The sequence below is a fragment of the Bicyclus anynana genome, chromosome 13 (genome assembly GCF_947172395.1).
Source record: "Bicyclus anynana chromosome 13, ilBicAnyn1.1, whole genome shotgun sequence".
Classification (NCBI taxonomy): domain Eukaryota; kingdom Metazoa; phylum Arthropoda; class Insecta; order Lepidoptera; family Nymphalidae; genus Bicyclus; species Bicyclus anynana.
The window spans coordinates 10900778-11164362 of NC_069095.1; the positions used below are offsets into that span (position 1 = coordinate 10900778).

General features: G+C 36.5%; 3 protein-coding genes across 4 annotated transcripts; 2 read left to right on the top strand and 1 right to left on the bottom strand.

Moving 5' to 3' along the window:
* Positions 1-26749: 26749 nt before the first annotated feature.
* On the top strand, positions 26750-192888 carry LOC112055504 (serine proteinase stubble). Of its 2 annotated transcripts, none has more exons than XM_052884947.1 (10): positions 26750-26905; positions 56844-56922; positions 140619-140717; positions 182699-182860; positions 183270-183710; positions 184443-184700; positions 185736-185928; positions 189209-189506; positions 190219-190368; positions 192227-192888. In XM_052884947.1, the coding sequence occupies exons 2-10, from the start codon at positions 56901-56903 to the stop codon at positions 192362-192364; spliced, it is 1761 nt and encodes a 586-aa protein (XP_052740907.1). In that variant the 5' UTR covers positions 26750-26905; positions 56844-56900; the 3' UTR covers positions 192365-192888. The 2 variants fall into 2 exon arrangements, with proteins under 2 accessions (XP_052740907.1, XP_052740908.1); XM_052884948.1 differs by having other exon boundaries at positions 140619-140702.
* A 5375-nt stretch (positions 192889-198263) lies between these two features.
* LOC112050402 (proteoglycan 4-like) lies at positions 198264-200834 on the bottom strand. The gene has a single exon (XM_024088665.2). It carries the CDS (start codon positions 200655-200657, stop codon positions 199665-199667), a length of 993 nt encoding a protein of 330 aa, XP_023944433.2. The 5' UTR covers positions 200658-200834; the 3' UTR covers positions 198264-199664.
* A 26948-nt stretch (positions 200835-227782) lies between these two features.
* On the top strand, positions 227783-234531 carry LOC112050403 (uncharacterized). Its single transcript, XM_024088666.2, has 2 exons — positions 227783-227942; positions 233531-234531. The coding sequence occupies exon 2, from the start codon at positions 233548-233550 to the stop codon at positions 234433-234435; it is 888 nt and encodes a 295-aa protein (XP_023944434.2). The 5' UTR covers positions 227783-227942; positions 233531-233547; the 3' UTR covers positions 234436-234531.
* The last annotated feature ends 29054 nt before the right edge of the window (positions 234532-263585 follow it).

The following is a 263585-nucleotide window of genomic DNA, read 5'->3' on the forward strand; positions in this document are numbered from 1 at the left end:
CAGCCGATGGACGTCCACAACTGGACATAGGGCCTGCAAGAAGTTGGAAGACTACGGGTTGCAAGGAGCCGCTAGATGCTGGCGGCTCCTTGCAACCCGCTTTATGTCCTTGATCCACCTAGTGGGGGGTCGACCAACACTGCACTTTCCGGTGCGGGGAAGCCATTCTATCACTTTGGCCCTTGGGTCCCCAACGTCCATCGGCTCTTCAAACTATGTGGCCTGCCCATTGCCACTTCAGCTTCGCGACTCGCTTGAACTATGTCATTGACTTTGGTTCATCTGCGGATCTCCTCATTTCTGATTCGATCACGCAGAGGAACTCCAAGCATAGATCGCTGAGTGACTTAGATCCTTCTAATAAGGGCCATAGCTAGCGACCAAGTCTCGGATCCGTAGGTCATCACTGGCAACACGTCGAAGACTTGCGTCTTCAGGTACTGAGGAATATGTTGGCTTTATTGATGGGTATCTGACAATTGACACAATATCAGTTAACATTGGTGCCAACAAAGAACCAATGAGTCATTATATGATAACAGTTGCATATAGAATCAAATGATCATTCACGACTCCAAACAATTCAAAGATTGATTCAAAGTAATGGCTCACGAAAATACCTACTTTTATTTGAAGTTACGCCTTTCCCCAAACATCAAAAGGCTAGACAAACCCACTTTCGTGATTAACTGTGGCTTGTTACTAGGGTTGTCAACTATTAAGGCGAAAGATAATAAATACAGAAATGTCTAAGTAAAATTACCAAGAAAAATTATAAGGATTTCATTGAGTTTTCTAAACGTAAACAGCTACGAGCAGCCTATTCACTATTTTGGTCTTTATTATCAAACTATTAAATTTAACACCTAATCAATTGACAAAATGTCATTTACTTTCTATAATATAGAATCTCAATTTTGTATATACTCGTATGTCAACTAGCATACGTCAAAGATAAGCCTGCTGAACTTCACTAAGATTATATAATTGTAAACGCAGTTTATTTTTTTAAGGAAAAAATATATAGTTTAAGAGAAAATTTAATAAAATAAACATTACCTAGGTAATTTTTATAAAGTACCTATTTCGCTGCAAGAAAAAAATTCTAATAAAGGGAGATTTGGAGTTTCACCAAGCTGTACCAATGCGAGTTGGTGATTATGTTGGTCTTTGTTGTGGTTTGCGTTTGTTTTTTAACCGACTTCAAAAAAAAGCGAAGGTTATCAATTCGTCGGGATCTTTTTTTATCTATGTTCACCGATTACACGAAGACGCCTGAACCGATTTGAAAAATTATTTTTTCGTTTTAGAGACTAGAGAGTATGCTTTCCAATTGGTCCCAAAAAGTGGTAATGATGTCAGCATCTGATGATGGAATCCTGGAGAAATAGAGGGGAACTTTCAAAAATCGTAAGGGTATAGCGTTTTATATTTTTATCTTTAATTAATTAACAGACGTCAACGATCATGATTGGCAAGACCACCACGGGGTGGAACATCTATCCCAACGTCGGGTTTCTCCAGATAATTTCTTGAATATTTTCATAGGCCAAAGACGGTAGCTACCACAGACGGTAGGTAGGTATCCACACATGCTTACCATTGAACCAATGAGTCAACGATATTGTATACTATAGATATGTTACGTGTCTACAAAATGACCGCAAAAAGTTATCTGAATTTAGCTACTCCAATGAACGCATACATTCACAATTTTGTGTTTACTTACATTATATATTTAAGTATATATAGTTTTTACACTTCCTGAATACACAATCTTGATGGCCTCCGTGGCGCAGTGGTATGCGCGGTGGATTTACAAAACGGAGGTCCTGGGTTCGATCCCCGGCTGGGCAGATTGAGATTTTCTTAATTGGTACAGGTCTGGCTGGTGAGAGGCTTCGGCCGTGGCTAGTTACGAGTATATATATAGCGTTCCGGTACGATGCCGTGTAGAAACCGAAAGGAGTGTGGATTTTCATCCTTCTCCTAACAAGTTACGCTTCCATCTTAGACTGCATCATAACATTGCATCAAGTGAGATTGTAGTCAAGAGCTAACTTGTAAAGAAAAAAAAAAACTCGACATTGAATACAATATTTAGTTATTATTTGTTTAAATAACTTTGATTATAATGAGATTAAGACAATTATGCACATTTGTCCGCCTCAGTTTTGTTGCCCTATCTCTAGTATATATATCGTAGCAATGAGGTATTTTTAGTTTCCTGATAATTCGTAAACCACCAACCCTGTCAATAACGCCGTAAACACAAAAGATCTTTAGAAAAAACGCGTTTATTGTCTAACATCTGAGATTGTCACTTAGTATAAAGAGAAAGCTGTCTATCGATCACATTATAACTATTTTTTATATAGATATTTGGTAAGCGACTGCACTCCGTAGAAAGTGTGAATCTGAAACCTCAATCGCAGTTATTGCTGATGGTTTATTTTTACTCATTCTTTACCTAACTGGGTGCTTCAGTTGCACGGTTCTAGATCCGGTTGCATAATTTTTTTTTCTAAATAATGATAAGTTAGCGCTTGACGACAGTAAAATATACACGTGGCTGGTGGGAGGCTTAGGCCGTGGCTAGTTACCACCCTACAAAGATGTAATATTCAATGTACTCTATGGATGTACCGCTAAACGATTTAGCGTTCCGGTACGATGTCGTGTAGAAACCGAAAGGGGTGTGGATTTTCATCCTCATCCTAACAAGTTAGCCCGCTTCCATCTTAGATTGCATCATCACTTATCATCAGGTGAGATTGTAGTCAAGGGCTAAGTTGTAAAGAAAAAATATATACACGTATATGTGAGCCGTGAAAATCCAGTGGTTCTGAGCTCTGCCTTCGATACATCTCTTTGATATTCGGGTAACTTATTAATTGAAATTAAATATCACGTCTCTCAAACGGTGAGGATTTTTCCTTTACTGTTTGAAGCACATGATATTTAATTTCCTAAAATACACATAACTGAAAAGTTGGTAGTGCATGCCCCGACCGAATTCGAACCCATCACCCTCCGGAATTGGAGGCAGGGGTCATATCCACTGGGCTATCACGTATCCACATACGCTAACCACTAAACCAAAGTATCTAGTCATAATTGCATTTGTCTCTCTTAATTTAGAGTGAAAACTAATAGATACTAATACATTTTTTTTCAATCACCACATATGTGGAGAAAAAAAGCTTTACGTAATGCACAAAACCACAATCCACATTGCTACTTAAGCGGCAAAAAGCTTCTTCACAATTTATATCCAAAGCGCTTTTTACGCGGTGTCAGTTTTCCAACGCGGAAACACGGGATAAAAAGCAACAACAATACATTTTTACTTCTTTTTGTAACAATGGAGAGATGTACATTTGCCCGACACATAAATAAGGCTTCCGGCTAAAAATAGAAGCATGTAACGTATACATTTCTATTGCCTGTTAGAGTATGTACACATTTGCGACTTGTTCACTAGATGTTGTGTTAAGACAGTCGCAATAATTGAAATGAATCACCAAAGAAAATTAAACTATATTTTATAACTTCTTACATTGGAATTCAGTCTAGTTAAGGTTAGAAAATACTTATACCTTTCCTTTTTTTTTGGTAGCGCTGTTTTTTTTGTTGTTTTTTCAGACTGCGTCGGGTTTGTGTTTGAGACAGTAAAAAATGCATGCAATACCCCCATTTCAAACAACAATATGATTTAGACGCAGTTTGAAATCATTTGTAATTTCTGCGTTTTTACGCTAATTTTTAATAAATAAAACCACTGTAAAATTGGTTTAGCTAGTCGTTACACTATCGTAAAGTTAATGCTACTTATGTATTATGTACTTTACTAACTCAAAAGTCTTGCATGTCTATATAACATCGTTGTAAAAAGTCGCTAATGTATAAAGTAAGTCTTATTTTTATTCCTTAATAAATTATCATCCCATTCGATGTTATTCTTTTAGAGAATTGCTAAATATATCAATTCATAATAAGAAATTATAAATACAAAAATAAATCTGTCTTGCTGTCTGTTAGTTGTTACTAATACGTTGAACCAATTTTGATGATTTTTTTATAAATACCTTTAGGGGACCTTGTCCAAGTTTTATGCTTATTGACCACGGCACCCTAAAACGGTTATTTGTTGAAAGCTTTTAGAAATAATAGAAGTATTCTTATGTTATAGTAAGCAAACCTAAGACATGAATACAATTTCAAGATTTTGTAAAAAGGTCTGCGATTATAAATGGTACATTTTGTTACATAATGTAAATACAATAACAGTATGTAACATCCTGGATTGTAGTAAAAATGTTTAGTAACATTTCCGTGTTACAACTTATCGTTTGTGCATTGATACATGAGATGTTACAGCTTTCAAGATTACACTATTTTTTATTCGGTAAAAACATCGATCTCCTATTAAAAAGTGGATGCACAATCAGCGACCAAAAAACGTCCTCACTCAATGAGTGATTCTTAAATTGTTCTGAATTTGGGATTTTATTGAATATTGGACTATATTTAAAGGCCTACAACTTTCTAAGCAAAATTGGCCAGTTTGAAATTTTCTACATGATTGTGCGTCCGTTTATTATAAGAGGTCAATGAGTAAAAATTATATTTATAGTAATTATTTTGTTATTATATTTTGATTTACATGCCACAAAAATAAAAAAAAATACAAAACCGAATATGAAAGAAGTACAATGAAAACAAAAGGCGAATAGTAGAAATTATATTTAGTAGAAATCTTTGCCTCACTCGGTAGGATTAGAGTAATGATAGGAGGGATAGAGTAGGGATTTTTTTTTCTGGCAGGAAAAAAAAAACAAGGGTAGGGGTAGGGATAGGCAAGACTTGCACATAGCTAAAAGCGAAGGTATAAATCCGGGCATGCACCTCCAACTATTTAGTTGTGTGCATTTTAAGAAATTAAATATTACGTGTTTCAAACGGTGAAGGAAAAACATCGTGAGGAAACCTGCATACCAGAGAATTTTCTTAATTCTCTGCGTGTGTCAAGTCTACCAATCCGCATTGAGCCGCTCCATTCTGAGATGTGACTCGAGCTCAGCAGACTCGAATATGGGTATTTATTTCGGCATAAGGTATATTATTAGGAATATTGTCATTAGTCGCCGTATCTAAACGTCTAGAAGTAGCAACATATCCATGCTTTCACATAGATACATCTAAGCGAAATTCAATATAGTTTAACATTAATAATGTATCGTATACAACTGTAGGCTGGAGTCAATCGCGGAGGTTCGATTTCAAAACGTATAAACACATAGATGATGCATTTAATAAATATTAGATAGGAGAAAATGTATTGAACACGGGTTTCACATTCCGCCCTACAAAGAATGCACCTTTATAATTTTATAGAAAGAATAAGCTTGGTGATTGTTAAAGCCCGTTTGCTGAAGATGTTTTTTTAACTGACTTCAAAAAAGGACGAGGTTAAATAATATCATCATCATCATCATCATCATCATCATCATCATCATCATCATCATCATCATCATCATCATCATCATCATCATCATTATCATCATTATAAGCCGATGGACGTCCACAGCTGGACATAGGCCTCTTGCATGGATCTCCAAGCATAACGGTCTCGAGCCGCCAGCATCCAGCGGTTTCCTGCGATCCACTTGATGTCTTCGGTCCACCTAGTGGGGGGGTCGAACAACACTGCGCTTTCCGGTGCGGGGTCGCCATTCCCAGCACCTTGGGACCTCAACGTCCATCGGCTCTTCGAACTACGTGGCCTGCCCATTGCCACTTCAGCTTCGCGACTCGTGATTCAACGAATATTGTTTGGTAATTCGGAGAACGAGGTACGCTACTCTACTCGACACACTCTCGACTCGTACAACATTGTTCACGAGGTATTACACAAATAATATGACAATATTTATTACATAAAAAAATTAACAATGCAGCTGAACTATTACAAATATTTACAATAAAAAAGAAATAAGTAAACGATATAATGTATAGTGGTTGGTGACTTTTAGAAGTAGCAGGTTTTAAGGGCCGAGACCTAAGTAACTAAGTAAATTATCTAAGTACGTAAAGTTCTAAATTGTACTTTTTTTTATATTTTTTTTCGCATGTTGCTATCTTAATTTTTTTATCTATATTATAAAGCTGAAGAGTTTCTTTGTTTGATTGAACGCGCTAATCTCAGGAACTACTGGTCCGATTTTAAAAATTCTTTCAGTGTCAGATAGCCCATTTATCGAGGAAGGTTATAATATATTATCCCTGTATTCCTATGGGAACGGGAACCAAGCGAGTGAAACCGCGCGGCGTCAGCTAGTAGATTTATATTCGCTATACCTCATTCATACTTTCACTCACAAAATATCTCTGCGTAATTTCTCCCTTGTAACATTTAAGGAAGTCAATATAAACCAGAGGGGGATTACCTATTTTCGCCCAACTAATTGACCGCTATAAACTTCAACACAAGATGCAAGATTACTGGTCATTTACTAGATAAAGTTGGAAGTGGGTGGCTGTAATCTGGAATCTTCTGCGAAACAATGAAAGTTCAAGTTTCGAATAGCTAATTGGCCGTGATTACGTTCAGAGATGTTTGGGGTATGGAAGTGGTAAGGCATACCGCGTAAATGAGTCCTCGATCCCGTATTATCGTCCGTCAGCCACTGACGATCAAGTAATCTCACATGCTTGCAGCGCTAACGGCTTGACGTCCGATAAAATTGATCCAGAACGTCATGATGTCATGCACATCGCGACCAACATACCAGTTTAATCGGCTGTCAAGCCGTTAGCGCTGTAGGCATGTTAGATTATTCGATGGTCAGTGACTTACAATACAGGCGAATTTTCTTTTTTTTTTAAAGTATACTATTACAAATTGAAGTTGAATATTAGCATGCGTAACGTACGGATGCCAAATATAGTCACTAAGAAAAGAAGAAGAGGATAAACTTTCTATCTGGCAGAGGAAAATGGAAAGAAGCGTACTGGGCGTAAAAATAAAGGACCGAGTAAGAAACCAAACCATAAGGAAAATAACACAACTGACGTATATAATAAAAAGGATCAGATCTTTAAAGTGGAAATGGGCTGGGCATATCTGTAGATTGGAGACGATAGATGGACCAAAAAGGTGACGGAATGGGTACCAAGGGGCGAAAAAAAAAGAGTACGTCAGAAAAGGAGATGGAGAGACGTCTACTCACAGACGAGTGGCACGGTTTGGATGCGTACAGTCTGACATAGGAAACTATGGAAAGATTGGGGGGGGGGGGGGGGGGCAAGTAATGTAGTGAAATTATTTATTTTTAATTAATGTTATTTTATAAGTTAATATTGTTAAATGGTACTAGAATAAAGGCTTTTTATTTTATTACTTATTATTACAAACTGACGTAACCAAACCATCAGAGGTATGGGTAGAATAAAGTATACCTTTTCAAAAAAAAGTCCGCTTCCAACTAAGACTGCATCGTCACTTAACATCAAGTGTGATCGCAGTCAATGGTTACCTTGTCATTAATTAAAAAAAGGGATTGTCACTTCTAGAGCATCCAGAGCAGCGTAACATCAGCGTCCAACAATAAACCTTTTACGCCAACGCGTGGACACAACTACGCATTACGCCGAGCTCTAGCTATTACCACCTACTCTTTCTCTCTTCTACTTCTTTCTCTTATTTATAGAATAACAACTTTTATAGCATGATGAGCTCTACAAGAGAAACATCTGTACTTTTTACAGCTCGTCCGGATTAACGGCCGTATTTGACGGCCTCCGTGGCGCAGTGGTATGCGAGGTTGATTTACAAGACGGATGTCCTGGGTTCAATCCCCGGCTGGGCCGATTGAGGTTTTCTTAATTGGTCCAGGTCTCGCTGGTGGGTTTCGGCCGTGGCTAGTTACGACACTAGCGACAAAGACGTACCTGTACGATGTCGCGTAGAAACCGAAAGGGGTGTGGATTTCATCCTACTAATAACAAGTTAGTCCGCTTTCATCTTAGATTGCATCATCACTTACCATCAGGTACCTACTGGTAGAGAACAAAAAAAAAATTGACATCTGATTCGAATGATGTTTGTGACTGTGTTTGTTTGGTAGCCAAGTTAATGCGCAAGAGTTTTATACTCTGAATTTAATGAAAAAAAAACATGGTAAATAAAAAAAAGATATAGTGTGAAGGAGGCTTTATCACCAGCGAAATTAATCAGCAATCAACAGTCATCACAGCTACGGGCGACAGGCTTTCCACACTCCCTTGTTATCGCAATCACTTCATTACGGGTCAAGTGTGTGTCAACAAATAGTAGAATTGACAGCATAGAGTAATTTGAACTCAGAGATTGAAGGCTTTTAAATATGATTTATATTTATTTTTTCTTTAGTCTAATCTCAAGAAAAAGCAAGTTAATTTAGAGTTTTTAGAGCTCAGAGTTTTAGAGAAGATTTTTTAAAAATTACTTGATTTATGTGCACCTCTTTCTCACCCCTATCCTACCCTACTCCTACCCTACCCTACCCCTACCATAGCCCAACCCTAACTCTACCCTATCCATATCCTACCCCTAACCCTACCAAAACCATCCTCGTACTTCAATCAATATTCAAAAAAAAATAATTGGCCAAATCGGTTCAGCCGTTCTCTTTCTTAGCAAGTCATTTCGTACATTAATTTTTATATTAAAGATATTTTATATCTATATTATTTATAGATAGACAAGCTATAGATGCCTAGCCTTAGTTGTTAAAAAAAAATCAAAATTCATTTATTTCAATTAGGCTTAGTTTACAAGCACTTTTAAAAAGTCAGGATTATGTCATAATTTAATTTAATCTAATGGTAATTATAGTCGAAACTTAAAATTAGATATAGACTTAAAATTAAAGTTACGAGGGTTCCAAACGCGCCTTGGTCCGAGGATTTTTTTGTTGTCGAGTGAGTGATAGGGAAACCTGTTTTATTTTTGCTTCCTCCTCCTTCCTCTTCTCTAGTGTCCTTTTATCGCAAACTCTCACTCCAATAGATATCTACAATACGTGTCAATAAGTTAAAATACGCTGTCGATCAGGTATTCTCCCAGTACTCTCATCACAACATCTCGTTACGTGTCTGGTACATCTGAAAGTAAATATTACGTGAGTACAATTTCTTCGCCTCGGGCGCCAACTAACGAATGTTCACTTACTGTCGAACGAGAATTGTGCGTTGAAGTTTTATTGATAGCATCTAGAAAGTAGTATTATATTGTGATTACTTAATATTTGGATGAAATGAGTGACAGTATGTTTTATGAGCTTTTAATTTGCGGAACGTACTTTCGTGATCTGCCAATCCTATCCGTAAAATATATAAGAGAGTAAAAATTCTGTTTGTCGCCCGCTAACTCTCATGCGATTGGTTGCGTAACTGTTAAAAAGAAGCTTGACCGCCAGTAATATTATAGGCTCGACGATCCGTTGGCTTACAATTATGAATTTCAATATATTTTTCATGTAAAATTGTAAAATGGTGATAAAAGAACTGACTGAGTTTTATGTTACTGAGTGCGCTGTTGCTACTGAAGCGATTTGGGTGAAATTTGGAATGGAAATAGATTTTATTCTGGATTAACACATAGGCTACTTGTTATTTCGGAAAAATCCATGGTCCCCGCGGGATTTGTTAAAAAACTGAATTTCAAGCAGAAGGAGTCGCGGGCGTCAGCTCGTAATGTTATAAAATAGGAATACTTTGTAACGAACAAAGGATATATTTTTCTTATATGAGTTTATATTTTGAATTAGCTGACGCCGCGCGGTTTAACCCGCGTGGTTCCCGTTCCCGTAGGAACACGGGGATTGTATAAGGCCTATAGCCTTCTTCGATAAATGGGCTATCTACCACTGGAAGATATTTTAAATCAGACCAGTAGTTTCTGAGATTAGCGCGTTCAATCAAACAAACTCTTTAGCTTTATAATATTACTATAGATTAGGTAGGTACATACTATTCGGGGTGTATTTCGATGCCCATGATTTCATCCTCATGGTTGTAGGTTTTGTGAAACAATCTACGGAAACTAACTATTTGATTTCTATAATAAATAATTAGTATCGTACATTTATCCGTTCTCAATATGCAATCGACCACAAATTAAATTTTTCAAAATCTGGTCAGCCGGAAATGTGTTACAAACTAAAAAAACATACTTTAATTTTGTATTAATTTATAATATAGAGTACTATGATGACTTATCGAAATTAGGAAATAGGTAGTCACATTTCAGTGATCTTTAACAATACAACAATTTACGCACAAATAAATAAGAGACTTCCACAATAGTTTTTACAATTTTATAATATTATAACTTTCACCTAAAAAGTAAGAAAGCGTAATTCTAAATTAACAATCTGTAACATTATAATAGGTACAGATCAAAGCTGCTCGTCCACGAGATGTGTGCGTGGATAAATAATCCAGCAAATAAATTAATTGAAAAATCTGGAATTATGAATTGAATTTATGCAGTTACGTTACTTTACTTTACAATAAATAAAAGAGCCGTGATAGCCCAGTAGATATGACCTCTGCCTCCGATTCCGGAGGATGTGGGTTCGAATCCGGTCCGGGGCATGCACCTCCAACTTTTCAGTTGTGTGCATTTTAAGAAATTAAAATATCACGTGTCTCAATCGGTGAAGGAAAACATCGTGAGGAAACCTGCATATCAGAGAATTACTTTAATTCTCTGCGTGTGTGAAGTCTGCCAATCCGCATTGGGCCAGCGCGGTGGACTATTGACCTAACCCCTCTCATTCTGAGAGGAGACTCGAGCTCAGCAGTGAGCCGAATATGGGTTGATGACGACGACTTTACAATAAATGATTGAGCTGTTATCTTCTAAAAACTGATGAATCTAAAAGAAACAATTTTCAACAATAAAAAAGTATTTTGTAAGATTTTTCGCTTTTGTTTGGCGGGGCGGAAAATATCGGAAACAACTTAGGAAAGTTCTATGCTCTATCTGCATTACCATAAGTATGCCCGAGTATGAAGTTTGAAAGTCCTTGTTCCAAGTTTGTTTTTTGTTAGAAGTTATTTGCATGGTGAGATCGTGGCCACTGGACATTCGCAGAGGCAAATTTCCACTTTAATGGGGATGATAACTAGGTTTGAATATATTGGTTTTTATGATACATTCGGGTAAATAAGGTCAATGTTAACTGATTTATACATAAAAAGCAAAGATTGTCTGGATATTTGCAAAATAAATAAGATTATAAAATTTCAAAATCTATTCATTTTTTTTATTGTAATTAGATGAAAATTCATACAGTTTTAGCTTCCTTACAATAAATGTGACATTTTTCAATAAATTAACTATAACAAAGATATTAGTAATTTTGTTTGAACGCCCATACAAACCTAACGATCAGCGAGCCAACGACGTCACTAAATCGTGCCATTTTGTATGGAGCGTTTTTCAGTGATCCGCGACAGCGCCGCAAATCTGACCCTTTAAATCCCTGTAGCTCCGGAAGTAATGATCGCAAATACCCTGTTACTTTTACCAAATTGCTTTGCTATTAGTATACTCTTAATTTATATACAATTTAAAAAACTGTCATCATCCCTATTGTACGCATTTGTTTTAGTCGCTTGTCATTTCAATGCTCGCACCGCGCGGTAATTCGCAACACGAATGTCCCTTGGCCTTACAGCGGGTTAGTGGACCGTCAGCTTTAGAACATTGTTTTCACTTAAGTGTAATCTTAGGAATATAGATCTCAAGATGTAATAACTTGATGCATTTCGTGCGTGTAACTTAAATGGGAAAATTGTTATAATTTTGTAATTGTAAGTAAATTGTTTATGATATATAATTATATCTGATACTTGCATACAATTAATAATGTATTTTGACCATAACCATGTACCATTTATACTTGTGTTTGTATAAAACTAGTCCTACATCAGATATTCCAAGGAATATCTGAAAAATATTAACAGTTACTTATAAAGCAGTGACTTTATTTATCTTCTAGAAAATTAGACAGTATGTAATGTTGCCATTCTACGGCAACATTATATAGCTTGGCAACTTCATACGTAACACTCCCGATGTTCCGCGCGGGAAAGGGGGCGTGTAGCGATGAATAAAAACCCACGACTAATGCACGTCACTTCCCCGCACGCACGATTTCAGACCGGCGCAGTCTTTCCCCCCCGTCGCCCGCATATCATGGAAGTGTTATCAACGAACTTGCCAGACTATAGTAGGTATCCTATTATCCTAGCTTTTAAGCCTCAGGTTTTTACATATTATGTATTCGTGCATTTCAAGTGCAATATAAATAAAACTAAATAGGTAAATCATTTTAACCAACTTCAAAAAAAGGAGGATGTTCTCATTTTGAGTCTATGTTTTGATTTGTACACAATGTAACTGCGTGTAAAAAGCTAGCCGATTTTTTTATAGTAAAACTTGAACAAACCAACTTGGAATTTAAATACACAAGGCATGCAAATCAACTTCACTGTTCGTAATGTGATTTGTATAAACAGAAAAATAAAATATTTAATTATCTATTGACGCTATGATGTACCTAAAGTTCAAATTTCACACGGTTGAAGTCGACGGCGAATGCCTAGTTATTAAATAAATCTAGATGTAATCTCGTCCGCGCTAACAAGCGGGCAAGCATCTAGATAGTGGCCCGGATTAGAGCAATTAAAGCATCGGCGAGCTTTGACCGCGTGACGGTTGCACTCGAAAACGCATTGCGTGTCTCCGCCCCTACTATGCGTTCTCACTTAGGTATAAGCAACGGCTTGTAAGTTGATCAATAATACAATAATACATTTTCGGGTGTTAGCGTCGTACAGTAAGAAGTGCCACGAGTAACCATAGCAAATAATATTCAATTATTTAAGCACCGGGTAGTCACAGATTACGCGTCTAACTTTTATTTCTAATTATACCTGAGCACACAACTGTCATTTTGGTTCAACTTATTTTCCGGAACATTTATAATGGTTTTTGATATTTTTTATTATGGTATATTTTTTATTCAACTATCTGCTCATCTGTGATTTAAATAATACAGCTTCTAGACGGCCGTGTGGCGCAGTGGGTAGTGCTATCTGCATCCATGGCCGAGGGCTCGATTTGCACAACTGGAAAATATTTGTGTGATGAGCATTGGTGTTTTCCAATGTCTGTGTGTATTTATACATTACTATCTTAGAACCCATAACACAAGCTACTCTGTATGCTTACTTTGGGGCTAGATATTGATATGTATTGTTTTATATTTATAGCTTCAAATGTTACTTCGCCACTTTGGGACACCGGTGAACGCTTTGCTCTACAAGAGAGATAAAAAAAAATATTTTTCTTCAAGAAACATACTTTTATTAAGCTAATTAAGTAGTTAACCTGGCCTTTATTTATATATCAAATTATTAACTCCATATCCATTTATACGGGGGTATACTTGGGTTCCCTGGGCCGACGTTGTATGGGTCTATACTAACCCGATCAAATACAGGTTAATTACCAAAATACTAAAAGATCAGACAGTATCTACCTTGTAATAAGAAATCAATTAATTATCTTCATAACGTCATCGCAGTAATCGATCGATCGATTTTCTAATACTAATTATTGTATCCAATGTTTATAATAGATAACTATTATCAAGATACCAATCCTTAATCTAAACAAGGCATTCATTAATCTTAATTTATAATAATTAACAATAGTAGCACGTGATTCTTATATTTATTTATCGAGCGAGATGGTGAGAGTAGTTAGCAAGATATCTTGATAAATGTTCGTTGCTTTTCTAAAAGCAAATATTTTCTGCATTTCCTTTATGTACACTTCTTTTAACAGCTTCTAAATTCACTGTTAAAATATACTCGTAACTGAGATTTTATTATGATGTTTTCAGCAGACTATTCACTATCTTTGACGTATGCTAGTTGACATTATGAAATTGAGATTCTATGTAAAAAAAAAAAAGTGGATATGACACAGTAGGATGGTTGTTTTAATAGGTTGATAATAAAGACCAAAATACTGAATAGGTGACGTTGCGAATTAGGAATTTAAATACGCAGATAGCGTTAAATAATTATAAAACACCGGTAGACGGGTATAAAAAATACAAAAAAGAAAGGACCCTAACCCAGATATTAACATTTTATAGCCATTTTGGATTCAAGTTAAACTTATCTACATCAGCTTAAATAGTTTGACGTTATATACTGCCTTTGTTAAAAGATAAAGCGCTGAGATAGGTTTCGGGTAGGCTAGACTAATGATGGTCAATACCAGGGCAACATAACTGACCTAGATACTCGAGTATTTCAGGAAAGCGTTCGGAGCTCACACTGGGAAATTAGTAATTTAGAGATTTAGGTCAACGTGATTGTTCGAAGGGATTGATTCCAAATTCAAACAGGAATTTGTTCTTCCAGATATGGTTTTGCTGGTTTTAAAAGTACGATTTATTCAGTGTAATGATTATACAGGTTTCGATTATTAATACAGTCTGTCTTTGGCTCACGGCTTGTCTCACATTAACAAATATTTTGATACTACAGATTGTGCGCTATAGCATGGTGCGGGTGACGGTTTGTTTCACTCTTGAAAGTTTGCCGTTATTCACAGTAATAGTACGTATTATGAACGTCCTAAGGCGACAGACATCCGCACGATGCTACAGCGCACATAGTTTAGGCCGAGTTGTTAAGTAAGTTGTGACAGTAATTGATCATTAAAACACTTATAACTTTAACTTAAATTACAAATAGAACATATATAATTTGACTTCTTAATCTGTTAGCGTCAATTTTGGGCTTGGGCCAGAGCGTCAGAGTCAAGCCCAAAGTCTAGAAGTATGACGGAACTGGGCAGAACGTGTCTTTAAGTCTGTTCTGGTACTTTTTTGAACCCGATAATTTCAAGGAAATAAGAAAATTCAAAGGCAAAATTAATTTATTTCAACTAGGCTTAATTTTCAAGCACTTTTGAAACGTCCATTTTCGTTACGATAATAATTAAAGTCGAAAAACTTAAAGTTAGGAAGGTTCCAAATGCGTCTTGGTCTGTGAAGAGCCTACAACCAACCCAGCCAGGTTTGTTTTGTTTATTATTTTACAATGTTCTTAGGAACTACGTACCCAGTCTTAAAGAGCATTTTATTTCCAAGCCTTTTCATCGTTTACTAACAAACGCCACGCGGTTTCACCCGTATAATTCCCGTTCCCGTAGGAATACGGGGAATATATAATATAGCCTTTAGCACCCGAGGATAGTGTAGTTTCCCAACAGTGAAAGAATTTTTTCAATCGGTTCAGTAGTTTCGGAGCCTATTCAATGCAAACATACTTCTACAATAAAATTTTTCCTCTTTATAATATTAGTATAGATAAGCCTTCGAAGTATTAGAAGAGTCTGATATCATTACCCCATGCCTGTCAATATACATTGCACAAAAGAAAGGGGCAGAAATTGTTAAAAATAAAACTAAATAAAATAAAACATACATACAGCCGAACGTATACCCTCCTCCTTTTTGGAAGTCGGTTAAAAATACAACTTTAAGCCCCCATTCGCACGAGAGTTTTTCATTGGACGTTAAAAAAAGCGTTCAAATATAGTATGAAGTTATATGAAAAGCTACACTGCTCGAAGAAAAGCATCGTGTTTTAAAAACGCTGTCGTGTGAGCCTAAACTGGGAAATGCATTGAAATGCATGCATGCATGTATTGGAATGTGTTTTTAACGACTGTTAAGAAAACTTTCCTGCGAATGGGGGCTTAAATGATGTTTGACGTTTGATATATTCGTAAATGTGTTTGACGCGAATACAGTAGACGAATGTCACACGCGGAATACTGCGACGGTGCTAATTAAACCGCAGCCGGGGCAATTAGATCAGGCATGTCAACCGCGCAGGCGCGCTGCGTCGGTAATAATACATGTCGGGGAAATTAGTCACTGAATAACATAGCTGTAATCCATGCCTGTCGCTTATTACGCTGTTGAGTAATATGTGTATGTTTTGTTTTGTCCTACTTGCATTGGAGCGTTTAACTACCGTTGAAACACAATCTCTATTGACTGTCTCCTTTGGACATTTTACTATATTTAAGATGTTTTTTTCATTTAGTCGGTGTCATTGTTTGTCGTGATCTAATATGTTGAAACGTGTGCATTTCGTATATCTCAAAACTGAGTCAAAAGATGAAGACATTACTATCAATTCGCGAGTTTAAAGAAGAACTGGACAATAATAATAAGGGTGATAAAAATTAAACTAAAATTAAAAGTCGAAATTATGTATGACACGAATAAAGTAGACGAATGTCACACACGGTGTAGTATGACGGTGCTAATTAAACCGCAGCCGGGGCAATTCGATCAGGCATGTCAACCGTGCGGGTGCGCTGCGTCGGTAATAATACATGTCGGGGAAATTAGTCACTGAATAACATAGCTGTAATCCATGCCTGTCGCTTATTACGCTGTTGAGTAATATGTGGATGTTTTGTTTTGTCCTACTTGCATTGGAGCGTTTAACTACCGTTGAAACACAATCTCTATTGACTGTCTCCTTTGGACACTTTACTGTTTAATTTTTTTCATTCAAAGTATCATTGTTTGTTGTAATCTAATATGTTAAAACGTGTGTATATCGCGTATCTCGAAAACGGGTCGGAAATTTAGGATAGTACAGTTAGTCACATAATAAGACAAGGTTTTAGTTTTTAATTTATCTACTCATGTATTACTATTATTTATTATTAGTGTATTCCCTAATAAAACCAGATAGTGCGAAAAACCACATTTTTATCACCTTCTACAATATATTTATCATTTACCGTTACCTATAAACTCTGCAAAGTAGTGTTAGACGTTTAGATTATATTTGTACGTAATGTAAAAAAAGATAGTGTTTTGCACGAATTACTTGTATCATAAAATATACTGGTATCAGCAATTTTTTTTCTTTAATTAAATAATAAATAGACGGTAAAATATAGGTCTGTACCTAGTTAATATTACATTATTTCAAAAATATTGTAAACTACTGCAACATAAACTGTGCGGATAACTGAAGTTGTAGTTTGGGGCAATTAAATCAGGGATCTCAGAGCTTTGATAATAATTCACGACAGGGAGTTTAGTCGTTGAATAAGTAAATTGAAATGTATGTTTCTAGTGTGGTTTACTATTTTAATTATGGACATATATATTAGGTTATTATGCGAAACAGTTCACACTGAAGAAGCTTTGCTGTTGGATCAAGTATCGGAATTAGTAGACAAAAATCCTTGAAACGGCGCGTATAGTGAGGAGGTTCCTCATTGTGGATCCGTAACCTAACCTAACCACTGGTTTGTTGGACTTTCAAGCCCCTGGAGAGCTGCATTTTTTCATTATTTACAATATTAGTTTTAAATGGTCTATAATGTTTTTGTTATTTAAAAAAAACTGTACAAAAGTAAGAGAGCATATAATTGGGTAAATAAATTATAATGATTCAATGAATATTATTAACGAAGTTAACAAAATTAATTAATAATAGAATTAACGTTAATTATGAATAACAAGCAGTTAATTGAAAAAGATATACGCAATTATACGGTAAAAGCTACTGGGAAACTGCGGGAGGCGTTAATTAAGCCGCGGGGCAATTAGGTCAGGCATGACATCGCGACACATGCGTGGAGAGCTGGAGATACAGGGCTGGAATGAGTGTATGAACAGGGCCGGATTAACCATGTCAGGGCCCTTAAGTGGGCCCTTTTCAGCCATGGGCTGTAATAGGCCTTTGAACAGATGCCGGATAGACCATGAGCCTTTGGGGGCAAATTGTCAGGGCCCCTTTTTGACGTTTAAAAATCATGACGTGTTTCAATTTTAAAGTTGATAAAGAGATATAACCAATATGATCATATTACTGGACTGATGCTTAAAGTTTCTCCACATATTTGGGCTCATTGAACTGACTTTGGGCTCGTCGTAAGGATCGGTTATGATAGGATGATCCAGGTGTCATTATGCATACGAAATGGGTCTTATGGTTGCTTCTGTTCTGTCAGTATGAAGATATCATCATCATCATATCAACTGATAGACGTTCCCTGCTGGACGCCTCTTGCATGGACTTCCAAGTACAACGGTTTCGAGCCGCCAGCATCCTGCGGCTCCCTGCAACCTGCTTCACATCCTCGGCCCACCCAGTAGGGGGTCGACTTGGTCGCTAACTTATGGAGTATGAAGTAATTCATCATAAATCATTATGCGACGAAAAAAGTGATAATATTATTACTTTTTTCGTCGCATACTAATATGTGGCAATATTTTTAATATTGCCCAGTGGTGTCTGGTTGGTATCCACTATCTTCCCAACACCGGAGCGACTAATTTCTTGGACCCTGAGTTTGAATTTAGAACGTCAATCTCGAGGTGGGTTCGGATCGCCAAAGCTTAGTCTGTGGCTGAGCACTATGTCAATGAGGTTATTAAATAATACATACACATACCGCGCTTTATATCCTAAACTGGTTAGCTAAACCATGATATGCCACTCTCTACGTTTCATCATCATCATTAACAGCTGATGGACGTCCACTGCTAGTCATAAACCTCATAGGCCTCTAGCATGGACTTCCAAACTAAGCGGTCTCGAGCCGCCTGCATCCAGCGGCTCCTGCAACTCGCTTGATGTCCTCGGTCCATATAGTAGGAGGTCGACCAACACTTTGGGATCTTTTTTTTTATTCTTTACAAGTTAGCCCTTGACTACAATCTCACCTGATGGTAAGTGATGATGCAGTCTAAGATGGAAGCGGGCTAACTTGTTAGGAGGAGGATGAAAATCCACACCCCTTTTTGGTTTCTACACGACATCGTACCGGAACTCTAAATCGCTTGGCGGTATGTCTTTGTCGGTAGGGTGGTAACTAGCCACGGCCGAAGCCTCCCACCAGCCAGACCTGGACCAATTAAGAAAATCTCAATCGAACCCAGGACCTCCGTCTTGTAAATCCACCGCGCATACCACTCCGCCACGGAGGTCGTCAAAACCTCGGCTCTTAAAACTATGCGCCCTGCCCATTGCCACTTCAGCTTTACGACTCACAGAGCTATATCAGTGACTTTCGTTCTTCTGCGGATCTCCTCATTTCTGATTCGATCACGTTATAAGCTTCGCTACGCTTGCAAGTTAAATGATATTAAATTAATTCACTGCAGGACGATAAGTTCGATTTATTGTGGTTTTGATCATCGGCCATGAAGCAGACCCGCTACAGCTTCATTACCATGGCTTTAGGCTGAGCTATCACACGCGACATCGTTCGCGTTCTACGCCGCAAGACGTTCTTCTGGGAAATATCTATCTCAATTCAATCATACAGCATAACTATGTACTATTGATTCCAGGGTGACAACATTCTGTAAAATCAGGGAAAGTCCGTGAAAATCGGGGAGTTCAAAGTGAGCAGTGAAAGTTAGTGAAAACGAGAAGCCAACAGAAAAATTTTATTACTACCTACAGATTCAGAAGTGTACTTATTTCCTAAACAATCAATATTTGAGAAATGAAGGATACTTTTTAATCTTATTTTTTCATTTATTTATTTACTTATCCATGCACTTACAGACTAATACAAAAGCTTAGCATGCATGTCACATGGGGCCCTGTAAGGGCATTGCTAATAATAATAATAATATTACATTCTAATAATAAGAGATAAAATATATTAAGTACATTTCATTAGACAAAATAAAAATAAAAATAAAATTAAAGTAGAAACCTGAGTGGAACATTTATGAAATTAAATTAGATATTTATAAAATTAATTTATAATCTATAGTTATACCGTGTGTGTAAAGTTTGTGAGGTTGTAATCTCTGGGTCTGTAGGCACTCCGATTCTCTTTCTACAATCGCAAACGCTTCGAAAACTAAAAAAAGGTATGAGAATGACATAACTTGATCACGATTACATCTTGATCACGTGACCTGTCGATAACAAATGTCATTCCCATACATTTTTTAATTTTCGAAGCGTTTGCGATTGTAGAAAGAGATTCGACGTGGCTACAGGCCCTGGATCTACAGAACTGATTTTGAAAATTCTTTAACCTTTACAATGCCACGTTATTTGTGAGTGTTATAGGCTGTATTTTATTCCCTTATTCCCACGGGAACGCGAATTAACGAAGTGAAAGTAAATAAATAAAAACGGCTTCAACTAAAGCTTGGCAGTGCATTTTTGCCATGAAGTTCATGTCACTATTTGCAGTAGCTTATATAGTATTAGTTGTAGACCGCAAAATCGCTTAGCGGTTTGTCATCGACGGTGAGGTGGACGACAGACAGACAGCACGGACAGAAACTTTACCAATTATATCAAAGAATCATGTCATCTGTCACCAAATATTGTAGGTTATTTAGCAGAGGGCGACCGTAAAAGATATAAATACTCCATAAAACAAATGGGAACGGCGAAAATATCGGCCGGAGATAAACTCGACAGATTTATAGCGATCGCAACGTTGTGTTAGCAATTACATTTTTATGGTCCTTTTATGCACATAGACGGATTAACTATGGAGTTGCATCGCACCCAAATTCACCAACAAAATTATCTTTCGTTTTTTGAGGGGGACGAGGTAAAACATTAAACAAAATTGTTATGATGAAATGAAAATATTTAACACCAATAAATATTTTTGTTTTTGTGTAAAATACGCAATATAAACACGTGTAATTTTTAAAATAACTACTAACAAACACATCGCTTACATTCGTTACACAGAATATTCAATTAGGTACTTGATCGAGTTTTGCTGTTGCGGTTAAAGAATCGATTATTTTTGTGTATTGATTTTATTACAAATTTGATAAAATTAAGTTACTTAGACTTAAAAATGAAAAGTTACTTCACCTTTTAGTAAACTAGAAGTAACCGTTTTTATCATTAACTACACAAACCGGGATTTTATGGAGCCCTTTACACGACGAAAACAATTACATCAATGACACATCGATTTATATTTATTTATTTATAATAAGCTTTAGATCATTGATCTTATGCTTTAACAGTGAAGGAACGTCTAGTAAGGCAGGTCCCTAAGTTATTCATCTGAGTTTTTATGTAATAAAAGCGTGAATACGGTCGCAGGTCACACCGAAGCGTAAACCCCGAAATGAAAATTTACGATATGGTCTTACGACCATTCTTCAAATGCTACAAGTGTTATTTACAAATAAACTTTTTTTATATGTTTAATGTTTACGTACTATTTCATTTTATTTTATTTGCAGGTAGAAGACGCCACGCCAATGACTCTCCGTTCACGTAAAATTTGGTTTTTCACAAATCCCGCGGGAACAATCAATTTTTCCGTTTTTTCACTTATTGTGAGATATGTTTATTTATAAGAGGTCAATGTATGGTAGAAAATAATTATTAATGAAAAATTGCTAGCGTTAAGTTTACTTTTGTGTCTATAAAACAATAATACAATGTAACTTTTACAGGCACATCTACGAGTATTTATAGATAACATTCAAGTTCTTTCAACAATGTGTCGTATGTAAATTGTTAAGTGAAAAATGCCCCATGTAATGTAGTTGATATGATATGCAAATAAACTGTAGAAACAAGTGGCTTTTCTGTTTTATGATCACGCAGTTGCGTGTCCGCGCGAGAGAGGATAAATAATACCTACTTATAATCGCAGACTTATGAAAAAACATAGATAGCGTAAAGTACCTGCAAGTATATAAGTAGTAACAATAGTGTAAAAGTGCATATTCTCTTTCAGACTCTTAAGCCAGCATTGACTGTGACTATAGCCAAAAGCATCGACCAATACCTTAAGAAACTTTCGCTTAACTGCTGAATCAAGGATCGATCACAGAAGGTAGTGATTCTTTAGACGGCGCGTATTGTGAGGAGCACATAATATACCACGGATGTTCCTCACTCTGGAGCCCTGACCACCGGTTGCTTGGGCACTCAAATGTCCCGCAGCGGGAATATTGATTTGTTTTATGAATTTTAAAAGTGTTCAAAATAAATTAATGAGAGAAAAAAAAGTGCAAGAGTGCACTTAAAATCGCTCCATTATAGGCAGATTTGGTTTTAATTATGACGTCATAAATACATGGATGAATTATCGAGACAACCTGAAATACATAAAATAATAATGGTGGGTGAAATATATCAATGTTAGGAATAAACAGAACGACGGCGGACTTTATTTTATAATAATAATAATATAGTGTAGATTTGCAAAATGTCCTCCTTCTGTTATTCATTTAGTCTGTGTCTATAAACTAGTTTCAGTCCCCTTTAACTCTCTATGCTAATATAATTGAGAGTATAGGTAATCTCAAATTTAATCTAACCATTATTTTAATTAGCGAAATAAACAGCACCGTAAGTTTTGTTAAATTTAATATAGGTATAATTTTTTTTTTAATTTAGAAATAATACAATAAGGAATGCTAACTTATCCTAATAACTATATAAATCATGTCCACGAGTGGCAAGAATTCTGGCTGCATTTCCGCGCTGGACAGCCAGGCTGATCCTTTGCGCAACAAATAAGCCAGCCCTTCTGTCACCAGTCAAGGCAGCCGCGGTGAAATAATTCGGTGAAAAATTTGGCTCTGCGACTCCATGGCCTAAGGGTCTCCACGGTAAAAAATATGTAACTCTCAGTCAGAGAGGCATACTTGAGCCACTTACCAGTTTCAGCTTTTTCTGCTGCGGCTCCCGGTCTTGATTTTGTCTCCCTGATATGACACGGTGCTAATGTGTCAAAGCATGTAGCGTCCCACATTAGTTTTATTTAACTTTAATAATTCTTTTATTTGCGGGTTCTCTAACTCGGGTACAATTATACAAAAATACAGTTTTATCGTGATAATACTTTCTGAGTTAAACCTCGGGAAGACGGATATGATTGAACTATCTCTTTTTAGTTTCAGTAGTAGTCAGCAGCTTTGCTTAGAGGCTAATATATTCAGATTGAACCTTGAATGTCGACTACGGAACCCTAAAAATGTTTGACGAATGTCTACGTTATAGACTAAGAGCCCGTGAACCCCAGACCTTCGTCATTTATAAAAGTTTGTCAGCTTTGTTATATTATGCCGATAAAAATATAAAAAAAATGTACTTAGACGGTTGAGGGTCTGGATCCGAAAAACCTGCTATTAACCTCCCACTGCCACCACGCTCCTAACTTCATAATTGTCTACTGTACTTACTTATGGTAGGAGCATGAGGTGACAAACTTTCAGCTTTCATAAAATGACGAAGGTCTGGGGTTACGGGCTCTCCGTCTATTACGCAGGCTTTAAAACTGAAAACGGTCAATACTTTCGTGTCAACTATCAGCTTTATTGATACACGTTTATGACGTCAATATAATTTTGACAGGTCCATTGATGCTGACAGTGAAAGTAGCGATTAGCGCCCGTGTCGGAGGGAGTGTTTATTTGATAACATACAGTGATAGTATATTATATGATTGCTAATGATAATAATTTATTGAGCAAGCTGTACGGTGTTAGTTTCACTTATGACTTGTTCGAAATTAAATACAAATGTATATCAAATACTATCTATTTTTTACGGGAAAGCCTGTATCTGATACTGAAATGTTTTTCAGAGAGCATGGGGACGGTGACAGTTGCCTTACGTTCATAATACGTTTTATTATCGTGAATCGCGTCAACTTTCAAGAGTGAAACGAACTGTCACTGTACTCATGCTATCTGAAAAACACTATACCAATGCGTATTTATTAAATACATTTAAATTTATTTATTGTTTTAACTTTTATAAGCCCCCGACATTTTCTAGTTGTGGTAATGTAATCCTTGGATGAAGAAGGTAGGGTCCACCCACTGCTCAATCCAACTGCCCGTCATATATTTAAAAATGAATGAAATTGAATTATTAACAAATGTTGTGTTTGTACAAAGTCTGTTTGTGATTTTTAATTACCAGTATATCACTAAATTCATATAAAAGTATATATACTACTAGCAGAACCTCGTGGTTATACCCACGTAGTTCTCCTTCCCGTGGGAGTCTGGGGATAAAATATAGCCTGCGTTATTTTCTAATAATGTAGCTTTCTATTGGTGAAATAATTCATTATATACAAAAATACAAATATTTCCTCTTTATAATATTACCTACTGTAGATAGTAACAAAAACAATTTTTAAAATTGTCCCTGCAGTTGGCTGTATGTTCCAACTAATTAATCTGGTAAACGGCTAGACCGAATGTGACGAGAATTCGCACCGGAAAATAGCTAATGTGTAAAAGAAACTTATGGGCTATTTTGATGTTAAAAATGATTTCAACGCGTACGAAGTCGAGGCCGCTAGTTGGGATATAAAAAATACAATAAAACAATAGAAGTACTAGTTAACAGGCTTAGTAAATCCAGCATAAGCTGAGCATATAGTTATAATTGTCAGTAACGGTGTTCGCGCGATATCAGTCGCTCAGACATCTAGACTGTGCTAACAGTATCTTGAGGTTTTGTGCCAGCCGAGTTCCCTGATTCATAACGAAACCACTCGCTTGCTACATCTTGTATTTTATTATTCATGTTGAGAGAATCACATTGATTAGCTCCGTTTACTTTTTATAGAAGACAAATAAATCAAATCGTGCAACAAGTCAATGTATTAAACTGCACCTACATTGTATAGCATGATCGCTAAACTCATTCTGAGAAGAGGCTCGTGCTCAATAGTTGCATATGGTATGGTTGGTGGAGTTGTGTGTCGAACCTACGCCCTTCGAATCTAAGGCAGAGATCATATCCACTAGGCTATACCAGGCTATACGGCTCATCATTATTATTCATCATAATCAACCCATATTCAGCTCACTGCTAAGCACGAGTCTCTTCTCAGATTGAAAGGGGTTAGGCTAATAGTCACGCTGGCCCAATGCGAATTGGCAGATTTCACTCACGTAGAAAATTAAGAAAATACTCAGGTGTGTATTTCCTTACTATGTTTTTATTACTTCACAGTTTGAGACACGTGATATTGAATGAATTATGAAATGCACATAACTGAAAATTTGTAGGTAAATGTCCCGGACCAGATTCGAACCTTCGGAATCGGAGACAGACGTCATATGTACATATGCTATCACGGCTATATTTTCATATACATGACGTTACATTTTTTATGCCTTACCTTGCGTTTTTTAGAGGACGCAATTTTATTTTTTTGGTGTGTAGGAGATCAAAAAAAAAAATTGCGTCCTCTAAAAAACGCAACCCCAAATGTATCTTTTCAAATGACTATATACGAATATACGAAAAAGACAAGTTAAATAAAAACTTGTAGATATAAAAAAGAAATTGGTTGGTCACATTTTCATCAGTTAACTTTATTATTATTGACGGATGTCAAGTAATTGAGGCGAAACTTAGTTTTTTCGCTGGTAAAAGTTACTGCTATCGGATTCAGGTTCGGAAATCGCCGGAAAGGAAATAATCATTTCTATCAAAAACTCGTTAGAGCGGTCCAAGATGTCTTAATAGATCATCAACTTGAAGTAATAAAACAAGTAATGTGAAAGTTATGTAACTAAATAAGCAGGTGTTGTGAACCATTAGAGAATTTTGATTTGCCTGTTGCGAGTAGATAAATATCTACAATTAAAACATTAATAAGTAAAAACATATAAGTGCTTAATGAGATACGATTACAGATCTTTTTCCTTTTCTCTGGACTGCTTGTGGAGGATCAGGGATCGTTCATTTTCCTAGATGTGTCCAGGTGATGTGCAGAAGTGGGAAAGAACCGTACCCTTGACAATTAATAAAATTGTCAAGGGAAATTTAGTGGAGATGAAGAATTTTTCCTTAAAAGTCGGTTATATCGGTAAAAAAATTCGCGTACACAGAGTGCACTATACTAGTCCACGAGTCGTTAATGACCTTAGCAGCGTCATGTGGTTTGGACAATCGCAGAAGCTCTGTCTACGGAATGATACGGAAGGTGGCAAGGTGCCATCCATTACGCTTTTTATTTGCGTTGCGCGAGTGGTCTATATTCGAAAGGACGCCAGCTATTCACGCGTTATGGAAACTTATCAACGTCATGGTTTCGACAAGTGCAGAAGCGCTGTCTAAGTCTACGGAATGGTATGGAAGGTGGCAAGGTGCCATCCATTACGCATTTCATTGGCGTTGCCCAAGTGGTCTATATTCTAAAGAACGCCAGCTATTTACGCGTTAAGGAACCTTAGCAATGTCATGGTTTCGACAAGCGCAGAAGCTCTGTCTACGAAATGGTACGGAAGGTGGCAAGGTGCCATCCATTACGCTTTTTATTTGCGTTGCGTGAGTGTTCTATGTTCTAAAGGACGCCAGCTATTCACGCGTTATGGAAACTTATCAACGTCATGGTTTCGACAAGTGCAGAAGCGCTGTCTAAGTCTACGGAATGGTATGGAAGATGGTAATGTGCCATCCATTACGCTTTTTGTTTGCGTTGTGTGAGTGTTCTATATTCTAAAGGACGCCAGCTATTCATGCGTTATGGAGTCTTAGCAACGTCATGGCAGAGTAAAGCTATTGCATACTGTGGTCATGGTTTCGACAAGCGCAGAAGCTCTGTCTACGGAATAGTACGGAAGGTGCCATCCATTTCAGCCGCGTCAAAGAAAAATTGCGCACGCAGTGTGGACTGTGGTGTGGGAGTCGTTAGTTTAGTTGCGCCCGCGCACCGGCCCGCGTCGCACGTGTCGTCAGTGCTGTGATAGTGACATGGTTGTGTGTGGTGTTCGGATTCCGTTACTGTGCCATTGAAATCGTAAGTGATTGCGCTTTTTGTTCATTAAAATGGCGACAGATAATGACTAAAAGGGGGTTATTTTTCTATGCGTATAAACTTATAATCCCCTAAGGTTTTTATTATTATTAATTAAATATAAGTTTTTTTATTTGAATATTAATTATTGGCGAAAGTTGGTACAAACAAATTGCAATAAAGTTTAATTATTAAACAATCCTCTTTAAATATTTCACTCTAACCATGACTGTTCATAGTTTCTACAGTAATTAAAAAAAAAGTTTTGATGAAAATAATTAAGTAATTTAATAAGTTAAGTTGGTTTATATTTCTCGTACTAGGTACCTTCCGAAATTATGGAGGGTAGTCCGAAGCTTAGGCTTAGGATACTATAGATAACTAAAATTGAAATTTATTTATTTACTTACTTCCATACAACTTACATGTTTAATTTTATTTATTTAAAATTGTATTCTTATCTTACTTTTGATTGCCTTTTGCCTTACACCTATTCCGTAAACTAAAGACGTACCTCTAAAGACGTCTTTCATATTTTGTCCTTCAAAGCACAAGGTTTAAATAAGTAAGGCATTTTAAGTAACTACCTATAAACTTTACAAACTGGGAAATTCCTTCTCCAATACAAGTTTCTGCATTCTTCATTTCTGCATCTATGGAATGCATGCACTGTTTATGAACCACAGTGTCCCATCTATAATAGCCCAGCTGTAATAGTCCATTGGATATGACCTGTGCCTTCGATTCGGAGGGCGTAAGTTCGATTCCTATCCGGGGCATGCACCTCTAACTTTTCAGTTAGGTAGGCATGTGTAAGAAATTAAATATCTCGCGTCTCAAACGGTGAAGGAAACCTGCACATCTGAGAATTTTCCTATTTCTCTACGTGTGTGAAGTCAGCCAATCGTGGTGTCGCGTGGTGTACTATTGGCCTTACCCCTCTCATTCTGAGAGAAGACTTGTGCTCAATAGTGGTCCGAATATGGGTTGTTATAGTGTTTATCAGATAGCATGGGTACACTCTTGAAAGTTTGCCGCAATTCTATTCTATGTATTTCTTTTTGTAATGTATTTCTTTTTGTAATGTAGTCCTATTTATTGTAATTTTTGTAATTAGTCCTAGTCCAACGGAAAGCATTAGAAAATCCTACCTGGTCTCCACGATACAGATCAATCTAGTGTGGAGACCACAGGCAATGTTATGGTTGTTTGTATATATTTTTGGTCAATAAAGATTTTATTTATTTATTTTATTTATTTATTATTCATGTTAATAGTACGTATTGTGAACGTCTTATTATGGCAAGTGTCACCAAGTGCTATCTGAAAAACGAATGATGAACTAGGTAGGTACCTACCTATTAAACCACCAACAAAACTTTAGTTGCCTAAGTTAAAACTTAGTCGCAAGTTGGTTGGAAACATTTTAACTTACGATATTAGAGACATAGGTTTAATTGAAAACAGGCTGTAAATTGATAGGTAAGTAGTAACTTCTAACTAAGTGCTCACTTAAGTTACAATGTTAAGACTTGACAGTTACATGCGTCGCCCGGTTCTATTCCGGCTGAGGTAAATTGGATGATAAACCTGTAATATTGGCAATCTGGTCGATTGCCAATATTAAGGTACAGGATTCGATTCCGCTGGACTATTGTTGTATTCATTATCACAAGTTTATCAATTAGTTAAGTTCATAATCATCATAATTTTCAAACCTTCGGTTCAATGCTGAGCTCGAGTCTACTCTAAGAATGAGAGGGGTTAAGTTAGGTTGACCCAATGCGTATTGGCAGACTTCACACACGCAGAGAATTAAGAGAATTCTCAGGTATGCAGGTTTCCTCAAAATGTTTTTCCTTCACCGTTTGAGACACGTGATAGGTACCTATTTAATTTCTTAAAATGCACATAACTGAAAAGTTAGAGGTGCAAACCTTTTATTCCATAAACCGTTATTCTTAGTATCTTGTACATTCGAATAAGCTTTCGATTTCTACTCTAAAAGTTAGATTTTTTCTTTTTAGCAATAAAATCAGTCAACCGAGACATAGATAGATAAAGCGGGCTCCGTGCTTATAGTCCTGAGAATAAATTGCGTGTATACAGAAAATATAAAACTTATTCGTTAAACTACCTTTATTTTGCCATTTTTTTCAACCGTAAAATCGTGAATTGTCTCGTTAAAGTTATGGCTAAATATCTATAAAAATACCGAAGATTCATCATCGGATAGGATTTGATTTTATTTACGCTTATCAATGGAAATATTAAAAGAATTTTTAAAACAGATCGGCCGCAATAAACGAAAAAAAATGTTAATAAAACTAAATTTGAAGGCGTCCTATTCAAAACGTATACAGTAGCCAGGGTCTGGGGAAGTTGCAAAATGAAAATAATTATTATGACGGAAATAATACAAGAATTAAAAAAAATTAGACTATTCCCGTAAGCCGAATAAAAATCTGTAGTTTTTCCAAACCACCAAAAGCACCAAATGCTTTTAATCATGTAATCAGCCAAATGCAACAGGTCCCCACATTATAGGCTCCCCTTCCATAGTAAATAAAGTAGCAATTATGTTAAAAATAATAATAAAAACAAAAAATACAATGAGAGCTTAGGATTAATTTTCCTGTTGTCATTTTATTAGGTTTGACGGCCTCCGTGGCGCAGTGGTATGCGCGGTGGATTTACAAACCGGAGGTCCTGGGTTCGATCCCCGGCTGGGCCGATTGAGATTTTCTTAATTGATCCAGGTCTGGCTGGGGAGGCTTCGGCTGTGGCTAGTTAAAACCGACAAAACCGTACCGCCAAGCGATTTAGCGTTCCGGTACGATGTCGTGTAGAAACCGAAAATGGATGTGGATTTTCATCTTCCTCCTAACAAGTTAGCACGCTTCCATCTTGACTGCATTACTTACCATCAGGTGATATTGTAGTCAAGGGCTAATTTGTAAAGAATAAAAAAAAATAGGTCACTAGCCTATCAGATCAAAAACCAAAACCGATAGGTATGAAAAGCAAGACAAATCAGCTCACGCGATACAAACCCAATTCCGAATGGCTTTAATTAGAGATATCGTGCGCGTATTTAAATTATTTAGAAATCACTCGGCTCTCGTCATACGAAAGAGTGCGGAGGCAACGGAGCGGCGCGCCCGCAGCGTACGTTTGCCATTATTTATGTTTTGATCGTTTTATACTTATGGAACGAGAGCCTGTCACTGTTAGACCTTCCTCAATTAAAAAGAATTTTAAAAATCGGATCAGTAGTTCCGTAGATTTTAGACCTTACAAAGAATTGGTACAAACTACGTCTGTATAATATTAGTATAGATATAGATAAGCCCTTTCATTTGATACCCATATTGTAGAAGTACATTAAAAATAACTATGTCCATCTTGGGTGGTCTGCCATATTGTATTTAGAATAATGTCATATAATATATCGTGCATTGTCATCCAATCTTAACGTGTATACAAAATTTCAGCTCAATCGGTTGAAGATATCTACTTCAAAATTGAGCTCAAAGAATCCACCGTAACATCCTAAATACATTGCAAGTTAAATAAAAGCTTTTAAAAAGCTGAAAATCAGCGCAGAACAAGACGCCTTCAACGCTAGCATCCTTACGTTGTGAATGTCCAGGCAACTCGTACGAAAGGATTTGCAACTTTTGCAAATTTCTAATTCGCACAGTAATAATTTGGAAAGCTTTTCTGGCGTTTGTGTTCCCTTCAAAGTAATTAGTGAATAGGCATTTTTTAGGAAAGCGCGCTCCACAAGTGTAAGCTTAGTGAATAGGCATTTTTTCGCTCCACAAGTGTAAGCCTATATTGCATTTAAAGAAAACCGTACGCAAGTATCGTACGTAATTTATGTAGCTGTGTGTGTGTGTATGTGTGTTTGTGTGTGTGGTGATTATGGGATTGAAAAAAAAACATTTTTTTGAGACGTGTATGCATAAAAAATTCAATTTTGAAATATTTTTTTGACAATACGAGCCACCACGTTTGTCAACATTATTAAAGTTACGACGGTTCCGAATGCGCCTTGGTCCAAGAAGAGCCCACAACAAACTCAGCAAAGTTTACTTTTTTTTGTTTACCCCACGTAACGGACCTATGGTAGAAGCGTTATCTAACTTTCAGTTTTTATAAATTGAGGAACGTCTAACCATCGCAAGCTCTTACTTTTCGCCACTTTTGAAATTTCTTTTGCGCGCGCAATAAGAGATTCAATAATATAACGTATAAATACCTTTGGTGCTGGCGAGAGATTTGGTGAAAATGTGCTAATTCGCCGCCGCCATATTTCTTAGCTAGGCGTTAAACGTTGCATTTTATATTGTTATTGCTTGTTAACCTAGTTTTATATTTGTAGACAGTATTATTATCCAATGAATGTTATACAGTGAGTAACCATATACACAACCATACCCTACAGATCGAATGAATCTATACTAATATTATAAAGCTGAAGAGTTTGTTTGTTTGATTGAACGCGCTAATCTCAGGAACTACTGGTCCGATTTGAAAAATTCTTTCAGTGTCAGATAACCCATTTATCGAGGAAGGCTATAGGATATATATTATCTCCGTATCCCTACGGGAACGGGAACCACGCGGGTAAAACCGGGCGGCGTCATGAATGATAAAATTCATAAAATCAAAACATCGATATTGCTCAAAGGCAACTATGGACTAGTTTTGATCCTTACGGGGCCTTAGTCATAAGCTTGTTTACCACAACGTAAAAACATGGTTCAAGCAAGCTCGTGACGAAACGCCCCATATGGTTTCGAAACTATTGGCAAAAGTCGGGCATTCGACAAAAATCACGGGAGTAGTCGTTTTTAGGGTTCCATTGTCAACAAGGAACCCTTATAGTTTCGCCATATTCTATTGAAAGATTTTGGTGTTATTACTTAAAATAATACTTCAATAATTATAAGAGGGATCGATTCGGAGGGCGTAGGTTCGAATCACGTGTCTCAACCGGTGAAGGAAAAACATTGTGAGGAAACCTGCATACCAGAGATTTTTTACAATTCTCTACGTGTGTGAAGTCTGCCAATTTGCATTTGGACTTAGGACTTAAGGACGTAAGGACTTAGGCCTAACCCCTCTCATTCTTAGAGGAAACTCGTGCTCAACAGTGAGTCGAATATGGGTGCCATTGATTCAATGATCATCATAGGATATACCAGAAAATATTAGCAAAAAGCCCGCATGATCATAATGTAAATATGGAAGTGTTGTTTCACGACTGTACAAAGTATTAACATAAAATTTACTAAGTATTATGTAAAACATGCAACATCAATTCATGAATAGGCCATGTATTTAGTTACTTAGATTTACCTACTACTTTTTGTTCATCTAAATCATCAAAATCAAAATGTGTAGTTACAGTTAGATTACTTATTTATTTTATTATAATTATATATTTTTTTATTCATATTTAAATCATCATTCATCATTATCAGCCCATATTTGGCTCACTGCTGAGCTTGAGTCTCCTATCAGAATGAGAGGGGTTAGGCCAATAGTCTACCACGCTGGCCCAATGGGGATTTGCAGACTTACACACGCAGAGAATTAAGAAAATTCCCTGGTATGCAGGTTTCCTCACGATGTTTTCCTTCACCGTTTGAGAAACGTGATATTTAATTTCTTAAAATGCACACAACAGAATAGTTGAAGGTGCATGCCCCGGACCGGATTCGAACCAACGCCCTTCGCCAAAGCTTATAGTCCGTCGAATGAATGGAGATGACCAGAACTTAAAAAGAAAATCGGTTTACTGACGATAGTTGAATTTGACAACGTAATAAGAAAATACTGATGGAATGGTTGCATTTTTCAAAAGAAAATGTTCGTTTTTCTAAAACGCTTCTTCTTCTTCTTTTAAAAAAAATCTTCATAGACCAGTATATACTTTATTTCTTGTAAAAAAAGTTGGCAACCCTAGAGCGAGGGAACGACGCATGACGTCATCTTTTTTCGACTGTGCAGCCGGCTCCATCGAATTATAAAACGTTGTCACGTCAAAAACGACAAAAAGATGCGTAGCATGTATAACTTGATCCAGTTGTGATTGGATGACGAGCGCAAACAAAAAACAAGTGTAATTTTATAATAGTAGAAATTATTTTTCAAGAGAAAGTGACACGCTTTTGAAAACGTAATTATTGAGGTAGGCGAGTCGCCAACGAAAATCGTGTTCAAAGATATATTTGATAGTTTGTAGTTTTTACTGGTCACTATTTTTGCTTCACTACTTTTTGTCTGCCTCTTTGGTCCAGTGGCAGTTGCGTAGTGTGCCTTACAGTGGAATTCATAGACATTGCAAGGGCACCCCCAGGAGACCATTCACTCGCTGAGTGTCAAATTCTGAAACAAATGGAGTTCAAATTCGACACTCGGCGGGTAAACAATCCCCTGGGGGCGCCCCCACAACGTCTATGAATTCCACTGTTAGAGAGGCCCTGTATCTAAATTAGTTGTGAGACCCAATAGACGAGCAGCAAATCCCGAAAAATCTCTTCATCACGCTTCTTGTAAAGACTCATTCTGGATCATACTTATTCTGTAGTGACAGTATATAAATCGTCTACAATCGTGTCAACAGTCGGTAGTATATAAAACGAAGAAGGCACGATCACTCCATATAAAGTACGAATAACATTATCATACAAGAAAACGATTGAGGCAAAACAAATGCAGAATAATAGAGCACTCGATATCTAATGCTCATGCAAAATGCAACGAATCTAGACGAGCCACGGCGAAGATTGCTTCCTCTGCGTGTAGGGTGGCCATGAGTTACGTTCACTTGTTTGAGACGTCCCATCGTGCTATAGATCTTTCTTATCTGTACATATTATGTAACAAAGTTTTGAAGTGATAACTTCTTACGGTACGGTAAGCCGCTTCGTAACGTAACGCGATACGGCCCTCTGTCTGGATTCCCTGTCTCTCACACTTATGGCAGACATGAGGTTTAAGTTTAAATAAATAATATTGTTGGTGTCTGAATTCCTTGAACTTAGGAGGATCAGAGATTTCCAGGCAGGTGATGTCCCGGGCGTCTGCTAGTCATAGTATGTAACAAAGTCGCTTCCCGCCGTTTGTACACTTGGAACTTTTAAAGTACATAGCGGATTTTCATCAATAGATTTCATAAATGATTTAAGCGAAAGGTTCAACGTATATTTCAATAAAGAATGTATGTTCATACATACATTCCTTTTGACAAAGTTGAGGGCGTCAGCTAGCTAATATTATAAACGCGAAATTTTGGATGTTTGTTACTCTTTAACGCCGCTACTACTGAAGCGATTATAACTGAAATTTAGAATGGAAATAGATTGTACTCTGTATTAGCACATAGACTATTTTTCATGCCAGAAAAATGGTTTTCGCGGGATTTGAAGTACCCCAAACGCGGCGCTAACGTCTTAAAAGCGCGAGGACGTCATACATCGTACCTCATTTATCACGATACAGTTGCTTAGCAACCTCACTCTTACAGGCATTATTACCATTATAATAGAGTTTGTGCATTGCCGACGGTACTTTAGTTTCAAATAACAAAGAGTCAGTCTAGAAACACGCATTTATAAGCTGTATGTTACAATTTTTCTATATTTTAGTAATTAAGATGCATAGTGCCAATGATTACTAATTTGAAACACGTTTCTGAGCTATTAACATAACAAAACAAGAATTTAATTAGGTTTATCTTTAAAATCACGATCTATAATATCACATATGACTAATAAAATGCATAATATACTAATAAAATATCAAAATTATAAATTAAATGTCAAGTTTATCTTCAGTAATATACTTTCGTTAGTTATTTATCTTAATTGCAATTAGTTTTAGTTTAGTTTCATCACACTTGCGTTAGATTTTAACGACAGTTATTGCAAACATTAGCCCGCTACCATCTTAAATTGCATCATCACTTATCATCAGATGAGATTGTAGTCAAGGTAAAAAAAGAGGTATTTTTTTTAGTTCTTATAATTTAGCCCTTGACTACACCTCACCTCTCGATTCCGCTTAAAAAGTTTTAATTCTCAAAGTCTAATTTAATTGATGAACTAACATAACCGATTTAAATATAGATTGTTTAGAAATATAAAAAACCTCGTCTAGGATTCCCATAATTACGTTTTCCATTGCAACAATAATATGCTATGTAGAAATCAGTTATTTAATTCCCAGAAACATGACGAGGGTTTTATTTTTATGATTCTACTTTCTAATATAATCTTTCTCTTTTGATAAGACATAGATTTTATTTATCGAAGATTTTTCGTTTGTTAAATGCATAAAGCACGTTACGTTACGCGTTGTTACCCTACTGAGAATTCGAGTGTGCCAGACTAGACATAACAGCGAGAGTGAAAATAGGTAACTACGAGCTTCAAAGCTTTGAGTTATTGTCTGCAAGTTGGCAAATATTTAACTGGTTCTATCTACTATTTCATTTATATACTAGGTACCTACTCGTATACTCGTAATATAGTAGAAGTAAAATAGCTGTACTTTGAATAAAATTACCTTAAATTGAATTGCGACGAACAAAGAGCAGTAGAACTAAAAAAATAATTTCTTTTTACGTACTTGTTTGCACTAACTTCGTGATTTTATGCAGTTTTCACAGATGAAGTGAGTTTGGAGGAATATTTATTTAGACTTTGTTTCGCTAAGTTTACCAAGTAAGTTTTTGTAAGTTAAATTAACGCTTCACTGGATATCAATTATTAATAATTGACGCCTCATGGATATCAATTATTAATAATTGTTTGCAAATTTTATTATTTTTGTTGATATCAGCACTGTTGTTCGCTTAATTGAAGCGAATAAGGTGTGTAATAAAATTTAATTAACACTATCAGATGGCTTTTGGAATCATTTTTGTGTTGGAATAATTTTAAATGAAAAGTTAATTGAACGAAAAAAATGTATATTGCTTTAAGCTATGGTTAATCTCTCTGTTAAAAGGGTATTAAAATTTTGTTCACTGTAGTTTTTAGTGTCATTAGATAAACAAACCGACACACAAAAATTGCTTGTAATATTTATATAATATTTATTATATTCAATGTATTGTATCTTTACAGTTATATGTATGTAATGTAAATATAAATGTTACTATTGTTATTAAATTTACACATCAAACGATAGTTTTTATTACGGATAAAAAACAGAACAACTGCGTTTATTATTTTAAAAATAGACATAGAAATATTTTTTTTTATTAAATAAATATAACACAAGAAGTAAACAAAACACACAACAAAAAAAATAAAAAAACGTTCAAGCCATATATGGCAAGCAGGACAAGGATTGTGAATAACCAAAGTGATGGCCACCGTACACTGGTCGAGTGTGTTAGTGGTCCGCCAGTGAGAGTTAGAATGTGTACCGACCTGAAACAGAGTCTCGAATTAGTGCTCATAAAGTTAATTAATAACAATAATAAAACGGTAACGGCTGCTCTAGTGTTTAACTTAATGAGTGACTACGGCTGGCATACACGTACCTTGAGCGCAGTGTAAGGGGGACAGTATTATTCGCATTCTTGAAACTAGAAAGGGATGGCTAGAACGGTAAGGGTAAAAGGGAATTCAAATAAGCATTTTTAGGTCTGTTCTCACTCCTTTATTGTAGTTCTATATTTATTTATTTTTTACAAGTAAGCCCTTGACTACAATCTCACCTGATGGTAAGTGATGATGCAGTCTAAGATGGAAGCGGGCTAACTTGTTAGAAGGAGGATGAAAATCCACACCCTTTCGGTATCTACACGACATCGTACCGGAACGCTAAATCGCTTGGCGGTATGTCTTTGCCGGTGGCAAGCCCAAGGTTTTAAGGTAGGGCATGCACTATACGTAAAAAATAGTAAAATATAGATAATTCCTACTACAACACAGGTTCGTGTTGAGTCTTTACGATAGGCATAGTGCATCTTTGCATGCTTTAATTGTTACTCTGTTTATCAGGCAATGGTTTTCCACTTACCACCAGGTCGAATATCTGCTTAGTTAGTCACCTGTTACTATAAAGATATGATATACTAGTGGGAATCACTGAACTCATACATCAGTGGTAGTAGTAAAGCTTTTTGTGTCAGCTCGATGAGAGTTGATACTAGGCTGTGTCCTGTTTGTATACTTTTACTAGCGGACGCCCGTGACTACGTCCGCCAAGTACGAGTTTTTCATAAATCCCGCGGGAACCACGGATTTTTCCGGAATCAAAGGTAGCATAACTGTTAATCCAAAGTAAAATCTATTTCCATTTCAAATTTCAGCCAAATCGCTTTAGTAGCCGCAGCACAAAGAAACAAACATACACACTTACACACAAACTTTCGCCTTTATATTAGTACTCTTATTATTGTGTGCTATTTGCTTTTCCCATCAGCTATTAATATACGAGTAGCCAGTAAAAGACTGAGTATTGACGTGTTAATACTGTTTAAGCCACATAAGTCAATGTTGTTAAAAGTAACGGCCATTTATGGCAGAAAGTTTATGCTTGCAAAATAGTATGCTAATAAAAATAACACTCAAATATTATTGAATTGTTTTCGACGTTTATCTTCTTTGCTAAAGGTCGTGTAAATACACTTAAGTCCTTAACATCTGTTAACTTAACTAAAAGGAAATTTGCTTATTTACTGCTATTGTCGTTGCAAACTAGATTTTGTATCCTTCAAAATATCAAGTGGGTGTATTAACTCTACAAACTATTAAAGCTGTGGATTAAAGCTAAAATTGTTAAAGATAGTGGTATTATCTATACTAATAATATCAAGCTGAAGAGTTTGTTTGTATTTTTGATTGAACGCGCTAATCTCAGAAACTTCTGTCCGATTTGAAAAATTCTTTCAGTATTAGATAGCCCATTAATCGAAGAGTGCTATACGCTATATATTATCCCCATATTCTTACGGGAACGGGAACCACGCGGGTAAAACCGCGTAACTAAATAAGTTATAAATCGATAGAACCATTAAATAGGTATAACCATTAAATAGGTATGTTCTATCGATTTATAACTAATACATAAGGGTTCCTCTTGTGGACTGTGGAACCCTAAATCATACAGATCTATACTTATATTATAAAGAGGTAAAGATTATGAGTTTGTAAGGTTAGACCTTTGGATCTTTCAAATTGATTTTGAAAATTCTTTTATGTATAGGAAATTACGATATTTGTGAGCGAGTTATTTTACCACATTTTCCCACGGGAGAGGGAAATACAAAGATGGAACCGTTGAGTTTCTGCTATTTCGAAATATATAGAATTCGGTGTCCTCTAGTTCCCAAGCTTATTAATAAACTTTCTTATAATAAATAATAATATTTCATAACTAACAAGCCTGTCGTATAATATCTGTTGTCGTGTTTGATAAATATTGTAATAATTGAAAATTAATGCCGAAGATCTTGACCTTTGCCCCGAGAGGTATTAGAGCCAGCTTTCAATGGCTGTTCGCGATTTTCATCGAATTGAATATTCGAGAAATTTGATACTTGCATAAAATCTATTACTTTTTGTTTTAATTTTTTTTTAATTAATAGATTGAGTATGCATTTATTGTTTCTTAGAACTTGCACGTTTTTATTTAATTAAACCAGTAAATCTGTGTTACCATCATATGCTCATCATAAAATCATAGCACGAGCTATAGACACATAAAGGTAGGTTATATACAGGGTGTTTTGTAAATAGTACGACATACTCTAGGCCTACGAAAATAACAAAATATATCATGATCATCTTTATGAACCTATATTCCGCTGACTGCTGAGCTCTAGTTTCCTCTCAGAATGAATGGGGTTGGCCACTACGCTGGCCCAATGCGGATTGGCACACATCACACACGCAGATGATTAAGAAAATTCTCTGGTATGCAGGTTTCCTTACGATTCACCGTTTGAGACACGTGATATTTAATTTTTTAAAATGCACACAACTGAAAAGTTAAAGGTGCATGCCCCGGACCAGATTCGAACCCACGCTCTCCGGATTCGGAGGCAGAAGTCATATCCACTGGGCTATTACGGCTCAAAATATATTTTCAAAAGTTTCATATTTTCAATACTCCTGTTTACGGGACATATGTATGAATTTATTAATACTTACAAGTACTATATAACAAGTAACTTGCGTGTAATTTCTTACCCATCAATTCGTGCATAATACGTTCATTAGCTATAAGTGTTTATATATTTATTTCCCTCTTATGGTCTCGGTTGACGCAACGAGTTCTTACATTCCGCGATATGCGCGAGAGATTGCCTCGCCGGGAGTAGAACCCGCGCCACCGGTTCTGCGTAATCATAGATAGCTTATAGATTGATGACGCTCGCAATCAGTATTGTGGGCCTAATAGGCTAACTGGTGATAGCTGATACATTCCTCTTCGATATTTATAGGTGTTTAGTTATTTATTAAAAATTCTTCTAAGTAGGTACTACTAATCTATATATATACTACTATTATTATTACACTTCACACTAATATTATAAAGGCGAAAGTTTGTGTGTGTATGTCTATTCCTCCTTTACGCTGCGGCTACTGAAGCGATTAGGCTGAAATTTGGAATATAAATAGATTTTATTCTGGATTAACACATAGGCTACTTTTCATCCCGGAAAAATCCATGGTTCCCGCGGGATTCGTGAAAAAGTGAATTCCACGCGGACGATGTCGCGGGCGTCCGCTAGTACCTACTCGTATAAAGGGGAAAGATTTGATTGTTTGTTTGTATGTTTTAAAGGCTTTGGAACTACTGAACCGATTTGAAAAATTCTTTCACTGTTGGGAATCTATACTAATATAATAAAGCTGAAGAGTTTGTTTGTTTGTTTGTTTGATTGAACGCGCTAATCTCAGGAACTACTGGTCCGATTTGAAAAATTCTTTCGGTGTTAGAAAGCCCATTTATCGAGGAAGGCTATAGGCTATATATTATCCCCGGATTCTTACGGGAACAGGAACCACGCGGGTGAAACCGCGCGGCGTGAGCTAGTAGTGGTATAAACGGTTCATCAAATCAATGGCCCAGCGTAGTTCCAATTCTCGTAAGTTTACGTGGATAAAGGGAGACTCACAAATAACGTGGCTTGATTTTTTAAAAGAATTTTCAAAATCGAATCAGTGGATCCAGATATTACCCCTATGTTGGTTCTGGTGGTATCTTGGTTGTGCTATGTTTTATTCCCATTCTAGCGTACGCCCGCGACTTCGTCCTGGAATTTATTTTTTCACAAATCCCTCGGGAACCATGGATTTTTTCGGGATAAAAATGTGTTAATCTATGCTATAGTATATCTCAATACAAAATTTCAGCTAATTCGGTTCAGTAGTCGAGGCGTGAAAGAGTAACAAACATTCATATCATTAAAATCATCAGTTTTCGCAAATCTCGGGAAACCATAGATTTTTTCGGGATAAAATGTAGCCACTGTGTTAATCCAGAGTAAAATCTATTTCCATTCGAAATTTTAGCTAAATCACTTCAGTAGTAGCGGCGTTAAAGAGTAATAAACATCCAAACATCCATACAAACTTTCGCGTTTATAATATTAGTAGGATTCCTACGGCAAGTACGCGTGTGAAACCGCGGGGCGTTTGCTAGTCAATAATAAATATCGAAAAATATATTGTTTGAAAACTTTAGCAATAAACTGATATTTGTCAACTCTTCCGGAGCTTTGGCAGGTCGCAGCGCCTCGGATAGTTTGCCAAGTTGCACGGTGTGCCAGCATTGAAAAGATATTATCTTTGTTTATCTTCTTTGGCCATTATTGGCACAACATTGGCACGCTGTTTGTTATAGCTTCCCATACTTATTACCATATAATAAATAACTTTAATACTATATGTACTAGTTCCAGTATATTGTGCTAAACAAAAAATAACTGTCTGAGTTTGTTGTGGGTTCTCCTCGGACCGAGGCGTTTGGAAACCTCGTAACTTTAAGTTTTAAACCAATTATTATCACCATTATTTAAAATTATTATTATCTAACGTTTGCGGGCATTTTCATTTTCATATAAATATTTTTAACTCAATACTAAAAATGATGATGAAAGCTGTAATCTATTAAATATAATAAAATCGAAAGATATCACGAAAATCGTTAGCCGTACAAGTTGAAATTTGGCAAGGAGGTAGTTAATAGACGTCCCCTAGACGAGCTGTGATAGCCCAGTGGATATGACCTCTGCCTCCGATTCTGGAGGGCGTGGGTTCGAATCCGGTCCGGGGCATGCACCTCCGACTTTTCAGTTGTGTGCATTTTAAGAAATTAAATATCACGTGTATCAAACGGTGAAGGAAAAACATCGTGAGGAAACCTGCATACCAGAGAATTATCTTCATTCTCTGCGTGTGTGAAGTCTGCCAATCCGCATTGGGCCAGCGTGGTGGACTATTGGCCTAACCCCTCTCATTCTGAGAGGAGACTCAAGCTCAGCAGTGAGCCGAATATGGGTTGATGACGAGACGTCCCCTTAGAACGGATTTTGCGAGAGGGTCAGATTAAGGTCTAAGGGCGAACGAAGTCGCGGGCGTCATCAAGCAGTCATAACCCTCTAATCTACTCCTCCACGGCTCTCTCAAAAATCAATGCATCAAGTTTTCAATCACTATCAAATCCTCCGCAGCATCCATTCATCTCATTCCTCCGATAACGTTAATGACACAGTTAAATTAAGCGGTCAACTTGCGAGTGAAGTGTCGTAGTTGGTATATTGTCGGCGGTTTTACGACGTCTTAAAACGTTTATTGACCACCGTTTGACGTTTTAATTAAGGATAGTGTTATAACCAAATGGAAGAGCTAGCATACCTATAGCTTGGCGAATTCGTTAGTAACTCCCGATGCCCCGCGCGCACGACTTCACACCCGCGCAGTCCTTCCCTATGCCCCGCGCGCACGACTTCACATCCGCCTGTCGCCCGCATATCATGGGAGTGTCATCAACGAACTTGCCAAGCTATAGCGCGCGGCCAACGACATAATTATTATCTCGTGTAGAGAAATAGGCAAAATGTCAACCTAATGGCGGCAGAGTAGTCTCAGTCCCATCTTTTTCTTCCCGAGGCAACGAAAGAGATAGCGATATTTCCAGTTGCGCCGCTATTTGGTTGACATTTGTCTATTTCTCTTCAAGCCTACGTCGTTAATCCTTTTCTTCCCGAGGCAACGAAAGAGATAGCGATATTTCCAATTGCGCCGCTATTTGGTTTACATTTGTCTATTTTTCTACACGATATATGTCGTTGGACGCATGGTAAGCCATCCGAAGTCTCGAAAAGCTTCGATGGTTAGTGTCTGCGTAAGCGTTATTTTTTTTGTAATTTTTCGCTGTCAATGCCCAACGAAAATGAATTTCTAGATTATCCTGACGTGGTTATCAACTTCCAATCGCGTTGTGGGTTCGTTAGGACTAACTTACTCGTTGACCAAAGCCTAGTTCCGAGTTTCACAAGAGACGGCCTGAGAGACTACACTAGACTTGTTACAAAGTTAGTCATATTTGATGTGGATTCGATAAAGATCTCACTTATGTAAAATCAATTAACTAGCTGACGCCGCGTGGTTCCCGTTCCGGTAGGAATACGGGGATAATATATAGCCTATAGCCTTCCTCGATTAATGGGCTATCTAACACTGAAAGAATTTTTCAAATCGGACCAAGTAGTTCCTGAGATTAGCACGTTCAAGCAAACAAACTCTTCAGCGTTATAATATTAGTATACATAATGATGATGAATAATGTCGACCAAAATAAATACATTAAAACAAAATGCGATACAGTCTTACGTGACTTACTCATCTCGAGTTATCTATGATCTGTGGTCTCGAGCATGCAAATTTTATAAACTTTATGACCATAAAGGTCCCTCACACCAGCATTTAATGTACCGTACCATAGTCGGCACTTATTATAATTAAAATGAGCAATAAGATGGGTCTTATTCCACGGAAAGTGGAGCCTACGAGTGATCAAATTTCCTTGTCCAAATAGAACCAAGTTAGCGTAACGTTACGCGATATTATGACAAATCCTATAACGGGTAATAGTACAAGATCTAGTCTTAGTCTCCTCTCAATTCTCATCCAGTTTTCTCATGAATTTACCTTCTTTCTTGCTTATGGTTTTTTTTTCTTTTTTTTTAATTTATGGATTTAATTTTTAAGTAGATATTCTTTGTCCGAAATCATTATTTTTTCCATTATTCTATGAGATTATTTTTCAATCACTGTACCTACAGTAATACCAATAATATTAGATACTTTACTTTTTTATATTTTTATATCCTTATTCTTCATAATAAGTAGTATTCATTCATTCAATTTTTGGTGTTCCTATTTCCATATATTTTTTAATTATCATGAATATGAATGTTAAATATCCTTACTTATAAAACGTATAAGAGAATCGCTACCTTATTTAAAATCGATGAACTGATTTTTTCGTTTTAATTTAATATAAGTTCTAACATACTATTCATTAATTTTCTTAGAAAACTCGATGAGGGTCAATTATTCAAGTCGTGATCTTAGACTATGATATGTGCCGGGTGCAAACAGTGGAAAATGTTTAATTGTACTTTAATTACAACTGTTCGGGTTACTGACCCTCAGAATGAGGGTTCAGTACACTTTTGTCGGTCAATTCTGAGATGAATTTATAAGAAAGTTTGTTTTATTAACTTTTATAGTTTCTTCATGTAATTTGTACGTAATTATTAAGAAGCTGAAGAGTTTGTTTGTTTGGTTGAGCTCGTTTCTCGTTAAATTATTATACTGTTGGGTAGTCCAATTATCGAGGAAGGTTAAGCATTTTACTACGACTAATACGAGTGAAAAATGTGACAAAAACGGAAAAAAATATTTCTTAAGATGGTTACTGATTTATAGAAAAGAAATAAATAAAATAACGTTTATTTTTTTTAATGGATTATTTTCCGTAAGCGATGGACTTAGTGAATAGCTTATTTTGGTTTTAAAGGAATCCCTCTACAAAGTTAGCCCAGTATAAACTATGAAGTGAGGTTGCAATGTCTACAAAGGCAATTATTTCAAAGATAACTCGAGGAAGTCTTATATAAGTACTTTGCTCTAAATTCCTCGAATATATGCCTAGAACTAAATTATTACGCTTAAACTTCAAACCCAAAGAGATTCCTGGCTGTATTATCAAGAAATTATAACCTCACTCCGTGAGGCGCTTTGCCAGACGGATTAAATTAATTATGGAAATACACCGTCTGCTATAGTTCTAAGTTGCTGTGTATCAAACTAATATAATAAAGGCAAAGGTATGTCTGTGTGTAAGTCTGTATTTGTCTTTATATTTGGTACCTACTCCTTTACATCGCTACAATTGAAAGGATTGAAGATAGATTATGTCTTGGTTAGACATAGGGTATTTTTATACCGGAAAATCTATAAAATAAATAATCTAATAGTTTAATACTCAGCCGATTTTCAATTCAATTTAATTAATTTATTTGCAATTGTATAGTTAGGTACATTAGCTGGTATACAATAGTAATTGAAGTAAGTACATTATATAAATTTAAAAAAGTCTTTCTCTATCAAAAGCTATATCTTCAGTCTTCACCTTGTAACGTAAGCGATATTTTTTATCTTTGTATTCGCACGTATTTAAAAAAGTTAGAATGTTAGATTTTTGTAATCTAAAACACACGACCATACCTGTAGGTAGAAGTTTGAACTACGAGTATTTCATCTATACTACTAATTTAGCATGTTCCGATGACATTCAATCGTCAATCAACTATTTTGACTGGACTACATATTCGACATGATTCTATGACATTCAATCGTCAAACAACTATTTTGACTGTACTACCTAATCGCCATGTTTCGATGACATTCAATCGTCAATCAACTATTTTGACTGGACTACATATTCGACATGATTCTATGACATTCAATCGTCAAACAACTATTTTGACTGGACTACCTATTCGCTATGTTTCGATGACATTCAATCGTCAATCAACTATTTTGACTGGACTACCTAATCGCCATGTTTCGATGACATTCAATCGTCAATCAACTATTTTGACTGGACTACATATTCGACATGATTCTATGACATTCAATCGTCAAACAACTATTTTGACTGTACTACCTAATCGCCATGTTTCGATGACATTCAATCGTCAATCAACTATTTTGACTGGACTACATATTCGACATGATTCTATGACATTCAATCGTCAAACAACTATTTTGACTGTACTACCTAATCGCCATGTTTCGATGACATTCAATCGTCAATCAACTATTTTGACTGGACTACATATTCGACATGATTCTATGACATTCAATCGTCAAACAACTATTTTGACTGGACTACCTATTCGCTATGTTTCGATGATATTCAATCCTCAATCAACTATGTTGACTGGACTACCTATTCGCCATGTTTCGATGACATTCAATCGTCAATCAACTATGTTGACTGGACTACCTATTCGCTATGTTTCGATGATATTCAATCCTCAATCAACTATGTTGACTGGACTACCTATTCGCCATGTTTCGATGACATTCAATCGTCAATCAACTATGTTGACTGGACTACCTATTCGCTATGTTTCGATGATATTCAATCCTCAATCAACTATGTTGACTGGACTACCTATTCGCCATGTTTCGATGACATTCAATCGTCAATCAACTATGTTGACTGGACTACCTATTCGCTATGTTTCGATGATATTCAATCCTCAATCAACTATGTTGACTGGACTACCTTTTCGCCATGTTTCGATGACATTCAATCGTCAATCAACTATTTGGACTGGACTACCTATTCGCCATGTTTCGATGACATTCAATCGTCAATCAACTATGTTGACTGGACTACCTATTCGCTATGTTTCGATGATATTCAATCCTCAATCAACTATGTTGACTGGACTACCTTTTCGCCATGTTTCGATGACATTCAATCGTCAATCAACTATTTGGACTGGACTACCTATTCGCCATGTTTCGATGACATTCAATCGTCAATCAACTATTTGGACTGGACTACCTATTCGCCATGTTTCGATGACATTCAATCGTCAATCAACTATGTTGACTGGACTACCTATTCGCTATGTTTCGATGATATTCAATCCTCAATCAACTATGTTGACTGGACTACCTTTTCGCCATGTTTCGATGACATTCAATCGTCAATCAACTATTTGGACTGGACTACCTATTCGCCATGTTTCGATGACATTCAATCGTCAATCAACTATGTTGACTGGACTACCTATTCGCTATGTTTCGATGATATTCAATCCTCAATCAACTATGTTGACTGGACTACCTTTTCGCCATGTTTCGATGACATTCAATCGTCAATCAACTATTTGGACTGGACTACCTATTCGCCATGTTTCGATGACATTCAATCGTCAATCAACTATTTGGACTGGACTACCTATTCGCCATGTTTCGATGACATTCAATCGTCAATCAACTATGTTGACTGGACTACCTATTCGCTATGTTTCGATGATATTCAATCCTCAATCAACTATGTTGACTGGACTACCTTTTCGCCATATTTCGATGACATTCAATCGTCAATCAACTATGTTGACTGGACTACCTATTCGCTATGTTTCGATGATATTCAATCCTCAATCAACTATGTTGACTGGACTACCTATTCGCCATGTTTCGATGACATTCAATCGTCAATCAACTATGTTGACTGGACTACCTATTCGCTATGTTTCGATGATATTCAATCCTCAATCAACTATGTTGACTGGACTACCTATTCGCCATGTTTCGATGACATTCAATCGTCAATCAACTATGTTGACTGGACTACCTTTTCGCCATGTTTCGATGACATTCAATCGTCAATCAACTATTTGGACTGGACTACATATTCGCCATGTTTCGATGACATTCAATCGTCAATCAACTATGTTGACTGGACTACCTATTCGCTATGTTTCGATGATATTCAATCCTCAATCAACTATGTTGACTGGACTACCTTTTCGCCATGTTTCGATGACATTCAATCGTCAATCAACTATTTGGACTGGACTACCTATTCGCCATGTTTCGATGACATTCAATCGTCAATCAACTATTTGGACTGGACTACCTATTCGCCATGTTTCGATGACATTCAATCGTCAATCAACTATTTGGACTGGACTACCTATTCGCCATGTTTCGATGACATTCAATCGTCAATCAACTATGTTGACTGGACTACCTATTCGCTATGTTTCGATGATATTCAATCCTCAATCAACTATGTTGACTGGACTACCTTTTCGCCATATTTCGATGACATTCAATCGTCAATCAACTAATTTGACTGGACTACCTATTCCCCAATTTTCAATGACAATCGTCAATCAACTATTTTGACTGGACTACCTATTCGCCATGTTTCGATGACATTCAATCGTCAATCAACTATGTTGACTGGACTACCTATTCGCTATGTTTCGATGATATTCAATCCTCAATCAACTATGTTGACTGGACTACCTATTCGCCATGTTTCGATGACATTCAATCGTCAATCAACTATGTTGACTGGACTACCTATTCGCTATGTTTCGATGATATTCAATCCTCAATCAACTATGTTGACTGGACTACCTATTCGCCATGTTTCGATGACATTCAATCGTCAATCAACTATGTTGACTGGACTACCTATTCGCTATGTTTCGATGATATTCAATCCTCAATCAACTATGTTGACTGGACTACCTTTTCGCCATGTTTCGATGACATTCAATCGTCAATCAACTATTTGGACTGGACTACCTATTCGCCATGTTTCGATGACATTCAATCGTCAATCAACTATGTTGACTGGACTACCTATTCGCTATGTTTCGATGATATTCAATCCTCAATCAACTATGTTGACTGGACTACCTTTTCGCCATGTTTCGATGACATTCAATCGTCAATCAACTATTTGGACTGGACTACCTATTCGCCATGTTTCGATGACATTCAATCGTCAATCAACTATTTGGACTGGACTACCTATTCGCCATGTTTCGATGACATTCAATCGTCAATCAACTATGTTGACTGGACTACCTATTCGCTATGTTTCGATGATATTCAATCCTCAATCAACTATGTTGACTGGACTACCTTTTCGCCATGTTTCGATGACATTCAATCGTCAATCAACTATTTGGACTGGACTACCTATTCGCCATGTTTCGATGACATTCAATCGTCAATCAACTATGTTGACTGGACTACCTATTCGCTATGTTTCGATGATATTCAATCCTCAATCAACTATGTTGACTGGACTACCTTTTCGCCATGTTTCGATGACATTCAATCGTCAATCAACTATTTGGACTGGACTACCTATTCGCCATGTTTCGATGACATTCAATCGTCAATCAACTATTTGGACTGGACTACCTATTCGCCATGTTTCGATGACATTCAATCGTCAATCAACTATGTTGACTGGACTACCTATTCGCTATGTTTCGATGATATTCAATCCTCAATCAACTATGTTGACTGGACTACCTTTTCGCCATATTTCGATGACATTCAATCGTCAATCAACTAATTTGACTGGACTACCTATTCCCCAATTTTCAATGACAATCGTCAATCAACTATTTTGACTGGACTACCTATTCGCCATGTTTCGATGATATTCAATCGTCAATCAACTATTTTGACTGGACTACCTTTTCGCCATATTTCGATGACATTCAATCGTCAATCAACTAATTTGACTGGACTACCTATTCGCCATGTTTCGATGACATTCAATCGTCAATCAACTAATTTGACTGGACTACCTATTCGCCATGTTTCGATGATATTCAATCCTCAATCAACTATGTTGACTGGACTACCTTTTCGCCATGTTTCGATGACATTCAATCGTCAATCAACTATTTTGACTGGACTACCTATTCGCCTCAGAATACAGAAAACCACCAGAAGGAGTGATAGCGCAAAGAAGTGAAGCCATTTAAACTACACATTTTACGATTACTCACTCTGTGTTTGTCGTGTTGTTTGACGTGCTATACAGGTGACAAATTTAATTAAATTAAGCCGTCTTGTGCTATTCCTTCGTGTAAAAATGCCGTTGGTAAAAAAAAGAAACTGAATAGGATCACATTTCACGTGTAAGTAGCACAAATAAATATTCTTATGTTAAAATAATGAATAATTTTTACGTGAATTTAGTTGTCATAGAAACCGATGACTTCATTTTGTAAGTGTTGCCAATGTAATTGTTTTGATTTTCCCTACTTTTAATTTCAATTCAAGGATTTATTATTTATGTAAAATATTAATCAACTAAATAGGTAGGCATAGGTTCCGGCAATTAAGTTGAAATAAAATTGTGGTAATCAGCGCAGATAAAGAAAGTGTAAAATAATCTTAAAGCTTTAAAATTTTACAAATAACAATGGCGTGCTATATTATAATAAGTTCGTTCGTTCTTGTCTGTTTGTGTGTTTGTTTGCACATTTGTTTGTTTTCGTGTGCTTGTTTGGTCTTTTGTTTGTTTGTGTACCTACTTGTTTGCTTGTTTGTTTGAGAAGAGGATTAAATAAAATATTTTTATCTTCAAAACACATTCTTAAAAGATATTAAACCAATTCAATGGCCTTATTTATACTTGAATTTTAAGAGACATAAAAATTAGAGAAATAAGACGAGATAATAATAACTGTGCACACGATTGAAATACATATTTATAATAATAATATAATATAATTATATGGAATATATAAAATTATTATTGTAAATATGTATTTCTTTAGTTTGTTAGTTGATAAGTTTTATAATAACCGTCTTATTATATCTATTATTTATTTGTCCTTGTCTTAAATTTTTTAGAGTTCATTTTCTTGCTGACTCTTAGCAATCACTAGAAAACCGGTCCCACTGTTTTTATTATTTACCATACAAGTTAACATTTAATGTGATGAACTGTACACTTATTGTTTTCCTTTTAACATTATAAATTTTTACCACAAAATAGGGAAAAATTTAACAGCCTCATGTACTAGCAACATTACGCGGGTGAGAATTGCGACGAGTGCAGGCTGTTGTGTACAATTTTTGGACACACTGCGCACTATAGAATGACATCTAAACGTGGCTTCTGGTGGTTTTCTGTATTCTGAGCTATTCGCTATGTTCCGATGACATTCAATCGTCAATCAACTAATTTGACTAGACTACCTATTCGCCATGTTTCGATGATATTCAATCCTTAATCAACTATGTTGACTGGACTACCTTTTCGCCATGTTTCGATGACATTCAATCGTCAATCAACTATTTTGACTGGACTACCTATTCGCCATGTTTCGATGGCATTCAATCGTCAATCAACTATTTTGACTGGACTACCTATTCGCCATGTTTCGATGACATTCAATCGTCAATCAACTATTTTGACTGAACTACCTATTCGCCATGTTTCGATGACATTCGATCTTGTTATATGACTCAAAAGGTGATTATAAAAATATGAAAAGTAATGTCAAACAAAGGTTATGATTCACAACACTTGTCAGGATACTTTGACAGTCGACTAACACTCCCCTTTTCCACTCAAGTCACTCTCCCCACCTATTCCAAGTAACGCATAAAGAATTACACAACAAGAGATGTGGACGGCTCGAACGCCACGAGCACACTGAAGGCAACACGAGATCGAGCGACGTCATATCCGTCACAGACTACTATTTCCAACTCTAAACGGCGATAACAATCTTCAATCAACTGTTTTGACTGGACTACCTATTCGCCATGTTTCGATGACATTCAATCTTCAATCAACTGTTTTGACTGGACTACCTATTCGCTATGTTTCGATGACATTCAATCGTCAATCAACTATTTTGACTGGACTACCTATTCGCCATGTTTCGATGACATTCAATCGTCAATCAACTGTTTTGACTGGACTACCTATTCGCCATGTTTCGATGGCATTCAATCGTCAATCAACTATTTTGACTGGACTACCTATTCGCCATGTTTCGATGACATTCGATCTTGTTATATGACTCAAAAGGTGATTATAAAAATATGAAAAGTAATGTCAAACAAAGGTTATGATTCACAACACTTGTCAGGATACTTTGACAGTCGACTAACACTCCCCTTTTCCACTCAAGTCACTCTCCCCACCTATTCCAAGTAACGCATAAAGAATTACACAACAAGAGATGTGGACGGCTCGAACGCCACGAGCACACTGAAGGCAACACGAGATCGAGCGACGTCATATCCGTCACAGACTACTATTTCCAACTCTAAACGGCGATAACAATCTTCAATCAACTGTTTTGACTGGACTACCTATTCGCCATGTTTCGATGACATTCAATCTTCAATCAACTGTTTTGACTGGACTACCTATTCGCTATGTTTCGATGACATTCAATCGTCAATCAACTATTTTGACTGGACTACCTATTCGCCATGTTTCGATGACATTCAATCGTCAATCAACTGTTTTGACTGGACTACCTATTCGCCATGTTTCGATGGCATTCAATCGTCAATCAACTATTTTGACTGGACTACCTATTCGCCATGTTTCGATGACATTCGATCTTGTTATATGACTCAAAAGGTGATTATAAAAATATGAAAAGTAATGTCAAACAAAGGTTATGATTCACAACACTTGTCAGGATACTTTGACAGTCGACTAACACTCCCCTTTTCCACTCAAGTCACTCTCCCCACCTATTCCAAGTAACGCATAAAGAATTACACAACAAGAGATGTGGACGGCTCGAACGCCACGAGCACACTGAAGGCAACACGAGATCGAGCGACGTCATATCCGTCACAGACTACTATTTCCAACTCTAAACGGCGATAACAATCTTCAATCAACTGTTTTGACTGGACTACCTATTCGCCATGTTTCGATGACATTCAATCTTCAATCAACTGTTTTGACTGGACTACCTATTCGCTATGTTTCGATGACATTCAATCGTCAATCAACTATTTTGACTGGACTACCTATTCGCCATGTTTCGATGACATTCAATCGTCAATCAACTGTTTTGACTGGACTACCTATTCGCCATGTTTCGATGGCATTCAATCGTCAATCAACTATTTTGACTGGACTACCTATTCGCCATGTTTCGATGACATTCAATCTTGTTATATGACTCAAAAGGTGATTATAAAAATATGAAAAGTAATGTCAAACAAAGGTTATGATTCACAACACTTGTCAGGACAACTTAATTAATAAATCAAACTGTAACCAAAATAAGATCCTAGAATGGCAGAGAATGACCTTGAGTGGAGTCACGTACTTGCGAACGATGTGTGTAGGGTTAAAGGATCCTTTGACAGTCGACTAACACTCCCCTTTTCCACTCAAGTCACTCTCCCCACCTATTCCAAGTAACGCATAAAGAATTACACAACAAGAGATGTGGACGGCTCGAACGCCAAGAGCACACTGAAGGCAACACGAGATCGAGCGACGTCATATCCGTCACAGACTACTATTTCCAACTCTAAACGGCGATAACAATCTTCAATCAACTGTTTTGACTGGACTACCTATTCGCCATGTTTCGATGACATTCAATCTTCAACGGTTTCTTGTGATGGTAATGGTTAACGCCTTTGAAAGTTGATGGATAGACTCCATTTGTTTGGTAAAGGTCATCGGTAATCGTTTTGAATGCCGCGATGTAGGACTGTTCCGGTTTAGAGTTTACTGGTGCATTCATTCCGAATACTACGGGGCCCGGACTCAAATGTGACAGGTACAAGGTTCGGTTCCGTTTAATTAGTGGGTCGTGTTTAAAAAATTAAAAATTTTCAAAAACAGAGTAATCGTGATTAAGACTGCTGATTTTAAACATAACTATACTATCTTAGGACAGTGGTAAATTCATTGGATGGGGACCTAAAAAAACGTATTTTATTTTAAATATTAGATTATCAACTATTGAGTTAAGGGCCTTACGGGCTGGGGCCATCTTCGGGTCGTGAACTCGTGGCATTTGGCCAACCCTGCCACCCTATAGTTATGCCATTAACAAAAGTCTTACAACATCACAACTGAAGAATACTCAATATTTCATAGAATTTAAACTGAGTAGTCTATATATCTATAAATAAAAGAGAAATGACATAAAAATTTAAATTTGGTAGAGATCTAGTTTATAATTAGTAGACGTTCGCCAAGGACAAAGGGCCGGATTAAGGAGGTTTAAGGGCGGACGAAATCCCGGTCCTTTAGAAATACAAAACGGTGTGACGGTATCTATGTTCCAAAAAGTAGTTTCTAAACTTACGGCAGCCGTAACAATCGCCAATTACAGTGGAAGAGATTTTTTAAAAGAATATTTGCCACTACTAATATTAAACTACGCGAAAGTTGTATGCATGTTTGTTTGTGTGTATGTTACTCTTTAACCCCTGGACAATACCCTGGATTAACACATAGGCTACTTTTCCGGTTATCTTTTTTAGGTTATGTGTATTTTTAAGAAATGAGATATCACGTGTCTCAAACGGTGAACTATACTACTAACGAACGGTGGACTATTGGCCTAACCCCTCTCATTCTGAGGTTAGACTCGAGCTCAGCAGTGAGCCGAATATAGGTTGATAGCGATAACGATCGAGGTTATAAACCTACTAAGCTTATGAAAGGATATAAATAATAGATACAACGATGCGAGTAAATCAAACGAGACAAAGTAACAAAGCGTGTTGCGGCTGTCAGCGGCAAGTGCTGGTTGCTGATGCGTTATTGATACACGGCCCGTAACGGTCCGCTCCGGTGACTGTCCGTGTGTGCGCCGTGCTAGTGTTACCAACTCTCCAAAATATTTATCCCTAAAGTTTGTGTCAAAAACCCCTAAAATCGCCTTAATTATTGAGTTGTCCCCCTAAAAAATATAAATTCATAATAATTTAGAAATAATATGCTGTAATATGTTTCAAAAGTCTATATTTAATACAGACAAAATATTACGTCTTTATCTGAAGATTCAGATTTTTTGAAATTATACATGTTGACAATGAATTACCAATTTTTTTTTATATTCGATGAAAATTGCCGCCAGTTGCCTCAGAGTGTTTGTAGAATAACGTATTATATGTCGTTATAAGTAGCTAGGCCAAGAAAGAAATATTAAAATTATTATCAATTTAAAAATATTAAAGAGTCAAAAAATCCCTGAAAATACCCCTAAAAATTTCAGACCCGTAAAAAATCCCATTTCACTTATTTGCCCTCTAAATCTGGGGGAAAAACCCCTAAGTTAGGAACCCTGCCGTGCTAACTGCGGGATACATGGATAAATTCCTTTTGATATTAGACTACAAGCCCTTGAACAAAAATTACATGTGAAACGAACCAACATGAATAACGCTTAGAAGGCTGTTAGTATATCAGAAAATTTCTGAGCGGTACAGGTGAGTACGCGAGTGAAGAGCTTGGCTAGCTAGCTAAGGCTTGCGACCCTTATATTTCGACTCCTGCGCTGGAAAAATGTACGGCGTTTTGTAAAGTATCTGTACATGTGTACAAAACGAATTGCACAAATGCCGTCAGTAATAAATGACTTATTTTGCTTGTCGACAATTAAAAGTTTGTTCTGCCTTCCGGCACCACCAATTTAGTACGGCACTAGGATTTTCGACATTTATTTCTAATCATCTTTAACACTATAACAAAGCCGTACAATTATAATTAGTCGTAATTCATCATTTGTACCTGAGAAATTCCATTCACTCGCGTACTCACCACTGTACCGCTCAGAAATTACGGCATAGTGTTCAGAGTTATTTTCTGATATACTAACAGCCTTCTATGGGTTATTCACGTTATTAGTTTGCTTACTTTTGTTTTGTATGGTCGTTATTTCAGTTTCCTGTCTTGACACAAAACCTATGAGATTGCGTGTTTTGACCATTTTTACAGGTCATTTCATATTTATGCTGATGCGTTATTGATACACGTCCCGTAACGCTCCGCTCCGGTGACTGCCCGTGTGTGCCGTGCTAACTGCGGGACACATGGATACATTCCTTTTAACTCCAGATGCAAATAAAGGGGTGTTATAAGTTTGAGTAAGGAGCACGCAAACGGTTAAACCGATTTCGATGCGTTGTTTTTCATTTGGAAGCCAGTTTCGTCGCAATGGTTCTTAGCTATGTTTGGTTAATATCGGTCCAGCAGGGTAACAGTATCAGCTCAGCAAATGATGTATGTAAAGCATTTTTAAACGCCGACGCAACAAAAAAAGGGCTGTTATAAGTTTGACGTTGATGTCTGTATAACTATGTGTGTCTGTCTGGTGGCATCGTACCACTCAAACGGATGGACAAATTTCGAAGCAGTTTTTCTCATTTGCAAGCCAGTTTTCTTGCGGTGGTTCTTAGCTATGACAACTAAGCTTACTTGAAATAAATGAACTTTGACTTTTATTTTGTGACGCAAGCAAAGCCACACGCAGAAGCTAGTGAATCACAAATTGAATTGTAACCGATGTCCAGTTAGTTATCTCAGCTGAACGAGCGAGGCCACCGTTACGCGAAAATTGGAGCCATTTGCACACCGCAGACCGCTCTTATTATATTCAAGTGGACTCACGTATTGTCTTATTATTTTTTATTTTATTATAATTTACATTTATGTACCTACTTACTGTTACAAATGTACAATTACTTACACTAGCTAAAACAATAATAAACTAAATTAACTACCTAAAAAGCGAAAAATAACATCTTATTACGTTCTACCTGCTAATCACTTTGAAGGCGGTGCTAATGTACTTATTTATTCAAGCCATGTAAGAATATCATAAAGATCAAGGTTTTACAGATAGTCTTTCATGTGGCTCTTTTAGCATCGTCTTAAATTAATACAACATCGATTTAGCACCGCCTTCAAAGTGATCAGCAGGTGATCAGTTTGAAGTCTGTTAAAAAGGAAATATAATAAAATAATATCTACAGACTCAGGCGTCGTAGAACTCATCCGAATCGATGATCATTGGTAAAGTGCCCAGAAGGCTGGCAGTATTCGACCGCAAACGGCTCAAATACATAAACTTTGACGAGATTGCTATATTGGCGCCGCTTGAGGGTCATCGTCCCTCAGTCATCCCTCGTCAGCCCATCGTGCCAGGAAGATGTGAAGGTGCAAGAGTGTCCACGCAAGTCGCAGCCAACACCAAAGGCCTACCTATCTTCCATGGCATCAATGACATGCAGTAGGATCTGATAAAAATACTCGGTATTTACAATTAGGACATGTAATGATGGAGTGACCTGCGTTGACGTTTTTTATTACCCGACTGCGTCAGAAGGAGGGTAATGTTTTCAGTAACTAGAGTCCACCCTTAGAACGCCTTAATCCGCTCCTCCTGCAAAATCCGTTCTTAGCGAATACGTCTACTAACTATAAACTACCTCTCTGCCGAATTACATTTTTGTACGTCATGTGGTTTTCGTGTTTTCGTGACCTTTCGCATTTTATATTAAGATCCAGTATTAGGTATTTTAAAAAATTTAATATCACGTGTCTCAAACGGTGAAGGAAAACATCGTGAGGAAATCTGCATACCAGAGAATTTTCTTAATTATATAGGTGTGTGAAGTCTGCCAATCCGCATTGGGCCAGCGTGGTGGACTATTGGCCTTAATCTCTCATTCTGAGAGGAGACTCGTGCTCGACAGTGAGCCTAATATGGGTTGCTAATGATGATCCTGATCATCACGAAGATTGTACATGAAGAAAAGTTTTTTTTACTGATAGTTATATTTGGACTTTGAGTTTGACTTGGACTTTGTTGCAGGGCGTGTTGCAGACAGCGCAAGTGCGGTGATGCGCCGGGAGCGCCCGTGTTCGACACATGCATGCCGCCCGCGCACCCGGTGAGTGCACAGCTTTACTTCATAGAGTAATAGTTGATGGAGCAGAGGGTCCACCTGATGGTAGGTGATAAACCATCGCCTAAGTACAAGAGCCATCGATCGCAGATAGTTAGATGGGCCTCAAAGCGTCGTGAAATTGTCATTGGTTTGGTACATTGAGTACGTCATCACTCGTAACACATTTCTCTTTATTCATGTTGTGGTTTGCGATTTAACAGTTCCAAAATTAACGAAGGCATAATTAATTTTTGACGGCCTCCGTGGCGCAGTGGTATGCGCGGTGGATATACAAGACGGAGGTCCTAGGTTCTACTTCCTAAAAAACTTTGCTGTGGTCATCAAAGGCGCAGAAGTCTAGTGTCATGCCGATGATGTATTAAGTCAAACCATGAAAGGATATCATAAAGATTTAGGTTTTTCAGGCAGTGTTCTTTCATAGTTTTTTCAGAAACGAGTTTAAATTAACACAACGCCGGTTTAGCACCGCCTTCAAACTGATCAACAGTTGGAATTTAATATGATATTTAGTACATAATATGATGTTATTTTTCGCTTTTAGTTTAGTCAGCACGTTTTATTTTTTGAAGTCGGTTAATTTTTTTTTTTCTTATAAATTTTCATTTTCCATTTTTAGTGTAATCTTACTAGATATGCTGTAGGTAGCCCTGTATCGGATATATCCACGTGAAATAATATGTATAAGTGGCAATTCTTCTACGTAACTTTGAAATTGCTTCAGCTTATTAGGCTAAAGACGAAAATACGAAAAAGTAACATCAAAAACCTACATTCTTTGATGTCTGTCTTTAATTTAAAAGAAAGAGGTACTCGTAGTGATGAAAATGTAAGAGAAACTTGCTTATCAGAACTTTAAACCGTCTTTGATGTTCTTTGGCTATAGAATTGCAAAAATAATTATTATGAAATCTAAAGAAGCTCAGTGTCATCTACCTAATTAATGTTTTCATAAAGCTTTCAATACAGAAGCACCAGTCTTTAACCTCACAAAATAATATACTAGATAAACGATATACGAATGGCCCTAGGGTCGTAAAGAGCCGATATTACGACGCTTACGCCAGCATAAACTTGTCTCGAGCTATTAAAATAAACTTTCTCTCATTCCCATACATGTAATGTATAAATGCACTTTTTACTGCTTATTTATTAACTGATTTATAACGAACGCCGTAAACGGTGCACTGATAACCAAACCAGAGACTGTTCGCGACAGGCTTGTTTTCACTCTGCGATACGGTATCGGTACGATTTGGATACGATATTGGGGATGTGAGAACTACAGTGAATGGATGGGCGATATCGGAATTTTGCAGATTTTAGTAGTTGGATATTGCTATGGTTTCTCAATGTCTACTAATCCTGCTTCTATTAACTTCAATTATATATGTGCCTAAATCTTACGAGACATAAATATAAACGGTTTTGATTGATGTCGATTGTATCTCTAGACTAAGATTACTATCATTGTGTAGAGATTAGATTAGAGACTCTATCTCTAATCTGACCTCTGCTGGTAACTCAGCATATTTAGGGTATTTTAAATTACTTGTCGTTGCTCTTTGGTAAACCGGTATCTAAAGCCGGTTGTATCAGAAAACTACTCAAGGCGATTCACCGCGTTTTCCCCTTCTAGATATAAAGGTCATGGAATAGGAATAGGAATAGGAATAGACAGAAAGATCTGACTCATAATCCAGACAGTGATTCCAAATAAGCAGCCACCAAGTGATTCCAATAAAGTAGCAGCATCTATACTTAATATTATAAAGCTGAAGAGTTTGTTTGGTTGAACGCGCTAATCTCAGTAACTATTGGTCCGATTTGAAAAATTATTTAAGTGTTAGACAGCCCATTTATCGAGGAAGGCTACATACTATATATTATCCCCGTACTCCTACGGAAACGGGAACCACGCGGCGTCAGTTATATTTTTTAAAAGAGATATCGTAATGTGTAAATATCTTCAAGCTATCAGAATTACTTCGATCATCAATGTCGGATCGCATAATGTGGAATCAATCTAACTGTGAAGTTGGAAAATTCCTTTTCCCGCATTACAACCAGGATCGCCTTATTGGTCCAAATACAAGTTTAAAATGGTCCGATCGACTGAGATGCGTGGAAACAGGAAATCACTTGTATTTTGTATGTACCACTGTCAGATAGTGATCTCTTAGATTCAAATAGACTAAGATTTTAAATTACGTAGAACTTTTCTTGATAAGTGTCTTAAAGATTACCTAATTTAATTAGCCTGCAGTTTCTAATTGGGCTACCGTTAAAATCTTTCATGCTTCGTACTCTTCTTTTTCTTTTTATTGATACAGACATGACTTTTCAAAAACACATGTATAAAAGCCTAATATTTTGTTTTTTTTTTTTTAAATATTGAGTCCTAGGAGGATTCTAATTTTATTTAAGCTCGTAATTAACTCGAAATATCAAAGGATATCTCAGGAATAACCAGAGAATTTGTGAATATTTCAAAAGTGTTTGTACAAAATCCTTAATGTTTTTGATTAGATTTTAAATGTTGAGTCCTGGAAGAGTTAGATTAATATGAATTCTAATTTTATTTAACCTCGAAATTAAACCCGAAACATCAAAAGGTATCTCAGAGATAACCAGAAAGTTTTTTTTTATTCTTTACAAGTTAGCCCTTGACTACAATCTTACCTGACGGTAAGTGATGATGCAGTCTAAGATGGAACCGGGCTAACTTGTTAGGAGGAGGATGAAAATCCACACCCCTTTCGGTTTCTACACGGCATCGTACCGGAACGCTAAATCGCTTGGCGGTACGTCTTTGCCGGTAGGGTGGTAACTAGCCACGGCCGAAGCCTCCCACCAGCCAGACCTGGACCAATTAAGAAAATCTCAATCTGCCCAGCCGGGGATCGAACCCAGGACCTCCGTTTTGTAAATCCACCGCGCATACCACTGCGCCACGGAGCCCGAAAAAAAAGGAGTTTGTGAATGTTCTAAAAAGCCTAAAAGTAAAAAATTACTAAGTATTTAGTACTATTATATCTGTAGTAGGTGTTATTAGGTATATATTAAACGGTCTTTGTCAGCATCATTAATAATTGTAATTTAATACTAAGCACTATATGCTGGACAAAGGCTAGGCTAGATTAACGATGCTCACATCCCAAGGGGCTTAGTTGTTTAATGCAATGATATTAAATAATATAGCGTGCTGCAATTTCGCTACTTAGTGAGTCAAAGACTAGGAAATAAGTTACTAGCACAGAAGCTTCTCTTTACGAAGCGTGTTGGTAAAAAAGCTACTCTAACATTGCGGGTGTAGAGGTGATTTTTGGTTGCTTTTATGTCAGTATTCATTGTTTTCAAAATATCGCACGTACTTTACTTATAGCCTTAGCAGGCTAAACACCATAATATGATGTGGCCCAAATATTTGCCCATAATTGCTAAAATTGTATTGCTGTATCTCACAGAAGTTATGTTAAATGTTATGTTTAATTAAAAATTGCGTATTCTCCAAAAGCGAGTTCTAGATATTAATTAAAAGCAGGCTCTAATTTCATTATAAATTGAGTAGTAATTACTTGATTGTAAATTGCGACTAATTAATTATTTTTTTTATTATTCGGGTAAAGTATAAACCGATTAATCAAAGCGACGATTTCACCCTGATCAATGGAACAATCTGATTTTGTTTTAATATAATGTTAAATATAAATTGAAGATTTTCCAGAAAGTGGTCATTCTTCCTTAATCAAAGAATATTCAAGAGAAGAGCTTTTAAGAATCATTAATTTAAACTTGTTATGTAGTCTATGATTATTATTGGACTTTGGCGTATCTTCATTCATTTCAGAAGCGCGGCTGTCATCTCTGACAACCATTATCTTACTTCGGAGCACTCAATCGTTCGGTAAATTGCTTTATTCTAAAAATGGTATCGATATTTTATACTTTTCCATTTATTACCGTCGTCTATCGAGCTGGGCGAGATGACGTTGACAGATGTCAATAGCAGCCATCTTCAAAACTGGTTTTAGCGGAAAGTTAAAATTTTTATTTATCGACAACTTGGTGTTTATTTTTATAATGAGCTGTGGTAGCCTAGTGGAAATTAGCGTAGGCGTAGGTTCGAATCTGGTCCGGGGCATGCACTTTAGGAAATTAAATACCACGTGTCTCAAATGTAACGTGAGGAAACCTGCATACCTGAGAATTTTCTTAATTCTGTACGTATGTAAAGTCTGCCAATCCGCATTGGGCCAGCGTAGTGGACTTAGGCCTAACCCCTCTCAGTCTGAGAGGAGACTCGTGCTCAACTGTAAGCAGAATATGAATTGTTGATGATGTTAATGGTGTTTATATTCAACAGCACCTGCATTCTGTAAAGTTACAGAATTGGGACATCGTTAGTTTCCATGGCAACTTTGTTGTTAAAACTCTACAAACATAAAGTTTAAATTCGTATAAGATGTGTGTTATAGGCGAAAAGTTCATTGACGAGTGTCAAAGAAAATACCGGAATCACACCGCTGAATTTGAATGACGATGCAGTTGCCCTAATCCTTCATCATCATCATCGTGTCATCGAACCGAAGCTTAGCCCTAAACATGAATTAGATAAATGTGGGAAAAGCTCTCCTATTTGTGCTTCCCTTAGCTTATATAGGAAGGGAAAAGAACATCTTCCCACCAAATATGACACTGGTTTGACGCTAGTTGAGAGTGGACTGGGCTAGGCTATCTGCTTAGCTGCAGATACTAATTTTATAAATGTGATTGTAAGTCTGTCTGTATGTTTGTCTGTTACCTTTTCATGGCTAAACCGCTGGACCATGGATTCCTAAATCCGTGATATCATGGATTTCATGGAATAGAAATTTCATGGAATTATCGTGAATTTGAAAAATCCATTGTCTTTGCAGGATTTGTGAAAAACAACAACTTATGCAAATTCTTTTATATTCATCGTTCTTGTAGGTATATAAAAATAATTAACACAAAAAACGGCTCGACTAATACAAAATTTTTCGTACTCACTCCGATCCCTTCTCTCAATTATTTCGTTAATTTTCGACTTCAATATCATCAAAATCAGTATGATGCAACATATGAAAATATAAATATATGCACCGGCCCTAAGCCTCTGACTGCCGTATGTGTTAGGCGCGCAAAGCGCAGGCCTTTGTTATCGACTTCACATTTCAAATTAAAGAGCACTGCAAACGGCGCATTTATCATCCGCAGTGATTAACGTTCGGTTTTTGGGTTCCGTATTTGTATTATCATCATCTCCTGTACCTCATCTCACTTACGTGGGGTCAGCAAAATTTGTCAATCTCCTCCATTCCCCCCATTACTCGTAAACTAATCATCCACTGCCTTTTGTGACGTCACGGGTAGCAGCGATAATGATTGTCCCATTATTTTGTAGCAGAGGAAACACCTCGAGCAAGTCCCAGGACTTGTGACCTTGGGGGTAGGTTTAAGAGATCTCTTTAGAATGCATAAACACTCACCTTCCCTGCGCGACATGTTCCTCATACTCATACTAAATAATTTATGATAAATAATAATTAAAACACAAAACGTTATTGCACAAAATCACTAACGTGACTGGCAGCGTGACGTTGTCTACGCTGCCTCACAAACAACTAAGCTCAATTCATCAAATACCCTCTTATTTATACCAAAACTGATACTTCCCCTCTACAATAACATAAATAATGATTGTTAATTACTACCTGTAATCGAGAAACTTGTAACACTTTATGTACATGTCCTCTTTCACACACTCCAACCATTTCTTCTTTGGTCTTCCTCTCCTCTCCACTTACAATGTCAACATTCTTCAGGTAATATCCATCCCTCTGCATTACATGTCCATAGCAAGCTAACCTTCTGCTCCTCAATTTTTCTGTCTCTGGCGCTACTTTCAGACTCCCTCTTCTAAACTCATGCATTATTTTATCCATTGTAGATATTTATTACGATGAATCATCACATCAGCCGATGGACGTTCCCTGCAGGGCAAAGGTCTTTTATAGGACTTTCAAAAACCACGGTTATACGGTCACGAATCCGTCTGCATCCAGCAACCTGGGACTCGCTTGATGTCGTTAGATTCGTGGGAGTAGATCAACACCATGGGCTCCATTAAAAAAAAATGCAAGTTGAAGGACATAATAGGAGATGAAGGAAGGAAGGATTTGGTTGGATTATGTAAAAGAAGATAATATTATGTGTAAAAGGAGTAAGAGATGAGTTTACGAATGACAGTGGGAAATGAAAATGGATTACAAAAATTATGTTTTTGTTTCGATCTCATTTAAGTGGGATAAGGACAAGGTGATTATTTTAATAATTACTATGAGCCCAGTACGAGTTTTACGATTGCTCTTTTTCGTAGAACCTAAATTACAAATAGTAGATATGTTATTATTTAAAGGAACTTATAATTATGTGTTACTAGGAATACATAAAATATGCCTACCAGCTTTTCTCCAGTGTTGTTGTCTATACTAATATTATAAAGCTTAAAAGTTTGTTTGTTTGAACGCGCTAATCTCAGGAACTGCTGGTCCGATTTGAAAAACTCTTTCAGTGTTAGATAGCTCATTTATCGAGGAAGGCTATATATATAGGCTATATATTATCTCCGTATTCTTACGGGAACGGGAACCACGTGGGTGAAACCGCGTGGCGTCAGCTAGTTCATCAATATTTATCGTCGTTTAACTGTATTCAAGTTTTAATTATCGCAAAATAGATTTAACACATGTCTGCAGTCACTTTACAATAATACGGAACCTTTATCAAAAGAGGCTGTTTCGCGCTCCACCATTTTTTGTAACCGTGCTTCCAGGTCAGAGACTGCAAACATTTGCATTTTTACTCTCAAATGTTTATTTAGAGAAAGTAATTTTTTTTATCCACTTTTATTTTCTTTGTGTGTGGAATCTTTTAAAAGCGTTTGCTCATGCTTGTAATTCTCTGCCGCGAATGTTCTTTTTAAAAATTCAGAGTACTTTTAAAGTGGGATGCGATGCGCTTTTCAAGTATGTTATTTTATTACGTTACGGTTTTGTTTACTTTCATTGCAGAGCGAGACTGTGAGTGTGTTTAATAACTAATGAGACGTTGTATTCATGTATAACGCAGTACTTTAATTTTTTAAAATGTATATAAACTTAAGTTTACTGAATTACTTTCAAAAATGCAAAATCTTGCCATGAATATGTTCTAGGTTTAGTAAATTGGTTCTAAAAATGAAACTTTGCATTAAAATTTGATAACTAATAAAATTACAGTAAAATGTATTCTTTTATAATGATCAATAGTATTTTGTATTATGTTTTAAAAGATTTTTTTTTTTAATTAAAAATAATTGAGATAAAAATGTTTGAGGTTGAAATAAAAATCATATCATGTTGATTAGTATAATCGCAATCTTAATGTTGAAGCTTTGGTTGAGCTATATATTGGATTACATCCCGGTAATCCAATATTGGCTTTATCTAGTTTGGACTGTTTATTTGTACGTAATAATTTATGAGCATAACTCTTCGCCGCTGGTATGTTAGTAACATACCAGCGGCGAAGAGTTCATACAAGCCGATTCACGCCGGGTTACATTTAAAAATCTAAGCATATTTATTGTTGTACTGTATCTAGATATATGAGAAACCGGTGTTTGTATCACATTGTATGATTGTATGAATTTCCTTTTCTTTGGGACGGTTTACCTTCATCTATAATCCATTCTTCGACACAGATACATACACATACGTACACGCATACATACGAATCGAATACCGAAACTTAATTTCCTTATAGTTGATTAAAAGTTCGCACATTTTCACACTTCAATGAAAACACAAAGTACCATTTCTCGGAAAGAAGAAATATCTCTCTCCAGTAATTATCGTCTATGGACTAAAATTATAAAATCGTTTAAGTCCATTAGTGTTATAAACTTCTGCGGTAACGGTTTTAATGCGATTTATGGTGCTCGCTTGGATCCTAACTAATTATTAGCTGACTCGCCTGCAGTGTCGGACTCAGGCTGCTTTATTAAGATTTATTAAACCCACCGTTTCATCACCCAACATTTTAATTAAATTATCTTAGAGGAAGATACTCTTAAAACATACGGGATATATTACTCAAGTTATTAGGTTTTAGTGGGATGATCATGGATTCAGAATGGAAGATCATAGAAACGTTCTATCGTTTTCTGATTTTTCTAACAATACAAAATAGTAAAAATGTAAGTCTACTTTAGAGCAAAAATTTCTTACTCTAAGGACATAGTGTCCTTAGAGCTAGAAATTGAAAAAGAGTGCTCCATAGTATGACGCGAGTATGTTAAAGTGGGCGGATAATTGTGCCTCTGAGTATATAATATTATATACAAAATAGACTCGCTCTTCATTACAATCATGTCTAATTCTTAAAAATCCAAAAACCTAGATTTCTAACTCTACTATAATAGTAAAACTTACAGTTAACTTACGTAAGTTTTTGTTAAGGATAGGAGTGCTACAAGTATTTTTTCAATTTAATTAAAATAGGAAGTGAATATATTATATGTCGCTATAATATTTTTCAATTTCATAATTGAAGTTTCCGAATACGGCCCTGTTACTTTACAACCGGCAAGAGGTTGTTAATACGAGCTTTCTGCAAGCGTTTTATTAAATAAACATTAATTAATTTTAATTAAAGACTAGTATTAATTGTGTTAGTAGTCGTCACAAAACGTTTAAGTTTTGAGTATTAAATACAACCGTCTTAAAATGTTGCACTACAATAAACCTAAAGATCTAAATCTTATCTGGAGTATAAAAAGAGTTTTGGATAATTCATAATTAGCCAAAGATCGAAAGAGAAGTCGACATACTGTAGGAATTGATTTAGCAATAAGACCAGCTTTGCACTTTCTCACATTTCTGTACAAAAAAAAAACAGATTTGTGTTTTTTTTTTTTTTTTATTTTGTCACTGTACATTAATTATCCGTAGTATCTCATCATTATCAACCTATATTCGGCTCACTGCTGAGCTCGATTCCCCTCAGAATGAGAGGAGTTAGGCCAATAGTACACCAGCTCGGGCTCGGGCTCGAGCTTAGGCCATTAGTACACCACGCTGGCAATGCGGATTGGCACTTCACACACGACTTCACAGTTAAATGCAGAGACTTCACAGTTAAATGCACACAACGGAAAGGTTGGAGGTGCATGCCCCGGACCGGATTCGAACCCGCCCCCCTGGAATCGGAGGCAGAGATCATACCTACTGGGCTATCACGGCACGGCTATACCTAAAGCTCAATCTCGGACTAGGCTTCCCTGCTTGCCGCTCCATTTACTTCGCAATGGGTCATTGAGTGTATCCATTTTTATTATCCATTTATTTCACGGCACACTAAGTAAGGCGAATCTTGAAATAGTTATGCCTATTTTTATCACCTCAGCTCATCGATCGACTTCGTTGATATTCAACTTGATGCATGGGGATATAGTGATAGCATATGACCTCGCCTTCACATGTAACTTTTCAGTTATGTGGTTTTTAAGAAGTTAAATCTCACGTGTCGCAAACGGTGAAGAGAAAACCTGCATGCCATAAAATTTTCTTAATACTCTACCGTCGGTCAATCCGCATTCATGGTTCCCGCGGGATTTGTGAAAAACAGAATTTAACGCGTACGAAGTCGCGGGCGTCCGCTAGTAAAAAAATATTACCTAATTGCCTTTTAAAAAAAAGAAGTTAAGAAGAAGAAAAAGTGAAAGAAGTGGCGGGCGTCGCAAGGAGGCACTTAGATGACAAAGCCACTAGTCTTAAAATCGAATTTTTACCGTTTATAGATTCCTGATAAGAAAATTTTACATAGTACGTAATATATAAAAAGAAACCATGGTAAAGAACACTTAAATGTATGCAGGGGTCATGTTTGTTAAGCATAAACTGGCTATATTTATTGCATTTTGCTGCAATTGTTGCTTTGCTAGTCCAGTAATATACAGTTAATTAACGCATCAATACTCGCGCACTTTCATCTTCATCATTGTATGGAGCATTAAAATCAAGTTTTGCATGCAATATGAAAATAAAAGCGCATAATTGTGAGTTTTATTACAAGCTTATTCAATTTTAATCAAGTTTGGGTTTAAATGCCCACTTTTTTTAGATCTATCTAGTTAAATAGTCAATTCATTATCACCAGACTGTCTTCTACTGCTAAACATAGACCTCATATAAGAAATTTCAAACACCACAGTCATAAGCACTTGTAACCAAAGACTCTTTGTAACACGTTTGATGGCATCGGCCTATCGGCCGGCAATAGTCGGCAACTAAATTGCATCTAGATATTGCAGATAAAAAGCCCGTTTACATTACGCGGGCGTGTGAATAACTTAATTGCAATAATCTTATCTCACAGTTTTCATTACGAGTGGCCAGCCGCGTAATTATATCTACACTCAAACCCACTTTTAATAGAATTTTATTTATCTCGCAGAAAAATCTGCAGTCCATTACAATCTCTTATTAATAATACCTTTTCTTACGTCTAACTATTTTGTATGTTTAATAATAGTGTTACAGAAAGGTGAATGATTCTCAGAAAGCGTTCCGGATGTGCTTTTAAAAAATAAAAAGCAAGATAAAGAAGATGGTCCATTTCAGGTACCCTGTATCATTAAAATAAAAAAAAATATAAGGATTTTATTAGAGTCTAAATAAGTGAATAAATCTAATTAAATAAATAAAATTAAAACCCAAGTTTTTGAGTTATATTAAGAAGGCGCCCTTATAGTAACTATGACAATTGATAGCAAACGTCAAATCGACTACTGCATTGAAAACGTCATCAATCCACCATTATTACCCATATTAGTGTTGCATTTCTTGGGAGAGAATGAATATTATTTGGGAAGTAAATTCGTAAATTTGTATAGACAAAAATAGTTGAAAAAAATATTTTCTTTTATTTCCGCCAGGGTACAATGACTGATCCTGGGACCCATACAATTTTGGACCATCTTCTTTATTAAACAAGTTCATAGCTAAAACCCGGATAGATTCGAATTAGTATAAAAAAGTTATGAGGTAACAACATGGTAACAAACATTAAGGCACTCGTCAATGGTGTGCCATTAGACCCATTTAGAGATTAACCCGTCACTCTGCTCCAATGATGGTTGACGGTTTTGAGACGAATTTAGGTAAATTTTCAGCGATGGTTTATTTCAAGTTTATTTTTACTTAAATTCTTGATTAATTTAATTTTAGAAATAAATTAATATTAAAGTATTGTTTAATCAAACAGTTATTTCAATTATGCGTAGGTATAGCAAAAAATAACCTGTTTTAAATGATCTGATGTTCTATGTAAAGTGTGAATGATCCCACACGCAGGAAGTCATTCGCGATATTATATGAGAGATTAATGTTTCCGTAGTTATAAGAAGCTTATAAAAGTTATTTAACGTACAAATAACGCAAGTTTATATATGCGAACATAAGTGGTTTTCCCGCGTAATAAATAATATTATGTCACTTTAGCGTGTAAACTTATTTCTTAAGGCTGCTCCTAATGCTTACGAACAATATTATAGGAGTTTTTATATATTTTGTTGAAGTCATTAGAAAGAAAGACAGAAAATGAATTTATTCAAATGTAAAAGTTACAGTCAGTACCCTACCCTAATGAAGCCTGTTTGTCTGTAACCCTAAAAACTCTACTTGGATGTTCGAAAGGGAATTTATGAGAGCTTAAACCTACCATGCTGCTTTAATGTTATAAAAAAAAATCTTTACAAGTTAGCCCTTGACTACAATCTCACCTGATGATAAGTGATGATGCAATCTAAGATGAAAGCGGGCTAACTTGTTAGGAGGAGGATGAAAATCCACACCCGTTTCGGTTTCTGCAGGGCATTGTACCGGAGCGCTAAATCGCTTGGCGGTACGTCTTTGTCGGTAGGGTGGTAGCTAGCCACAGCCGAAGCCTCCCATCAGCCAAGTTACAATCAGTACCCTACCCTAATGAAGCCTGTTTGTGTGTAACCCTAAAAACTCTGCTTGGATGTACGAAAGGGAATATAAGGGAGCTTAGACCTACTATGCTGCTTTATTGCGGGCAGGCCGGCTTAGGGTTAAATATAATGTAAAAATTACCGCTCTCCGAAGCACGGAGTATCATCATTATCAACCCATATTCGGTTCACTGCTGAGCTTGACTTTAATCTCACAACGATAGGGGTTAGGCCAATAGTCCACTACGCTAGCCCAATGCGGATTGGCAGACTTCACACACGCATAGAATTAAGAAAATTCTGTGGTATGCAGGTTTCCTCACGATGTTTTCCTTCACCGTTTGAGACACAACATATTTAATTTCTTAAAATGCACACAACTGCAAAGTTGGAGGTTCAAGCCCCAGACCGCATTGGAACCCACAGCCTCCGGAATTGGAGGCAGAGGTCATATCCACTGGGCTAGCACGAAGCGTGGAGTATAGCACCACCTTTTTCCCCGACTCTTTTTTATTCTTTACAAGTTGATGATGATGCAATCTAAGATGGAAGCGGGATTACTTGTTAGGAGGACGATGAAAATCCACACCCCTTTCGGTTTCTACACGACTTCGTACCGCAACGCTAAATCGCTTGGCGGTACGTCCGTTCTGGTTAATTTCTTATAAGAAAGAAAGGATCAGTCTGACCCTGGATTAGAGATCGACCTCATGATCCTAATTTTCTAATCTCATGATATCTAAACTCATAAATCGCTAAACGGATCTAGAATTTGCGTATGGATAGATCATAGTCTGGAATAGCACATAGGCTATTTTTATCCCAATATTTCCAAAGAATCTACGCAGCTAATGGACTAAATGAATGGAATGGAAGGACAGCCTGAAATTAAAAATAAACATTCCATTTTATTATTTCGAATGAATTTAAATTTCGAACGAAACCCGCCAGCTATGTGCATGTGACACAAAAATCTACAGCACAGATAATAACACAGATATAAGAAGTAACTAGATTTATAAAGTGCCAATTCTTTGTATTGAAACCAGCGTACCCGGGGGCGTGGCCTTACAAACACATTTATAGTGTAATAATACTTATCACACTGATAAACTCTTTACTTAATTGGCTGTTTAATATTTAGTGAAAAAAGAAATATGTTACCCTTATATTAGAGTTGAAATTTATTTATTACTGTTGTCTCAAAACAAATGAAAATTCTTGAATGAAAAATCATGAATGAAATCTATAGTACCGCTACTCGTCACTAGTTGTCTCTATTTAGAAGCTTTATTACCTTATAAATAAGATTCAAAATGATCCTAACTTTGTTTTATTAATATTGTCTAGGGATGTGAAATAACGATAGTCTTAAACATCGATAGTCATCGTTACTCGCAGTAAATAAAACAAACGTCTGTTGTTTAAAAAAAATTGAATTTCATGAAACTAAGAAGAACAACATAGGTCAATCAAAAATTTAAAATATATGAAGAAACACACACAAGAAAGTAAAAAAACAAGCATTTTTTTTAATGTACCACTCTGAAAAAACATTAATACCACTAAAACTTTGCACGATTCGAGTTTACACAACAAAGAAGGTCAAACACAAATCCATACTTGTGAACTTGAAAAATTAAGTACTTTCCACGAAACCTTAACAAATAGGGGCTAACCCTATTTCACACTTTCTATTTTTATATACGCAACATGAAGAATCTATAGCCTTCTTCGTACTATTTGCTTAAATTATGCTAAGTTTCATTTGATTTTATTAAGTAGTTTCGGAGTGATACATTTGGAAAAACCAATGTTAAACAATGTTTCACAATTGTCTCAGGACAATTTGACTTACAAATGAAATGAAAAACAAATAATAAAAAATAAAACCCGAGATAGTACAGTGTCGTCATATCTTTCTCAGACTATTCTTTTCGAACTATATTTATACAGAAGAAGATTTTTTATATTTTTTTCAGTATGTACTGTACAATATATGCCAATACAAAATAGATCAAATAGGAAATAGGCCAATACAAACTGCAAGTATTGTTATGCCTATCTGTCAACTTTAGATATCACCAGAAAAACACCACAATGTCACATTATTGCAATGTCTAAATTCGTTCGTTTAAGTTTTGAGAAACACGTGACCAGCTGCTCTAAGTATTTCGTAAACTTAATTCCTAAATATTTCAACGAAAAGATTCACTCTTTTCCACTAAGTAAAAATAGTTCCTAAATATATAAAAAACACGATAGTATATATTTTTTAATTCGTCGGTTTTTGCAGAAAATAACTCAATTATTTCCTATTTAACTATAATGAGTTTCATGATGAATGTATGTATTACCAGTAGATTATTTTCCAACCCGTTAGTAGTCAATAGGTCAATTACAAATACTCAGACTTGACGTTCCTAACACTTTAAGTATATCCATTTATTTGTATCCTAAAAGACACGAATACGACTTTTAGAAAAAAAAATCTTTTTGTTTGGCACTGCCGTGACTACTAAATATCTTCTGTTTCCACTTTACATTAACGTGTCTGACTGCGTAAAATGTTTGGAACAAATTACAATACGGTTTTGCATAAAACAAATTTTGCTTCCTAGTCGCCTCGATTAATTGTTTTCCTCTACGGATTCCTAAAAAAAATTTTCGAAAATTTCATCATTATCGTGTCATCATAATAGTAGTAGATATAAAATATCGATATAGTATTATCGACATCCCTAAATGAATAGCCAAATGACATATGGCAGCTGCTTAAATTCAAAACTAACATAAATCAAAATTACACTTTTTTCAGGAGAACTAAAACAAGAAAAATAAAAATGATTTTTTGGTCTATTTTTCGTCTTATTTTATATAAAGCATAATATAATATATACATTGGAATCATATTTTTAAAATGTTTTGAAGTTTTCTGATAAACTGAATGCTAGAGGAGATATTAAAAGCATAAAATATGCTGCTTTTCAATTGAAACCTTTGGCTTTGAAATCAATAAAATAATCGTATATTTATTTATTATTATATAAATATAAAATAACAAGGATTATTAATATTAATAATTAATACATTTAATTAGGAATAGAAGAATTATTGCAATAAAATCATTTTTGTATATTTTTGATCTATGATAGTTTTGTTGTTGTTGTTGACGCAGCAAATGTATGCCCACTGGTGTCAACAGAATCATCAAGAAAATCGAACTTGTATTAAAATAAAGTAAACTTTAGTACTATTCCCGTAAAGTTTATTTTAGTTTGTGACTTTGAGTAAAATTATTTTTTCATATTTTAATGAAAATATAATAAAATACGTCTTAACGATGGTACGAAACACCATAATTTGATACATGTTTGTGGCGGCTATCATTTTTGTATTCCAAAACGGCACAATACAGCATTTTTCTAGTCGTTTTTAATTATTTTCAATTACCGAATTTGACAACCGCAGGACGTAACGTGTCAGTCAACGAAACAAGACTGCTAGTACATGCGCGGATAGGCTTGCGAAGCTCCGCAGACCCGGGTGTAAGCGGGCCACGCCCCTATGCTACTTCTATTGCTAAAAGCGTTAGCTTTTAGCGATCTCTGTTCTGTGGATAATAATATCATTTAATTCTCAATTCAAATAGAATTTAAATTTCGAATTGAATGCCTTCATTTATGTTAATGGCGAGCGAGTCACGTAATGTTATAGATAGGGAGCTAGTGACACAAAACTTCGATTTATTATATCATTTGGCCAAAGGAAAAAAAGTGCAGTCCAAAAATCTGCCATTCCATATTGTTATCAATTAATTATACGTATTTAAATTTTGACTTATGTAGGTTTTTTTTAAGTATGGAATTTAAGGATGTCATTTTTAGGTTTAGGGGTACGATTTATTTATTGGTTTCTACATACGTATTGAAAGTCTACGTTACGTGGCAGTTCGTCTTTGTTGGAAGGTTGCTAATTACAACCGTAGCCTATCACCAAACCAGACTTGACTCAATTTTGAAATAATAAAATCCTGAACCGTCCTTCGCTGAATCGAATTTAGGATTTCTATTGAAATATTGTCAGCTGATCACAATAAAATAAGCACTAGCTCTATGACTATAAGATTAAAGTAAGATAGACTTACGAAATATTTCATTCTTATCAGATTCAAATATCGAACGTCGTCGCGTCAAGTGCGATGGCCGACGCAAATCAGCACGCACTCTCTAATGAGAGTAAAATAGATGCGCAAATGACAAAACGTACGATTGTTCATGCATGTCTCACTTTCACCCACGGCGGTCATCTGACGTCGCTTTTGTGCCTTTGTTTATGTTTTAGGTGGCTCTTCGAGTTTCTGCCGCCCTGGTATTGTTTGGGTCACAAAGGCGATGTATTGCAGATTCTTGTTCTATTTTCAAATTTTCTAAACCGCAATAGATTTCTTTTATGGGTCGGTATTCAAGTTTAAGATAATTTAATTGTTTTTTAGATATGTTTGAGGCGCCTCTTCGAATTTCTGCCGCCCTAGTTGGGTTCAATGGCGATGTGTTTGCAGATCCTTGTTCTATTTTCAAACTTTCAAAACCTCAATAGCTCCTCTGTTAAGAGTCTGGTCCTTAATCAGAAGAGGGCCTGGGTTCGAGTCCTACTCGTGAGATCTTCTCGGTACTTAAGTAAATACCTCCAGCATAAACTTTTCGCTTACTTGGAAAGAAAAACATAAGGTCACGAAATATCGATAACCGTTTAACGCACAAAGTCAAAATTTAGTAGGGAGGTAATTTACAGTTAGTCGACGTCTGCTAATAACAGATATTGTGAGAGGGCTTGATAAAGAGATATATAAGGGCGGACGAAGTCACAGGCGTCGGCTAGTTAAATATAAAATTAAAATGCATATTTCTGCAATGCGTGACAGTAAGTAGATACATTCCACGAATAAAACGATTAACATTATTATAACTTTAATACATCCTTAGCGTTTGATATTCACAAATGTGAACAAATAATGTTCATGACGACAGTAAATATGTTCATTGTTCATTCATTTATTCATCGTCTGTCCGTGAAAAGGGCCCGCAATTAATACTTTTAATTTCACTAAGTGCCAGTCACGTATCTAAGCAGAAGGCGAGTCACGATCGGAAACTGTTTCATAGAATTAATGCCGCGTTTGCTATTCGCGAGAGACTTTGTTGCGTAATGCGAGTTTCATTAAAAGTGAATTTAGTAAAAAGTGAACATTTTCACTTTCACTTTATAGTGAGGTGTTAATTATTACAAATTTTTCATGTTGCTTGCCCTTTTAGTTGTGGATAGAATCGTCATCAACAATTTTTTTTAAATTGCCAACTACAATATCAGACTTCCTTTTTTATTGGAGAGGGGATTTTGAGCATAGACCCACCACGCTGCTTCAATGCAGGCTCAACTGAGAAATGACATATCTACTGTATGATATCCACGAAGGGTTATATAAGGGTTAAGGCAACCGATGACATTTGTTACATACATTTTCAATTTCGTATATATGTCAACAGTGCGAGTTCCCAGTGATGACTTACGGATCTGAGACATGGTCGCTAACTGTGGCGCTCATAAAAAGGCTCAAAGTCACTCAGCGGGCGATAGAGCGAGCTATGCTTGGGGTTTCTCTGCATGATCGAATCAGATATGAGGAGATCCGCAGAAGAACCAAAGCCACTGATATAGCTCAGCAAGTCGCGAAGCTGAAGTGGCAATGGGTAGGCAACATAATTCGAAAGCTGATGGACGTTGGGGTCTTAGTGCTGGAATGGTGATCCCGCATCGGAAAGCGCAGTGTTGGTCGACCCCCCATTAGGTGGACTGAGGACATCAAGCGTGTTGCAGGGAGCCGCTGGATGCTCGCGGCTCGAGACCGTTTTGTTTGAAAGTCCATGCAAGAGGCCTATGTCCAGCTGTGGACGTCCATCAGCTGATAATGATGATGATGATGATAATATATGTCAAGAAACATACGTGAAAGTATTTAGGAACTAGGAATCACTCTGCTGGTGGGGTTCGACCAACACCATGTGGAGTCGCCATTGCAGTACTTTGGTTTGCAAATATGCTCTCATTCAATTTCATTTATGGCCTGAGAAAACAAAATGTAATATTGCTCATATCATAAAAAATTTCAATTTCCTAAAAATGTGATATCATAAAAGGGGCTTTAACCTTTTCACGTGTAGACGTGAATAATAGGGGTTCATATCGCGACATGACAAAGCCTACCTATGTTTACCCCTTCAAATATATTGCTTCTACCCTCAAAAAATATAAATGTCTTAAAAACTTTACTCTTGAGTATGTGTTTTTAAATAAGTTCTGTCACAAGAGCTCTCATCATTTATCACCATCATTATCAGCCTCAGATCAGATTCACCAAGAAAATTATCTGTCGTTTTTGAAGGGGAAGAAGTAAACTCACACATAGAAAATATTATCACCAATACATATATCACACACAACAACACAAATGTTCCTTAGACATTTTTAATTAATTTTCCTTAAAGAATATTAACTCTACAGTTATGGGAAATACCAGGAGTATTTCCCATAACTGTAGTTGAAGTACTCTGTATACAAGAATAGCTCGTATGTAATAGATATCTATACTAATATTATAAAGCTGAAGAGTTTGTTTGATTGAACGCGCTAATCTCAGGAATTACTGGTCCGATTTGAAAATTTTTTTCAGTGTTAGATAGCCCAATTATCGAGGAAGGCTATAGGCTATATATTATCCCCGTATTCCTACGGGAACGGGAACCACGCGGGTGAAACTGCGCGGCTTCAGCTAGTATTTAATAATTATAATTTAATAAATAAATACTCGCGAATTGTGCCATGTTTTTCCGTGCCCATACCAGCATGTATGTGAGCCCGCTATGTTTAATTGAATAAAATAGTGCACTTTTTTTGCGAAAGTCTGTCGATTTTATTTTCCATGTGGAAACACCTGCGTTGAATAACTAAGCGGAATGAAACGTTGATTAAAAGTGCTGAAAAAAAATGGTAAATGTTTCCTTCAAAAGGGGAGTACCTAACAGAATTTCCCTGTGCCTGTTTTTCTATCTACATATCTCTCTGAGATGTAATGTGGTAAATTATGTGCTATTTATCATATTTTAGATGTTTGACGACCTCCGTGATGCAATGGTATGCATGATGGATTTGCTAGGACGTAGGGTCCTAGGGTAGTTATCAAACTACCGGCTAAGACGTACCGCCAAGCGATTTAGTGTTCCGGTATGATGTCGTGGAGAAAACGAAAGGGGTGTGGATTTTCATCCTCCTAACAAGTTAGCCCGCTTCCATCTTATATTGCATCATGACTTACGAGTACCATCAGGTGAGATTGTAGTCAAGGGCTAACCTGTAAAGAATAAAAATAAGTTAATGATTATTATAACACTGTCAAATCAATCAATATATATTTATTTGCAGATACTTGCATAGTTATACAGGTGGTAGTCTTATGATGCAAAACTATTCTTTCGATCAATCAAATCCTCGTATAGTGCCTACTCTAGTTAAACACTGTGCACGCCGGTGCTACCAGCAAAGCCACACTGGATTGTCATGATGTAAGTTCTTCCAAGTTACGCAATACATGTAGGTCACCACTGTGCTCTACTGGTAGCACACGACACACCCGAAATACCTAATGAGTTCACGGCAACACGGCGACATAAACTACTTGCTAATTGTTTGCGTAGCAGCTATAAATGTTAAATAATAGGGACACCATGAAATTATGAGGAATAATAATGTTTTACTTATTGTAGTTTTCCAACATGGCCATATACATATTTATTTTAAATACTCCCGATGAGCCCTTGAATTTGATACCTATGAGACGAATATCTTAGCATTCCATGGATTCACCGTGCGGGTGCCGGGTCCATCACGTGGTAGAGAGAAAAACTTTGAGCTGAGTCCTGAACTTGTGACTACAGGATGTAGGGTAAAGGTACTCCTTGACGATCAATCAACATCGATCTCCGCTCGTGTTATTCACTCTGCCTAGCCATATTTGGTAGATCCTATTAGAGCAGCTTTGTATACTCGTTGCAATATTCTAAAAAAAACTTTCGTTTTCACCTTGAGTCTATAACGCCTCTCAGTCGTGTTGTATTTTTTAATTTCAGCTGTCTAAAAACACATGGGTTATCAAGACGAATCTAAAAATATCTTAATTACTTATGGAGATTTCCTCACAATGTTTTTCCTTCACCGCACTTAACTGAAAAGTTGGAGGTGCATGCCCCGGACCGGATTCGAACCAACGTCCTCCTAATCGAAGGCAGAGGCCATATCTACTAGGATATCACAGCTTTAGCAGGCGTTCGCTACTAATGAATAAGTGAGGACTAATCCGCTCAAATCAAAATCTATGGAATCTCTACCAAAGGCTTACCATTAATATTCTATGCGCATGCTTCAGTAAGAGTATCGCAAAGCGTAACATAAATAATAATGTGACATAATGTGCGGAGGAACTGTCGGAAAATGATGAATTATGACCGAAACACGAGACAATACGAGCAATTTTGACAAAATATTAAACCTATTAATTATATATACAATTTATTATTTTTCTTCCCGCCAATATTATATTACCAAGGCCGGCTCGTCCACACGGCGAACGGAGCGGTCGCTCCAGGCGCCAAATCCTAGAGGGCGCCAAAATGGTAAAGCAAAATAAAAGAAATTTGTTACTTTTCGATTGTCTATATTTAAAGCGAAGAGATGAACGCGACGTTCGCGAATTTACTTCTAATAAAGGCGTCTTTCTTTACCTATGGTGCAAGGAGTGCATTGATTTTGACCCGGGTAAACAGGAGAGGCGCCAAAATTGGATCTCGCTCCATTCTAAAATTTACTTCGGGCCGGCGCTGATTACGGCACGGCATCACCACGAGCTTTTTTTTAACCGACTTCAAAAAACGGATGAGGTTCTTGAGCTGAGGTATGTTTTTTTGGGCAGTTTGAAGACGGTCTAAGCCGGTGTTATTAATTCAAGCCACGTAAGAATATATTAAAAATAGGTATTTTAGACAGTGCTCTTTCATGTGGTTCTTTAAGAAACCGCTTAAATTAACACGACATCGGCTTAGCACTGTCAAACTAACTAACTGGGTGGTGGTTAGATCCCCGCCCTGTTGGTCTATAATCGTACCCACTCCTAGCACAGTTTTTCCCGACTAGTTGGAGGGGAATGGGAATATTGGCCATATTTAATACATATGGCGAATATTCTTTAAAACAAAATCAGCAGGTAGAACATAATAATATTATGTTGTTATTATTCGCTTTTTTGTTTGGTGGGTACGTTTTTAGGGTTTAAAGTCGGTTGTATTTTTTTTTATTAATTTTTTTGTAAAAATTGTCATTGCAGTGGGTCATGCATGCATGCTGCTTAGCCCTTCAATTGTTACTAAAGCAAAATATTGTGATCATCACAATCTACTTCGTCAATTGACAAATTTTTTTCGTTTTGCGTTTCAGTCCAGACCGTTAAGTTATTGAGGTCGTTAAAATCGAAATGAGTATCGCAGTGAAAATGAAACCGGTAGCGATATTCTGTAACAATGTGTTTATATCTACAGTGGGAGTTTTAAATTTTGTATATCTCTCTGTCTAACACGATAGATAGAAAGAAATAGAGAATAGGGGTGATGACAGTTTTTTAATTTATATATAAATTAAGAGTATGCTAATAGTAAAGCAATTTTGTAAAAGTAACAGCGTATATGCGATCATTACTTTCGGAGCTACAGAGATTTTAAGGGTTAGATTTGTGGCGCTGCCACGGATCCTTGAAAATCGCCCCATACAAAATGGTTCGAATTAATGACGTCGTAGGTAGATAATGATCGTTAGATTTGTATAGGCGTTCAAACAAAATTACTAATAACTTTGTTTATAGTTCACGTATAATAAAATGTCACATTTAATGTAAGCTGTAACTGTATGAATTTTCATTTAATTATGATGAAAGATTTTTAATTCATTTTGAAATTTTATAATCTTATTTATTTTGAAAATATCCACTCAAACATTAACCTTATTTACACGAATGTATCATAAAAATCAATATATTCAAACCTAGTCATCATCCCCATTCTAAAATGACACGATTGAGTAATAAAAACATCATCACAAAATAACGTTCATGGTCCTCTAGCCATGTTACATTTCTAACTCTTCAAAAACTATAAAAAATGTATGTCATTCGTTATCGAAGGCCACATGATTAATCTATCAATCGAATATGTCATTCCCATACATTTTTCATTTATCGAATCGAGTTTGTAGAAAGAAAATCGATATTGTAATATGGTTCTAAATTCCCTGCTCGCTATTCATTCTATACTAATATATATTATAAAGCTGAAGAGTTTGTTTGTTTGTTTGTTTGTTTGATTGATTGAACGCGCTTATCTCAGGAACTGCTGGTCTTATTTGCAAAAATCTTTCAGTGTTAGATAGCCCATTTATCGAGGAAGGCTATAGGCTATATATTATCCCCGTATCCTATGGGAATGGGAATCACGCGGGTGAAACCGCGCGGCGTCAGCTAGTTCATTGATATTTCCGAAGTTCCGAAAAGTAATAAAGGCGTATCGAACTTTCTACGGCGCGCTCGTCGTTTTGTCGCGGCGCAATACTGTTTGCTCTCGTCGGACAGCGCCCGACGTTGTGTTTATACATGTTTTAAGGCCGTTTTCGCTTTCATCCATGTCGGTGTACAGTCGCTAGCAGAACCGTTACGATTATCTTCTTTTTCTGTAAGTATATGAAGTACATATACTTACAGAATGAAGTACAGTTGTGTTCATTTTAAGAAATTAAATATCACGTGTCTCAAACGTCGTGAGGAAACCTGCATACCAGAGAATTTTCTTAATTCTCTGCGTGTGTGAAGTCTGCAAATCCGCATTGGGCCAGCGTGGTGGACTGTTGGCCTAACACCTCTCATTCTGAGAAGATACTCGATCTCAGCAGTGAGCCGAATACGGGTTGATAATGATGATGGTATGAAGCACTAGCGGACGCCCGTGACTTCGTCCACCCTTAGACGTCTTTAATCCAGCCCTATCGCAAAATCCGTTCTTAGTGGATACCTACTAACTATAAACTACCTCCCTGTAAAATTTTATCTTTGTACATCATGTGGTTTATGCGAAAGGTCACTCATCACGAAGTCTTTAAAACAGCTTCACTTACAAAAGTACAAATTGGCAATAAGATAGGTTATTAGTAGACGTCCGCTATGAATGATTTTTGCGTAATTACCTGAATAAAGGGAGGATTTAAGGGCAAACGTGGATGAAGTCATTCGCTAGTATAAAAAAAAATAATAGTAAAATAGCGTATAAAAGTTAATTTTATTCGGAACTAGCTGACGCGCGTGGTTCCCGTTGCCGTAAGAAAATGGGGATAATATATAGCCTATAGCCTTCCTCGATAAATGGGTTATCTAACACAGAAAGAATTTTTCAAATCGAACCAGTATTTCCTGAGATTAGCGCGTTCAATCAAACAAACAAACTCTTCAGCTTTATAATATTAGTATAGATGTCTCATACGTTCATCGCTTAGAGACTTATGTACATTTAGGCTATATGACATCTCGCTTCAAAGCATCAATGAAAAATGTTGCATAAACGAAAAAATCAAACAAATTAAAAAAACAAATCCTTAAAAAGCGAATCTGAATCACTTTTCCCTTTATCTGTACCAGGTTTCGGTAAACGGTTCCACCAAGTGGTTAAGTAGGTATTATTTTTATTTGTATTTGATTTTCTTTAAATCAACGCTTAACAGGCTTTAAATATTAACGTAAATATGAAAACCTGTTTAAACAAAGCTTAACCATTTGGCGCAATTAAAATCTTTTTCATCGGATCTCCATTGTCTATTACCGCTCAGCTAACGTACAAAGAGTGCAATTACTCTTGTCTATGGAAATGATTCTTTTATAACGGGCCTTTTTTAATAGGAATCCTATAAATAAATATCGGCACTTATAAGAAACTGACGATAGAAGAAAAAGCTTAGACTTTTAGTACTTATTTAATTTTTAATTCATCATCATTTGGACGTCCACTGTTCTTACATACGCCTTTTGTTCGGTAATTTATATAATCGGTTCATATTCGGCTCACTACTGAGCTCGAGTCTCCTCTCAGAATGAGAGGGGTTAGACCAATAGTCCACCACGCTGGCCAAATGCGGATTGGCAGACTTCACACACGCAGAGAATTCAGAAATTTCTCTGGTATGCAGGTTTCCTCACGATGTTTTCATCGTTTGAGACATGTGATATTTAATTTCTTAAAATGCACACAACTAAAAGTTGGAGGTTCATGCCCTTGACCGTATTCGAACACACACCCTCCGGAATCGGAATAGGCTATATTTTATATTCGGTATTCGTACGGGAACGGGAACCACGCGGGTGGAACCGCACGGCGTCAGCAAGTTGCCTAATGGATAAAGTTAATGGTACATACACTACCTAATTATCTAAAACTAATTTGAATAGTTTACATAGTAAGAGCTGAAAAACTATCAGCCTTCATAAATCGAAGTTTGTCTGACCATTGCAGGTTATATTCCACAGTGAATAGAAGTCAATCATCTGTTAGATTAATGTCAACATCCCCATACCCATTCTCCCAAGGAGATAAGAATCGGAGCCGATTATTAGAACCGATCGATAATATTCAATCATAACAAGAATCGGGTCGTTATTAAAATTCTGGGGCGCGCTTTGTTTTTGAGAGCGCTGTGGACTAATGAGACGCCGCTTTTGAATTTTAATTAAGCCTTTTTTTACTGCGTCACATTTGTTTTGGGGTTACGTACTGGAACAGGAAAACCAAAGTAGGTTTTGAGGATACATTTTGGACTATAAAAAAATATTCTTCCCCCTCCAATAAAAGACTGTGTCAGGATAATAATGGTTTTTTTTTTATATTATTCTGTACAAGTTAGCCCTAAATTACAATCTTTTACCTGATGATAAGTGATGATGCAATCTAAGAAGGAAGCTGGCTAACTTGTTAGGATGAGGATGAAAATCCACAACTCTTTCGGTTTCTACACGATATCGGACCGGAACGCTAAATCGCTTGGTAGTACGTCTTTGTCGGTGGGGTGGTAACTAGCCGCGGTCAAAGCATCCCACCAGCCAGACCAGGACCAATTATGAAAATCTTAATCGGCCCAACCGGAGATTCAACCCAGGACTGACCTACCATCATCATCATCAACATCATCATTATCAGCCGATGGACGTCCACTGCTGAACATAAGTTTCTTGTATAGACTTCCAAACATCACGGTCTCGAGCCGCCAGCATCCAGCGGCTCCCTGCAACCTGCTTGATGTCCTCGGTCCATTTACGTGCGGGTTCGATCATTACTGCGCTTTCCGGTGCAGGGTCGCCATTCCAACACCTGGGACCTCAACATCCATCGGCAATTCGAACCATGTGCCCTGCCCATTGCCACTTCAACTTATAGCATTTATAGCATAGCATAGCATTGATATAATCCTCGAACTAAACGGTTTGATTCCTCTTTCCTCTTGCAAAGATATGGGAGGTGATGAGACTGTGATTAAGATACTATTTTGCTTAAAAAACTCAAAACGAGAAAATACTAGACGAATCAATCCTTATTCACTATCTTTGATTCATTGATGTACGTTGACTTAAACGAAATTGGGATTCTAAGTAATAAAAATGTCATCAGCTTTGTCAGTTTGTCTTTATTATCAACCTATTAAAATAAACAACAAATCTATATATCTATATATCTATATAATATTATAAAGCTGAAGAGTTTGTTTGTTTGTTTGGTTGAACGCGCTAATCACAGGAACTACTGGTCCGACTGGATTCTTTTAGTGTTAGATAGCCCACTTATCGAGGAAGGCTATAGACTATAAATTATGCCGTATTCCTATGGGAACGGGAACCACGCGGGTAAAACCGCGCGGCGTCAGCTAGTTAATTGATAAAATGTCATCTATCCACTAATAATATCCACCAGTAGGCACATTTGCTATATAGAATGTCAATTTCGTATATGTCAACTAGCATACGTCAAATATAGTGAATTAGCCTGCTGGAGCTTACTGGTGGATATCACTGGTGGATATCACACAGTAGGTAAATGACATTCTGTCAATTGATTTGATGTTTATTTTAATAAGTTGATAATAAAAACCAAAACAATAAATAGGTTAGCAGAACTACGAGTAAATTACGATTAACATAAAAAAATCAATGCTCTACAAATATAGTCTAATGACTTTTTTCATACACCCGTTTTGATAACGGGCCTATTCTGGTTATGATTAAGTATTATTGATCGTCGGAGATAATCTCGACGTTGAGATGATATCGGGTGTAAGCGGACGGCGTCGCTACTAACAATGCCTGACGCATTATTCTCAACGTTGTTGCTCGTCGTTGAATGCAACGTCGAATTTTCAGTGACGATAGCTAAAGTTGCTGTTACTTTGGTATATTGACTTTGAGTATATAATCATATTTCTGTATTGTGAGACTTAATGAATAAAAAATGAACTTTAATGTGAAAATTTAAGTTTATTGTGATATTAGGCAACAAAAAAAGCTGAAGTGGAGGTCAGTATATTTTTGAACAGTCGAATATTTACACAAGTCAATTCGGAGTCAGGTCGGACTCATCACCGAGGGGTGGTGATTCGATCCCTGCCCCGATAGTCTAGTGTCGTAACCACTCTTAATACAATATTTCCGTCTAGTTTGACAGGATGGAACTATTGATCATATATTAACAAGATACGGCAATTATTCTATTTTAAAAAAAAAAAAAACTTAGCGTTGTCATACATTGAAGTTAAAGATACTAGTATAACTTGCCTCATTTTTACTAGCAAAACAATTTTCTCAAGATATTTTGAACAAATTATGACTATAATTATTTAAGTAGTTTTAATATTATTTTATTATTTATTACGTAGAGTTATTAATTACACTGCAACAGTCAAAAATGGAATACACTGTTTCTTGCATTTCTAATTTACTCTTGTACTAAAAATGTGTAATTCAAATATTGGATAGAAGCAGGCGTTACTTTGCGGAAGTTCATCATGATTATATAATGATTTATTTATTTTGATATCATCCGCGAAAAGCCGACGAACCCACGCGACAACGTCACCCAGGTCCGACAAAATACTCTCTACGTACGTTTCACCCCGAAACCGGAGCATACTCAGGAGATGTTGACTCTACAACGTGCAATTGCACGTACCCGGGTGACGTTGTCGCATGGGTTCGTCGACTTTTCGCAGATGATAGCAAAATAAATAAATCATTATATAATAATGTGTAATTCAGTTCGCCGCTGCGTCAGCGATGAAGCAGTCTGCGAATGGCGCAGCAGACGATATTATCTACAGTAAGCTGACAGCGTAGCGACTAACAATGTAACCAGATTCAGCGTTGCCTCGTTTTTGCCGCTTAAAATCAGCTTTCGTGTAATTTATGGTTCTATCCGTGTTATCCAATAGACAGGCCGCCTTAGGATGAATCATTTCCAACAAACACTGCTCTTACTATAATTAATCGTGTTTTGTATCGTCGTCATCAACCCATATTCGGCTCACTGCTGAGCTCGAGTCTCCTCTCAGAATGAGAGGGGTTAGGCCAATAGTCCACCACGCTGGCCCAATGCGGATTGGCAGACTTCACACACGCAGAGAATGAAGATAATTCTCTGGTATGCAGGTTTCCTCACGATGTTTTCCTTCACCGATTGAGACACGTGATATTTAATTTCTTAAAATGCACACAACTGAAAAGTTGGAGGTGCATGCCCCGGACAGGATTCGAACCCACACCCTCCGGAGTCGGAGGCAGAGGTCATATCCACTGGGCTATCACTGCTCTTACTGCTCTCTGTGTTTTGTATACGATTTATTAATTCTGAATCATGGTCGAGTATTATAATTATTTATATTTGAAGAATGTCGTGGAGAAAATTTTAAAATTAGTCTACCAACCAACTTTATAACATTAAATAACGTATTCTTAGATTATGATATGTATGTTCCAAAGAATGCATATTGATGGTCACTTCGGACTCATTAACTATACCTATTTTTGTGGCTACAATTTACAGTGGAAATAGACGTTGTAGGGGCACCCCCAAGGGATCATTCATCCGCTGAGTGTCGAATTTAACCTCTATATCTTTGAGAATTTGACACTCAGCGGGTGAATGATCTCCTAGGGGTGCCCCTACAACGTCTATGAATTCCACTGTTAGCCCTTCACTACAATCCCACCTAATGGTAAGTGATGGTGCAACCTAAGATGGAAGCGGGCTAACTCCAAATCTGAAAATCCACACACCTTTCGGTTTCTACACGACATAGTACCGCAACGCTAAATCGCTTGGCGGTACGTCTTTGTCGGTAGGGTGGTAACTAGCCACGGCCGAATCTTCCCACTAGCCAGACCTGAATTAAAAAAACCTAAATCGGCCTAGCCGAGGATCGAACCCAGGACCTCCGTCTTGTAAATCCACCGCGCATACCACTGCGCCACGGAGGCCGTCAGAAATACCTAATATTATTATTATTTAATATTTTTTACACTTCTTTCAAATTATAACTAAAACTTTCCCTGAGAAATAGATTTGATAGTGTTCAGTACTCTATAGTAGCGATGTAACATTACACGAAATTGGAAACGTTTATAAGTTGTAACAAAAGAAAACGTACTGAACAACTATATTACTGTAACTGTTCATGAAATACAACATGCATACAGATGAATCAGTATTAATTAGAACCTTTTAGAACGTTATCACAAAAACAACAAATTTCACTTTAACTCGTGCAAACGAAAAAAACTTTTAGTCACAATGTTGGATTTGCATAATTCGCTGGAATCCGATAAAGTTTTCCTTGTGCAGTTTTGTGGTTGAGTTGGCATTAGTCACATAACCCCACTTTTATCCACTCAAAAAGAAAAAAATATTAATGAATTGTATTAAATAAGAACAAACATGTAATTTAAAATCTACCCGCATTTTTTTTAGCAATTATTTATTTTGATTTTTTATATGTAGGATTTAAGTCTAATTAGTATGTACACACGTGAATAATTACCTTAGTGAGTTAATAGTATTTCTCATATAAGCGAATTTACTGTAATTCTTTTGAGAAAATAAAGATTTTAAACCAGAAGAACGTCTAAAAATGTCTAAGATCCGGAATATAACCTTATCTGTTATTTATTTGGAATAAGAAATAAATGATACAAATATTCACATTTAAACATTGCAAATAGGTTGCCTAGTTAAATTGCGGCTAAACGCATATTTCATATAAAATCTAGAAAACCATAACCTGTAAACGCAAACTTAATACAATAAAATCAAGCATAAAATAAGCGATTTAGTGTTCCGGTGCGATGTCAAGTAAAAACCGAATGGGGTGTGGATTTTCATCCTCCTCCTAACAAATTAGCCCGCTTTCATCTTAGATAATGATGCTATCTTTTTTTTTTATTCTGTACAAGTTAGCCCTTGACTACAATCTCACCTGATGGTAAGTGATGATGCAGTCTAAGATGAAGCGGGCTAACTTATTAGGAGGAGGATGAAAATCCACACTCCTTTCGGTTTCTACACGACATAGTACCGGATCGCTAAATCGCTTGGCGGTACGTCTTTGTCGGTAGGGTGGTAACTAGCCACGGCCGAAGCCTCCCACCAGCCAGACCTGGACAAATTAAGAAAACCTCAATCAGCCCAGCCGGGGATCGAACCCAGGACCTCCGTCTTGTAAGTCCACTGCGCATACCACTGCGCCACGGAGGCCGTCAAACTATCTAAAATGAAAGCGGGCTAACTTGTTACCATCAGGTGAGACTGTAATCCGGGGCTACTTGTAAAGAATGAAAAAAAAAAGATTTCAACGCCCCCCTGAAACTGCCCCCTAGATCCGGGGTTACCAATGATGCCGCGAATACTGTTGAAATATTATCCAGGATTTAATATTACACGACCGCACAATGCGCTGACGGTTTCGTAATAATGTAAATACCGCTCTTGCATTATGAATCAACATGAATCCGTAAGTGATTCAACGCAAAGTAGGTCGAATATTGGAGGTAAGGCTTAACGCGCACTACGATTTGTTGAAGGTACAAGGGGATGATGACTAGGTTTGAATATATTGATTTTTATGATACATTCGGGTAAATAATGTGAATGTTAACTAATTTATACATAAAAAGCAAAGATTGACTGGATATTTGAAATATACAAAATAAATAAGATTATAAAATTTCAAAATCTACTAAAAATATTTTATCGTAATTAGATGAAAATTCATACAGTTTTAGCTTCCTTACATTAAATGTGACATTTTTTAATAAATGAACTATAAACATAAACGCAGAAATAACAAAGATATTAGTAATTTTGTTTAAACGCCCATACAAATCTAACGATCAGTAATTGCCTACAACGTCATAAGTTCGTACCATTTTGTATGGGGCGTTTTTCGGGGATCCGCGGCAACGCCGCAAATCTGACCCTTTAAATCCCTATAGCTCCGAAAGTAATGATCGCAGATACCTTGTTACTTTTACAAAATTGCTTTACTATTAGCGTACTCTTAATTTATATACAATTTAAAAAACCGTCATCATCCGTAATATCGAGGACTGTTTTGTCATTATGAGCAATGATTATTTTGATGATTATCAGATATGTTATATGTAGTATAAAATAATCATTGCTACAAAATCATCGCAAAAAGTGATCCAAATAGCCCTGCTCAGAATGTTTTGAATCTGACAGAGAAGCGAAATACACGTTATTTTCATTTCGTAGCAGTAACGCTTAACGCGCATTACGATTTGTTGAACAGTTCTACTAACGAGCGTATGGCAAACTGAATACATAATGAAAACTGACCAATTCAGTTAGCGTCGACTGATTGTGTGCTTCAATTTGGGAAATTGCTTGAAAATTTAATTTTCATGCCTGCCTACAAATAAACTGTTTTTAACAGTCTGCATATTTATAATAGTTATGTATGGAAGATAGATCATGGTATAAAATATCATCATGTCAGAATCTTATGATTGGATCCTTGAGAAATCGAGGGAAATCCTCAACTTAAAACTTATTGCAAGCACAATTTAGTGAAGTTGAACTGAAACGTCACTGACTTGGCGCCGCCTTCTAACTGATCAGTAGGTAGAACATATAATTTTCGCTTATTTGTTTAGTGGGTAGTAGGTAGGTATATTTTTGAGTTTTTGTTGTTGATTGATTTTTTCTAAATTGTGATGAAAGTATTTTACAAAAAAGTGGAAAAGCGGTCTTATTGTTAAAGAAATCTATTATAGGAAACCTTTCATCATCATCATTAACAACCCATATTCAGTTCACTGTTGAGCACGAGTCTCCTCTCAGAATGAGAGGGGTAACGCCAATAATCCACCACTTTGGCCCAGTTGGCAGACTTCACACACCTAGAGAATTGAGAAAATTTTCAGTTTTGCAGGTTTCCTCACGATGTTTTTCCATCACCGTTTGAGACACGTGATATTTAATTTCTTAAAATTTACTAGAAATAAATTCGCAAAGATTTGCAAGAAAGTAATCCAAAAACCAGAATTCAATACTGTCAAGCATGAAGTCGCGGTTAAAATCATTTCTCATTCAAAATGAATCGACCTACTCGAAAACCCCAAGAACAAATTACCTACTTTAACCCACTTGTAATCTTAAAAGGGTGTAATCGTGTAACCTTGCCTCCCATCGCTTTAAGCGGCCTGTTAACATCTTGCGAGGCTCATTTGAATAATTTATTTGCCTACTTTATGTTAAATTTCCATGAAAGCTGTACAGCGCTTATGATATACTACTTGATAGAGTTTGCCATAGAATTGTTATGCAACGAACCACCATTTCAATTTACTATTTAGGTCCCCTAACACACAATTTGGAATTTAAATCCACCATGCTACTCGATTCTCGGACCAATTATTATTATTATTATTTTGTATCAGCAAGCGCTTAGCTGCAATCACGCCATAGTAAGCGATGATGCAGCCTATGGTGGAACGCGCTTGCCTAGAAGATGCCTATTCACTCTTGACTTGATGATACCCATGTTGTAGGTGGTAGGGAAAACGGAAGCTGGATGAGCATTCCACATCTTTGCAGTGCGTATAAGAAAAGAGGAATCAGGAACTAAAGTGCTTAGTACGCGTCCGAGGAATATCGACGACGTAGCGGTGTAGATCTCTGCGATGCCTAGCAGTCCTGTGGTAGAACGGCGAAGGTGGCTCAAGATCGAACAGTTCCTGAGCGCACTCCACGAAATATATCTTGTAGAACACCGATAGACAGGCAACCTTTCGGCCAATATCGCACCCAAATTCACAAACAAAATTGTCTGTCATTTTCTGAAGAAAACGAGCATTAATTTGGTATAAATCTTATACTAAACTGGAAGTTTTGCCTGTTTTTTACACCATACAACTACACAAACAGGTATTTTTACGGAGCTATTTAACCGACGAACACTATTACAACTATGAAACATCAATACTATAGGAACAGTTTTTAGAATCGCATTAGATCGTTGATCGTATAGTTTGACAGAATAGTAACGCCTACACGTTATCTAATTAGTCTGAGTATTCGATTGTGTTGGCATAACTTAGTGGCTTAATAATCTCTAATAGGCAATGGTATATAACTCCTACGATTTTCTAACTCCAGCTTGCTAGAAAATTATAATTTCTTAGAAGGATTTATCTTATTACAACTCATAGCCCGATCTTGGACTAACCATTAGACCGAAAGCAACATGGCAGTCATGGTACAAGACCTCAAAATACCCGCTTGATTACGCTTCAACTACATACAACTGCGTTTCTAGTTCCTAACTACTAGGAAATGAGAATTTCTTGGGATGACGAATAGCCCACAATATTATTATATAGCCTATTGCCTAATCTAAGGCTAAGCTCAACAAGGCACTTATGGACCTCATAAGACCAGCTAGATTACGCTTCGACACCTTGCATTTAATGCTTGTCTATTCTTAACAAGTCTATGGCAACAGCAACATTATTATAAATGAAATTTTAGATGACCTTTTCCTAGTGCAGCGAATGTTTGACTTGGAACTTGAAATGAAAGTCTACATTTTGATTTCAGGTTAGTTAAATTTAGAAAGCGATCTTTTGTTACAATACAATTACTTTTATAAATTACCTAAAGTATATACTTACTTAGATGAATCGAAGTAAACTAAGACGGCTATGAACTTTAACGGCCTCCGTTGCGCAGTGGTATGCGTTCGAGTCCTGGGTTCGATTCCCGGCTGGACCTATTAAGGTTTTCTTAATTATTCCAGGTCTAACTGGTTGGAGGCTTAGACCGTGGCTAGTTACCACCCTACCGACAAAGACGTACCGCCAAGCGATTTAGCGTTCCGGTACGATGTCGTGGAGAAACCGAAAGGGGTGTGAATTTTCATCCTCCTCCTAACAAGTTAGCTCGCTTCCATCTTAGATTGCATCATTATTTACCATCAGGGATATTGTAGTAAAGGGCTTACTTGTAAAAAAAAAAGATTGCAATAAAATTTTGTTATAGGTCTAATTTACAAAATGTAGAAATATATTTTTGTAAAATTATTTTACATTAATCTAATAAAGTAAATTACAGTAGGTACATGTACATAAAAATACTAAATACGTTAAATATAATAGAATTTAACCACGAAATCGTTATAAGTATTTAAAAGTCTGCTATTAGCTTATATTACAAATCGTACTATGTACATGTTTACTATCACTAATCACACTGCAATTATAAAGGCGAAAGTTTGTGTGTGTGTATGTTTGTTACTTGTTCACGCCGCAACTACTGAACCGATTCGGCTGAAATTACTGTGGGAATTGTGAAAACAAAATTTCACGCGAACGGAGTCGAGTGCGTCCGCTAGTTTTTGACTTTTCATTAAGTTCTAACCGTTCAAAAGAGTACACCAAAAGAGCAAGACACCCAAAATTTAAATAACATAATACAAAAGTTGTAATCTCATACAATCTCGCGTGTAATCTCGTAACCTTTACTTACTACCCACAATCTCATTGTCGAGTCGAGACTTATAACGGTTCGTTAAACAGTAGCTGTGAGATTTGACTTAGTGTTTTCGTAAAGCTGATTGCAGATTGCCGAATTAGCCGCACGGCAGAAACTAATAAGAATAGAAGAAAAATTCTAAAGCTTAGTTTACAAGCACTTGTGATACTTCAATTTTGATTATTTAGATATTTAGATTTAGATAGACAGTATCACGATAAATAAAGTACCATTAGTACTTCATTTACCACAGTAAATAAGGTAACTAATGAAATGTGTTTTAGATTTAATTTTATATCTTGCTTCAATTTTTATATGATAACTAATTTGTTAACTTTTTTCTTTCAGGTAAGAATTCTCACCCGATCAGCCTTAAAATGTTGCAAATTTAATTGTTGTAAGTAAATAGTTATTTTGTCTTTTATCAGAACTTAGTTGTGAAGTTTAGAGCATGCAAAATATATTCAGTAAGTACTTCGCGGTAAGCGTTACTTTGGCTCAGTCCAGAAAAGGCGAATACGCCGAAATTCTCTCGCACGTATTACGCGCGACCGTTGCGTCGACATGGTGGGTACCAACGCGCGAGATTTTGGGGAGGCATTCCGTACGAAACATGGAGTTCGCTCTAGAGTTCGCGCGTTAGCTGGACGCAACAAGGCGTCCCTAGTATCTCGACTCGCGCGCAATACGCGCGAATCAAGCGCGCGTCGAGAGTCTGGCGTAGTGCACGCAATTTACACGCGTATTTAGAATTTGTGCGATGCTTGTGGACGCGATGTATTGATGTCTAGTACTTCGACAACGCCTGTATGAACTCGCGCGATACGATTCGCGACGAATTCGCCCCTTCTTGACAAGGACTTTGCGGTAGTTCATTATGAAAGGTGAATAATTGATTTTATTTTGCTATTCGCGATAACTTGAATACAACCAGCGACGTCATCACTCAGTATGTTTCAGAAGACTTTGACTCTTGATTGACATTTCAAATAAACTTCTATACCTATATCCACTTTTATCAAGTCACTGTCTACTACTACTACCATATCGGAAAGCAGATTCTACTGAAGGTGAATGGTTCAATTGTAAATTTATTCAATTTGTCATAACTATTAAGATTACATTGTAAATTGCGAGGGTGTCTCCATAATATATTAGACTATTTGAATATCTCTTTGTAGTAACCAGCTGTGTCATCAAGTATCTCGGCTACGAGATTAGCCTCGTTCATTGATTGTACTTGAAAGTGCCCCGGATGCTATATTATATGAAGATTTACTCGTACTTTGACATTTACTATCTGTCTACAATCTTCATGTACTGTTATGAAACTTCATAGCTTTAATTTTGAGTTAACTAGTTATAATCATCACCCAGGAAGACATTACTTGTTAACGGTAGATCCGCTATTTTATTAGCTTTTAAGTTCTTTTCCTTTTATAGTTTGTTTTATATTGTGTGCAATCATAGATCTATGCTATAAAGAGGAAAGATTTTTGTTTATTTCAGTATTTGTTGCGATAAAACTCCGAAAGTATTGTACTGATTTTAACATTTTTTTAATTATATATAGTGAATATTTGTTACGCTGTCACGCCTAAACCACTTAACAGATTTTAAAATTGTTTTAACCAATACAAAGCTACTTTCTAAGCAAGGTACAACATAGGGTATTTGCCGTATTCCAACGGATTCCAATTCTTCCAATTCTAGAACTACACGAGTAAAACTGCGGAGCGGTAAACATTTATGGTTACTTTTCATTCAGAAAAAAGTACTGAGCCCTATTGATACAAAAATAACTTTTAAATGCTTCATTATCATGCAAGATAAGAAGAAAGAATAAGTGATCTTTAGTTATTTATTTATATTAAACTAAAATCTCATAGTCTATATTTAATATAATAAAGAATCTAATCATTAGATTGAAAATTCTTTTACCAATAGAAAGCCAAGTTATTTGTGAATGTTGTAAAAATACAATTATAAATTAAAACATTAAAAAGATATTTAAATTTAGCATGCAAAGGCGGCCTTATTATTATAAGTAATCTCTACCAGGCAACCCCTGACGACTTAGCTATCTAAGTCCGCCTTTGCATGCTAAGTTTAATTATCTTTTAATGTTTTAATTTATAATTGTATTTTTGTGTGCAATAAAGTATTTCTTTTTCTTCTTCTTCTTCTATATTTTATCCCTGTATTCACACGGGAACGGGAATTACGAGTATGTAGGTGAAATCGCGGCGCGTCTGCTAGCAGTGATGAAACTTAATCCACAGAATAGTCAATATTCCGCGCACGACAGTCGGAACGTCTCAAACGCTTGCAGTTGGCAAATAAAACAAACCATTTGGCACTGGAGGTACACCGGGAGATTCTCATCGACAAAGCACAGTAACCCCGTGCCGCTTGTAGAGCCTTATCTGATACGCTACTCGTCAGATGACTGCTATGTGACACACGGCTGGCTTGTTCGGCGAACTAACGTTTTAGTTCGTTTTTTTTTCATCACATTAATATTATAAAGGCGAAAGTTTGTGTGTAAGTGTGAAAGTGTGTAAGTGTGTAAGTATGTTTGTTCCTCATTTACGCTTCGGCTACTGAAGCGATTTGACTGAAATTTGGAATAGAAATAGATTTTACTCTGGATTAACACATAGGTTACTTTTCATCCCGGAAAAATTCGTGGTTCCCGTGGGATTTGTGAAAAACTGAATTCCACGCGGACGTAGAGGAACGTCCGCTAGTTCTTTATATATTAGCCCTGATTGTAAATGCTGATGCAATCTATAAGATGGAAGTGGATTAACCTGTTAGGTGTTGCATGAAAATCCACACATCTTTCGGTTTCTACACGACATCGTATCGTAACGCTAAATCACTGTGGTAACTAGCCACGTCCAAAGGCTCTCACTAGCCAGATCTGGAACAATTGACACCCGGTGATCTAATCCAGTACCTACGTTTTGTCAATCCATTGCTCATATCACTGCGCCACGATCATAGAAACAGCTGTTTTATCGCTATTATATTTCGCTTTAAAATGGCTTGTGGAATGGACATGAATAGTTACAAATTTTGTAACAAAGTTAGTATAACCAACAAAGTTAAGTACCTGTTTAGTTGTAGAATAAATGAAATAACAATTTTCAAGATACTAAAGAAAAAACGACTAGTATGGCAAAACTCGAAATCAACGATTCCGCCTATCTTCCTTTGCGAGGCGCGCCGCCCAGCTTTGATCAGCTGCTAACGATGCGTTACATTTCTCACCAACATCTAACTTACACTAGTACTTACAGTTTACTAAACGATGTTTCCTTATATTGACATATATATTTTTGTACTAGTAGACGCCTCCGCGGTTTTACCCGCGTGGTTCCACGTTCCCGTAACAATACGGGGAGAAAATATAGCCCATAGCCTTCCTCGATAAATGGGCTATCTAAAACTGAAAGAGATTTTCAAATCGGACCAGTACTTCCTGAGATTAGCGCGTTCAATCAAACAAACTCTTCAGCTTTATAATATTAGTATAGATTTTCTGTGGTAGCAATTTTAAAGATGTAAATCCATGTAAAAGAACACATAAACGAACTTATCAAGCAAATAGTGGTTAAAAATATTTCGCTATCCATTCTCCCGAGTGTTGTGTATAAAATCCGCTATCTTGATGAATAGTGCGGGCTGGTCGCGCGGCACATTTGCTCACTGCGCGTCGCACTGACAGCTCTGTCTGCCGCGTACGATAGCACTGCTTTACTGCGCACCGTGGTACAGATAACAGTGTGATTTAACGCACACGTGATATGAGCTGCTGTAACTTTATAACACATTTGCTCGTAATGTATCTCTTATTTCACCAATTTCAATATCGTAATGTATCTCATTCAGTGACGTAATGTAATCATAACCAGTCTGTATTTTCAGCAGTACATATAACTGATTTACTGCCTACCTACACATATTTTTGTACTATCGATTTAAAAGTCGGAATGTAGATTTTTTTTTGTATTCTTTACAAGTTAGCCCTTGACTACAATCTCACTTGATGGTAAGTGATAATGCAGTCTATGATGGAAGCGGGCTAACTTGTTAGGAGGAGGATGAAAATCCACACCCCTTTCGGTTTCTACACGGCATCGTACCGGAACGCTAAATCGCTTGGCGGTACGTCTTTGCCGGTAGGGTGGTAACTAGCCATGGCCGAAGCCTTCCACCAGCCAGACCTGGACAAATTAAGAAAATCTCAGTCTGCCCAGCCGGGGATCGAACCCAGGACCTCCGTTTGGTAAATCCAGCGCGCATACCACTGCGCCACGGAGGCCGTCAAAAGATGTGTAAACACAGCCTTTTTCACGTAATGTGTCGCATTCCTCATACAAAGTAACAAATTCTGTAATAATTTTAAATGTAGATAGATGAGTAGCAGTGGCGTGCACTCCATAAATGCACTGCTTACCCTATTTGACTAGTTACAAGGCCGTATTGAAAAATCATGTTCGTATAATTTGTATATCTATTGCCCTGATTAAAAATTTTGCACAAGTCACTGATGGGTAGACGCAATACTAAACGGTATCTCCTATTTTTTTTATTAATAATTAATTGTATGAATTATTTTCAAATAAAAGTACATACCTCAGTTTTCTAACATATTCCTGTAAAACTTTTTGTTTGCACGTCGCACTGACAGCTCTGTCTGCCGCGTACGATAGCACTGCTTTACTGCGCACCGTGGTACAGATAACAGTGTGATTTAACGCACACGTGATATGAGCTGCTGTAAATATCTGTACTAGTTTATATTTTCAATATTTCGTATTGTTTTTCCAAGCTACCCTGTACAAGTGGGTCAAATATCGGAAACTAAATTAGAACTTTGATTTTTTTGACAATTATTAATTAATTACACTAATATTATGTCATACTTCCTTAAAATCCATAAATTATTATACAAGAAAATGAACCATAATATAACGGAACATTTGTTTATTTATGAATTTGTTTTACTACACTCAAGTTCATAGTAATTTTTTTTATTATAATTACAAATTAAAAATTAATAAATTTAAATAAGGCTTAATTTACAAGCACTTTTGAAATGACAGGTCATATGTAGTAAGTAAAGACGTAAACTTGAAATGAAAGTTACGTGGGTTCCAAACATCGCCATGTTTCGAGGAGAACCCATAACAGAATAAAAAAACAACACCAGAACCAGAACCCATTAACTGTGTGCCTAGTGGGAGTTTACAATATTTTCATACTGTTACTATCGCGTTAATGTAATCGCGAATTTATATGGAATTAAAACAGTTGTGCAGTAGTGCCACTAGATGGCGTTGTTTCAATTCCTTAGAAATTCGCGTTTACGTTAACGCGATAGTAACAGTATCAAACTGTGCCCTGGCCCTCTGTTTGTATAACCTCAGAGAAATATATAGGAGATGGAAAAGTTTGGAGAAAATGTTACCACTAACATAAGTATTACTATTGAAGATAAACCGACAGTCATATATCATATTAGATGCTGAGAGTACTTTAGCCTCTCATGAGCGCTGAGAGATAACTTATACAGGATGTGTTTAAAATGAATGCATTTTTTTACTTCCAAAAAGGTTTTATGTTTGTCTTTATGTAACTTTTTATATTTATTGGAGTCTCTGTCATATAGATTTTGTACAAAGATTTAACACATTAATATTATAAAGTATTTGTGTGTAAGTGTGTAAGTATGTTTATCCTCTTTTTCCCTGCGGCTACTGAAGCGATTTGGCTGAAATTTGGTATGGAAATAGATTTTACTCTGGATTAACACATAGGCTACTTTTCATCCCGGAAAAATCCATGGTTTCCGTGGGATTTGTGAAAAACTGAATTCCACGAGAACAAAGTCGCGGGCGTCCGCTAGTTACAAATACTACCTACAGAAAATAGCATTACTCATATTGGTAGTAAGGAACCTCTCTTTCCTATATTGGTCTCTCGAGACAGCTAACATCGGACTCGAGGTGTAATACAAGGCGCCTTGAGTGCTAAACAAACTAGTTAGACGCATTGAGCTTTGTGTACTGTATACTTGTGGATTATTGGAAAATCATTATCAATGAAACACACTATGACTAAGTAATAACTAATAGGTCTTTTGACCTAAATTTCTTTCCTTTCTGGGCATCTTTACCATCATTATTATCATCGTAATATTAAAGTCCTACTGAAATGCCTCGCTCTATATATGAGGGATTTGGCTTAGTAATAATTAGTTGGTCTTTTGACAACAATTTCTTCCCATTCTGGGCATCTTTATCATCATTGTTATCATCCTAATAATATAGGCCTACTGAAAGGCTATGCCTTGCTCTTTATGTGAAAGGATTTGGCTTTCAGCTACACACTTTGTATACTCAATACTTGTAGATTATTGGAAAAATCATTATCAATGAAACACATTATTACTAAGTAATAACTAGTAGGTCTTTTGACCGCAATTTCTTCCCATTCTTTACCATCATTATCATCATCCTAATAATAAAGTTATACTGAAATGCCTCGCTCTTTACATGAGGTATTTGGCTTTGCTTGGCTCTTAATGCAATTAGAGCTTAAAATCGTACTGCTTCAAGAATCATTATTAACGTAACTGTATTTTAAAATTTTCAAAACCGGTTCCATAGATTACCCCCTTAACACCACAAACTTTACCTCTTTATAAAGTTAAAAGTTAACAGTATAGATATAATCTGCCGCAAATTTCTCTCACTAACATATTCATCTCGCAAGTGTCGAGACTCCTGTCAATTTACAAGCGCCCCAGAATGAGATTGTCACAGCGGACACCTCGCAGCAATTAATTCTTGTTAACTATTCCAAGCAGCGCGTGTCAAACTGTCAATCTGGTGAAGAATTATCTTGCGCACTGTCTAATCATTTATTTGTTGGGAAATATGGAAAACGGTGATGTATAGGTTTGCGTTTGAGGTTATTGACTGTGCCTTTGCCAACTTTAACCCTTAATTACTTGTAAAATGTAAATTGCTATTGTAAGAAAGCAGTGGCGTAGCATGTCTTGGAGGGGCCCTGTAACATAATTAGTTTGGGGCCCAATATAACTAGTAGGTCTTTTGACCACAATTTCTTCCTATTCTGGGCATCTTTATCATCATTGTTATTACCCTAATAATAAAGGCCTACTGAGAGGCTATGCCTTTTATATGAAGGAATTTGGCTTTCAGGTAGACGCTTTGTATACTTTATACTTGTGGATTATTGGAAAATCATTATCAATGAAATACATTATGACTAAGTAATAACTAGTAGGTATTTTAACCATAATTGCTTTCCATTCTGGGTATCTTTAGGTTCCATCCATAGGTTCTTCAAACCAAAGGAGATTGAGCTTTCACACACAGGGCCCCCGGACAACCCCCCTCCCTCTCCCCGCAGTCCGGGGGGCCTGTTTAATTGATACTGATACGCCGGTAGCTACGCCCCTGTAAGAAATATATGCTCCATATCACATATCGCGACACAAAAACCCAAACCAGAGAAGCAGTTTGTTTTTAATTTTACACAACTTTATTCAAAGAATTAAGCTTAACTAATCACAAATAATAATAATCCGTGAATAACCTCATTTCGTTTTGAACAGTGTCAACTAAGGATTAAATCCAAATAATACAATTCTTTAATACGCCAAGTTTCTTTCTCTGCAACATATCGCCACTGACAAAAAATAATCGAACGCTGCATAAACAATTTTATGGAATAAAAGAGACTGCCAGACCTTCGTTATCTTATAAAAGCTGAAAGTTTCTCAGCTCCTAAATACTAAATACGATACCCAATTATTTACAATTAACCCGGAAAATTTTCCAGTAGCAAATATACTTCAGGTTAATTGAGGGTCTGGACCCTCGATTAACCCTCCCAAAGCCACTACTGTCCGAAATCCATGGTGTTTTTTTATTCAATGCCAAGTTAACTATTGAGTTGTAGTTTAAGATGCAAGAACTGTCAACGTAAACTCCTATCATTGGTAACACCACCCAAAGGTAAGTAAGTGATCATGCGATCTAAGACGGAAGAAGGTTAACTCGTTTAGAAGAGGATGAAAATCCATACCACTTTCGGTTTCTACACGACATCGTATCGGAACGCTAAGTCGGCGTACGTCTTTGCCAGTAGGGTGGAAACTAGCTACGGTCGAAGCCTTCCACCAGCCAAAGTGCGGTAGAAAATTATGAAGTTTGATTGACTCAATCATCCAAACTTAAAGCGTTATTTTTGGAATTTACTCCTTAAGAATCGATTTTTCATTTATAGCCCTCGGTATGAAAAAATATTAGCAGTAAATTTCGATGAACGAATGACAGCTTTACGTTTTTTGTGCGCAACCTATTCTGCGCTCCTTTCACTTTTTTAGGCGTAGCTATTGAGACGTATGCTGTGGAGCAACGTACAGTACAGTACAACGTACAGTACGACAGTCAATTTGAAAGAGTAAACTCCATTCCTTTCGAAATAGTATGAGAAACTATAAACTCAGTTGCCAGACACTTAACTTAGTGGCAACTTTAGTTACACTGTGAAAGGTTAAACTTTTAATTTCATAATATGACGGAGGTCTGGTCATTGCAGCCTCTCGCTACAAATTGCCATAGATAAAAAAAAAATCACACGCTGTTCAAACATAAAAACTGTCACTGTCATCACTCGTGGTCGTGGCCTCATGGCTCACAATAATTAATTATTAATAATGAATAATAAACATTACTCCGCTACGCCTATCTCACGTTGAATTATACTTTCGCTTTCTTTATGGCTCTCTTTGGCATTGAATTTAATTAACCAAATTGAAAAGCTGGTTTGGTCTAAGACGTTTTATAAATAGACGAATTGTGTGCCAGTATTATTTAAGTGCTTCTTATTTTTAAGCTGCACGTTTCTTTGTATTTGTTTAATGCTAAGTCAACATTCTGATGAGGCTCCAGTATTGGTGTTAAATGTACTCACACTGAGAATATTTGGCGGCTGATTTGCCATATTGTAAGGAAAATATTATTCAATGTATTGACTATTGAGTAGGAGTTGCTTTAAAGAATAATGGTACATTAGGAATATAGATCAAATAATAAAATTTAATACTCATTTTGATATTCATTTGATCTAAATAAAGAGAATGGAGTTATTGTCAATTTACTTTAATCACAGCTGTTATGTGTGCTTTATATAGCCTTTTGAGGCACGTTGAACGATTTAGTTGGTTGGACCCGATATATGGTTAATGTTATATCGGTGGTTAATTATAGTTATGGTAAATCTAACTAAAAGTAATTTGATATAGTTTGACACTAAATTAATTTCGGAAATTCATCTTGTTTTTATTTTTAGAATATCGCACAGGCAACGCGTCTATACTCATAAAATCATCTAAGGGATTCTCGGAATGAATAAAATCTGAAGAAATATAAATCTTACTTGGCATTACTCATAGGAATACATTCAAAAGCACTTAAAAACCACTTAAGCTTTGGTTGTAAAAAGTTGTACGGGTTAGGATAAACTTACTCATCTTCTAAGATCTTATATTCAAGCTTATTTATTTTTATTTTTCTTCGTAGCACCTAGAAACATTATATAGTTTTTTTTTTTTAGTTGCGTTTCGATTACTGAATAAGTAAACTTTACTAGAGAACGCCAGTGACTTCTTTCGCGTAATAATTTTTCTCAAATACCGCGGGCACCATGGATTTTCCGGGTGGTTAAGTAACTAAACTAGGATAAAAACTATCTTAATTTATTCAGTTGTATTTAAAAGAGTAACAAACATCCATACCTAACTTTTGCGTTTGTAATCTATAGTTAATATTATAAAGAGGTAAATTTCGTTTTATTTTTGTAGTATTGTAGGGGTAATCTCTGGATCTACTAAACCGATTATGAAAATTCTTTTACCACTAAAAACCCACATTATTTGTGAGTGTCATAGGCTATATTTTATTCTCGTACTCACTCGGGAACGGAAACAATACGAGAAAAACCAAAGAGCCTCGACTAGTAACTAATAAGTAAGTGTTAGTAAGTTTTGTTGAACAGTGTAACGCAAAATGAAGAATAAGTATTAAATTTAAAAATATACATAATCAGAAATGGTGGAACCGACTGAAATCTCGTTAAGGGCCCTACTCACACATCTGCCGCAGGAGCAATCTAGGGTGCACGGCGGTTGTGGCGATATCGGGAGTATCTCTACACACTTGCCTGCCGTGCAGTGTTCCAGAATAAGCCGAGCTGAGCACACGTATTGAGAATGGCACCCATATTATCAACCACTCAAAAGATTGGAGTAACCTTGGCCCTTTCTTTGGCGCTACCTCAAAAAAAAAGGAAAAGGAGATACTGGGTGAAGAAATGGCTACAAAAAAGAAATGAGTTATGCCACATGAATATTATAAAAGTACACATTTTGATTCTACGCTGTTTGTACGTGCACTCCGTTTGACAGCTGCTGACAAACTGACTGAGAAATTGCCCCAATCGCGCTACACACGCACCGACGGCAGGGACGACTTAGGGATCAAGGATAGTCTCGCGCCCCTGCCGCCCTGCCGCAGGGCCATCCTCCCAAATTGCCCCGGCATGCCTACACACATCACAATTAAGGATGCAGTTAAGGGTCATCCCCACTCCTACACCCTAGATTGCCCCTGCGGCAGATGTGTGAGTAGGGCCTTTTAGCTAACTCGGCCTGACATAATATTATTATCGTGCATTATGCATAATTTCGGCACTGAATAAATATCCGGTATCAAGTAGTTATATCCAGGCAACGCTTAATATAACTTATTCTAAAATTCATATTATTTCTGATACAAATCAAGATTTTTACGACTATCACACAAATCTTAGTCGATTATATTAAACCTCTAGTCGAGTCGAGATTTAGCTTAGCCGTTGCCTGTATTCAATGAGAAAGGCATAATCTATTTTATGTTTACAGCCTAACGTTTATTTACGAGGCGAGCATATTTTATCATTAGGTAAATATCATCGGCATATAGACGAGGAGCCAACGCCAAAAAGTGCTTCTACTTTAAACATTTTTTGGTTAATTTTAGGCATGGCCTCGTTCATTACATTTCCTTTTCACTCCAACTAAAAAGCTTGTTCTAGAGTGGTAATGTAACTTGTAGTGTAGGAGTGGCTACGAAAATTATAGTCATATACATTTTAATTTGATTCCGTAATCGTAATGAGTGTTTTTTTTGTTTTTTTGACTTTCTTGCACAAAACTGCCCAAAATTGGTACTGTATTTCTTAATACTATACCGTGGTAAGTAGTTACGGCCACAGCTAAACCAAATTTCGTCACTCATATCTGCATAATAATATAAAAAAATAACGTGTAACGTATGATTTTAAACTTATTTCGTGGTTGTTCATTAAGAATGTTATTTAAACGGGTACATACCACGATAAAAAGACGAGATTTTTAATGTCGATATTTCGACCCAGTTGCATGGATCATGGTCACGACGGAACTGAAGTTGCGAGATGAGAAGTGAAGTCAGCTGTTAGGGGCAGAATCGATTTACCCTCTTTCTCGTTCTTTTTCTTTTTTTAACAAACTCGCATTTTTGGCTGTTTAGGCAAACCACACTCACGACACCGCTTTTGTTATTATGCGTATCGCAAGCGATTATGGGTCGAAATATCGACATTAAAAATCTCGTCTTTTTATAGTGGTTTAAATAACATTCATTTATCGTGGTTTAAGTAACATTCATAAAATTTGTAAAAATCAAAAATTCTACGAAAAAACTCCCCTAGTTACTATTCTTTGTGGTGGTAAAGTACAAGTTATAAAATACATGCGATGAATAACTACATTAATTTTATAAAACACGATAATTATCTATTATTTCATTGTTCGTTTAATTAAACGCCTCTGAGCCTTTCTTTCATTAGTTTTCTCTGCCGTTTATAGGTAATGAAAGCGAACTTATTTTCTGAGAGATGCTATAATCACGCTACGCCACGTGGTGTCAATTGTTTACTAATATTATTAAGCTGAATGTTTGTTTGAATGCGCTAATCTCAAGAACTTTGTTCGAATTTAACATTGTTTCAGTGTCACATAGCCTTTTAATTGATTTCGGCTGATGGATATATAAGACTACTTCAATGATATTTTATACTAGAGACTAGCTGACGCCGCGTGGTTTACGTTCCTCTAGGAATATGGGAATAATATATAGCCTATAACGTTCCTCGATAAATGGGCTATCTAACACTGAAATAATTTTTCAAATCGGACCAGTAGGTCATGAGATTAGCGCGTTCAATCAAACAAACAAACAAACTCTTCAGCTTTATAATATTAGTATAGATGGGGCACTAGTGCATCAAAACGATGGCGGACCAAAAAAAAAAAGAAAATTAATTTCATTTAATCGCTTATTAGACAACGAACGTTATTTAAACAAATAACAACCAAATATAGTCTACAATGTCGAATCGTGTGTTCAAAGTATAAAAACTATATATACATAAATATATAATGGAATTAAAGACAAAATTGTGCATGTGTGCGCTCAGTGGAGTCGCTAAATCTGGATCACTTTTTGCGGTGATTTTGTAGGGACGTAACCGATCTATAATATATAACCATCATTGTACTACTTATATAAATGTACGCGACTGAAACCGCAGGGCACAGATAGCCTTTTACTTGTACATACATAATAGAGTTAGTATTTTATGCATGAAGGGCATATAAAGTATTTATTATTACTTACAGTAGCACTTTACGAAATTCATAAATTCATTCATTTCTTAATGAAATTCTTAATTTGAAAAGTTTTTTTTTTGTGGTTGGTCATTGAATTTTAGTTTTACGGCAAGTCGTTCATTTTATTTTGCCACTGTCTCTTTGACTATGACTTTCCTGCCTGTTGTGCTATCTTTGACACGTCGTTCCATATTTCCTCAGGACTGAATAGGCTGTAGGAACGTAGGTTCTTTTCTGATACCAATGCTTGCTATATACACTGTACTATGCTGGGCGGGTAAGTATTGTAAATATATGTATACATAATATATGCACCTACATAGTAGTAAATCATATAATTAATAATTTCAAAAAAGTAGAAATAATAATTTGTTAATAAATTAGTACATTTATATTTATGAACAAGAAGGCTATTTGTTGAGACAACCAGTTCGGATCCACTAAGAAGAAACGACAAAAAAAACTCGAAAATTTTTTTCTTGTCACGCGGTTTACCTGTTTACACGTATGTATATATAACTAAATACCTACATATAGATATATGATAAGTATATAAAAATACTAACTGACGCCCAGCGATATCACCCATTGGTAGTTTTTTTTTTTAAGTTAGCCCTTGACTACAATCTCACCTAATGGTAAGTGATGATGCAGTCCAAGATGGAAGTGGGCTAACTTGTTAGGAGGAGGATGAAATCCGCATCCCTTTTCGGTTTCTACACGACATCGTACCGGAACGCTAATTCGCTTGGCGGTATGTCTTTGCCGGTAGGGTGGTAACCAGCCACCAGCCAGACCTGCAACAATTAAGAAAATCGCAATCGGTCTGCCGGGGATCGAACCTAGGACTACCACTGCGCCACGGAGGTCGTCAAAAGTAGGTAGTTCTAGTGAGAGTACGGGGATACATTTTAGCCTCACTCACAAATAGCGTGGATTTCTAGCGTTAAAAGAATATTCAAAATCGGTTTAAGTGTGTCCAGAGATTAGCTCCTACTATATCACACACTTTACCTCTTTACAATATTAGTATAGATTCACATAGCTTCACTAGCGGAACACACGACATTTCTCAGCGGAACCCTAAAAGCTATAACGCATTTAACTACCGTCACCTGTAATAAAAGGGAAACTGCTTCAGGCAATATTAACTTAATTGAAGGTGAAAGCATGTGAATGAAGTGAGTTTTACTCTAAAACTTATAGCCGTTACTGTTAATACAGCGAAGCTTCGTCTTTACCACAGCAAAAGACAAAAGCATCAATAATAATTAACCACTTTCTATTGAGTATACAATCTATACTAATATTATAAAGCTGAAGAGTTTGTTTGGTTTGATTGAACGCGCTAATCTCAGGAACTACTGGTCCGATTTAAAAAATTCTTTCAGTGTTAGATAGCCCATTTATGGATGAAGGCTATAGGTTATATATTATCCCCGTATTCCTACGGGAAAGTGAACTACGCGAGTAAAACCGCGCGGCGTCAGCTAGTATTTCATATTCTTCAAAGATGGCGGTAGGAGAAATAAATTGAAACAAAGATGAATGCAATTCAAAAAGTCATTGTTGACTTAAAATTTAAATAAAAACTATTGACGGAAAATCAAATGGAAAAACAAAGATTAATAATTACGTAATCATTACACTACACTAACATTGACGTATGTTAGTTGACATATACGAAAATGAGGTTCTATGTAACAAATGTCATCCGGTGCTTACTGACAACCTTCGTGGATATCATACAGTAGGTAGATGACATATCTCAGTTGATTTGATGTTTTTGGTATTAGGTTGAATAAAAACTGAACTAGCTGAATAAATAGGCTAGCAAGTACAGTGCCCTACTGTAGTACCACCAAGTTATCTTTGGGCTAAATTCTTTTAAAATTACTAAAAAGAAGAAAGAAAAGGTCAATGATAATAATGCTAGATATAAATCTTCTGACAAAAAAACAGCGTTTATAAATGAATCGCGTCGAAATTTTACATATAAGCAGATATATTTCGGGTAATAAATTAATTGATTTTGATCCACCCGATTTCAGCAAACAACGAAAAAAAGGTTTTTTTTTATTCTTTACAAGCTAGCCATTGACCACAATCTCACCTATTGGTATGTGATAATGCAATCTAAGATGGAAGCGGGCTAACTTGTTAGGAGGAGGATGAAAATCCACACTCCTTTCGGTTTCTACACGGCATCGTACCGGAACGCTAAATCGCTTGGCGGTACGACTTTGCCGGTACCCTACCGGCAAAGTCGTACCGGTAACTAGCTACGGCCGAAGCCTCCCACCAGCCAGACCTGGACTAATTAAGAAAACCTCAATCGGCCCAGCTGGGGATCGAACCCACGACCTCCATCTTGCAAATCCACAGTGCATACCACTGCGCCACGAAGGCCGTCAAATTGTTATAGGTACAATAGTGATAAACTGTAAAAGTAAGTTACTTACATACAAAAGTGGCTGTAAATTTAACATAATGGCGTCAATGGCGCAATAAGAAAACCGTATACGCATTATTTTACCTAAATCTGCAAAAATGTCACGAAACAACCGAATATATTTACATCAGGCCTGTAGAATGTAGAGTGAGGGCTTATGACTGTCGTTCTGGTGATCATAAAGGTAATAAAATGTGATTTGGTTATAAATTGCAAAAGGGTTGCCCACTGAGACCTTATACAGGGTGCTCGGGACTATTCCTATAACTCTAGGGTTATATTATTTAAGGAAAATTATTAAAAATTGTCTAAAATGAATATTTTCGGAGTAAAAAATATTTCTTTTGTAAATATTCCCGAACACCTTGTATCGATTTTTTTGAAACTCGGTTAAAATTCTAAAGAATAGTGAAAACGAAATCAAGACTCCGTTAGTCTATTCGAAAGTAATTAACCGATTTTAGTTTCGTTCGCCGTTCTAATTCTTAGTTAGAAAGATGCATCCATGTTTTATTTATAGATCTATTTAAGATACTAATTGTTTTTATTATTTCTTAATTAGAGCAGCAAAGGAATTTGTTTCAAATCTAGTCTATCTCTAAGTGTCGGTAATTAATTGTAAAGAAATGGTCATTACGAGCAAATGGAACTAGATTTATTTTTTGTTTTTATTAAGATTAACGCTAGAATTTAGAATGCCATTGGCTTTTAACCCACGACCTCATCGCTGGATACAGGATATATTATGAATACACCGGGTGTGGTGTTTCTAAGTTCTATATCCAGAGCTTAGAAACACCACTCCTGGTTTGCGTTTGGATAGGATTTTGCCTATATTCGATCGCCGTCTTTTGTATAATTATTATTGTCGTAGGTTGGCTAGTGTTATGGGTAGAATCAAGTAGAATGGTAAAAATTGCCAAGATCATCAAGATTAACGATCTCGGAACGCACCGCTTCGTTCGATGCTTCTCTTTAAGGCTCACCAACCCTCATTAGAACAACGTGGTGGAATTAATCTTTAAAATTTTCGTGACCAGAGGGATATTTCCTTTAGAATTGCTGAGAGAGGATTTCTTATGATTAAGACTTATTTTCGGTGTCTTAGTTGTAAGTTATTTTCTATTCTGAGTGCTTTTTAGGAGGTCCCGAGATCTATTAAGAAAGCACTGGGGCCTTGGGCCTCCCTTGCACTACGCATGCTAGGTTTGTTTCCGAGAAAAGTAACGATTTGTATAACAGTGAGTTTCGAATTTTGTCTCTATCTAAAGTATTGTGATAAAAAAAGAGATAGATATGAATGCAATAATCACATTGTCGAGTTGTAAAAACATCGTTACAGAATAGCGTTACTTAAAGATTGATCAAGCTACAAGCATGACCACAACAACAAAACAACAAAATTTACGAATTCCCAAAATATATTACCGCAGATATCTAAATTGGAAATTCATTTCCAATTGACTCACAAAATGGGAACCATAATCCGAAAACGCAATCAGCCTAAGTAAAATCCATTCGATTTCAATATTTTTTTTTCATTCATATCCCGATTTTGCGGCAAACTGAATACCTTCGAATGTAGATCGGTTTCAAATAGGTTCACCTCGATTCTATTGATCCCATTCCTTAAAACGGATTTGAAATGTATACAATGTTTTATTCATAAAGCGCGCAAGCCTTTTTCAGCCGTATTTCAATAGAGTTAATAACTTAATTGCTATGTAGATATTTGTTGAATGGGGTGGCGTACCTCGTTTGGTATTAATTGGTTTAATAACCATTTGTATTCGGAAATAAAAACTTTATTGAAAATGAAATTATATGAATGAAATATGAAAAGCATATTGAATATTAGAATGAGTTTTTCAACCTTAATCAAGCGTTCTGTCATTATGTATTAAGAAAATGACAATCAATATACTTATTAGCTGTTATGTCATAGTTCAGACAAAATCTTTGAAGTCTTTTTATGATTTTCCAATTTTTTAAATTTTACGCCATCTACGTTTTTTTTTTAATATTTGAAGATGTTGCTCAAATGATGATATGTATTACGGTAGTATGCATGGTTATAATAAAATGAAAAAAAGCAGCTGCGGTGTCACCTGCGTAGTTTCAATTCCATGGGAATATGTGGATAAAGATAAAAAATAATGCATTTAAAGAAATTAAATATCACGTGTCTCAAACGGTGAAAGAAAACATCGTGAGGAAACATGCATACAAGAGAATTTTCATAATTCTCTGCGTGTGTGTGTCTGTCAATCCGCATTGGGCCAGCGTGGTGGGCTATTGGCCTAACCCCTCTCATTCTGAGAGGAGACTCGATCTCAGCATTGAGCCGAATATGGGTTGATAATTATGACGTGGATAAAATATAACCTACATTGCTCGCTGATAATGTGCCTACATACTAGTTAAAGAAATTTCAAAACTGTGTTGTTTATTAAATGTTTAGTTTGATTAGTTTTTCATACCATTACTATCCGATGTAGGTATCAGTAAGAGTTAAATCTAGACCAACTTTCAGATCTAGATTTTTGAAATTCACTTTTCAAACTTAACCTTTCCGCCAATAAAAGTAGAAAGTATTGAAGATCTTTTATCTTAGAATCACGCGCGGCTATGGGAGATCACTAAACACAATTTTAAATGCTCTATAGGAGTGAAAGTGAATTATGACACCGGCAAGTCTACGATTACTTAAACTTGCGGACGCCCCCGATTTCGTCCGCGTAAAATCCAGTTTTGCACAAATCACAAAGGAGCCATAGATTTTTTCGGGATTAAAAGCCTACTTATTCTGCTCAATATCCTCTTCTATCTTCCAATGTAAGTCCTTTTAAAATCAGTTTAGCCGTTCCAGAAATAAGCCCGGATAAATACACAGACGGACGGACAAATTTAACGACTCAAATCGTACGAAACGATTCGCATCTACATATTTTGTAATTCACATATACCAATAATTTGGAATACAGGATGTTTGTGTTTCCTGACACTTATAATTTGATTTGAGATTTGCGAAAACTGATGATTTTCATGATATGAATGTTTGTTACTCTTTCACGCCTCGACTACTGAACCGAATTAGCTGAAAGGGGAATGTCCACCAGCCCATACAACGTTGGCCCAAGAAACCCAGTTACGCCCCCCCATAAAAGTATATGGAGATGATAATATGATGTATAAATAAGGATTTGGTTAAATAATTTTGTTAATAAAAGTTTGCTAGACATAAAAAAAAAATATTTTATTTTATCACTCTCACTGCTCAAAAGTACACCGGAGATGAAGTAACATTAAAGCTGTACATGAATACATTTATTGTTTTATGTAACCAACAAGCTTAACAAATAAATCAATAAATGAAACAACCAACCAACCAGGCAGTGGCGTGCATATGGTTGTCGATCAGGGTATGCACTAGTAATAAAATTAAGCAAACTGGAAAAATCTGTATTTACTAATGAAGACAACTCTTAGGATATGCAGTAATTTAATGCATGTATGAAGTGCACACCCACCACTACTTGGAGGCCATTGGATCAGCTTCTACTAGAAGAAATTATTGTAATGATGTTAACAATTGTAAATTATAATATTGTATTACTTTTCTAAAAAAAGAGTGACTGTTGAGTTTCTTGCTGACTCTCCTCAGCAGAACTTGTCTTCCTATCTGGTGATGAGGTCTGTCTGTCTGTCTGGAGATGGACAAATAGTCAACCTTATTATTTCAAAAGTGCTTGTTTGCAAAACCAAGGCTTAGTTTACAAGCACTGTAAATAAATGAATTTACAAATGTATTACAGCGAGGAAAACAACATTGATTTGGAGTGTTTGTACATACATACATAATTATTTTCCGTTCTTCAGTTGAGCAAGATGCTGCTTTATCAGTCGTTTTCCAGCAATTTTGACAAACTTGGGATGACTCTGGATAACTGAAATAGTAATAAAATATGAAAATCCAGCAAATAATTTAATCAGAGTTTTAAAATTGGTTTACTTAGTGGATTTAATAATGTTATGTTATTCCACAATTTATTCGTCATCATCATCAACCCATATTCGGCTCACTACTGATCTCGAGTCTCCTCTCAGAATGATAGGGGTTAGGCCAATAGTCCACCACACTGGCCCAATGCGGATTGGCAGACTTCACACACGCAGAGAATTAAGATAATTCTCTAGTATGCACATATTATTACTGTTTTAAAATTGGTTTAGGGTGTGAAAATGTAGCAAACTGACATACAAACTCACAGTTCACATTTAATATTAATCAGGAAAGTAGGATAAATATACTATAATACTTCTATGCACTAAATATTGCTTGAACAAACCATCAACAATGCAAGAAAACCTATGTGCTGTCCTACTACCCACTAGATGTTATGCCTTCTACGCCAGTAATTACACAGTAAATGTACTTTTTAATACAGCAATATTGGTTAGTCATAAAAATACACTGAGCGACACTTCAACACTTATATGGGAAACTACACTCTGTTGTGACTTGACACAATAACATGACAAAAATTATTAAAGTTATACATATTATTTCTTATGAATAATAATCGTTTTTCACATTAAAAATGGATCAAACATTATTTATGCTGCCTGCACCTGCTGTGTACTTGTTTACGAGCATGTTTCAAACAGAATGTATTCGTATTTTCGTGACATTTTATTGACAATTGATGCCAACTATAATAATTTTAATATTGATATTAACATTGATTAATGCAGCGTAAATGTCCTCTTGTATTTACATCTGAGAGCTGAAATAAACTTGCAATTTTTCCGGTTCAGGGTCAACATTATTCGAATTTCGCATTTAACTTCGTGCAAGTTTTATTTATATTATAGCTGTGGTTTGAAAAATTATAATTCGGTTCAAAAAATACTGAAGGTAAACAGAAAACAGACAAAATCAGTAAATTAATTCAATGACATTATCTAATTAATAAAATGAGAATGACATTGACAATTATTGACATCAACAGATTATCTGTCCAAAAGTCAAATCGATGTTGCCATACGAAACACGAAAAATCGAATAACTTCGTATCGATTTCTAATTGAATAATTTTATTACTAGAATAACACGTCGTTGTTTTCACCATCTTTTACACGACGCAATGGTTTTTATTGGTTTTCAATAATAAATAAAGTGATTCAAGAAGAAGGTTTATACAAGTAGTTTGTCATGATATTGCGTTTTCACCCGGACAAAATTGCGGACGCCTGCAATTTTATGTCAATGTATTATGTAAACATAATATATTATCTACAATATGTATACTATTTATACATACATAGAAATATATAGAATTTGATTTAGTTAGATCGGATGAAAGGAAAAAGTTATCGGAAGAAAGGGATTGAATATCAACTATTAAGACCACTTTGACCACTTATTTATATCAGCTTAGTATAGCGGTAACTTGCGCGTTGGCCGATCGTGTAGCTAGCTTATAAAGAGTATGGAAAAATTGTATAAAAAAACCGCATTGCACGCGCCGAAGTTACGAGCTTGCGCTACTACTCATATTATATATTATACTAGCTGACGCCGCGCGGTTTACCCGCGTGGTTCCCGTTCCCGTAGCAATGCGGAGATAATATATAGCTTATAGCCTTCCTCGATAAATGGGTTATCTAACACTGAAAGAATTTTTCAAATCGGACCAGTAGTGCCTGAGATTAGCGCGTTCAATCAAAAACAAACAAACAAACTCTCCAGCTTTATAATATTAGTATAGATAGTATTTAAATGGCGTAGTTGGTAATGTTTCGACGCAGTGATCCTATGTTCTTAATGTTATGCTCGATTATTATTATTATTCATTTAAATATCGATTAAACTAAAAAAATCAGTTGAGTTCTTAGTGGTTGGTTATTGCGAAAAATATAATAGGTACTTTGATATCAAGAAACGTTTTATAATGTCGACTATGCAATGGTTTTTAAAGAGTGAGGCAGATATTATAATCAAAAACATTATAATCTATTACAACTTTTGCTTTTCCAGGTGATTTTGTTGTAGAAAAAGATCGATTATTATTATTCGGTTAAAATATTGATTAAACCAAATAAATCACTTAGCTGGCAACACTGTTCATGTTCTTGTCTTCAAAAATGTCATACAACAACTATAATATTGTCAAATATCGTTGTGAAACTTATTTTTTGGGGAAAGTTATAGCAAACCGCTATGGATAAAGTAATTTATTAATTATTAAACAAAAATTATCAAGTATTTTTTAGTTTTATGTAAAGTGGGGGGCGGGGACGAAAGGTCTGGGCCGGGAATGGACATTCCCCTTTGGTATTGAGATATATATATTATAGCCTGAATTAACACATAGGCTACTTTTATCCCGGAAAAAATCCATGGTTACCGAGGGATTTGTGAAAAACTAAATTCCACGCGGGCGACCGCTCGTGTATTATAATTATGTATTGATGTTTTAATTGATCTTATTGAGGCTTGTGGATACTTTGGTAACGATACTTTCAATTACCTACCATAACATAGATAAGTTTCGCTTGGTAATACAAAAATGAAGCGAATAAAATCGCTAAATGCGTTCGCGCTCTAAACAAGACATTCAATACATTATCTGATTCTCCCGTCACAATAGATTGAAGGCGGTAAAGAGCAGATAGTCGATAGCTATTGTGCTCAGATTGTTTCTGTTACGATTGTCGATACAGTGTTCAATGCGTCATAGATTGATGTAGAGATCACTGTAGACAAAGATTTTATAAAAGAGATATGTTACTAGCGCGTCAAAGCTGAAGTGAACATTAGCGGCTTATCATCATCATTATCAACACATATACGGCTCACTGCTGAGCTCAAGTCTCCTCTCACAATGAGAGGAGTTAGGACAATAGTCCACTACGCTGGCCCTATGCGGATTGGCAGACGTCACACACGCAGAAAATTAAGAAAATTCTCTGGTATGCAGGTTCCCTCACGATGTTTTTCATTTAATGTTTGAGATACTTGATATTTAATTTCTTAAAATGCAAACAACTGAAAAATTGGAGGTGCACGCCCCGGACCGGATTCGAACCCACACCCTCCAGAATCGGAGGCAGAGGTCATATCCAGGCATTAGCGGCTAAATGACCGCATTTCCTTGAATCGCATAGTAAACAATGAAATTTATTTTAACAAATACCTAAACCTAAATACAGGGTGCTCGGGAGTATTGCCCAAAACTTCAAGGTGTTGACGAGTCCACTTACAGGAGCCGAACTGCATAATTAATATTTTTTTAACTAAAAAATAAAAATATTTTATGGTTTCATACATTATACATTATACAAAGTAATTCAAATAATTCTGACTATCCATATAACACACGCCTTTATCTATCTTCGCATATAAAAATATATCAAATTTGGCTACGTCATAATTATAAGGATGCGTATAAGGCACACACTTTAAGATCTATTTACAAAAGAAATATAATTTACCCCGAAAATATTAATTTTAGAACACATGTTCCTTGAACATTTTATTTATTTTTCGGTAAAGAATATAACCCCAGAGTTATGGGAAATACTCCCGAGCATCCTGTATACATATACCGCGGTGCTTCGGCTAGATATTAATAATAAGAAATAATATTTAAAATTGGAAAAGCATGTTGGTGTTATAAAACTTCAGGACGTTAAGCTCGAACTTAAAGAACCAAGTTCCAGCAACTGGGGAGGGGGGGAAGTGGGTTTATAGGTCAAAGTATTCAGAACTGCCAGCGGCGGTTTCGTTTTATGTCGCGCAAAAGCTCTTTTAACGCTGAAACGTTGGCATGTACTGCTTCAGGCGTTGAACTTCTGATTTTGTATCTTTGTGTACATACCTACTTCATTCTATAAATAGCAATTAATTAAAAAAAAACTGCCTCGTTGTAATATTGTCCAGTGGTTAGCCTATGTTTTTTTACAAGTTAGCCCTTGACTACAATCAAGTAAGTAAGTAAATACAAGTAAGCGATGATGCAACGATTTCTAACACGACATCGTACCGGAACGCTAAATCGGTTGGCGGTACGTCTTTGCCGGTACGATGCGGATCAGTGGACGCACTTGTATGACTTTCTATACTAAAATCCGTTTGATGCGATGCGTCCGATACGTACAATGCGGATCTGTGGACGCCTAACATAAGCTTTCGGTCTCGATCATTATCATTAACATCTAAATAGTGGTAGTTAATGAATTTAACATTATCACCATAAGCCCGCCAACCTGCAGCAGTGTAGTGGGTCTACGCTCCATATCCCCTCTCGTACACGGATAGAGGCCTGGTCCTGTAGGGGGCCGTTAAAATAGGCTGATAATGGCGTTGAATAATAGTTTACATCTTGAACCTACTGATAAAAATATAATACTATCGGAGTTAGCTAGTAAAGCAGACGTATGCAATATACATACAAGTAGGTACCAGCGACGAAGAGTACATGCAAGCCGATTCCCGGCGGGTTACCTTTAAAAATCCATACACATTCATTGTTTTACTGTATCTACATATATGAGAAACCGGAGTTTGTATCATGCTGTATGAATTTCCTTTTCTTTGGGACGGCTTACTTCCATCAAAATTTTATTATTCGCCACTAGTAGGTACTACGGTTCAAAAAGGAACCACTTTTTAAAATCAGTATCAAAGAGTGATAAATAGCCTTGTAAAGCTAAGATAAAGTACGTTCATTTCAAATTATTTTCGAGCATCCAATACTGGATTTCAGTTGAGAATCGTTTTAAAGTTATTCCCAATTTCCCCAAAGGAATGAAACTTCTACCGGCGAGATATTGCAATTTTCAAAATGTTGAATCGGATACCGATACTCGTCGCGAGCGGAGTATTATAGGAAATGTAAATTTTCCATTTTCCAGCTTAAAAGTAAGCTTTAAAGCGGTAGGTAGATTTAGTTTTGCATAATATTTTCTTTTTAAAATATTGAATAGAAACTTCCATTCAAGAACTTATGATGGATATTTTTGTTACTTACTAGCCCTTGTTATGCCCTGTTGTTTCTTGCGAGTAGAATGACGGTATTAACGCCGAAAGTTTACGGGTTCGAGCCCCGCCCTTTGGATGGTCGTTTTTTTTACGTCGTGGTTTGTATGATAATTTAAAAAGTTTTCATTTTTTAGTTAAAAAATATTATGCAGTTCGGCTCCTATAAGTGGACTCAACACCTTAAAGTTACGGGAAATACTCCCGAGCATCCTGTATATGCTCCAAATTAAATTTTTTTTTCGATTCTCCAGTAATATTCAATCACTATCAACCCCTATTCGGCTCACTGCTGAGCTCGAGTCTCCTCTCACAATGAGAGGGGTTAGGCCAATAGTCTATCACGCTGGCCCAATGCGGATTGGCAGACTTCACACACGCAGAGAATTAAGAACATTGTCTGGTATGCAGATTTCTTCACGATGTTTTCCTTCACCGTCTGAGACACATGATATTTAAATTCTTAAAATGCACACAACTGAAAAGTCAACACCCTAAAGTTACGGGAAATACTCCCGAGCACCCTGTAAATGCTCCAATTTTTATCGATTATCCAGTAATATTTCCAACCTAAAATGTGTATATTCAAAAATTGCCTCAGATTTAAATAATAGTCGCCAGTTAAATTCATCACTTTATATGCAAATAGAGTGCAGGACACTTCCTATCGGGTTCCGTGTAAAACATGAAAAGGTGTTAATATTGGATCGTTTTATGTCCGACGGTGTGTGAAAACTCCATAAATAATTTATATCCTCCTGGGAAATATGTTCAGTTTTATGAGCTGTAGTGATTTAAATTTTATACAGCAACTAGCTGACGTCGCGCGGTTTCACCCGCGTGATTCCCGTTCCCGTAGGAATATGGGGATAATATATAGCCTTCTTCGATAAATGGGCTACCTAACATAGCAAGAATTTTTCAAATCGGACCAGTAGTTCCTAAGATTAGCGCGTTCAAACAAACTCTTCAGCTTTATAATATGAATATAGATATATTTATTACTAGCGGACGCTCGCGACTTCGTCCGCGTGGGTTTCAGTTTTTCACAAATATCTCGGGAATTACACACTTTTCCGAGATAAAAAGTAGCCTATGTGTTAATCCATGCTATAATATATCTCAATACCAAATTTCAGCTAATTCGGTTCAGTAGTCGAGGCGTGAAAGAGTAACAAACATTCATATCATCAAAATCATCAGTTTTCGCAAATCTCGGGAAACTATGGATTTTATCGGGATAAAAAATAGCCTATGTGTTAATCCATGCTATAATATATCTCAATAGCAAATTTCAACTAATTCGGTTCAGTAGTCGAGACGTGAAAGAGTAACAAACATTCATATCATCAAAATCATCAGTTTTCGCAAATCTCGGGAAACTATGGATTTTATTGGGATAAAAAAAAAATACCGACCGAATTGTGAACCTCCTCCTTTTTGAAGTCGGTTAAAAAGTAGCCTACGTGTTAATCCAGAGTAAAATCAATTTCCATGCCAAATTGTAGCCAAATCGTTTCAGTAATAGCGGCGTTAAAGAGTAACAAACATCCAAACATCCATACAAACTTTCGCGTTTATAATATTAGTTAGTAAGTGTGCGGTGTATACTGACAACATACATAACAACACTAGCTGGGCTAGGTAGCGTTCGGGCCTCGACATCTTTTCGCCCAAAATTCCTTCAGCAATTCCTTAAAGCAATCGTCACCAATTTGTCAGTAAGTTCTCTTTTTAAATGACGTCAAGTAAACGCATAAACAACGGACTGGTTCGTGGTAAAATGCAGCATGTCTGGTAAGCCTCGCATAATCGCGTGGACTGTTCAAACGATGGCAGCTTTTTATGAGATGGCAGAATAAACTGCATCAGAGAGCATAAATATGTGGTTATACTGAAGTTTTCAATACACTACTGACTACTACAATCTTCTTGCGTCGTATTCCTCATTACTGAGGGTCGTGACCGCTAACACAAGCTTGCTTCTAGACGATGTCACGCCGTGTGACTCGGTTTTTCGCGACTTGCAAAGCTTCGTGTACTTTGGTGTCGAGAGTGCCGCGGATTTGGTCTGACCAACGCATAAGGCTACTTCCTCAAGGTCTCTTTCCAAAAACTTTGCCAATGATCACTAGTTTCTCTAAGTTATCTCCTCCTCTCTGGCCGATGTACTCGAGGATCCTGTGAAGACAGGTGGTGGATAACTATGACTACATAATGAAACGTTAACTTAACTTTTCACGATACAACTTTGGCAATCCAACTTTGGCAATTTGCACCGACCTCAATCATCACCAATTTGTCAGGTGTTCTTTTTAAATGACGTCGAGTAAAACGCATAAACAACGAACCGGTTAGTTGTAAAATCCAGCGTACGCCGCAAGCCGTTCAAACGATGGCAGCTTTTTATCAGATGGCACAATAAACTGCATCGGTGAGCATAAATACGTGGTTATACTGAAGTTTTCAATACACTGTGACTACACAATGAAACGTTTATAACTGCGGATTTACCACTTTCCAAACTGTTGCATCGTAACTGCTTTTAGTACAGTCATGGCCAAAATCAGCCCTAACCTCCGATTTCGTTTAACCTTCATAGATTTCGATGAAAATATGGGATTAAGTATGTTTTACCCTTTATTATTAGTAGGTTTTGTAATGTAGGAATTTGTTTGTTTTTTATTAGCTTCAATTTTGATTATTACATATTTTATGTAGAAACTCATAGGTTTTGGGTTATTTGAGAAAAACCGCTTTGAAACATGTATTTTTATCATGAAAAATCACAATATTTGATCATTAATAACTCAGAAAGTATTGATTTATTCTAAAAACTTTACATAACAATTTTTTCTTAGAATTTGTGTGTCAATTGATTGCTGGAGTTAATTTTATTATTTATTTATCCCCGAGAAGGGTGGCTTCCACCCCCGAGGCAAAAGCGCAAGTTGGCACTATGCCAGTTTTGTTTCTTAAGATATCCACCTACTCAACAAATTTTCATGAAAATCGATGGTAGTTCAACAAAATCAGAGGTGAAACCTTCATTCACTGTACTATTTTCCACTTTTGCTGATTTAATGTTTAACACTTACTAGATGACTCGTAGGAAATTCTAGCTGTTAACAATTACCCATTCAAACTTGTCATTTTTAGGGTTTCGTATGTCAAAAGGAAATAACGGAAACCTTATAGTCAGTTTTTCTGCCTATCTGTCTACCTTTTAATCGTAAACCGCTGAACCGATGAAATTTCGTTTGGAGATAAATTGGACGTTGGAGCAGAACACAGGCTTTTTTTTTTTTTTGGAAAATCCATGGTTCCCGCGGAATCTGAAAAAGAAAACTATTTCACGCGAACGTTATCTCGGGCATCCGCTATTTAAATGGAAAAAAAATATATAGGTAACAAAATATGCAGTTTGGTTCCTATGTTCGTTAACACCTTAAAGTTATAGAAAATACGTCATAAGCATTCTGTATAATAGAGAGAGGCATAATTATTGGTCCAATCACATTATCGCTATTAAATTCTGCGCTGTGATTGGTGGACAGGACAGCTTGTATATGATATCACTAACGCATCAGTATGTCCGAGGCTTCAGTGCAGTGTGTTCACTTTTTAACGAGGCATCTAAACGATGTCGCGGCGCGAGGAAAGGCTCGGCTTTTCTAATGAGGAGAATCAGAGCGTAAGTCAGCACGTGACGTCAACTAAAGAGCGTATTTGTGTTACATTTGACGTATTTACTCGTATGTCGTGTTTTCATTGCCACTTGGTAAAATAAGTTAATGCGGCAAAGTAATCATCCATTATTAATTTGTAGGGTTCCGTGGTCAACAAGAAAAAGAAACGCTTATTTGATGAAATTCATTATTTTTTGTCAGCCTCTGTGGCGCAGTAATCTGCGCGGTGGATTTACAAGCCGGAGGTCCTGGGTTCGATCCGCGGCTGGGCCGATTGAGATTTGAGATTAATTGGTCCAGGTCTGGCTGGTGGGAGGCTTCGGACGTGGCTAGTTATCACCCTACCAGCAAAAACGTACCGCTAAGCGATTTAGCGTTCCGGTACGATGTCGTGTAGAAACCGAAAGGGGTGTGGATTTTCATCCTCCTCCTATCAAGTTAGCCCGCTTCCATCTTAGACTGCATCATCACTAACCATCAGGTGAGATTGTAGTCTAGGGCGTCCTGAGACGCACATTTTATTATTTTGAAACGTACGATAATGCAAAACAGTGTAATGATAGACGAACAAAACATGTAATTCTATTTAAGCCTTACGGTAAATAAAACCATTAAGTAACCTAATTGTTCATAAAACTATGAATATAATTCAATTACAGGCAATGATATTAAATACTGTTAGATGTGTTACTAGCGCATGAAAAATGAGGCGCTCAAAAGAGGGAATTTATAGTCAACTCAATGTTAGTTGTGGTCAACAACGAACCTAAATATCGCCTACAATGTCGAGTTGTGTGTTTAGAAAGTGTAAAAATTATCTTTTAATATATATTATAAAAATTAATCGCAAAATGCGTTGGTAAACGCATAACTCAACAACGCTTGGACCAATTTGGTCAATTCGTTTTTTTAAATGTTCCTTGAAGTTTTAGGGTGGTTTTTACGGCGAGAAAAATTCGAATAACTGCCTAAAAAACCATAAAAATAGCCCTTTTCTTTTTCCCATACAAATGTTTTCTAACTAAAACGTAGTCAATTTGAGCTTTATTGTTATTGTATAAAGTTCATATTAATAATAATTAGAAAACGGGGTAGGGTAGGGGTAGGGTAGGGTAGGGGTAGGGGTAGGTGAAGGGTAGGGTAGGGGTAGGGTAGGGGTAGTTGAAAGTTTACATCGAGTTTCACGCGGACGAAGTCGCGGGCGTCCGCTAGTATATACATAATTATATAATGGAATTAAAGACAAAATTGTGCATGTGTGCGCTCAGTGTTGTACCCTATTATTCGGATTACTTTTTGCGGTGATTTTGTAGAGACGTAACATATCTATAGTATAAAATTATCATTGATTACAGCAGTTTAGAGCATCAACTACCTACTTAATATTGCCGCACAAAATGGCGCTGAGCCGGCAAGGCGTCATTAAGCTAATTGGACTCTTGAAATAAATTCTCCTTGCAAATGTAGTCGCGCTCAGTCAGCCTTTTAAGCAGAACTGTAAAATGGTAATGGCGGATTTAAACAAAGTAGTCGTTATTCAAGATGGTCTCTTATCACACTAATATTATAAAGGCGAAAGTTTGTGTGTGTTGAAGGCCTCTATGGCGCAGTGGTATGCGCGGTTGATTTACAAAACGGAGGTCCTGGGTTCGATCCCCGGCTGGGCAGATTGAGATTGTCTTAATTAGACCAGGTCTGGCTGGTGGGAGGCTTCGGCCGTGGCTAGTTACCACCCTACCGGCAAAGACGTACCGCCAAGCGATGTAGCGTTCCGGTACGATGCCGTGTAGAAACCGAAAGGGGTGTGGATTTTCATCCTCCTCCTAACAAGTTAGTCCGCTTCCATCTTAAACTGCATCATCACTTACCATTAGGTGAGATTGTAGTCAAGGGCGAACTTGTAAAAAAAAAAGAACAAAGTGTATGTATGTCCTTTGCGCTGCGGCTACTGAAGCGATTTGGCTGAAAGTTGGAATTGAGATAGACTTTACTCTGGATTAACACATACGCTACTTTTCATCTCGGAAAAATACTTGGTTCCCGCGGGATATTTGTGAAAAATTTAATTCCACGCGGATGAAGTCGCTGGTGTCCGCTAGTCATTACTAAATCTGGCACAGTTGGTAGACTTTGGTTCAACTATAAGGTCCTGGGTTTGAAGTCCTAAACAAACCTATAATTTTTTTATATTTTTTATTTTTTTATTGAATATGTGCTATATTTTTAAATATGACCAAAATTCGCGTTCCCTTCCATTTAGTCGAAAAGAATGTCTTAGGAGTGGGTACGACAATAGTGCAGCGGGCAGGGATCGAACCGCCACTTCTCGGTGATAACTCCGGCACCTTTACCACTGAGTTGTTGAGACTTCAGTTATCATCATCATATCAGCGGATGGACGTCCACTGCAGGACATAGGCCTTTTGTAGGGACTGTACGAGTTCTGTACATTTTGTGCATTCTGTACATTAAAGATATTTTGAACATTTTAGTTGGGGGCATTATATAATCGATATTGAAACTAAAAATTTTTTTTCGATTTATTGTCTGTCTGCCCGTGTTTTTTTGTTATTCGGGCATCACGCTGAAACTACTGAATGAATTCGAATGAAACTTGGCACGGTTTAAGACCATAATACGGAGAAGGTTATAGGATACTTTTTATTGCGAAAATAAAATAAGAAGGGGGTGAAATAGCGGTTGAAAGTTTGTATGGCAAGTCATTCATTTTTACAGTTACAGTTTTAAAATTTTGTTATATAAATAAAATACGAAATATAATAGGATTCTAAATTTTTTTAAATTCAAAACTAAAGTGGTGAAACAGGGCTTGAAAGTTTACATTGATTCCCACGCGGACGAAGTCGCGGGTGTCCGCTAGTGTTAATAAACTGTCACTTTGAACACATTAAGTAGGCACTCTACAATCTGCATACAGTAACACAATTTACCAGACGATTCATTTTATATGATGCACAGTGTAAGGTAATAGATACTCGTAATTCCCTTGCCGAGTGCCCCATAAATACACCTTGATTGGTTTCTGATGGCCTTTTAATTAATTTGCCCGACAACTTTCCCTACTATAATTGGTGGCTTGTAAACTGTAGGCCATATTTTACTTTTAATTGAGTCTATTTTTTACTTTCTCCCCGCTGGTTAGAGAAAATTAATGCAATTATATGACAGAATGCTGTTTAGAGCAGCGTGATGCGTATAATGTGAACGTTTTACTGCATTAGGCCGGCCACACACGGACGACTCGAGCTAATCCACAGAACATAGAACGTTAAAGCTAACGTTCATTATTCCGTGATTTAAATCAAATCATATTTTATTTGCTCAAAACATGTGGTGACAAAAGATGACAAACAAATTTATATGTACAATGTTTTCGCGGTTTTTTGAAGAGCGTGCTACTTTCACAAAACATTACTTAGAAAATACATCATAACCAAAAATAGTAGCATAATTGGAACTGTAGTCTTTTATATTGTGATAACTCTATGGAGATAACCTATGCAACAACATTATGGCATATAAAATAATGATAACTACGATTGTGACGCAATTAAAAAAATATAAAATAAAAATGAAGAATTTAGTAAAAATGTCAAAAAATGTCCAAAAAGTAAAGAAATATCGAATTTTGACCAGTTATCAGTTACTCAGCGATCCACATACATGGGTCGCTTTTGCTGTCAGATTCAACAGCTTGAAACTGCCATTGGATTTTATTGCACATCAGTCGCATCATAGTTCGCGGGCGGGTTAACTGCACGAGAGCAGTCGACAATTCGAGCAGTCAGTGTAGATTTGTTTTGTTTCGATTGCTTGACCGCACGATTAAATATCACCGTACCAACCGCCCGAAGCAGTTGCAACTGCTCGAGCGGATGTTTATATACGTACGTAGTCTGTAGTTTACTATACAGTCGCAGCTTGAAGCAGTCGCTCCTGACTGCTTAGCTGTTCGTGTGTGCCACGCCTTATAGTTACTAGATGCTCCGGAAGATATAATACTTCGCTGTAATTGCTGCTTCCTGTGGCTTATTACTATAGTAATTTGATTAAATACCGTAAAATTTTAAATGGACATAATACTAGTTCAGAATTTTCTTAATTCTCTACGTGTGTAAATTCTTGAGATTACACATTGTACCAGCGATATTAGCCTAACCCCTCTCATCCTGAGAGGATACTCGTGCTCAACAGTTCTTTTTTATAAGGAATAATGGCGCTTGACCACGATCTCACCTGATGGTAAGTGTAGATGTGTCTTCTTTTCCTATGGCTAGGGTTTTGAATACCCTTCCCAAGTCGTGAGTTTCCTGAATCTTATAACTTGGGTATCTTCAATGCATGAGTGAATAGGACCTTCTAGGCAAGCGTATCCCATCTTAGACTGTATCTTCACTAACCATCAGGTTAGATCACCGTCAAACGCGAGCCTATTTGCATAAAAAAAACTATCGTTTTTTGAGGTAAACTCATACATCGAAAATATTTAACACCATTCTAAGGTATAGGCACTGTAGTGGGCCATTAAAAATGGACCGATTATTATAATTGTGATGATAATAACAGAAGTATAATTATAGAAGTTATAGTAGTCAGAAGCATTAAGTAATTGAGAGTAAAACGCTTTACTCAACTAAACGAACATTCTTGAACAGGTGGTCCGATTGCATCTTCCAATTTGCCATGAATAGGAGAGCATTTTAATCTGTACTAACATCATAAATACGAAATTGTTCGTTACCATTTCACACCTAAACCTTTTACACTTTTTAGGGTTCCGTAGTCCACATGGAACCCTTATAGTTTCGCCATATCCGTCCGTCCGCTTGTCCGAGGTTTAGCGAAGATAGGTACTTACAATTTTTCTTTCAATTTTGATGCGTATTTATATGTATCTAATATAATATTTCTCCAGGGTAAAAAGATACTAAAGTTTTGCTTTAAAGACTGTGCTAGGAGTGGGTACGACAATAGACAAACGGGGATCGAACTACTACCCTTCAGTGATGAGTCCGACCGCTCTTACCGTTGAGCTATTGAGGCTTTTTTTAGTTTGTCTATATCTCCGTCTGAGTGAGTCATAATCATCAGAATTGGTCTACAGCAGGGTCATATCTCCCTCGTTTAAAGGAGCGAGGATCGATGGAAGATATAGTTTCTGAGTGATAAAAAGAATTCAAAATCGCTTCAGTAGTTTACCTGGCTATTAGCTCAGAAACTTAACGTTTGGAGTGCAGCTGGTGAGCCAATGTGTGCTGCCTATAGCTTGTAAAGTAGATTCTAGCCACTCAATTAAAACCAACGTTTTTTTTAAACCACAGTTTAAAAAAAACGTTACGCAAATACTGACAGCGGGTATATCTTAGTCACTGCGACAAATTAATAATAATAATAAACGTTTATATCTTAGTAGTATACAGTCATAACAAATAGGGGCCGAAACCTCCTTGTAGGTATATAATAACCCGTGTTAGGAGGCCTCGCTCTTCTATAACAGAGGTATTAAAATTACTAAATTAACAAATCGTTTTTTCTTAACAATTACTCACAGTTATCATGAATGTGTGTGCGTGCGTGTGAAATTACTATTACGGATGACGTAATTGCACTAAAATAATGAACAAGATTGACCGTGTTCTTCATTCAAATCCTCTGAAAATTTAACAAAGGTTGTAACTCAATAAACTTGTTCATTCTAAAGTAGTCTCTATTACATTCAAAATAAGGTTTTAAGTCGATTGGGGAGGCGCTTAGGAGCTGCGCGGCGCTCACATGCATGTTTCCGTGACGTAAGTAGCGGCGCCGAAGCGTCGCGCAGAAATCAAGGAGCTAGCTTGTAAACAATACTCCCGTTACAAGACGCGTGAATTCTGATACTACGATACAATTAGCTCATTTCGCTTTCTAGAGATAAAAATCTTGTAGAAATTGCCTTCTGCTTAGAAGCTATGAAATCTAAACTGTGAACGGCGTCGTAAACCGCTCGCCGCGCTGTTTGCATTACGCAGCGGAAATTGTTAACTTCTTCATGTCGTTATTATAAATCATTTTCACAAACATTCATTATTGTTTGTGGCGTTTAATGTGTTTAAGCTAGTTACCACCCTATCGACAAAGACGTACCGCCACGCGATTTAGCGTTCCGGTACGATAGCGTGTAGAAACCAAAAGGAGTCTGGATTTTCATCCTCCTCCTAACAAGATAGCCCGCTTCCATCTTAGATTGCATTATCACTTACTATTATGTGAGACTGTAGTCAAGGCCAACTTGTAAAGAATAAAAAAAAAGTTGCAGTAAATGCAAGCTTGCAAGCTTATTCTAACTTGGGAGTTTCCTCTGCCGATAAATTAAATATATTTTGCGTTCTTTTACAAAGTTTTATACTTGGCAATGTGACGAATTTTTAGACCTCTGCTATACGGAAACTGTGAAAAATATAAATTATTACAAATATTTTTTATCAATAAAAAGTTTTTAATACAAAACACAAACAAATGAATATATAAACTAATAATTCTATTTGTTAGCGTAGCCACTATTCTAATCACTTAATAATACATATTATACAGGTTATTAATTTAATGAGATGATGAGATTATTAAAACTTCTTACAGAATTCTCTTTAGTCTGTAAAGAATTTAAAAAGTTACATTTCATTTATAATAAATTGTTAATTTTAACCCGACAATGTAACTACAACACATTTCCCCTTGCATCCTCAGTTCATCGTAGGTGGTTAAAACTTTAATTATAAGTATTTGTATACGCTTTTATTCTGTCGAGATTCGTTCTCCATTGAAGATAACTAGTGCGTGTCCTTATTTGAAAACATTGCATGGGTGTGGTTACCTGATTGCTCGTTGAAATTAATTTAAAAATTACTCAGCCTTTTATTTTATGCGAGACCTTATAAAGTTTTATTTTATCGATACAGCAGTTAATATATGATTCAACATGCTTTCCTCTTACCGTTACTCTATAATATCTATACTTATATTATAATCTATACTTATATTATAATCTATACTAATATTATAAAGCTGAAGAGTTTGTTTGATTGAACGCGCTAATCTCAGGAACTACTGGTCCGATTTGAAAAATTCTTTCAGTGTTAGATAGCCCATTTATCGAGGATGGCTATAGGTTAGGTTTATCCCCATATTCATACGAGTACGGGAACCACGCGGGTGAAACCGCGCGGCGTCAGCTAGTCTTTCTTATTGTGTTATGAGATGGGTGTGACGGAAAAGTTACCGGATTTTCTTAACCGAATATCGACGATGGCGAAAGCTCTTTCATTATTTCATTATCATTAACCACCCATAGATAGTGAGCTGCACTGTAAAGGGCGGGTCTCCTCCCAGAATGAGAGGGGATAAACTAATAAATAGCTCCTTACAACAATTTTGAGGAATACTGTTTGGTGTTGTAATTATACTAATATTATAAAGAGGTAAAGTTTGTGGTTATATGGTATGGTGTTAAATGTGGTAAGTACTTATGTGGTAAAGTGACGTGATAGCCCAGTGGATATACCTTTGATTTGGAGGGCTTAGGTTTGAATCCGGTCCGGGGCCTGCACCTCCAACTTTTCAGTTATGTGCATTTTAAGAAATTAAATACCACTTGTCTCAAACGGTGAAGGAAAACATTGTGAGGAAACTTGCATGCCTGAGAATATTATTCATTCATTGCCAATCCGCATTGGGCCAGCGTGGTGGACTAAACCCTTCTCATTCTGAGGAGACTCGTGCTCAACAGTGAGCCGAATATGGGTTGGTTAAGATGAAAGTTTGTGGTATTGTAGGGGATAATATCTGGATCTACTAAACCGATTTTAATGATTCTTTTATCAATAGAAAGCCACTTTATTCCCGTGTCCTCACGGGAACGGGAACTACGCGTGTAAAACCGCGGGGTGTCAGTTAGTATATAATATAACTGTAAACCAGCCAAAACCAACTTCTGTTTGAAGGTTTTCTGCAATTTGCTCTGCCTGGTTAGTGCTTACCCCGACCTAAATCTTTGTGGGCGCCAGTATATACAGTCGGTAGAGGCTGTCTGGGTGGGCTTTCTAGTGACCCATGCACTTTTACACACACTACGATACCTTGTAGGGAAACCAGTGACCAATATCAATTAAAACCAGTGTCATTAGAAACATATCGTCAGATTTCAACCCATTTTTGTTCTTCCAGTATTACCACTTAGATTTGTAATTGTTATTCCATTTATGGAGTTGTTACACCAGTTTACCTTTCTCTGTGCACGCTAACTTGTTGCAATATATTGACTGTATTTTATATCTTAATCTTAAGTTATTGAGTATTTTCTTTTAAGGAAAATCTCAATAATAACGTAGATGGAAAGTCGACCTATATCCTGTAGTCAGTGACCGCACATTTTGGGGATGGGTCGTCACATTAAATTGGTGACACAAAAAAATAGTTGAAGATTCTTCACACTCAATAGGCAAAATAAAAATGTATTTATCTCTTAAGTGACTGACTGACTGACATAGTGAACTATCAGCGCACAGCTCAAACCACTGGAAGGATCGGGCTGAAAATTGGCATGCAGGTAGATGTTATGACATAGGCTAAGAAAGTTTTTTTTTTATCAATTCTACCCCCAAGGGGATAAAATAGGGGATGGATGGAACAGTAAAATTGATTATATTATTAGTAGTCTATACAAAGATTGTATACTATAAGATATTACACTAATGTTTCGAAGCAGAGGCGAACAAAAGTGGCTAATTGTCTTAATTTAATTTAGTCGCACATTAAACAACAAACGTTATTTAAACAAATTATATCTAAATATTGTCTACAATGTCGAGTTATACACTAATAATAAGTATAAATATAAGTGTATAACTAACTATACATAAATATATAATGTAAGTAAACACAAAATTGTGCATGTGTGCGCTCAGTGGATTAGCTAAATTCGGGTCACTTTGCGGTGATTTTGTAGGCACATAACACATCTACAGTATAAAATACTAGCTGACACCGCGCGGTTTCACCCGCGTGGTTTCCGTTCCCGTGGAAATACGGGGAAAATATGTAGCCTATATATCGAGAAAGGCTCTAATCTTCTTTCAAATCGGACCAGTAGTTCCTGAGATTAGCGCGTTCAATCAATCAAACAAACAAACAAACAAACTCTTCAGCTTTATAATATTAGTATAGATATTATACGAAGCTCACTGTACCTTCACTAGTCGTAGAAGAGCTCATAGAAGAAAATATTAGTAGTACACTTGTATAGCTTATTAATTTGATAAATACATATTACTTACATAAACTATCATATAAACTTGTCGGTATTAAACTTTGTCGGTATTTAACTCCGATTCCGGAGGGTGTGGGTTCGAATCCGGTCCGGGGCATGCACCTCCAACTTTTCAGTTGTGTGCATTTTAAGAAATTAAATATCACGTGTCTAAATCGGTGAAGGAAAACATCGTGAGGAAACCTGCATACCAGAGAATTATCTTAATTCTTTGCGTGTGTGAAGTCTGCCAATCCGCATTGGGCCAGCGTGGTGGACTATTGGCCTAACCCCTCTCATCCTGAGAGGAGACTCGAGCTCAACAGCGAGCCGAATATGGGTTGATGACGACGATTAAACTTTGTGACGGATATATCAAGTCCATATTAGGAGCTTAGAACTTTGTCGATCATGAGTAAAGCGCATTCCAGCTTTCTAGATAATTATTATAGCACACACTTAATACATGTAGGTAATTAATTACTTACTATGTTCGCTGAATGCGGTTAATATTGGCTAGTCCCTTTTCCGAAGCATTGATAAATGGAACAACCTTCTTGGTGCAGTTGAGATTTTTAATGACGGTAAAAGTTTCAGACAAATTAATAATAATAATAAACGTTTATATCTTAGTAGTATACAGTCATAACAAATAGGGGCCGAAACCTCCTTGTAGGTATATAATAACCCGTGTTAGGAGGCCTCGCTCTTCTATAACAGAGGTATTAAAATTACTAAATTAACAAATCGTTTTTTCTTAACAATTACTCACAGTTATCATGAATGTGTGTGCGTGCGTGTGAAATTACTATTACGGATGACGTAATTGCACTAAAATAATGAACAAGATTGACCGTGTTCTTCATTCAAATCCTCTGAAAATTTAACAAAGGTTGTAACTCAATAAACTTGTTCATTCTAAAGTAGTCTCTATTACATTCAAAATAAGGTTTTAAGTCGATTGGGGAGGCGCTTAGGAGCTGCGCGGCGCTCACATGCATGTTTCCGTGACGTAAGTAGCGGCGCCGAAGCGTCGCGCAGAAATCAAGGAGCTAGCTTGTAAACAATACTCCCGTTACAAGACGCGTGAATTCTGATACTACGATACAATTAGCTCATTTCGCTTTCTAGAGATAAAAATCTTGTAGAAATTGCCTTCTGCTTAGAAGCTATGAAATCTAAACTGTGAACGGCGTCGTAAACCGCTCGCCGCGCTGTTTGCATTACGCAGCGGAAATTGTTAACTTCTTCATGTCGTTATTATAAATCATTTTCACAAACATTCATTATTGTTTGTGGCGTTTAATGTGTTTAAGCTAGTTACCACCCTATCGACAAAGACGTACCGCCACGCGATTTAGCGTTCCGGTACGATAGCGTGTAGAAACCAAAAGGAGTCTGGATTTTCATCCTCCTCCTAACAAGATAGCCCGCTTCCATCTTAGATTGCATTATCACTTACTATTATGTGAGACTGTAGTCAAGGCCAACTTGTAAAGAATAAAAAAAAAGTTGCAGTAAATGCAAGCTTGCAAGCTTATTCTAACTTGGGAGTTTCCTCTGCCGATAAATTAAATATATTTTGCGTTCTTTTACAAAGTTTTATACTTGGCAATGTGACGAATTTTTAGACCTCTGCTATACGGAAACTGTGAAAAATATAAATTATTACAAATATTTTTTATCAATAAAAAGTTTTTAATACAAAACACAAACAAATGAATATATAAACTAATAATTCTATTTGTTAGCGTAGCCACTATTCTAATCACTTAATAAAACATATTATACATGTTATTAATTTAATGAGATGATGAAATTATTAAAACTTCCTACAGAATTCTCTTTACTCTGTAAAGATTTTAAAAAGTTACATTTTATTTATAATAAATTGTTAATTTTAACCCGACAATGTAACTACAACACATTTTCCCTTGCATCCGTAGTACATCGTAGGTGGTTAAAACCTTAATTATTTACCTTAAGTATTTGTATACGCTTTTATTCTGACGAGATTCGTTCTCCATTCAAGATAACTATAACTATTTTAGTGCGTGTCCTTATATGAAAACATTGCATGGGTGTGGTTACCTGATTGCTTGTTGAAATTAATTTAAAAATTACTCAGCCTTTTATTTTATGCGAGACCTTATAAAGTTTTATTTTATCGACGCAGCAGTTAATATAAGATTTAACATGCTTTCCTCTTACCGTTACTCTATAATGTCTATACTTATATTATAATCTATACTAATATTATAAAGCTGAAGAGTTTGTTTGTTTAATTGAACGCGCTAATCTCAGGAACTACTGGCCCGATTTGAAAAATTCTTTCAGTGTTAGATAGCCCATTTATCAAGGATGGCTATAGGTTAGGTTTATCCCCATATTCATACGAGAACGGGAACCACGCGGGTGATACCGCGCGGCGGCGGCTAGTGCAATATAATTGGGTGTTGTATTGTCATTGTCATTTGGTTATCTTAATCACGTTATCTATAGTCACTAATATTATTAAGAGTTAAAGTTTGTGGTTTTGAGGATAATCTCGAGGGATTATCTCGGTTTAGTAGATCTCGATCTAGTTACTAAATCCAATGCTACGGTATTTGTGAGTCTTATAGGATCGTCCTATATATTATATATATAGAATACTAGCAGACGCCCGCGACTTTGTCCGCGTGAAATTAGTTTTTCACAAATCCCACGGGAACCATGGACTTAGTAGTTTCGGCGTTTAAGAGTAAAAAACATCCATACAAACTTTCGCGTTTATAATATTAGTAGTATGAACAATTAAAAGAGTAACTCTAAAAATGAAGGACTTTCCATACAAACTTTCAACCCCTATTTCAACTTCTTCTATTTTTATTTTATGGTCAAAAAGTATCCTATGTTTTGCTCCAAGGTCCCATTTACGATCATACAAAAATTCATCTTGATCGGTTTAGCCGTGAAAAGGTAACAGACAGACTGACAGAGTTACTTTCGCATTTATAATATTAGTATAGATATTTATATATTCTATTCCTTGATTTCTGACGGGGAATATCCCGTATTCTGACGGGAACGGGAATTACGCTAGTACATAACATGGCTATAATCCAGCCAAAACCAATTTCTGTTTGAAGGTTTTCTGCATATTGCTCTACCTGGTTAGTGCTTACCCCGACCTAAATCTTTGTGGGCGCCAGTATATACAGTCGGTAGAGGCTGTCTGGGTGGGCTTTCTACTGACCCATGCACTTTTACACACACTACGATACTTTGTAGGGAAACCAGTGACCAATATCAATTAAAACCAGTGTCATTAGAAACATATCGTCAGATTTCAACCCATTTTTGTTCTTCCAGTATTACCACTTGGATTTGTAATTGTTATTCCATTTATGGAGTTGTTACACCAGTTTACCTTTCTCTGTGCACGCTAACTTGTTGCAATATATTGATTGTATTTTATATCTTAATCTTAAGTTATTGGGTATTTTCTTTTAAGGAAAATCCCACTGATAACGTAGATAGTAAGTGGACTTATATCCGTGCCTTGGAGAGAATTTAAAACCGTTGGTATGTAGTCACATTAAAGGATGTGACGTCACATTAAATTGGAGTCACAAAAATATGGTAAGAAATTAAAAAAATATATCTATAAGGAACACATACTATAAGCAAAATCCGCATACACACTCAATAGGCAAAATGTAGTACAAGCTTGTCTCTAAGTAGCTACGAGTTTAGCCAACTTTAGCCTAATAATTATCAATTATATAGGGTGTGCAGGCACCCTTAGATTGCTGTGATTTAAGCCCATGAAAATGCGATAAAATAAAGAGAGAACGAAACAATAAGATTTCTAGTATAATACACTACACGATATTTCATTATATTTTAGATCTACTTTCTGAAGTTTAATTGTGATTTGCACAGTATACTCCGCGCCACAAAACAAGTCGTATTTTGGTAATTGCGGTCTTATTGTCATTTGTGAAAGGCGCTGTCAATTTTAGTTCAGGTTTTAGCCGCTGGACTTCTTTCGTGGCGCGGAGTCTATCACTGGAAGTCTTTACTAGTCGGAGAAGCGCACTAAGTAGAAAATATTAGTAGTACCTACGCTTGTATAGTTTGTTAATTTGATAAATAAATATTACTTACATAAACTATCATATAAACTTGTCGGTATTAAACTTTGTGACGGATATATCAAGTCCATATTAGGAGCTTAGAACTTTGTCGATCAAGAGTAAAGCGCATTCCAGCTTTCTAGATAATTATTATAGCACACACTTAATACATGTAGGTAATTACTTACTATGTTTGCTGAATGCGGTTAATATTGGCTAGTCCCTTTTTCGAAGCATTGATAAACGTTCAACCGTCTTGGTGCAGTTGAGATTTTTAATGACGGTAAAAGTTTCAGACGTTTTAATTTTTCTTTCTAGTATTAAGAAAAAGAAAAGCGACGCTTGCTTGGTTTAAATGACGAAGTCTAGGCTATGTTCATGGCCAAGCACTAATAGTAATAGATTTTGATTTTATAAAAAACTAAAAGTTTGTCAGCTCTTGCTCTTAGATTATGCCCTTAGGTTTACGTATTCGGTGTATGTGACCGAATACGAATACTTGGTGGATAGCTGAAGACCTCATAAGGCTAAGGCTCAGAGTCACAAAGCGGGTGAAGAAACGAGCTACGCTAGGAGTATCTCTGCGTGATTGAATCAAAAATGAGGAGATTCGTAGAATGAATATGTCGTCACCGACATAGTTCAACGAGTCGCGAAGCTGAAGTTCCAATAGGCGGGGCACATAGTACGAAGAGCCGATGGACATCGGGGTTCCAAGGTGCTGGCGACTCCGCACTAGAAAGCGCAGTGTTGGTCGACCCCCCACCAGGTGGACTGACGACATCAAGCGAGTCGTAGGGATTCGCTGGATGCAGGCGGCTCAATCGTGATGTTTGGAAGTCTTTGCAAAAGGCCTATGTCCTGCAGTGAACGTCTGTCGGCTGATAATATGATGATAATGATGACTGGATACCATAGAAAAAGCATTATAATACGTTCACGAAGAAACTAATACTTTATATCTACAGCAACCAAACGACCACAACGACGAACCGTTTACTTTCTTTCCTCCATTCAATGATATGCCAGATCCACAGACCACCTTCCAGATTCTTCGCAGCCTTCCAGACACTGAGGCCAAAGCCAGTTTGGACCTTTGGACCCAAATGCCTGTTAATCGTGACCCCGAGTTATTAACCAATTTTAAAAATTCTTTTTTTTTGAAAGAGTATACTTCCAGATTGGTCCCATTTCATTTTCACGAAAAATGGTTTAGTAGTTTTGTATTAATATCATAAACATCATTAAGGAGTTAAACAACATAAAAGCATTCAAGAAATCGATTAAATCCTACATCCTCACAAACATGGACAAAATATTGAAAAAACAATGTAATTAAAATTTTGTTCCAATAATGCATGCTGTCTGCAAAAATGACGATATGTTAACTCTAAGTTATGTGAACAGTACGTTCTTTTTTGGAGAAATAAATATATTTAAACCGAAATCAAAATTACTGAAATACGTCTTTTAAAGTACCATTTTATGTAAAAAAGATCATTTATCACCATCAATACGTTATGCGTAATTCGTTTATGAAAGTAACAATTTCTAATGCATAGTGAAATTATTGCATTGATACTTAATTGGAAGTATTAAGAATCAAGTTTACGATAATTTACTTTCGAGTAATAGGTTGACAACCGTTTTCACGTTACGTATAATAGGATCACTTTCGCTTTTACTGATAGAGCCTACTCCAGCCCTTTGAGCGCTGAGTCTTAAATAAACCTGTACTAAGATTTAATGATAATAATAATATGTACTTTACAAACTGCCAGTTATGTTCATTTTAACCGACTTCAGAAAAAGGAGGAGGTTCCTAATTCGACGCGTATGTTTTTTAATGTTAAAACTAATTAAAAGTATAATTTTGTTTGAAAGTGTATGCTTTCAGATTAGACCCATTTAATTTTCACGATAATCGGTTCAGAAATTGCGCCTTCAAACTGAGCAATAAATAAAAAGGACATGGTAATGCGTCATTTTTCGCTTTTTAGAGTAACTATGGCATCTTTGAACTTGGCTCAAGTTTTTTGTTAAAAAAGATTTATTATGAAATTAAATATCACGTGTCTTAAACGGTAAAGGAAACCCCTTATAAAAAAAACCTGCATACTGCAAGAATTTTTATAATTATCTAGGTGTGTGAAGTTTGCCAATTCGCATTGAGCCAGTGAACTATAAGCCTAACCCCACTCATTTTGAAAGGAGACTCCAATAAATACAAATTTATACGAGTAATGACATCTCACAAGACGTAGTAGGTAGTATGTTATAAAAAGAATATCGGATTTTTTTATCTGATAACAAAAATACTCTAATTTACTAAGCCCAGCAAAGAAATCACAACAAAACATACGTTGGGTCAAATATCAAAGGGCATTCCCAGGCAGGCTGTTTTACTTTATCCCTTTTGCAAATAACGAAATACGGGCACATTATTCCCTTAGGGTTCAGATTGTTTCAACCGCGCTTCAGAGATATAAATTGAGAGTAAACAGACACGATTTGGGGTCACACGATACTTTTTGTATCGACAATTTAACAGCTTTCGGACGTTCCATGTCTTTATTGTCCCTAGCCATGGCCTAGCCATGACATAGCTCAGCGAGTCGCGAAGCTGAAGTGGCAATGGCAGGCCACGTAGTTCTAAGAGCCGATGGCCGTTTGGGTCCCAAGGTGCTGGAATGGCAACCCCGCACCGGAAAGCGACCCCCCTCTTGGTGGATTTGGTGGACGTGGATGCTGGCGGCTTGAGACCGCTGTGCTTGGAAGTCCATGCAAGAGGCCTATGTCCAGCTGTGGACGTCCTTCGGCTGATAATGATGATGATGATGGTCCCTATGTAAAGTATCGAAAGTGAAAAATTCTACTTCTCAGCAGTATGATTTAAAGTTTATTGCCATTAATAATAATAATAATAAAATTCATTAAAATTTGAATTTTTCAGTTGTATTGGAATTGCAGACATTACATTAAAATTTAATAATTATTAACAGCTTTATAAAAAATTAAGTTACGATTAACTAGTAACTATATGTTTTTTTTTATTCTTTACAAGCCCTTGACTATAATCTCTCCTGATGGTAAGTGATGCTGCAATCTAAGATAGAAGCGGGCTAACTTGTTAGGAGGAGGATGAAATCCACACCCCTTTCGGTTTCTACACGACATCGTACCGGAACGCTAAATCGCTTGGCGGTTCGTCTTTGCCGGTAGGGTGGTAACTAGCCACGGCAGGAGCCTCCCACCAGCCAGACGTGTATCAATTAAGAAAATCTCAATCGGCTCAGCCGGGGATCGAACCCAGGACCTCCGTCTGCTCTAGACTAATGCTCAGTCTCTTTATATTCTGATGATTACTTTTCTCTTGTATTTTCTGAAGCGAACAAGCAATCTTTGTTTGAACTCAATTTTACGAGAAAAGAAAATGGAATTTTCTTTATTGAATAAGGCGAACGGTCGTGTTTCCCTACACTTCAACCTTATTGATACTAAGGAAAATAAGGATTTCGTTCAAAAACTCCATTGAAATAACAACTTTATGACAAGAATTAAAACTTGACAGACAGACAGACGGAGAACCAAGTGATACATTGAGAGTTCCGTATTTTCCTTTTGAGGTAAGTAACCCTAAAAAGAAATTGTTTTACCAACCAACTTTAAAAAAAGGAGGAGGTACTCAATTCGTCGTGTATGTTATTTTTTAATTTTATTTTTTAATGTTTCTTACCTCATAACTTCGTCATTTATTAATCAATTTTAAAAATTCTTATTTTGTTTGAAAGAGCATACTTTCAGATTGGTCCCATTTTATTTTCATTAAAATCGGTTCAGTAATTTCGTGTTGAAATCAAAATAATTAAAATACTTCTTATAAGTCGGTTCCATTTTTATGTTTAAAAGATTATTTATACCTATAGTCAAGTGGTTAAACTGCTATGGTTATTTTAGTTTAGGGTTTCGATTCTTAAGTCGCGCTATGAATTTATGGTAGAATTTCGCGTTCTGACTCCGAGATCAGCCAGCCTTTACAAATTGAGGAAGATCTGACCATAGCAGTAACTTAGACCATTATAAAGAAATATTATATAGGCAGGTTCACAATATTAAATCATTCATATTAATTAATAAAGTAAAAAAAATACACAACGCTTATACAACTATGGTACACTGAACACGAAAAGTGCTTAATAAAAAATGCACGAGCTTTACTGTTTGTTTGAGCGATAAAAACAAACGTTTCTCCTATCGCGCTTTTGATATATTACTTTTTCGCACGCAGTCATTTCCTCTTGACCTTTGTGCATGTATGAATATTCACCATAGTTAAAGAGCTGGCGGATTTTATGGGTAGCTATTTGAGGCAAGCTTTAAACATGTACCTCTTCTATACTACCTTAATAGTAACACTGGAGGATGGAGACCTAAAAGGCTAAATCAACTTCTACATTTACGAAATAAGGATTTTATTTGCAAAAATATATCCTTGGCAATCTAAATATTTTTATACTTTTAAGTTTAATATTTAAAGATTAAAAAATAAACAAGCCAGTTGTCTTTTTAATTTTTTTGCAAAATATAATAATTATGCAAGCATCTGGCAAGGTCAAAGAACTAAATAATGTGGATCGGATTATTGCCAAAAAAACCTGAATTTTCGACATACCTATAGTGTTTGTATCGACCCAACTACTCCAGGTTTTCAGACCTGTATCATCTTTGTCGGATTGTATTAAAAAAAATCACTTTGGAGGAGGAGGGGTTGAATTGGCCCAACTTCTTCCCTGTTTGTTTAACCAAAAACAAAACTATTGGACTACTTGTCCTATAAATATAGACACATGACAAGTTTTCAACTTGCTTCAAATACCCATTCAAAAATGTAGACCAGCTCTCGCACTACATATTATGTAAATGGCAAATCAAGCCTCGACCATCAATTTGGTCGGTCGTGCAATTTGCATTAACAAATTAGCATTAAAATTGCACCGCACAAGTTTCACTATGCACAATGTATAAAGTTTGCCATAACATGTAAAAGGTGTGAATTAACTATTCCTTTAATACAATGTATGCGCTTACGCGGACTTTAATTTAGCTAGATGCCGCTTCAACTAATAGTATGGCATTCAAAAATTGCCTACCTAGGACGATTAAATGCGTGTTTCCTAATATAAAGTATGCGTCAAATTCCGAAATCGATATAAAATGGGGTGTAGGTATAGTTGCGAATGTTCTATAAAAGATGCCCAGTAGGTTATATTATAAAAATATCTGGAATGTCAGACGGACAACAGAAGTAAATAAAAATGGACTAACGGTTTGAAAACAATCCATTTTTTGGCTGTTCATTTGGGATTTTCCGTTTTTGTTTCTAAACACCGCTTCTAGATTTAACGAAATCAAAAAATAAAATGAAAAAACATATGTCTATAAGTTTTCTAGTTTTACTGAGACTGCTCTGGATCAGCAACTCACTATGTCTATAAGAAAGAGAAACTGTTTTGAATTTTCAATTTATTGATAAGCAATTTAACGCATACTACAGTTACTGTAAAATAAAGAAATATCAAAAAATGATTTTCCCAGAAGGTACGGTAGGTAATAATTTAGCAACAAACAATTTTCTAGCGCTTTACGGAAATGTCATTTTCAATTCGCGGCACCGGCAGAATAGAATTTGAAAACTCGCACACAAAGGAAAATGCGGAAAATGCTATTTCATTCCCGCTCTGAGTTTTGCTTTGCGGGTTTTATATGGAAGTTATTTTCTTTTGTGTCATATTACGCCGCTTGCTCAGCCAACGGTGAAACAGTGGCGCAGTCATTTGATAATATTATCAAAGAGCCTTTATATAATACTGTTTTGTGTGAAGTAAGATTTGCTGAAAAATAATTAGTATAATAATGTAAAAGATAACTACGGTTAAGGAAAGTCGAGTCAATTGCTATTGGTCTGGGTGTCTTGGAGCGAAAAGCTTCGACTAACACACCTTAAGAAGCTTTTCCTTTTTTTTCTGATTGTGTATCGTAGGCTCCTTAGGGGACCTCAGCGGCGTCACCGGGAGGTTTGGGCGAGGGCAGAAGCATCGCCTGACGGGGCCTGAAGGCAGAAGCAGAGAGATGTGTGGAACGACTCTCTAAGGTGTTTTGGCTTGAGTGTATCAGTCCGGGCGCCCATAAAAAGCTTCCGAGTGACTGTTTGGTCAAGCGTTTGGTCAATGGTCATGGTCGGATACAAAAAGCAGGCATCCTTGAGACGGCGCGTATTGTGAGCTGGTTTCTCACGCAGAAGCCCTGATCAATGGCTTCTTGGGCACTAATGCCTCACGCCCTAAATGTCCCCGCAACGGTTTATTTTTGGTAAAAGTTTAAAATGAAAGTATTTATAAATAAGTGAATGTGATAAGAATATATCTAGATTCTAAACTATAAAATATCTCGACCAATTTCCATGTGTTTTTTAAGTTTTTAGAGAATATTCTAAACGAATGAAAGAAAATGATAAATTCTGACGTAGGCATATTTAAATTGGTTGTATAATCCTAGTGTATGTGCCTTGGGAAGCGCTGTTTTGTAAAAATCTCAGACTAGTTACATAAGGATCTGCCTCGCTAGACGTTATTTTTTTGTCAAAGTATGTACGAATACTGATCTAAAGCGATTCATCATCATCATCATCATTATCAGCCGATAAACGTCTACTGCTAGACATAGGCCTCTTGCATGACTTCCAAACAAAACGGTCTCAAGCCGCTCGCATCCAGCGGCTCCCTGCAACCCTCTTGATGTCTTCGGTCCACCTAGTGGAGGACAAACGACCAACACTGCGCTTTCCGGTGTGGGTTCGCCATTCCAGCACCTTGGGACCCCAATGTCCATCGGCTCTTCGAACTATGTGGCCTGCCCATTGCCACTTCAGCTTCGCGACTCGCTGAGCTATGTCGGTTCTTTGGTTCGTCTATCACACTAATGCGATTAGTGATTTTTAAACTTCTAGACAAACGCGATCCATCACAGACTTCGCACTGCGCATCTTCGCTAATGAAGCGTAATGGCAACCAAGCGCTAACCAGCAAATCTAATGCGTCATAGAGGTCATCATAACATTAGTGTACCATAGCACAGTAACACATTTCCACGCAGTCCACCAACGTCCCAGTTATGGGAAATAAATCCCTTATCAGAGTCAGTAAGTACGTCGCCTCGGACGTTTACAGGTGCTTTCTAGTTATGCTTATCGCACTAATAGGCCGACCGCGTTCAACTGGGCCAGCAAATCTACAACACTTGAATACGAATAAACCCGTAACGTTCAAACTACGAGTGATAGCAAGTTGGATTGCGCTGGGAGAACAGTTCATTTGACGTATTTACGTGTTGTCTGAGGAACGGGTTAAAATCTAAATAGTTTAAAAGATGGTTTCTTATAGTTGATGGTTTATCTTGTTGATCAATCATCGTATTGGTCATGAGGTAGTAGAAATCTATATATATAAAACTCAAAGGTCTTAACGCACAGCCCAAACCACTGGTCAGATCGCGCTGAAATTTGGCATGGAGGTAGATGTTATGACGTAGGAATCCGCTAAGAAAGGTCCTCCTCTCTCCAATTTTTCAGTTGTGTGCATTTTAAGAAATTAAATATTACGTGTCTCAAATGGCGAAAGAAAAACATCGTGAGGAAACCTGCATACCAGAGAATTTTCTTAATTATCTGCGTGTGTGAAGTCTGCCACTACGCATTGGGTCAGCGTGGTGGACTATTGGCCTATCCCCTCTCATTCTGAGAGGAGACTTCAGCAGTGAGCCGAATATGTGTTGATGATGATGATGAACTGTTATTAAAGTCTATTTTCTTTAACACAAACACATTACGGCGTACGTCTTCATATGAGGATAGCCGCCCCCTTGGTCTTTCTATTCCTAAAGCGTTACCTTCAGTGGCATGTTCGGTGGTCAGCACTATAACCAACGTGTCAGTAACGCTGTGCTTTGTTGTTGCAGGTGTGGTTGTGATGTCATGGTGGGCGGCGCTGGCGCTGCTTGCGCTGGGACTGGCAGTCAGCGCCGCACCGCGCGCCGGCTCCGGTGAGCTATTCTACAGTAAGCATTTCTTACGCACTATTTCCTTTCCGTTTCCCTTTCGACGCGCACCGCGCACAACTAAATACATTTAGATATAATTTCTTTTGTCGGCGAAGGAATTTGGCACCCATTTAGATATCATTTCTTTTATTGGCGAAGTCAATAGCGACACATTTTTTATTGGCTTCCATTTTTACATTTAAGTTTTGATGGGAGCTATTTTACAGTAAGCATATCTTACGCAATATTTCCTTTCCGTTTCCCTTTCGACGCGCACCGCGCACAACACTACTACATCAGATTCGCGATGGAATTTGACACCCATTTAGATAACATTTCTTTTGTCGGCAAAGTCGATAGCGACAGATTTTTAATATCGAATTTGGCTTCCATTTTTACATTTAAGTTTTGATGGGAGCTATTTTACAGTAAGCATATCTTACGCAATATTTCCTTTCCGTTTCCCTTTCGACGCGCACCGCGCACAACTAAATACATTCGCGGGTAGATTCGCGATAGAATTTGGCACCCATTTAGATATAATTTCTTTTGTCGGTGAACACATTTTTAATATCAAATTTGGTTTGTGGAATGCCTCGCAACAAACAAACTCTAGTGAAGTTACTCTTGTAGCAAAGCGTCTGGTTATATGGTTCATCATATTATCCCGAGAAAAGTACACAAATTTACGCTTAATCACAGTATACTGAGACGGCTATGGACCCTTGAAACTAACTACCCCTTAAAGTCACCACCATCCTATCTTCAATGTTACCTACCGTTCTTACCAATAGTATAAGCAGGGGCCTACAAATTATCAGCTTTTATAAAACTACGAAGTCATTAATCCAAGTATGTTCTCCTTTAGATAAAAATTTCTATCACAGACGCACACACGACTATACCTAGAGGGTTTTCCGATTACGTATTCAGACGTTTGGAACCCTAAAAATTATAGATATTAATTGTACCTAATAATCATTTGCTTGTAAAGGTTGACTTGAGCATTCATTTGTAATGAGCATTCGTAGAATGTTACATCACAGAAAAATACGAGAACATTTTAGCGAGCACTTTATCGAGCGTTCTGGCGAGCATTCTAGCGAGCAGATTTGCTTGGAGCTTTTTGCCGAGCCAAGCGTCTGTCACCGTTTCCACCAATGAGTATAAATGCTTTTGACGAGCATCAAATAGAGCATTCGCTAGAATTCTCAAGATGTTCGTAGCAATATTTGGCTCTATGCTTGGCTCGGCTCGTTGTTCAGTTAGACAAATATAAAAACGGCGAATGCTCGATGTTCTGTTACAAGTGAATGCTTAACTATACGCACCTTCAGAATCAACTTGTCTTGCTAGTGTTGTGAAAACGTTTTTACGACATTATCAGAACGAGTTTTCGTGCAAAAAAGAAAACGGTACACCACTGTGATCTATTACGACGTGGTTAGGGACGTGTTTATCTGTAATAACATCTGATGCAGTACGTGTCGACAAATACACACAATGTGATTTGATTTGACGCGGCGAAAGTGTGACTTTGACATGACACGGCTTGCGAGATTAAAGATTGACGAAATTATTCATAGGAAATATAGAACAGGCGCACACTAGCGTCAAAATCAGACATACTATAAGTCAAGGCTTAGTTTACAAGTACATTCGTAACGTCAGGTAATAATATTATTATAATGGTGATAATAATTGGTGGAAAACTTAAAATTAAAGTTACGAGGGTCCCAAACATGCCTTGGTCCGAGAAGAGCCCGCAACAAACTCAGCGAATATAAGTGACATACAATATTAGAGGCCACGTATGCCCAGTGGTTAGCCAATGTGGCTTTGCATGATAAGTTCACAGTTTCTATTCCTGGGTCAGGCTATAATTATTGGGCTTTTATTCCATAAAAAAAAATCCGTTAGTCAGTTCATTGTGGGGCTCAGACAGTAAGTAAAGTCAAGCAAGCTCCAAAAAGCTGGCTGTTTGTATGTCAATTTGGTTTTATCGACTATTAGAAGAAACTTTTTATTTAGGGAAGATTTTAGTATAGGATAGGATATATTTGGAACAGTAGAGCTTTTTGTGACATAACACATTACTACTGAAATGCAAATTTGACATGTTATGCTTATATGGCAAATGTGGCTTAATTTATGTCCTAACTATGTAAGTTGGCACTTTGTACGATATGTATTTATATATATTTGATAGAACATACTTTGTATGTTCTGCGACCTTGTAGTGGTATAAAAGCGTTGGTCGTTTAGGTTGATTGTTCAGATGCCAGTTCAGATCCATTAATTATTACATAATATAAAAAGGCAGGTTTTTTTCCATAAAGATATTTAAGAAAAATTACAACAATAATAATTTACAAGCAAGTTTAGTAGCAAGTGTGTGCTTCTTCTTAAGGTTATTCAAAGCGAAAGTGAATTGTCTTGAGATTTATTCGACGTGATGTGCTTCATGTAGTCACAAGCAATCTTTTATTTGGTTTGGTATTCAAAACCATACTCATAGATATACAAAATGCATGCATGTAGTACCTGAGAGTATAAGTAATAAACATTTTTTAAAAGTACAAAGTTCGTAGAGCCGATGGACTTTGGGGTTCCAAGGTGTTGGAATGGCGACCCTGCACTAGAAAAAGTAGTGTTGGTCGACCAGGGATTCGCTGGAAAGAAATCGAACGCACAACTTTCCGCTTACCAGGGTATCAGGAAAATGCTGTTCTCAAACCATTCCAACTTGAACCATAAAATGTGATTACGTTGAAGTTGTTTATGGCTTCAAGCGGGGCTTTAAAGATTTTGATGGCACTTTAACAGTCAGAGAGTGAATTAAAGTTTAAATCGAACTGTGGTTGTACGGCGTAAGTGGATTAAAACTGAACTTTTGATTCAATGTGAAAACGTTTTTTATTGATTAAAATGTTTTTTATTTTTTTTTTATTCTTTGCAAGTTAGTCTTGACTACAATCTCATCTGATGGTAAGTGATGATGCAATCTAAGATGAAGGCGGGCTAACTTGTCAAGCGTTGGATGAAAATCCACACCTACACGACATCGCACCGGAACGCTAAATCGCTTGGCGGTACGTCTTTACCGGTAGGGTGGTAACTAGCTACAGCAGCCAAAGCCCACCAGCAAAATAAAACTAGCAGACGCCTCGCGGTATCACTCGCTTAGTCCCGCTCCTGTGGGATTAAGGGGATAAAGTACAGCCTGTGTCACTCAATAATAACGTAGCTTTCTATTGCTAAAAGAATTTTCAAAATCGGTGTAGCATATCCAGAGATTACCTCATACAATCTTAAAAACTTTACTTCTTTATAATAATATTAGTATATAAAATAAATTTGAATTTCACAGATGTCCGTATTCGTAATAAAAATAAACAACGTTATCAAAATATGGCGCTATCCATTACATTAAATAGGTATTTTATATTCGGATATAAATTCACATACGATATTGATGCGGTAATCCTCTAGAATTAAGGTTATTTATACGGGGGTAGATAATGACTGGTAATTTATGAGGGTAGTCTGTTTCGTTGTTGTTAGTCTGAGAGCGGGCGGCAATTTCGGTGTCGGTTTATTTAACTTGATTGTATAGTGTATACTCCTAGTGTATGTGTCTTGGGAAATGCTGATATATGATATACAACAAACTAGCGGTTTTTTTTTTACCTCGTTCAGATCGTTCCACTCGTTGGTAATCTAGTTGGTTGGTTTAGCCACAGACAGACATTCAGACATACTCATAGTCATAGACCACCAATAAACCGAGTGGAAGTATCTATACACATTGAACAATGCGGCTTACATTGGTCTGCCCTAAGGTATAGGCGTTAAACCTGTACTCCTAGTTTACCAGGCAGCTATTTATTTTAGATACTGGTCCGTTCGATAGCCCTGGTCCGCACCAAAGAACTCTTAAATCAAAATTCATTTAGCCTATTTAATATACTCAATATTTTATGTACTTGGGCTTAGTTTACAAGTACTTTTGAAACGTCAAGGTTGACTATTTGTTAACACTGCTGAAGGATATTACTGTATTATTACTTACATTCCTCAGTGCCTGAAGACAAAAGTCTTCGAACAGTGCGTGTTGCCAGTGATGACCTATGAACCACATAAGAAAGCTCAGAGTCACTCAGCGGGCGATAGAGCGAGCTATGCTTGGAGTTTCACTGCGTGATCGATATAGGATATCCGCAGAAAAACCAAAGTCACTGACATAGCTCAACGAGTTGCGAAGCTGAAGTGGCAATGGGCGGGGCACATAGTTCGAAGAGCCGATGGACTTTGGGGTCCCAAAGTGCTGGAATGGTGACCCCGCACTAGAAAGCGTAGTGTTGGTCGATCCCCACCAGCTGGACTGACGACATCAAGTCGCAGGGATTCGCTGGATGCAGGTATATCAGATGTTTGGAAGTCCCTACAAAAGGCCTATGTCCTGCAGTGGACTTCCATCGGCTGATATGATGATGATGATGATGATGATTACTTATATAAGTAACTTGCCAGATGAGCAATTCAAAAATGCCACCAGCTCTGAAACTATTAAGACATGTAAGTATTATATTATTCTTATGTTGGCACTTGACACGTGTCGAGACGTATACCACTAGATCGCTTGAGTAATAGTGGTTGACAACGTTTTTATTACAACCCCGCTAGCCTGCAGTATTTATTATCTGGCTGACTGTATAATAAATGAATACTGTAGCCTTATAAGCACTTTATTATATTAGTCAGCAAGATCTTTCTGAATTTTCCCTCTTTCACTCTATCAAGAGTTACGCAGAAACGAAAGAGTTAAGCAGATCCGTATATAACAAGCAATTTTTCAGCACTTGGTATGACTAAATTGCACTGAAGGTAGGGATTTTTTTATTTTGTACAAAAATCGAAATATAACTTAAAAACCATAAAATTTCGACTAACATATATTGCGTTATTTTAGTCTGCAACTCTGCCCCGCAACCTCTCTCTGCTCCGGTGGACAGACACAGTACGCCACTCCGCATTAGTCCGTTTCTCCGCTACGCTCACTCGGTCCACTCTAGTGGACAGGCAGCCTTAGATCAGGTGAGATCGTGGTCAAGCGCGAGCCTATTCCATATAATAAACCATCGCTGGTTTTCCAATGAACCGTAGATCAGTTTTTAGCGACGGTGCCTTGCGGAAATTTATAACCCTTAATAAATATAAAATGCTTGCTAAAAATATTGCAAAATCGAGACACACTTAGATTAGTTTTAAAATCGCTTGGTCATCGAAAAACTACGAATTCCGCAAGTAACGAAAGCTATTACCGCCCCAAAAAGGGTTAGGTGGACAAAACCTAAACAAAAAAGTTTCTGTGCAGTTGACGTGGTTTTAATGGAACAAAATAAAGGTCATAACACATATATCAACTCGGTAAGGGATTGTCACCGTAACAACTCGAGCCGTTCAGTATTTTTTGTGTGAAACTCCTGTACCGCACACTAATCGGAGTCGAATCGTATCTATATATCGTAATCGTAATACGTGGTCAATTTGCTGTTTCTCATACGACATGTTTTCTCGTACGGCATATACGGCGTGTTCGGGTACCTACACGTCTCTATGTTTCTTTTTATCCTCTTTATCAGATATCATATAATAATAGTCATAGCTAAGATATCTCGCATTCCGTAATCGGAACATAACCTATATGAGTTCGGATGCAAACTGAACTAGTGTCGGAACTTCAAGCGTCGGTGAACTGTTAGCGCGTCCTCGCCTAGCCATAGCCGAGGCGACGGCGTACTGAAGCGAGGTTCAAATGTGGTACATTTCTATTAGTGTGTTATGACCTTAACTTGAAAACAAAAGCATAGGCAAGAGTTAGGGGTGGAAAATTGATCGCCAAATAGATCATGCTCTCTTTTCATATTTTTTGTAGTCGTTGGTGCATTTGCTGGCACTAAAATAAAAGTGATTTACGGTTTCCATAGAATCAAAATCTTATTATACGAAAATCTTCTAAAAATAGTCACTTTGAATTACTTAATTAATAATAATAGATGACGTCTAACAAATTTTACGCGGACGAAGTCGCGGGTGTCCGCTAGTTTTTAATATTATTAAAGAAAAATGGCGTCTTATGTTTTTAAATATTTTAAAAACTGTTCACAAAAACTACGATGGAGTATTTTTTATTGGTAATCATTGACTATTAGGTATATTAATTTACGCAATTGTTGTTAGTTTTAAATTTTGAAATACAATTTATTAAGAACGTTTATATATAGGCTGGAGACGCGTGATTTTTGTTTTTTTTTAGTGGTTTTCAGTCACTTTACCACGCTGCTTGTAAAGACTCATTCTGGACCATTCTTTATTCTGTGGTGTATGCTATAGGCTATATTTTATCCCTGTATTCTCATGGGAACGGAAACTACGCGAGTAAAACCGTGGGGGCTTCTGCTAGTGTTATTATAGATTCGAAATGTATTGTTTTCGTGTTATTATAGATTCGAAATGTTTTCACTGAATATTGAATATGTGAATTTGTATTTGAAACTTTCATCAAAATCACACATTGTATTCATAGTGAGTGTTTGTCTGTCGAGTCGCTATGCAATATAATTACAGGGTCTTTGCCCTTCGGCGAGAGGTGTAATGGGCGACTTTTACTTTTTTCACTATTCACGCCCTGCCAAGGTCATGAAAGTGAATACATTTACCGGTAACCTATATTTGTCGGTACGAAAGCACCGGTTTCGCTTTCATACAAATTACAGTGAGATGAGATTTTAAACGATTGACGTCTGGCCCTTTCAATACGGTGGCCATGATTTTTGAAATCCGAAACTATGGTTTATTTTTCTTACAGGTACATGTAATATCATATGTATTAGCTTCAACCTCAAGTTGTGTAATATCCCCTTAGGTAAAATAATATATAAAAAAAGAAATGAATTTTACTACCCTCGTAACAATTGCTTTTATTGCTATAAAAATATTTATTTGGAAAAATAGCATAATTTTTACATTAACACAAAACTATCATAAAATTGATTCTCCCGGCCAGACGGGGCGCTGGATGTTGAGAAAAGAGCAATTATTCCATTACGCGTCTTGTAATTAAATTTTACAATATTACAATTACACACAATTACAATTTACAGTATACACGTCAGGGCATGATGGTTTAAACAAGAATCTTACGATATAACACAGGGCAGATAGCAACCGAAAATACATTTGCGTGAGTCTCCCAAAACCAAAATTGCTGTTAAGGTAAGCTTAAGATTAGGCTTGTTTTTATGTTGAAATGAAGCAGCGATATTGTCCTACAATTACACTACCACAGGCGCATTCGTGTGGTCACCCTAGTACATTTAGCAAACGATCGATCGAGTAGCTCTGCACGACCGGGCGCTGAGTACATGAGTACATAATGTGTGAAAATCGCTCGAACAAACTGATGGATTGTGGATGTTTGGATCGTGCCGCGATGCAAGAACCAGCTCATGACTAAGGGCCCCGTATGGGTTCGAAACTAGTCGGGCATACTCCGACGTAATATCACGTGAGTTTTAGCCGTGTTTCATAATCATTTAATACCTTTTTAAGTTGAAATAAAGCAGCGATATTTTCCTACAATTCCACAAGCACATCGTGTGGTCACCTTAGTACGTTCAGTAAACGATCTATCGAGTAGCTCTGCATGACCGAGCGTTGAGTGCCTAATGTGTAAAAATCGCACCAACAAACTGGGTTAAGTAAACAGCTGATCAAATAGTCAATTTGCACAGATGCAGCAAGTGAAACTTATGGGCGTAGGTTTCAAGGATAAAGTTTATGGATATGGGGAATGGGAAAATACTGGTCCTATTTGGCGGGTTGTAAATAAAATACATTTCAGGATTCACGATATTACATGATGGCTTAAGTGAAAATCAAAGCACAACCGAAAATGTGTTTGGGTGGATCTTCAGATACCTTTGTATGTTGAAAATAAAGCAGCGATATTGTCCTAAAATTACACAAGCACAGACGCTATCACGTGGTCACCCTATTACGTGCAGTAAACGATCGATCGAGTAGCTCTGCACGACCGGGCGCTGAGTGCATAATGTGTGAAAATCGCTCCAACAAACTAGGTTAAGTGGACAGCGGATCAAACGGTCGTCAGTTTGCTCAGACGCATCGAGTGAAACCTGGGCGTAGGTTCCTAGGGCCAAGTTTGGATGTAGAGAATGGATGTGGCACTCGTGAGAATCGGGTTACTTACGAGACTTAACTATTTACTTATACGTTAACTGTTTAATGTATTCAACAAATAATTAATTATATTTATTCGTTAAAAGCGTTTATATATTATTTATCGTTCTATTTCCAAATACAGCTAATATTTCGTGAAAATATCTTAGTTACTTCATCATGTCAGCCGATGGACGTCCACTGCAGGACATAGGCCTTTTGTAGGGACTTCCAAACATTACGATACTGAGCCACCCGCATCCAGCGAATCCCTGCGACTCGCTTGATGTCGTCAGTCCACTTGGTGGGGGGTCGACCAACACTGCGTTTTATTTAGTGCGGGGTCGCCATTCTAGCACTTTGGGACCCCAACGTCCATTGGTTCTTCGAACTAGATCTTAGTTACTTAGAGTACTACTATTACTATTACAAGTACTTGTAATAATTGCTTTTTTTTTAATTTCAAAGTCCGGCGTAGGGCACATAGCTAGAAACAAAGTATTGGTTTTGTAGTAAGTATTAAATGAATGCAACTCTCACTGTGCAATGTCTTCTCTTAAGTCGTTAATAAAACAACGGCCCATTTCCAATAAAAAAGCAAACATAGATTTTCCGAACATATACGCAAACACGTTTCACGTATCTCATAGTAAATATACTTCATACGAAACACGGATACATGGTGAAAGAGCAGACATCCTAAAGCCTAAATTGACGATATTTTTAAACGGGAAAAAATATTCGAGAGCTTATAGACTACAAGCACTTGAACAAAAATTACCTGTGAAATGACCCAACGTGAATAACTCTTAGAAGGCTGTAATAACTCGGCTTAAATTATGCAAAAAATCATGCATGATTTAATAAATTCCAAAAAAAAGTCAGCATAAGCAACCAGCATTTAGTCAACCATAAAAGATCTTTAACTTATAGTAGATTGTTATACAAGGGGCTAAAAAGACCCATTATATACGAGGTATTTTTAGGGCGTAAGTCGAGGGCCGCCTAAAAAGAAACCGAGTATATAATGGGTTTAGCCCCCGCGTGTTACACTCTGCTTTTCACTACGATTGCGAGAAAATAAAATAGTTTAGTTCAATATTCAATGATTTATTTAATTGAAAATTAAATGTACAAAGTCTACAATTTTGGATATTATGGGAGATGCTTTTACCCGGTAACATAATTTCCGACTATTGTGAAGATGGATAACGAATAAATGAGGTAAACGTGGGAGAAAATAGTTTAAAAAACTCCTTTCGTAAGTGAGTTGTTGTTGTTTTCTTCACTTATTAAATTTTTCGTAGGTAAGTATTCAAGTAAATGCGTCTGGACTTTGATGGTAACAGATTGAAAATTTCATCCATCTCCAAATTAGGATCACCATTCTCAGTAGATGAAGACACCAATAACAATTAATGTTGAAATATATGAAAGTTACGGTCACAAATTTACATTTATTTTCTGAATTAAATCAAGTGTGTATTATTTGTTTTTTAAATTCTCGCTTTTTAATTTTATTTTTTTCACATGAGAAAAAGGCAAAGGTATTACACCGTAAAGGATGTCCCATGTCTTCAATAAAAATTAAATAAAAGAATGAACGCATTCCACAGACAAGAACGCTGCATTTATTTCCAATTTAAAGTTTTTTATTTATTTTTCAAAACAATCAGAGCCTTACCTATAATGATTCAATTTTCGTATTAAACCTCCTCCGTTTTATAGTAGGCTAGTACTCGTAACAGACAAGAATTGAAAAAACAAAATTACTTTAGCCCCTAGAGGCTAATATGCTTGTTTAGCCCCGCTGTGGAGTGGTAATATGACAGTGTTTTTGAGCAAGAGTAGTGAAAAATATTTTTTCATGATATGATTGTGTTCTAAGATAATGCATTATTTACGAAGGTATTTTTGAAAACATGATTTAATCCTTCATCAAATACTGAATACTTAATACCTTAAGTACTACTCGTCACAAACCCTTGCCCTTGACATCATTTGCTTGTTAAATATCTTAGGAGATAAGTATAGTTTTGAAATAACTCCGCAATAAAATCGTGATGATACACACTTTGTGTTAGGAGTTCGCTGGCCGGCTGCGGGGATGTAAGGGTTAGATATTAATCTGTAACAGGGGTCCAAAGTTTATTACGAGTTTCCACGCGAGCGATTTCGTAGGCCTTTATTAGTACTTATATCATATAGCATACTAGCGGACGACCGCGACTTTGTCCGCGTGAAATTTAGTTTTTCATTAATCCCTCGGGAACCATGGAATTTTCCGGGATTATAAGTTGCCAGAGTTAAATCTATTTCTATTCCAAATTTCAAAACTAACATCCATACAAATTTTCGCGTTTATAATATTAGTAGGATGTGCTATTTTATATCCAGGAAAAAATACATGGTTCGCGAGGGATTTGTTGACTCATGGTTACAACGAACCGTGATAGCCCATTTATGACCTATGTCTCCGATTCCGGAGGGTGACCGTTTGCTGTCAATTGACATGCCATAGTTGCTTTATGGGCGCTATCTTGATATAATTCAAAAACTTGGGTTTTAATTTTATTTATTTCTTTTTATTTAGTTAGATTTATTCACTTTAATAAATTTTAATAAAACCCTTATATTTTAACCCTCCTCCGCTCGTGTTGTTCTCCCTGCCTAGCCAAATTTGATGAGATCCTATTAGAGCAGCTTTGGATACCCGTTCTAATACAGAACGTGCTGCAGTCTAAAAAATATCCACGGTTTACGCGAGATTTGTGACTGAATTTATGAAGTCAGTATATCCGTTAGTGTATCTATATATCATCGGAAAGCGTGTCAAAAATCACTTTCGTTAGTCGGCACCATGCCCTGAGCATCGGCCGACACTCCACAAACAATAATGTTGACTTTTGGTACAAACGACGCACTTTCACTGATTGTATGCCACTTATGGAGATTATCAATGTTATTGAATTTGTGTACCCATGGTGGTTTATACTTGGCAATATGTTTTATTATAATTATGAATAATAATAAAACATTTTTAGCAGACTCAGAAGTGGATTACAATAATAAGAAAACCAATGTCGAACAAAGCTTTATATTCACAACATCTGTCAGGACAACTTAATTAACAAATCAAACTAACCAAAATAAGACCCGGAATGGCAGAGAATGAACTTGAGTGGAGTCACGCACTTGTGAACGCTGTGTGTAGGGTTTAAGGATTCTTTGACTGATATCAAACACTCCCCTTTTCATGCATGCATGCCACTTCTGGTCGCATATTAACACCACTGAGACTTGTCGCCAATTGATCCATCTTGCATTCAATCTTCTTTTCGTTTTGTTTTCGATCACCATACTTGGCTTACCTAACAATGACAATGTTAAAATTTCAAAATCATAAAATAAAAACTTTCTTTATTCCCTTTATGCTACGAAAGGAACCTACTAATTGAGAGCCACGAGTTATTTCGACGAAACTTTTTTCATTATGCCGTCCAATTAAAACGCGAAATATTTTATACGCAAAATGTCTTGACAGACTTTTTATTACATTTTGTTGGGTTGAAAAAAACCGAAGTTCCATTCAGGACGAGCTTAATTTAAAAAAAAACTTTTCTTAATGTTCTTTTTTATGCTTGATTGCTTAAATGATGCCTGTTCATTCTTGCTTTAATTTGTACACATGGTGAAATGATCCGTCGACAGTGCAAAGCATTTCTTTTTTTTTTCTACAAGTTAGCCCTTGATTACAATCTCACCTAATGGTAAGTGATGATACAATCTACGATGGAAGCGGGCTAACTTGTTAGGGGTAGGATGAAATTCACACTCCTTTTGGTTTCTACACCACATTTGAACAGGCATATGTACAGGCATTTGAAGCATAGGTACGAATGCGCCAGATTATCTGGCGCAGCGTATGGTATGTGTCAGTGTTACTATTAATTGTTTACCACTTAACATCAGGTGAGCGATCTATTTGTTTTGGCAAATATTAAGTACTAGCGGGCGCCCGCGACTTCGTCCGCCCTTAGACCTCTTTAATCTAGCCCTTACAGTATCGCTGTAAAAATGGAGTAACTTCTCCCATTTTCCCACCATTTCCCTTCTCTGCTCTGCTCCTATTAATCGTAGCGTGATGTAAAGTATACTATAACCTGCCCAGAAGAATGAAGAATAATTGTACCTACTTTCGTTAAAATCCGTCGAGTAGTTTTGTTTCTATAACGAACATACAGACAGACAAAAATTTTACTGATAGCATTTTTGGCATCAGTATCAATCACTAAGCGATAGTTATTTTAGAAATATATTTCATGTACAGAATTGACCTCTCTACAGATTTATTATAAATGATTTTATTTTTTTAGTATTTGTCTCAGATAGTCAGGTGGTCCAATTGCGTTTATCAATCCATCTCTCATTAGGCCCGAGTCTCGCTCGATTGTTTCGTTCATTAAGGTGAAACGGCACAGAATGGTCGAGTGGTCACGGAAAATTGTTATACACAAGGTTTGGACAGTGATCGAGCTACTAGTTATAAAAAAATTAACACTATAGGTATGACAAACATTATAAATGCAAATGTGGGTTTGTTTGTAGTGCTTTTGACAACCACAAAACCGATTTTGAAAAATCTTTCACAACTGTGTGGCGTCCGTTACTATTCGATATAAATGACATTACTTAAACTCTTTATAAAATTCGTCGATTCTCTATCTACGATCGCAAACGCTTCAAGAATTAGAAAAATGTTTTGGAATGACATTTGCTATCGACATCTTCAATATTAATAAAAATTGCGTATCACTCCGTAGTATCCTTTCCCGTGGGAATGCCAGGATTAAATAGTCGAATTTACTCGCTGATAATTTAGCTTTCTAACTGTGACAAAAATTTTAAAATTGCTCTAGTGGTTTAATGGGAAAGAGTAACAAACAAAATGATTGCATTTAAATCTATAGTAATATTATAAAGCTGAAGAGTTTGTTTAGTTTAACGCGCTAATCTCAGGAACTACTAGTCCGATTTGAAAAATTCATTCAGTGTTAGATAGCCCATTTATCGAGGAAGGCTATAGGCTATATATTATCCCCTAATTCTTACGGAAACGTGAACCACGCGGGTAAAACCGTGCGGCGTCAGCTAGTAAAATATATTCGTAATTATGGATTGCATTTGCGTGCATATCTTTCGGACAGTGTGTCACAATCATTACCGTGGTGCAATTGAAGTCACGCCTTTGTGATGATGAGATTACAGTACAAACTTCGCGCCTACAGACTCCACTCAGATATATCTTGCAGATACAATCAGCACATTCGTTACTCAGCGGTTAGTGTAATAAAGCTGTTGATCGAGAAAAATTGATTTGTTAACTTGCGTTAAACGTTGCATCTTGCTGTGCAATGTAGCCGAGCAACTAAATATGGCTGTCTCGTTAGTGGTCCGAGAGCTGGTCGATATTTTTGGATGGGTATTTAACAACTAAAACTTGTCTACATACTATTCTAACACTGAACTGGAGATCTGGCTGAGGATTAGTGGGGATTTTTTGCACAAAACATCCTTGAGGTACTCTAAAGTGTTTTTAAATAGGTATAGAGCAAAACAATAAATAAGTAGGCGAGTTTTTAAATTTTTTGTTCGATGTATTTTTGCATTTAGTTTATTCGGGTATTCGGGTTAGTATTAGTCGGGTATTTGACTTAGACACACCTAGTGTCTAAGTCAAATACCCAACTAATTACTTACTTAATATTATTTAAAAATTTAAAGGTAAAAAAATTGCCTCAAGGATATTTTTTGGACAAAAAATCCCTATTACTTCTAGATCTCCAGTTCTATGTAAAAGTTGTCTAGGAAATGTCTAGGAAACGTGCAAGTTTTTAAATCCTACCCAAAAATGTCGACCTGCTGTCTGACCACTCATCTGTTATCACGTGTCGAGAGCCACTGCATCACCGCTAAGTTACGGCAATAAATAAGAGTGATAATATAATATTGTCTGGAACCCGATTTTACTCTTTCAATTTAAAAGTATAAAACTTGCAGAATGCCTCAAGGATATTTTTGCAATAAAAATCCCCACTACAGCCCAGCTAGGTCTCCATTTCTGAGTTATAGTCAAAGAAATGTACAGGGCAAGTTCTCAGCTCGCTTAAAATCCTACCCAAAAATGTCGACCAGCTCTCGGACCACCAGCTTACACTTCTGTAGAGAGATTTGTAGGCCTAATGATGAACAAGCAAGTAAACCCCCCGAGCAAATAGAAACCTCTTGCAGTTATCACGTGTCGAGAACCACTGCAGCACCACTACGTTATAACTAAATAAGTCACCAATAAATAAAAGTTATGACATAAATAGTTCGGATTTTACTCTTTAAATGGTCAATTGAAAAGTATAAAACATACAGAATGCCTTAAGAATATTTTTGCAATAAAAATCCCTACTACAGCCCAGCTAGGACTCTATTTCCGAGTTATAGTCAAAGAAAGGTACAGGGCAAGTTCTCAGCTCGCTTAAAATCCTACCCAAAAATGTCGACCGGCTCTTGGACCACCAGTTTACACTTCTGTAGAGAGATTTGTAGGCCTAATGATGAACAAGCAAGTAAACCCCCCGAGCAAATAGAAACCTCCAGTTGCAGTTATCACGTGTCGAGAACCACTGCAGCTCCGCTACGTTACGGCAATAAATAAGAGTGATAGTATCGCTGTTTATGGACCGTTTCGCTTTCGTTTCGCCCAATGGTCATTGTTTCGATCTCTACTGGCGAGCGATGTTAGCTTTGAACAGCTCCAGGCTATATAGAGTTTTTTCTAACTAAACTAAACTATATTTGTGGAGATGGTATATAGGTGTGATGCCAGTTGTTCATTTATACTCAAAGGGTAGCAACACTTAAAACTAATAAATTAAAAATGTAAAACGTCATGTGTCAGTTGTCAGTGTCAGTGATAATTATAACCTTTGTAAACTTGACTTTGCAATTTTTCACCTTGAGGAGTACTCACGTACTGCTTTAAGAAAATAAAAAAATATTGTCTTAGAGGAAAAGTAACAAGTGGAAATTGTTATCTACCCATCTCGCTTTCACGCGATGAAATACAGCGGATGCGCAATCTGCGCATCGGCCGCTGTGACAGGCATAGCACGCGACGCGTTGCTAGCGTCTGAGTACGCATCTAATCTGTCTTATCTAGCTTCACGAATTCATGTCAGCCTGGTATCGCACTTTCGCGTCGGTACATATAGACACGTTTTAACCGACTTCAAAATTAAGGTTCTGTCTGTATTGAAACCGTATTATTGGATACCTGTGTATGTTTTTATGTCGGTGATTTTTCATAAAGTACTGACAAGCTTTTTTGAGGTTTAGGTAATGTAGAGGCAGGCGTAGCACGCGACGCGTTGCTTGCGTCTATGTACGCATCTAATCTGTCTTACCTAGCTTCATGAATTCATGTCAACTTGGTATCACACTTTCGCATCGCTACATATAGACACGTTTTAACCGACTTCAAAATAAGAGTTCTGTATTCAAACCGTATGTATTTTTTTTAATACAATCATGTCTATGATTTTATGTCAGCGATTTTTCATAAACTACCTACTGACATGATTTTTTTGAGGTTTAGGTAATGTAGTGGCAGGCGTATCTGTCCTATCTAGCTTCACGAATTCATGTCAGCCTGGTATCGCACTTTCGCGTTGGTACATATTATAGACACGTTTTAACCGACTTCAAAATAAGGGTTCTGTATTCAAACCGTATGTATTTATTGAATACAATCATGTCTATGATTTTATGTCAGCGATTTTTCATAAACTACTGACATGATTTGGTCAAAGGTTTAGGTAATGTAGCGGTAGGCATAGCACGCGATGCGTTGCTCGCATCTGTGTACGAATCTAATATGTCTCATCTATCTTCACGAATTCATGTCTGCCTGGTATCGCACTTTCACGTTGAAACATATTACAGACACGTTTTAACCGACTTGAAAATGTAGGTTCTCTATATAAACTGTAGTATTTATTGGATATTTTACAGATCATAGTAGTTTATGGCAAATAAACTACTGATCTGATTCTGGTAAAGTTTCAGTAATATGACAGGCGTAGCAGCAGACGAAGGCGTGTCTAAGTTGTACGCGTCTAATCTGTCATACCTACGAGATGCTCTAGCTGCTCATAGCTCATCGCACTTTCCAAATTAATCGGCTTTAAATATAAGGTTCTATATTAAAACCGTATGTTATTAGGATTTATGTATGTTTTAGTCCTCGATTATTTCAAAACTACTGTTTTGATTTGTATGAGGTTTAATGATGTCACAGGCTTAGCCAGCAATACGTCTCTACTCGTAAGACTTCAGCAGGGTTATTATGTAACTCGGTGTACCATTCAAGTAATCAGTCACTACGTAATGTCGATGAAAAACGATGTAGTGACTGTTTACTTAAATGGTATACCGAGCTACATAATAACCCTGCTGATCCGAGTTGGAGGTATGATTTATTTTTCGGAAGCAGTAGTCTAGCGATATATTTTTTTATTAATTAGCAGTTAGAATGGTTGTAGGCACACGGCCAGTTTCATCACCCTCTGTAAAGTGCCGGATAGCATGGTCTTTGTTATTTGACACAATGTGACAAAACTTACATTGAGAATATCCGCGCAGTGTGAAATCGTGGGTTTCACACGATACACACACACATATCCGCGATATCTCCTCTGCATAAAGCATACAGTGAAAAATGACAATGTCTAACGCGGATTTTACGTACAACCGTATTTTAAGCAAAGCGGCGGTTTAAGCCAATCGTTATGGTGGTATTTATTACCCTGTCATGTTAAAGTCCTTTATATAAATAATATCGTCGATTAGTATTGCTGATAACGATATGCTGTTTAACGAACCTTATGGTTGAATTATTACAGCTAACATGTGGATTTATTGCTTGAACTTAATATGTATAAACTGTATAAGCTTTATTTAATCTATTAGACCGTAAGGGTATACAATAAAAATTGCATGGTTACAAGAAATGTTTTAACCGAAAAATGAAGTTCAACAAATATGTGGTAAAAAGTATTAAACCTGGTTTTAATCGGCCGTTATAAAAAGGCTGTTAATGAAGATGTTAACATTAAAAACTTAAACCGCTCATAAATTATACTCAACTGGGGGTGAGTAAATTCGTAGAACTTTAAACTGAATCTATTGTACATTTAGTTTAAAGTTTTCAAACTGGTTTATGTCCAAGAAAATAGTTGCCACAATCGTTTCACTTATATTTCGAGGCGGCTTGTGCTTACTTTTTCTTAATTAATTTTACATTGGCATTAATTTAACAATCGAATTAGTTAGTTTTTGCCATCAGAGTTCGGATTATCATCAATTCTGATTTTCTAATTCGATTGGTGATTACAGTTTCAGAAACCGGGGACATGTTCAACAAATTAAACATCATCAATATAATTTATATAACACGATGACGTTTAATTGCAAGCCAGCGGAAGCATAAAATTAAACGATGCAATTGGAAGTCATTTATTAGCCTTCCAACCTGTATTTGATCAACGTAGTGGATTTAAGTCCTAATTACCGTGTTTTCTATAAGAGAGGCCTGTGCTTAGCAGCGGATCATTGATTAAGCTAGTAATGAGTATTTATGTTGAAAACGAGAAGGAAAGTTCATCATCATCATCATCATATCAGCTGATGAACGTCCACTGCAGGACATAGGCCTTCTGTAGGGACTTTCAAACATCACGATACTGAGCCTTCACTTTAAGCTTTTTAAAAATTTGATTTCTTATTTTATTTTTATGAAAGACGTGTATGTAGAACAATATCGTGCATAGCCTTTAATAATTATACTTAGTGCTAGTACAAATATAATGGCTTGTACTTCGGGATAAACAAGGTATTTTATTTTCTATTATTCAGATTTTTCCATCATTATCATGATCATCCGTCTTACTTAAATTTCCAAATACAGAGCATATGCCTCTGTTCACCGCTTACAGGAGGGGGTTTGAGGGAAAGAGGGTTTTGAGACTTGACCCACGGGTGATGTTGTGTGATTGTTGAAAACTATCGATAAAAGTTATTTAAGATAATGACCATTACCGAGGTAGGTACGTACTCAGAGACACGGGGATACCGACCTCCAAACTCCTGCCATGTGGAAGTTATTGAATAAATGAAAAATCAATATTTCTCAGCCCGACTCAATAGCGCACTATCATTTATCGAACAGGTTATAGAAAATTTGGTTTAGACACTATTGAGGTATTTTCTGCCTTTTCTTTAGTTGTATGCAAAACTTGTCGACGCCCCACAGCTTCACCCGCGTAGTTCCCATTCCTGTGAGGATATTGGGATAAAATATAGCGTAAAAAATAACAAGACTTTCTTGTCACAAAATTTACCTCGTTATAATAGTCGTATAGACAAAAAAGAAATGGTTGCTGTGGACGAGGAGGTATGTCTTACTTTTTAGTTAGGAATTAAACTGATTTTAGTCTGTTCAGTCAATAGTAAAAATAAAATTTTCATAAATAAATAAAAAACAAAAGAAATATATAATTTAATATCAAACGTTTCAAGCTCTTTTTTTTATCACGCCTAGCATAACCAACGTTTAAAAGTTTATTCAATTTAACCAGTGTTTCACAAACCGGGCATAGGATCAGCAAATTATACAGCATCAGTATCAATACACCGCCGCGCCGCAATCTCGCAGAGAGGCGTGAAATTAAACGATGCAATTGGAGCTCATTTATGAAAGGTGAATGCGTTTGAGCATTTCGAATGCACGCCGCGCCGATGCCGATTAATAGAACCATTTCAATTGCAATTACTCGTATGTTGCTATCTACATACTGAGATTTAATAGCTGGAAGTTGGATTCAAATTAATAATATCAGGGCGTATGTTTTTTTTTTTTGTAAATTGGTATTTGGAAAGTGTTCTAAAAAATAATGGACTCTTTGATGGTTGAGCAGTGGCTGAGTTTGAAGTCCAGGATCGAGCTACTAAATATTGGAGTTTTGTCCGCAAGCTATAAGCCTGTCCACCCCAGAACCCAGAATGTCCATGGTAACAGACTAGAGTTGAAAAATTTATGGTGCCACAAAAAATTGTGTGTTAAAGTTATACAATAATAAATTTTTATACCTAAGCCTCTTAATTTTCTTACTTAGATATTTTGGACTTGATATCTAAGTATAGCTATATCCATATCTGTAAATATATCTATGTATTACTCTCTTGAGAGGCGTGATAGCCCAGTAGATATGACCTCTGCCTCCGATTCCGGAGGGTGTAGGTTCAATCCGATCCGGAGCCTCCAGAATTTCAGTTGTGTGCATTTTAAGAAATTAAATAGCACGTGTCTCAAACGGTGAAGGAAAAACATCGTGAGGAAACCTGCATACCAGAGAATTTCTTCATTCTCTACGTGTGTGAAGTCTGCCAATTCGCATTGGACCAGCGTGGTGAATTATTTATTGGCCTAACCCCTCTCATTCTGAGAGGAGACTCGAGCTCATAACGTTCAAGTTAAGGCCTCCCTCTTCACCTCAAGTGGTTCTTATTAAATAAAAAAATGTGATGAATTGAGAACCTCCTCCTTTTTTTAAGATAATTAAAAATGTAAACTCTAATGTAGTCGTCAGAAAATCTCGCTAAAGTTTTGTAATTTATTTATTTAAACTAAACGCAGAACCGTCCTAAACGAAGTCAACCATTCGTTACTTGGACTATTCACCACTAGAACAATCCATTTAATTTTTAGAAGAGTTTCTTATCGTTAATACCACTTACTTAAAAAAGATCGGCTGTCTTAAAGTCAGTTTACTGACGATATTTGAACGTGACAACGTCATAAAAAATGCTGATGGAATGGTTGCATTTTTAAAAGAAAATGTTCGTTTTTCTAAATTACTGTTTAATAATCTTTATATACCAGAAAATACTTTATTTCTTGTAAAAAAAAGTTGGCAGCCCTAGAGCGAGGTAACGACGCATGACGTCATCTTTTTCGACTGTGCAGCCGGCTCCATCGAAATATAAGACGTTGTCACGTCAAAATAGCTTTTAATATGTCAATAGAGACCCGTTATACTTTCTTAACAGTACAATATCTAGGTTTAACTTAGATATCTCCCACAAAAGGCTCAGTACCCTGCGCCCACTTAAGCGATTTAAATTAATACAAAGGGCCAAATTAAGTTAAAGCCCCTTTTACGCTTAACATCAAATTAGGGGCAATTAATTAGTCACTTTGCCTCGATGTACAGGCGGTACTATATTTGGGTGAAGGGAATTAGGTGGGGATACGTCACCGCAAATGAATGGGTACTGTGATCTAGATAATGTTAATTTATCATTTAAATGGCCCAGTACAAAATACTCCGATAGAAGTAATGGGGTATGCCCACTGGCCCATAAACGTCGGCCCAGGGAACCCAGGTATGCCCCCGTACCTACATAAGTATATGGAGATGATTATATGATGTATAAATAAGGATCTGGTTAAATAATTGGCTTAATAAAAGTACGTATCTTGAAGAAAAATACATTGTTTTTGTCACTCTTCTAGGGCAAAATGTTCGCCGGTGTACCAAAATGGCGAAGTAACATTTGAAACTGTATTATTCATTTATTAATTATTTTTTTCTGTTACCAACAAGCTTATCAAACAAGAAAACGGACAAACAAACCTATATTCATAAGTAGGTATCACACTAATATTATATAGGCGAAAGTTTGTGTGTAATTATCTTTGTTCCTCTTTTACGCTGCGGCAACTGAAGCGATTTGGCTAAAATTTGGAATGGAAATAGATTTTATTCTGGATTAACACATAGGCTACTAACCCCTCTCATTTTGAGAGCAGACTTGAGCTCAGCAGTGAGCGGAATATGGGTTAGTAATGATGAGTCGTTAAAAAAACTGCAGTAAGTACCTACTGTTGCTGAGGAACTGAAAAAAAAATCGTTTACACGCGTGTAAACCCGCGGGAAATAGGTAGTCTAATCACATCTATACTAATATTATAAAGCTGAAGAGTTTGTTTGTTTGATTGAACGCGCTAATCTCAGGAACTACTGGTCCGATTTGAAAAATTCTTTCAGTGTTAAATAGCCCATTTATCGAGGAAGGCTATAGGCTATATTTTATCCCCGTATTCTTACGGGAACGGGAACCACGCGGGTGAAACCGCGCGGCGTCAGCTAGTTTAAATATAATTCTATAAAGTTGGAGGTAGCATGGAGATTAATAAAAATAATGGCCCCAACCAAGGTAATTCGCGGGCTTGAACAAAGAAATAGAATATAAAGGTCTTTTTGAAAGAGCGACATAGGATAAGAGACAGTGGAAATAACGTCCTCAAAGAAGATTAAGAAATTATAAGCAAACAATACAGGGATACCAAAACGATATTTTGATCGTTGCATTGTTCGCACTATTACTTTTATAAGTTTGACATGCACATGTTATAGGTATTAATAAAATTATCAGATATTGAGTTAAGATGCTATGTTTTTGTTTTAATGGAATGGTGACCATTACATTTTTTATTATTTACTATGAAGATACGTGACAAACGCATAACGCATACGCAAAAGAGCTTTGATAGCCCAGTGGATATGACCTCTGCCTCCGATTCCGGAGGTGTGGGTTCGAATCCGGTCCGGGGCATGCACCTCCAACTTTACAGTTGTGTGCATTTTAGGAAATTAAATATCACGTGTCTCAAACGGTTAAGGAAAACATCGTGAGGAAACCTGCATACCATAGAATTATCTTCATTATTAAAAACGTATGTGTCGATATAATTGTAACAAGCAATTTTTTAATTTTTACTACTGTGCCGCTACTGTGAAATAAAAGATTTTTTACTTAATTCATTTAAATGAGTAAAATTCTATAATGTAGGTAAAAAAATGTTTTTATACTTATTTTCTTTCAACAAAATCATGCCACTGTCTTTGAGACTATTACGTAAACTCGAGTTCGTAGAAAGATTTCCCGAGGTGTATTTTACTCTAAAAGTTAGGTTAGTTCGTGGAGTGAGAATAAAACTATGTTTTTGTGTTAAAATACGTAAAGAAATTTATTTTAGCTTCCCGTTTCCTCGTTTCCGCTTTTATTTCAAGTGGTTTCTACAAGCGCACTGAGAAATCTTTGCATTTTATTTTTATTTAACCTAATTGAACTAGCTGTTTCCTATAATTTCGTCCAAAAAATACGATTCTTTTTGGATATTATCAATTAGTATTGACTTGAAAAATGTATTTAGGAAACCTTCTTTCGTCAGTTTGAGGCACTGTACTGTACTGTACTGTACTGTGTACACAGTACACAAGATATTATCTGTGTTCCCAGTGCATGGGTATAGGACGTAGGTTATAGTTAGTGGAGGTCTGCTGAGGAAGGATTTTGCGAGAGGGCCGAAATAAGGCGGTCTAAGAGCGGACGAAGTCGCGGGCGTCTGCTAGTATCGTATATGTCCACTGACATGACGTGTACGTCGAAGTTAGTGAATAGGTAAGAAATCTGCTTGTTCCGTCAACCATTAATATTTAATATAGAAGAAAACAAAGAAAGCCCATTTTATCTCAACGAAATCCCGCCATCGCATCCCGTTTCCATACGTTGTTATTCCGTAAGTGAATCATAAAGTTTTATTTTATTACTCCTGGTTTTACATGTAAGAATTAAATTGCGGCAATTATTCGCATACGTCTCGAGACCGGCTCTGAGTAGTACATAATTCTGTAATATTATATCCTTTGTAACAAGTTTAACCCAGTTTTGGGGACGGGTTATCCTGACGTGTAATGTTGTACTACGGCTTCCTTTAGTTAGAATAGTTTTGAAGTGCCGGCAAAGATTTTCTACTATAGACAAGTCACTAGCGCGTCGAAACTGAGGCGGATAAATGTGGCTAATGGGGATGATGACTAGGTTTGAATATATTGATTTTTATGATACATTCGGGTAAATAGAGTCAATGTTAACTATTTTATACATAAGAAGCAAAGATTGTCTGGATATTTGCAAAATAAATGAGATTATAAAATTTCAAATTCTATTAAAAATATTTTATCGTAATTAGATGAAAATTCATACAGTTTTAGCTTCCTTACATTAAATGTGACATTTTTTGATATGTGAACTATAAACATAAACGCACAAATAACAAAGATATTAGTAATTTTGTTTGAACGCACATACAAATCTAACGATAATTACATTACCTACGACGTCATTAGTTCGTGCCATTTTTAGTATATGGCGTTTTTCAGGGATCCGCGGCAGCGCCGCAAATCTGACCCTTTAAATTCCTGTAGCTCCGAAAGTAATGATGGCAGATATCCTGTTACTTTTACAAAATTGCTTTACTATTAGCATACTCTTAATTTATATACAATTTAAAAAACTGTCATCATCCCTTTTTAAGTAGTCGCGTTGTAAACAACGAAAGTTATTTGAACAAAGAACACTTAAATATTGTCTACTATGTCGAGTTGTGTGTTCGAGAAGTTCGAGTCTATTTTTTTTTCAAAATAGTTTTTTTTCTTCTGTTACTCTCGATTTAGACTATAAAGTATAATGTACTTTAAGTAAATATGTTTCTTATTCTAAGAACATTGAGACGCCTTGAAAGGTGACAACTAAATTAGAGCCGCTTAAAGTGACCAAAAATTACTTAGATTAAAGGAAGAAAGCGGAAAGAATATTTTCCAAGACTAAAGTTAAGAATATGAAATATAATTTTTATGATAAAATAAATCAAATTCCTCGCTTTCAAAGTCGTCTCTAGTATAAAATTAAGAGCAAAAACGCTCTTACGACGTCTTATTCAATGATTGCAATGTTGTTGAACCGAGGAGAGGTCAAACCGTTGGTGCAAAAAACGTATGATGTCAACCGCGCAAATTGTATTTGAAGATGCTAGACTAACGGTGCCATGACGTATGACTTAACTACCGGGGCTTTGGACATCGACTAGGGTTGCCGACGGCAGTGCTCTTCATAGATGCAAAAATGCCCTGCTTACATTGAAAGACACGCTGAAGGAACAAGAGCGCGATTTAGGTCACCGACTAAATCTAATTCGTTGCTTGAATATGCTAGAAGAGTTACATCATGAAGGGACAGATTAAAAAGCTTGATACCAACCCTTGCCACAAGTACTTTCAAGGAATTCCTAGTGGCAACCCTAACACCCTGTGTCTCGAAGAGTACTTTGAGACGATTGTTGCGGTCATCTGATAGTAATAGTTATAAAGTCAAACATCTCCCTAAAGTCCACTCGTCCCGCTTTTATTTGTAGGAGCCCGGAGTTGAGATGTTAGTGGTATTTAACCCTGTACCTTGGAGTAGCCCTCAGTTCCGGTCTTTATTGCAACATAATAGCGATTGTTACAAACAAACATTAACACTATGCCTGGCAACACGCAAGCACGCAACATGGGGGAATACTAGTAGAAAGATGGTAGAAAAGGAAAAGTCAGGAGCTTGGCACCTTGTTATGGGCCATCAAAAATAGTGATGATGATGAAATAAATCTTGATACATAGAAACAATTTCATATTTTATCTCGAGTTACAGCCCTACCAAAACATAATATTCACAATAAGTAAACCTCAGTTTTTGCCTACCTACTATTCTTTTGCTAGTCATCACGATTAATTTCAAAAAGCTTTAAACTTAATACATTAAAAATAAGCTTATTTTTAATGTATTTTTGTCAAATTATGCTCAATTATTCTACATTTTATCCATTTCCTGCAAATATTTCAATGTTCAAGACCGATGATATTTACACGTACGTAACTTTAGTTAATTTAAAAATTTTTAAATCTGCGGGAAATTTCTGTCAAGCAACATGAACAAAAATACCAGGGAGATATAAGTTAATAGGCGATACCTTGTATAGCAATGGAATATGCATACCGACCAATAAGTTTATTCAGAAATAAGGTTACAGTGCAAATAACTTGCGGTTTGAGTGTATTTATTTGATCTCACCACACAGAAGCTTACATACTTCATTGTACAACCGACACGCGATGATCGTTTAAGACTTCACACATAGAAGATTCGTCTCTATTACTATTAGCTATAAAAGCATGTTTCGTGTAACAGTTTTGAAAGCCTGTAATGTTGTACAGTGTACAAATCTTGTCTTAATTGATACACTGTTTGTATATTGTCGGTATGCGTGTGGACTTTTATTTATTATGGTTCCATCGTGTAACTTAAAAACGGTATAACGGAAATATACATTGTAACTTTAGTTCTTATTACGTTCTTTGGTTTATAGCTTCCTGTAATACTACTGTGCTCAACTTTTATACTATGCAGTTATACTACGAGTAAGCTTTGCTTTATTTTTCTTATTGACTTTTCATTTGTATATTTTTTACTAGCAAGTACCCCGTGGTTTCACATGCTTAGTTCTAGTTCAATGAGGTATCTCTCGTTATCAACTCATATTCGGCTCACTGCTGAGCTCGAGTCTCCTCTCAGAATGAGAGGGGTTAGGTCAATAGTCCATCACGCTGACCCAATGCGGATTGGCAGACTTCACACACGCAGAAAATTAAGATAATTCTCTGGTATGCAGGTTTCCTCACGATGTTTTTCCTTCACCGTTTGAGGCACGTGATGTTTAATTTCTTCAATTGGGTATACAGGGATATAATGCAGACTATTATACACTGAATATCTCGCTTTCTAATGGTTAAGGAAATTTTAAAATCTGTCGAATAGTTTTTGAGTTATTTAGGAACTTTAATTATACAAATATTATTAAAAAGTATTAAAAATACCTACTTGAATTGACTGTCTATTAATAAACTAAGTACTTATTTTTAATAAGAAAAAAAAATTAACTCTATAAGTTAGTTAAGTCATCACGTCTTACCCAAGACTGGATAACACCTATACAATCTGTATCCGCAAAATGGACAAAATCTACTAGACAAACGCAATTTTATCTGCGGAACCATTCACATATATTATTCTTGCGCTTTGTATATTATTTTCGATGATCTGTTTGATCGTGCCGATAATTCGCTTCTACTGTGCACAGAAATCAATTAATGGTGAATAAAAAATAATACCGTTATCCATTATAGCATCGATTCGCACTAACTGCATCATTATTTACAAAATATTAATCCTTTGATGTTCTTTTTTTGACCAGTAGATAATGATGGCTTTTCAATATGTTCGAACAACATTAATCAGCAAAAAAGTTCCTTTGGTACAATCAATCAATCCATCATCATCATTATCAGTCGAGCCTCTTGCATGGACTTCCAACACAACGGTCTCGAGCCGCCAGCATCCAGCGGCTCCCTGCAACCCGCTTGAGGTCCTCGGTCCACAACAATGCGCTTACTAGTGCGGGGTCGCCAGACCCTTGGGACCCCAACGTCCATCAGCTCTTCGAACTATGTGGCATGCCCATTGCCACTGTAGCTTCGCGATTCGCTGAGCTATGTCAGTGACTTTAATTCGTCTGCGGATCTCCTCATTTCTGATTCGATTACGCAGAGAAACTCCAAGCATATCTCGATCCATCGCCTGCTGAATGACTCGGAGCCTAAATAAATCCTAAATAAATGGGACTCAGGAACAGATCTTAGGCTAGTTTTTATCCCAGAAAAATCCATAGTTCCTGCGGGATTTGTGGGAAACAGATAGACATATAGACCAGACCCTATATGTTCGTATAAATGTATAAAAGGTGAACATTTAGCAGGAATATGTTTGTGGTATGTAGAGGTCATGTTAAAATTTTATTAATTATACGATATTTTCATTTTAAGGGCGGGGGGGGGGAGCACTCTTTGGGGCCATTTGCTTGTTCTAGTACTTATAAGTTACAGACCATTTTTTTTTTAATATGATAAATACTCCCGATTCCCTGCAATTAGGAACTGTTGGAACTGAACTAAAAATGGGTACGACACGACGACAGTCCAGCGTGAATCGATTCCATGATCTGTTGTAATGAGTGTCGCCTTTACCGCATAGCTATTGAGGCTAGTGCGTAACAGATTAACAAATACAGTAGTCAGAGTATATCAGTGCTCAAACAAATCTACCAGCCAGCGTTTAATTACAAGACACGGCCTCAAAGCCGCAGCGGAGTTATGTTCAGGCGGAGGGTACATTCTGTCGCCGCTTGCGGTTTGGATTCCGCAAATTGTTACTACCATGAGTGTCATTCTCGATTGCCTACATTATTGGAATATCATCATCATCATTACTCCGTGACGCAGTGGTATGCGCGGTGGATTTACAAGACGGAGGTCCTGTGTTAAACTCCCGGCTGTGCCGATGGAGGTTTTCTTAATTAACTAACTGGTTATCGCTTGGCAACTTTTTTCGTAACACTACGCGCAGGCCGGGGAGCGTGTAGCGATGAATGAAAACCCCAATACTGATGCACCTTACTTACCCGCATGCACGATTTTACACCCACGCATCTTTCCCCCCGTCACCCGCATATCATGGGAGTGTCATCAATGAACTTGCCTGACCACCCTACAGACAAAGACGTACTGCCAAGCCATTTAGCGCTCCGCGTTAGCGTTGGTGTAGATTTCATCCTACTCCTAACAAGTTAGCCCGCTTCTATCTTAGTTTGCATCATCACTTGCCATCAGGTGAGATTGTAGTCAGGGGTAACTTGTAGAGAATAAAAAAATCATCATTGTCAGCCTATTTTAACGGCATACATACTACAAAGACTCCCACACCCAGAACAGGAGAGAGCATTGATGATTTTGGTTCGTCTGCGGATCTCCTCATATCTGATTCGATTCTCGCAAATCTTCTATATTACGAGTATAAAGCTGAAGAGTTTGTTTGTTTGTTTGTTTGAACGCGCTAATCTCAGGAACTACTGTTCCGATTTGAAAAATTCTCCAGTGTTAGATAGCCCATTTATCGAGAAAGGTTATTTGGGCTATATATTATCCCCGTATTCCTACGGGAACGGGAACCACGCGGGTAAAACCGCGCGGTATCAGTTAGTAATCTATTATAATCAAATGATCTATTGGAGCTTAAATTAACATTGTGCTGAGGTCGATATCTAATTTGCCACGATCATACAATTTTGATTATTCTAATAAGAACAGCGAAGATGTGGAATGCCCTTCCAGCTTCTGTGTTTCCTAACACTTATGATTTGTACACCTTCAAGACAAGAGTGAATAGGCATTTTCAAGGCAAGCGCGCTCCAACCTAGACCTCATCATTGCTTTCCACCAGGCATGATTGTAGTCAAGCGCAAGTCTATTATGAATAAAAAAAACCTGTCAGTTCTTTCTTTTTAATTATATTTCTTCTTTAATTATATATCTATAAAAAGAATATTATATTATGTTCTTAAATCGAGTAGCATTACGAGAACACTTGGTAGCGCACTAGCTACCGTCCTTGGTATTTAACGGTAACCAGGGTTTTAATAGCTACTGGTTTTGACGCTTCGAATTATTGCCAGCCTGCGAGAAATCGCTTGAACACCACTTTAGAGCTTAACTATTTCCTCGGCATCCTCCTGTGCTTGCTAAATGTGAGATATAATAATTATATTATCGCTGAATTGCTTATTAATAAATCTTCACTGATGTCAGACTGTATTTAATTTGTTTGTTTTGAATGAAAATGAAATTTTGTGACTGTAAACATACCTATTGTACGAGTATAATGAGAATTTTGACATCTTTTGAAAATAATTGAATTATTTTGCTGGTATTCTCCTTGTAAAATCTACGAATCCAAGCAACAACGTCACCAAAATCCAAACAAAAACTCCTTAACGTTTCAATAAGAAAGGAAAAGTAAAAGAAGAAGATTTAATATATTCGCAATCGAACAGTGCAAAATTAACATCTTGAAAATGCTCTGATTTCGTAATTGATTTTCTGTAGGATCGTCAACAACCCATATTCGGCTCACTGCCAAGCTCGAGTCTCCTCTCAGAATGAGAGGGGTGAGGCCAATAGTCCACCACGCTGGCCCAATGAAGATTGGCAGACTTCACACACGCAGAAAATGAAGATAATTATCTGGTATGCAGGTTTCCTCACGATGTTTTCCTTCACCGATTGAAACACGTGATATTTAATTTCTTAAAATGCACAGATTCGAACTCACACGCTCCGGAATCGGAGGCAGAGGTCATATCCACTGGGCTATCACTGCTCAAATTCTGTAGGATATCAAATTATTATTATTATGTTTTGCTTATAATGAACTTCCGCCAAAATCCTGCTTCAATTCAGTGAATAGTACCAACATTGTAATTGTAGTGCCAAAAAACTCTCTGAACTATTTCGGTCGAAGGCAAACGATCAGGAGGCCGATCTCCAACCTGCTGGACGGATTTAGTCAAGGCAACACAATCATCGAAAGTGGAGTGTTCTTATAATGCAACCAATCGCCAAAAGTGGTAGAGCACTGCACAGAAAGCATCGCTCATCGCTGCAACCACGACTGACCAGGAAAAGTGAACAATTACTCGTGAGATGAAAAGAGTTGGTATTCAGGAAATTTCTAGTTGTACACGCAATAACACTAAACATAATATGCTATGATCTACAAACAAACGTTTACATAGAAGGTTTACTACGGAAATGGTTATATAACATAATGTTGCTTATGTAGCTTATTGTTACGTGGAACGGTTATTAGGTACTTACCTACTTATTTCCTTCTCAGACAATGTGGGGAAATTTCATGCCCTGTTACGGATCTTCATTGTTTTCCCTTTTACGCGGATATGGGATCTCATTTGATCGTAACTATTAACAAATATATATAAAATAAATATAACAACAGATATTTGGATGTTGGTGCGCGTACAGAATAAATTCATTAGGTATTTGTTTAAGAGGCTGTATGAGGTTTATCCATAAGATCCATTAATGTATCCAACGTTGTTTATACTAGGCATGATCGGATACTACGGGTTAGGAGGGAACTGGAATTCTTAGCTATTCTTAGCTACCTTAAAATCCCGAACTACAAGTTTTACCATACAATGCATCCAGATGCTCACGGTGGTTCCGCTAACGGTTCCAGTCAAAATGCTGCGCATGACTACCAATGCTCTTTGGTACAGCAAAAATGATCGCCTGCACCGTGAACTAATTAAAACTATAAAGACAGAAGTTGCACACTCAATGAAAACATACCAAAAGCGTAATCGTAAACATCCAAATCAACTAACAAGGAACCTAATGATGAAGAAACCTGGTACAACTTTCAAAAGGCTCAAGAGACGAGCACCACAAGATGTCATGAAATAGACACTTACATTATTATATTTGTCAAATCACTGGATTTCGCGCCTAAATACAAATACTTAAAATCCCGCTAAATGTCTCACGACAGATTGCAGGAATAATGAGAGACTAAATAAAAAAAATGAAATGTCCCTCTCCTGTAAAGAAAAAATTCCTGACCATAAATATCCATCAAAAGTAGGCGGATTATGATAGATTCTCTTACAACATATCAAAATTAATGAAAATAGCTGACATATTTGGGGCGTAACGCAATTTAACCCTAAATTATTATTTCTGACGAGTCTTTTGTTTCCGACACACCCCGATGGTTGCGGGAACATTCATTTTTGGCGGTTGTTTAATATTTCGTAACAACAATGCGGGTATTATTTGTTAACTTCTTTGTTGGTAACAGTTTCATTGTTTGCGAACATTTGGACATAAGTATCTTACTTATTAATGGTCTTTCTGCTTTTTTGGATATTTTTATGGTGAAATATGTACTCATTACATCATCATCATCATCATCATCATTACAAGTCGCATGATGAAAATAGGACTCTTGGATGGATTTCCCAACACCACGGTCCTGAGCTGCCTGCATCTAGCGGTTCCCTGCGGCTCGTTTGTTTACCAAGTTGGGGGTAGACCTACACTGTTCGTTTCGGTGTGGGGTCCAACGTCCATCAGCACTTCAAGCTACGTGCCCCGCCCATTGTCACTTCAGCATCGCGACTCATTGGGCTATGTCGGTAACTTTGGTTCATCGGATCTCCTCATTTCTGATTCGAACACGCAGAGAAACTCCAAGCATAGCAGTAAATTCGACGTAATATATGTATGAGTGATTTGTTTTTTAATTTTCGCATTGAGAGGTCTAGTCGAAATCAAATATTATTAAAAGTAATTTAATTTCCAACATTTGACCCACTTAACAAGGTAACTTAAACAAAGAATAAATATAAAAATTATAATCAAGTATATAAATACTGTTATCAAATAAAGTCAACAACATCAAAATGTACTCAAATAACGCATGTTCTCAGCGTAATGTTGTAAGACACGACCATAGAGATATTTAAAACCAGCCGTTAGAAATGGCGTGTTTCAGACCAATGAATGAATGCGTGAATGAATGCCTGGAACTGGAGTGCGAAATCCTTGCATATTGTTATACTTACGTACGTTGTACGTAAGACGCAATATAGTTGAAAGTTATTACGTACAGAATCTGTATGTATTAACTTTAACTGACTGTATTATCTGTATTACATATACATAATGCAGTCAGATAAATGGGAATAGCCTTTTTTAAAATTGGAGGTATATTGTTATACAAACCAGAAAGAGACGTGTTGGTGGACCCCCACCAGGTGGACGGACGACATCAAGCGATTCGCAGGGATTCGCTGGATGCAGGCGGCTCAGGATCGTGATGTTTAAAAGTCCCTACAAAAGTCCTAAGTGTGCAGTGCAGTGAACGTCCATCGGCTGATATGTTGACGTGTCATTCGCATAGCGACCTTAGGCGTAGGTATGCCACTTCTATCGCCTTGTTATATCTTTGGACACGTCGGTAAACCTCAACAAGGCGTGCCTACATCCCGTCCTCTGTACATATAATATGTAATTCGGGACTTCTTACAGCTTGGGGAATAAGATGGGTTCGAGGATCTCTGAAAGCTAAAGTCGTATATCATGCTATAAAAGATCAAGTTCCAATTAATATAATTTTTTTTTAACAAAAATGTTCAAAAGACTACAAAATCAAAAAAATAAACTAAAAAAGCGAAAAATAACACCGTATGTGCTACCTTCTGATCATTTTGAAGGCGGTGACAAGCCAGTGGCGTATTAATTAAAGCCGTTTTTTTAAGGGCCGTAAATTAAAGAACCACGGAAAACATCCGTCTGAGAATCCTAAAACTATAAGATTTAAACGGCTTGAGTTTGGCTACTTAGACGTTAATTTCGAATTAAAATTTAAAGAGATGCCCCAAGATATTTATTATACTAGGTTTGAAAAAATTTAATCACACCACGATTGCAAGGTTTATCCTTAAAACATCCAAGAAAGTATACTTTTATTATTTCGCCGGACACTATATAATTTCTAGTCTAGTCTACTAATATTATAAACGCAAAAGTTTGTTTGGATGTTTGCTACTATTTACTGCCGACTAGAGAACCGATTTGGCTGAAATTTGGAATGGAAATAGATTTTACTCTGAATTAACACATAGGCTACTTTTTATCCCGAAAAAATTCATAGATTCCTGAGATTTTGGTAGTATGAATGTTTGTTACTCTTTCACGCCTCGGCTACTAAACCGATTCACATAAAATTTGAAGTAGAGATAGATTATAGTCTGGATGAACACATAGGCTACTTTTCATACCAGAAAAATCCATGGTTCCCAAGGGATTTGTGAAAAACTAAATTTCAACTTGCGGAGGAAGTCGCGGGTGACCGCTGGTATATTGTATAGTTTCGCCTGATTTTATAGCAGCACGATATCTTCGCAAGCTATCAGGGCAGTGCTTTATTTTTGTTCTATCCCACGCTCCTTCTCTGTACTTATACATGCATTAGTTAATTTAGATAACTAATTCAGTTGGCCGAATTACCACGTCAGACTCGACGATTTATTTTGGTTCTATTTCTTCTGTTATACTTATTATAGTCGGATGCAATATCTTTGACGTCTCCGAAACATGGTGCGGGTGACCCTGTGTCAGGTCATACAAAAATCAAGACGCGTGAGGCCACTTCGAGTGTGTGGGATTCACGCACAGGGTGATGCCCAGACGCCGCGCCCGTATGTAACCGGTGATACCTAAAATCTTTAGAATTAACTTAACCAATTTACTAATTGACTATTGATTTATATTTTTATTGAGCCGTGATAGCCCAGTGGATATGACGTTTGCCTCCGATTCCGGAGGGTGTGGGCTCGAATCCGGTCCGGGGCATGCACCTCCAACTTTTCAGTTGTGTGAATTTCAAGAAATTGAACATCACGTGTCTTAAACGGTGAAGGAAAACATCGTGAGGAAACCTGCATACCAGAGAATTTTCTTAATTCTCTGCGTGTGAAGTCTGCCAATCCGCATTGGGCCAGCGTGGTGGACTATTGGCCTAACCCCTCTCATTGTGAGAGGAGACTCGAGCTCAGCAGTGAGCAGAATATGGGTTGATAATGATGATGATGATGATGAAAAGAATTTTCAAAATCGGTTCAGTAGATGATTAGATACGCCCTACAACCTCAAAAAAACCTTTGTAATGTTAGAATAGAAAAGTGTTGTTTTAATTATTAGTCATATTAGCTTTCTTATTTTTGCATACCTAGTGAAGAAAAAAGATTCGCACAGATTAAAAGCCGGAAATTATGCTGACTTACACATTTTCATTTCCTGAGGCAATATCCTGAAGGCTTCGTAGGTACAAGGCTCTGAGGGATGTGTTACTTCCTGAAATTTCCATTTTCTAAAACGGAAGCTCTCTGCTCGAGGAGATTGTATCTACTTAAGGCTCATTTAGAAGCTTTTGACGTCAAAGGAGCTTGCCGTTTATTTTTGTTCTACCTAGTAGGTTAGATAAAATGGCTACTTTATACGTACTTACCTTTTAATCTGATTTTATATATTGAAACAGAAGTTTGCGACTTTATACAGTAGGTACTATTTTATTCATTTTTATTTACAAATAATAAATTATATAGTAATCTTTGAATTTGAACTATTGGTTAACGGTCGTATGATGTTTTTGTTATTGTCGTTAAGAAATAAATTTAAAGAAATAAAAATAATGACTGCATAGTCAATATATATGAGAATTTAGTGTATGTATATTGTAATATGTGTACTATATAAATGATACAAATCTTGGTGTTAAACTGCATTAAACAGCATACGACTCTGTGTTTAGTTTTAAATAAGTTTGTAAAATGGTGGTCAACCAAAAAAAAATAAACCTTGGCCGAGTTTGTTGTGGGCTTTTTTCGGACCAAGGTGCGTTTGGAACCCTCGTAACTTTAATTTTAAGTTTACAACTATTATTACCATCAATAGATTTATTTAAATTATGACGTAAATTAACTTTCAAAAGTGCTTGTAAACTAAACCTTAATGAATTAAATGAATTTAGAATTTTTACTTTCGATTTCAAAAATCAAAGCCTGAATATCCAGGCTTTAAAATAATTAACTATAAGTAAACGTTAATAATAATATCAACCCAACAAATCACATTAACGCAGCGAGGTGGGTCTACACTTCAAATTCTAAGGGCATATTTTGTGTCCTGTATGCTTAGCATGCAATCGACGATATATCTCATGTAGAGATATAGACAAAATGGCATCCACTGGCGGCGGAGTAGTCTTAGTCCCATCTTTCTCGTCCCAACACAAAATTCAAAAGCAAAAAATAAAAAAATTGGTTGCGCTGCTATTGATTGACATTTGTCTATTTCTCTCCACGTGATACGTTGTTTGGTCGCATGTTACGCCTACAGCAGAGGACTATTTGAAACAAGCTGATGAACTGCGAACTGAGTCTAAAGCATATTCTTTAGTGATCTGGGAGAGAAGAGGCCATTGTTTTCCAACAAAAAAATCTGACTACTAATATTCATCATCATTAACAACCCATATTTGGCTCACTGTTGAGCACGAGTCTCATGTCAGAATGCGAACGGTTAATAGTTCACCATGCTGGCCTAATGCGGATTGGCATACTTCACACACGTATATAATAAAGAAAATTTTCGGGTATACAGGTTTTCACTCGATGTTTTTCCTTCACCGTCTAAGATACGTGATATTTTTTTTTAAAGTTGGAGGTTCATGCCCTGGACCGGATTCAAACCTACCGTAACGAAGGCAAAGTTCATATCCACTGTGCTATAACGGCACAACTAATACTACTAGATACTACTACTGCAAACCGCATTGGACCAGAATGGCCATCCTGAGAGGAGACTCGTGCTCAACAGTGAGCCACATATGGGTTGTTAATGATGCCACTGCTAATAAGAGCGTATCATCCCATCGTACCTGGAGGTATATAAAAGTAAAACGTATTTCCCACACAAAATCCCATTTCCCACGTGTCGGCGCTAGAATTCATCAATCTCATGTAAGCGGTTATTGCGCTTCAAAGCTAAATTTCCCATCAATAGGGCGATTCCATAAAGCTCTCACTTCCTATGCGATTGAGGTTTTCTTAATTGGTCCAGGTCTGGCTGATGGGAGCCTTTGACCGTGGCTAACTACCACCCTACCGACAAAGACGTACCGCTAAGCGATTTAGGGTTCCGGTACGAATTCGTGTAGAAACCGAAAGGAGTATGTATTTTCATCCTCCTCCTAACAAGTTAGCCCGCTTCCATCTTAGACTGCATCATCACGTATCATCAGGTGAGATTGCAGTCAAGGCCTAACTTGTAAAGAGTAAAAAAAGCGTAATATTTTTTTACCCGACTGCGTCAGAAGGGTAACTTTTCGAGCGTATCTATGAAAATGAAATTTTTTTATTAAACACACAGTAACAAATTTTTAATACAATAATAGAGTAGATCCCTGGTATGTATGTATAGTGGTGAAGGATGGAATTTTGACGAAGATAAGCCGTCCCAAAGAAAAAGAAGTTCATACCTCTTGATAAAAACTCCGATTTGTCATACATCCATACAAACTTATTAATTACAATAATGTATATGTATGGACTTTTAAAGTCTAATCCGGAGGGTATCGGCCCAGATCGGAAATGGATTCTTCGCCGTTGGTATCTACTGTCTATGTGTGTCCATTTCTTTGGCACCAAGCCAGACAGTTTTTGACATATGAGGTGTCATTGAGTTCGTCAGAACTGTGGCAGTGACATAGACTATATAATTTTTTTAAATGGCGCCCATAAATGATAAAATGTGGGGATGGGATTGTTTTTTTCTTACCCTTACAATATGGGTATCAAATGAAAAATATCAATATTTAATAACTAGAATGTAAGTATTTAAGTAATTAGTAAAATGTATTTAAAATTAAAGTCCGAAAAAAGAATATCATCATAAAAACAAAATACCGACTGCTTAATAATTGTAATGAACTGAAAAGAGAAAAGTATCATAATAGCTATATAAAATTCTTACTAAATACTTTATGGTGCTGCTGGCGTTGACAAACAAAGTTTTGGTAGATTAAACATCAAAAAAATACCATGACCGATTTTTCAGTGGGCTCTCTTTATCACGATAATCTAATAACATTGGTTATCTGACGTTTGAAAAGTGCTTGTAAACTAAGCTTTTGAAATGAATAAATTTTGACTTCGCTAAAGGCCCTTAAAGTTTGACCTTTAATAGTTTTTTTCAAAAGGTTGACATGAAGCTTTCAGTGACTACATTAATATAATTTCTCATATTTATTAATCTGACCTTAACAAGCTCTTAATCTTACTTTAGACACTAAAGTCGTCGTTATCAACCCATATTCGGCTCACTGCTGAGCTCGAGTCTCCTCTCAGAATGAGAGGGATTAGGCCTTAGTCCACCACGCTGGCCCAACGCGGATTGGCAGACTTCACACACGCAGAGAATTAAGAAAATTTTCTGGTATGCAGGTTTCCTCACGATGTTTTCCTTCACCGTTTGAGACACGTGATATTTAATTTCTTAAAATGCACACAACTGAAAAGTTGGAGGTGCATGCCCGGGACCGGATTCGAACCCACACTTTTCGCAATCGGAGGCAGAGGTCATATCCACCTGGCTATCACGGCTCTCCTTAATATGCATATGAATTAATATTAGCCTTACTTTAGTTTTTTTTAGATAAGTAGTTATGATTTTTGCTTGCATTGAGAACAGACCTTTATACACTTTAAGCAAGAAGCGTGATCTGAAGACGTTTTGAAATTTATTGTGCCCGATCCACCCTCTATACCTAAACGTCTGATTTACAACTTAGAAACGTGCCATGGACTTTACGATTTGTGGTCTATCTAGACTTTTTGACGACTTCTCCAGTGCACTTGTGTGTTTTATTACATGGGAGGTCCTGGGTTTGATTATCAGGTCGAGTCAATTAAGAAGTTGGAGGGAAATGGGGAAAATTAATATTTAATATGGACATACTCGTAGAGCATTACAACGTATTTTAATATTATTTTCTCAAGACTTTTCACTGTCGGGCAAAGGGATCATCTGGTTCTAGGCATCAATAGTTCCACAGTAAAACGGTCCGACAATTCTCGGGTTCGATTCCCGCCCGTTGGACCATGAGTACACTTCATACGTGTAAGAATGCACTGCTTACCCTGGAACGCATTACAAGTCTAATAAATATAAATGAAGACATTTTCCATTTTGTATCTATACTAATATGATAAAACTGAAAAGTTTGTTTGTATGTTTGAGACACGTGATATTTAATTTCTTAAAATGCACACAACTGCAAAGTTAAACGTGCATGCCCCGGACCGGATTCGAACCCACACCCTCCGGAATCGGAGGCAGAGGTCATATCACGGTTTTTATATATACGGAATAAATAAGTATAGATTAAATAAATTATATATTTTCTAAATTAGCTCGTATCTGCTCTGACTTCCCGTACCTAGTATTCCGTTAATTATTTTAATTTGCAGTGGCGGCGAGCTTTGCACATCCCATCATTTCAGTCAAGCAATAAACGTTAAACTAAATGAATTAGGTTAATTTAACTGTCATGTATAATTAAATGAGTTCTAACTTCAATGCTAATCAAAATATGCTGACAACGATTACGTAAATGAACGTTGATATTCTCGGAAAAAATTACGACTCTGATATATAATCGTAATGAGAAAGATTTTTTAAAGGTAGGGTTAGGGTAGGTTTAGGTTGGAAGTAGAATAGGATAGGGGTAGGGAATGCGTCAAAGCGAAGCTTGCCCGGGATATATAAATATAGGGAGTTTTATATAAATTAAGAGTATGCTAATAGTAAAGCAATTTTGTAGAAGTAACAGGGTATCTGCGATCGTTACTTTCGGAGCTACAAAGATTTAAGGCTTCATATTGGCGCTGCCAGGGATCACTCAAAAGCGCTCTATACTAAATTTCCCGAATTTTAGCGGACTCAGAAGTAATTGCAAAAATAAGAAAACTAATGTCAATCAAATTCACAACATTTGTCAGAACAACTTAATTAACAAATCAAACTGTAACCAAAGAAAGACCCTAGAATGGCAGAGAATGACCTTGAGTCACGCACTTGTGAACGTTGTGTGTAGGATTAAAGGCGCCTTTGACTGTTAACAAACACTCCCCTTTTCCACTCAAGTCACTCTCCCCGCCTATTCCAAGTAAGCCATAAAAAATTATACAACAAGAGATGTGCATGCACAGTGAAGCCGTCCGTACCGCAAGTCGTTGCAACGCGTCGATAATACGAAGGAATGATGTCATCGCTGTAAGAGATGATTATGCTGGCCACTCACCATCCAATAGGTCTACGTACTTGTAGCGCTAACATAGACATCCGATAAAACTAATCGTGTGTTGGCCGCGATTCGCATGATATCATGCACATCGCAAGAAAGTAAGAAAGAATATACAAAAGTATTTTGCTTACCTTGATTACTCGCACCTACTTGTACTCTTAGTAGCTTTAATATCAACTAAGTATTTCTAGATTATTGTAGACAAAGACATTTGAAAGCTTTGCCCTCATGTCCGGAGGTAGTCGGAAAACATTTTATATTCCTCATAATAGCGATAACTGCACAAACCTAAAACGTCATAACTCTTATAACACAAATTTTAAATTTAAACCTTATGTATTTCAACATAAAGTGTAAATTTCATTGGATGAATAAAATATATTTTTAAGACGTAAGGCGGATTCCGTAATAGATTGGTATTTACGGCGAATTTCTCAGGCTCCAGCGTTGAGAGTTAATGGGAAATGAAATGGACATTTCCCATGGAGGCAGTAGCGCTCGATTTTCACTAGATAATCTTGGATTAATATTGATTTAGGCGCATACTTGCCTATCCTCTATGGAAATTGAAGTGATTATATTACTAGAGCCGTGATAGCCCAGTGGATATGACATCTGCCTTCGATTCGGAGGGCTGTTGGTTCGAATCCAGGCTGGGGCGTGCACCACAAACTTTTCAGTTATGTGTATTTTAGGAAATTAAATATCATGTGTTTCAAACGGTAAAGGAAAAATATCGTGAGGAAACCTGTATAAGTAGGTACCTGAGATTTTTTTAAATTCTCTACGTGTGTGAAGTCTGCCAATCCTCATTAGGCCAGCTTGGTGCACTATTAACTTAGGTTAATCCCCCTCATTCTGAGAGGAGACTCGTGCTCGACAGTGAGCCGAATATGGGTTTTTAATGATGATTTACCTAGCTACGATTGTCTTGGCAGTCCAGGGGATTTGTGGCTCCGGATTTACGAGATCCTGCTGTCCTTTCTTCTAGGGTATTTTCAGTAAAAATTCCCCGGAGTCGGTAGGTATAAGTTGGTGGAGAAGTCCTAGGTTCGAGAATAAAGTCGGCTATGAAATATTGGGATTTTTAGGTCGGCCTATGAAATATTGAGATCTGTGCAAAAATTAAATGTACTTATATTAGGTCTAAATAAAAAAAACGTGAAAGCGTAAAAAAAAGTTCAGTAGTTTTTAAAATTTTCGCTTCGCATTAGCATTCAGATTAATTTATATACGACGAGTGATTTAAGCGACGAGGAGACTTGTTTGACATAATAACTAGATAAAAATCTTTTATAAAAAATAGTTGGTTTTTTTATAAAACACAACCAATAATTAATTTAATATGTGCTCATTTTACTACGAAAAAGACTAGTAGTGCCATCTTGTAACAATTTTACAATTATGAAACTTAGTTTCATAGTTTTAATTATTATGTATAGTCGTGCGTCGGCAATAACGTAGTTCCAGTGTATACCAGTAGATGGTGTTTTTGAAGTTTACATTCCAGTTGGATTACATTAGAAATGATATTAATAATTAGAAAAATTTCTTTTTTGAAATGATTTAATAAATAAGAATATTATCTTAATTTTAATTAATAACAGATTAGAAGCTCTAATTTTTTTATACAATAATAATAATTATGGTTCGAGTTTGGGCGCTCGCTCACTTCTGTACTTTCGTCGTCGGGTCTTCTCCGACCCGTGCTTCTGTACTTTAAGTAAAACCAACGTAATTGTAGTACTTATCGCTAGATGGCGTTTCCAGAAACGTTGCGTAGGTACTTCTTACCTTAGCCGGGAAAGCGCGGGAATTGTAGGTTTCAAGTGTTAACCTCCAACGCAAAAAGAGTGGTGTTATATGTCTGTCTGTCTGTCTGTATGTGGCACCATAGCTTCCGATTTCAATTTAGCTTTTTTTGGTTTATGTGAAATATGTCGGAGTATTCTTAGACATGTTTCATGAAAATCGGTTAAGACGAAAGCAAATCTATATTCGTCTCTTTATAATAAAATATATTATTTTCTTTCCCTTTCATCTGGTAAACTACACAAGTTGCTACTTGCCAATATTCTTGTTGATTTGTTGCTTTTATTTTAGTGCAATAATGATTGATGCATGACGCGTCTATTTTTATAAAATGTCTTTGCTTAGGGTCAATATTTTTAATTTTTACATTTTGTTTCCTTATTGTTTAATATTATTTAGAAAGTCTTAGTAAGTATAATGTTAATGATGAACGATAAAAAACTTGAAAATGAATTTTGAAAAAATTTCTGAGCAAAGCTCGCTTGGAACCCTCGCCGAGTTTAATTATCATTAATCATCATCATTATTTTAAACGTCAGGTTATGACAGTTTTACCAAGTTTGGTACTAAAGTTTGTGTCAAAAACCCCTAAAATTGCCTTAATTATTGAGTTGTCCCTCTAAAAATATAAATTCATAATAATTTAGAAATAATATGCTGCAATATGTTTCTAAAGTCTATATTTAATACAGTCAAAATATCGTATATACAGACTTCGTATATATTGAAGATTTAGATTTTTTTTAATCATACATGAATTGACAATGAACAAATTTAACAATTTTTTTTTATTGATGAAAATTGCCGCCAGTTGAGGCAAATGGTTGTAGAATAACGTATTATAGGTATATCGTTATAAGTCGCTAGGTCAAGAAAGAAATAGGTATTAAAATTATCATCAATTTAAAAATATTAAAGAGTCAAAAAATCTCTGAAAATACCTCTAAAAATTTTAGGCCCCTAAAAAATCCCATTTTACTTATTTGCTTATTTGCCCCCTAAATCTGGGGGAAAACCCCTAAGTTGGGAACCCTGGGTTATGAGATAGTTTTGATTGAGGAATATTCATTAGTTTTCAAGTACTTGACAAAGATTTTATTCTGTTGCAGGTTATCAGATGTCGCGCAAGTCGTGCACGGTGGGCGGCGCGCGCGGCGCGTGCATGTGGGTGCAGGAGTGCAACCGCGTGGGCGGGCTGCATGCGGGCGTGTGCGTGGACGGCTTCATGTTCGGCTCGTGCTGCCGCCTGCCCGACCCGCCCGTTGTACAAGGTCTGTGTCTGTAGCTTGTGTATGAGCGCGTCACCAACTGAGCCGTCGCGCCATCAGTGTGGGTGCAGGAGCAACCGCGTGGGCAGGCTGCATGAGGGCGTGTGCAAGCACCGCACGTATAAAGTCTGTTTGTAGCTTGAGCGCGTTATCAATTGAGCCGTCAAACCATCAATGTGTAATTTAAACGTGTTGTCCTAGGTGCGTAAAATATACTTGATTTCGTGAATCAAATAAAATGGTACATAACCTTAATTTGATTAACCGACCTTGAAGTTAAATTATAAATCACGTAAAAATAATTCAGTCCGAGACTGTACCGGGCGATTACTTAGGTGCTCCAAACTCTATATTGAAACACTATCGCCATCTAACAAAAAAGAATTCAAATCAGCCTAATCTTATATTTCAGAAACGCCAGCTCCAGTAACTGTCACGGAGCGGCCCTACACAGCACCAAGCACGACTCCAAGCACTACAAGCACGACAACAAGCACGACTCAAGCACCCGTCGAGCCGTCAACAACAACCGCAAGACCGACCATTCAAACTATTCAAACCGACGCGCGACCGTCGTTCATGACCAAGCCCATAGATGGCGCTGCATACAGCTACCGCCCTCCAGAAATAAACTTACCAGTAGGCAACTTAGAAGCGAATAGCGAACAAAATAGTGATAGTATAGTTAATAAAATAACATATAGCAATGTAAATAAGTACCAAAATGTACATAGGCCGATCGGTGATGTGGAAACTAGTCCCCACAACAAAATTTCGTCTAGTCTTAGCATAATGAGCGGGGCGCGACCTATGGCCGTGTCGGAACAACACGCGGAGAACAGTATTCCTTCAGGTAAGAACCACGTGATATCAGTTGCCACACATAGGTGGCGCTGTTTTTACTTGACTATAATATAATATAATGAAAAAAATTAATTCTTTCAAGAAAAATCCTTTAACTTTTGTTAGTCACTTGCTACCACGTGTTATCAGTTACAACACATAGATGGCGTGGTTATGACTTCGCTTTTATTTAACGAAGAACGAATTATTTCTGGAAAAATTCAGTTTTTTTAAAGCAACTATTATTTTACTAAACGAAGTAGATCCACCTGACGTTAAGTGACGTAGGTAATCATTGAAAGTACTACGTGGGTACTAAGTGAGGCGATGCCCTGCATTTGTCAACATAAAGCAAGTACAAAAATATTAACCTATAGGTTAATATTTTTGTACTTGCTTTTAAAGGTAGATATGATAGATATAACCTATACGTTAATATTTAGCATATCTACCTTTAACAACAAATAGTTTAAGAAATAGAATGTCAGGGTTGTAGCCCGGACAAGCTCTGTGACATATAGAAAATCCGTAACATCAATTTGATGATTGTACCTTCATTTTTGAATTCAATGCAAACAAACAATCAAATTTTTCCTCTTTTTAATATAAGTAAATATTATACTAAATTAAATATATAATTAAAGATAGATAGATCAATTTTAAAAGCTAAAAGCCGTATGTTAAAGCTTATTTATTTAAGCGAGCTCTTTAATAAACTAATCATAAAATTAAACATTTCCAGTACACATGATGTCTCGGCCAAGCAACTTGAACACAATCCACTGGCAAGCCACAACCGAACCGTCCTTCATAACTAAACCGAGACCGAACTGGGAGAAGCCGGCGGGAAAACCGAAGCCGACCAAGAAATTCACCACCACCACCAGCAAACCCCACAAGAACTATCTGAAACCAAAGGACCCAGCTATGAATATGATCAATAAGACTGATGATTCAACCCCCGCGTCTGTGCAGACCACAGTAGCTTCTAGTAGTGCTGGTATGATACTGTTTTCCGTAACTTCAATATAGATAACTAGCAGACGCCGCGCGGTTAAACCCGCGTGTTCTTGTTTCCGTAGGAGTACGGGGGTAATATATAGCCTATAGCCTTTCTCGATAAATAGGCTATATAACACTGAAAGACTTTTTCAAATCGGACCAGTAGTGTTTGAGATTAGCGCGTTCAAACAAAACCACACATACAAACTCATCAGGTTTATAATATTAGTATAGATATTTATCTAGATATAATAATATTATTCGTCGTCAAACAGGTACTTCCAGATTGATCCCATTTAATTTTCATGAAAATCGGTTCAGTGATTTTGTGTTAAAATGAAAATAACGAAATTGGCGTTAAATAAAATACTATGACGCTTTCGTTCAATATGCTAGGACACTCTAAAAACAGAAAAATAAAATGTTTTAACTAAAAAATTCAACCGACTTCAAAATCACATAAATAAAGTGATAAAATATTGGATAGAAGCAGGCGTTACTTTGCGGAAGTTCATCATGATTATATAATGATTTATTTATTTTGCTATCATCCGCGAAAATTCGGCGAACCCATGCGACAACGTCACCCAGGTCCGACAAAATACTCTCTACGTACGTTTCACCCCGAAACCGGAGCATCCTCAGGAGATGTTGACTCTACAACGTGCAAATTTGCATTTGCACGTTGTAGAGTCGCATGGGTTCGCCGAATTTTCGCGGATGATAGCAAAATAAATAAATCATTATATAAAGTGATAAAAGTTAAAGAAACGATGTTATTTTTCGCTTTTTAGTTTATTTTTTTGTGATTTTGAAATCGGTTGAATATTTTTGTTAAAAATATTTTACTTTTCTGTTTTTAGAGTGTCCTAGGCAATCCTACCATTATTATAAACGCGAAAAGTATGGATGTTTGTTTGTTTGGATGTTTGTAACTCTTTAACGCCGCTACTACTGAATTCCACGCGGACGAATATCGCGGACTTCTGCTAGTATTTCATATTTCATATCATATTTTACTTGAATTTTTCAGAATGCGGCGTGACATCCATGTGGCCGCGCCCAGAGACGCGCATCATGGGCGGCAAGGACTCCAGCTTCGGGCGCTGGCCGTGGCAGGTGTCGGTGCGGCGCAACTCCTTCTTCGGCTTCTCCTCCACACATCGATGTGGAGGAGCCATCATCAACGAGGGCTGGATAGCTACAGCTGGACACTGTGTTGATGAGTTAGTTCAACTATTGATTATTATTATTTTGGCTTTGATTAGACACGGGCATAAGTTAGTTATTTCTGCATATCGTCTCCAAAGAGTAAAAAAATCTTTTGTATGTTTGGGTGTACTGGGTGTCTTCTATAATAAGATCCCCAAGACTGTGATGGACCTGCCAATGCGTAGCTTTAAGCAATGTGTTAAAAAACATTTACTTAGTCGAGGGTACTACAACATTGATGAGTTCCTTAATGATAAAGATGCTTGGAGGCCGTTGGATCAGCTTCCACCTTCACACAGTAAAACTATAAGAAATGTAAACAGTAATTGTTATCAATTGTAAATTATAATACTGTATGACTTTTTCAAAAGAGCAACTGTTGAGTTTCTTGCCGGTATCTTCTCAGCAGAACCTGCCTTCCGAACCGGTGGTAGAATCTTTACAAATAGTCAACTGACGTGTCAAAAGTGCTTGTAAACTCAGCCTACTTGAAATAAATGATTTTTTATTTTTTGATTTTTGATTTTGATTTTGATTGATTGATTATCAATATTTTGGCTTTGATTTTGATTGATTGATTATTTTCGAAATTTAAACTATCGTGAGTGTTATTCATATTAAATGATTATGAGTTTCGATCGTGCCGCGATGCAAGAACCAGCTCATGACTAAGGGCTATGGGTTCGAAAGTAGTCGGGCATACTCCGACTTAATATCACGTGAGTTTTAGCCGTGTTTCATAATCATTTAATATGATTGATTATTACTATTTTGGCTATGAGGCTCTGATTGTAAAAATTTCATGATAACCGATTTATTAAAAACTAGCACAAGTCCTCGCGGTTTCAGTCGCGTAGTGCCCGTTTCTCATAAATGTAGCTTCTCAAAGTAATAACATAAAATTGAGAATTTTGAAACCCCCTGAATGTCATGAAATTATTAATTACACTCTCGATCAAGTCATCAATATTCTCTTTCAGTGCGCTTTCGTTAGAAAACCCACTCGAGTATATTTGCAGACATTCGGTTATTCTTCCCACGTTCACCCCCACAACTTTAATTAGCTCGCGCATATGTCACTTTTAATACAAAAAAAAATCAAAAATTTAAATCGCTTCATCCGTTCAATAGCTATTGTGCCACAGATAGATTGACAGACAGACAGACACGTCTCTTTGCATCGGGGGCTAAAAATAATAAATTTTTCGGAATTAAGAAAATCTCTATTTAACATAGCCATCATATCTAAAAGCATCAGAATAATCTCTTACAGTCAGTCACAAGATCAAGGTCATTTTATTCACTGGGGAATGAAGTTCGCAAATATTATGTCATTTTGTGTAATACTGTTTTGTTCTGACTTGACAACTGTAAATTGGTAATGAACTCTATACTCTGATGTAATTTGAAAACTTACTAAATTTTACCCTGTATGGGTACTTGGGTAGGTTTCAAATCTAGTAAGTTTCAAGTCGGGTTCAAGTCATGAATAGTTTATCTATCTTTCGATTGTGATACTGTCAGTGTTGAAAATTACATAATTGATTTTCCTGTTATTCTATTTTTTTTTGTAGTTCCTACCTAGTCGATAGATTAAGCTGATAGTTCACCTGATGTTAACTGACAAACCATCTTTTACAACAGAGTAACATACTCATACCTCAGGGTATTATAGAATGTTAATAACAGGCTTTACCTTCAACAATGGGCATATGTGTTAAGCCTTGTCTTAAGTAATTTCCATTTCAGACCGAAATTTTGGATATACTTATTAGTTCGAGTCCTGCTGGCCAATTCACTATTTTGGTCTTTATTAACAACCTATTAAAATAAACATCAAATCAATTGACTAAATGTCATCTACATACTGATATCCACCAGTAAGCATCGGATCACATTTGTTACATAGAATCTTAATTTCGTTTATGTCAACTAGCTTATATCAAAGATACTGAACTAGCCTGCTGGTCGCGCTATGAATTGGCGAGCTTTTCCCACTTGGTCTATAATTGGTGCGTTGTTTGTGTTACCTCCTTGTGTCTAAGAGAGCTTAAGCTATTGGTCCTTGATTATGATATTTACAGAATCTAACATTCCTGCTTCAAGAAGGCCTATTGCTTTAGTGGGTCCCTAAAATAGGCTGATCATGATTAAGTACTATTATTTTCTTAGGCTCACAGGTAGGTACTATAATCTCAAATAATTTAATATTCTATGTAAACACTTATATTGTTACTTTTGTTTAACTTTACTTTTGTTTGTTGCATGTTTTCCCAAATTATTTTCAAATGCAATTTAATTATAACTTTAGTATAAATGTTAGCATAGTTAAGTAATGCAGAAATTCAGCACCTAGAATTCTTGTTAAAATACCGTGCTCGCTTGGGTAAGCTGTATAATTAGTAGATGTTATCTCGTAGAATAAATACGAAAAGTTTTAATGTCGTGTTTTTGAGACACAACATATGTTGCAGTCAAAAGTTTGCTTTTGTGACTCTTTTTAAAATTTTTTTGGAGGTTTGTTCTAGCAACTTCGTGAAATCTGAAAAAACTTAACGGGTAAATAAATCTGGAAAACGGTTTTCCTAATGTAAAAAAACCGAGGAGATTTTTATACGACTGTGAGTAAGCCTTGGTCTCTATAAACTGACTTTGTTACTTGTCATAAAATTACCGAAAATTGAGATAAGCAAAACAGAAGTAGCAAACAAGGACCTAGGTACTTAGTTTTTAAAATGCAAACTCTGGAACTTCTGGCAGAATTTTCATTTGGTTTTCACTAGCACTAGATTAGCTTTTTCCTAAGATACTTTATATATCTAAGTAGGCTTTGTTTTAATAAGATCGAACGTCGTAGAAGAAGACAGGCAATTCGATCAAAAACATACTGATGGGGATGTAAAGAATACGGATGTAAAGAAAGGGGGCGTATAGAATAGTACTCCAGAGATATTTAGAATAGTACCTACTCATCAGCCAGAAACGCTTCAGCATGGGGAGTTGTTTTTTTTAAGATTAACATTATAAGTGATTGACTCATTTTGTCCTCAACTATAGGTATAAAAAATATGGTTAGGATTTTATATTTTCTAAATTCGCTTAGGCATGCTCTGGTGCTACAACATCGGCTGTAGCGATATAACATGCTACTGGAAATGACGTAATGCTAAGCGATTTAGCATTTTGGTGTGATGCTTCATAAAAACCCTCAAAAGACTGGGTTTGACTCTCTCCCAAAAAATGGTTACATTTTAACACTGAATAAAAAGTCTTATTATTTCTTTTCTATTTCAGTCTCCTGACCTCACAAATAAGGATACGCGTGGGAGAGTACGACTTCTCATCAGTATCTGAACAGTATCCGTATGTGGAACGAGGAGTGGCCAGAAAGGCTGTCCATCCCAAATACAACTTCTACACTTACGAGTACGATCTGGCTCTGGTCAAACTGGACTCGGTGGTTCAGTTCGCGCCGCACATATCCCCGATATGTCTGCCGTCATCTGATGATCTGCTGGTAGGGGAGAACGCCACTGTCACTGGTTGGGGGAGGTTGTCGGAAGGGGGAGTTCTACCTTCAGTTTTACAAGAGGTATGGTTTAAATGTTTTATTTTCTTTTAGAAAAGGGGTTAAGAAGCTTAATTCACTATTCTTCTGGCGGGCTTATGGTGATGTTTGATTCTGTATCGATTAGTATTAGATGTTAATGATAATGACCATCATTGTAGTAGCCGCCACACAGTGTAGGGTTTTTTTATTATGACACAAGACTACCCACATGCGCTCTCACAAATATATAAATTGTTACTTTATAATTTAGATTTTAAGAGCAGTTTTAGCCCAGTGGTTCTGGATAAGGAATCTTCGATTCGAGCGTGGGTATTACTACTATTCTGCCCAGGGTATTCCTCCTCTAACAATTAAATTACACGTGTCTCAAACGGCAAAGGAACATTGCGAGGAAACTTGCATAAGTGAGAATTTTTTTTTTTATTTTCAACGTGTGTGAAGTCTGCCAATCCCCATTGGGCTAGCGTGGTGGACAATTGGGCTAACCCCTCTCATTCTAAGAGGAGACTGGTGATCAGAGAGCCAAACATGTTGTTAATAATAATGATGATGAATTTAGATTTTAAATTTCAAATAAGTTAAATGTTATTTATTTTTGAAAAAATAAATGTCTTAAACCACAATGTTATTTAGCTCGGTGTACCATTCAAATAATGAGTCACTACATCATCGTATTTTCGTTTCTGTGATCATATAACTTAGATATTTCAACGAAATCTATAAAACTTTCCAGGTCCAAGTCCCGATAGTGTCAAACGATCGGTGTAAGTCGATGTTTCTCCGCGCGGGCAGACACGAGTTTATACCAGAAATATTTCTCTGCGCGGGCCACGAGCGGGGCGGACACGACTCTTGTCAGGGAGACTCCGGCGGGCCATTGCAGGTATTTCTTTCCCCATGGTATATTCTTCCTGAATTTCGATGTTAGCCGATGGTCAAGCAACCAACGGTGTTGGGGCATTTTTCTAACAAGCCATCAAAAAATTACAACTTAAGAGCCGATGTTTGTACCATAGAACGATATTTAAAATCAAGTGGTAACCTTTTTAAAGGAAATATTAGTTTATGGATGCAAAATCTGGAAAATGGCTTAGATGATAAACGACACACCAGCAATTTTCGCTACGTTTATTATTTTGCCTGACTGGCCATGAATAGGTATCACATACACAAACTTGTGAGCTGTATCGTTGGTCGTGATTAACTTTTATTTCCTGGGCTCTAACCATTAGCAAAAGTAATATCTTCTGAATTAAATATCGTCACAACATCATATCAGCCGATGCACTGCAGGACATAGGCCTTTTGTAGGGACTTCCAAACATCACGATACTGAACCGCCTGCATCCAGTGAATCCCTGCGACTCGCTTGATGTTGTCACTTCACCTGGTGGGGGGTCGACAAACTCTTTGCTTTGTAGTGGGACCCCAACGTCCATCGGCTCTTCGAACTATGTGCCCCGCCCATTGCCACTTCAGCTTCGCGACTCGTTGAGCTACGTCGGTGACTTTGGTTTTTCTGCGGATCTCGTCATTTCTGATTCGATCACGCGAAAATCCTCCTAGCATAGCTCCCTCCATCGTCTACTGTGTGTTTCTGATCCTTCTTATGAGACCCATAGTTAGAGACCAAGTCTCACTAGGTCATCACTGACAGCACTTAAGACTTTTCTCTTCAGGCACTGAAGAATTTAATATAATTCATGAAAACCGTGCACTGCTTTGCCCATAAAATACAATTGCATTTGCAGACATTTCACGAATAAACTAAAAGGGAAGGCAAGACAGATAAGTTTAATGGCTAAGACAGTAACCACATTTAAAGTTGGATGTAGTCTCTGCGCGCAGATCTAGCTTAATAACTCTCCGGAGATGGCTCCAACATTACATTGTCAAGCAACACGTAATTCCGACTTGCAATTTGTGCTAATGTTTGCTCCAGACACGGCTGTTAAGCTTCGCTTGTTCCTAGACAGCTACACTGTTATTTGTAACAGTCGCAGATTATTGTAGTTAGTGTATATTATGTATTAGTTACTAATTGTTTTTGTTATTTATGTTAATTATCGATCGCTAGGTATGATATTCATTATCACTATCCACTGGCAAGACTTTGGTTTTTCTACCAACTAAAGTAGGCACTAGTGTAATTGTCATAGAAGCGTGACCACATAGGTAAAAAACATAAAACAAAATATAGATTATAAAAAAAATTTACTAACATAAACGTAATGTTTCTTTTATGTAAAAATGCTAAAAAACACTAATCGGTCGGTCGGTTTGACCACTAAATATATATTTTATTCCTTTATGTCAAACTAGCCGAAGAAAATGGGGATTAAATATAGCATATGACACTCAGAAATAACGTGGCTATCTAGTGGTAAAAGGATTTTTAAAATCAGTTTAGTAGATCCAGAGATTACCCTTACAATACCACAAATTTTACCTCTTTATATAGATGACAAAGACAAAACTTGTAAAAACTATCAGGCACTCAGATGGTGGTAAAATCCTTTCCATTCCTTAATGAAACATACATATACACAAAAGATGAATTAATATATTTGGAGGTATATAATTATAAATAACCTATATAACATATTCCTAACGCAGCAGAACTTTTGTAAACATTGGCGAAACTCCACGTATACAAAAGTCGAATAAGTTATACCACTAAGCAATTTATTATTACACTGAAGTGCTTAACATAAATAAAATAAGTTTCTCCGTATTTCCAGGTCAAAGGAAAAGATCAAAGATATTTCCTGGCAGGTATAATAAGTTGGGGAATCGGATGTGGCGAAGCGAACTTGCCCGGTGTTTGTACAAGAATATCTAAGTTTGTGCCTTGGATATTGCAAACCGTGAACTCTTAGACCAACACGCCTGTTTGTATCTAGCAATGAACTAAGTGACGGTGACATACAGGCAAAGATAAGTGAACCGGAGAAATAGAAGAAAGTGAAACAAAGTGATTTAAATCAACTTATATGTGACAAGATTCATCATATCAAACCTATTGATTTGCGGAGGTAGGTATAAAATTTTACAATGTTCTCTCAGGAAATTGTTGGGCATCTAAATGAACACTGTTTTTCGACAAATTGTGTCGTCGAGTTGTTGACATGATGTCCCAAAAATAAATCTTTATACAACAAATTGACGAACTTTGTCCTCGGGTTTGATATGTTGAAATACTTTGTATAGTAATATTTTGTTACTTCTAATGCTAACCATATTGCGGTCTGCAGACCTTCAGTTTTAGTTGTACAGTTTTATCTAATCGAAATTTCAATCATTAGAAAAAAACTGTACAGTCAAAACTGATCAGTTCAGTTAAATCAGTACAGTTAAATGTGTAGGTCTGTGACCCGCTGATGATAAAGAATATGGATCTTATTTTATGACAGCTATAAATTAGTAGCTACACTTACCTATTGTATTCTATTATATTTTTGAATTCGTGGATAAACTTTTTGTAACAACATTCCTTCGATATAAAATGGATTAAATTTTCAATGTGATATATAAAAGTGGAGAAATCAACATATTATTTTTGTCTTTCAGACAAAATACACTACAAAATGTCAAAACCAATAAAAGAACTATATATTATTTTATAGTTACAATGAATGGAAGAATCAACAACTATTTTGTTTGCACCGACCAAATACCCTAATATATAGCCAGAGAAGAAAAACAAAAAACCTATATTGAAATTATGGAAAAAGAAGAAACTAATTTCTTCTACTAGCATAGAACAGACTAAAAAATATTTGGGGCGCCCCCAAACCAGGTTTTTAGGGTTCTGTAGTGAACAAGGAACTGTTAATGTATTTCTGGTCAGGTTACACAAAGTGATGATGATAATGATGAACTAAAACCGATTTTACAACCGATTGTCGATAACGAACTGACGATTCGAGATACGTTCAAAAATGTTGAATAAATCAACGTTTTCTGAGGCGTTTTATTAATGGAGAAGTCCACCCTAAGGCTGCACAGGACGTAGGTATAACTCTACGTTCTGTGTCACGTTTGCATAACGGTGTTGTATATAGTTATAGGGTTATTGCAGATTATTGTTTGCCAAATTCTTATATACGTATAATAATAATTCTTTGTTGTGTAAAAGATGAACGTAAGTATGTAATGTGATGATTCGTAAACCATATACAAGAGCGTATTTATTTTTGTCTTCACATTTAGGTATATAGTGACTAATGGTCACAGTCAAGCTTCGCTTTGACAGTTACGCAACCAACTAATCGCAAGGAAGCTACCGACGACAAACAGAGTTTTATTCGCTTATATTATGTAAGTGTGTACACATTATATGGAGTTGTATACATTATAGTAGTTATTCTTTATGTAACAGACTTTTCGGGGAAGAATTATCTATTTACGCGTATTGGTGCCGCTGAAATACAAAAACCATTATGTGCTGCAACAAATAGTTTCCATTTAAAAGCAGGCATCTGTTAGTACCATAGAGTATCTGATGGTAAAAAAAACATGTTCAATTAAAATTCAAATACATTAAGTAAAGTTGCAGAGTATAGACAAGGTTGGCCCATCTCAGTCCATATAATTCGACTTGAATGAATGGCGTTATGACAAAGGCGTGATAGCTAGTGACAGATATGTGAGAATGAATCTCGCCCAATAAATAAATGGACACGTTTTATCAAGTGTAGGATAGACAACTTCCATTTAGATTACCTTCAGTTTTAACGGTGCAGTTTTAACTGTACAGTTGTAACTGTGCAATTTTAACTGGGCAGTTTTAACTGTGCAGTTTTAACTGTGCAGTTTTTACTGTGCAGTTTTAACTGTACAGATTTAATTGTATGGTTTTATCTAATCGAAATTTCAATCAAAATTATTAGGAAAACCTGTACAGTTAAAGCTGATAGACACTAAAGACGGACGATTTAACTTAAAAGTTTGACTGTACACTTAAAACTAGAGGTCTGTAGCTTGTTTTTTAAACTAAATTTTGCAAATATCAAAATATAAACATAACGATATAACTATTAATGGGATAAATTATTCATGCATAGCACTAAGTAACTACCTATTATGGTAATATAGCTATCATAGCATTGATATTTGAACTGTTAAATACAATTTACCTACTAAATTTAAACTAGTACTATTAAAGGCATTACGAATTTACGTAACGTTACGAATATCACATTGCATTGCATTTAATTTTAAACATTTCACATCTATGTAAAATTTTTAAATGAAACGTTTTATATTTTTGGCACACAATTTTGCGAGTAATTCCATCAGCGAAATATACTTCCATTTTATATCGTCACAATATCGAATAATGACGAGCAGTAATCTGCAATAAGCGTTCACGGACTAAATCTGCAATACCCAGACATACTTCATTTTAGAAGGCCGAAATTTTGTAAGCCCTTCGAAAAATATCGTCAAGGATAAAAGGACCGCCCATTTTTATGACATTGGGGGCCCAGATTTGAATGAACCGTTACAAGGGCTAAATTAGTGTCATTTATTTAATAATAATATCAGTTTTAGACTGCTTTAACTTCACTTTGATTAACAATTGCATAATCAAGATAATTGTGGGAAACTGCCTACATTTTAAAATGCACGATTTCAACAAAAACACAAGCATTAAAAATTGTTTTTAGTTGTTTATTATTTTTGTGATTTTTATTTATTATTATAAAGGATTTTGCGTAATTTTATTACCTTCTGGGCCAAAGTGGTCGATCTCATTTGAAGGTCCCTATATCGAAGAGTAGCCACGAAGAAGGTTGTGACGATTGGAATCATGATTCTTCATCATTTATCATGGAAAACATCGAAAAAATATGTGGATTCTTGTGAATCTGGACCCTAGATACGTGCTACCTTCCAAAATCACCACAGATAACTCTATAATTGTTCATATATGTGATAGACGCATGGGCTGATAAATTTAGCGTTCACAAAATGAAGTAGGTCTGGCTATGCAGGCTGTTGTTCTATCAGGATTGGACTTTAATAAACGCCCTTACACAATGCAATCACAGCTTGTTTTCGACGCAGTTTTACTATCTGACTCACGCATCGCAGCATTATCAAAGAGCTTTTTGTAAATACAACTACATTATGTAGAATTTATCCCCTTATCGTGGGTATTGTTAATCGCATTAAACCATCGAGTTGTTATTACCTCTAAATCTGTATATTAAACACTCAATAGCTCAATAGTTTTACAGTTGGTTGTTTAAACCTCATCTGATGTTGTATTTGACGTTCCTATTTAAAACTTTTTGCTTCGTTTGAAAAGAAAGAAGATAATAATTTGTTATGTCTTGTTGTTACAAAATTTTATAAGTTTCAAAAGTGTAAGTCCTAAATAGTCTACTAACAAACAATAGGATTTATTAGTGAGTAAAATATTTAAAAACGGATCAATTGACCTAGGTAAAAGTTGTGAATGTCTTGCAAATTTTAATTCGCTGCAAACTTGAATTATTGAAAATTAGCCATTTTAGGGGTAATAACATCTCACTACAATTAAATGAAAGTAATTATATCTTATATAGTATCTTTAAAGTACGTATTTCTATTTCAGTATATAAGCTTAATATTCTATATCGCTTATAATATAAGTTGTGTAAATTTGGTTTAATTAATAATTATACCTCTTAAGATATTTTAGATTAAAGTGTAAATATTTTACATAATTTTCTTGCCTTAGTTCGCTTATTTTAAATACAGTATTAATTTATTATACTATAAATCATCTCCTGTTTTTTCAGCACAATTATGGCTTTCTTTGTAAATATTATGGCTTCATTATTAGTTATAATTAGTTATTATAATAGTTTTAGATTAGTTTTAGAATATAAGTATAGGATCAAATTTATACTTGGTTGTTAGACTATGAACCTATAAATGCTAGAACTTTGTCTTTGTGTAAAAGCTGAAAGTCTGTCAACAGTTTGGCAGTGTCGCATATTTGAATCCCTGTAGCTCCGAAAGTAATGATCGCAGATACCCTGTTACTTTTACAAAATTGCTTTACTATTAGCATACTCTTTATTTATATACATTTAAAAAACTGCCATCATCCCTATTAAGTATCTGGCCCTTGAAACCTGTTATCTCCCAAAGCCACCACCCAGTTGTCTATCGATATACCTACCCTTGGTTGAAACATGAGTTGACAGACAGACAGACTTAGTTTTTCTAAAGTTAAAATTAGTGTGACCTTCTCTGGTTCTTAGTCCATATAATTTTACTTTTGTATTATAATAAAAAGATTTAGTTTATAAGATGTATAAAACAAAAAAATATGTGAAATTTACCAAATCACAATTTGTTATATAAAATTAATGTAATGTATGTATGTGCATTTAGCGAGTATAGTTTAGCAAGTAATACAGTGATGTTTAAAATAATGTATATTATTATATTATAATTTTGTTTGAATGGATAGTTTATAATGATGTTGATGTATTGTTCGTTTGCACAGTAATATTGTTAATAATTAAATATTGACTTAAAATCTGTAGTTCCTTATTTACTTCTAAACGTATTTATACAAGGAATGACCTTTTGACCAATTATCCAAAAATTTTAAGAAAAATGCTGACTTCAAAACCTACAAACGTACCCACTAAACTAAAAGGCGAAAAATATCACGATAATATGTTCTACCTGCTGATCAGTATGAAGGCGGTGCTGAGCCGGTGAGATATTAATTCAAGCCATGTAAAAATATCATAAAGATTTTGCTGTAGCCTGTCAATATATATACTGTTGACAGGCTACAGTTAGTATACCTATTTCTTTAAACTTTTAACGAAGGGACTCACTTGGTTTTAACTGTCCAGCAGTGGACGTACATCGACTGATAATGATGATGATGATTAAACAGCCACCGAGTTATTGAATAGCCTGAACTGAAAAGGGGATAAATCTAATAAGACAGAAGCCCCAGGTGAGTATCGTATCATGCCTGCGCTAATTACCGAATGGAATTATTAATTTGGGCCGCGGATGTTTGTGGTCAATAAATTAAATTCCGCGTTGAATTCCCCAAAGTGGTGGAAACGTTTGGTATCGACCATCACAGAATGGGACGCGTTTTCACATTTAGCGTAATCTATTATTCAATACCTACGGGAGTGAGTTACGGTTGATAGCTGAATCAATTTAGAAAATAATCATGGAATCAGTGACCTCTAACTAAGACCAAACCTTTGGACCTTTGGTTATATAGCATGCTATTTGTAACTGCGAAAACTAGAACCAACCCTTTGGTTATACCTATTAGTAGCTATTTGTAACTGCGCAAGAGAAATCGTCAGTAAGTAACAAATGAAAAGATTTTAAATGCAAAGATGGTTTTTGAATGCATTTGGGTCGATATTCATCTTTATTTGTAAAGTTTGAGTCTCAAAGGTCTCAATAGATTAAATGAAATTGGCCTGTCTCTTCCATTGGTAAGGCTTTGGGTTATAAATGTAGGTTCGAATCCTAGGACGAGCTATGAAGTATCAAGACTTTTTCTTTCAAGAAATTCCCGGTAGCAGCCAGGAATATGAAATTTGTTGATGTTACGCTCCTGTGCTTCAAAGAGCACCTCAAGTTGTCGGTTCTGGATATATTTATTAAGGTATCATTAACATGACAGTCATTGTCACACAGCCATTGGAGCATTGTGGTGGGTCTAAGCTCCATATCCTATCCTATTCTCTTATAATGAAAGACGCAATAGAAAGAAGAAATAAAAAAAAAATTAATATCTACCAAATTGGTACTTTATAAAAAAATGTCTAATCGACGAATTCAGTAAATTGATCAGACTTTTAGATAACAAAAATCCCACATATCTGTACGACGAAAAAAAAACATCACAGCATTTCGATATTCCACATACAGTAACGTGTGTCAACAAATCCCTTTCTGATATCAAATATTGTGGAATGGCAATAAACTGGATGGCTACAATACATCGGCTCGATAAAATGTAAACGTGTCAACGGAATGCGGGACAGGTTGGCGATAAGGGGAATTCGGAATGAAATTACATACGCATCAAGGCGAATCGCGAATGATGGCTAATGAGAATAATCATTAGGAGGCAGGAGTTGTGGCAGTATTTACGTATTCTTGGCCTGAGGAAAGGAAGGTACATAATTCAATAGATAGGTACATATAAATATAAGTATAAGTATGAAGGAAGGTATGAAAACAATTATTAAAAATTTAAGTAATCCGCCAAAGGTTAAATAGGTAGGTATCCTATAGGTATGCAGGTAGGTATACCTCCTAGGTCTACAAATTTGTAGTAAATTAAGATACCTACTCTTAAATATGGTAAGTACATGACTGTAAACAAAAAATATAAAAAGGTTGGATACTCTAATATTAACCGTTTATTAAACATATGAAAGCAAATGAACGAAAAAGATAAAGTAATAAGTTTTTCTAGTAATCAAAACGTAAAAACACTTCCTTTAATTGAGTACCTACTTCAATATAAATACAAAAATAATAGGTTTTTATAATAATCAAAACGTTACAAATGGAAGCTAATATTAAAGCCAATGAACAAAAAATAAAGTAAGTACATATATTACGTTTTTATAGGTAATAATCAAACGCAAGCTATGTAATATTACACACATACGCAACATAATATAACAAACACTAAATGGTCATTAAAATCAAAGTAATCAGTTTATAAACTCAAGTAATAATCAAAATTTTACAAGCACAAGCTAATATTACAGAAAGTTTACATAAAAGTAATAAGTTTCTTTAATATTATTTAATACAAAAGACGTTCCAAACCCAAGCTTATTTAAAGGATATTGATTTAAATAATCAAGTAATAAGTTTCTTTAATAATCGAAACGTTAAAAACACAAGCTACGTGAATATAAAAGTCAAAGTATTATTATATTACGAACTTAAGTACGATAAACTAATATTAAAACAAATGGACATAAATTAAAAAGTAATAAGTTTCTGTAATAATTAAAACGTTACAAACGCAAACTAATATTAAAGTAAATGAATATAACAAATAAAGAAATAAGTTAAGTGATAGATACCTATTTAACAAAACGTTACAAACTCAAATACATGATTAACACTTATAACTAATTTAAATTATTACATTCATACTTAAACATTCTAAGGCCAACACATACCGAATGTTTGCATCGGTGTTCGCAACCACGACTGAAAGTTTTCAAATGATTTATTATTGTTTTCGTACAACTTTCTATAACCATTGTACCAGTTCGACGCAACACAATCGTAATGGAAGAGCATCTCGCGTTTGAAACCACTGTTACACTTCTCAAAGCCAGGGTGAATTGCTCCCGGGGTGTTCTTGCAATTAACGCTGTTGTATTTGACATCGTAAGTTGCTATGGCTCTTGTCACCGGTGCCCTCGGTACACCGAATTCCAAATCCAAGATCCATGGTACATGTTCATTTACGTTCTCTAATTTGCAGAACTCGTCTATCATAGAATTTGGGTCTACTGACAACATTCTTGCTGTTGGGAAATCGGCTTTAGGCAATTTTATATACTGTTCAGCGGGACTTGCCGATTTTTCATCATCTGTTTTATTACTTTCCTCTACTTGTGTATCGTTTATAGTATTACCATCTTTCGCACCTTCCGTTGATGCGGATTCTGTGCGTGCGTCAAATGCGCGATTTTTTACATTATTTCTATAAAAATTGTTACCAACAGGTGTTGGTATAGCGTTTGTAACTCTAGCGCCTGTGTATGGATATATTGGTGCTATCATTTGTGGAGTTAATGCAGGACCTGGTTGTATAGGTGCAGTATACTTAGCAGGGATTGGTTGTATAGGTGCAGTATACGTAGCAGGAACTGTTTGTATAGGTGCAGTATACGTAGCAGGAACTGGTTGTATAGGTGTACTATACGTAGCAGGAATTGGTTGTATAGGTGTACTATACGTAGCAGGAATTGGTTGTATAGGTGCAGTATACGTAGCAGGAACTGGTTGTATAGGTGCAGTATACGTAGCAGGAACTGGTTGTATAGGTGCTGTATAGCTAACCATGGGACTAGTGATCGGTAATTGCTGATTAAACATTTGTGGAGTTTGGTATTGATTATTGTAAAACGTCGTCAATCCGTTCATCGTGATATATCAACTTGGATTATACGTTTATATTTAGATTTATATTAATTCTTCTAAATCGTATAACACTTTGAATTTAACAAAAGATTCCACAACTTAACTTTGTCTTGTAATCTAGTTAAGGGTAACTTTGATGGCGGCCAACATAAGATTGAGATGTTGAGTACAGAAATTTAGTTCATATCTACCCATAGTACAACATCCCTGAAATGAAACGAAACAAATGATAAAATAATTCGATCATACCGAAACCTATTTAGAACAAAAGATAAAACGAATGCATTATGATTGATCTTTTTATCCTTACCTATATCTATGTTGAAGAAGATTAGATTCACCGTTAATATTCTTCACACATGATTATTTTCTTTTGAATTAATTGAATTTAATGAATTGATGTAATTCGTCGTGCAAGTTACGATTATTAAAAAAAACCCCATAAATTGTATTCGAGAACATTAAAAAATGTACGGCTTTTTCATTTTCAACTTTTGCGGGTATTTCAGTAATGATTTGAATAAATCGAGTAGATTAAAAAGCATATAAATATTGTCTATGGTACTATGTACATAACATTAATAGAGTTACTTACTTTCCTAAAAAAATTAGTCTTATTATTTTAAATATACCAGTTGATTTTTCAATAATAAAAGTTCATAAATTATTAAAACGAAATGTCCAAAGTCGGAAGTTGAACAAATTTGACAGTGGAATGTTGCTTGAGAGTTGACCATAGACAGAGAAGCTAATAGACTAGTTGATAACGTTCGTCGAATAAAAAAGAGAACAAATGCGTGGTCTAAATTTTAAGTACAACGACGAATCTAACAAGTTTGTCAATTGACTTTTAATTTATGCTTTTATCAAAAAGCTAGACTTTTAACAACTTTTAACTCCTGAACTAAAAAATGACGCACCCCAATTCTGCCAGTTCGCATATATATAAATATGTAAACGCGGTCACGCACACAGATACACCTAAGAAGAATTCATTAAATTCTTATATGGCAATACACTTCACACTTACACATAATATATATAATATATACTCGGCGCCATTAAGGCACAGATTAAGGTGCTTCAGTAGTTTGACGTCTGTTTAAATACCGTCTATTAGTCTATGGCTTTTACTAAAAAAATATAAAATATACTTAGTGTGCGTACAACATTTCATACTCCACTTGTAGATTATGCCTAAGTAACCTTAAATTGTATTGTATAGTTTTTCAAATTGTTATTTTTTTAATGATATTGTTGAATTAGTTTTTAAAAAACCAACCTATTTCGCTGAAAAAAATACATTCAAATTAAGAAAAACTCAGTAAGTTGTTCTTCACAAATATTAGATATGTTTGTATGCATGGGTCTAATAGGTACAGAATGTCCTTTTTACAGTCAGGTTAACCTACACATTATAATGGAAGAAAAAAGCGTAACAATAACAGTTGCTACCATAGTTTCATAATAAAATAACTAGTTAATACATGATACAGAACTCATTATTTCAAAACAAATGTCTGTACAAACCCTCATATTATACAACTACCCGCAAAGTGATTATATTTAAAACCATCGATGCAATATTGACCCTTAAGCACATAGTCACACAGAGTGTTTTCATGTGATCACACACAATTGTTATTTTCAAAGGTAATGTGTATTCTCTAAAAGAATTTCCGCGCTGCAAATTGCTTCCCGTCGACTGCTTCTAACGACTTCATTGTGAACTTTTCATTCAGTGTGTAGATGAATCTAACTAGAGCATTCTGTGCTGAACAGTACATTTCCTTGTTCAATTGAAAAGGTATTTTCAATTATTTGGTACTACATTTGGCTCTTAACAATCTATACTATACTAGCCAACGTCCTGTGGTTTCACCCGCATTAATTCCTGTTTACGTGGAAGTATGGTGACAAAATATAGCCTATCAAAAACAGTATTTTCTGTTTGTTTGCTATTTACAGAACTACTGGCTCCATTTAAAATCTTTTGTATATGATAGATGTTTGATAATCTCTTAATATCATTATTGATACGAGTTGGTAGGAGGGGAGTTTACCATAAGCTGTTACTAGCCAGATGTTTTTTTTTTAAGTTGTTGCTGAATGTTGAACAATAGTTATACAACTTAACAGCCACGATGTCCTACAAATTGCGTGGTACATTATCTCGTTCCGACGCTCAGAAATTTTTATTACCTGGTAACCCAATTAGCTACCAGAATCAAGAATTTTCGTAAATATAAAATTCGTCTCATCAAGATGAAGCTACTAACGGAAAATTAACTTGATAGTAATCAATTGTAAAAATGGTCCACGGATCCTGGGTTGCGTGTCGTAATAATAAAACAAGACATTGGAAAAAATGATTTTTTTATTCTATACAAGTTAGCCCTTGACTACAATCTCACCTGATGATAAGTGATGATGTAGTATTAGATGGAAGGGTTCTAACTTGTTAGGAGGAGGATAAAAATCCATACCCCTTTCGGTTTCTACACGGCATCGTACCGGAACGCTAAATCGCTTGGCGGTACGTCTTTACCGGTAGGGTGGTAACTAACCACGGCCGAAGCCTCCCACCAGCCAGACCTGGACCAATTAAGAAAATCTCAATCTGCCCAGGACCTCCGTTTTGTAATACCACTGCGCCACGAAGGCCGTCAAAATGTATTACGAAAGTAAAGAACTCCTCGCGAACAAATTCACGGGCTACATCTAGTACATAATAAACGCCAGTAATATCAAGCTGGCAGAAAAAACACCTTTCCACGAATTTGCGTCCCGGGAGGAAAGCCCCTTCTTTTGTTGTAATTTTTTATTTATTTTCCCAGATTTCCCCAATGATAAAACAAAGATTGCTGCAGATAGTTTAGTTTTATGTTATTTGCTTATTTTTAACTATGCGTTGTTATTTAGCCTGCGCTCTGGATATTTATTCTGAAAATCTCGGAGACTATTTTTACTGTCATCATCATCATCATCATCATATCAGATGGATAGATATGGACGTCCACTGCAGGACATAGGCCTTTTGTAGGGACTTCCAAACATCACGATACTGAGCCGCCTGCATCCAGCGAATCCCTGCGACTCGCTTGATGTCGTCAGTCCACCTGGTGGGGGGTCGGCCAACACTGCGCTTACTAGTGCGGGGTCGCCATTCCAGCATTTTGGGACTCCAACGTCCATCGGATCTTCGAACTACGTGCCCGCCCATTGCCACTTCAGCTTCGCAACTCGTTGAGCTATGTCGGTGACTTTGGTTCTTCTGCGGATCTCCCCATTTCTGATTCGATCACTCAGAGATACTCCTAACATAGCTCGTCGGGATTTTTACTGTGTCTCGGATAACTTTATGATTTTTTAAAATAATATTTGCCATTTTTTTTTATATTACAAGCCGCCACCACACAACTATGCACTTCAATATCCAGAATAATTTTATCGTCCAAATTCACACGCGCTCAAACTTCGTCAAGTAGGCTACAATATATATAAACGCAACAAGAAATGGTAATACGGAAACCAAAAAACTCTAATTTTCCGATATAACTCCACGCGTTTTTCTTCAGCGGACAGCAAAGCAATATTATTTATTTTTATTACTTACTACAAATAGTAAGTAATAAAAATAAACGCTTCTGATCATGAATATCACATTTACGACTATAGTAAACGTGCTATTCAGATTTAATAACATTTTTGGGTTCAGCTAAACATAATATTAAGTAAGTTCACATTTACAAGCGCAGCGGAATTCCTGTTTACTTTAAGTACCGTGCATGTTCTTTAAATATCATTTTGGATTAAGTTGAAATAATCCGTATTTTGCTGAAAAATATCTGGAGCGCTCATATTAAACTCTCTTTTGACCGAACCAGCGCGCGAGACCGCTCAACGCGGTTTTAATGTAAACTGGTGCAAAGCATAAGCGAGAGCGATTTTAGTCCTTATTACCTTTAGTGTACAGACTAACGATTTTTTTTAATTCTTTACAAGTTAGCTACTAGCTTAAATTTAACTACAATCTCACCAGATGGTAAGTGATGATGCAGTCTAAGATGGAAGCGGGCTAACTTGTTAGGAGGAGGATGAAAATCCACAAATCCCTGTCGGTTTAAAGAATAAAAAAAAGTCCAACTGTCTAGAAGTAAGCCTGTTTGGCTTCGAGGCACAAGGTCGTGGGTTCGAATCCTGCATGCATACGTACGATATAATTTCGTTAAGTATTGTCAGTGAATAGCGGTGAAATCAAAAGAGACCGATATGTAAGTAGACAAATTTGTCATATAAAAGAAACGAGGTATACAATACAAAGAACATTCTTAGTAATTTATTTGCTACGTCGCAGTTTGGATTGTGCCGCGTAGCAAGAACCAGCTAATGACTAAGGTCCTCCTGTGAGTTCAAAACTAGTCCGGCATACTCCGACGTACACTTGTACTTTTGGGTTTAAAATTCAATCAAAAAAAAAAGATCAATGAGAAAAGCTTATATCTTACACCAAGCTCCTAAGGTTTGAAAAAATCTCATTAGTATCGAAATGTTTAAAGTTGTTTATTTTTTAATCACGAGAAACTAAGCGTTGGAACTAAAATAATAAATCTTATTTTTATTACAGCCCTTAGAAGTTTGCGCTATTTCTTTAATGAAATATATTATTATAAATATTATATTTATTGTTTAAAACTCCTTTTAAGTTAAATCGTAGAATTGATGATGGAAATTAGCTTAGCCTAAATAATTTAGGTAACGTGACTTTGGTTTTATAATCATCATTATAAACCCCTAATCGGTTCACTGCTGAGCTTGAGTCACCTCTCAGAATGAGAGGGGTTAGGCCAATAGTCCACCACGCTAGTCCAATGGGGATTGGCAGACTTCTCACAGGCAGAGAATTAAGAAAATTCTCTGGTATGCAGGTTTCCTCACGATGTTTTTTTCTTCACCGTTTGAGATACGAGATACGATTTCTTAAAATGCACACAACTGAAAAGTTAGAGTTGCCCCGGACGGTATTCGAACCCAAACCCTCCGGAGTTGGAAGCAGAGGTCATATCCACTGGGCTATCACGGCTATCAGTGTTGGACAGCCTATTCATTGAGGAAGGCTATAGGCTAAATAACATTACGCAAGTGAAACCATGGAGTACAGCTATATAAGAGAAATAGCATACGCCCGCGACTTCGTCCGCGTGGATTTCAGTTTTTCACAAACCCCGCGGGAACTGTCGCGCACTTTTTTTGAACTTTTAAAGGGAAACAATTCTGTTATAGGTACATGATTACTTATTGCGAAACTTAAACCGTTTACGCAGCGCACGCAGCGTAAGCTTTCAATAGGAAAAAGTCCACCGATTTTGAAACATTCTTCATTGGTCCTCCACTTCTATAGGTTTTAGCGTAATAATATATAACCTATAGCCTTCTTCGATAAATGGGCTATCTAACACTGAAAGAATTTTTCAAATCAGACCAGTAGTTCCTGAGATTAGCGCGTTCAAGCAAACAAACTCTTCAGCTTTTTAATATAAGTTTAATTTTAAGCAAAATAAAGTACCGCAATGTCTTATATTTTGGTACATACAACAGCTCTAGTCCAATTGTTCGTACGGTCTTTGTCTCCCGTTAGTTTGAGACAAAAAACACAAACAGACTGAACCATCTTCGAAACTGGGAATACTCTGCTGGAATACGACAGCTTACTCGTACCAAAGTTTTGAAAAATTTTTGGACTTAACCACAGAAAACATATGTACAAATAGTGACTTAACTACGGTTGGCATTCTAATTTTTTTTTTGTAATCTTTACAAGTTAGCCCTTGACTACAATCTCACCGGATGGTAAGTGATGATGCAATCTAAGATGGAAGCGGGCTAACTGGTTAGGAGTAGGATGAAAATCCACACCCCTTTCGGTTTCTACACGATAACGGGTCGCTAAATCGCTTGGCGGTACGTCTTTGTCGGTAACCAGCTACGGCCGAAGCCAGACCTGAACTAAGAAAATCTCAATCAGCCTAGCTAGGGATCGATCCCAGGACCTCCGTCTTGTAAATCCACCGCGCATACCACTGTGCCACGGAGGCTGTCAAAATTCTGCGTAGAAACTAATATTACATCTACATATTTTAAATCATCATTGTCATGGAATTTATACAAGTAACTATCCAACGCCCTGCGGCTTCGCGTAGTTCCAGTTCCTGTGAAAAAATGGGGATATAACTTTGACTCACAAATAACGTGGCTTTGTAGTGGTAAAAGAATTTTCAAAATCGGTTCCCCTAACAATGCCACAATCTTTGCCTCTTAACAATACTAATATACCTACGTAGATAAATCGAATTTTCATCACACCTTTCTATTTACAGAAACTTTATTTAGTTTGTCTTTAAATTATTATTAAGGAAAAGCAGTAGGATAAAGATATCAAACTTAGACAGAGAAGTGTTTGCGTGTTAGGTTGTTAGGTAAAGATTTACGGCTAATAAGATTACAGGAGGATTAAGCGACTTTCAAAAAGGAGGAGGACTACCTAAAAGTTAACTATACTAGTAGTATAGTAATATAGTTAACTTTTAGGTAGTCCTCCTCCAGGAGGAGGAGGACTACCTAAAAGTTAACTATTTATAAAAGTTAGTAGGAGGACCTACTGTTCGTTTCATGTAGGATGGTGCAGGTGACATTTCGTTTCACTCTTGAAAGTTTGCCGCGATACACGATAATAGTACGTATTATGAACATCATACAGGCAACTGTCACCATACCCATGCTATCTGAAAAACACTGTTGGTTTTAGAAAAACAAAACATTTGAGACAATTTCATCTTATGGTTCCCAATTTTCACATTTTGTCCCAGATAAAGATAACACCTTATATATATTATATATTATACCTATATGTTTGAACTTAAAGCTACCTCCAGCCTTTATTTATATACACTTTCTGCACTTTATGTTATACGGTTGGTGTCTCTGATAGCGGAACTGAATCTGTTTAATGTGTATGTGGCTTACAATCAGTGTTGCCAGATTTTTTTGCCATGACAGAAGCTTTTTGAGTGAAAAAAAAAAGTTTCTTTCGTCAATAGTGGGACATCGTAAAAAAGAAACCTAAAAGTATACTCAAAATTTTATTTGAGTTCAAATTACGTTTACATGACAATAGATAGTAAAAATATCCATGGAAAATGTATTTTAATGAAAATATGCTATGGCAAATCAGATTTAGGTTTATTTATTGATAAATAGTTGAATCTTATATTTAATTAATTAATTATTCATTAAATAAATAAATGGAGTTTCAAACAATAGGCTGAGAAGTGAATGTGCCATTAGCCCGCGCCTTCTCTGTAGCCTGCAGGCAGGAGTTATTACCGAAAAGCGTGACTGAGCCTGTCCCGCGAGGAAAATTAAATTTCGATTTGAAAAATCGGGACGTCCCGCCAAAGTCACGCCAATATTCAATTACATAATATTAATGTTGAGTGCTCACTAAAACCGCTAGCAGTGACGCCATACCTAATTGCCTTGAACATGTATAAATACTCAAAGGGCTTCAGCTAATGTTATGATTTCTACTACACACACTTCAAGTGTATGTAGGGATGTTAAACAATGAGCACGTGTGAGTTTTAGTATGTACTAAAGATACAATTTCTATGTTTTATGAACATAATGACGCAAAAAGAGGTGTTATTAATTTGACCGCTGGGTATGTGTTTTTTTTTATACTCTAGTTAGCCCTTGACTACAATCTTACCTGATGGTAAGTGAGGATGCAATCTAAGATAGAAGCGGGCGAACTTGTTAGGAGTAGGATGAAATCCACACTCCTTTCGGTTTCTACACGACATCGTACCGGAACGCTAAATCACTTAGCGGCACGTCTTTGTCGGTAGGGTGGTAACTAGCCACGGCCGAAGCCTCCCACCAGCCAGACCGCGACTAATTAAGATAACCTCAATCGACCCAGCCGGGAATCAAACCCAGGACCTCCGTCTTACGCGCATACCACAGCGCCACGGAGGCCGTAACTTTTGGCGGCATAGTAGCACTTAAAACAGGTGAACCGATTTGTATGCGATTATTTTTAATTGAAAGATTGTTTTCCAGAATTGTTTTTTGTTAGTTTTCATCATAAATTGGGGTAGTCATACAAAATAACCTCCGTGGCGCAATCGTAAGTGGATTTACAAGACGGAGGTATTGGGTTCGATCCCCGGCTTGAGGTCCAGGTCTGGTTGGTGGGAGGTTTCGGCCGTGGCTAGTTAACACCTTACCGACAAAGACGTAAAAAGCGATTTAGCGTTCCGGTACGATGTCGTGGAGAAACCGAAAAGGGGTGTGAATTTTCATCCTCCTCCTAACAAGTTAGCCCGCTTCCATCTTAGATTGCATCATAATCAGGTGAGATTGTAGTCAATGGCTAACTTGTAAAAAAAATACAGCCGTGAATAGGTAACAGAGACAAACTTACTTTCACATTTGTAATACCTAATATAAGTTTCGAGTATCATATCTGTTATAAATTATGTCTATTTATTATTTTACAAATTTCCAAAGCCGTATGTTAGCGTGATAAAGGACAAAACGTTGTCTAGGCAGCGTTTTCCCCAAAACTCATCAAAAATATCCATCACTCTGTATTAAATAAACCTTCAGCCCCGTTCAAAAAGGGTAATTTATTAAGTTAATTCAGACTACCCTTGAAACACGCCACTCGCTCTCCGAACAGAGAACAGGACTAACCCTAAGAGAGTTGCTTACATAGATGTAGGTTTTTCCTAGAATTGATGAATTTAGTAGACTACTTGTCGAGGTTACTACAACATTGATGTGTTCCTTAAAGATAAAAGCGCTTGGAGGCCATTGGATCAGCTTCCACCTTCACACAAAAAGTAAAACTATAAGAAATTGTAATGTTGTCATAAATTGTAAATTATAAGACTGTATGATTTTTTAAAAAAGAGCAATTGTTGCGTTTCTTGCCGGTTCTCAGCAGAACCTGTTTTCGGAACCGGTGGTAGAATCTTCACAAATATTCAACTGACGTGTCAAAAGTGCTTGTAAACTGAGCCTACTTGAAATAAATGATTTTTGATTGAGTTTTTATTTTTAGATTTATCTATTAAACCGATAACGGTGAAGCCAAAAGGAAGGATTTTCGCAGTCTTCAAACTCGTGTCGTATCGTGATCAAATCAGAAATGAGGAGATCTGCAGACGAACCAAAGTCACTGACGTAGCTCAGCGAAGCGTAGCAATGGGCAGACCACATAGTCTATATAGGCTATGTAATACCATAGACTATAGGCTATGTAATACCGTATTCCTACGGGAACGGGAACCACGCGGGTGAAACCGCGCGGCGTCAGCTAGTGTATAATATACTGTAACTCTTACTACAGAACTGAATTACATAGCTTATAGCCTTTTTAAAGAATTTTTAAAATCGAACCAGTAGTTCCTGAGATTAGCTCGTTCAACCAACCAAACAAACAAACTCTTTATTAGTTTAGTATAGATAAGCGACTAAAGATTCTGTTTGTCGCCAAAAGGTAGTTGAGGAGGTTGTGGGATACGACTAATATTGATACTGTAGCTGTAATTCATAGTATCTTCTCCTCATCTCTAGGAGGCCCTCGCAAAAACTGCTGATCAGGCCACCTTATGAAACTGTCTCAAAAACTTCAGACAAAAAAAAAATAAAGTGTTATATTTAATTTGGACCATATCTAGTAGGTATATTACTTTAGTTTCTTTTCCCTTAATATGGACAAATACAAAACGTCATCCATGAGATGGGGACCATTTGTTTGTGTAAACATTTATTACGCCAACAAGCTATTCGCTTGAAAAGTTCACTTTTCACATCATATTCCACGTTCGAGAGCAGTTTCATATGGTGAGGTTCTATTGTACGAGTGCACAATACAATCAATATTTTATAAGTAAACTAGCGGATGCCCGCGACTTCTTTCGAGTATTTTCTATTAAATAAAAGTTCTTATATATAGTAGGTACATAAAAAGTTTTTATATACCTACTAAATGAAATAAAGCCTATCATCACTATTGACCCATATTCAGCTCACTGCTGAGCTCGAGTCTCCTCTCACAGTGAGAGGGGTTAGGCCATTATAGTCCACCACACTGGCCCAATTGGCAGACTTCACACACGCAGAGAATTAAGAAAATTCTTTGGTATGCAGGTTTCCTCACGATGTTTTCCTTCACCGTTTGAGACGCGTGATATTTAATTTATTAAAATGCACACAACTGAAAAGTTGGAGGTGCATGCCATGATTCGAACCCACACCCTCCGGAATCGGAGGCAGAAGTCATATCCACTGGGCTATCGCGGCTCTATTGTACGAGTGCACTACACAATCAATATTTTATAAGAAAACTAGCGGAGGCCCGCGACTTCTTTCGAGTGTTTTCTATTAGATAAAAGTTCTTATATACCTACTAAATGAAATAAAGCCTATATTATAATAATATTTCCAAGGCAGTTTTTAGCCTATTTAAATGGCAAGGCCTCCGTTTTTTATAGTAGATTAGATTCACAGATTAAACCTATCACGATAATATAGTATGTAAGTCGATCCCGATCGAAACATAGCCCGCCAACTTGTATTGGAATAGCGTGGTGGGTCTCTGCTCCATATCCCCTTTCCTATAATATATAGATAGCGATGTGTGTATCGTCGATAATTCTTTTTCTTCATCTTAAGAGCAATAAGCCTAAGATGGCCAGCGAGTCGTCGTCCGTCAGTGACGACGACATCGTTTCGACCAAAGATTACAGTGTATTATTGGATTCGACTCATCGACTGAGGCGAAGGAGTGGGCGTGGCTCATGCCAATTTCGCTTGTGTGTGACCAGTATGCCGCGTGGGTGCTGCCGTTTGCACTGCAGAAACGCAAGAATAATTGATCGTCAATGGGGCCCATTATGCACATTTCTACGCCTTAAATTTGAAGCACTAGTATAAAATATCCTTGGCTACATCATATTGCGGAATAAAACATACAAATCAATAGCAATAAAACGCTCAATAGAGCAAACTACAAGAACACTGTACAAGTAACATGTTTGTCTAAACTTCACTCTATACTTCGGAACTGTATTCAAAAAGTAAAACAAACTTTTCACATAAAATGTGCATAGCAGATACAGCTGTATTCTTTGCTGCGTACACACTAAAGTTGTGTGTATTGCAAAATTGTTGGAGTGCAATTTGTTTTGACAATACAGAGTAGAGGAATGTATAGACGAATCAACAATTAATACAATATCTTAGCCACAGAAAACAACACTGGGAATTTGCATTTTTCCGATCAAATACAAGTAGTAAATTTGCAGTTTTTCGTGAAAGATGTTTAATAATAATAATAATATAATAATTGTTTATTTGCAAGAATACAACATTCCACTAAATTAATAGTGTGCAAATATAAAAAAATACAAATAGTCACATTTACCAAATTAAATGAAATGAGATTAAGAAAAAGATAAATACAGTCACAATTACTAAATTAAATTAAATGAAATTACAAATAAAAAAGAAAAAATAACACCAATAGTCATAATTACCAAATTAAATTAAAAATGAAAATAAAATAAAGTTACACTTGCAATACAATATACAAAATTCATTATCTTTACAATTAACATTTTTACAATTATTATTTTAATAGTTCTTTGACATTATAGTAGGTTTTACTTATCAACCAGTCGTATAATTTTCTTTTAAATTGTGCCACAGGTAACGCTTTAATATCTTTCGGAATGCGGTTAAATATTTTGATACACAAAATATTTAACCGCATTCCGGTAATTGATTTTGATACAGGACAATTCTTTAAGGTATAATTTAGTTCTAGGAGAATAATTCAGCATCAAGTTATGAGGGTTTCTTGTATCACTAGAGTGCAAATCAGATTTTTTACAAAAGAGGTACTCATACTTTTTTATAAAAACGCAGATAGTGGAAATATACATACTTGGCAATGTTAACAAATTCAGTTTTCTAAACAATGGTTTGCAAGTGTCTAGAGGCGCCGCACCACACATTGCTCGTACACATTTCTTTTGGGCAACAAATGCCCTGTTGATATCGGTACCATTTCCCCAAAATGGCAACCCATATCGTAGGGTGGAAGCAACATATGCATGATAGACCTCTAAACAGGTTTTTTGATCTAGGATGTTTCTGAGTCTTCTAAGAACGAAACAGAAGCTATTTATCTTTCCTGAAACCTTAGTAGTGTGTTCTTTCCAATTTAGTTGATTATCTATATATACACCAAGAAACTTTATGCTATTTATGGATTCTACTGTAATGCCGTTATATTGTATATTTAAAGGATCTTTTAGGTTATTAATATTAAAATGAATGCATTTTGACTTCGCTAAATTTATTTGGAGATTGTTAATGTCAAGCCAGTTAATAATAGATTGAATTGTAAGATTAATTTCATTTTCGTGTTCTTTAATAGTAGTACTTTTGTTTGTCGATACAATAATTGCGATGTCATCTGCGTATAAAACAGTTTTATAGTTAGTTGCGTCAATAATGTCATTTATAAAATATTTTGTATAGATAAGGAACAAAAAGGGTCCTAATATGCTCCCTTGCGGAACGCCATATCTATTATTCCTGTACTCGGATTTAAATTCTTTAAGTTCCATGTCTATGATTTTCTTTATTATAACTTTTTTAGTAGTAATTTATAAAACTTCTTCTGACAAATCTTTTTCAGGTACCTACTGAACTGAATGGGCAGTTTCTTTAAATGCCCACCGAAGTGTTACACTATTTTATACATATTATGGTTTTCTTATGTGGATACTTACTTAAGCTGGTTTAATTATTTGCTTTAAAGCTCTTTATTTTCCTTCTTCATATTTTTAATTTGCTTTTTTTAAATTGATACATAAAACATGTTACTGCCAAACAACTAAATACGCTAATCGCAACTAAAACGCGCTAATCTCAGGAACTGCTGGTCAGATTTGAAAAATTATTTCAGTGTTAGCCCATTTATCGAGGAAGGCTATAGGCTATATATTATCCCCATATCCCTATGGGAACGGGAACCACGCCGGTGAAACCACGCACATCACAGTAGGAGGTGCATGCCCCGGACCGGATGCGACCCCGGACTGTGTGAACCTCACACCCTCCGGAATCGCAGGCAGAGGTCATATCCACTGGGCTATCACTATTCCTAGTACTAATCACATTAGTATGTTTTTTTTTATTCTTTACAAGTTAGCCCTTGACTACAATTTCACCTGATGGTAAGTGATGATGCAGTCTAAGATGGAAGCGGAGTAACTTGTTAGGAGGAGGATGAAAATCCACACCCCTTTCGGTTTCTACACGGCATCGTACCGGAACGCTAAATCGCTTGGCGGTACGTCTTTTGCCGGTAGGGTGGTAACTAGCCACGGCCGAAGCCTCCCACCAGCCAAAGTAGGTACATTATAAACTACCTTTACCTGGGTGCTATACATAGCACCCAGGTAAAGGCGGGCTGGTTCGCTAGTTTATTATATAATAAATTGGGTCTGTCTATTTTTTTCATTTAGTCTGACCGTGACAACTGAAAACTTTTATAGTGTTCAGTTCGTAAATTCGGCAGTGTTGCATTTCGCGGGCCATTGCCTGACATGGGTGTATAAAGGAAACTAGTTTCTTTTACAATTGTTGAAAGGACCGTACGTTCTTTGTTACGGTCCGTAAAACCTATTTGGCAGATGCTTTTGATTGTTTAAGAGATGTAGAGAACTTGGATATTGGTAAAGTTCTCTGTGTAATAAGTAACTGCAAAACATATAGATTTGTCGGGTCGTGTGTCGAGCTGTTGTAGGTTGTTTCTATTGTATTTATGTGCGGACTAGGTATAACTGAATGAAATATTTAAATACATATTATACTTGCAGAGAAGTTAAGGTATTAAAATGATGTCTGTTCTAAAGTGATTTAATGAAAAGTTTGCGTTAAATTATGATTTTTCAAACAAAACTGTTTTAATTTTTGTTCTTTTTTCTTAATTCTTATAAGCATTTAACTTTCTTAATTCTTACAAGAACAAATCCAAAAAGACAACGATTATAAGAAATCCCCAAGCGTTTTTGCGTTATAAAACTTCGATATTTCTAAAAAATAAAATAGTTTTTTTATTAACAATTTCGACCGATAATCTTATCTTTGAACTAGTTGTGCCCCGTGATTGAACCTACGGTTCGAACCCAGAACCTTGTGATCTGAAACCACATAGACGAACCATTGGACCAATGAGGCAGTACTAAACCTGCTGCCTCCCATAGCTACTATATAGTTGTCTACACCACTTAAGTACCTACCCATGGTACTCGTATTAGGAGCATGGACTTATTTTCTGATATTTAGTGAGGAAATTTTATGTTTTACTCCTTACAAGTTAGCCCTTGATTACAATCTCATCTGATGTTAAGTGACGATGCAATCTAAGATGAAATCGGGCTAACTTTTAAGGAAAGGATGAAAATCAATACCCCTTTCGGTTTCTATACGACATCATACCAGAAGGCTAAATACCTTGGCGGTACGTCTTTGCCGGTAGGGTGGTAACTCCACGAAGCCTCCCACCTTTTAACACGTTCGCTGCGGCACTGAGTTTTCTGTACTTTCCTCTGGTGCGTTACGAGGTTTTTTGACCTCATACAAAACTATATTTGGTGCGGTACGAGGTCCATCGACCTCGTAACTCTTGAAGACACTAGACTTACGAGGTCAATTGACCTCGTACCGCAGCGAACGTGTTAAGAAAATTTTAATCAGCCCAAGGGATCGAACCCAGGACTTTTGGCTTGTAAATTCACCGCATACTGCGCCACGAAGGCCGTCAGAAGGAGGTCTGGTAGTAACATATCGTTGTGATAATTACTTATCTTTATTTATTGAACAAGAATGCATCTTATATAACTTGATACAGTGCATATCCGTTACATTAACGGCATAATCTCGTTTCAGGCGCTCGGGAATTCGCTCAGCTGGCTTTGATGGGATAGGAATGCAGTACGAGTGATAATAATAATGTCTTGTGTTTTGGCGACCTCTGACGCAGTTGGTAGTGTTGTATTTCTCAACAGAGGACCTGAGTTCGATACCCAGTATTAAGGATTTTATAATTCGTAAATTGGCTCACGTCTGGTCTGGTGGTAGGCTTCGGCCGTGGCTAGTTAGCACCCTACCGGCAAAGACGTACCACCAAGCGATTTAGCGTTCCGGTGCGAAACCGCGTATAGAAACCGTCGGAGGTATGGGTAGGATAATTGTACCTCTTCCAAGTTAACACGCTTCCATTTTAGACTGTATCTAACTCACTTAACATCAGGCGAGATCGCTGCCCTTGAATAAAGAAATGGCCAATGAATAGAAATAGAAATGAAAAGAAAATATTAAAAAACTAGCGGACGCGTGAAATTCAGTTTTTCACAATACCCGCGGGAACCATGGATTTTTTGGAAAAGTAGTAGATAGTATGTGTTAATCCAGAGTAAAATCTATTTCCATTCCAAATTTCAGCCAAATCGCTTCAGTAACCGCAGCGTAAATGAAGACAAACATACTTACACACTTACACACACACAAACTTTCGCCTATTTAATATTAGTGTGATAAAATTAAAGAATTCAGCCAAATCGCTTCGGTAGCCGCAGCGTAAATGAGTAACAAATATACTTACACACACACACACACACACACACACACACACACACACAAACTTTCGCCTATATAATATTAGTGTGATAAAATTAAAGAAGGTGCCTACGCTGCCTATTTGCAATTAACTCGAAAATTAAAGACCGATTAAAAAATATGGAAGATAGAGAAAACGGAAGTTGGAAGAACATCCCATATTCAGAAAATTTCAGGAACAACCAAAACACACAAACATATATCATATGCAGTCTACACCTGTGAAACGTAAGCCAAGTGAAGACTTCTGTAGTTCGTTAATTAGCTCAATCGATATTTACTTAAGAGCACTCTACGAAACAGTCTCCAACTGAGTAATTGTACTAACTTTATCTTACCTACTAACATAGATTTCTCATACATAGATAGTGTATCGCAGGTTTCGTAAGCCGTTTTATGTACCCCGAAATGGGAGCCCTCGACGTTTCGCTACGCTACGATAAGTATGCTTGTGTGTCAGCGAAGGTAATTAGCTTAGCGCTTACGCTCACATAGTCACAGAAGTAGCTTACGTTTGAAGTGTTTTTTTTATTCTTTACAAGTTAGCACTTGATTACAATCTCACCTGATTGTAAGTGATGATGTAATCTAAGATGGAAGCAGGCTAACTTGATAGGAGGAGGATGAAAATCCACATCCCTTTCGGTTTCTATACGACATCGGAACGGAAGGCTAAATAGCTTGGAAGTACGTCTTTACCGACTGAAGCCTCCCACCAGCCAGATCTGGACCCATTAAGAGAACCTCAATCGGCCCAGTCGATGATCAAGCCCAGGATCCACGCGCCCCCTGCGCCACGGAGGCCGTCGAAAAAATTTTAAAATCTTAGGTGTTGCGGGTCTATAGGTTATAAGTCTAAGCCTACTAACGATGTTGCTAATAAATCATCTAATTTCCACCACTCATCTAGAGGACTTCGCACTTACCGGCCCTTCTATCTCGTGTGGACCTCTCATAAACTTCCGCTAACAGATGTAGTAACTTGCTAATTGAATTGGCACTTTGGGGACGAGTGTTTCCTGGTGCTATTTATCCAATAATTTTATTTTAATCACTACTAATTTTATTTTAATCACTACTAATTATATATTCACTAATTTTAACTCGCTAGTGGCAGAAGGTTTTATAGTAATATTGTTGCATTAAAGGTCTGATTTAGAAGCGTAAAAGTGCGTTTACATTACGCACTTTTACGCTTTTAGGTTTATTCTCCAGAATTAAAAACTAAAAAGAAAAAATACAAACCCAGTCCAGAGGTGTAGAAAGCAATTAGTAAACAGTCAGGACCAATATTAGATAGAATGATTTTAGTCTGCATTATTTCATAGGTACCCATTGAATTTGGTACCCATATTGCAATATAAAAAAAAAAATCACTTCGAGTCTATAGTGTCTCACAGTCGGCATGTAAGTCTTTTTTCAATTTTTTGACAGCCTCCGTGGCGCAGTGGTATGCGCGGTGGATTTACAAAACGGAGGTCCTGGGTTCGATTCCCAGCTGGGCAGATTGAGATTTTCTTAATTGGTCCAGGTCTGGCTGGTGGGAGGCTTCGGCCGTGGTTAGTTACCACCCTACCGGCAAAGAAGTACCGCCAAGCGATTTAGCGTTCCGTTACGATGTCGTGTAGAAACCGAAAGGAGTGTGGATTTTCATCCTCCTCCTAACAAGTTAGCCCGCTTCCATCTTAGACTGCACTATCACTTACCATCAGGTGAAATTGTAGTCAAGGGCTAACTTGTCAAGAATATAAAAAAAATATATAAAAATTTCACTTATCTAAGAACACTTGGGTTATCAAGACGAATCTAATGATATCTTATTTCTGTAAATCCGTTCAGTGGTTTGGAAGATATGAGGTAATAAAGAATATTACATAGTAACATACATATAAGATACGCGCGAAAAACATAACCCTTGTTGCAGTCCGGTAATAAATCATCATCATCATCATCATTATCAACCCATATTCGGCTCACTGCTGAGCTCGAGTCTCCTCTCAGAATGAGAGGGGTTAGGCAATAGTCCACCACGCTGGCCCAATGCGGATTGGCAGACTTCACACACGCAGATAATTAAGAAAATTCTCAGTTTCCGCGGGTAATAAATAAACGAGAGAAAACTATAATCCTAAATTAACACAATACAAGGAATCTAAATTCTATTCTAATAATCTATGGGCTTGACTTTGTATAAACAACTCAGTCCAGTAGCGCTAACATGCGACCAAGATAAAATCGTGAAAAGAAATAGACAAACTTCAACCAATAGCAGACCAATCGCGAACTCCGCTATCTCTGTCAATGCGTTAGGACGAAAGAGATAGGACTGGGACAACTCTGCCGCCATTGGACGATATTTTTTCTATTTCTCTACACTAGTCGCATGTTCGCACCAGTGAGGGTCGTTCAACTTATTCAACTCTGCATACAAATAGCGTAGGTGCTAGAGTATGTCACACTAACCGGATGCAATTTGAACCACTTAATTAGTAATTTAATTTATTTTAAAATAGACCGTATTGCATTGACAGAAGGCCTACATGGTTAGGTATTTAAGGACACAAGTTCCATCTGACGTGAGCGCTAATCCCCTTAACATTTGCACGTCGACCGAAATTCGGCGAGCATTGGGAATCGAACGAACAGTTTTAGAGGGAGAATTCCGAATATATTCGTTGAGGTTTCATTATGGACTAATTAAGATATAGCGTTCCAATGGTTTTTGTAAAATATATTTCTATCCAGTTTTCATTCAACATGGAATTTCTGATGCACCTCGGAAGAGTCATGAAGAGAGATCAGTTGCCTTCGTGTAATTTGTTTGACCCTCACTCTATGTGGGGAATGTTTTAAAAAGCACTTTCCTGGCTCGCTCCCTCAGACTGATTACATTAGGACCTGCCTCGCTAGACGTTACTTTTCATTACTCTTGCTCAAAACACTGTCATACTACCACTCCACAGAGGGGCTAAAGTTAATTTTTTTTCAATTCAATTCAATTTATTTATTTGCAATTGTATATTTAGGTACATTTTACTACAAAGCCTACTACAAAACGAAAAAGGTTTAATTCGTAAATAGTTTAATCATACTAAACGAACGAGGTTTTATTCGTAAATAGAATGATAGGTGGCTACGTGTACATATTATGTAATGCCTAAAATGTTTATTGGTTTCACCGGCTTCACCACGCTGCTTGTAAAGACTCATTCTGGATCATCTTTATTCTGTATTGAGGAAACAGTTACTTTTGAAATCACTGAAAGACACATCAATTTTATTTATTTGTATTGATGATAGAAAATTCTTCTGCATATGTCACCTAACTCTTCTTAAACGGCTGGTTCCCCCAAATAGAAACCTCTGTAAATGGCCAAAACTAATAGTATTCCCAAAAAAACTGTCATAGGTTGTATCCCCATTAGAGATAGGAGCATAGATAGGTTGCAGACCCTTGTCAAAACAGTCGACCGAAGAAAAATACTTTTTAAACGGCAACCCTATTAAGGTAGTCTATAAAGTTTGACAGTCATAATGACTTTCTCTCCCAAGTTTAAGGACCGTAATCAGTGCCCTTCAGAGAGAAGCATTATTTTGATTTCAGCGCGAATTCTTTATCAACTCACTTTAAGTTGACATTTGATGAAATATTTTCACGAAGTTTTACTTGAAAAGATTTTTTTTTTTTTTTGATCCAACCCGGAATCCAACTCAGCTAGGTTTTTTTTTTAAATTTTTTTATTCATTACAAGTTAGCCCTTGACTACAATCTCACCTGATGGTAAGTGATGATGCAGTCTAAGATAATAATATAATAATAATAATAGCCTTTATTCAGACAACTTAGTACATATTTTACATAGTTTCTAAATCCAACAAACCAGCAACTTTGTCTGTTTGTCCAACTTTGGCAAAGGCCTCCTCTATTACTTTCCATTTAGGTCGGTTCAACGCCTTCCTTGTCCACGCCTCCCCTGCTACAGCCTTTATTTCGTCCTCCCATCTTCGGAACTGTCTGCCTCGATTCCTTTTGCTGTTTCTTGGGTACCAATATACAATATTTTTATTCCATTTCTCAGTACCTCTTATTATGTGGCCTGTCCATTTTCATTTAAGTTTCCTTATCCTTGTTGTGACATCCTCTATTTTCGTACGTTTTCTTATACTTATATTGTTTATTCTGTTTGATCTTCTTATATTAAGCATGCTTCTCTCCATTGCTGACTGCCATGTCTCTAGATGGCAGTCTAAGATGGTAGTGGGCTAACTTGTTAGGAGGAGGATGAAAATCCACACTCCTTTCGATTTCTACACGGCATCGTACCGGAACGCTAAATCGCTTGGCGCTACGTCTTTGCCGTGGTAACAAGTTACGGCTGAAGACTCCCACCAGCCAGACCTGGACCAATTAAGAAAACCTCAATAGGCCCAGCAGGGGATCGAACCCAGGACCTCCGTCTTGTAAATCCACCGCGCATACTATTGCGCCTTGAAGGCCGTTATACTCATAAATACAGATAGGTACTCCATATGACCTCCGATGACGTTTCTAATTCGATAAACTGCAGAATAGAGAAAGAAGTCTTTTTTGGTGTCTGTGTCCTGCCCAGGATATTTTCATGGCAGTTCACTTTATAATCTGGATAATGTTGGTAGGGTATTTCTTGTAGAGGAATAAAAGTTATTTTACTAGGACAATGTTAATTAAGTGGAAGAACAAAAGAGGAGAGGACGACCAAGGTAATAAAAATAGGTTGGCGAAATAATAAATAATACTTTGACATATTAATTTATTTAAAAAAAATATAAACGCGAATGGAAAATAAGACATGGTAATAGGTATGCAGTCACCACTTAGGAAAAGTAAGGACATACTTACTAGTGCATACCCTGATCGACAACTTTATGCACGCCACTGGTTGAAACCTTACACGTCTAGATGTACATGTATATGTATGTGATGAATAATGGAGCAGATAAAACTTATATAGTTTAAAAATACACAGCTAGGTGTGTGTATGTATGTATCTCATTTGTTTTGCTGAAGTAAAATTATTTCATTTCACTCTTTGAATTTTTAAATAGTACAAATTACAGTGCGGTCAACAAAGCTAAAACCCCAAATATTAAACCGAACCTAACCTCATTATGAAAACAAAAATAAATTTATTTTATTAATAATATGATAGGTACTTATATGGTGAGAAATAGCGTAGTTTTAATTGGTAGGTAGGTAATTATTAAATGCAATATGAAAACACGGGCCTATAGGTATTCATTTTACAAACCACATTCGTTTTCCAATTCATTGTACAATTAAATATGGCGTTTACGGTGGGTTGCTGTTTGGATAGGGCGGTAGTCGATGAAGGTAATTAAAAGATATCGTTAACTAAATACAACATTTATTTTTTTATTCTTTACAAGTTAGCCCTTGACTACAATCTCACCTGATGGTAAGTGATGGTGCAATCTAAGATGGAAGCGGGCTAACTTGTTAGGAGTTGGTTGAAAATCCATACCGGTTTCTACATGACATCGTACCGGAATGCTAAATCGCTTGCCGTTCTTTGCCGGTAGGGTAGTAACTAGCCACGGCCGAAGCCTCGCACCAGCCAGATCTGGACCAATTAAGAAACCTCAATCGGCCCACCCAGGGAACGAACCCAGGACCTCCGTATTCCACTGCGCCAAGGAGGCCGTCAAAATCTTTAAGTAGTATGTGCGCGAGTATTATAAGGTTCCATTTTATACGTACGTCGTCATTTTAACCTGTAAACGTCATATATAATTAGGGCACAAAGGGGAATCGAAAAACCTCACAAAAGTAACAAAATATACCCTATCATTGCCTATCTCCATTTCTTTCAAAGGTAAATCCGAAAATTTTGCAAGAAATTTTCGAAATATAATACAAACACATTTTAAAGATTCTTATCGAAATTCTCGGTAAATTTTCAAATTGAGTTATAAATTCTTAGGACTCTCGAAATCTCTACTGTTTTCAATAAAGAGCTTTGTGAAGAAGAAAATCAAGTTAAGCGTATAATACAAAATAGCTGTTTATTTTATATTGAATCTCAGAATTTACTACAGTACTGTTAAGTTTTCTGATCAGAATTTAAAAACAATGTTTTCTTAAATTATTAAATACCTACATATATTTAAGAAAACACCAAGTAACTTAAAAGTTACTTAGAATCCCAAAATTTACTGTGATACTGTTAAATCTTCCGGTCCCGGAATTAAAAAATGATGTTATCTTAAATATAAGTTTCTAGAATCGTACTGATTTTTCCAAGAAACGTTAGCTGAAAAAAAAACGCGTTTGTCGCATCATACAAAGACTACAATAAGATAAGCTTGACACAATAGAACAAAACCGGGTTTCTACAAATATGAGAATGCTTTAAAATAAAACCAGCACGATAAGATAGTATTATTATTCTTAGAAACTCTAATGAGCTTACGCTAAATCGCGTTTGTCGCATTGTTGTTCAAAAGACAATAATGTCGCAAGGAGATAATAAATACCGAACAATAGAGTTAATATTTTCACTCAGTTTTAATAGCGGTGTAAACTGGGCTATTACTATAATAAAAGTGTAGTACTAATTTGGATCTAAAATGTATTTTACGATGTTTCTAGGTAGTTTAACTTAATCTTTGTTACACTGAAAGTTGTAGGGAACAAAAGTTATCTATAAAACTTCATTGCACTCGATTGATGTAGCATACAGTCATTAAAACTAGTAAGATAAATGATGTTCTGTAACTAAACCAAAAATTATTAAGAAAAAAAATATATTAATCAGATTTTTAAAAAAATTTAATAAAAAAAATTCAACCGACTTCCAACTCAAAAATTAACCTAAACTAAAAAGCAAAAAATAACATCTTACCTATGTGCTACCTTCTGATCAGTTTGAAGGCGGTGCCTAGCCAGTGATGTTTTAATTTAAGCCGTTTAAATTACAAAATTTCTGTGGTTCTTCTGTTGTGTTTCTTTCTGTGGTTTGTGGTTTAAAATACCTTATGGAAACACTAACAAACGCACTAGCCGTCCCTACAATTTTTGAAAGTTCCCTTCGATTTCTCCAGGATGCCATCATCAGATCCTGACATGAAAAAAATGGGACCACCCTGGAATGAAACCCTTCAGAATAAAAAAAGAATTTTCAAAATCGGTCCACAAATGACGGAATTATAGCTGGACATACATAAAAAAAAAAAAAACATACATACAGTTGAACGTAGAACCTCCTCCTTTTTGGAAGTCGGTTAAAAAGCGCGATAGTCGCTTGCGAGAGTAATAACCAAAGAGAATGCGTTTGTCGCGGAGTTACAAAAAATAAACTAATCATCATCAACATTAACAACCCATAGTCGGCTCACTGTTGAGCACAAGTCTCCTCTCAGAATAAGAGGGTTTAGGTTAATAGTCCACCGCGCTGGCTTAATACGGATTGACAGTCTTCACGCATACCCATAGAGAATCAAGAACATTCTCAAGGTTGCAGGTTATTTCACATTGCTTTTCCTTCACCGTTCGAGACACGTGATATTTAATTTCTTAAAATATACATAACTTAAAAGCATGCCTCGGACTGGATTCGAACTAATACCCGCCGAATCGAAGGCAGAGGTAGTATCCACTGGGCTATCGTGGTTATGTTAAGACTAGAAACGTGAAAATAATTGACCGTCAATGGCTGACTTAAATAGACACCGACATAGACATGATCTTCAACAATAGACGTAAACAATACAATTAAACAAGTGCTTGCTAATGAATTTTGTGAATGGACATTCATTGTTATCAATTACACCTGACTGACATTCCAGATAGTTAAGACATTAGGTAAAACCAGAGTTTCTTGTGTAAATTGCTACCTATTAGTTAAGTTTGAATTCGGTAGTTTGGAGACAGAGGTAGCATTCGGTTCTTGGCGACCGCGACTTGCGACCCCGACCGGGTCGTACGACCCACTGGTTAGTATTAGTATGAATTTATATGGAGCACAACTTTTACAACTTTTTGAATCGTTATATCTCAAAAACGGTGGCTCGTAGAAAAAAAAGTATTAATAATTTTTTTGTAGATAATTTAATGGTCTACAATTTTGTCTAGGTATTTTTATGATAAAACTTACCGTTTTGCTGAAAATCGCGAAAAACTAATTTTTTTGACCTTTGACCTTAAATAAATTTTTTTCCTTACAGGAGAAAGATGGGGAACTTTCAAATTTTGTTTTTTATGATATTTTAAACAACCTTACCGATTTTCAGCTTGGTGGGAATTTAGGTAACTTTACTCTTATTTTTTGGTTTAATTTGACCGGGCTATAAACAAAGGTGGTCGCGCGACACGGTCTCGGGATTTGTTTAGTCGCGGATCGCGGTCGCAGGTCGCGGTCGTGGGTCGCGATGCTACCTTTACCGTGGACTTTTTGGATGGTTAATCTCTTCGGCTACAGTCTATGAAGTCAGGGTCGAAACCTGGGTTTGTTTAAGAAGAATAAGGTAGTTCTATTTCCAATAGGGAACTTCTAAATAGCATGCCGGTATCGGAAGTCTCTTTGGTGGGAACAATAGTTGGTCCCGATAATAATTATTACCAAATAGCGCCCGTTATAGAGTTAAACATTATCACAGTATAGTATAGTACAAGATCTCACATAAGAAATATATACCCTTAGCTGTTAAATGGTAAAAAATATTCACATTGACACATTGCACATAGGTTGCCTAGTTAAATTGCTTCTAAACAGTATTAAATGATTATATGTTTTTTTATATAATCTCCTTTCCTCATTGGTTAATTAAAAAATCGTATGTACAAGTTAAAAGTATATACCCAAAAGAATTGAAAAAGTAAAGGTTGTCTGCTGTTACACTGCAACTGTGAGGTTGCCAGATATAAACAGTTTAGTAATGGTATCTAAATAACCTCATCAGTTATTTACTCGTCTATTATGTCAATTGAAAGCTTATTTTATGCTTAATTAAGTATTACCTTTGATCTGGTTCATGGTTTCCTGGATTTTAAAATAAATGTGTTTGGCCGCGATTTAACTAGGCAAGCTATTTGCAATGAACTTTATTATTTATTTCATAGCACTAATGAATCAGATGAGGGTATATATTTCTAATGCGGGGTCTTAGACCAATGGGTACTGTAGTGCGTGGTGGGTGGTTGGTCTAAACTATTGGAGGCCGAAGGTGACCTATTTGACCTTTAATTTCATTCTTCCTTCATTCCTGTGGGAATTCGCGGGTAATATATAGCATATGAGACTCACAAATAACGTGACTTTCTAGTGGTAAAAGAATTTTCAAAATCAATTTCCATCCAGAGATTACCTTTAAGACACCACATTTACCTCTTTATATATTTTTAGCATAGATTATTTTATTTGTGGTTTTTCTACAAGTTAGCTCTTGACTACAATCTCACCTGATGGTAAGTGATGATGCAATCTAAGATGGAAGTGGTAACTCGTTAGGAGTAGGATGAAATCCACACTCCTTTCAGTTTCTACACGACGTCATACCGGAAAGCTGAATCGCTTGGCTTGGTATACCAAAGGGTCAGTTAAATACCTATTATATCAAAATATTCTATCGGGTATTTTCCATGTCATCAGATTGTATAAATTCGGCAAGTAATTATTTCTCCATTAACACCTTCCAAGTATGAAAGCAATTTGCCGTAATTAATTTCACATTAGAAGCTTTGCTATTACCCTATTGTGTAATAAATTTCTATAACCATGGATTTTTCTGTAATAATTAAAATAAATTACGAAAATATAAAATAAAAGTATATTAATATAAAATTGGTAAGAATAAAAATTTTAAACAATGTTTCCATTTTATTTTAAATGTAAGCCGAATTTGAATTCAAAGATATATTTACAAGATTATTGTCGTTTAAGAAAATCTATAGAGTGATAACGTGATTTAAAAAAACGGCAAATAAGGCAGAATTTTAAGCTCTTTATGTATTATCTATGAACCTTGGCCAGTGCCTTTGTGTAAGCACAAAATTATAGGTACCCATCAGTGACTAAGAATGGAATAGATAAAGGTACCTGGCGGGAATCGGCTTGCATGAGCTCTTCGATGGTACCCAATCAAAGTTGTAAAATAATGTACCTATAGTTTGTGCGCTGTAGCTTGGTGCGGATGACAGTTGCCGTATGACGTTTATAATACTTACAACTATCGTGAATCGCGGCAAACTTTCTAGAGTAAAATGAACTGTCACCCACACTTTATACCTACTTGTCTCGGTTTTTTTAAATTCTTTAAAAGTTACTTGGCCCTTGACTGCACTCTCACCTGATGGTAAGTGATGATGCAATCTAAGATGGAAGCGAGCTAACTTGTTGGGAGGTGTATGAAAATCCACACCCCTTTCGGTTTCTACACGACATCGTACCGGAACGCTAAATCGCTTGGCGGTACGTCTTTGTTTTTAGAGTGGTAACTAGCTACGTCCGAAGCCTCCAACCACCCAGACCTGGACCAATTAATAAAGCCTCAATCGACCCAGCCGGGGATCGAACCCAGGACCTCCGTCTTGTAAATCCACCATAGTATATACATCAATTATATACAAGTAATTAATAATACAAGTATATACTTCATGATATTATTAATAGTTTTATTGAGAAATTATTTCAATGATCTCAGGTTTGGCCTTTTGAGAATGCAGTATATCATGTATATCAAGACCTATCAGCCTCTGTTTCTCACAATATACATTCAATACTTTATAAAAAGTTGTACACTTACTGCCAATGATATTTTATACTAGAGATGTGGCACTAGCGCATCAAAACTAAGGCGAATAAAATGTGGAAAATTTACTTAATTTCATTTTGTCGCTTATTAAACAACGAATGTTATTTAAACAAATAATACTTACCTAAATATTGTCTACAATGTCGAGTTGTGTGTAGGAAATGTAAAAACTACTTATACATAAATATATAATGGAATTAAAGACAACATTTGTGCATGTGTGCGCTCAGAGTTGTAGTTAAATTCGGATCACGTTTTGAGGTGATTTTGTTGGTACGTAACCTATCTATAATAAAACTATCATTGCCTACTGCATACTTTCAAGTAAGTACATACAAGTTACCTGCACCTACTCTTATTAGACAACGGTGCATTTTCTCCCATAATCTATTTATAAACTGGTCCAGAACCTGTTTGGTGGGTCTTAGGAACGCAGGTAGTCTTGCCCTGGCTGGCTGACTCACAATAGGGGATTATCGACCTTAAAACAACTACAACCCTATTGTTTTACTTCTAAAGTTCAATATTGCTTGGCAGATGATTGTTTGAACGTAAAGATGACTTGTATAGGTGCATGAAGGGATCAATTAGTTCCTCTTGCAATTTATTGTTTTCTTTCAGTCAGTGTTGGACAATCGGTCAGACAAGTTGTGTTGTGTTTTGTTTATGATAATTGTATTAGTGCTGGTTTTCAGTTTTCGCGGTCTTTAACTTCAGGTAATTTGTTTTTTATTTCTATTATTTATTTATAAATAATATTTTTTGTTATTTTTAAATATTACCACTTATCTAGATTATTTACTTACCTCTAATTAATAAAGTCTGTGTAGGAATGGGTATGACAATAGCTCAAGCGGGAATCGAATCTAAAACCACTCGGTGTTGAGTTTGCCTCTTTACACGTAGAGCTATTGAGGCATAAAATAAAGCATTGTTTAAAATATTTATTTTATTTTGTTTAGTTTCTAAGACTTGGAACAAAGAAAAATAAATAGAAATAAAAGACATCTATACGCACGTTTAAAATTAATAGTTAACAGATTTATAAATTTAAACATTGCAGAAAAATTATTTAGGTAACTTATACCTATTATAAATTTAATTTGAATAGTTTAAAAAATATGTTTTAAATTTTATTGTGAACTGTTGACTTTTGACGGTTATATGTAACTTTCGAAGATCAAACGCAGAAAGTTAAGAAGTTTGAAATAGATGTAAACTAGTAGCGAAATTGAATAAGATTGTTGTTTGACCAGAATAAATTAAGCTCTGAACATGAAAAATTAAATAACCAATTAAAACAAACTTAATTTTCCATTAAAGCTAAACTTTGAAAACTAAGAACATAATATTTCAAACTGAACTGAACGAATTCTGAATTCATTTATAGACCCAACATATAAAAACATACCAGAGAAAACCACGGACTACAAAATACTACAAATACAAAAGATCAATCAGCATGTTTTATTTTTTAACAAACTAAACTTCATCAATCGATGAAACTAAATTCAACTTTGTCATTAGACTTGACAAACAACTTGACTTGACAGACTTGACAAATTGTGCATCTAACGGACATATGAAACTTGGCACCCGTCAGAAGGAAATCTGAATACTTTTATCCAAAAAGCCCCGGAAGCTGGTAAAAAGTGGCTAGGTTCAGAAAAACTATTTACATATAGGTACTTGAACACAACTGTCTAAAATCACAAAGACCACAGCCTTCAATCTCATTTTGAGATTAACCATATACGCAGGAGTTATAATAGTGCACAATTGTGTGTGCAAGCACAGGTGCACTCTCTATTCCCTCACTCTCATAGTCCGATGAGACGGCAGACCGGCGGTTTTACGTTATCTCCTAGGCGTTGTTTTATACATATTGCCAATAACGTATTTTTTATGGCATAACCCGGGATTCGAACCCTGGACCTCATTGTCCGTAGCCATCCTTACCACGGGACCAATTAGACATGCTTGTAATATAAATATGAGTTCTGCCGCACCGAACGGCCCTGCAAGTGATACAATATGTGATCGAGGATATGAAACGAAAATATCAGCTGTTTTGTTTGGAAAAGGTCAATTCGTGTGAACAATGCTTTATTATTATATCAATGGGACCGGTGCACGGTTAGATATAAACATTGTCGGCATTCGAGGAATTCGTTCTATACTATATTCACTATACGTCTCATACTCAGCGATACACTAAAGTATAGTGATCGATTAGTAATCTACTATATAAAAATAAGTCGGGTTTTCCTTCCTGACGCTATAACTCCAAAAAGCGCTAACCGATTTCCACGGTTTTGCATTAATTGGAAAGGTCTCGGGCTCCGTGAGGTTTATAGCAAAGAAAATTCAGGAAAAGGTTGGGGTAGGGTAGGGGTTGGGTAGGGTAGGAGTAGTTGAAAGTTTACATCGAGTTCCACGCGGACGAAGTCGCGGGCGTCCGCTAGTTATCTCTAAAAATCAATGCCACTTTTCGTTCTAATTTTATAACTCAAGAACGGGCTATCCAAACCAAATGTTAGGCTTTGTTTCGACTATTTAGTAGATGGTTTATACAACGTGTCCCAAAATTCAACGATAAGCGGGCGCCAAAAGATTGACCTGCTCATGAGCACTTAAGGAAAAATAATAAAAAAAATATACCTAAATTTTTTTTTTAGTTACAAAATAAATTTTAAAATTCTTTGAAAATTTACACCTTGTATGATATTTTGAACTACCGCAGCTACAATTTCTTAAATATGCTTAAGATTTTTTTTGTATCGGAACCTAAGTAGTACTACTATTCACCACAACTCTTAAAAACACCACAATGCCCGCAGTTTTTACACAAAAAAATATCAAAATATTTTTTTTCCCTCAAATTTTTAAAGATTTTTACTTTCAGTCTACTTTGACTCATGGTCTTGCAAAAAAAAGTATGAACACCGCTATGGCAAGTTATTTTCAAAGTTGACGCAACTAATCAAGATTTCAAAATAGTATAATACCCTAGGATAACTAGTCGCAAAAAAAAAATATGCGTACCATTTGTAAACAAGAACTAAATTTCTAAAATGTTTTTGCTCCTAGAAATCACTTTTACTTTATGCACAAAATGATGTGAGTCATACGTTGCAATTTCCTAGAATTTTAATGGAACGAACGATAACATTTAAAAATAAGAGAGAGAGAGAGAGAAAGATAGCGATAAGTATACGTTAGAGAGGGATAGACAGATGTTCTTTGTTGAATGACAATGATGCAGGTAAAGAAAATCCTGTTCCCAGCAAGTCAGTACGCTCTGCTCCTTTGTTTACTGCGCAACTTTCCGTATTCAATTGACGTGGCTCTCGTACTAACGACTTTTGGCTTTGCATTTTGGACTGGACTTAAGTGATCTGCAAACTGAACTGACCTGGCATTATTTTGGACTGTGCCTGTGTTTTGTGAATTGGACTTTTGGTGTATTTTGGACTGTTTAGCGTTATCATGCCGCAACCATACACGCCGATGGAATACGCTAACATGCATCTCATTTATGGAGAATGTCGGTGCAATGCTAACGCTGCTAGCAGATTGTATCGAGAAAGGTACCCAAACGCTCAAAGATATCCAGATTATCGGGTATTTATGAATGTGCATCAAGCGTTTTCGGAGGGTCGTTTGCCGTCAGCTAGAAGAAACGCTGGAAGACCTAGATCGGAATGCGATGAAGAAGTTCTCAATGAAATAAACATTGATTCAACTACCTCAGTGCGTGCCATAGAAGCAGCTACGGGAATCCCAAAAAGTTCAGCACATCGAATACTAAAACGTCATCGGCTACACCCATATCATTACAGACGTGTACAAACGTTACTATCACGGGACTATCCACTGCGGATCGCATTTTGCCGAGTGATGCTTCAAAAGCATCGGGAAGATCCTCAGTTCTTGGATAAAGTACTATGGTCGGATGAAACAACCTGCAAGAAAGATGGCTATTTAAATCTTCACAACCTACACAGCTGGAGCAATGAGAATCCGCACCTGATGAGAGAAGACAAATCCCAATATCAATTTAAGGTCAACTTATGGACGGGCATTTTAAATGGAAAAGTGATTGGGACTTTTGAATTACAAGGAAACTTAGATGGGGACAGTTATTTGAACTTTTTACAAAATGATTTGCAAGAATTACTAGAAGACGTCCCCCTAAGCGACCTTCAAAATATGTGGTATCAAAATGATGGTTGCCCAGCTCACTACGCTCGTCCTGTGAGACAATACCTAGACCACGAGTATCCGGGGCGTTGGATCGGGCGACTTGGTCCTATCCTATGGCCACCCCGATCACCCGACCTAAACCCCCTGGATTTCTTTTATTGGGGTTGTCTCAAAGACAGGATCTACGCAAAACCGATTACGACATTGGACGAGCTTCGGCAAAAAATCACTCAGGCTGCGGCACATATCAATGCTAGAAGATATGCGCGAAAAATAAAACGGTCGTTTTTAAGGCGATGTCGTGCCTGTATTAATGCCGGTGGAAAACAATTCGAACATTTACTTTAATGTTGTGTAATTAAAATAACAAACACATTTTTGGAACATAGTAAAATTTATTACTAACAACAAGAACAATTAAGAAATTTGGTTCTTGTTTACAAATGGTACGCATATTTTTTTTTGTGACTAGTTATCCTAGGGTATTATACTATTTTGAAATCTTGATTAGTTGCGTCAACTTTGAAAATAACTTGCCATAGCGGTGTTCATACTTTTTTTTGCAAGACCATGAGTCAAAGTAGACTGAAAGTAAAAATCTTTAAAAATTTGAGGGAAAAAAAATATTTTGATTTTTTTTTGTGTAAAAACTGCGGGCATTGTGGTGTTTTTAAGAGTTGTGGTGAATAGTAGTACTACTTAGGTTCCGATACAAAAAAAATCTTAAGCATATTTAAGAAATTGTAGCTGCGGTAGTTCAAAATATCATACAAGGTGTAAATTTTCAAAGAATTTTAAAATTTATTTTGTAACTAAAAAAAAAATTTAGGTATATTTTTTTTATTATTTTTCCTTAAGTGCTCATGAGCAGGTCAATCTTTTGGCGCCCGCTTATCGTTGAATTTTGGGACACGTTGTATAAAGTTTGCATAATATCGGTCGAATTTTGTAACCACAGAATTCAGGGGCAGGGTAAGGGTAATACGTAGGGGTGGGGTAAGGTAAGGGTAGGAGTAGGGTAGTGTAGGGTAGGGATAGAGGAGAAGTGCACATAAGTCAAAGCGAAGGTTGACCGGGTCCGCTAGTCTCTTTGTAATTTTATATAGTGGGATAAATCGATTTGTCATGTTAAAGATACATTAAATAACAAAGTGAAGATGGATTTACACGGGCAAATTAAATCGCTAAACTCTAGAAAATATTGGTTAATTATGACTCTAGAACTACAAACAACAATTAACTACAATACTTGATTTATTGCATAATATTAGAACTATAAAAGTACCTAATAATGGTTTGCTTTCAAATATTACATACAAAAAATATTGTTTTGGATTCGTCGCAATGGATTCTACTGTTCCAATCGCCTGTAGCCTAAAAGCCCTGACCCTAATGTCCAAAATTGTACCTATTTACAAAAATACGCACCAACATTCCGTTCGTTATGGTTCACATATTCACAATACAGCAATTGGGCATGGCTTAATTGAATAAAACAACCTGAAAAAAAAAATGGGTTCAAAAGCCGATGTTGAGATTTTAATTGGATTTATGCAATCCAATGATGCTGTTGCTTAAAAATAGCTAAGTGTTACGAAATGAATGTCACATTTTTTATTCAAAATTTGGATGAAACAACAACACTTGTAAACTAAAAAAACTATAGAAAAGTTACTTTACAGTACCTATAACTGTGTTCATTAATTATAATATTAGTAACATTCATTTGTACAATATACCACGATATATTGTATAAATGGTTATGCTTGCATCCATTGCATGCTACTGTTTAGTGTTGTAGTTTGACAACTTTCTAGAAACCATTTGTTTATTACCAAAGGTAACAGATTTGTGCTGCTTAAAAAGCAATTAGAATTGACACTGGTAATTGTAAATCTATTAAAAATAAATTAACAACTACATCAATTGTAGGTACGTTTCCTATTAAATCATTGAGTTTATAAGATATAAGATTTAACAATTTATTGTATTTCTATGCATCAGCAGTGCAGCAGCTAGGTTTTATTAAAACTTTATCACATTGTAATGTAATGTAATGATATCATGCAAATATTTTAATTCAAGTTTCTTTGTTACAGACCTAGCAGTAAAGAAAATGTCAAATAGTGCGAAGAATGAGATGGAGCCAGCGACTTTGCAGGAAGCTATTAACATAATCACATTCCTCAAATTATCACACAAAAAGGAAATAGCGAAAATGAAGGAATCATACGTAAAACAAACAGAAGTCATAAAGAAATTAGAAATGAATAGATCAAAAGAACTTGAATATTTATCCAGTGAACTGCAAAAGTATGAACTAAATCTAGCTTTAAGAACGGAAGCGGTAAAAAATCAATTAACACAAAAAGATGAAATTATTCTAAAACAACAACAAATAATTGATGATCTTAATCAAAAACTGAAACTAAAAGAAGAATGTATTGTTCCAGAAATAACCATTGAATCGAATTCTGACTCAGGAATTGCAATGGAAAATGATGACAGTATAGATAAACCTGAACCAGTAAAGGCTGAAACAAAAACAACAAGAAAGTACAGTCGGCGATTCGCAGATCCAATCAGTTTTCTGCGTAGAGTAGATTTTTCTCCAATGAAATACAAACCGAGTAATCGAGAAGGTGCTAAAAAGAAGGAGGAGAAAAAGAAGAACTTAGAAGTACCATGCACAGAAACCAGGGTATTACTGCGTCAATTTAGTAATGATAAGGTTACGAGCGATGATGACCGAACATTCGAAGATAGTGTGTTTTCTGATGATACGACGGAACCTGTTTTACTAAGACCTACAAAGAAAATGAACGATAGTATGAACAACCACTTCTCTGATGATGGAAGCGAAGACACCAGTGAAGAAATATTCGACAGGGTCATGACTAGAAGCAGTATCAGAAGATCTGTGAAGGCGAATCCTAAGTATAAGAAAATAAACAGAACCAAATCGAAATTGTTGGAACAAGTTAAAGTAAACATTGTTGATTGAATAAACGTCACACTGAACTGATATTTATTAATTTTTATTTTTAATTTAAGCTCAATTTAATTGAATAATAAATAAATAAAGTTCATTTAATGAAAAGAGTATTTTTATTGTTCCCGATACGCGTGAACTTGCGAATCGATTGCTTTTGTTCCAACAAAAAAACAAGGACGAATTTCATTCGTTTCTACTTTTTATGCCGAGAAATTCTCGGAATATTTTACAGCGCTAAACATGTTTTACATACACTTTTATTGCGCTCAGTATAGCGAACTTGAACACTTAAGTTACCTTCTGAGAGGTCTAATCTAAAAACATGATACTTAGAAACTTGAGAAAGCGACAGCAGTAAATTTGTCTGCATAGAGTTACTCGTACCATGCTGTGTTTCATTAAAACTTGTTACTAAGGGCTGTGTACACAGGCGCATATTGAGAATCAACATTATTTGATTACTAGCAGGAGCCTGCCACTTCGTCCGCCTTTATACGTCCTTAATCCGGCCCTATCGCAAAATCCGTTCTTTGTGGACACCTACCAACTTAAGGCTACCTCCCTGCTAAATTTCATCTTTGTATGTCAAGTAATATGGAGCTTTGACCCACCATGCAGCTCGGAATGACGGGTTAGGTTGATAACGATATCGAACTAATATCAGATGTTGATGATAATGGCCTTAACTTGTTCTCCGAAGCAAGGTTGTGTAATTCCAGTAATTACCAAACCACGGGCTAAGGTTTTATACTGTATTTTTTTTAAAAGAAAGGAAAGTTCAGATTTTTGTGGCCACAATCAGAACTCGAACCTTCGTCCTCGTGCTTCATAGACCTATGAAGACCAACGAGGCTATAAATAATACATCGAGGAAACCATCCAGTGTTTGTCTACCTACAAAAGTACAAAGAAGGGATAAAAAACCTATACAATTCCTTATTTTGTAACGTATCTCTGGTATATTGGGTTCAATTATATTCTTAGCTGCCTTAAATGGTAAAAGGCAAACGCCTGTTGATGTTCCGAAGCTTTCTAGGCATTAAAATTCCTTTTATTGGAGCGATTAGTTGACGGAATAATATGCCCTTTATACGGATAGTAGATAGTAGATTGTTAGATAGGGAAGCTACCTACCTCTAGACTACAAATGCTCCATACAAACTTCCATCCCCCATTTTAGGGAAGTGGAGGTTAGAAAGGAAAAAAAGGAGGCTATGTCACTCTCCATCCTTTCAACTATCTCCACTTAAAAAAACACGTCAATTCGCCGCTCCGTTTTGCCGTGAAAGACAGACAAACTAACAACTGAGGCACACACACTTTCACATTTCTAATATTAGTATGGATATGCTTCTAAATGTGTAAAAAGCTTCTATTACCTACTTAACTACAACTCCAGGACCTGGGACCCAGTATTCACTGACCGTAGCCGCTCATACGTAAGAATATAGGTTTTATTCTACATAATACATACTAACATTTTACGCCTAAACAATTAACGCATTTTAAAATTTTCTTTAACAATGGAAAGCTACATTAGCAGCGAAAGTGAAATGCGGGGGCGAAATCTCTGGGGGAGTATAATATCCAGTAGAATGGATGAGAATTTTGACTAGGGATCATGACAGTTTTTTAAATTGTATACAAACTAAGAGTATGCTAATAGTACATAAAGCAATTTTATAGAAGTAAGAGGGTATCTGCGATCATTACTTTCGGAGCTACAGAGATTTAAGTAGTCATATTTGCTTCAGATCCCTAAAAAACGCCCCATAGAAAATGTCACGTATTAATGACGTCATAACGTCGTTAGATTTGTATAGGCGTTCAAACAAAATTACAAATATCTTTGCTATTTGTTCGTTTATGTATAAAGTTCACGTACTGAAAATAATGTCATGTTTAATGTGAGGAAGCTAAAACTGTATGAATTTTCATCTAATTACGATAAAAGATTGTTAAAAGATTTAGAAATTTTATAATCTTATTTATTTTGCAACCATCCAGACAATAAACTTTTTACGTAAAAATTAGTTAACATTGACCTTATTTACCCGAATGTCTCATAAAAATCAATTTTTAAACGACCATAGTCATCATCCCCATTCACGACTTGAGCAAAGTAACTGGAGTAGGCTTGACGGCCTCCGTGGCGCAGTGGTATGCGCGGTGGATTTACAAAACGGAGGTCCTGGGTTCGATCCCCGGCTGGGCAGATTGAGATTTTCTTAATTTGTCTAGGTCTGGCTGGTGGGAGGCTTCGGCTGCGGCTAGTTGCTACCCTACCGGCAAAGACGTACCGCCAAGCGATTTAGCGTTCCGGTACGATGCCGTGTAGAAACCGAAAGGGCTGTGGATTTTCATCCTCCTCCTAACAAGTTAGCCCGCTTCCATCTTAGACTGCATCATCACTTACCATCAAGTGAGATTGTAGTCAAGGGCTAACTTGTAAAGAATAAAAAAAAAGGCTGAGATTGTAGCCACTTTAACGTGTGATCTGGAAAATAATAATATAGTGTTGGTACAACTGCTCCCAAGTGACTTTGCGATGTCTTTTAGAACACTATCGGACGTAAAAGCGTGGGCACCGAAGGGCTCGTAAAAGGCCCATTTGATATGACAATATAAAAAGTTTTATGATTGTACTGATACCCCTAGAGTCGAATTATCGACGCGAAATGTTTGGAAATTGTATTTGTTTTTTCTTTACCTACTTTTCCTGTTTGTTTTTATTGTAACACAGGGTGAGATTAACGTCAGCAAAGCACAATCGCATCGTAAATGTACACATGCTCTAAAATAGCATGCTATTAAGTATGCTCCATACGAGCATGCTCAAATCAAACATTCCAATTACACATGCTAATTTGTAACTATCGCCCTCTGTCTATAGTATCGTGTTAAACAGGGAGATATGAAGGTGAAGAGAATCCAGAATATCAATCCTGATCGATTAGCATACTCAATAAGTAAACCTGTTCAGATGCGCTAAAAGCACGCCCCCTTCACCCTGCTCATAAATAGCACGACTGTTGATACTTGATAGCTCGAAATAAGCATGCTAAATATTAGCAATGTCGCGAAACACATGCTAATAAGTAGCAACTGCTCAATATTAGCATGCTTTCGTGCTTGAAATGAGCATGTGTAACAGTAGCTTAAAAAGTTATTTAGAGTTATAATTATGGAGGTGTGTAATATCGAAACCCGTTTAAAACCTTTGCTTAGAAACCAGTTATAAGCAATTAGCTATGATTTATGAACATGTTTTTAAGGTCCTTTCACACACAAAAGCTAAACACTGGACCATCAAGTACGGATTCTTATAAGACACTCGTAGACGCCGCGCGGTTTCACCTGCGTGGTTCCCGTTCCTGTCGGAATACGGAAAAAAATTATATCCTATAACATTCGAGGATAGTGTTGCTTCCCAACAGTGAAAGAATTTTTCAAATCGGTTCAATAGTTTCAGAGCATATTCAATGCAAGCAAACAATCAAATCTATCCTGTTTACGTATAGTATAGATTTAGTCTGAGAGAAACAAAAATACAAAAATCACTCTGGTGCAAGGAATAGAGTTACCAACAATAGAGTTTATAAGTTATAACATATTCGTAACTTTACTTAAAACTTCGTTCGATCCATAACTATTTGTCTATTAGTATCTTTAAAGTTTCCGGGCGTTTTACCTGAGAACACAGATTAAGGAATTAAGGCAGATAGAGCGCACGGAATACGACGCTTCCAAATACAAAATCCAAAAACGAATACATTCGCGAGTCAGTACACGAAGCGTCGCATCAGTAATTTTCAATCTCATCATGAAAATTGCCGTCTTTTATTTTTAAATATTTTAAAAAACTGTTTACAAAAACTAAACAAATAAGATGGAGTAATTTTCATTGGTAGTTATTGATTATTAATTGCTGTTAGTGTTTATTTTTCAAATTATAGAAAAAGTTTGTATATGCGGATCAGCGGCGTACATAAGGTTTTTAACTAGGGTAAGCACTATACGTAAAAATTGGAAAATTCCTTGTAACAACAAACAGACATGAGTTTGAATTGAGTCCTTAGGATAAGCAGTGCATTTTTACATCTATGAAGTGCACGCCCATGATGCGGATGTCAAGGAGCCGCGTAACGTTTGTTTTCACCGGCTTCACCATGCTGTAAAGACTCATTCTGGATCATTCTTTATTCTGTGGCTGAGAAGTAAACTTCAAAGTTAGAGCATCTTGTATAGAGCTCGTGTAACACAGACCTCGCTATAGTTTCGCCTACTGACGTACATACGGCAAACTTTCTAATTGAATTAATAACTTGAATGTTCTTACTTCTAGCTACTTCTAGTTTCAACGTCTTCGATATGATTCAACAAAATCAATGCATTTGCTAATTAATATGAGAGAAAATCATGAATAAAATATGTTTTCTTTGAAAGAAAATTTTCTAGACGATATATTTTTTTTTAGTATGATCATCAAGGTTGCCTGGAAGAGATATTATATTGAGGAGATTGCTCATAATAATAAGGTAGCCTAATCTAACTAGCTGATAATTTGTAATTTTTATTAACCCCCGGCGCAAAAAGAGAGGTATTATAAGTTTGACGTGTCTGTTTGTTTGTATGTCTGTGGCGCCATAGCTCCCGAACGGATTTCAATTTAGTTTTTTTTGTATGAAAGGTGACTTATGTGCGTGTGTTCTTAGTCTATATTATATTATATTATTGCAGACATTAAATCGGTTAATCAAACAGGTTCAGACATGTTTGATGAAAATCGGTTGAGCCATTTAAAAGTTTTGGTGAAGAAAATGGGGAATAACCGAAATACTGTCTGCAAATATACTGGAGTGGGGTCTCAAATGAAAGCGCACTGAAAGAGTATATTAATGACTTGATCGAGAGTGTAATTAACAATTTTTTGACCTTAGGGGGTTTCTTTAAAATTTTCAATTTTACTTATTGATAGTTTACTATGATGTATCTATATAAGAGCACAAATAAGGTATGTTTATGGTTAAGAAGGCCCAAATATTTTAAAAGATGGTTTTTAATACAATCTGGAGGTACTGGGATGTCCAGAATTTTTAAGTTGGCTATTTGATCCAGAACTAAAATATATCTTAAGAAATCACGTGTCTCAATCGATAAAGGAAAAACATCGTGAGGAAATCTGCATACCCGAGATGTTTTTTGAATTCTTTACGTGTGTGAAGTCTGCCAATCCGCATTGTGGTAGACTACTAGCTGAACCCTCTCATTCTAAGAGGAGACTTGAGCTCATCAGTGAGCTAAATATATATGTTGTTAACTTAACCTATATATTTGACTAACATGTCTAAAACGACCAGTTTAATTTGGCAAAGCCTCGTCGAATTCAATATTAATTTGTCCATTTAAAGCGAGTAGCGACTCATGGATAACTACAGGAAACACACGTACCAACTCGGCAATTCAATTATGAAGTTTGTGCAGGACTGTACATCGCTTGACGAACTTTCCGAGAAGCTGGTAAGGCACTAGGTGTCAATGCGAATTGTCTTTAATAATAATAATTAAAGTGACCATTTCTATGATATTAGTATGGCTAATAAAAGTTTAAATCAATTTATAGTTTCCCATTTATCAAAGCTTTGACATCGAATAGCCGTGTTAAAAGACGCCGCTTGGATCACCGAAAACCATGGCCAATCCACCAATTAAGGAGCTAAAAAACCGTGAGGTTTAAGTCGGTAGGGGTCCCTTACTTGCTTGCCTCTTTGGGGCGAGAAGGTAAGTTAATTAAGATTTGTCTGCGTAAGTTTTTTTCTAAAATTATTTACTATAAAATCAAACTTTCCTATGATCGATTTCGACCAATTGAATTATTACGAACAAGCATTGGATATTGGTTAAGCTTAATCTATTTGTGAAAACTGCTTTAACCCTTCGTATTCGTGGAAATGAAAGAAAGTGACAGAAAAGCACTCTGTCCTCATAGAGCCTCATCTCTTTTATGGTTTCACAACTGGACAATCGATTTTATTTAATATTATACTTACTGACTGTATAAAAGGAGAAAAGCTCCTTTTTTATAAATAGAAATGTCTTTGAAAAGTCTTATAAAGTACCTACCATAAACGCCATAAACGATACGAATGAAATTCATCAATAAGTCATCCAATTTGGTACATATTAATTTGTCGATCAGACACGACAATATTGCTTAAGGAAACACACGTCCCAACTTGGCAATTCAATTAAGAAGTTTGTACAGGACTGTACATCTGCCGCCGAACTTTTCGAGTTCTCCGTGAGATATTGCTGGAGCTGTACTGTCATTTATGTACAAGCACAAAATGTTATCCTTCATTGGTAATGTCAGTAATACCGGCTAATTTACTAACTTTGACGTATGTAAGCTACCTACGGACCAGGGTTGTAATGCTGATGCATAATTTTGTCACATCAGCGGATGCTGCTGCACATTTTTTGTTTTAGACATCAGAGGATGCTGACACTGATGCTGATTTAATGTTATTTTTTTTATTCTTTACAAGTTAGCCCTTGACTACAATTTCACCTGATGGTTTGGTAAGTGATGATGCAATCTAAGATGGAAGCGTGCTAACTTGTTAGGAGGAGGATGAAAATCCACACTCCTTTCGGTTTCTACACGACATCGTAACGGAACGCTAAATCGCTTGATGGTACGTCTTTGTCGGTTTTTTCATTTTCCTAAAATGTGTTGTTTTTTATGATGATACTAGCTGACGCCACGTGGTTTCACCTGCGTGGTTCCCGACCCGTAGGAATATGGAGATAATATATAGCCTTCCTCGATAAATGGGCTACCTAACACTGAAAGAATTTTTCAAATCGGACCAGTAGTTCCCGAGATTAGCGCGTTCAATCAAAAACAAACAAACACACTCTTCGGCTTTATAATATTAGTATAGATAAATTTTACATTTTCTTAGCTTCTGTGTTTTAATTAACCGAAAAAAATATATATTTACTAAATTGTTAACCTAAGTATTATCAATACTGGAATTGTATTAAAGGTAAATTGTATTTTAAAAACAATAGTTGACCTCCTTTTCAGCTTGTAATCTGTTTCGGGATGGTTTGTATATAATTCCGGCACTACTGAATAATTGTTCGCTGGGGATACTTGCAGGCGGAGGTGACAGGAATATCAGCATTAACATCAGCAACGAATAATGCGGATGATGATTCTGATGCTGATGTTTAAAATGCTGCTGTTTAGAATGCTGACATTCGCAGCATCCGTACTACGGACTACCTACTCTATAGGTAATACATCAAATAAGAACTGCATTTTTCGTTTTCCATATAGTTCAGAAATCACAATGTCATCTTTTCATTCTATGATATCCACGAATAACGAAAGGTTGTCAGTTAGCCACCGGATGACATTACCTACCTATAATCCCAAATTTCATTAGTTAGCAATAATAGATAAATACATACTGAATACGAAATCACGTGATTTATGAATTACTAAGAATAGGTAGTTGGTTGTCTTGTATGTCTGCTAGTAAGTTAGTTCTTGTACTTGTGTCTAATTGGCCGGCTGATCGTATGTAGTGTTAGTACAAGTTTTAGTGTTACGAGTAGCTGCTAAACAAGACGTCGTCCTCAAGCTAATAAAATTATTTTTATTAGTTTTTTATTTTTTTTTAGTAGCAAACTGAAGTTGGGAAGTATGGCTTATACACGTACAGTACGCAAATGCGTTAGACTTGCGTAGACTCGCAGGAGATATTCTGTACGACAGAATAAAATAACAAAATAGTACTAAAAATAATACTGATGGAATGGTCGCATTTTTCAAAAGAATTTTTTTTCTAAAATACTGTTTAATAATCTTAATGAACCAGAATATACTTTATTTTTATTATACATTATTATTATTTATTTCTTGTAAAAGTTGGCAACCCTAGAGCGAGGGAACGACGCATGACGTCATTTTTTTTCGAGTTTACAGCCGGCTCTTGGCATGCAATTTATAAATAACAAACGGTGTAGTCACTGAATACCTAGTAGGTATGCATACATACCTATGTCAAAATCTATCACAAAGTACAAAAATACAATTAAAATACGTACTAATTAGATAAATTAACAAACTCACAGATAACACCCCTGCTCTGGTGTACAAGTGAAAGTAATTAAGGTGAGTTACATGTTGGTATAATATTTTGGTGCAGGAAAAGTCGCGCCAAGTTATAATTGGCAAACTTCGTGCAAGTTTGCCTCCGGAATCATTAATCTTCCACATACTTGTGTTATAAATGATGGTGCATAATGTGTTGTGTTGACTGACATGCGTATACTTAGATTAATAATAAAGAAATTTCCAAATTTTAGAAATATGCACCGTAATACAATGATAAACAATGATTAAATACTGTTAGATGTGTTACTAGCGCATGAAAAATGAGGCGCTCAAAAGAGGAAATTTATAGTCAACTCAACGCTAGTTGCGATCAACATAATACCTAAATATCGTCTACAATGTCGAGTTGTGTTCAGGAAGTGTAAAATCTATATACATATACATAAATATATAATGGAATTAAAGACAAAATTGTGCATGTGTGCGCTCAATGTTGTAGCCTATTATTCGGATCACTTTTTGCGGTGATTTTATTTTAACCCATCTATAGTATAAAATTATCATTGCCGTACTAGCTGTAAGCTGAATTGGCAAACGTTGTTTCGTCTCATACAATGAAAAATAGTTTACAACCTATTTTTTATACCCGTAGGTGATATTTTTTGTCACTATACTTATGAGGCAAATACCTACCAAATATACTTATAAAATGTCATCAAAACCGGATTTTGATTAAAGTTTTATAAGTATGTATTTAATTCTTTACGATTCATGGCTTTAGATTGTTAATTGAAAATAAAAACACTAATATTATTTAAAATTTAACAATTAATTAAAAACTTATAGTAATAATAATACCATCATTGCCACGAATACCAAGTTATTTACCAAGATAAATAATCATAAAGTTAAGTAATTAGCAGAAATTCTGCTTTATCAAATAATTTATCTAGTATCACACAATTTGCGGCAAAGGAACAAAGCAAAGAGTTCCCGACATTATCAAACTTAGTCAGGACAACACCGCTCGGTCATAAGTCCTTGAGCTATAGGGTTGGCAACAGGTGCCAGGGAGGCTATTCTGTAAGAATGTTTTTACCACTTCGACAGAGCTTCAAAAATCAAATCAAAAATCATTTATTTCAAGTAGGCTCAGTTTACAAGCACTTTTGACACGTCAGTTGACTATTTGTAAAGATTCTACCACCGGTACGGAAGGCAGGTTCTGCTGAGAAGATACCGGCAAGAAACTCAACAGTTGCTCTTTTGAAAAAGTCACACAGTATAATTTACAATTGATAACAATTACAATTTCTTATAGTTTTATTTCCTGTGTGAAGGAAGCTGATCCAATGGCCTCCAAGCGCTTTTAGCGCTTCGAGCTCATATATATCGCTCTCTGTCTAAAGTATTGTGTTAGATAGAGAGAGACAGAGATTAATTCGCAATTCGATCTTGCGAGTTATACAAAACTTCTTTACTGAATAGCCCTCCTGGAATGAGAAACCGATGGACAATACTTAGCTAGTACCCGATTTTAGTAGAAAGTACTATTAGACCGATGAATCCTTTTTTTTGGTAATATTAAACGGACCAATTAGGTTATCCACATAATGGTAAATGGTCTTCACTTATCATCATGTGGGTCCACCATTGCCTACAAATAGATAATCATTTTGTAAAACATTTAAGGAACACTTCCTGCAAAGTGCCACTCTGTGTTCATCAATTTAAGGCGTATTATTTATACCTACTGTGGCCTCATATACTTAATTACACTGAAAACCATATACTTTAACCTGGAAAACAGCGCTTTAGATATGGCGTAAAACTAAGACTTCTTTTTATTATTGTAATTCAATGACTATTTCCAGCGTACACTTCAAGTTTTGCACAATGATATGGAGCCCCCGGACTACATGGGCCCGTTACGTGTAAAAGCAATTATTAAAGTGTAATCCAAAATCTCACTGAATCTGATATGACAGAAATGACAAAAGAAAAGTTTGATACATCCTTTATAATCATTATTTTAAGCAAGCGCTTTTTCTTTTATCGGTAACTTTTACCCTTCATTTGGCCCTTCAAGGCACGCCACTGGTTTTGCATCGAAAAGTGTAATTTGCAAAGTATTGCTACAGCCGATGATAACGATTAACAGTTAGACAAACTACTTGTTCTTTAAATAACTAATTTTAAAAAACTATTAAATACAGCTGCTCTTGCATGAACTTCACGGATCAATGGTTCAGACGAGCAGAACCTTGAATTAGTCTCGGTAAATTGTCACTAATCTAGGAATTATTTTGATACTCGAAATCATTGACCACAAAAAGATATCCTGAATTATAGATTACGAGCGCCTTATATCGCAAGTCGTTCCCGCCAACTGATTGCCACTCCTCTCTAAATCCCTACTCTTTACGAAACAAGTCGCACCACCTAGCAACGGTATGAGTCAATACGAGATCGAGCGACGTCATATCCGTCCCAGACTACCATTTCCAACACTTTAAGGACAGTCCTGGATTAGCCTATAAGCTATTTAAGCAACTGCTTAAGGCATCTAATCAGCATCGTCTAGAGGGGCACCAAAAAGCCAAAAAAAGCGAGCACATCATTCACCAAAGTTCACCATTTCAAAATCTGCACGTTTGAAATTAATGTACCTATCACTATAACCATAAGAGTCGTGATAGCCTAGTAGATATTACTTCTTATTCTGCCTTCGATTCGGAGGACGTAGGTTCGAATCCGATCCAACTACTTTTCAGTAATGTGCATTTTAAGAAATTAAATATCACGTGTCTTAAACGGTGAATGAAAAACTTCGTGAGGAAATTTTTCTGATACGCAGTATCAGAAAAATTTCTTAAATATCTGCGTGTGTGAAGTCTGCCAATCCGCATTGGGCCAGCGTGGTGGATTAACCCCCTCTCATTCTTAGAGGAGACTCGTGATCAACATCACCGAATATGTTCAGATTGCTATGAGAATATGGGTTGTTAATGATCACCATATTATTCTACGTAATAAATAACATTTTTTTAATAAGGTAATTCTTTGTAGTTCACTTATGGATAGTGGCGTCTACAGGGGTAAATTGCTTAGGGCATCAAGTTACTTTGATGCGCCATTGTCTAAACTTACTAAAGATTGTAATGCAATCGTTTAAAAGGAGATGAAGATTTGGAATTTTGGAAGTGGCAACCCTAGCCAGGTGGAATAAAGTTTTGGCAGTCATAATGAGTCGTTACGCCGACTTTACTGGTCGTAATCAGTTTTCCCCCGAATTAGAGAAACGTTCATTTTGATTTCGGCGCAAAACTCTTTATGAAGTGTAGCCCGGATTGATGAAACGTTTCATTTTAAAGTTGCCAACTTTAATGGCCTTTGCAGGTTTTGAGAAACCTCCTGTAACAAAGTTTGGATAGAAATACTTTATACTTACCTGTTTACTTTGTTTTATGTACTTCTTTACTCGATTAGATACCTTACGATGCGTTCCGGTTTTGAAGTTGCAGTATAGATAGTATAGAATTTTAATCCTCCTATAATTTATAGGCAACTACGGATTATGAGATCTAGGGTACGAAGGGTCGTGCTTTTTCTATAATCTAAAAAATCCTCAGTAGCAACTGCAGTTGGAAAGTAGGTGTAGTAATTACTTACCACTGGCGTGCAAAAGGTTTTGCGGTAGGGATTAGGGTAGCCACTGTATATAGAGGTTATATAAAAAGAAAATTCTTTAATTTTTCTTTTTGAGAATCGACGTGCCACATGGCTAAGGCCACAGCACGGCTATTCTCTAACGATGTATATACGTTATATATTTCTTTAGAGAATAAACGTGCTGTGCCTTTCTCATTCTATAGTATCGTGTTAAACAGAGATAGAGGCGAATTTGAAACTCACTTGCGAGTTATAGAAATATCGTTACAGAATAGTTTGCAATAATAGCTAATGATGATAAAATTAAATATTCAGGCGCCTACGTAAATTTTATAGCAATTCTTTAAAACATCAATTTGTATTAGTAAATCGTTAAACAATAAAGATTCACAATTAAACCGAGCTTACTAACAGGCATCTAATAATCGTAGGTATTCCATACCAAATTGTTACACATTCTTACAACTGGAATACTTAGTATTTTTAATTTGAAGTCGACAAAAACGTAATCTTCTCAACGCTAAAGCACTCTTGAAGTTAACTGCAACCTGATGGAAAGTTTCAGGAAATAATTTCCTATAAGTACGTTAAAGTTGGAAGGTTGTAAAGTTTGATTGGTCCCACGGGTGCTCGAGTTACAAAGTGGTACTTATAAGGGGTGTATTACTTGTGGACTGGCGTAGAATTGACAATTAAGTGGGGGCTTAGTGTCGCCGCACACGGGCCACAAACGTTAACCACAAACAACGCTACAAGAAGCAAGAAGGGGCCACAAAAGTGGCTGAAGCGCGCGACTGCTCCTTGTATCTGGTGGTCTACACTTGTGCTTGGTGGCAGCTACTTTTTAACTCATACATACAGTATCATAATCATACAGTGCGAGTGTTGCGACGTTTTGTGTCGGCGTTTAGTGGCCGGAGCGGGCCACAAGAAGCTAGCAGAGACGATTGTAGCGTGTGGTGGCCACCGGCGTCAACCGTGTGCGGTAAGTCCATATAATTTTTTTTTGTTTTTTTTTTTTAACTTGTAAAGAATAAAAAAAAATGTAAGTAAACTACAGGAAATATGCCGGTAGCGGCGTTTTGTGGTTATACTAAACGCCAAACGCTATTATATTTTATTTTATTAGAATATTTATCATACGACATAATGATATATTATATATATTAGTTTATTTTATGATATTTATAATTATTATATAATTTGTGTATTATGGTTTATGTATTAGTGTGTAGTTATTTGTATGTATGTATAATGTACATTATTATTACGTACACACCACCTACAGTTATCATAATAAGTTCCTAAGCCTAAGGTTGCCTGGAAGAGATCGCTACTAAGCGATAAGGCCGCCTTTTGTATTCTACTTTTTCTTATGTTCCCGTTTTGCTTGTTTTATTTTATTTATTGTGGTGTACAAATAAAGAGTATTAAATAAAAAAATAAATAAATATGACTGCATGTATGGGTTAAAAAAGTAGCAGCCACCGACCGCAAGAATCGACCACCGGCCACAAATGGCTGTCGCGCGCTTCGGCTACTTTTGTGGTCCCTTCTTGCTACTTGTGGCGGCGTTTGTGGCTGTAGCGTGTGGCCCGTGTGTGACGACACTTAGCGTGAAGCCAGTTCTGTGGGGTAATTAGAATTTTGTTAGTGTTCAAAGTGAGGATAGACGACCACTGGTGCCGTTTGTTATATCTTTGTTCAGGTGTAGCTGACAGATTCTGGGTTCAATTCTCTGTATGAAAATAAAAGATTTTATAATTTTTAAAATTAAAAGCCCAGCATCCGTGAAGCATTTTTACTATTGATCACTATTAAGTTAATTTTTAGTGAGTAGCTTCATTTTGATGAAATGCTCATCTTTTATATTTACGATAATAACTGATTCTGGTAGCTAACTGGGTTACCAGGTAATAAATATTTCTGAGCGTTGGAATTATATAATGTAGAAGAAGAAAGAAGAAGAAGAAATATACTTTATTGTACATTAAAAACATGTACTTGTTAAAAGCTACAGATCCCAGGGTTCGAGTCCTTGTACGGAATGTAAAACATAAAATTTTATATTTGGTGTGGTATTTAAAAATATTTGTGTGCATTTTAAGAAATTAAATATCACGTGTCTCAAACGGTGAAGGAAAACATGGTGAGAATTTTCCTAATTCTCTGCGTGTGTGAAGTCTGCCAATCCGCATTGGGCCAGCGTGGTGGACTATTGGCCTTACCCCTCTCATTCTGAGAAGAGACTCGAGCTCAGCAGTGAGCCGAATATGGGTTGATGACGAGTTACATTTATTCACTTTAATAATTTTTAATAAGATCGTTGTATTTTTAAAATTTTAATGATACGGGGTACTAGAATGGACCTGAAATGGACCATCTCCTTTGTTTTAAACTCCATCTCAGTACGTACGGCAACTATACAAAGAATTACGGGATCGTAAGTGAAATAATAAAACCCTCGTTCATATTTACGAGAGCTGTTTAACCCTAATAGAATGGGATGAAAAAATGCAAAGTGCGGCCGGTCTCATTCACATACAATATAAATATTTGCCAGGTCGTGGGAGGGACGCGTGTAAATATGATAAATTGGTATGGGCGTCAGTTTTACAGAGGGTTACAAAGAGAAAATGGTTGGTATCACACGTGGCTAAAAAACAAAAAAATCTAACAACTGAATTCTCAGAAGTAATTTTTGACTAGTAATTAGTTACATCAGATCAAAGTTGACAGGCCAATTGTAAGGTCCCTTGTCCTTACTGTTATAGCAGTAATTCACTGTCTCACCACTAAACTATTATACACTATAATGACCAGCGGCACACGTCCACCTACTCTCGACAGAGACAGACTGCCCGCTTTCTCCCACTACCGGTGTATATATACACAAACACTACACCAATGAAGGATTAAAATCGTAAATAGAAAATAATAATGTGCGGAATTAATTTTATTTCAAAGGTAGTTTTAGACCGTCCATTACGAAAATTCAAATAATGCTTAAACCCCGACAAAATGTTAAGTCGAGGATAGTTACTGTTGATTAATTTTGAAAATGACAAAGATTCATGTTAAACCGACTTCAAAGACGTATTTCAGTTATTTTGATTAACACAAAATTACTAAAGCGATTTCCATGAAAATTAAATGGGACCAATCTGGAATGCTCTTTCAAACAAAAAGGGAAACCAATTTAGCAAAAGATTTTTTTAAATTGGTTAATAAAAGATAAAGTTAAAAAAACACATGCGCGTTGAATTGACCTCCTCCATTTTTTGAAATCGGTTAAAAAATAAAATAAAATTATTTGATTTAAAAATTTTGTTTAAATTAATTAGCAATCTCTGATTTTATTTTGTTCCTACATGAAAATGAGTTAATTATAGTCTGGTAAGTTCGTTGATGACACTACCATGATATGCGGGCGACGGGGGGAAAGATTGCACGGGAGTGAAATCGTGCGTGCGGGGAAGTAAGGTACATCAGTCGTCGGGTTTTCATTAATCGCTACACGCCCCCCGGCCCCCACGCTACCCATCGGGAGTGTTACGAATGAAGTTGCCAAGCTGTATGAGTAAGTAGCAGAGTTCTTTGTGAGAGAGCTCGTCTGGGGCAGCACTATCACCTTGTTATTACACAGTAAACTTTTTTCAAACTATAAATATTTTGTTTTCATAGAATTAAGTAAATTCCCTAAGGTATTTTACGAAGCTAAACAACACAAACTAAAATTTGCAATATATTTTCACTGCTTTAATAGATGTTTTTATAATGAACAAAAAAGTTTTAGGCAATTTGGGCGATCAATTAATTTAAATTTATCCACAGTATTATAATAACGTTTATTTTGCCGTTATCAGCGAAACCTAACACATACCTACGGCAATACAAACACACTTTCAACGACATACTTAACTACATAATTATCACAGTGCCTATAGTCTGGCAAGTTCGTTGGTATCATTCTCATGATATGCGGGCGACGGGCGGAAAGATTGCGCGGGCTTGAAATTGTGCGTGCAGGGAATTGACGTGCATCAGTCGTGGGTTTTTCATTCATCGCTACACACCACCCGCCCCGCGCGCAACATCGGGAGTGTTACGAACGAAGTTGCTTAGCTTTTTTAAGCAAGCAAGGGGCCATTAATTTGCCATTCTAATACTTTATAAGTTGATACTTACATTTTTCATTCACTCCATAATGACCCAAGTACCTAAATCTTTGAGCCTCTGACGTCAGAAGCTATCACTCAAAGCTGTCTTGCCCAACTTTACGTCAATCTGTCTAATCGAACTCCCCCAACGAGTTCCTTATTTACAACACGAGCCTCTTCTCTGAGATTAGGTCAGTAGGTATAAGGGGAAGGAGTTTTTCACAAATCCCGCGGGAACCACGGATTTTCCCGGTGTGAAAAGTGGCCCTAAATGTGTTAATCCAGAGCAAATTCTATTTCCATTCCAAATTTCAGCTAAATCGCTTCAGTAGTAGCGGCGTTAAAGAGTAACAAACATCCATACAAACTTTTGCGTTTATAATATTAGTAGGATGAGTAAAATATTAATTGTAAAGCCAAGAGCATGCTTTGCAGTACACACTAATTGCAGCGCTATAAGTTTATACCTATACGGCAATTGTTTTTGCCTTATAGGTACAGGCGTTTTGTTTACCGATTGCGTTAGTGCTGTAGGCTCCTGAATGAGACCTCAGCGGCGTCACCGGGGGGTTTGGGGAGCGCAGAAGCATCGCCTGATGGGGTCAGAAGGCAGTAACAGAAGAGATAGGCTGAACGACTCTCTAAGGGCTCAATCTCTCCTCTGAGACTCAGATGTCGGCTGGCCGTTTGGAAGGGTGTTTTGGCCTGAGTGTATCAGTCCGGGCAGCCCCGAGATCGGGAGTTTAAACCCACGTTTGGGTGTCATCAGATATTCGGGGTTCTCGTCTTCGCCGGCGTAGACGCTAGGGCAGTTTGTTATTGCAAAGAATGACCTTGAAAGAAGAATTTGGTTGTTGTGCATTTGTTTTCTTAGGGGGGAGCCTCCCAGTCGTGCTTTTAAGCCTGCAGTAAGTCAATATAAGGCTGATGTTGATAGGTATATAGATTAACAATTCCAATGCCGCATAGATTTAATAAGGCCTCGACAAATAGCGGGGCCGGTTTAATAGATTAGTTGGTACGGATGAAGGCTAATCCATCGGCTCACGGCTCATTAGGTCAGGAAATGCAGCGCTACGTATCTGTTTAGTTAGTAACCTGTTCGCTTTGTCTACTAAATACCGTCATTATCTACCTGCGGGTATATAAACGTTATATTTTTATGATACGGCTGTGTTTTAGTGCTGGATTAAATCTGATGCTGCAATCTTTCATGTGGTCCCCCCTATCCTTATATGTTTTAGTTACAAATAATTCATCATTATCAATCCATATTTGGCTCACTGCTGAGCTTGATTCTCTGAGCCTCTCAGAATGAGAGGGGCTAGGCCAATAGTCACCAGCCTGGCCAAATGCGGATTGGCAGTCTTCACACACGCAGAGAATTAAGAAAGTTGTCTGGTATGCAGGTTTCCTCACGATATTTTTCCTTCATTGTTCAAGACACGTGATATTTAATTTCGTAAAATGCATGCAATGCAATTCTGATAATGATGATGGTGATAATGATGGTGATGATCACTTTCTAATGTAACTGGTTACGGTGGACCCCTTGCTAAATTTCAATCCAAAACTCGACAAAAAATGTGATAAGATTAACAGCTTAATCAACAGCTGAAGCAACAACCACGAAATAATAGTTAAAAAAAATATAGTGAGAATTGATTAATAAGTTTCTTCGTAACACTCTCGATGCTCCGCGCGGGCCGGGGGGCGTGTAGCGAAGAATGAAAAACCCAAGACTGATGCACCTCACTTATGCACGCGCGATTTCACACTCGCGCAGTTTTCCCCCCCGTCGCCCGAATATCATGGGAGTGTCATCAACGAGCTTGCCAAGCTATATTAAAGATTATGTGTGGATGATAAAAAGTCAATTAAATTGTGCAGACAAAAAGTTATTTGAGCCTACTTTAATTTTTGATATGCGCTCACAGCAGAAGTAAGCAATCAATTCACAATTATTTTATTTAGAAAACGGTATGAAACCAGATACATTTTCGTGGATTTCCGTTTCCGTATCATGAACCCCCATTTTATTGTCACGTCAACGTGGTCTACGTTGACGTGACAATAACCTGCCAAGTTGTCCATAGACCCTTGGGGTCCGTCTGGACCACTTTGGGAATCAATGGTCTAAACAAATTAGACACTTTGTGAATATCGATATTATGAATCGCAGCGGTGATTTGTCATGGCCTTATTAAATAGTCGCGGTTATCGGTCGGTGTACTGTAGCGGCTGCGGCTTCATTTAGTTGAAGTCACCGCGATATTGGTGCAATGCGGGAGGAGGAATAATTGGATCATGTTTAATAGGTATACATTCTGTGGATAGGGTTTTGTTGTAAAATCTGCGCAGTTATCAACAAAATAATCGGCAATATAAGTATAGATTAAAAATGAATCGCTGAATGTGCTACTGAGCGCAAATCTCGATTTTTTTTGTAATATCTGCGCAGATATCAACAAATTAATCAGCGATCTAGGTATAGGTATAATAGGAGAGAAAAATTAAAAAAATGCCTGATATATTAGAAAAAAAAGAACTTTTCTGTACTTCCATAAAAACGATTAGTAATAATACTTAAAAGTTCATTTAAACTTCAATACCATTCCATAAAGTTCAAAGTGTATGTAGAGATTTTCCGGGAAGGCAAAACAATTGAGTGACCTTAGAGTAGGAGTAGGGTAGATGTAGGGAAGATGTAAGGTAGGGGTAGGGTAGACACCGTACCTCTACCCTACCACCGGTGAAATAAATACCGTGCCGTATGCCTATCTGTATGTATTAATAAAATAAATAAAGTAACTAAAATAAAAATATTAATGTCAAAGATATTTCTTTTTATCAATAAATGCTCAATATGGGTATAGCAAAACAATATTCCGCAAAAATACGAAGAAAAAGAAATACAAAGGAGGGCGCACATTATTTTTCTAGGGTCTTAAAAAAATAATGTAAGATATCGGAGCGTGTTAACGGTTCAATTGGTTCGGTTTTGCGGAATCGTAATGTGATGTTTCTTTTAAATGTTTTCACGGGGCTGTGGTCACACGTGTCTCTTGGGTGCCTACTGCGGTGAGAGTATCAAAATAGTATTCAAAGGAGACCGACTCTTTTGCGCCCAGGTCGTTAAAAAACAAAAATTAACTCTTAAAAGCTTAATATTTGTGTATGTATGTATGTATATATGTATTTCTTTGTATGTATGTATTATTGCATATTATTTATGTATTTAAATTACTTAACTTTGTCTTATTTTTTGTGTGCGTATACGAATCGGTACTTACGTTTTTTTTTCCTCTTTCACTGTGGTTGTCTGGAAGAGATCACTCTTTAGCGATAAGACCGCCATTTGTACATTAGTTTCTAAGTGTTATTATAAGTTATTGTTTATTTTTGTTTTAATGTACAATATAGTATATTTCTTCTTCTTTCTTCTTCTTTTTCTTTTACAAGCGAATTACTAAATCGAAAAGTATCAGTATAATACCCCTCATATCTTTCAAAGACCATGATAGCCCACACTATGAAATAAACAAGTAAAAAAAAAATTATGCCCACTTTACATGTAGGGGAGGTAGGTAATCTAAAAAATATTTTCTAGAATTTTATTGTATGAATTTGTTCACATTTTTAATGTCAAACTCATGCTACATTACAACTTTCTAGTAGTAATAGTCTCTGCGCTAAACCGCGGACAGATGGATGGACGGACAGACATACGGACATGGCGAAACTATAAGGGTTCTTTGTGGACTACGGAACCCTAAAAATTATGAAAACTCCTTTATATAGGACTCTTTCGAATCTGAATATAATCCAAAACTTTCCGCAAATAAAAATCACCAAAAATAAGTAGAATTCACAGTTGTTGGTATTTTTTGAAATGTATTTTTTGTTGTAATAGTGCAATTTCTAATGTAGATATTTGCTTACTCGTATGTTGATAATGCAATTGTCAATCAAACTTAAACAGTAGTCGTTCTTAACTGATATTATTATTTGGCAAATTACACTAATTTGGACACTGTAACGGTTCATTCATCGAATTTTTGGCCCATTAATGTATGCAAAATGTGCAGTCTCCTTGCAAATTAAAAATCCAGGGACTAGCGCTATCAGTTGGCCTATTCACTAGTTTAGTCTTTATTAAAAACCTATGAAAATTAACATCAAATCGACTGAGAAATATTATCTACCTACTGATATCCACGAAGGGTTCTCAGTGGGCACCGGATGACATTTGTTAAATAGAATCTCAATTTCGTATATGTTATTACTTAACAAATTGTTAGAAACAGCCTGTCGTGAACAGTTATCAATATTGACAATCTGTCAGGGTGTGAGTTAGAAGCATGTTGCCATGATAAAAATTCAAATTAATGTTGTCAGCTAATGAAAAAAATACATTTTATTTAATTAATTAAAAAAAAATGCGGGTTCCAAATCTTTTTTATTTGGGTTTTAAGCTCTTTATTTTATGTTTTTTACGATAATAATTTGTTCTGGTTAGTTGACACTCGCAATAAAGGCCCAGCCTCTATACAAAATTGGGACATGTCGTTTTATGTCAAAGGGATACGAATTATTGCCTACTTGTAACAAGTAATTTAACTGATTAAGCAAATATAGATTTATTTGAAAATTGCCCTCATGAGTTCTGCATAATTGTCCTAATTTATGACCAACTTTCAGCTCTGTATCATTCGTATAATTTGGGCCCGAGTCTGTATGGAGACTTGGTTTCTCCTTTGAATTTTCAAAATATCACTATGACATTTTTAAAAATACAATTAACAAGCACACTTTTGTCTCTCAACAGCAAGTGCCACGTTAAATTCACCAGTTAATGGGTACAATTCAATTCTACCTGCATTTTCAAATTCAACTGGCACATTTGTTAGCTATAGAAAAATCGACCTTATCCCATTGTATTAAGGTACGGAATAAGTGTGTGAAATGTCGCGTGGATACAACAGAGGACACGCAATAGCACGTGGCACAAGAGCGCTAACCATGTTAACACATTGCAACTCCCAAAATGTCCGCGTTTTGAACTAGATGGTCGCACTATTAAAGAGCGAGTTCCTTAGTAAAATATTTCTCAATCAGTATTTCGTCCAAAATGAATACGCCAAGTAGTTTTTTTTATTCTTTAAAAGTTAGCCCTTGACTACAATCTCACCTGATAGTAAGTGATGATGCAATCTAAGATGCAAGCGGGCTAACTTGTTTAGGAGGAGAATCCACACCCCTTTTGGTTTCTACACGACATCGTAAATCGCTTGGCGGTACGTCTTTGCCGGTATGGTGGCAATGAGCCACGACCGAAACCTCCAACCAGCCAGATCTGGACCAATTAAGAAAACTTCAATCAGTTCAGCCGTGACCTAGGGTCTTCGACTTTTTTTCGTCGTCAAAAAATAGGTATGTATATAGAATTTGCTCTTCTTCATCATCATTATCATCATCATCTATAACATTAGCCTGTTTTCAAACAACATCCAAAAATGAGGAAGTTCTATATGTATACTGGCTGTATGTTTGTATTTTCGTTTTTTTATTGCAGGACTCTTTCTCACTAATGAATGATTTGGAAGTTAAAACTACAGTACGTACTATTTCAATGTCACCAGCTGGCCTATTCACTATTTTACTTTATTAATTTTTCAAACCATCAAATGAATTGAGAAATGTCATCTACCTACTGTATGATATCCACCAGTAGATACCTAATGACATTTTAGATGACAATTACATAGATATTCTATGGAACTGTAATTTCGGATACCCGACGGTTTGATTTGCAGTCTATATCGCTAATTGAGAAGTTTTGACTGGCTTTGAGTGATTTATAAAAAAAATCCTAGTAAGGTTTTAAGAGAGAATAAGGAAAATTTATTTATTTTAAAATAAAAATATTAAAAAAATATATAACTGTTATTTACGAGTAGGTATCTTACCAAGGTATCTATATCGAAAACAATTATAATTTTAACTCCACAAATTTAGAATACCCACTAACTTACTTTTCAAACATACTTTGTGAAAATATTGAAAGTTTGCAAACCTAAGTAAAGCTTTACCTACAATTTACATATCTTTGTAAACTCTTCATGTTTGTTCTCGCACGGTTTACCGAATTCTCAACAAAACTTTCTTTGCGAATTACACGAACCATTGCGCAAATGTGTCGATCTTAACAATTGGAACTTGTCGGTATGTTAGTCACACTAAATTATGAAACTACTCGTATAACTATATTTTGGCGAAATTGCGTTTGAGTTGGTTTACTTATAACCGAGAAATCTTGGGTTCTCCAAATCTATTAGACCTAATGGTTGGCTTGACTAGGTCAATAAATTTTATCTATATACCTATTACCTTATACTTTTTGACGGCCTCCGTGGCGCAGTGGTATGCGCGGTAGCCCTTGACTACAATCTCACCTGATGGTAAGTGATGATGCAGTCTATGATGGAAGCGGGCTAACTTGTTAGGAGGAGGATGAAAATCCACACCCCTTTCGGTTTCTACACGGCATCGTACCGGAACGCTAAATCGCTTGGCGGTACGTCTTTGGCGGTAGGGTGGTAACTAGCCACGGCCGAAGTCTCCCACCAGCCAGACCCGGACAAATTAAGAAAATCTTAATCTGCCCAGCCGGGGATCGAACCCAGGACCTCCGTCTTGTATATCCACCGCGCATACCACTGCGCCACGGAGGCCGTCAAAATATTCAAAATATTACTTCGTAATATAGAAAAATTACGTGTTTCAAACGGTGAAGGAAAAACATCGTGAGGGAACCTGCACGCCTGAGAATTTTTGTTAATTCCAACGTGTGTGAAGTCTGCCAATCCGCAATGGGCCAGCTTGGTGGACTATAAGTATAAATCCTCTCATACTGAGAGGAGACTCGTGCTCAACAGTGAGCCGAATATGGGTTGTTAATGATGATGATTAATATCTAAATGGCTTAACCAATTTCGATGTTCGAGTTAGTAGGTATATCATCCCGAGTGTTAAAGGCCAAATGTTTTATTTGGCTAAATCAAATTTTTATTTTATTATAGGGGACGACCTCCGTGGCGCAGTGGTATACGCGGTAGATTTACTTACATGACGGGAGGTCCTGGGTTCGATCCTTGGCTGGGCCGATTGAGGTTTTCTTGATTGGTCCCCAGGTCTGGCTGGTGGGAGGCTTTTGCCGTGCCACCCTACCAACACGTACGACAAAGACGTACCGCTAAGCGATTTAGCGTTCCGATACGATGCTGTGTAGAAACCGAAAGGCGTGTGTGTGTGTTCATCCTCCTCCTAAAAAGTTAGCCCGCTTTCATCTTAGATTGCATCATCACTTACCATCAGGTGAGATTGTAGTCAAGGGCTAACTTGTAAAGAATAAAAAAAATCAATTTTGACAAATCTACTTTAATTGTTGCGGTGACGTTACTCCCGGTCCAAAAGCCAGTCGTTAACGAGGTAGTGTTTTTTAATTAACTATGTTAATTAGGAGTTTACCTACCTATAGTCCTAAGGTCAGTTGCACAACCCAACACTAAAAATGATTTACGACATGATTTATGAACGTTTTATCTTTAGAATAAGTTTAAGTGTTAAACACAACATTTTCTAAATCCAATGATATGACAAGTTTGCCCTTGGCAGCGATCTTACATAATTTTAACTGACAATGCAATCTAAGATTACTGGCTTACGGATATAGATACGTTTATTCTACATAGACCTCTGTTGGTTTCTATGCGGCAAACCAGCAGGCTTATTCAATACCTTTGACGTATGATAGGTGACATATACGAAATTGAGATTCTATGTAACAAGTGTCATCCGGTGCTTACTGGTTACACAGTAGCAATCCAGAACCAAGGTCAGAGTGGTCGTCAAACTTTAAGGCTGTCTGGAGATCGCTTTTAGCGATAAGACCGCCTTTGCGCATTTAACTATTCTTTCGTGTTTTTCGTTTTTCACTAAAAATTTCATTTTACTATCTTTATCTTTAGAATATTTAACTATTAAAAGAAAAACGATTACAGGCGTTTTGGCCTTGCTTTAATTGAAAATCTTTAACAAGTTACACCCACCTTGCTTAGCAAGCAAATTTAAATTTACCGAGTCATTATTGAACAAAAGAAAGTTGATTGCGTTTTGGCAACTTAACGGGAAGAATTTCTAATTGGCAACGTAATCACAAAGTTTACTGTTCCAACATTAAACGTACCGAACACAAATTTTTGGAAGAGTTTTCACGGTAATTTAAATTCTTATAAATTGTAGTAGGTCTTAAAACTTCAAAAGTTTCAAAATTATTTCAGATTTTCTGATGTGATTTTAATAGATTTGGCTGACATTTGAATTGGATTACACCGCCGATTACACTTTTTTTTCCTGATTGTGTAAGTGCCGTAGGCTCCTTATGGGACCTCAGCGGCATCATCATTGGGTTTGGACGAGCGCAGAAGCATCGCCTGATGGGGCCCGAAGGCAGAAGCAGAGTAGATGGGTGGAACGACTCTCTAACGGCGTCCCCTCTGAGACTCGGACCTCGGCTTAGAGGGCCGTTCGGGAGGGTGTTTTGGCCTGAGTGTATCAGTCCGGGCGCCCCCGAGATCGTGAGTTAAAAAGCCCAAGTCTGGTTGACGTCAGATATCGGGGACGTCGATTACACACATAGACTGCTTTTATCCTGGAAAATGGATGGATCCCGCAAGTTTTGTGAATAACTGTTTTCTATCATCATATCAGCTAATGGTCGTCCACTGCAGGACGGTCTGCAGGATAAGGTCTTTTGTAGGAACTTCCAAACATCACAACGTTGATTCCTGCATCGACTAGCTTTCCTGCGACTCGCTTGATGTCGTCAGTCTACTTGGTAGGGGGTTAACCAACATTGCGTTTCCTAATGTGGGGTCGCCATTCCAGCGCTTTAGGACCCCAACGGCTCTTCAAACTATGTACCCCCTTCAGCTTCGCGACTCGTAGAGCTATGTCGGTGACCGGTGACTTTGGTTACTGTTTTTCATGCGGTAGATCAAATATGAAACTTAAAGCAGATCGATTTAGCAAAAACAAGAAGGTGATATGATCAGGAATTCCCCATGGACAAAGTCAAAAAAGTCAAGCGTCACAAAGCGTATATATAAATATATACCTATTGAAAATAAGGAAATAGTTTTGGGAAACCATTTTACAATCCGCATTTTACAGGGGTGTGTCGTATGGAGTTTTAGTGCCATGTTTACATCGCTTGCTTTAAACCATGTGAAACTTTTGGCAGTGCTTACATACATCTCTATTCCTTTTTATTATTTCTTTAGACTGTACCTACTTACAATGTTATTTACGTTCTATAGACATTTCTGGCTACAAGACCGAAACTTGCTTAACTTACTGTTTGTGTACTTACTACAAACTAACTTGTTTGTGAAAATACTAGAAAATTGTTTTGAGACAAAAGGTTGTTTAAGAAAGGTATTGTTTTATTAGTAACAGACTTACTAAGTAACTTGTTTTATAACAACTACAATATATAACAATATTTGAAGTCTCCTCAAATTGATTTAAGTAAGAAAGTAAGCGATGCTTTTTAAGCAATAGATTACAATGTTCTTCATGTTCTACGGTATGTTCCTTACTCGTTATGTCCCTAAACCTAAGGTTGCCTGGAAGAGATTGTGAAGAGGCGAAGGCCGCATTTTTGTATCTTATACTTCTCTTTCTGGCTGGTGAGAGACTTAGGCCGTGGCTAGTTACCGACAAAGGCGTACCGCCATGTCGTGTAGAAATCGAATGGGGTGTGGATTTTTATCCTCCTCCTAACAAGTAAGCCCGCTTCCATCTTAGATTGCATTATCACCTACCATCAGGTGAGATTGTAGTCAAGGGCTAACTTGTAAATAATAAAAAAAAGTAAATTCTTATTTTCTTATTTATTTTATTGTTTGACTCCTTGTTTTGCGGTGTACAAATAAAATGTATAAATAAATAATTACATTCATACATCGAGTGTACGTATTGGTTAGGCATGAGGCGCCCAAGGTCATATTATAATAAGCGATATGATATAAAGATCACGTATGTATTCGGGATTGTTGTCAAACACTGATTACTTCAAAGTTCCTTAATATCTGACCATAAACTGTTACGTAAGTTTAAATTAAGGCCAGTAATGCTTCCGCCAAAACATCCAGGGGGGTATTTAATGTGAATTATTTGGGTAAGAGGATGACCCGTAATTACATCGAGATTAGCGCCGGCCCTTGGTAAACCGTAAGTTGAGATAATTACTTAATGCTCTACGTTACACTGTGGGGGTAGCTTTAAAATCTTTGTAATGGAATTTAGGATCCCCAAGTATCTCGCCCTTAATCCCTTGATGCGTGTTTGTACGTAACTTCACATTCTTTCTCTTCTTATGCTCATCATCATCATCGTTATCTACCCATAACAACCCATAACCCATCACTGCTGAGCTAGAGTCTCCTCTCGCAATGAGATGGGTTAGGCCAATAATCCACCGGCACGGCTGCTTCGGAAGATACCTGTGGAAGGTGGCCGGTAGAGAGCCTACAGAGGTTTGCCATGAGTGTGGCTGCGCCTCTGATACCGCACAGCATACTCTGGCTGAATGTTCCAGTTGGGAGGAGCCACGCGAGGCGCTGGTGGCTGTAATCGGACGAGATCTATCTCTGCCATGCGTCATAAAAGCCATGACGGAAAATGAGAAGTCCTGGGAAGCTGTTGTCTCCTTCTGTGAAATTGTGATGTCACAGAAAGAGGCAGCGGAAAGGTTGAGAGAGGTCGACGTGGATTCTCATCCTATCCGCCGTAAGAGAGCCGGACGCAGGCGGCTCGTTCAGGATCGTCATTTGCCTCCTTGACGAGGACCTCCGGGTGATAGATACGGGGAATCTGTCACCCACCGGAGATAAGTCCTCGAGTCGTTAACGCTTTCAGTGTTTCCTAAGCGATCTTAATAAAACTACAGGAGAGCTCAATTTACAAGTGTCGCTGGCTGGGTTGCGGTAGTTTACGAAATGTTCCCGTGGCTCAGTCATTAGGCGGCGAGTCGGAACACCGTGGGGTTTTAGTCGGTTGAAGTCCGACATAACCTTCTTGCCTCCCCGTGGCGAGAAGGTATCCATGAGGATTTCCCCACGTAAAAAAAAAAAGGCCAATAATCCACCACGCTGGCCCAATAAGAAACATTTGCTATTGTCAGACTTCACACACGCTGAGAATAAGAAAATTCTCTGGTATGCAGGTTTCCTCACGATGTTTTTCCTTCACTGTTTGAGAAACGTGATATTTAATTTTTTAAAATGCACACAACTGATAAGTTGGAGGTGCATCCCCGGATCAGATTCGAACTCACATCCTCCGGAATCGTAGGCAGAGGTCATACCCACTGGGCCATCACGGCTCTTCTTTGTTACCAAAGAATATTTACTGGTTTTATTGGACACATTATTTTACTAGAAGACTGGAGTCTTGTAGCCACTATACTTTGGCTAGAAGACGCCAGTTGATAACTGATAATAATGGTGATAACTTCTAACACGGTCGGGAATAACACAATCAAATGATGGCAAAACTCTAAGGGTTACTCGTGGTCCCTAAAAACGATCAACCTAGAAAAAACCCAATTTCTTTTGTTTTTTAATTCTAATCTAGATTTTGATAACCCGGCTTCAGGACTTTTTTTACATGGAAAGTGTGGATTCAGTTAAAACATAGGCCAAAAAGCTAGTAAAATGTGCACAAACAACTTTAGTGGCTAAAATACACAAAATGTAACGGGTATGTGAATCACTTCAACCTTTCGCTGGGAGCATGTTCTCACCTCTTCCTTGATACGATAAAATGTAACCCAATTTTCGCAATTTTCCTCCTACCCCCGATAAATCTACGTCACAGATTAGGAATTTCGTTTGCTTCACCTGATCTCGGATGAAATGTTTAGTGGCGTTTTATTACCTTGGGTGTTACTTTTTTCGGACTTTGGAGAAAAAGTAACATGTGATGTGACAAAGGCGAAAGTTTGTGTATGTTTGTTCCTATTTTACGCTGCGGCTACTGAAGCGATTTGGCTGAAATTTGGAATGGAAATAGATTTCACTCTGGATTAACACATAGGCTACTTTTCATCCCGGAAAAATCCATGGTTCCCATGGGAAATGTGTAAAACTGAATTCCACGCGGACGAAGTCACGGACGTCCGCTGGTAAATAATAAACTACTCCTCACCAGAACAAAAACGTGTGTAAATAAAAGCCAAAATAGAAATGCCACGGAATAAAATCGGTCCCCGACGCTTTTCAGTGACGGACACAATTGAAAAAAGTCCGAATACTTGTGGATTTTACACTGGCAACGTAACACGGCTTTCAGAGACATTGCCAATTTGAAGAATGGAATTTTCAATCGACAACAGTGTTTCACCATTTGTTAGAACCGTTTCGCGTTTTCTAATTTATAAATTGTTACGTATAGGTACGTAGAAATGGATGGCTCATAGTGTATCGAAATATATAAAACTCAAAGGTGACTGACTGACTGACATTGTGATCTATTAACTCACAGCCCAAACCACTTTACGGATCAGGCTGAAATTTGGAATGCAGAAAAATGTTATGACGCAGTAAAAATGGAATAGCTTCTTCCGACTTTTCCCTTCACTGCTCTGCTCCTATTGATCGTAGCGTGATGAAAAGTATACTGCCCAGGAGTATATATAACTTGCCCAGGAGTGTGAAGAATAATCCGTCCGTCCATATTAAAATCCGTCGAGTAGTTTTTATTTCTATAACGAACACACAGACAGACAGACAGACAAAAATTTTACTGATTGCATTTTTGGCATCAGTATCGATCACTAATCACCCCTTGATAGTTATTTTGGAAATATATTTTATGTACAGAATTGTCCTCAATACAGATTTATTATAAGTGGGTATAGATTAGCTGACGTTTCGAAAGTGCTCGTAAAATTCTTTCTTTTTAGAATTGTCCAGTAAAATTTTTCAGACCGGAGTAGAAGTTAGTAGTAGTCGGTCCATTAACATCTGAGAGTGGTCGTTAAAATATAATTTTTACATTATCATCCGCATTATAGCAGCGTTGTGGGCTTAAGCTCTATATACTGTAAGGAGGGAGATCTGACCCTATAG

Coding starts and splice junctions, on each gene's coding strand:
- LOC112055504 (XM_052884947.1), top strand. CDS start 56,901: ATGCATGCCGCCCGCGCACCCG. Junction 140,718..182,698: donor CTCCGGTGAGCTATTCTACA/GTAAGCATTTCT, acceptor ATTCTGTTGCAG/GTTATCAGATGTCGCGCAAG. Junction 184,701..185,735: donor AGTAGCTTCTAGTAGTGCTG/GTATGATACTGT, acceptor TGAATTTTTCAG/AATGCGGCGTGACATCCATG.
- LOC112050402 (XM_024088665.2), bottom strand. CDS start 200,657: ATGAACGGATTGACGACGTTTTACAATAATCAATACCAAACTCCACAA.
- LOC112050403 (XM_024088666.2), top strand. CDS start 233,548: ATGTCAAATAGTGCGAAGAATGAGATGGAGCCAGCGACTTTGCAGGAA.